Genomic DNA, 218,709 nt, shown 5'->3' on the forward strand with positions numbered 1-218,709 from the left:
TGTCATTTAGAGGGTTAAGCCGGCATAGCCAAACATTGCAAAATAAATACACAACTTTTCTTTATAAGTTTGCGCATTGGATAACAGTACAATAATTTTTAATCCCAGACCGACAGCCCGCCTTTGGATTAATTTGCACTAATATTTGCTCTATAAATAGAGTTTGCATTCAGCAATTCTTCATACAATGAAACGTTCAATTAGTACACATCATGTTATGAGACCTTGCCAGTACTTTGTTATCGAAAAATACATAAGGTGTGAAGTCTAGTAAAGGTGAAAGGGGGCCACAATCCTCTCGGTAAGGAGTGGCACTAGTCCGACTCGGTACTTTTGAAACAGGAAAAAATATAACTTTTATTTCATTTTAATCATTGTGCTCGTTATTTTATTTAATTCTATTCGCACCGCTTGTCAGAACATTTGCTATTAAATTTCCGGCGAGGTTCTTTCATTGAATTCGCGAATTCATGAGATATGCGAATGTGTAGGTATGAATGTACGTACTAGTACATAAGAACTTATTGCTTTAAATGCTAATTTACGCTTTAGAAATATTTATATGAAATCTAATTCTGTTTTACACACTTGTGACTGCTCGCTGCTTTACTTTAATGCACAAGTGTCTGTATATATCCATTTTCCTAACAAACGAATTATACTTTCCTCCACAATGTTGTAAATCAGGGCGGTCATAAAAATTGGCTAAGTCGTGTCGTCTCAGCTCGGGCAGGCAAATATGAAATATAAAAGGTTACAACTCCAGTATTTCCATCGTTATTTGAATGTACGGCCTTGAGTGGGTTAAACGATTTCTATAGTGTCTACTGTTTATTTGTTGTGTTTCAATTAGTGTGCAATATGTCGACGTCTGACGTTAGTATAATGAATTCTTCAGAGAATTTACTAAATATATCCAAGGAGTCCTTCAGCGCTCCCTTCGTTAAAAGTAGCGAAGATCTCCAGCAGTCAGATACGCCTACTTGGCTAACAAAAGACTATTTGGAACAGTGTCTACGTAAGCACTACAAGGATAAAAAGCTAAAAATTCTCAGATGGGACGTTCGTCCAGCGCTGGGAAAAGGTGAAAATTATGGTGGGGTTTTAACTCGCATTCGTGCCGAATGTCAAACACACTTGGGCGCCGTAATCTCTGGACACTATGTCGTGAAAACATCTTTCGAAGCTGATGAGTTTGCACGAAAAACTATGGAACCGTACGATATTTTCAATCGTGAAATGTCTATCTACGAAAATGTGTTGCCACGGCTGAATGCCTTGTTGGGAGAAATAGGTGACCACGACAAAATCTTTGCTGAGACTATAGCTGTTGATCGTGAACGTTCTGCCCTCATATTCGAAGACTTGAATGTACGGGAATTTGTAATGCCGAACCGCTTAGCTGGGCTGAATATGAATTTGTCAAAGATGGTGCTGCGCAAAATAGCAAAAATGCACGCTTCTTCCACAGTATTGAACGAGCGAGAAAATGGCTGTCTTGAAACCTTTGATCGTGGTTTCTTCAATAGGCATACAGACAATTATATGCCTGGCTTTGAAGGCCTATTGATGGCTTGCAGTCGACGTGTTGCCCAGTGGGACAGCTATCAGTATTACGCGAATAAGTTAATGGCTTTGAAATCTAAGTATGCCGAATTGGGAAAACAAGTATTTGATCCTATTCCAGGTCATGTGAATGTATTGGCGCATGGTGATCTGTGGACAAACAATATAATGGTTAAATACGACAAGAATACTGGCGAACCTTTGGATGTGACGATTATCGATTTTCAATATGCTGCTTGGGGATCACCGGCATTAGATCTCCACTATTTTCTCAATACTTCATTGGAGGAGGCTATGCATTTGAATCATCAAGATGAGCTCATTCAATGTTATTATGAAACTTTTTCGGACACATTAAACAAATTGCAGTACCGAGTTAAAATTCCAAGCTTACATCAGTTTCATTTGCAGCTTGAAGAAAAAGCATTTTACGGTGAGTTGTAATTTTTGTACAATTAACTTTGCCGTTCAAATATTTAACTTTAATGTTTCCTTTATAGCGTTTCACTCAACTTGCGTTATTTTAGCGGTTCAGCGAAACGAAGATACCGAAGACGCAGATTTTAAAGCGATTATGCAGAACGACCAGCGAGCTACTCGCTTCAAAGACACATGCTTTAGAAATATTTATGTTCAACATATAATAAAAACTCTTCTACCCATATATGAACGACGTGGTTTACTAGATCTTGAGCAATAGTTTAATTTGTTTTCTTGTGATACCTAATCCTTTTGTTATAAAATAAGAAAATAAAGATACATTCTACGAATAATGAAATATTTTAAGATCAATAAAAATGTAAAAATGTTCCATACATGGCAATATTTACCAAATCTTACGGTATATAATTTGAAAATGACCGTAGAGCCGTGAAGAGAGACAAAGTTTCAATGAATAAGTTTTTACAAACTGTTTCCAGTGCGGTTCAACACCTATTTGTTCGTTTCTTCTACTGTAGGACGTCATCATAAAACAACCGATTTATAGCTTCTTTTGTTCTCAATAAAGCCAATGTTGGTAATATCAAGTGTTCAGCTAGCTGTCTTGTATTTTCAGGAGCGATGGAAGGTTTGTACTATTCAGCAGGCTGCAGATTTGAGGACTCAAACTTTGTCACAAATTGGCGTAGAAACTGAGAACTTACTGTCGATGTTCAAGTAAGAGGCGCCTTTTACCACCAAACCACACTAAGTTTTCATGAAAATATATTCTATATTTAGCGATACATTCCGGATGGAATAGAATAGAGGAATTCTTAAAATAACATATATGTGGTTTTGGCTTAGAATTTTATACCTATTATAATCGTGGTTAACGCCAAACCCCTTGTGACCCGGAAAAATTGTCTCTTTAAATTAATCGAGATATGGAACATTATTTTATTCGATATCTTTCGTCCTTGTGTAGTTTGTACTAAAATAACGAAAATCAATGTATCTATTGTATTATAATTCGTCGACTGATATCAACATTTTTCAGACTTAAACTACAGTACATCCAAGATAATAGTTTTTCTAAATTATGTATTAATAATCGGTAGAAAGTTTAATTATATTATGACGTGAAGGAAGAATGAACCGATTTAATTAAGTTTTGGTCCCAAGACACATTATTACCGGGAAAGGATGACCTCTCAATTAGATTAATTTATAAAGTCAGCACACATGAGAAGTGCAAATCCATGCTGACACCATTTGTGAAAAATTTTCGTTCCGATTTTAACGTTTGATTTATTTGTTGTAAAGTAAATAATCTGTTGGAATTCCAAATTATTTTATTTCTATAGAATTTATGCGTGAATATAGTCCGATTTCGGTCAGTTTTTGGATAAACAGTTGCTGTGATGTGGGTTTTGACTTAAAATTGGGTGGTGCTAGATGGTTTCACACCTAGTCACATGCAGCCCTGCTGTACCATTTTTACTATATAATTTGATCCATTAGACGTTTTCTTTAAAGTTTAAATAATTGTGAACAAAAATTCTGTATTGTTATTAACCGATTACTCTCTATAGCAACATGTTGCAAGAGTTTAAAAAGGCCGCATCACCGCATCACCTTATGCAATCTATACCCGGAGCACCATTAATTTATTTCTATTATACTATAAGCAAAACTAATTTTTCGTTAATTTATATTATGTTGCCTAATTAACTATGGCATGGCATGGAAAAAATATATGTATATAGTACTTGTATGTATATGCATATTTTGTATAAAATATCTCTCAAATAACTGTTGCCGTTAAAATCTTAAATAACTATTCTAGTTTACTTTGTAACTTTATCGGTCAATGTGTTAGCTATCTTAGTACACTTTTATACACTTGTAACTTGTTGCTACAGAGTATAGTAGTTTTGTTCACCTAACCTTTTTACCTATCACCTAAAATTAAGCGGGATATGGGTTTTACTATATAAATGATCAGGATGATGAAAAAAGTTGAAATCTGGGTGACTGTCTGTCCGTCTGTGCAAGCTGTAAATTGAGATATCTTAATGAAACTTGGTATGCAGGTTCCTTAGTACAAAAAAAATTATAAGTTCGTAGATGGGCGTAATCGCACCACTGCCACGCCCACAAAACGCATTAACCCAAAACCTATAAAGTGTTATAATTGAGCACTAAATTAAGATATGAAACCGTAATTTGGCACAGAGGATCGTGGTGGGCTATCATTTTTAAAAAGAGGGTGCGGCCACGCCCTCTAATATGTTTAATGTACATATCTTCTAAAACACTAAAACTCCAACAACCAATGCTATGCTCGAATATTACAAGAACTCCTAGCGACAGTGTTAAAATGGATGAAATTGGACAGCAACCACGCCTATTTCCCATAGAGCAGAATTTTATATTCCACTTGATTCTTTCACTCTCCAGTACACAAATCAAGAAGTAATTAGTATAACGGGATAAACTTTGCAAGAATAATGCCTTTAGTGCCTTAAGATTTTTGAACTTCTGGCTTTTAGGATGTGACATGTTAATACTCGTAGTATGTGGTAATGGGAAAAATAGTATATACATACATACATATAAAATTGATTGGATTTCGATCCTCTGGTTCACGTTTTACATCTTCCCAGAAATATAAAATGTTCGGTTGCACCCGAACTTAGCCCATCCTTACTTGCTTTAATTGGTATACTTCTCGATTATTATACTTCTTCTTCTTCTTAATTGGCGTAGACACCGCTTACGCGATTATAGCCGAGTTGACAACAGCGCGCCAGCCGTTTCTTCTTTTCGCTACGTGGCGCCAATTGGATATTCCAAGCGAAGCCAGGTGCTTCTCCACTTGGTCCTTCCAACGGAGTGGAGGTCTTCCTCTTCCTCTGCTTCCCCCGGCGGGTACTGCGTCGAATACTTTCAGAGCTGGAGTGTTTTCGCCCATCCGGACGACTATGTCAATGTCGTCGTATATCTCGTACAGCTCATCGTTCCATCGAATGCGATATTCGCCGTGGCCAATGCGCAAAGGACCATAAATCTTTCGCAGAACCTTTCTCTCGAAAACTCGTAACGTCGACTCATCGGTTGATGTCATCGTCCAAGCCTCTGCAATCGTAGTCCTTATTTCGTTTGCCATGGTCGTCATCAAAAGGGGGGTCTCTCATCCGAGGCTTGTTGTTCCTTTGCATTGGGAGTGTTTTTTTTACGTGGTGGGTCCCAACCCCAGCGCACAACCCTATGTGGGGGATGTTTCGCCTTCTCACTTTAACTCGCCTTCGAACGGATGTTCTTAGGCTACCCAGATTAGACGGTTGTAGCAGCTTTTACACATTATATTTGGTACCCAATTTTCGTTCACTATAACATAAGAAAAAATTTAAAAGGTCATAAAAAAGAACTGACACATACGAACGCCAAACCCTTTGAGGGTTTTACTACACTGACCTAGTACCATCACCCTGGCTTGGAATTTCTCATTTATTTATTTTTTGATAATTCAGTGATTTAAGTTTGTCAATAGTGTGGATTTAAAGTTTTTAGTGATTAAGACATTAAAATATGTTGTTATCCTGGTCGAAATTAGACAACTATATTTTTTTTTAAAATACAATACATAGGAATTCTGCCTTGCCTTTTTATCGTATTGTATAGTATATTTGATTTCTGCAACTTTCTGTATATTCTATTTCTATATTTGATGCACAACATATGTATATACAATTTTTAATTGTCCAAAAAACCGCACAACTCGAACTCCTTGACAGTGCGCTGCAGAAATGCCCGATATTTGGGATTTTCAACATTTTGTCGTCTCATTTCATCGCCTTCTTCCGTTCGTGAGGTAAGATTCTCCAGTTTCTCATCTCCTGTGGACTCCATGAAAATAAGTGGTGTGAGGCATGTGGCAGCGATGACACCTGGAATTAAAATATGAACAATATCGGGCGTACGCTGAATTTATACTATAACTCATATGTGTACCTTGAAGGCTATTCTTAATAAGCTCGATATTTATGTCCTTCAACGTTGGTATATAAGCGTCATATTGAAGCTTTTCTAATGTTTCTTTTAATATGCGATGATATTCGCGCACGATGAATTTAAAATGTACTTTCCGCACATTCTCATTTAATGAACCAAAAAGGAAATAATTTAGATCCACCGCCGGTGAGCCGTAGTAAGATAGCTGGAAGTCCAACTGCAAAAAAAAAATGTCAATTCCATTTATCAAATGTACGACGTACTGAATTCTCACCATGACTACATCATCGGGATTTTTTGTGTCATTATTTATATGGAACATTAAGTTGTCAATCCACAAATCGGCCAAGTTAAAAACTCGGAAGCCCTGATCATGTGACTCATACATTTTAAGTGCATTTTGAAGCACATTTTCAGCCAATTTGAACATTTTCTCTGTGATCTCTTCATAACCCTTCCAGTGTGTCAATTCCTCGGCAATACATCTTATATTTACAGGAAAGAATGAAAGAAATTCCTTGCGGTCTGGATTCCTGGAAATGGGGGCTTCTTTAAAAAATTCGAAGATTTCCGGTGTATCTTTGGCAATGACCGCGGAACAAGCGTGTAACTTTGCCAGCCTTTCGATGGTCGGCAGAGTATAGTCTAGATTAAGCAAACGACATCTTTCAAAGTTTTCATAACCCGTTAGTTGCATATCCTCCAGCACAAGGAAGGGCTCAGGTGTTTCGGTGGTATAATAGCATGCAGGCGCAATTTTCGTTTTGTCACCAATGGAGGCCAGCAACTCCTCCACCCGTGGCAGAATTTCTTTATAAGCCAGAATTTCGCGTTTAAATAATTTACTTTTGTGCGCAACAACCCCAGTGTAGCCTTTCGGATGATCCTAACACAAAAATTGATTAATTTAACTGTGACAAATATGCACAACAATCATAATAAGCTCAAACTTACTTTAATTATGACCGAGAAGCGACCGGTACCGTCTTTCCGCGCCAAATTAAATGTCACCCGATGCATTTCGCTCGCAAAGCCACTGCCATTATCACCTGTCAGCAACGCGTCTTTCACCACTATCTCCTGCACTTCTATGGTTTCATCTTTGAAATATTCCTTCAACACATCTTGCAAGAATTCAGCATTGATCCATTCCGGTGGCTGGTAGTTTTTGGCACCTGTCCCCATTCTAACAAAATTCCGGTAAAATTTTCATAAAATCACTTTTATAATTGTTTTAATAGTCACCTGACTGAAGTTGACTCAATTTGTTAATACTGGCGCGCTACGTCTAGATCTGTTACTGCTTATAACTTAGTGACGGTCAGAATAGTACTGTGCTTCTGAAAACCTGCCTTTGATAGTGAGTGAGAGTTGCTGGCTCTCACGTGCTTCAGCAGTTAGCTTTTTGTTCATTCCCATTGAATATTTGGTTGTTCACACACATTTATTTTACTTACGATTGTATCTCTGTATTTTATTATAACTTCTCTCTATGCTGAATGAAATTTATAAGAAATCCATGTATGTATATAGTACATTTTATTACGGCCTACGCGTAAACAGCTGATTTTGATAGCAACAGAAAGCTCTTTTGAAGTGATAGAAAATGAAAATGCAGCTTTGAAAGTCTAATGTTAATCAGAAAATACTTTCAAAACCAAAAGTGTGTGCGCCGATAAGTATCTTGTTTTGGCGCTTTGTTGTATTCATAGCAGAATATACATAAAATAATTTCAAGCTTTTTTAATCGGCATCGGCTATACAAAGCTTGCATATACTTATATATCCATAAGTATGTAGTATATGTAAAAGTTTGTAGATAAGTTCTTATCACGTGTAAATAATTGTAACATATATCGGCAAACCTTAACTATTTTAAATAAAAAGCGAAAATAAATTGAAAAAGCTATTATGCACTAAACTCTTTTTTATCACTCAATGAATATTCCTTGTTTGAATGCATGACCTGATAAATAGGTGTACCGGCTTTTGTTTCTCACATATTGTCTTCTAATCTATTAAAAATCCAAAATACCACGTCTATACAAAAACGGTAAAATATCCAACATAGCACGCACATAGAGCGGGTTGGTATAGGCCTTGTGTCGGAATTTGTTGCCTTCGTCCCCTGGCTGTATAAGCTTTAATAAACTGGCGTCCTTATCTGAAGGCATGAGTATCAAAACCAGATGTGTAAATGTTGTACTATACCCTGTGAAAGATATACATATCTGTTAGATAAAATAGAATATATCCCAACATAGCGTATATATAGACAATAACTCTCACCCCAAAATCCGTATTTCAGCATGCTAATATGTAGGTCGGAGAGTTTCGGAGTTGGTTTGGCATAATGTAATAGTCTTAAACATTTAAGCAGATGTGTATGATAAATTCGTATGAAGTGGTCAAATTCAAAAATGCGCAAGTTGCTCTCAACGGAGCATATTATTAGTTCCCATAGATCCTGTGCCGGGCTGCCCCATTTGCATAGTTGAAAGTCTACGAAGCGTATTTGATTCACCTCACCATTTGAGGTGTAATTTAGCATAATATTGCTAGACCAAAAATCTCCATGATTCAGTACCTTAAACTCGGCGGGATCTGTGTTGAAACAGCCCATGGCTGCATTAACAAATTGTTCAGCATTTGGCTGAAGTTAAAAGGTAGAAAGAGGTGCTTACCAATAATTTGCCATCAACTTGCAATCGACGGTGTCTATTTTTAGTTATACTCACAATACATTCCATATATTTGTCATAATCTTCTAAGCCCCATGTCGTCATTGCTACTTTGTAGCTTTGTATACGCGCTTGATAAGATTTCGACTTTTCATAATTGGCGGGTAGATAGCTTTTTTGGAAGTCTTCTGGGTATGCACCGTACTTTTCATGCCACATAACACTGGCAGCGTGGAACTCAGCTAACTTCTCTAGAACACGTTTCATATGCGGCATATCGAATCCTTTGAGTCTATTAATGTTTCGAAATTTCTTTGTATTTAAATCTTCGAGAACGATAGTAATGCGACTGGATTTTTGCTCGATCCATTGACACTTGGGTGCGAATTTAACTTTCTTGCCGAGATCATGATAAAATTGTTCCAGTTGAGGAAGAATTTGTTCATACATAAGTCTTTCCTTCGGAAAGAGATTCAGTGAATTGATAAGTGTTCCGCCCTTGTCATCATCCAGCATTGTTTTAACGATATACGACTTCTGTTGTGTGTAACCATCTCGAATATAGTTAGAAAATAAAAGAAAACAAAGTAATATAAAAACAATATATTATAATCTTTGTATAATTATTAATATTTTAAAATCTTCTTATTAGCAGTTGGGTGTGGGGCATAAAAGTGATTAAATAATTGCCACCGTTATCACGACTGTCAATATTTTCTAAGTTTCGTTTCATAAGACTTTGTGAATAGCCAATATTGTCTTGAATTATATTTTTATTGTTGCTTTTTGTTTCAAGTTCATTTCACGTTTTCATGGAATCGGCTTTTCTAAAATACCCTGATCTTCTGAATTTCGGTTAATATTTATCCGACTACGAAAACACGTACCTTTTAGTTCAATGTCCATTAAAATGCGCATCATGAGCGATGTGTAATTCTCACCCGGCGGTGTAGCCGGGATAGGGGTCAATTTCAATATTTTGTGAAAATTTGAATCTTCCCGGAGCAATACCTTCTCGAAATATTTAGCATTTATCCATTTAGGAATATCAAACTGTATATTGTTATTGAATTTGTTGCTATTGTCGGGCATTATTTTATTCTCTGTTTTTGACTTTTATATTAAAACCTTTGAGAGCTCTTTCGTAACCTAATGTTGAGCGGCAACTAGATGCTCATACAAAGTGAGTTCTGGCTAGCTTTCAATTACCGCAGTTAGATGCAAGTAAACGCTCGTAGCCATGTATTTGTACATATTTGTATACATTATTTAACTTGTCTCGCAAAACCACTGAAGTTGAGCGTGCTTCAGTTGTGTACACTTGTTGTTTATATGGCACAAATAAGCTTGCAAAAAGCTCAGAGAGTTAATTAATATTCACATAGAGAGCATAATAACAGTTATTACTCTACTAGTTGCCTAATTGATTCCTAATGGCTTTATAATAATTTTCTCTATTATTCAACTACGCTCTGTTTTCAGTTATCGTTAGTTTAAACTTTCATTCTTTGCCTTTCAAAGGGCAACTGAGTATCTACAAAATTATTTTAAAGAAATAAGTGAGGATAACAGAGTTTCCGAAGAAATTTAGCATTTGAAATCGCGCTTCTTTACTTGCAATAACTCACAGTCTACTCAGTTTCATTAAGATATCTTGTGCTATTGGGACTCCTATAGCAAGTTTGAATCAATAGATTACGTTTAATATACAAGTATCACAATGTTCATGAGAATTAAGTAAGACACTAGCAATTATTTTATAAAATTTAATTATCTGCAATTATGATAAAATGTAAAGATATCTAAAATAGCCTCTTTAAAGTAAGGGTTTGTGAAACTCTTTATCCAAAAGCGCTGATCAGCCTCGCCTGAGCTTATTAAAGTGAATTATTTTAAATCGTGTACATTGTTAAAGAAGATAAGAAAAATTTAATGTAAGCGTATTATCAGCGAAACTATCTTGCCAGCATCAATTCAACCTCTTTGTCAATTGCTGTTGATAAATACATTAACTAGTCATTTATTTTGATGCATTTATGCTGCTGAGTTGATAACCGAAGGTCCATGGCAGATGTACCTCATTTGCGTATTTGAAAATCAACGAATAGGACATCATCATGACTAGGATGTGAGCAGGACACATATCTAAATATTATTTGTCCTTAAATCATGGTTTAACACATTTAATTCATTAGGGCTCGCATAGTTTAGGCGCGGGCCCTCGTTAAAAATTTGTTCCCCTACAAGAAGGCTCTCAATATACATACATACGTATTCTTCAGAATCATCGAGTGGCCACTTCCGCATCACATTTTTCAATAAAAGACCTCTGGCTCTTTGTAAATGTAGATATAGGCGACGGTTTGCTTTCGTGATAATTGTTCTTGTAGATAGAATTTCCCGTAACACCCTCTAATTCTAAATAGCGCGTTGAAGGTGTATTCATTTGCTCCATATTCAAATTTTGTAGGATCCAATCATTAACCTTATGAGCGCAACATACATACATTAAGACTGTTAATTTCAGACCTCAGTTTTTCAACTCTTCATATGACGGGATAAATTAAAGCATTTGCAACAAGGCGCAAGAAGAACATTACTAAGCTACTCTTCGTTTACGCCACTTTCTTTCTTCTGGAAATGGTGGGTTTATGTCGTAAATATCATTTGGTTAAGGAGATGTTGTAATAAAAGAAACTTTATATACCTACCCTGTTCCGGGTATAATGAATGTGTCATATTATTCAAAATACTAGAAACCACAAATATTTACTGGATCTTCGTAAATCCGATTTTTTTGCATTTTCAAATATGCGGAGAGTGCCAGCTCTATTGAAGACAATAAATAGACAAGTTGGTAATTTTCATAATGACAAGGTGAATTTATTTTTAACACTCTTTGTTGTTTTAATACACTTTATATGTACAGCGTAGAAGGTTATACAAGTACATGAGAGATATATGATACCATCTATGTAAAGCTCGGTGAATTTAAAAGTTGCTAGACCTTCCAGTCCAACAAACCACGATTATCCAACCATGGTAAAAGCTTCGATACAGACTCAACATATTTTGGATTAGTATACATGGCAAATTTAAGTTTATCCTCGTTTTGCGTTCCATTTTTGTTGGTTTCATCACCACTTTTCTCCAACATCACGACGGGCAATATTTTAGCGACCGCCAAATAGGCTAAAAAATATGAATTCATGTCTATAATTTAAAGGGGCACAAATAGATTTTATCTACTTTCTTACCTGTTAGACCATGTTTCAATAACACGGAGTGGAGGTTACGAAGTTTCGGTAAAGGCCTGTGATATTGAAGAAGTTTTAAATTCTCAACCAGGTTATCGAAATAGTAACGAACCAAGTAGTCAAAATGTGCTATTTTGATGTCTGCGGCAGTGGAGGATAGGATGAAGTAATACAGATCATTAGCTGGCGAGCCGTATTTGCCCACTTGAAAGTCAATAAAACGAGTATCCATAATTGTGCCGAACGCACTATACTTAAATAAAATGTTATTCACCCAGCAATCGCCGTGGTTGAGTACGTTGAATTCACTTGGATTATAAGTCTGATTCTGCAGCAGGCGATCCACCAGGTAGCTGTCGCTGTCAGCCTAAAAATTAAGATGTGAATATATAAGTATAAGTTTTTTCTAAAGGCATCCTATACAATATTATAAGTAATCTGCTTATTAGCGAAATTGTGATTTGCTCATTCTAAGAATTAGTCAAGTAGATTTTTAGGTGCATACTACAATCGTATAGCAACAATTTTCGAGAATTTAACGAGTCCAATTAGATGTCCTTAATGCAAATGTATAACGTGCCACTTACCAACTTTTCATAGTACGCTTGACCATTATTCCACTTTTTCAATTGGGCTAAGAATGCACTAGACGAATTGAATTGCTTCAGTAGTTCTGTATTATTCTTTGAATAAATTCCAACAGTGAATTCCTCGGGAAACATTCCAAAGTGTTCCACGTAGCACGCAGATGCAGCATGGAATTCAGCCAGTTTCTGGAGCACATGTTTGGTATGCTCCAAGTCTAAACCTTTGATTCGATTAGCATTTTTATAACCTCTTGGGCGTAGATCTTCCAGCAAAACATAATCGACACCTATGTCGCGATCGACTTGATACGCCTTCGGAGCAAATTTAATATCACTGCCCGCTTGCTTGTAAAGCGCTTCGAATTTCGGTATAATACTGTGGTACGTTCTTTCCTCCTTCGGGAACAGTTTTAGCAGATTTATTATTTTTGACATCATTTCGTTGCTATGCGGTACTTTAAGGACGAAAGTAACAGTTTTTAAGCTGCCATCTGTATGTGAAATTGTTAAAGTGTTAAGATAAAACATTTGTAAGAAGAGACTATGTAAAGAGCACAAGATCTAATATTATATGCGCATAAAAACCTGTAAGCTCTACATCCAGATGGAGACGCATCAGCAAAGATGAATAGTTGGCGTTGCTACTCGGGTCAATATCACATCGAGCGTTGACAATTTTGCTAAAATCTTCTCCAATATGGGTGCGTGCGGCATTTTCAAAAGTGACTGCTTCCAACCACTCAGGTACTTTGCCAACATCATTCTCGACATTTCCGTTTGGTGTGTTGTTCATTGTAATTTGGTAAACCTTAGAAGAATACATGTACACATATGCATATTATTAATTAAACACACATTTGAAGTTGTAAATTGGAAAAGTAGTTTTTTGATGGTAACGTTTTTGGATCAACGAAAGACAGATGTCGCTTGAGTTTGTGGGTGGAGCTATACAGCCCTCCTTGCAAAACACCTTAGCGTGTCATCCCTAAAAATACATGAGTATACATAAACGAATATTAAAATCCCACCCTCGTACAACTTCTAATTCGCCAAAAAAAATGTAACAGGTGACTAACAATGTGTGGAACATTGTGTACCCTCACAATTCGTGCGTTAGTAAGTAACTTTGAACTCATTACGTATATGGTATTTTTGGTATCTTATGCGGATGTAGGAAAAACCCGTTATAGAAAGGCTAAATACCATAAATGTACGCCTAAATTGTTTTAAGTGTTTTTTTTTTTTATTTTCACTTGTGATAATATACTACATACCTTATATATGTAAAAGAGTTAATTTTTTAGGCTCAGTTCTTAGAGTTCAATATTTGAGGCTGGCTGGAGGATAATATCCACCACAAATATGGAGAAAGCATCAAGTAAGCAATTTTTTTTGGTTTATGTATTTCGTTATATTCACATTCACTATGTTATTATATTCCAATTAAATGAAATTTAAAATTTTCGCATTTTATTTTAAAAAAGTCAAAATTATTGATAACTTTCTATCCGATGCTATCACACTCTGCGTTAAGTAGCACGTTCAGGTAATGTCGTCACAAGTGTCGGCAATTAAGTCCATTTAATATTTGTACTTGATGATGGCAGATAATAATCGCTTTTCACTATCTTTTAAACTTAAATTACTATTATTAACGATTGTAGTAAATCAGAACTTATTTTATTTTTACGTTGTCCATACATGCAAACTAAACAAGTTTTACTATTTTATCAATCACAATTCACACCCCAATGGCGTTTTTGGTACTGATAATTTCTCAGCACATTCCCTTTATTTTATATAAAAAGAAACATACATAGCATGTTTGCTTACATTTCATTTATGGTGAAAAATACATTAAAAGTATCGGTATAAATTGGACAAACTTGATAATTAACATTTACCTCTTGCTATAAAGATAGAGCTGAATATTATTTGCCCAATTGCAGCGGTCGCACCCAATGTTTGCCGAAAGATTGCTGGTTCTGGTATGAAATGTGGTTGGTTCGGTTAGGAATGCTCCGAATTCGCATAAGAATTCTATTCGTTGAAAAATAATACCACACACCAATTGATTATTCTCTGAATTATAGCCGGTGAATAAAAATACAGCAACAACAATCATTCATCATGCCTCCGCAACCAAGTGCACTCCCCCCTACCTGGTCCACTATCGACACTTGCTATGTATGGTACGAGTATCATTATCACTATGCGATAGGCAAAGTGACCATATCACAAGAACCGTGAGTGCCACTAATAATGCTTGATTGATAAGTCTGTTTTGTGAGCGTACTTGGCTGATTAGAACTGTGGCCTGTTTGCGTTATAAATTTGGCATATATTTATACGTATGTACATTGAATGCCTGCTTATTACCGGGACATGTGATGCGATTTCTTAACGCACACATATACATACATATGTCTCTGAAACTGTTTCGAATATGAAAAGTAGAAATCCCCTGCTGCTGCGATGTGTGCGTTCCAGGTTGTGATTCACTTTCAACTTAGAAGAACATTTTAGATTTATTCGTTTGCTTTTCAATTTAGTTTTAATTGGTGTTAATTGATGTGCGCCACTAGGTATGACACTAAAGCATTTAAAATATGTGGCTTGAATTTTAAAACGGTTTTTACACAATATTTGGGTAAACTTCGTAAGCTATGTATAAATACGTATCTTCATATCCTCAATGTAAATGTAACAGACCAAAAGCATCGGAGATCTTTAGCGATGAGCTGAGTTGATTTAGCCATGTACGTTTGTCTGTATATACGCGAGTTCCTGAGTTTTTAAGATATCGATCTTTTGCACACGTTCTTCTCTCACCAAAAAGCTGATAATGTGTCGGAACAGCCAATATCGGATCACTATGGCATATAGCTGCTCCGATCGGAATCAAGTGCTTGTATAGGAACTTTTGTACTTGTGAAGGATATTCTAGCTTCGGTACGAACGAAGTTAACCTTTTATCTTGTTATTTATTGAATTGGCCTCCATTAAACTGAAATAAAAAATCTTTCTTGAAGAAAAGATTGCAAATTATTTAAAAGATTTTAGTTGAAAATTTCAATTACTAAAAAAAGTTCTTTGGGCAGGCGTGGAAATGTAATTTTACTAATTATATGAAAAGAACGAAGCTATCGAAATATAATATGTTCGCAAAAGTTACAGTCAGTATGACTTCAAAACGTCCAAAATCACATCCGGTTCTAAAAAAGAATACAAAGTAGTAAATACAACGGTGTCTGGAATATTAATTTGTATTCTTTGTATTTTACTATAATTTTACTTGTATTTTCACTATCCAGCTTCGTTCGATTTCTTCCTGGGTAATTCAGAATGCTTCGTTAATCCGGCCTAACGACGACATTGAATTGAAGCGATGAGTTGATAAACAAAACATTTAAAAATACGAGTTTGTATATTTTTTTGCTCAAAAAGAGCTTTTGCGCCAAAGCTTTCACATCCAAGCACATGTTGTGTATTCTTCAGCTAACTTTAAGGTACTCATGTACTTGATCTCTTTTTTAAGAGATCCTACAAAAATTTACTCTTAAAACTTCGATAGCTCGTAAGTAATATCTTGGATGAGTATCAGTGAAATATAAACTTTTGTGTGTTTCTTTAACAATTAAAGCATCGTGAACATCCCACAATATGAAGCATTGAAAGTGCATATTTTGATCGTAAATGAGGTCATGGCAATGCAATTCAGCAGAGTTGCAAACTAAGCTTCTGCTAGCAGTTAGTAAGGAAGTACAAAATTATAAATTAGTTTTGCAAAGTTACTTTTTATTACAATTGTAATTTTGACTTACAATGTTATACATTTATAGAAAATACGAAAACTTTTATTATGTGAGCTTGATTTAACATTCATATTTCCGTTGATATTTGTGCGGAGATACAATAAGCAGATATAGAGACAAGAGTTGGCCCACCGCTGCATCACAGAAGAGCGTTTAGTACTCCAATGGATTATTTGAATGGCATTAATGCCTAAACAATCTATTTGTATTTACAAAACCACTCGGTGTTTCCCATTCGATACGCAAGGATTGAGGTAATTAACACTTATACTTCGAAAACTCCGCGATTGCTCATCCAGGGCAGCAAAATTTCCAAATGTTTGCGGTACCGGGGGTTGGAGAACATCAAATTTCTAAACCGATCACCAGCATCCGAATCATTAATGAAGCTATCTATATTAGAATCGTCATTACATTCCAATAAAGCCACTGCCATAACACCGAAAGACGTCGATAATCCTATTGATATGGTGAAATATATACAAACATAATAATATGAATAAATCAGCTTTGACTTCACATAATTGCAATAAGCCAAATTGTTCTGAAACTACTTACCCCATATTCCATATTTTATAATTGCATAATGAATTTCTTTCAATGTCGGCAATTTTTTGGGGTACTTCAAAATTGTTAAGTTTTTCACTAAGTTTTCGTGATAGAATTTAATAAGATAGTTGAATTTATTGACTTTTAAATCATATGCGGTAGACGATACCAAGAAGTACAGCAAGTCCTTCGCAGGAGAGCCATAATTCACCATTTGGTAGTCGATGAGGACCGTGTCTACAATTTTGCCTTCTGCATCGTATTTAAACATGATGTTGTTGCTCCAGCAGTCACCATGGTTCAAAACATTAAATTCATTTGGATCATACTTTGATGTATCGAACAATAAATCGGTAATATAATCGAAAACATTAACCTGAGTATTCAAATGATTCAAGCCGATTAGAAAGTTTGGAAGTAAATAGCAGCTAAAGCATCTAGTGAGTCACTTACCAAGTCGTCCATGTAATCTTCGCTACCCTTAATTGTTTTTACAGAGGATAAAAATTGTGATTCAATTGTTGCACTGAAATTTTCCATATTTTGTCGCTGGGATTCGCTGAATATACCTTTAATGAACATCTCCGGGAATATACCTTTAGTCTCGACACGTGTGGCCGAAGCAGCATGCCACTGCGATAAACGCTCAAGCACTGCCTTTGTATGCACCAAGTTGAGTCCCTCCAATCGATTGGCGTTCTTATAACCAAGTGGTCGAAGGTCTTCCAGCAATATTACTCCAAATTCGGAAGGTGTATCGATGTTATAACAACTCGCGGAAAACATTGCATTGACTCCGGCATTTACGTACATCTTCTTGAACTCGGGTAGAACTTCATGGTACATCTTGTACTCGATTTCGAAAATGTTATGCTTGCGCATCATATCTTTAAGAATTTCATTTTCCTGCGGCAGCTTCATCATGAGCGAAATCGAATCCGTTAAGGCATCTGCACTTCAAATGGCGGAATCGAATGCAGTAAAAGTATATAATTTAGTAAATTGTATATTTTACATCTTTCACAAATACTCATTAACCTGTTAATTCAATGTCTATATGAATACGTAGCATGACAGTGGCATAGTTTTCTCCAGCAGCCAATGCGGGCTTAGCCTCAAAATGTGTGATTTTTCGAAATTTCGGAATGGACTCGATAAGAACATTTTCAAATAGTTCTGCCGTTAACCATTTTGGAATTTCGAAACCTGTACCTGGTTTTATTTCTGACGCTTCATTCTGATTTTGATCGGTTACGGATGACATCCTAAACTCTTTATATAGTATGTATTATAACAATAAACTTTTATATTCTTGTTAATAAACAGCGTTTATGCTGTTCAACGGTTCGTTCACGACTATTTCAAATTTTGCCAATCACTTGCCTCACTATTTGTACCGCATCAGATCGGATCGCTCGCCTCTCTCTTTGTATAGAGAGCGCATCAGCAAACATTTTAATCATTAAGTACTGATACAAATTAAAAATAATTGTGAAATATTATCTACGAAGTTTGTTGTCATAAACACCACATTGCATTTCATTGTAAGGAATAATTTAATAATTGGGTGCTTAACATTGTAAAACACTCGTCACATTTTACATACATACATATGTACGCCTGCTATATTTTTGAATTTTTCATTGCGAGTTGGAATATATGTACATACATAAGTGTTCTGCAAGTTCAGTAGTTAAGTACTACGTATGCATACTTATGTACACTCGGCGAAAAAACCCACGCACTTAATAGAATGACTATGAATAAATAGGTATAAGGTTCATGTTATCTAAAGATAAACAGTCTTTTATTTACTTCATGTTTAAAGCATATGAAAATCATATAATAAACTTATAGTTTAGCACCTGTTTTAGTGAGAAATGCAAACACACACACACATAACAAACCCTACAACTAAAATTTGTTATGAACAATAATATAACTTTATAACAAGTTATTTAATGCATTTCATATGTTCTGTATTTAACAATAGAACCATAACAAACCAAAATAAAACTATTAAATCATTGGATTGAAATCTGGACTGTTTCCTGGCTACGTGAGAGACTCAATTTCATAAAATGTTTTTGGTTTGTAATATGTAAATGTTTGTAATGAATTATTGAAAAATATATTTCAGTATTTTTATGCTTTAATTACCGTTCCTCTGTGGCAAAGAGCTGAATCATCCTGAAAATAAACTTTTATAGTCTGTTCGAACAGCTGTTCAATAGTTGGCAAAGCGACTTCTTTCAAAATTGCGATGTATTTTTGCTGCCCAACACCAAACTTAGTTATAGCCAACACGCACCATTAAATAAGGCGAATGCTTTACGGATTATAAAACACAGCTTTCCAAAAAAACGCTCTCCTTTCCTGCGACGTACTGTAGAATTTCCGTCAGATCCAAACAAATTAAATTTGGATTCGCCGGAAGTATATAACATTTCCCCAGTCTAGTGTAGTCCAAGTTTTGTGTGATTTTACCCACTCTAGCTGCTGTTCCGTCATTCGGGTTATGGCTTTTTGGCTGAACGGCTTATTTATACTTATATTTGTTTATAGTTTCGTAAAAAATTGAATTGATTATTCCAGCATGTTCACATAGCATAGTAATACAATTCCATTTAATTTGTCGTTCATAACCAGGTTTTACTTTTTCGGATGTCCCCTATCCTTTTCCGATTTAAAGAATTAAAACTCGTATAATTTTTAATGATATCACTTTTGCCCATTTCACGAGCTATTTGAGGATAATTTATTTTGACTTGAAGCTAAGATATGTACTTTCTTCTCTATTCTAACACCATGTCCAACTTCACTTATTTTTGCAACTGACCCAAAAGAAGATACCGCAAGTGCAGAGACTAACGGTTTCAGAAATAACGATGAGCTAATGTATATAGTTACCTAACAAAAAAGTCAAACACGAGAAATAGTGTATTTTGAGCCAATGGCGACAGTTTAAAAATTTAATATTGTAAAATTTTCTACTGCGTTGGTTTTTTTTCTCGGAGTGTATGAACATATACTTACATATCTGAGTTCCGAATACCTTGTGATGCCAATCAGTTTAATGTATACATATATATTTCAATAGCATACATATACATATATACATACATACATATGTGTGTACATGAATTAAAATTCGTTAACGATATGAGTAAATAGTCACTAAGTAGCTCGTAATAAGAATATCATATCAACTTTATGACCGAAAGAAAGGTATTTGCGAATATAAAGTACACGAATACTCTTATACACTTTCATATAAGTATGTACATACAAGTATTGTGTTCATAAATGCTATGGCTAACAGCCAAAGTGACAGATATACCAAGCAAGCGTTACCTGAAAACTAAACACATTTGCCAAAAAACATGAATACCACTTAATAGTGACAATTTTATTTGTTTTATTTAGTTAACAACAAAAACAAACAAAATTCAATTAGTATAAGAGCGCAATAAAAGTATGCTTGTATAGGTTTCCGCATGAATTCCACAAATAATTACTATTATTCCATTCTACTTGATGACTTGTTTCAAGCCGGTATAATTTCGAATCCCTCGTTCCAAAGCTGACAACAGATACTCATTTGCTTTCGAATAGTAAGACGACAAACAAAATAATTATATTCTTACCCTTTTATTAATAATTTAAAAATATGGAATTCGATAAACTCATTACAGAAAACTGTGTTGTGATCGAACCAAGTTTTCAATATATTTCTCATTATCTTTAAACAGCTTGGCACATCCTAAAAAAATGTTGTTTAAATTTTCATATATGTACATACATATGTACATATGTATGTATATGCTTCATAATTCCAAAGCGCTCATTTGAAAAAAATCGACCATCAAACCTTCTCGATAGGAACCAAAACTATTCAAACACTTAGGAACTGAATAAGTGGGATTTTTGACGAAAATATCGATCAATGTGTGAGATATATAATTGAAATTCGAAGAGAACCCTTTCATGATAGCAATATGCCTTAATGCCAAAAATGGGTTAAATCGGGTCAATACTTCTCTTAGCGCCATATACATACCTAACATAAAGATTTTCAGATTTCCGGGTAACTTTATACCACGTACCAATATATAAAAATGAGAGAGCATATTTTACTAATAACAGTATATCTTTGGGCCAAAAATTGATAGAATTGGGTGAAAACTTGGCTAAACCCCTATATAACTAATTTCAGAATTTTCGAGTATCCGGCTGACCTTCCCCCATATAAATTGGTGATGGTGTGTAAAGGTACCTTAATGAAACAGAGCGAGCATTTAATTAGAAACAGCATGTTCATAGTACATATGTATGTGGTATTGGCTAAAATAAATGAAATCGATTAAGGATGATTTAGTATAATTTTCGCTTTAATTGTAATATATTCACGATTCCACTGAACGGTACATGATGGACTCAATGTCAAATACGTTGTGCTTCTCCAAAATGCTTTGCATCGAAGCAATTGGTATTTTCATCATATAGGATAGTACTTTCTACTCGGCAGTACAACCTGATTGTGGCGTAATTCTTGCCGGCGCTATCGTAGGTTTCATTTTAAAATTCTTCACTTCCTGAAACTTTGTCTCGTTTTCAATAAGTCTACGAACAGAGCGGCGTTTGCCCAAAAGGGTATTAAAAGCCCAACACTATCCTTAGCATCATTGGTATTGACGTTTTCGTCGCCGATCAGATACTACTTACTTCTTTGAGCGTTTCCTTTTGTCATCGGCATTTTCGTGATTAATTCTTTTTAGAATTAATATGTGGCACTCGTGATAAATAACGCCTAACTAGTCAACTTTAAGGGAGCGAGCAACAATTCGAAGCTTTAAATGAAATGCTTAGTCGAGATTTTAAGAGCTTAAAAGCGTACTCTTAGAGATAAGAGCTCATTGCCTGCACAAATTATATATACATATATGTATGTATATATGAAGATTGAGATTATCGCTTTCCAGAGTTCAACCACAGACGCTTGATTTAGTTTAGTTATTTAAAAGTTAAAATTTTTTAAACTAATTTTTCGGCTTTGATAATATAAAACTATAATTACGTTCTACGTTCCTTTTTTATTAATATATTCTGGTTATATAATCAAAAATATATCGGAAAGGATGATTACAAATCGAAAGAATTTGCTTTTGAGGCAATTATAGCGATTTGACCATTTTTGATTTTCGCGCCCATATAATTGGGGGTTAATATGAGAAACTTCTACGAAACATGGCAGGAAAAATGGAACTTGAACTTACATCTTTATTCTGACATTTGGAAAAATACCTTTTTAAAACGACATATTTTAAATTTTTCCATTTTTCTCAAGGAAATAAACAGTTTTAATGGTGGACTCCAAGATTTAATATAATATTCATGATCAAACCTCTTTTTCTTCTTCTTTACTGGTGTAAAACAGCTTACGCGGTTATAGCCAAGTTAACAGCAGCGCCATTGCGTGAAGGACCATACATCTTCCACAAAACCTTTCTGTCGAACACGTGACTTGTGAGCCAAGTTACGAATGCGACGACTGTTTCTTTGATGACAGCATGATCATAACTACTTCAATAAATTAACTTAAGCCTATATAAACTGCCAAATGCATCAATCAAATCAATTTTCATATTTTACTTACTACATTAATAAATAAACTGAGTGATTTGAAATTTAATACGATTTTAAAGCGTTTTATTTAGTATACCTAAATTGTTCTCCACAAAATACCTACTTACTATTCTAGGTACACCCGCGGCCAAGCGTAACTTACCATTAATAAATTTCTAGCGAAAACGTGTTCTATCACTCATTGTAACGGTACTTGTTGCGGTAAAGGAATTTTTCCGTTAAGTTTTAACGAAGTGATCTCTGACTTACACAAATATAAAATATTAAAAAAAAAATAAGTTCTGTCAAAAAAGTAAAAGTAAACCAGAACTAAAAAAAATGTTAGAAAGTGTTTGGGAGGAGGAAATTTCAAGCAGTGTTTTGGAGAAACTTGTTGGGTCAATGCCTGCTCGTATCGAAGCTGTAATATCCGCTAGAGGTGGACCGACGCCATATTAGATTTCCCGTTATTCTTTTTGAATATGTTGTAATTCCATTTTCAATTGAAACAAAAAATGTTGTCAAGTTATTACAAGAATTAGTAATAATGAAATCAAAGACGTTTGTGCAAATAAAAAAAAGTTGTCTCAATTTAATTTTACAAAGATTTAAGTCAACAGTTAAACAAATATATTCGAGCCATCTATATATTCCCCGTATTTTATTAAATCCATAAAAAAGTTACCCAAAGAACGAAAAAATTTAAGATAGTGAGAAAATATCAAGTGGTAAGTTACGCTTGGCCGCGGGTGTACATAGGTGTTTCATCGTAAAATACTATTCAATTATGAGATCTGTGTCATATAATGCATGTAATTCTTCTCTATTAGCCACGGCAAGATTTCTTTCACTTGCTGAACATATTTGGGATTATAAAACATACGTTTTTTAAAAGCTTTTCCCGCCTCATTATTGCTCATGAAAGTTTCAATGTTGGAATTTTCATGGGGATCTAGTAAAGCCACTGCAAGCATCCGTTGAACACAAACAAAAGCTGTTAGGGTAAATAATAAAAGTTCATATGAAAGTAAATACAAACTTTTATATTTGATACATACCCCACAAACCATACTTTTCCAGTTGAGCATTTATCTGCTCGAGTGTAGGTATTGGTCTCATGTAATTTAAGGTTTTCAAGTTTCGAATCAGCTCGGTATGATAGAAATTTATGAAATTGTCAAAATTTTTCAATTTAATGTTCCATTGTGGCGAAGTCATCAAAAAGCAAAATACATCCATTGCGAAACTTCCATACTTGGGTAGCTGAAAATCAACGAAAAGCACCTCCTGAACTGTCTCTTCGTCATCTTCGCTGTGTCGAAACATTATGTTATTTATCCAAAAGTCGCCGTGGTTAAGAACATTAAAGGCTTGTGCATCGATATTGCCAAATTTTAAATATAATTCATTCATGTTTTTCATGTAACTCAACTATGGAGACAACAAAAAATTAAATTATAAATTATTAATTCGGACAATAGTGTTCAAAATTTCAAACGAATTGGCGCAGTAGATTTGAAGTTATGAGGACCACTGACTTTGAAAACGTGGTTGTGAGGAAAACGCTTTTAAGTTTTCAAAACTGATGTAAAACGTTCATAAGACAGGCATGAAAATACTCGTAACTTCGTCATTTTTGCTCCAATATACTTGAATTTATGACAAAATATTCTTCAAATATTATTCATTAAACAAAAACAATCAAAAACCTTAAAAGTGTGAAATTTTCGGTTTTCGTAAAACACTGAATTACTTACAATGACCTCCTTTTCAGGAAGCAGCAAATCATAGCTCTCCAAACATTGAGCAAACGGCTCATTGAATGCAGCATTCATATTTTCAATAAAGGGCAAATTCTGCTGTGAGAAGTAGCTGTTTACATACTCTTCTGGGTAATCGCCTCTTATTTCAACTCTCTTAGCGGAAGCAGCATGCCACTGCGCCAACTTTGCAAGCACCGCTTTAGTATGCTCTTCGTTGAGACCCTCTCGCCTTGGTGCATTTTCGAATCCTCTCTCCTGAAGATCTTCCAGAAGAATATAATTGCAAGTTAGTTCGTGAGCAAAACGATATTGTTTTGGTTTGAAATGCAATTTGTTATCGAAATTTGCACATAACTCCTCTAGCTCTGGCACGATGTTGTCGTACATATCCGATTCGGTGACAAATAATTCATGATAATCATCAGCTGACGATGGCACTTTCTCTTCGTTGTTTTCGTTCTCCTTTGTTTCATTAACCTTCAGCGGAATTTTTAGTATGAGTTGCACCCGTTGGAGGCTTGTATCTAAAAACGAAAGCACACCATAAAAGTAAATAAAAGCAGAGTAAAAACTGTAATGTAAACAATTTCAGTGTGAATTGCGCTCGTATGTGAAAATCTTATCTCACCTTTCAGCTTTATATCGGCACAAATTCTTATAATCGTAGTAATATAGTTTTCGCCGTCATCTAAGGCTCGAACTGCAGAAAAGTTTATAAGATCATCAAAATCTTGGAAATTCTCACGGAGAAAAAGTTTAAATTGTTCACATGTCACCAAAGCTGCAGTTTGTTTGCTCATCTTAGCTCACATTTATATTCACTCGCAATGCATGCACGACACTGACTGATCGAGATGAAATACCTACTGCCCCATACGTACCGACAAGAGTGCATACAGACAAAAACCAAAGCTTCGACGTTCACGAACTATTGTTCTCAGAAAGAGAAATCTTCTCAGCGACGCCTACTTATTAGAGTTAACCAGAGTTGCCACTTGAGAAAAACTTTGGGTATCATAGGCCCACCAAATATGTTTTAAAACTATTAAATTTTCTTATCATCAAAGCTTTGAGTTTCATTTCACTTCACATTTCGAAAAATATGTATGTACATACAAATAAACATTAGAGGTCATTTAAATTTAGCTACATTTTCTTAATTTTCTTCAAGCAAATCATCACTACATAAGATCACTAACTTGTTAATTGACATGTCGAAAAGTTTAAGTCTTCATTTACCTGGCATCGATCTAATTTAGTTTGTTTACTGCGCAGGTTTCATGTACTTCATTGCCATACCGAAACCCCATAGTCAAACTGAAGTATTTACAAGCCCCTTTATCTTTCATTCGATGAATGAAGTTGAAGAAATGCGCGAGTATATCAAATTCATAATACTTTCCGGTTCTATTTCATAGTTTCAACTATAGTTAGGTCTCTCATTTTCCACACTTTGAGCTGATGATTTTCATTCATGATTATTTTTTAGTTAGTATGAATAATAAAGAAGAAAGTAATTTGGTCCGATCGGCCAAAACCACAACGCTGTTGTGAACATTAAAGTGTGATATTTCCGAATGGGATTCTTGAAAGCAATGCCTTTTACTTAGCTATAGGTGCAAGTACTATCTAAAAATATATTTTACAAAACTTTAGATGTTAGCAAAACCTAGGGATTTAAGTACAATTATATATTTTCTAAATTCTATGATTCAATAACAATAGGACAAAATGATACCTCACCTAACCTACACAACTAATCGAAACGTAATTATCACCCGAAACTACAAATTACTGTTAAATATTAGTATTTTCTGTTTAATAAAGTTGTATGTTTCGGTTCCTTTTTTGGCCCTTGAACATTCGTGAAAAAGCGAGTTTGTGGATAATTTACGAAAATAAAAACTCCCTCCTAATAAAACATTGCCTTAAAGTTTTTACTCCATGTTTGGGATATATTAACTTTATATGTTCATATAATCGATGGTCAGAGACACAAATCATGCAGAAGTCAGAGGAATTCCGTATAATTAAATCGCTGTCATTCCTCTAGGAAGCCTCGATTTTCCATCCAAGGCAAAATCACAGCAATTTCCTTGGCATACCGGGGATTCGCATAAGCTTCATTGATAAATACCCTATTTAGCTCTTGGTTGCATATTATGGCTTCATTTAAGTGGAACTCGCTAACGCCAAACGACAGCATCACAGCTGGCAGAATTTTTTGGATCACTTCAAAACCTGTCAAGTAAAACCGTTTTAATGATAGTTGTATATATTCGGACATACCAGTTGTAACCGCATTTACCCCACCAATAGAACTTTAATATAGCCAGATGTAGGCCCGTTAACGTTGGCGGGTCTTTATTATACCCCAGTAACTTCAAGTTTAAGCACAACTCATCGTGATACACTTTGACGAAATAATCAAATTTGCTTATCTTATTTGCCAAGCAAGCTGATAGCAGCAGAGCGAGCAGGTCAATCGCAGGTGAGCCCCACTGACAGTTTGTAAAGTTAGTGAATAATACATCTTTTATATTGCCAAAAGCGTCGTAGCTGAAGAGAAAATTGTTTGGCCAACAATTGCCGTACAATAGAACATTGAAGTCGCTGACATCATAAGGAGCGCTTAACTGCTTCTGCTGCTCGAGGGATTTTGCGAAAGACCTCTACAAAAGCGAAATTATTCTAACGGAATAACTTTTTTGAACTCGGTGCACATTAGATAGTACTCACAATCTTATCCTGGTATTCACGCATGTCGTAAAAGCGAAGTCCTTCAATAAATTTACGATTTAGTACTACATCGCGCTCAATGAGCAAAGCGCTTCCATGGTTCTGGTCAGAAGTGCTAGTTTGAAAACGTTGTCTAAACTGTCTAAATAAAGCGACGTGATGATTGGATGCATAAACAGCAGATGCTGCATGGAAAGCAGCCAGTTTTTTCAAAGCAGATTCAATGTGCATAACATCAAGCCCCTCAGGGCTGCTGGCATTCCGGTAACCCTTTGAAAGTGCGTCTTCTAATAGAATACATTCTTTTATAGATCCTTCATTTAATCCCTGGTAAAATGATTGTACAGTTTGTGAAAATTTAACGTCCCTAAAAACTTTTGCATAGAGCTGCTCAAAGGCTGGCGTCAACTCGGTATACATGAAAAATTCTCTAGTTAATGCGTCTGAACTATTCATTTCCTCAGACGGTTGAGCCTTGAGCACGTATTGACCTGTTCGTAATTTTCCATCTACGAAAATCTAAAATAGTACTACGAATATATAGTCAGGAGTATTATCGTCTCACCTTCTAACTGAATTTCGATTTTAATGGAGTAGGAAAAGTTACGTGGGTTCCTCCATTGGCAATTGAAATTTGAAATTTTGCGAAAACCTTTTACATTTTGCTGTAGCAGACGAGTTAAGAATGTCTCATTTAACCAAATCGATTGTACTGTGGACATGACGAATGCTTTAAACTACATTCAATGGCACGAGCATTCAACTTATTAACTGAAATAATTCGAATTTATTGAGAATATCAGCTTATCATCTACATATATCGCAATTTATAGTATCGTTCAACGTGATTAGATAAAGTAGGTATTTCTCTTCAGGCTGTTCTACCGTTACCCGTAGGAAATTTTTACCATAACAGTTGTAGGTGTCGAATTATGCTGTTGTTGCTCGTGAATACGGAATTTTGAGTTCATACAGCAACTTATTCCTAATATCATTTCAATCGCTCTCAACATTTTCCATGATTATCCTAAACTTTCCATAAATTTGCCCAAATATCTAATCAATTCGTTAAATGATGGAAAGAAGGTGAAGAAGGGGAAGAGATGATTTACCCCATTTTTATACTCTTGTAACGTGTTATTACAGAATATACATAATTTGTTCACCTAACGACAGTTTGTATCAATCAATCGAAATAGATCTAAGGTTATATATAGATATTTCAGTGGAAATCCAGGTGACCGTTTGTACGTGCAAGCTGTAAATTGAATAAAAGTTAAGATATCTTTATTAAACTCGGAGAACATGTTCCTTGGCAAAAACGTAAAGAAGAGTTTGTTGATGGTCGCAATCGGATCGATGCCTCATAACAAAACCGTAAACTAAGATACGGAATACAAATTTGGCACAACGCATCACATTAAGGGCACCTGTGGTTGGAAAACCTTAAACAAAGTTGACGTGGTCCCACCCCCAATAAGTTTAATTTATAAATCTTTCAAACCAATAAAAATATATCGCCCAAATTTTGCAAAAATAGCAGAAATCGGTTGATAACACCGTCCGCCTCGCGTGTAACGTTTAGTTTAAAACTTCTATACATATATAATATAAACTACTGTTCGATAAATCAACAACTGAATCCGCCAGGGACATTAAATTTTACACCCGAGATGTTACGAAAGGGTTTTATAAGGGCCGGTGCCAAATTTGGACGGTGGGCGCATTTAGATGAAAATTCATATGTCGGGACCTGCAGAAGCGATTTCAACCAGATTTGATAGGTAATATTGTCCTGACACTCCTACAGTGCAGTGCGAAATTGAGCGATGCCAATCAATGTGTTGGGATAAAACGCGATTAGTGCCTCTGAGGTGTGCTAACTTATGACCAAAATTTGAAATGGGTACGATTGGGTGAAAGCTTGCCCAAAACTTCATATAACATCGATTTCGTAGAACAAATAATGTTGAACTCCTTCGCAACACATTTAAAATAAAGTTTTGCAAACACCTAAAGGTATTTGTTAGTCTTTGATCTTGGCAAGTTGCAAGAGTATGAAATGATCGGTTACACCCGAACTTAGTGCTCCCTTATTTGTTCAAAATCACTCAAGCCATAGCTTAAAATACTTATGAGGAAAACATATAAAGATGATGTACACCTGTTCAATAGATAAAGCTAAAGCAATTCATCATATCGGTTTAATTTACTTCACATTTTTCTACTGCTTTTGTGCTAAATGTAATAAAATCTGCACAAAATTGCAAGTGCAATCAAGTTGTCACGGAGTGCCATTAAGTCTGGGTAGAGTCAGGGTGCTTTAGATCAATGAACATACTCGGAGGCCTCGTAGTGCTAATCTGATTAATTTGTTATGGGAGGGAAAACAGGGAAAACATACGATTGATATGAACGAATTAGACAACATAGCGCCTCGGTGGCATATTTAATTCAATATGAGCGTAATTTGTTTCATGCATAGCCTTTCGAGGCGTGTAAGTGCCAACAAATAATCGTTTACAATTTTCACAACTCCGTATCATTCTTCACTGCTGGAAGTTCCGTCCATATTGCGACATTCCTACGCCGGAGTTCTCAAAACTGCTACAGTTTTACTTAATAATGTTTTAATAAGACTATCAAAAGTCATGTTTTCCCCATGTGCTAATCGGTGGCACGTGAACGTCCTTCACTGCGGCGCGCACACGAAAGCCAAATGCGCACGATAATCCGCCCTTCATAATTGGCAGAATGAGGGTGCACTCATCACTCACTTGCTCGCTGGCGCGGCCGAGCGTTGCTACTCTACTTAGGGACTGATCATTGTTCGACATGCATACACGGACGCACAAGTGTTTGGCCTGGCGGGGTGCTCACTTTTATGCATGAAGTGTCACTAATTCCACAAAACATATTTCACGCCTTTTTGAGGCGCATACACATTCCCTTATTGCTTAGAAGATTTGAAACAAATGTTGCATTCGAATATTACGCAACAACCCTATTAAAATTGGCAATGGAAATACTGTGAAGGATTTATTAAGCATTTTTGTAAGGAGCTTTCAAGTAATATCTGCCAATTTGGATTCAATTAAGAAAAATATAAATTAAATATAAAATATATTGATTCTTTCGTTCACGTAAATGCGCTCATATATGTAGTTCATAACTAAATATATGTACATATGTATGTATGTAAGTGTTTGAATTTGGTTACGATACATATGCTTTACATATACTATACATATTTATATACATGTATGTATATACCTTTTAGCAAAACGTAAGTTCTATGGCATTTCTTTGGTTTCGCTCTATTAGCTATTACTAGAGGGTTGGCTTTGGACGCATCCCTTGTCTCGTTTGCCACACACTACCACACATTCGTCAAAATATTGCTCAATCTGTTACATTTAATTTAATTATAATTTTACGCTTTGCTAACATGTCTCTCCTCGCTTTCCTCCTCCTGTTTGCTCACGGTCAGGTGCAGCGATTCTCATCCGGCTGACTTCTTACTATTTGTGGTTAGGGCGCATTGTTTACTAACAAGTGTATAATTCCTTTTATCAATGGCAATTACGTAGCGGGATTATCAGGTATATTTTGGTTCTTTACGAACAAGTAAAAAACGTTCCGTTGGCGTGTGTTCTGCGACCGTTTTCTACTATATATCGCCAGATCAAATAAAATAATCGTACCTATTTACGAGTACATACATGCAGAAGTATGAATGTTTTTATGAAACTCATTTGCTTGTATTAGCAGTTTAATGTTCGTATAATACATTATAACTTTTTTGTGTTCTTCTTTACTGGCGTAGATACGCGATTATAGCCGAGTTAGCAACAGCCGCCAGTCGTTTCATCTTTTCGCTACGTGGCGCCAATTGGAAATGCCAAGCGAAGCCAGGTCCTTGTCCACCTGATCTTTTTAAACTTAGAGGAGGTCTTCCTCTTCCTCTGCTTCCCCCGGCGGGAGTGTTTTCGTCCATTCGGACAACATTACCTAGCCTGGCAATTACATACAGCTCATCGTTCCATCGAATGCGATATTCGCCGTGGCTAACGCGCAAAGGACCATAAATCTTTCACAGAACCTTTCTCTCGAAAACTCCTAAGGCCTACTCATCAGATGCTGTCATCGTCCATGCATCTGCACCATATAGCAGGACGTGAATAAAGAGCGGCTTGTAGAGTTTGGTTTTTGTTCGTCGAGAGAGGAATTGACTTCTCAATTGCCTACTCAGTCCAAAGTAGAACCTGTTGGCAAGAGTTATTCTGCTTTGGATTTCGAGGCTGACATTGTTGTTGCTGTTAATGCTGGTTCCAAAATAGATGAAATTATCTACAACTTCGAAGTCTGTCAAAGACTGTCAACAGTAACGTGGGAGCCTAGTCGCGAATGCGACGAATGTTTGCTTGATAACAGGAAATATTTCGTCTTGCCCGCTTTAACTACCAGACCCATCTACTTCGCTTCCTTATCCAGTTTGGAGAAAGCAGAACTAACGGCGGGGGTGTTGAGGCCAATGATATCAATATCATCGGCATACCCCAGCAGCTGTACACTCTTATTGAAGATTGTGCCTGCTCGGAGGTTGGAGTCATGTGTATATGTAAGTTCACGCAGGTGAGGAAAGTTCTCTGATTGTCATTCACTTGGGAGTGACCAGAAACGATTCTTTTACATATGGCTCAAGTAGCTCACGACTTACGGTCTTTGTCCAAGTATCCTCTGGGTAGCCTAAGAACATCCGTTCGAAGGCGAGCTAAAGTGAGAAGGCGAAACATCCCCTACATAGGGTTGTGCGCTGGGTTTGGGATCCGCCACGTAAAAAACATTACCAATGAAAAAGCGTCAACGGTATCGGATGAGAGACCCTACTCTTGATGACGACCATGGCAAACGAACTAAGGAATGCGGAGGCTAGTCATCAACTAAAACGGCTAGAAGCTTGTGCTAAAGACCTTTCGACTTCCTCTATAAATTTAATGAAAATAGAAGCTTACTTTAAACATAAACTAATATTATATTTTCGTTACCGCATTATTATGTAGTATATTACGTAAGTGCAATTCTGCAATAATAGGAAATGCAGTGTAGCCTGAAAGATATTTTCCGAACTAAGAAAGGTTATGATAACAGTATCAAGTTGATCCTGTGCTAATAGAATATTCCATATTAATAATAGTCGTTTTAGCATCAGTTATCATATTAAATGATTTGTGTCACGGTATATTGTCTAGATTATTTGCCATCCCACGAAAGCTTGCGCATGCCCATATTTTCATGAGCAATATGTCCAACTTTCCACTTCGGATAATCAGCAAGAATAAAATCGGAATTTGTTTTACACATGACCCTTGTGAGAATAATTAGATACTCGATATACTGGGATAAAATCGTTGAGGCGATATATAGCCCTCGTTGTGATGACTATAACCATATGAATGCATAACTCCAGTTTTTATTATTGGTGAGTCAGAGTTATTTTCATTTATGTCTGCTAATGACGGCGGCTAATGAATAAACAATAAAGTTTGGGTTGCTTCCTTTATTGCTTACGTAAAATAAAAACAATGCACATTTATCAACAGAACTATTAAGCTATTTTTCACCCCGCCCTTTTTCCATTTATGTTTATAAAGTTAGCTTTACAACTCAGCTTAAGCTGTGACTATAGGGCGATACGAAATCCCTTTGAAATGCCGCCGGATGAAGATGGTGGTGACCGATCGGGCCGGGATGATGGTGCCCATTCATTCCCGCATAAAGATCATTCGAACGCGGTTTGTGCGTCGACATCGGGGCACCAGTCAAAAGTTCGGTCATGAACCCTATGTATGTGATTGCCAGGCGTAGAGTTTCGATGCGAGACAGTCTCTTTTCGTATGCAAATGTTGGTACTTTTCGTCGCAATTTGTCAAAGGCTTCATTTAGGTTAAACATCCTACGGCGTTCGCGAATATTTGCCGCCCGTCGTTGAGCCATCGATGCCACTCGTCGACGAGTCTTTTTCGTTAGGCTTCCATTGGTCGATTCCGAATTGTTGCTGCGACTGTTTGTGGATCGGTGATTACTTACCAAATTGCTTACCTGTGAGCGTTGCCAAAGAGCTGTGGAGAGCAAACATTAAAATTTCCACAAAAGCGATATGTAACAGTTAAAGATTCTTCCCAAATTTTACACACCTAAATCGGTACAGGGAAAGCCAGCGATTAATTCTTGATATGGCACAATTGGGGGCGGAGGAGGGGCTTCCTGCCCCCACAAAGGCTGAAACGGCACTTCCGGCATATAAGACGGTTCGGGATGATGTTGCATTCTAAACAAATCCACGATTTCCGTAAATTTCTATCGCACGTTATAAATTAATGTTAAAGAAAATCCAAAATTCACTAAATCTTATCAGACTAAAATCCTCTTGCACAGTTCTATTTGGAAGCTGAAGTTGAAATGTCGCAAAGGCAATGTCTCTTCTATTTAATATAAAAATTAACAGAGCCTCAACTGATATCCTAATGTGGCAGCCATTTTTATTCAGGCAACAGTTTTCATCTCTCTGATTGGTGGAAATGTTCACTTCTCTATTAAGGGTAGAAATTTAGAAAGAGCGGATGAAAAAAAAAATTGAGACTACCTCAGTCGAAGAAATATGGCACACAGGTGGCGGAAAATGGTTGTTGAACAGACTGAAAGTTAAGTAAGTGAACTCGCTAAATATGGTCTGGTGATTCTTTTGAGAATTTTAGAGTTACCAGATGCCAATATTAATGTATGCCAATATTATTTGAGAATATTGTGAGAAGAATAGTTGAAATATAATTAAGAAAGTGGGGATTTTGAACTTGCGAAACCATTTCGGATGGCTGAAGTCAAAGTTAAGAATCGGAAGTGGTCAGAAAACAATCAACAGCTGTTAGTTCTATTTAAGTTATACAAGTATTAATTAAATTTATTAATCGGATATTAATGTACATACAACCTGTCCAGAAAGTATCGGGAATTCTTCATTTAAATCTCCCGCTTATATGGAAGACAGGTAAATTATTTTTTTTTAGGTTGGTACAACTGTCCTTAATTATGATGCCAAAAATCAGCGCAATCAGTCAACAAGTGTGTTCACAAAAGCTGTCGATGTCAGTCGACCTCAGCTCTCGCGTCGAATTTGTTTTGATGTCTTCAATTAACTCAAAACAGTTTCCCCGGAGCGGTTACTTGAGTTACAAGAATAGTCAGAAGTCACATGGAGCTAATGGTGATTGCTCAGTGATATTTGTTGAGTGTTTAGCCAAAATTTAACAAAAAAACTTTAAAAAATTTTGTAAAATTCGACAAATACTACTGAGGTCGACTGACATAAACAGCTACTGTGAACACACTGGTTGACAAATTGTGCTAATTTTTGGCATCATAATTAAGGACATTTGCACCAACCTAGGGGAAACAAGTAAGGAAGAGCTAAGTTCGGGTGTCACCGAACATTTTATACTCTCGCATGATAAAGTGATAATCGAGATTTCATTATCCGTCCTTTACATATTTTTTTATTTTGCTGAAAAATTAATTAGATTAGTAGTTCCTGAGATATGGTTTTTGGTCCATAAGTGGGCGACGCCACGCCCATTTTCAATTTAAAAAAAAAAGCCTGGGTGCAGCTTCCTTCTGCCATTTCTTCCGTAAAATTTAGTGTTTCTGACGTTTTTTGTTAGTCGGTTAACGCACTTTTAGTGATTTTCAACATAGCCTTTGTATGGGAGGTGGGCGTGGTTATTATCCGATTTCTTCCAGTTTTGAACTGTATATGGAAATGCCTGAAGGAAACGACTCTATAGAGTTTGGTTGACATAGCTATAGTAGTTTCCGAGATATGTACAACAAACTTAGTAGGGGGCGGGGCCACGACCACTTTTCCAAAAAAAATTACGTCCAAATATGCCCCTCCCTAATGCGATCCTTTGTGCCAAATTTCACTTTAATATCTTTATTTATGGCTTAGTTATGACACTTTATAGGTTTTCGGTTTCCGCCATTTTGTGGGCGTGGCAGTGGGCCGATTTTGCCCATCTTCGAACTTAACCTTCTTATGGGCCCAAGAAATACGTGTACCAATATCTCAATTTTTACTCAAGTTACAGCTTGCACGGACGGACGGACAGACAGACATCCGGATTGCAACTCTACTCGTCACCCTGATCACTTTGGTATATATAACCATATATCTGACTCTTTTAGTTTTAGGACTTACAAACAACCGTTATGTGAACAAAACTATAATACTCTCCTTAGCAACTTTGTTGCGAGAGTATAAAAATTTACCTGTCTTCCATATAAGCGGGAGATGAGAGGGGGAAATGACGAATTCCGATACTTTCTTGACAGGGTGTATACTCTAAAAGGAAAGTTTTCAGACGTTTATAACACTGGTTTCCAGCATTTTTGTGCACGGGTTATGATACTATATTTTTGTTGCTCTTATACCTAAAAATAAAAATAAGAACAAAAAATAGCTCTTAATTTGTTTTTATGAATAAAAATTTTAATTTCAACTCAATAAAAGTTCACAAAAAATTTAAATAAAAATTTACCTTTTTATTAGAAGATGTCGCCTATCCATTTAAGATTCATTCTTACAATAGGCATTTTAAAATAGACTCCAAATGTTTACAAATGAACAGTTTTACTTTTCCTGTACCTTAACCCACAAATAGAGCCCCCTAACGCTTTTCAAATTACATAATATCTTCTTATTATTCCGAATAAGCCCCTATATTGTTTTTAAATTTATCAAATGAGAATTTAACTTGCACATATTTATAGATGTCTCTGAAAGCTTTGGAGAAAAACTCTTCAAATATTTGAAAGCTTCGGAAGATAATTTAATATGCCTTGACAACAATAATACAAATATAGTCTTGAGATCGACAATTTCTACCGGCCAATATTTTTGGCGGCAGTGAGGATTTCTACTATGCCTCGGGCAAGATAACCGGAACATTTAGGACACCCATCTTGCATTCCACTAAAAAAAATACGCCGTCTTGAGGTCTCCAATAACTCCCCACTTGTATATATTGTCTTGCATAGGCGGAATATGGCAATGGTCTAGATGGAAATTTGTTCCAATTGTGCAGTAAAGCAGCTTTTAGACTTTTTGTTGAGCTAACAATCAGTTGTATGACAAGGAAAATTACAATAAAATTTGGTATATTTTTGACTCATATTGGCGGTACAATTAATATGCCACAGAGATGTTCAATACTATTTCTGCAAAGTTTTACCTTGTTAGATTAATTGTTTCTTGATTTTTCGCACTGTGATATAGGAATTTTAAAAGAACGTATTTTCACCCGAAAGTGGGCAGTGTCACGCCCATGGTCTAAGTTTTATTCTGTTGATCGAATTTGGATGATTTGGAGATATGTATGTACTATTAGGGAGGGGGTCACACCCACTTTTTCAAGACTTTTAGGCCACAGGGGCCCCTTGCTGCAGTTCTACACCTTCATTTGGTGCTTAGTTATAGAATTATGCGCATCTACGAAGTCATCCTCTCATTTCTGTAAAGCAATCCGCGTTTAGTCAAGTTATCGCTTGCACTGACTGACAGGCGACAAACAGTCACTCGGATTTAAACTCGACTCATTATCCTGATCATTAATAACATATATACATAACCCTATCTCTAACTCGATTATTTTTAGATGATACAAACAGCCGTTAGGTGAACAAAACTCTTATATGTACTCTATGATGCAAAAGCGTAATAAATCTAACTAACTGAAATAGTCTTCATATTATTACATAGTGAAATAAGGATCAATGTTACTCATATTTGGTACCGCATAACATAAGGCTAAGCGAAATATGTTCGATTAATTCTATTTGTATAGTATATTCTTTCATGAAAGAACTTGTCTACACTAGTCTACAGTGGTTTTGTTATCCTGGATATAAGATTGGTTTTGGATATATAGCATTTGTCCTCAAAAATCATGAAAACAAGAAGGGTTTGCAGAGTTGACTATCGATTTGCTTTAAATCCTTATTTCCATTTTACATTACAAAAATCAAATAACAGAAACAAAATAACATATACATATGTATGTATATTTATAATGTTAGTGTTTTTTTTTCGAAAAATAAGAGTACACGAAGTTAACAGAGAGACAAATAACGAAAACATATTTTATATTTGAATAAAATGGCCTTTATGAATTATAGATACTGGTGGAACGGCTCTCCCGATTCATTAAAATAATTTCCTTAATTTTTCGAATGATTGCGGAAGTAGTCTAACTTGATTCTCATATTTGCTGCTAGAGTCTGACAGTTAGTCAGCAAATTTTTCACCATTTCTTCATAATTTGGTGCTTTATGGCAAGTTAAGAATTTTTTCTAGTATCAGCACAAAACATATCCAAGCTTCCATTTCCAGAACAGTCGTAACTTGTATCTTTCAAAATTGCCGTATCTGAGAACCATAACATTTTTCCACCTTCCAACGTTTCCTTACTAAGCTTTGGAATTTTTCGACAACCATAGTTAAACAATCTCCCTCCGCGTTCAAAACTTGGACAAATTGCTCATTCTTAACTCGATCGCGTATTATATTGAGTTCATATCCTATTAATTTTAGAACACAGAGGGAGACTTTCATTGAGTAAAACAGTAGATGTAATACGACATATCTCCGCGCTAGATCTTTATTAATACCCTCCACATAATTACTCTAATATTTGCAGTAAACAGCTTTAGGTGAAAGTAGTGATCACAAGTGATGTTCGTATTCGTGAAAAAGCTGCGCTGAACCCTAACTATAGCAGAAAAAATAAATCGTATTACCTAGAAGCTGATAGTTGATCGAAATATAGGATATGCAACAAAACAACAAACAACGCATTGAACATTTTAATGAATATGTAAATTCGGCTCTGAACACTTGAAAACATCAAAATTTGGCGATAACTACATATACATACTACTTACATATGTATATCCAGAGCAACAAAGTTTTTTGTAGAGCTGATTAATCAGTTGTAATTGTTGTATTCCAAAGTATACTTTCGGAAAACTAGAACGTAATTACCGAACAGGTCAGTTTTTTTAAAAACTGTCATTCCACATTAGAGAAAACTCGCGCCTCCACATTTGTATTGCGGAGTTGATGAATTGAATGGCTGAGTGGCGCATTCACAAGTAAGTATACGCAAAGGACTCGCATGACTTGACAGGCGTTTCAACTTGCGTCATTTCTATAAATACATACATATATGTGTTCATTTAAGGCTTAACAAGGAAAACCGTAACTTCGGTTGCACTGAAGCTGTAATACCCTTCCCAAATACAAAAGAACTTCGATCTGCCAGTTGGTTTGGCGGCTAAATGTTATAATTACTCGATCTAAACAATTCTTTCGGAGATTGCACAGCTGCCGTGGTGAAAATACCTCTTCCGTACAAACACTTTATTCTAAATAGTTTGCATATATATAAACAGAAGCAGAACAGAAGAAGCTCGTCACGCTGATCAATAAACTTTATTGGGTCTCCGATATTTCGTTTCCGATGTTACAAACATCGTTACCTTGTTCAGGGAATAAGAAAAGGTCCAACATACGCATAAAGCGACACTTAAAATAAATTGCTGAGTTAGTGTTCGCTCTGTATTTGAGGAGTGTTATAATAACCAGCACATTTACATAAGCGAACAGAAGAATAGTAGAAGTGTAAATGCACTTACTCCGATTTGCTGCAAACGAAATGGCATGAATGTAGAGCTGCAGGCCCGTAGACCGGTGAATCAGCAGAGTCACAGCTCTGCAGCCTAGCAGTTAAGGTGCACGCAAACATCTTGACCCAGTAATCCCACTAATTCATGCTTCATGCGTGGTTGCCGCATTCAACCCTGCTCGACAAAACATTATTGTTGTGGTGTCGAGTCAGAGAGGCGTATAAGCAGAAATCCTTCTTACGCAGTGCACTGGTGCTGCCCTGCTTTGCTCCAAACGAAATTTCGTACGCGTATAAAACTTCGACTTTCCCGCCAACATCTAAGCAAAACAACAACTTCATCTTGCAGCTGACACAACAACAATGGAGTGAAAGTTTAAGTAGCTCAAGGAGCTTATGTTGCAGCTGATGGAATAGTGCATTAATTACAAGTTGAAAATTTGACATGGTAAATGGAGTAGAAATAGACTTCATTACATTCTACATATAAAAGCAATCAAATAATTTTCCATGCAAATATCTGCCATGCATAACCCTGCAATATTGCTCGGCTTATGAGTATGCCGAACTCATGGTAAACCATAATATTGATTGCTGACATTTATTGCAAAACTCATCACTTAAAATGATACATGCATGTGTGTACTTAGACTACATATGTACTTCCCTCAGCAGGAGTAGATCTCCAATGAAGGCTTCTCTGGTATAATTGGCATACCACTACCACTTAAGGCTTCTTTATGGGTAATTGCCATGGCAATCGAAGCAAATCTTTACCTTTATGTGTATATATGTATGTGTAGGCGCATAACTACAGTGAAATACTGCCTGTGAGCCTTGGTTATTTTCTTGACCTTAAATTGACAATATAACTCAGTACATACGACAATGGCAAACGATATCGACAACAACACATTATCATTTAGGGTCATAAGGCAGGTATAAGTAACTGTATGCAGATAGATAAGGATGATTTAACGAGAGACATCAAGACTATGAATACTGTGCACAAACCGTCAGAAGCCAAATAGACAAAGGACAAAATAATTTAAGTTGTGTAAAATTAAACAAAACTTTTGATATGCCACGCATTTGGCAACGACAAAAACCAATAAACTTCAATAGACACTTACCGCCCTCTTTAATCATAAATTCAATATGTTGTCATCTCTTTATTCGCCGTCTTCTTCAATAGAGGCTTAAAGGATAATTTGAATTTTTAAATTAATTTTCGTTAAGGATAGAGTCTATATACGCGGTGGCAGATCGGAGCAAAAAATTGAGTTCTGTGAAAACATTAAAAAAAAAACAAAACGACAAACAAACATACATATGAGCTCGCATACATATTGACCCTGAGTTGGACTAATAGTCGCGAAGCTGACAAAATTTCTATGAATCTACATCTGGCGACAATATCGGCCATGTTGACAATTTTTTTAATTTTTCAGTGCTATTATTATTGAAAACTAACTTAAGCTTGTTTGAAGTTCTACGATTCTTCGTTTGGACTGCGTTTTCACAGCGTCGAGTTTATATAAAATGGTCTAAATCGAAAATCTTTGAAATTATATATTTAGGGGTTTCACATCGTCTCATAAAGTTATAAGTTATGACGATCCGAATACAAAGTGTTCAGTATTTGCGTAAACTTATTTTAGTATGCAATCCAACAACAAATTTTTTAAACTAGTATACAAATTTATGATTTTACGATGCTTTATGACACGTTGTGAGTACCCCAATTAAGTAAGCATAATATATAAAAGCATTATATGGAGTGTGCTTAGGACATATAGAAGTATAAAAGGACTTCATATAAATGACATTTTTCTACAAATCTTATCATTTGAACGCATATATAGGAGAAGAAAATAAATAAATGAAACAATTTTTAAGAGTTTGCAAAGAGCCACGTTGCCACCATTCTTTTTTGAAGTGAACATCATAAAATTCTTCAATTTCTTGGCAACATGCAAATACGGGGCGATGGAAAGCTTAGACAATTTCCTTGTACTTTGCCATAATACTAAAAAAATACTCCCATTCATAGGTATTAGGGTAACTTATACACATATTCACCGATAGTTATGGTGTGAAGACAATTTTAATGACAAATCTTGTCTTAGTGCGACCAATTTTAGTTAAAAATTCGTAGATATATATGTAGATTCCTGAAATTCATTGATTCTTGAATTATTTACTGTGACTTCAACTAAATTGAAATGGGCCAACTATCGTCTCTCGCGCTTATAATGGCGTTTAGATCGTCAACCGGCCACCTTAGACACCGGCTTGTATTAGCCGGACACAACCGCACTGGTTAATAAAGTTTTATGGGACAGGGTCGGTTTGTGGATGCAGGGTCCACCCCAACGTCTATTATTTTGCTTTCATTTCGTCGTTGCCTACAGTATCTGTGTTGGTACATACATTAACAAGAAGTTAAGCAGTGTGCAGCAAGAGGAAATCATACCCGAAGGAATGCAAGAAAAGCTGCCACTTTGGCCCCACGGTCCTTCCTTAGTTTTATCCGTTTTATCGTTGTCATTGCGGACGGCTCACCCGGCTATAAGTAACCACACAATTGATTTTGGGTACTACAGTTAACTTCATCATTGAAACAACATATTAAATTGTACAACAACAGCAATGATACTAAACTTGCCAGAGTAAGAGTGTGATTGCGAAACCGGATAAACACAGTTGCTTGTTGTAGTTGTTGAGGTTCACCCTTGACTCTGCGCTCAAAAGTTCGCAACTGCTTGCAGATGTCAAGTTTCTATTGAATTAGACTAAGCAATTAAATTATGTGTAAACAATAAAGGACAATAACTTTTCTCTAAACTCTCGGTAGCATTTCTCCATAGGTAAATTTAAGTATCGATGGCCATATACTTGGACAGTCATATCCTCAGCTTATAAATGCAAATAACGGCACTAGACTTAGTGTTGCCGGACCACTGGTTACCTTTAATTTATTTTTTGGTCCCTCTAGTGGTCCATCAGATGAAGTTGGCTTGTAGTGTGGAGAGAGTTTTAAGAAGTGAAGAGTTTGTTGCAATACAAAGGCCTCGAGAGCAAAGAGAAATACGAAAACAAACATTGTTTTCAAAGTCATCATAAATTGGTATATTATTTACAGGCTTTCAACTATTTATATTATTTTCGTCTATGATTTATAAATTAAAAAATAACCAAATTGAACCGGCATGCACGCTGTTATCCGCACATGCGCTGCAATTATCTCTATGCCAACTATCTAATGTCTGCCACTCTCTGCGCATTTCATCGTCGATTGCAATAAAATTTGGAAAAAAATCCTATTGGAAGTTTCTGGAAAGGATTGATAACATCAGCCAAATGGGGCAGTTGACCATTTGAACCCAACTCTCCTTTCTTAAATTGTGTTCGTCGAAACATTTTGGTTGTGGTATATTTAGTCTATTGCTTGTTGGGTAAATGTACGGGCGCATTCAAGATAGCCTATTAGTTCCAAACCAAAAAATAAATTAAATAAAAATCACTTCTCTAACTAAAATTTTATATCGGATGGAAAAGGAAATTCGTTATTATGCAATAACACGAAATACGAACGAAAGAATTCATTCTTTTAATCCGTTCTTGAAAAATAAATGCAAATCAGAACTTCGCTTGTAGACATGATAAAGATATGTTTCAGCAATTAGTGCGGAAATAACTTTTTAGTAGGGATATAATTTCCGGCCATGAATTTCGTATGCGATATTTAAGATATTGACTGACTAGGAAAACAAAAACGGAGGAGATATTTTGAAATAAATATGTTGACAACATTTAACGAATTAGCATAGTGTACGATACTCGCCTAATGTATGAATATTTGGAATTAAATGACTGAAGTCATTTACATTTCTTTTAAAAACATATACATATATACATATGTGTGTATGCATGTGGTATATGAAGAGGGGCAGGTACTACTGAATCTTGAATATTTAACGTGAAATCATCAGTCTGCTATGAGTTGAAAGATAATGTAATGTTCATGCTTCAAATTTATACAAGGGGAGCTAGTATTATGTTGCCACAAACGTAATTATGTTACCAATTTTAAAATATGAACATCTTCAGGCTAAAAGCGTATTCCTTAAATCTCAAATAATTCGAAATGATATCATAAAGCATTGCTCTTTTTCCATACACATGCTCATATAATTACTAACATATCATAAGCCGGCAACTAAGTGTGCCGACAGCATATGGGGCGTATACTTAACGCACAAGTCATTGCATATCTCATACCGCAAGCCTATCGTTGATGTACATATATGTATATGTAATTATTTTTTATCATATGACATATTAAAGACCGACATTTGAAACCGCTATCTGTATGCAAATATGCTTACCCAAAAAGTGGCTTAAATAATCCACGAAATGCTTACATAATATTAAGATTATCCAATATGGTCCCCGCGGCACCAAAAGCAGTGAAAGCGCTTTCGCTTACAATGATTTTTTCCTTTGGCTATCTGACGAAATTGCGCCCCAAATTGTATTATAGGCTAATTTCGGAAATTCTTGCTTTGCTCGGGGAATCAAAGAAAAATATTCATAAAAACACAATAAGGAAGCAATTGATGGCAGTGCTTGTGTTGCTACTGTTCCTGTTGAATCGCTTGATAGGGTGATGCGGCCACAAGTACTAATACACATACATAAACGATATATGTAGATAAGAGTGTGCGGTTGGATAGAGCTTATAAACGCTAACGCGGCAGATGAATGGTTTGCTGTTTTATGCCTAAGGCGGCATACTTGAAATAAGTATGAATGGGGAAGGATAGAAGGGAGGGAATGTTTACAGAATACTCTGAAGTGCAGGGAATAGGCTATATTTATCAATATTGTCTGTTCGCCGTATGTGGTTGTAACTGAGGGTGTTTTCGTAGATTCCTTTATTTGGAAACATATTTATATAGATTTTTGAGCGTTCAAATATTGGAAAATAATTTTGGGTTGGCTGAATGACCTTTCGAAATATTAATCTATTGTATAACAGGCCGTGACATGAGTCTCCCCCACCATTGAACAATCTAGAGATCATTGTAATTGCAAATACTACACATATACACAGATATTTCATTATACCTTGCTACGATGTACATATGTAAAACCCACAAGAAAATACCGGAAACCCTATAAAATATATGTACATGCATCTAAACGATAAGCATGACGAGCTGAGTCGATTTAGCCATGTCCACCTGTCTGTATATGGGAGAACTAGTCCCTCAGTTTTTAAGATGTCAATCTGAAATTTTGCACATTCTTTTCTCCCCACCATAAGGTATAGCTGTTATACAAACTGAACGATCGAAAGCAAATACATACAAGCATATCTTCGAAGGAATTGTTCAGATCGGATAACTAAAGCATATAGCTGCCATACAAACGGATCAACTGGAATCTAGTTCTTTTGAGGAGTTTTTTTGTATGTGTGTATAGCTTCGGCGCAACCGAAGTTAACGTTTTTTCTTATTTTTCCCTCACAAAGGCAAACTGCCGCCACTTGTAAACTGTGGATGATTCACAAATTCCGCCGAAGAATAAGAAAAAACAAGCTAAAATTAACACATTAACGGATCATTCGGCTACCATGATTCGCTCACATGCAAACACCACATTTTTTGTGGTATTTTATAAATTTTATATTATTCTTTTTTAAATACGCATTTATTTGCAAATCTAGATCCATACACAAACAATTTGAAGACACTGAATGTAACAGCCTATATTGATATTACGACTTTTTCGCAGTAGGAGCGCATGTGGATTTGTACAACAAACTTTCAGTGAACACAAATTATGTAATAAAATTTATGAGTGTAGCGTTCAGATGTTAATATGTTTGTTTCATGCACGGTCATGAGGAAATGTTTAAAAAGAAAATTCACCAACCAGTCAAACAAATTCCATTGGCCAAAGTTAAAGAATGCATCCCTGTTCCCGACATTGTACTCCGTAAGTTTCTCATACGTTACGGTGTGTATAATGTTCATGTCAGTGGTCACTTTAGGTACGTGCTCAGAATACTAAAAATTCAAACTTCAACTCAGTTTTCCCCGAAGACAAAATAGCATATTATTCCACATTGACCTACAAATTAAAATTCCACATACATAAATCGAGTTCCTTCCTTTGTCGCCCTAACTTCATTTTAATGGTTAATTTGCTTAAACGCTTAAGGCTAGCCTGAGTTGAGCAGTTGCCAAATTAAAAGCCATTTAAGGCCATTTATTGTAGTTATATGTATATACATATGAATAAAAAAGTATGTACATATAGGCTTTTCGAATGATTAAGCGGCTGTCGACTATTGTTTGCCCACAAATAACGAAATTGGCAAACCATTTTTCATTTTGGACTTTCCAAGAAAAGCTGACTGTACGCCCAAGCAATGGAGGCAGTTTTTAATAACAGAATAAACAACTACGGTGTGGGCTTCGTTTTGAACTCAATTAATGAACGGCGCTGCTAATGAGTTTCCAGTGGTTACTTAGAAAACGCAACTGGTAAGGCATACTTACAAATATTTTTTACGACCATAAGGACTATTTGCATAGCAAGCGAGCTTGAAAAAGAAACAGTAGCCGGCCGGTCCTTTCCTGCAACCTCCATTCAATTCACCATTTCGGTTGCTCTTTAAAACCTTAAAGCCTCTTACTTCATGCTTCGTTTATTTCTGAAATCAGCGCAGATACTGACACGCAGCAACCTCCATTCCGCTCATATTCATTTCCCATAAATCAAACTGCAGCTCTTTCTCTTGCTTCTCTTTCACTTTAACATTGGCAAAAGTGGCATTTTTTCTTTCCGAAGTGCCAGGACTCATTAACATTTCTGCTATTGCCGCTATCATTGCTATTCGCCTTTGTTGTTACAGTGATATTGTGTGGTATAAATAACGACTAGATAATACATACATATGGTATGAACTGAAAAGAGCCGTGCAAGGGAGTGCGCCTGTTTCCACTCATGCGCTCCATAAAACTTTAATAGCGTCGCTGAGGTTATGAGGGAAGTAGAGATGAAATAAGTGACATTTTCAGCTTCAACGGATTCAGAATTAATATTTCTTTCCTTCGATTCTAACTAATTTTGGTATGTTTTGGATCGAATTAAATAACAAAAGCATGCGCTAGATATTCTACAGCGGCGCAATCGTAGAAGGAGCAAGGGTCGCTAAGTATGTAAAAAGTTTTGTTGTTTACTGATAAGCCTAAGAAAGTGAAGTTAATAAAATGTAAACATTTTACGGCCCTATTAACCGGTGAGTTGCTTTAACATAGTTGAAATGGTAACCAATCAAGCATTGCAGAAGACGAGTTGTTTTTTCCCCGTGTCTGCTGAGAAGTAACCGCCGCAACCTTTTTTAACAACGAATAAATCGAATAAAAAAATTAAATTGCTTTAGATACCATAAACTGATAGAAAATAAGTATTAATACCAGCCAGTTATTAAATTACTCCGTTAAGAATGAATTAAATTATTCTATGTTACCTAAACTGACTCATAAACAAAGGATATCCTTTCTGGAAGTAGGTAGGTATTTCGAAATAGTGGATCCAATGTGTTATGTCAACCAATTTCGAAGAATGGATTACAATTCCAAATCAAAAAGGATTCACGGACTTATGCGACCTTTAATGAAAGCTCACTTATCGCCTCTTGGACTTACTTACATTGTACATATGTATGAAACTGCAATGATTGTGTGCTGGAATGAAGTGGTTGAAATAATTTTTTAAGAAAAAGTTGCGACTGGAATTGGTTTGATGAGGAGTGGAGTGTGTCTTAAAGATATGTATGTACTCAGCAAATATGGCCTGCGAAAGAAGCAGCAAATGAGGAGTTGAGTTCTAACAATAGTACTATACTATACTATATACGAATAACAATTGCGAACTCCCACATTTCGAAAAGGCAAAGCAAGCTGCAAGAGAATTTAGTCACGGCATGAGTGTGCCGGAAAGAAATACGAATGCGACAAAGAGTGCAATGCGGAGATACTTATTCGCGGGTCTTACTAACAAATGAATAAATATACCAAGTGTGTTGTCTATTTGTGAGATGTGCACACACTTTTTAGATAATGGAAGTTCACATGGTTACGACGAATGATGCGGAAGAAGGAAAGACATTGTCCCTGAGGTTTGTCATTTGCGCACACAAACATTTACACCTGCGATATAAGTTTTGAATTCTTCCATGGGAATTTTTCACATTCCGCCGCAGCGAAAATGCGCTCAGTCGTGAATGCGAGAATGGAAATCAATGATCCTAAAGGGTGAGCGGAGAACGACAAGTGTGGCGAAGAAGAACTGAGTGATTAAATGGCGCAACGACACAGATATTTATGTACACCCTGCAGTGAAAGTAACTAGGTAAATTCTACTTTACAATCGGAATGAACCACAAGCCCAACTAGTCAGCTGACAGGATGTTTTTCCTACAATCAACGAAATGACTACAATGGCCACAATTGTCTCAGAAATGTACCAGTAACATGCCAAGATTGGCAAGAGATAAATAATAAGAACATTTATTTTAAACTATAATACGAAAACAAAAGTATCGAGCATATTAATTTAACATCAGATTAGATTTTAGTATTAAATCCCCAATATGTAAATGTTCAACATTTAAATGAAATAAAGGAAGGTGTTAATAACTTGTCCCATGATTGGTGTATAGTACATCTAATGTGTTTCTGCCTAGTTTGTATGCAATGAAGTTATAACTATAAGGTTGTAAGGCACGCACACATTTGCATTTATTTCTAGTGTTCTCGTTATAAACATACATTGATTAGTAAGTATGTTAACATATGCATACACTATGCGTTAAATATCCTCCAGCAACATACTATTGCTTATGAGAGGAAATTGAACAACAAAACTGAGTTTTGCCATGCTTTCACATACATATGTAACATTTTTAGCTGATATTACCGTATGCCATTGACTTGATACCCATCTATTCTAAGAACTTAATTATAGTATGAAAGTAGACTAAATCAAATGAGGACCTATTCATTTTCAAGCCCCAAAATAAATATAAATTCAACCCATTAGTTTTCATAAGTTCGTCACCACTTTTCTTCTGGTGGCACAATGCGCTCGACCATTCTCTACTAAATGCACCAAGAATGAAAACGTGACTCAGAATGGCCGGAACATTATCAGATATTTTAAAAGACATTTATTTTTTATTTGCGCGCATTTGATATGTTACGTAAAAGCGTATACTTAGAATTTTGTATTTAATTTCAAGCAAGCCAAGTGACCACCACCCACTACCACCCATGGTTGAATGGAGTGAATAAATTCCAGTTGGGATTTGCACGCAACCACAATCTTCCCTTTGTATTTGCCGCTTGTCCTGCGTGTTCGCGCTTTCAAATTCACTGACGGCTACTGTTGGCATTGTTGCACTCTAATCTCCACTCAAGACGCCTTAAGCCACTAAAAGGGATTAAAAATTAACCTTTCTACGCTTAACTCGAGAGCGATAAATCACAGCGCAGTTGACAGCCAACTTAGTCAAGATTGCTGCGGGCAGTGTTCTTATTGTCATTGTGGTGGTTTCTGCTGTTGCTCTCTTGCCAAATGTTAACTGTGTTCAAAAGCATACTCATAAATAAGCTTTTATTGTTGTGAACTCGAATATACGCTTCACAACAACGACAATGTAGTGTTGTGTAGTGAGTACAACAGGTGTTGGCTGCTTGGCGAAGGGTTTCAGAGTTACACATGTAGAAACCAAAATAAAACTGCTATGTTAGACATATTGCTTACATATACCATATATGTATATGGTATATATTTACATATATAAGCTTTTATGTGTAATAGCTAATTCTAATATTAATAAAGATGATATGGAAATTAAGAGGAGAAAAAAGAAATTGATTTGTGCGTCTTAATATACATAGGTTATTTAGGTTAGTCCGGTAGGCTAATGAGTCACGCATAAATCAGTTTTGGTCCTTTGCGATACCATACCGAGTTCAATTACGGGATCCATGAGGAGTAGTAATCCTCTGTGGCCTCACTATCGCTACTTCTTCCAGTGTCTTCTACATAATATATAACGGTTGTCGGATCCGGGTGCCCAGGGAAGTGTTTGGTTTAAAATGCATGCTCCATGCTACTTCCGGAGGGCGCGACAGGCGCCATGCAAGTGGATGTGCTTCACCTAGATTGTTTAGAAGTGGAGCGCCTGCACCCAGCTACTTGAGCATATGTCGAAGCACGTGCTCCAACATGCTAATGAAATCTTATGAAAAATGTAAACAAAATCATCAATGGGGCGGGAATTGAAACCTCAGCGCTGAAAGCGGTACAAGCAACACACTCGCGTCAAGTGTTAAATAGAAGAAGAAGATAAAAAGCCGGCTACACAAAACAATTCAACTTTATCCGCGCAGACGCATAATGAATGAGAATAACGGTGAGATGAAATCATTGGAAAATCGGCACTCTCCTTTCAGAAGGACGCCTATAAAAGCTCCGACGACGATTGAACAATCTCCAGTTGACTGATTGGCGCGATTGAATGCAGTTCAGGAAAAGCGGGGCGAAAATATTAATCAGTTGAGGCCTCAGTGAAACGCAACAATTGTCATTGAATAGAGAATGTAAAGGAGTAGAAAAAAGTTTCTCCAAATAAAGTTAAATTTCGCTCGAACGATTATCTGCGAAACCGCGACGGAAATCCACGAAGCATTTATTCGTTCCAAACATTTGCAGCTTATGGCAATGAAACTTTATTTATATACATATATTTATAATAGGAAATTAATTTGTGTGTCAGTGAAAGGCTATGAGAGCCAGATATTTGTGAATATGTCAGATGAATTAGTGCATATGTAATGTGCAATACTTTGTGCTTTGCAAATGAAAAAAGAGTTAAAGCAGCTTGTCGTTAGCGTTTTTAAACGAAATAAAACATAGTAAATCAAAACCAAATGTGAAATATTTCTTCTATGAGATGAAAATTTATTTTGTTAACGATACAGTGTGAACCCCTTAAGCGATTATATGCAAATATATGCTGAACTAACTGCAAGCGATAGTCCAATTTCAATTCCAATGTGTAAAATATTAGCTTACAAAACGAGATTCGGTAAAGGATTTCCGGAGTAATAACAGCTAACCCCACCACCGTTATCGCCTACTGCTATGGATCGTAAGTTATACACTAAGTGCTTTTAATTAGTTTCTGTGGCTTTCTCCTTTGAAATATTAGCACATATTTATTTAGCGGGTTGCTTAGCTTCAGTTACATTAAATAAGTAAGTAATAAAGTTTCTGGAAGCTAATGTAATTTATTATTAGTTGAGCAAAGCACAAGCCAAGCATCGTGTACGTTCATGGATGACGGTTCTTGATTGTCCTCTCGCAGGAATATTATTATTTATATTTCAAAGCAAGGAAAAGAAAAATATTGCTCCAATTCCTTAACAACTTTATCAGGAAGGACTCATAAACACATACATTCTCAAATAAGGCTGGAAACTGGCTTAATTATATTAATTGTCAAGCAATGCTAAGTTTGAAATGTGAATAACGGGCAAATAAATCAAAGAGTACATATGATAGGGCATTATTCGAATAACAATATGTGGTTATGAGTATCCGGGTAGCCGTAAGTCGTGGACTATCCGGTTAACCGTTCACTGTCAACTATTCGAATAGTAAGCGTTCAACTTCTACAAATTTTTTTTTACGTATTTAAGTTTATAGAAACTTTGCAGAAAATCAAAGGCTGCATGGATTTCGAACAATTTTCATTTACTCAAATGCACGCAGCAGAGCACCTATTCGAATAGACGCAATATTAATCGGTTAATATTCATATTTGAATGTTTTGTTTTTTTGTATGCGAATAATTTTAAGAGCTCTAGTTGGTACCCACGTAATATATCCTTCTTCTGAAGTCACTATAATTTTCAGCATATCATTTTCATAAACATATAAAGCATCGATCTTAATAAATGTTAATTTAAGTGTTTAAATAAATCGTTTAACTTAAAAGTAGTCGACTTTGATTAAGCATTCGCATTATTTCAGGAATCACACCTTTTTGCTTTCAGGAACAGATGTAACAGCATGTAAAATGGTAGTAGTTTCAACGCTTTCATTTGCTATAATCTTATAAGCCCTGCTTAACTAAATTTTCATTCCGGCATAGGATTTCAATTGTAAATTAATCGCACGCATATAAGGTTTTACGCAATTATTGTCTGTAGGTGAGTGAAGAAACGTGTAACGACACCTGGCAAACGCTTTCGTAACGAATGCAAATACCAACGAATAAATCCCAAATTAAAAGCTTTATTGCACAATAAATTTAACTTCGCAAGGAGAAGCTTAAATTAATGTAACCTCTGCAGGTTACGTTACACATGAACATTCTTACAAGCATACAAACACACATGTAGAAACAGCATCCATGAGTCACAGCCCTGATGAACGTTGAGTTTTTCACACTCGCTTCAGATTTCTTGTGATTTTCGCTCTCGCGACAAAAGAAAATGGTAATAGTAAGAGACAGTAACCGTGGGGAAGAATGATAACCTTAAGTGCAGTTAGACAAAATTAGAAACTGCACACTTCTATATGGTAAAGTCCCTAAGTTTTTAAAACTTAAAAAGTTTGATTCATACGGAAATTATGATAGTGACATAAATTTACATGTCAACATAGGAATGCATGTGTGCCTCAGAAATAACTGTATTTTTGCTTATTTTATTGTTACTGATGTTTAGGAAATAAAAATTAATGATGTTTAGAAATTTAAGAAGTAACTTAAGGCTTTTCAAACATGCGCAGTTTCTGTGCGAAATCTGTTTCTAATTAAATTGAAAATAACTTTCTACCCGTCACCATTTACCGTGTCACTTATGAAATCCATTTCTAATTTTATGTCATCATAATTATTCCCATGAGGATGTACTTGAAGCTGCACAATACATTTCGTATTATTTCTGAGAAATTGAAAAGGCTCAATTTGTGCGAAGAAGTTTTGCTGAGCAAAGCGGCAAACACAAAGTCTTCTGAGGAGCAATCACAAGCTTTCATACAGTTATAAACGCAAAAATACCACAGAGCGGCTGTCTATCGGAGACAATGGCACAATAACAAATTCAACAACGAGGTAATGAATATGTTTCCCCAAGGACACGAAAATGAAATGTTATTCTTCTGTATGTATGCATCCACATGCACATACAGCAGCATCGATACTCTAAGAAGCTTGTAAGCAAAGTAACAGATTGTAAACATATACACTCACCCAAATATTTCCATATAAGTGAGCAGACACCCTAAACAAGACGCTTATACATAAATACCAAAAATCTTAGGGCACAAATTATACCTAAAATTCCTTTGCCTCCATCTGACCGAGTATAAATGTGTGCGTATGGTCCTTGGCAATTGAACCTTGCACTCACAACAATTTACTTGTAGCACAACAGCTTATTCGGAGCAGTCTACTAAAGGACCTAGTACCCTTTTGGGACATACTTGAGGGATTTGCCCGCGCCAGTTATGACGATTATGTAAAATGTTGTAAAAGTTATTTAATAAAATACGTAAAGCGCAAATCAAAAAGGATCATTTTGGTGACTGACGGTGGGCGATGATGAAGTTGGTTGGTTGCTTGAGCACAATAACAATAAAACTTAATTTCAGTTCAATTACTCCAAACCGCTTACTTATGCATATGTATGTATGTATGTATATCTATTGATACATATTATATATGTATGTAAGTGCACACATTTTAAGCTAAGCTAAATCTTGTAGTTTGGCCCCATCCATGCGTTTTTATACTCTTGCAACATGTTGCTATAGAATATAATAGATTTTTTCAACTAACGGTACACCACGTGCATACGTTCCTTGGTAAAGAAGTAAGAATGAGTTCGTAGATGAGCGTAATCGGCAGTGACACGCCCACAAAACCTCATTCATTGAAAGCCTATAAAATGCCAAAGCAAAGCACTAAATTAAGACATAAAACTGTAATATGGCACAGAGGATTGCAATAGCAAGGGCACTTATTGGCTTAGAATTAAAAAAGGGCAGGGCCCCGCCCTCTAAATGGTTTAATGTGCATATCTATGTATGTGTGTGTGACGACTAGAATGTAGCCCAAAGTTTTCAAAATTAAATTCTCAAAATTATATTTTTATTCGAACTCTATTTATAGTGACATTTTCAAAGGGGTATATTTTTTAAATTCTATTAATTTTGATAATTTAATTAAAATGGCAAGGCTCGCGCAAATATTCGACGTAAAATCAGTTGGTAGGTCATCAGGTCTCAGGGATATATGTACATATATTGCTCTTTAGATGCCAGCACATAAATGTGATGCAACTGATATGTTGTTAATTTTGTGTCGCCATTCGCTAGTTTAATTCGAGGCCTCACTCCACCCACGTGACACACTCACATCCCTACATGTAAGTATAGTCGTATATAACACATATGTACGTATGTACGAGGCATGAGTATGGTTCATGCTACATGTCGGCGGCATTGATCGTTCAGGGAAACAGCAATTATGTCGGATTTCTTTTCAGCGGCTCTTCAAATTCCTGCATGCTTGCCTCATTAAGAAGTTCTCGAATATTTGTTGATGTACCCACCTATACATAATCCAGTTGTGGTGTCATTAGATGGGTACTCACGTTATTACAAACAATTCAGTGAATGCACTATTTAAAGCAGAATCTGTGTTAGTGCATTCTTTTAATGAAATGCGGAACTCTTTGGAAGGCGCAAAGATAATATATATGTGCCCTGAAAAATAAACCCATGCATAGTGTTACATATTATACTTATGGAAGGTGCTGATGATATCCTTTTGCGGTTGGTTGCACAAGCGGTGTTTCAGTTGTCGGATGTAAAATAGTTGAAAATCACACTGGATAAAAAATTATGGGTTTCATCTCCGCCATGCTACGTTGACCTTTCTTGGTAGTTTATAGCGTTGAAAATAAAAATGAAAATTTGACGTAGTCTAACCGATTCGAGACTTTGGAAGCTTAAAGAATTTAGGTTGTTCTTGGTTATATTAAGTTAATACAAGAAGGTCACCATCTTTGGCGAATAAGATTGAAAATGGTTGTTGTCTTGCCCTAGTGCATAAAATCTTATTTTTCCGGTCTGGCGTGTAACATTTTTATACTCTCGCAACAATGTTGCTAACGAGAGTATTATAGTTTTGTTCACATAACGGTTGTTTGTAAGTCCTAAAACTAAAAGAGTCAGATATAGGGTTATATATACCAAAGTGATCAGGGCGACGAGTAGAGTCGAAATCCGGATGTCTGTCTGTCCGTCCGTCTGTCCGTCCGTCTGTCCGTCCGTCTGTCCGTCCGTCTGTCCGTCCGTCCGTCCGTCTGTCCGTCCGTCCGTGCAAGCTGTAACTTGAGTAAAAATTGAGATATCATGATGAAACTTGGTACACGTATTCCTTGGCTCCATAAGAAGGTTAAGTTCGAAGATGGGCAAAATCGGCCCACTGCCACGCCCACAAAATGGCGGAAACCGAAAACCTATAAAGTGTCATAACTAAGCCATAAATAAAGATATTAAAGTGAAATTTGGCACAAAGGATCGCATTAGGGAGGGGCATATTTGGACGCAATTGTTTTGGAAAAGTGGGCGTGGCCCCGCCCCTACTAAGTTTTTTGTACATATCTCGGAAACTACTATAGCTATGTCAACCAAAGTCTACAGAGTCGTTTCCTTCAGGCATTTCCATGTACAGTTCAAAAATGGAAGAAATCGGATAATAACCACGCCCACCTCCCGTACAAAGGTTATGTTCAAAATCACTAAAAGTGCGATAACCGACTAACAAAAAACGTCAGAAACACTAAATTTTACGGAAGAAGTGGCAGAAGGAAGCTGCACCCAGGCTTTTTTTAAAAATTGAAAATGGGCGTGGCGCCGCCCACTTATGGACCAAGAACCATATCTCAGGAGCTACAAGACCGATTTCAATGAAATTCGGTATATAATATTTTCTTAACACCCTGATGACATGTACGAAATATGGGTGAAATCGGTTCGCAACCACGCCTTCTTCCAATATAAAGCTATTTTGAATTCCATCTGATGCCTTCTCTGTATAATACGAGTATAAACATTAGGAACCAATGATGATAGCGGAATAAAACTTTACAAAAATACGGTATTTGAAAAATATGTAAATGACGTATTATGAAATCTCGATTATCACTTTACCATGCGAGAGTATAAAATGTTCGGTGACACCCGAACTTAGCCCTTCCTTACTTGTTTAAATATGCACTGATTTCGTTGTGAATGTGAATCATGAAAGTGATGGTCAATTGGCGGTTGTCATTTCTTTTGTTGTTGTACTCTATATACTTGTATTACTACTAGTAGTGTTACTGATAGTTTGAGTCTCTGTGCTTGAGGATAAGGATGGCAATGCAGCGTGAATCTCTTCTGCTGTCACTCCATTTGACGTGCTCTTTTATGCGCCTTTGGGTGATTGTGGGCCTGGCCGTTGTGGCAAAGGACTCTGCAGGAATAAATCAATTCTGAACATTGTTCATTGTCATTTTGGTTTTCATTAATTCATTTGGTTGTTTGTCTCATATTTTCGGTGTCGAATGGTCCTCAGGGTAAGCGCGCATTTGTACATAAGTGTGTACATACATAAGTATGTATAATTACTTTTATACTCTCGCAACATGTTGCAACAGAGGGTAATAGTTTTGTTCTGTAATTTAGTACAGGATACATTAAACCCGAGCATGGCCCTGCCGTAAATTGTTTTATGTACGCATCTTCCAAGCCCCTGAAGTTATACTTCAGTCTTCACATCTTCATCTACTATGAAAATGGGTAAAATCAGATATAATGATTTTCGTTTTTCTAAGAAACCTTATGTTGACATATTCAGTGTATAAGTTATATATAGTATAAGTATATATAAAATTGATTAGATTCCGATACTCTGTTTTACATCTTAAGATATTTCCCTGGCTCTTATTCTTGCAAGTTGCAAGAGTATAAAATTTTTGGTTACACCCGAACTTGTTACTTCTTTACTTGTTTTTATTTGCTTGCAGTTATACACTCTATATAAGTCTTGAGTGGCACTTTGCCTTTTAATACTCTCACCCGCTATTAAGTCAAAATTTTGGTGTTTTGAATTTTCCGATCTTTCTTTGTTGGATGTTCCTGATGCCACGTTCAGTTCTGCACTTCAAGCTTGTTCGACATGATGCAGTTGCTACCATTTTGTGTGCACTTTTATTGCTGGCTCAATTTCCAGCGCAGAGCAGCTGGCTGTCTTTGCTAATTTACCATATATTTATTTTTATGGAAGTCAGAAATCACAACCGTCGAGCGCAATGGCTTCTGTCGAAGACTTCACTTTGCGTTACTTTTTTTATGTTTTCATTGTTCCCATTTTGAGATTGGTTGTAAAAGTGTGTGTGCACGCGTGAATTTGTTGGCCAATAACAAAATATGAATAAAGTAAGAAGATTGCATTATTTGCAGAGGAGTGCTTTTTTGTAACGGTTAAGATTCGATTTTAGTACTTTTTTTGCGTTGAATTAAAAGACAACGTAACAAAGAATAAAACACACAAAATTAAAAAAAAACATTTTCACTTTCCATGTAACGAACTGTATAGGTAGCTAATGGAGCAGAAAGTTTTCCTGGAAAGTGGAGCAAATAAATATAAATATCCAATTATTCTATGTTATTAGTTTTCTTCAGCGTAATTGTACCCTATTAGGCTTAATGCAAAATCACTTAATCTTTTGTTATATTATGGTATAAAACTAAAAATCTCTGAATTTACCCATTTAATTATATTTTATTTCCTTGCTGGACAACTGAATTCTATTCATCTGTTTTGTTGAACCTCTTAAAAGCAAGTGTAAGAAGATTTGAAGAATACTTCAAATTCAGTTCAAAAATGGACTACAAAGGTAATAAAAACGTGACTTTTGGCCTAAACAGAATAAACAAGAAATCCGATAAGTTTACGTACGTTTGCAGCGCACTGAAGAAAATCATAAAAAACAGCATATTTTACAATAACTACAACGAATAACCACAACGTTTTTCGCTAACTTGAGCATTTCTTCTTTCTTTTAAGGCGTTAGTGAAGTAAAATTGTTGCTTGTGGCTAAAAATACGGCAGCAACAGTCAGCAACACTTTACTGAGCACTTGAGGAGCAAATCTTGGTAGCCTCAAAATCATATCCTCAACAAACAGACGGAAAACATAAGCACAGGCGAAGTACAACATTACATAAAGTGCAAAGAAAACTCCAGAAACCACTAAACATTCCAAACAAGTGGGCTGTTCTAAGAAAAGCGATAGAAATGTGCATCAACACGCAGTCGTGGCCCGTGGTTGTCGCCTACGTCTTGCTTTGTTCCTCTCTGCTCGTCTCCAGCATTCACTCGACACCTATTTCTGTGAAAGGTAAACTCGACTCCGCACCCTGTGTCCACGATAGCATCTCCGAGTTGATCAAAAAGAGCCCGGTCATACTGAAAGCTCTTGGTGCACATATCTTCACAGAGGACGCCACCACCAATGAATTACTAAATGCAGCGAAATTGGGCGCTGCTGCAGATGGAGGTAGCGCTGTCAATGGCGAAGTAAAAAAGCAGAATTTGCAAAATAATTTGTTCGCATCAGCAACATTTCACACAACCGTTGGCAGTCCAACGGCCGTCGCAGCAACAACCCAGCAACGGCCATCGGACATCTCCATTACTGGAGCGACAGCTACTACAGAAGCGGCTACAGCGGACTGGGCCAGAAAGCTGGACGGGGCCATTTTAATAACTTTAACACCGGAAACGATATACAAAGGCGCGTCACTTTTGAAAATGACACCCGAAGCGGAGAATGCAGCACGTGGAGGAAGCGGTGGCGGAGGTAACAACGGTAGAGGAGATGGCAGTGGCATAGGCCGTAGTAGCTATGGCCCTGGATATGGCAGCGCAACAGCCGAGTCTGCATATCAGTATGAAGGGTAAGTTGAACCAAATATGTCGACGAATACGTAAACGACGCCTTTGAGCACGACTGCCCTGCTGCACAGTGGCAACTGCTACGATTGCTGACAAAGCAAGTCGCTTGCTTGTTAACGCGTGTGTAAGCGGCGTAGAAAAGTGACAATTTAATTCAAAAAGGGGTAAACAATTTACAAACTCTTCCTACTATGAGTGTCGGCGAGTTGATCTCGCGCCCTATACGAGTGCTTTTTGTGCTAGAAACAACAAGTGCAATTAAAAAGCCCTCTTATGCACGAATTTGGCCAAACGAATAGCTCCAGTGGGCACGCATTTTTATCGTAACTCTTTCCCAGTTCCATACTTCAACACTTTGACATGAGTAATCGCCTTTCCAAAAGTTTTTATTTGATCATACTCTAGTTCTTTCCGAAATCAAAACTTGAAAAATACATCATTGATCCACATTCCAATTCTCAATTTCGTATCGAAACGTGCAAAATCTGAAGTGTATGTGCCAGTGCACATTCGTACTTAATGACGGCTTTATAGGAATTTACCTGCTTGTGTTTCCGTTCGGATCAAATAATATCCTAAAGCCTGAAATTATGTATGCCTGCCAGATGTTTAAATGAAGTTGGTAACGGAAATGCAATAAAACTACCACAAAATGCAAATAACATAAAACATCAAATTAAAATTAAATGTTTATTCAAATATAGATTCAGCAACACTGTTTGCTGCTAACTCGTGTTTGAAAGTTGTTAAAAATAACCTGGTAATGCTACTTTTACTATGCCATTGCTATTTCACCTTATTTCGCGCTCAAACTGAAAGTAATAATATCAAACAATAACGAAACGTTAAAACCAACAGGCAGCTAAATGCAACACTCAAGCCTTTGTCCTGCTTCGATGGCAACCTTTTGAAAAGTCTACCCACTGAATTAATTGTTTTTGGCAAATTGAGAACTGCACAGCAGCAACAACAATTACCAAGCGAATTGAATATAGCTCCACAAACTGACTTTTTGTCCATAAGCATAAATGGTTTACATCGTTGGAGTCCACAATTTGAGAATCACATCTGGAAACATTTGGGTGAGTGTGAAAGAAAATAAATAAATTACTCATTATATAACATTACATAGTTCGTTTTGCAAAAGTATTAATAAAAACATCAAACTTGCATAATACATTCCTATGCACTAATATTATAGTTAAAAAAACGCTATATCTCCTCATCTTTTATTTCCTAATCAATCATATATGTATGTTCTTACATGTGGGATATGGTACACAATATACGGGCTGAATAAGACTTAATGAATGGTATGCGTATTCCGTCTTTATATTTTAACTGAAATCGATGTGTGTAACTTCCGTCTTATTCTTTTGATCTTTACTCACCAAATCAGTTCAGATCATATTCAAGTATATACTATATTTCGTAGTTCCTATATACTGTATAAATGAAAGCTTTCGAACATAAGAATATAAACAAAGTTATATACATATATCATTATATTTTATGTGATTCAAAATTACCTGACATTATAAACGTCCTGCTTGTATGCTTTGTTTTGATATGTCCTTTAACCCGATTACTTTTGGTTGATAGAGATTTCAAGTGGAATTAATCTGACGTAAGCCAGGCGTTTCTGATCCTATCAGGTTAAGCAAGTATTAGTAACCGCATCACCACTCCCGAGGTGATTAGGATTCGTGCTGTGTGCTTACGCATATACACAGGTATTATTGAGAGCAAATTTTTACGCAATTGTGTATAACCAAACAGCGGAAAATCTACAAGCAAACCTGTGGTTTTTAGTGTCAATTTGCTATCGATTTTATATTCACATTCACATATAAGTATCTACCCGACATCCCTTGTACTTGAACTGTCCACATTTCATGATGGGAATAATGTGAATGTTCCATTTATTGGCAACGATTCTCATGCGTATGACGGAAACAGCAGAAACAGATTAAAAACCCAGAATGTAAAGTGGCTGAATTTGCAGAAAAATTTAAAGCTTGATATTTTTTTGCTAGGGGTTTGGAAGTACCATTTTTAAAGCCAGCTTTTAACTGTAAATGGAGTTATTTAAAAGTTAATAATTTAAATAAAAAAAAACCAAACTGCCTACAAACACGTCAATAGATATCCCTATCACAAGTATTTATGAAATATTGGCTAATTTCCTAAAAGTAGCTTGATTGCATCGAAAATATATGTTATACATTATTCTGTTCTTTTTCATTTGAGGTTAGAGGTATTAAATTTCTAACATACATACATATATCCAATTTCAACACATGAATATGCTAAAAAGATAACCTGAGGAGAACCACATATCCGGCTTATTAGGACTAAAGGAACCCCTTTACTGAAGTTTGAACTTAATTTTAAACTCAAAAAAACTAACAGGATTTAAAAGAGCTGTTTATGGTTAACTGTCGTAAGAATGGGGTTACATGGGTTTACTCGGATAAAAACAGCCTTTTTCAACAATTTTTTTCTCATATAAAAATTAAAATTTTTATTGTTCCAAACATACACTAATAACAAAGAAATTCTGAAATTTTTGAAAAAAAAATATTTTAAACTCGGTCATTGCGACGCCATTTCCGGTGACCCCTAAAAAGATGCGTTCGCGTTGGCAGGATAACTCCTTACAGGATCATCTAAAGTGAAAAAATACGTGTTTTATTTAAAGTCTTAACTTAGAACTTGGACGAAGGAAAAAAACTGGAAATTGGATTATTGGCAGACATTTTACAAAAAAAAAACGAAAATTTTGCGATATTTTTTTTGACATAGCTTTAACCCAAAACATAAAAAATCCTTTGTGGAAGTATCTCAAAGACCTCAGTAAAATTTCATGAAGATGTGTTTGGTAGTTCGCGGTAAATCTTGCCAACCGACTTCAAAACGACAGTTTCTAGAAAAACGAGTTTAAACACGCCGCACTTAGCCTAGCTAGCCTCGAGCGTACAAGTTCTCAAGGACATGGAAGGGAACTTCAATATTTATCTTAAATTTAGTAATTGATATGCTGAAGATGAAAAAACAACACTTATAAAACCCATTGTACTAATTTTGTTTTGTTGACTTCGCACTAAAAACTTTTAGGAAAAAAATAAACTTTTATTAAATGCCCACACAACAACAAATACATATTTGTAACTAACGGTTAGAAATATAAAAGTAAACTTCAAAATACAAACTACCTTTCACTTATTTTCATTTCATGTTTCGTACACGATGATGGCGACTGTTATGATGATTTCGAACCACTCTCGAAACCACACGCTTCACCACCTAAACACCCAACACCTCCGGCACGAATACGATTGCGCTCTTCATGATGAACGAACGTTTCATGAACGGCATACTACCTGCCGCCCTGTCTACTGCTCCTGCAACAATAACCGTTTCGCACGCGACACGTAATTTATGGCACCATATCGCAACATGCCTCCACTGCAATGCTCAAAAACATACCCCTGTCACCTGAAATTGCAAAAACAACTACAAATGCAAAACATTCACACTGATAATATAATGTCGCCTGACAACGAATATAACAACTTGAAATTTTGTGACATGCTTAAACCACCGACCGCTGAAAAACGGACTGGGCTCGGACTTGTGAGCTTACCACAGGCTGGGATGATTGGAGCGATTTTACGCTTTGCAGCGTTACATGCGGCAAAGGTGTACAACAACGATTTCGCCGTTGTCTGCTCGATAATCCGATGGTGAATTTCAACATGCACCTAAACTTGAACGCGGCAGCTGACGCTGAGGCGGACGATGACGAGGTCGCAGTTGACGGGCTGAGCAGTGCAGGCGTTGAAAATACCGAATCGCTAGACAATACATTCGGAGGCTTCAACAGCGCAGAATTTGATGCTGCGGCAATGATGGACACAAATGGCAGCGACAATTTACAGCTGCGAAAACGGAAAACAACCCTGAAAGTTTCCGCTGAATTTGAAACTACTTCGGAGGTTGCTACAGTAGCAGAAATTGCGACATCAAAAGAGCAATCAGACCACGATATTAATGCGGTGCCCAAAGCTAATTTGCTGAAAAGACTAACTCTGCGAGCCACTGCACCGCCAGTAGCATACGACGGAAAAACATCTAAAACCAATAAGATTGACCGAGTAGATTATTCCAGAGGCAAAAACAAAGACAATATCGAAGTATTGGTGCAACAGTTCGAAACTAATCTCCGAGTAAATGAAGCCAGTTTTCTCAACAATAACCACCTGAAAGTAAATGACAAATTTTCAAATAAGGCAACCAAGGATGTAGTTAACAAAAAAACTGCAATTGAAATGCAACCGAAGAATAAAACGGAACGTCAGAGTAAACGCCGTAGGCCAATGAAAAACTATTCCACTATGTTTTGTGAAGGTTACAACATAGAACAGCGAAATTGCAACACTTTCGATTGCAGCGGTAAGTGAAAAAGTATACTCACATTTGAAATAAGCCCATGTAATGCCATTAAAGAAGAACAATGTATTGGAAGTGTCTCACACTACTGCGTGACGGGACCAATCTGCAGCTGATTTTAAACCCAGATTTCATAAATTTTCAAAGAGGTCATTCTAGTACAACTCTGAGTTGAAACGAAAATATATACTATAGAATATACATGTATGCAATATGTGGGTATGTCACAGTTAACAGAATGTCCTTTCGAACTCTGATTGTTATCCGAGTAACGTTTACCACCACTCTTTAATATCTGCATATTGTATCTTCATAGGTAGTATTTTCCATGCACCTTCCTTCACTGCTTTGCATAGTGGACCATTGAGTTCTCATAAGCTTTGAAAAAGTTGCAGCATTTTCAATCTCTGGACTCAATCAGCATGTACATACATATGTACTTCTGTTCTTCTGTAGTTGTGATGTATGGCACATATCGCTGATATCGATATCGGTTTGATTTCTGTTTCTAATTCTGCTTTCCATTGTGTTTTTGTTTACTTTGATACCAAATAGTAAAATGTTTTACAAATCTTTGTTTTTGCTCATTTTAGATGACATAAACGACTTATTAAAGTTTTATAAAAAGGTCCCTATGCCGGAGGATGCTGCAAGCCCCGCTACAGTTTCATTGCAGTCGCCTGCCGGAACGGTTGATGGGCAAACCACATTAATAGCTACCGCGGTGGAATCAGCATCCGTGACAGCTAACTTGCTTGGCAATGCGGCTACAACAGGCGCCACATCAGCTACTATTAACAGAGATGCCTCCATTTTGGACGCTGATATCAGAGCTTCTGGCAGCGGTGCGACAAATGCAAATGCTGTTGGCAGCACCTTAACTATTGGCAACAATGCACCTTCGACGACGCCAGCAAATATGGGCTACATACGTAGTTGGCGGAATCCGCTGAACTTTACGATAATGCTAACCTTGCGAGTTCGAGTAAGTATTAATATTTATGCTTGATTCATTATTTCAAATAGGATTATATTAAAATATATAAATGCATTCACAAACCCCTTTAAATTGTTATAACATACATATCTACATATCGCCCATCGTAAGCCGGTGCCAAAAAATGTTGCATATCATGCACAAAAACAATTTGTCAATATCAATTTGTATGTGAATACCTTATAAAGGACAAAGTAAGTTTAAATTTGAATTAAACTTAAGAGAGCATTAGGTGAAGACAAATGTATTCGCTGGTGCTTTTTAAGTGATTTACTTGGGACACCGTATGCAGAACCCTAAGGCAGCCAAGAAGTAGGAACGTAAAGGCCTCACGTAAACACCCAACGATGTCATCACCTGTCACAAACACATTCCTACAAATAAGTGCATTGCATCGACTCTTTCTGTTGATTGTTTATTATTTCTGTTGATTTCCTGAAAATATTATTTTTATGATAAAAAGTTTTTTTTATACACACATGCAAATATTTTCCTCCATTTCACACCGTTACAACTTTCCTAATGTACCGTTTGTGGTGTATACACATACATATGGACGTTTCTTTCAACACCCTCCGCACAGAATGACAGTAAAGCCACAACGACAATTTTCTCCATACGCAACGCCACCCACAATATGTATTTGGAATCATGCAAGGACGGTCTGCGATTGTATCTAGAGCGAGACGGCACCACTGAAATGCTGCCAGTGAAATTTAATTTATATGATTTTCGTTGGCATCAAGTGGCCATCAGGTGAGTTATATATACATACATACCTATATATAGATAGTCTATAAACAACTAAAAGGGATTTTGTTTTTATTTCAATGACGGTATTGTGTGAGGAGGATCGGGCTTAACTCTAAGGTTCGCCTTTTGTTTTAGGTTTAAGTAAAACCATACCGAAGGTAATGCTTCTTTAAGAACTAACTAAACAAATATTTGAGTTATCCGAATATGTGCCTTATTGAGCAACAGAACATTGAGTTCTCCAAAAAGAATACAAAATAAGCGAAACATGAAGGAATTCAAAATATGGGTTCATAACAATTAACGACATTATCTAAGCTTTGGAAAAATATTTATGGTTTTTTGGCAAACATACGTATGTATGTTTAATGCTGTACCTAATGACATATGTATGTATAATGATAATATGACCATCGTCTATCTGTTTTACAAAATTCATCATATTATTCCTTACACTCACTTCTTGCGTTCATAGAAATAGGCTTTACGTATGCAAAATAAATGAATGAAGTAAGGTGGGGGCATTTTGCTTTTGCTATACCCAAATCAGATGCGCATTATGTGAATAGACGACGCATCAGTCGATTCAAGAGCATACAAAAACATTGAACAGTTCGACATACCAAATGTTTATTGAAATTGTATAAATTGTTAAACTGTTAACACTGTTTCGCGCCGCTTCTTGCCTTTATACATACGTATGCCATGCACACACTCTCTTCACACTGCCCATATTCACAACCGCTATTGGAGTGTATAAACACGGCGGACTTTTTGTTTTTGTTTCTCTGTTGTAAGATTTGCTTTCCTGCATCTAACTGTTGCACAAATTGACCTTTTGTGTTGCAATGCAAGCGATTTTTTATCGTTTCAAGTTTAATTTTATTTCGCACCCTTATAAGCACAAGTACATATGCATAAATTTGCAGTCCTTTCATATGGTTTTTGTTCGACTTTAAATTACAATTATCTCTTTCGCTTTATTATTGCATGCGTACATCCTTCCCGCACTTGCCACGGACATAACGGCAGTATACAAAATGGTGATTTCATTTCCATTTATGCCGATTGCTCCTGGACAAACAGTTTTGTTGTGTCGAAGCGCCTTTACACGCTGCCACTGGATGCCGATGTGGAAATTGGACGAGGCTTTAATGTGAGTTTTGGAACGCATTCCGCCACACAAATGGGGCGAAAATGCCACTCAAGAGTATTTTTATGGTTTTATGTAAGAAATTCATTACTCTATTTTGACCAAAAGCTTCAACCAGTCATACAAGTATTTACGTAGGTATTTGTTATTAATATATTGCAATTGAATCTTCTTTTATAAGAAATCATGCTTTAATTAACACATAACAAGAGTAATATTTATAATGCATTATTTTTATTGAGTGAGGTAAGACCTTGACAAATAATTTGGTCGGGCTTTGTTTAGTGGCATATGGAGGATTTTAAAATGTTTCCTCATAAAAAGACGTACACAAATATCCGAAAATCTTTCCAAGTTCACACTCTAGTGGAATATGCATAAGCCAGACACATATTACATTTATGATTTCTCAAATTCATGAACTCTCGGCATCGAAGCCAAAAAATTGATTCAAATTCAATTATAATAGACAGGAAAGCGAAATTAAACAAATCAGAATAAAATTCATTGAGGTTTAACTATGAAATTATTACGTTGATGATTATTACTGCACACCATTTAATCATTAGCATTAAAATTAAAAAAATAAATAAATTACTATTTTTCTTATTCTCTATTTATTTTGAAACATTACACAAATCAAATAAATTTCATTAAATAAAAGGGCGAGCTGCAGCAATTGTTGGTGCTGCCCGATAACCAGGAACGACATCAATGCTCCAACAAACGTACATCAATAAATGAGGTAAAACGGTACATTATCGACACGTTCATCGACTAAATTATGTGGATTAAGAGTAAAATGCTTGCTCAATGCAGAAGTGAGAGTAATTAAGATTTAATATTGTGATTCATGTGTGTCCTAAGAAAAAAATAAAAGTGTTTAGTTAATAAACCGATTTGTTATAAAAGTTGAAATAATCAGATAAAATACACCGTAAGATCAAAATACATTTCTGACGATTAAGCAAAAATATATAAGTCGATCGAAGTCTTACAACAAACTTTGACATAAAACAATAACTACTGTAACATGTTTGTTTAGCTTTAAGTATAACTAAGGATGGGAATTCTTATATACATACTCAGAATGTAACCAAAAATGTACACTTTCATATACATATTTGAAATATACACATATTCATACGTATATATGTATGTACTATAATAGAATATGTTCAGTGATTGAAATAAAAACAACCTATTTACACAAAAGGTAGAAAGGCACAATGCAGGAAGGGGAGGGAGCAAATATTACTCTTGACAATCGGCGAGTATGTTTTAAAAATCTATCTAATTTCGGAGGATCTTTAGAAGCACATCGAAAAAGTCCAACTAAGAATTATTCACCTTAAGTAGTTAAGCAGGCTATTTCCTTTTCCATCTACCGAAAGCCTCCTACGAATTGCTCTCTTTCACATGGCACACATCTGTAGTATATTCATAGTTTCGTAGATCCATTTAGTTTGCTTCCTTTCCAGGCTCACTGACTGGCTGACAAGCTCTGTCGGCCGACTTTCGCGAAACAAAAGTTGCAATTGTCAACGATAGGCGCTATGAAAGCGAACAAAAGAATACAAATTAGTGTACAATAATTGCCAATGCTACAATAAATAATGAAACTAAGTGAGCAATGAGAAATTTCGCATATGTGTTTGCTTACATACATACAGTAAGTTTGCCCTATATAAATATAACATATACATATGTATATTAGTAATCCTATACAACCATATGATAATGAAAAGATTTTCAAAATAAAAAAATATTTGGACTGACCAGAAAATATTTTATTTCGTACCTACAGTGGACGGGAATGAGACACGTTTTTCGTGGTACAATTAATTTAATCAAACACTATTAATTTTACGCACTGTATATTTTTATTGAATTAGTCAATTATGGGAAGCTGTTTTACCACTATATACTCCTTTGAAAATCAACTGCAAATTACTTCATGGAACAAAACCATAAATATTTCTCTCGTAGTTAACGCCGCTTGTTCCTAAATAAGTTTGTCTTTTTTTCTGGATTCCAGCCTCTTGGGCGGGGATGTTTTATGCCACATCAACGTAAGGACTTATGAAATTATGTTTATATAATGCACTATTATGAGAAATAAATATGTACATATATGGTAAGTTGGCAATAAGTTGATTGAGCAATTACTTATTTGTAATGCGGACAGCTATGAAATATTTGTTTGACCATCGTCAGCTTGCTCAATGAGCATTTGGACGTAAAAAAATTTAACGACAATCAACAAATGCCTCTCAGCGCGAAGCCTATGTGAGATAACAAAATGGTTATGAGAAATACTGCAAAAACGTGGCACCGCGCAACAGCATGAATTATGATGATATTTGTAGAACAAGCATCAGCATCACCGCCTGTGTAAAACTAAGCAAAAGCACAAGATGTTCGGCTGATGGCACAAAAATTATCGTGTCACCATCATCGTCTTTCGCAGACGCTTTGGATGTCAACGGCTTGTGAATGAATGTTCAGAGTTTAATTGAGTTGGTGGTGAAGTTCTGCGGCAACTGTTATCAGCAGCCAACCATCCGGTGCTGGTAGGCAATTATAGTGGCTGGAAACAGTCGTTGACAGCAGGAAATTCCTCACCGTGCTAAATGTGACATTTCCTGCCGTCTTCCAGTATGGCAGGACGGAGCCCCAGGCTGCTTACATTGTATAAAACACGCTAATACCTGCAGAAAGACTCACAGTCGCCAACTCTATGAGTTTGTTGCTAACCGCTTCAGCTACCAGCTCATAAGTTCTGAAACGAGTAGCGACAAAATTATTCTCCTGCTCGAAACTGCTCACAGCGACGGAAAAGGTAAAACGGAAAACGCTCATCTGCGGCTTGTAATCGTCCAGGAAATTGTGGCACTTTGTGTCCGTACGTGAAGGAGCAGACATTAGGGAATATAGATAAATTAAAATCAAAACTTATAAAAATGAGTGAAATAACATAATAATTTCTTTCCTTTAAGGTAAGAAAAAGACATGATCAGGCCATGATTCAAATATTGTTTATAAGGTTGTGTCGTTAGCATATTAACAACAATTTATTCTAAGTACTATATGTACTTACATTCATAATGTCAAAATCAGATGTTTGTTTTTCGCAGACACCATTTTTGATGACTAGTACAATAATGTTAATGAGAATGAGATTTGGGAAATACCGTTGCTTAGCAAACCTAACCTAAGAAGACTGCGTAATATTCTATTTATTGCTCTAACTATGGAGGAACCAATTAGAAATTAATTTCTAGCATAGTCCAGACTTGGGATGTGAGATAGAACTGCAGACAAATTTTGGACAAACACATATTCGTGAAGGTTCCTGATAAAGAAAATGAAAACTCGAATAAAACAGTATTATATTTATAAAAGAACACAACTTCCTCCAAACGATAGGCATATGTATGTATTAATTGAAAATAAAAGGAGCTAAAACCTAGATCCCTGACAACACTAAAATAAACAGTACGTATATTATCTTCCGTTACAAGGCTTAGTAGCCAGTTCCAATTTTTATGGAAAGTGCTTTATTGTGTCCCTAATATTGGTACTTTTTTTACGACAATAAGGTCTTTGCTCTGTCAGTAGCATTTTCATATAAATTAACATCTTGATCCTTTATCAAATCACTCGAGCGTGACAGTTGTCTTACATGGCTGCGTATTAAACTCACGCGCGCACAAAACTCATTTTCAAACATTAAATTCCACATTCCAGGCTCATGCATTGGAATGCTTAGGGAGCCCAAGAGGGGCTGCCCATTCGTCGGAGCCTACGACTGCAGATAGCAGTGAATACGAGGCACACAACAGCACGTACGCAAGCCGACATTCATATGTATGTGCATTCATGATTATATGTTTCTACAGGAGATAACCGTATTGATGCCAGCGTTGTTCACATGCAGAAACACACACACACATAGACGAGTTTGTGAGTTTTAGATGCATTGTCAAGCGCCCTCGTGAGGGTAAAGTGCAACACCCAACGCAAGAATTTGTCGGAAACCTCTTTTATTCCTGCTATGTACTCATATTGTCGTAAACATAAAAACCATTTGCTGTTCTTTCGAACTGAGCTCGACTCTAACTTTAAACTTTAAGGTAATATGCTGCTATAATGGATAAAGTTCTTGTGTGAGTATCGCTTTTAAACATTCCGTATTCGGCTCGGACCACGATTTTAAATTCCCGTCACATATTCACAAACCTATGCATATATGTATGAATATGTAAATAACTAAATTTCTCTCATTATTAGGATATAAATACTCTTTATCATATATTTTAACGTACTTAATTTGCCTTAGGCAACTGTATTTCGCGGCTATATAAAAAGGGTTTGAACTGTTATAATCATGCAAACTAGTTTTTATGACAATCGGACATAGTATAGAAAAAGAGGATATTTTTCCTTAATTCGCTAAAGCTGATACTTTTTGTACTGTTAAGGTGTAATTATATTATCCTTTTCATTAAATAATAATATCATAATTTTTTCTTAATATGTGACCTGGTCTATGAAAAGGGAGCTAACGTGCTAGTAACTAGTAACTAGTTTTCTGTGAAACCAGGTCACATATATTAAAATATGAAAAATATTGGATTATTTAACGACAACTTTGACTTCATGTAATTTCTTTCGATGATTTTCGTTTTCCCTCTAAATGCACTCTCTTCTCTTTTGATTGATTTATCAATTTATTTCCAATTGAGCAAATTTAGAATAATTTATTTTTATTTGTGATTGACGAACTGACTCCTTTCGAAGTAAAATATTTCGAAACACTTTCCAAGTATTTTTCGATAAAAAAATTGAAAATCGTTGACTTTTTTCTTTGATAAGATTTCGTCATTAGAACCTTTTTTCATGAAGACTATATGCTAGCAAAATGAACAAGACATAGAACCATTTTTACTTTTATTTAAGTTTTATTGTTTCTGAAGCAGCACCCCATGTAACGTACATACACTTATGGACAAAATAATAGGTGTAAGCAATTTTACTTAACAACCTTAAAAAATTTTCAACTACAGAAAAATTATAATTATACATATATTTGATTTTCTTTATTAAACCTAAATTAATTTGTCCATAACTGTATGTATATGGATAAGTACAAATTAGTTAATCGGTTAAGCCCAATATGTTGGGAGATTGAGTTGTAAGTAAAAGTGTTTTCTCCGTTTTCGGCTAGAAAAAGTAAAAAAGGCAGAAAAAGAGTCGATTATGCCGCACGGTGATATTATAGTCAAACAGCCCTGATCTGCAACGATCCACAATTAACTCCACAATTTTCTCCTCGTTGCTTATCTAAAACAAATAGGCAAATAGGAGGGGATTACCACAGAACAAATGTGGACAAGTTCAAATGCGGCAGAAGTGGAATTTAGTTGTCTCGTCACGTGTAATTGTTTTTGTCCTTCTTCCGCATTTAATACAATTATTAACGCCCAATAACTTTTACTTCCCTTTTGTGCTGGATATACCACTTTAAGAGCTTTTTTGCGGTAATTCGTTAGCTCTCATCTCTATTAGTATACTACAGGCCGTTTCTACAAATACTGTTAGCGCATCAAATGTATCCTGCTCTGGAGAATAATCCCTTATCCTCCACCATACCGACCCATCCTCTTCCATAATTGGCCACTGTTTGTCCCCTATTTGGCTTATGACAAAGTTGGCAACAAAGCAATGTGTGAAAATTAAATGCCACATTTGGTTGCACTTTCCCCCTAGGCTAAGATGTCCGTCCATGCATTTGTGCTGTAGCACAGTTTGTGCACTCAACTCCTCAACGACCTCGTTGTTGTGCAACAAAGTATCGCCTTAACGGTTTCGGCAACAAAACCAGCAAACACAGAAATAAACAGCAAAAACAATGTCATGCTGCGTTATTTCAAAGTCATAGGCTGCTTGGGATGTTTAGTGATTTTGTTGCAAGTGTACACTGGGTTGACATCTCCACCAATTTTAAAGCCTTCGCAGCACCGAGACTATTACTTCTGTATACATACATATATACATATGTATTTGACAGAAGAAGGCCGGAGCAAAGGATTGCTAGCGGCATGGTACATCAAAACCTTCAAAAACAGTAGTATTGTTAACAACAGCTTTCTTTTAGCGCTCACTTGCATATCTATACATATATGTATATATTTACGTTTGGATTGGACGTACATACATACGTGTATATGCCCTCCTGCGTATGAGCTTAACTTTGTTGTCATTTAAGTTCCCATTTAAACGAATATTTGCTCTAGTGAAATCACGTTGATATTAAACGCTATAAATGCCTCTTGTAGTTATATATGTATGTGTTTTTGTGTAAAATTGTGATGCATTCACAACACCAAGAGTGTGCAGACTATTTTTGATCAATAATGGACTTTGCTCAGAATGGGCACATCAGTCAACTAAGCAGAAGGAATCCATCAATCGCATGTCCTATTTAAATTGAGACCATTGTCTCCATTTTTATAGACAAAAGCAAGAAAGAAACCGGCGAGCGCTATAGAACACGATTTGTCGATCCATTTTTAATGATGCTACTGTAGAACATATATGCGGACTGAAGACCTGAGGGGCAAACATTTGCATCTCTATATATGTATTTAGAGGCATTGTTCCTGGAAATTGTGCATTTTCAACTCCATTACTTCAAACATCAACGTATTACTTACGGAAGATAAACGAAGAGCAAGTACCACATACAAGTATGTACTTCCCAAACAATATTTTTAGGGAATGCTGATAAAGTGATGGTTTTTTTGGACATAAGTGTGCATTCAAGTTATAGATTTTCGAAATAAACTAACATTAAATTAACTCTTAAATATCCGAAATTTAAATTTAAAAATCTTACTATTTTTTGCCCACACCAATAAATAACATATCAATGATGTCGATTTCTGTCACGAGTGTACCGAAGTATCAGCACTATACCAGTGTAGACGGCTTAAGGTAACTAGTGATTTATTGCTCTTATACCACTGTCACATTTTGAAACACAGAAAAAAAATTTCAACGAGTTCGAACTTCTAATTTTATGTGCTTTTCAATAGTACTTAGTAAGAGTTGTATTTTCAACTTCTTCGCTTTTCAGACAAAAGCTCAACAAAATACATTATTGTAGCAAAAATAAAATAATATCCTATTACATATGAACTTATTCAAAAGTTTTTATACATATCATCAAAGCTCGGACTATACATATATGTCCACTTTTCCACCTGTCGGTTTGATTCCACATTGCATATCTACCAAAATTATATTTAGTTCTATATTTATGATGTATCTAACGCCAAATAACCACAGCGTGTAGCCGGCGGCACTCCGGAGCGCGGTAAGGGAGGGGAAGGTGTTTGCAAAACTAGCAAACCATTTAAGATATGAGAACCCCGGAACGAATTCACGCTTACGAAGCGAGCACATAACAAAACACAAGAAATCAAAGTGCAAGTGCAAGTAAATTGAGCCAAATGTAGCATGCCAACATACTCGTACAGCGTAGCTAGGTGATGTGGAAAAGTGAGAAGTTAAAAGGAGACCAAAGTTTCCTTACAGTTTAACGCTCTCTTGGCCATAAAACTTCGCATGTTTATCGGCTGGACAATCAGCGAACGGATGTCAAGCACTTAGGATGCAAGCAGTTAAGGTGCAAACTCACCTATACAGATACATATCGTCACCTGAAATGCAAAATAACGTATCATCAAAAAATTCAAAATTTAGTTTTTTACTGATTACGATTCACCACATCGTATTACATATGCGTCGCAAATTTTAAGCTTCTGCGATCAAAAATACCCAAGTTATATTAAAAATTCAAAAAAACGTATCATCAAGTGCTTGATTTCGTTAAACAAAATAACGTATCATCACTCATGTATGGAAATATAACAGAGTGTTTGTTTTTTTTAAATCGAAGTTAGCCTTCATTTATGTTTATTTTTAGTGATGAAGTTCAATGTGCTTTGGTTAGTTTAGGCTACATGGTTGATCGAACGTGGACTACTATATACATATATGTAGTCCTTTGTGAGGCCATAGAAAAGAAGAACTCCTGTGTTCGAACTATAATAAATTAACAAAACGCTTCCCGCCAGTTCGGTGGGATGTCTGAAGGTATGCGCCCCCAAGTGATTAAGTCCTGACCTCCCTAACGCAAGACAGCCAAGAAGGAAGTTTTGAGTTGTTTCCACCTAATCTTCTTCCATACAGCTTCTACAGATGGCGTCTGGTAGGATTCCCAGCCTTACTGCGTGGAAGCCAATAGGGCAATGGCGTGTTACAAGCCCCAAAACTAGGGAAAAGCTGCCTTACTGAGGGCAAAGAGATCGCTAGATCTCATGCGAACGATCTTGGGACAAAAGACTTAGGATACGGGAGCACAGATCCGCTCCCATTCTACCGATAGCGGTTCTAGGTTTCCTCTTCTTGCTAGCTCATGTTTCCTACGATTCCGCTGTGGTCTGGCACTTATATCATTCTTATCACAAAGGCACTCGATGCTATTGATAGCGAGGTTAGGTCTTCGATCAGCTCTGAATTCTCTCATTGTTAATGAGTTCAAGGCTGGAATCGCCGCTCTGCTATCTGAGTCGATGGTCACTCCTCTGAAGCCCTGTCCTGTCCACTGTCCCTTTTCTCCAACGGCTTCTTCCCACCCACAACTCCCTCGGTATATGGGTAGGGAAGGAGCCGCCAGAGTTTGGTTTAGCGACTCCATGATCAAAGTGATCAGACCCGTGCATTTTTAGGAATTCAGCAGCCTATTCTTTTGCAAAGTTTAACAATAACTAAAAAGAAATGGCAACATCTGCAGGACCCAGAAGCTTTAATTCCAGTAGACTGTTATTACTTTTATGATAATATACCTTTTGAATAAATAGTTATTTAATAAATAATAATTAAACATTATCCTCAATTTTTAGCTTGAAATATTAAAATTTTTTCTAGCACTTATGTACATATTAATAATAAAAATAACATGAAATATAAAAAACTTGCAACTGTTTTTATTTAAAATTAAAAAAAAAGTATTAATATTCAAATTTTTCATTTTATACAAATTTATATTGATCATACGTTATTTTGTTTCAGAAATGAAAATTCAAAATAACGTAAGACACCTACTATAAAATTTGCTTAATTTTTTCATTATTTTTTTTCTAAAATATACTTATAGGTTCATGTTAATTCAGATCTGAAAATTTTGTTTCAATATCTCAAGTGGTTTTCTTTTTATACGGTTTTTTGCTTCTCCTGTAAACCTACGAAAAGTGATGTTACGTTATTTTGCATTTCAGGTGATGACGATATATGTACATATGTATAGCACAACACAGAAGTCATGGCGGCGAAGCGCTAAGACGGACGGATGACAAATCTGTGCGAGGACTACCAACACTCCAATTACTTATACATATGTATATATTTTTTAAAGTATTTGTTAGCAAACCAATGCCAATACCACCAACCCGAAGATAAATTGCTTGCCATTTTCTTATTCTAACGGCAATTTTTCTTCATCCTTTGGCAGAAAACGAAGTCAGTTTTGCAAAAAGGCAAGGCGCAAACAGAGAGGCGACTAAAAATGACCATTTGAAGAGGAAAAGCGCTAGTGAAGAAGCCTAGGTTCGGGAGGAGTATAACTCACCTCAGGGTTATTTCACTGTTTGCCAGTTGGTTAACAGATACCTTTTCAGTTGACTTAAGTTCTGTAGAAAGAATTACTTAAAGCTTTGTTGCATATTGAAGGGACTGAATAAATTGGTGCAATATCAACTGCATTACTCTACTCATGTACCTCTAAATACATATATATATATATATAGCAGGTAGTTCTATTGGTCTATTGGCGCACGAAGAAGCTACTATCTTTCTTCTGTCTTATACCAATTCGGGGTACTGAGGGAATATGCAACGTTTCCTCAAAAAATATGAATGTGTGTACCGTATGAGTGTGTCTGAGAGGCAAAATGAAAAATTGTAAGTGGAATTGTCGTACCAAGAGTCTTCAAATGGATAACACAAGCACATGATAGAATGCGGTTGAAACAGTAAATGGAAAAGTGGATATAAATCAATTCATGAAAAATATCAAAGGCGATTATGGTTTTCTGTAGGGGTATGCCTGAACTACCGCTATGCCTTCGCCATAGTGTAGATGATTGAGAGTATGACCATGAATGAATGGTGTCGATTACGGCACTATTCCGCACTTGCAGTGAAATGCAATCATTCTTGGCATAAAATGTAAATACGGCGCTAATATGAGTAAGGATTTAGCTTATATATGAACATCTTTCTAATGCGGAACGTATTTTTGTCCATGTTCTGTACATGTGCTGAATCATGTTCATGTAAAGACACAACAAATATCAATGATGCAGATAATAGATTAGTTGCCACTTTTTCAACTAAGAAATCTAGACAACAAAACTATACTATGTATATACAGATATGGATAAAGCAATATACTTACATATGCAGACCGTACATATGTATGTATGTTATGTAAATATATTACAAATCCTCTCTACTCACTGACCGAAAATTATATTTTAATGTTAAGATACTATATAAGATAGATATCATTCAATCGCACATTTACCAAATTGATTACGTAGTAGGAATCAATTGTGTGAAAATTCTACAGTTTACACAAGTACTTTGCAAAATCGGTTGATAGGATTTCAATTCCAAATTGCTCAGCTCTATTACTGCTAATTGCGATGAGTGCTGCCGCTAAGAGCAAATAAAACAAATAAGCTCAAATTAAAACGAAAAGCATGTTCAATGGATTTGTATAACATTTTGAAATCCAGTAATGCAGCGAACAAGTAGAAACTGAAAGCATTTTCATGCCAGTTACCTTTTGCTAGCCTACCGATGGGTATCGGCAATTTCACCCTACCCGAAAATCCAAAGGATAAATATTGTCAGAGAAGAACAAAATGGCCAAATATATTTAAATTAAAACAAACGAAACCCTAAGCGGGAGAAGAAAGATAGCCAAACAAAACTACAAATTATTGGTAAAGAGAGAGGAGAGGGAATAGGGAAAGAAAGTGCAAAGCAGGAATGGTTCATTGAAATTCACTAAAAAGGACTTTATCATCTATCAATTATTTACATTGTTTACAGTACTATTTAAAAAAAAAATTACAAAAAGTGCTAAGAGGGAAGAGTGGTAAAGTTGTTGTGAATAGGATAGAATTCAATGTATTGAGCGATGAATGTTGGTTTCGGACTGTTGGGCGCCTAAATTAGTTCGAGCTACGAAATTGCAAGCAAAGTTTAGCCTCAAAGTTGAGTTATACAAGTATACATGTGTATATCTTAGGTTTATACTAAACATAGATACGCTACGGATAAAAAATGGATCACAAGTAGTACTATATATTACATACATACATATGTATATTTCATATATTTGATAATATGTCCTTATTAGCTGAGAAATTAGTTTAAGGTGTAGAGAACTTTGAAAATTGTTAGTATATCTAATAAATAAATAAATTACCGCAAAAGGATATAAAATTAAACGATTTCAGCAGCAAAAGGCAAATTTGTAAAAGGCAAATACTGATTTCAATGCTTTTTTCACTTTATATGCGGCTAGTGCTCCTATAACTGTCATCGTCCAAATTTAACCAAATCTAGCAAAATGTCAAAGCGTTGGACTTAGATAGATATTGTTGTAATTACATTTGACGCTGATTCATGAAAGTTACGGATTTTATCAAGATTCTGACTGTTCCGGAAGTTGAAGCTTGAATAGTTTTTTTGTTAGTAGTCTAAGTTCTTCTAGGTAACCATGAAACTCTAAATTACGAAGAAATTGCGCAAAATATGCTGCCTAACTGTAAGATTCTTAGTGCATAGATGACTAACAAGGTATGTAGGCATATCCGCAATCATCTGGATAAGTTTTCGGATAATCTAAGAAATTATAGTGATGAAAAAGATATTATAAATATGAATATCCAAAATTTACCCAATATTTAAGCCAAAAATTCCCTGTAGACCAATGTTGTAGGTCATAGACTTTTTTAATTTTATGACTATATTTTTCTTCAAAGGAGATATAGTATGTATGTACATGCATATGTATGCGTTATTAAATCAACCGAAGAAACTAATCTCAATATGTGACCTGGTCTACGGAAAGGGGGCTTAGGTGTCAAAAAATCAATTTTCACTTTTTAGTTGATTCGGATGGAAGATGAGATTTTTAACAGCTGTTTCCCAGAAAACTAGTTTTCGCACGTTAGCTCCCTTTTCCCTTTTCGTAGACCAGGTCACATATAATGATTTGATGTTGAAGACGTCAACCAGAAGATCGAAATTCATTATTCCGAAATTCTGTCAAACGGATTTCAACTCGTTTCGTCACCTTCATCATTTATGTACAATATGTACTGGTGTGTTCCAAAGTAAACAAGACTTAAAAAAAACAGAACAAATGATTTTTTCGGCAAAATCAATTTATTTTATTGAAAATAGTCTCCTTCTACTTCAATACAGCTTTTTTCACGGCCGGTATGGCCGCCAGTATGCCGGTGCAAGCCTTTGAGTGGCCTCTACGTCTGCATTTCCTTTCATGGGCAAATGCAATTTTCCGAAAAGTAAGAAGTCACACGGTGCCATATCAAGTGAATACGGGGAGTGGTTAATGGTTGAAATGTGATTTTTGGTCAAATAATCGGTCACAAGCGTCAATCGATGAGACGGCGCATTATCGTGCAACAAACGCCAACTTTCATCTTCGCGATATTCGGACCGAACACGTCGAATACGGCGCACCAAACGCTTCAAAACTTCAAGGCAGAATACCGCATTAACGTTTTGGGCGGGTGGAACAAAATCTTTGTGGACAATACCCTTGAAATCATGATGAATTCACGCACAGTTTCGATGGAATTTCCGGTGATCACGGATTTTGATTGGCCTACATGTTGATCGTCATTTATGTCCACACGACCACACTGGAAACGTTGAAACCACTCGTGCACTCTGCTACGTGATAGGCAATCATCGCCATAAACTTGTTTCATCAATTGAAACGTTTCGGTAAAAATTTTACCAATTTTAAAACAAAATTTAATGTTGGTTCTGTGTTTGAAGCTCATTTTCACACCGATAACACAAACATACTGACGCTTAAAGCGCAATGACTTCACTTCCAATGAAATTCTCACTGGACAATCGATAAAGATAGCATATTTCTAACCGCACCAGTCGTCATACAGATGGCGCCACCAGTGGGCGCTAGATTCAAAAAGTCCTGTTTACTTTGGAACGCACCTTGTATTACTCCAAACACAACTAACACACCTAACAATCGTTAGGTAATTTATTTACGAATATCTATGAACTTTTCGTCCTTACTAGTGAACAAATATTATATCTGAATGCTGAGTGCGCATTAATTCAACGCATGGATGTTTACCAATGCATGTCGCACGGTGGTCAGAAACCTTTGTTTCTTAACACAGTCAAATTACATACTATCATCATAACTATCAATGAATTATAGCATTTCACAGCATTTTTTATACCAGACCTGTACTTGCACACAATATTTACTATTATTTGAATATTTCACTCTTAACTGCGATTTCAGGTCACTGTTGCGTCGCTTCAACGCCCTGCATGCCTGTAATGATTTAGGAGTCTTTAGGTATTAGTATGGATTCCTTCTGATGTTTTTATTGGGGTGGAATGGTGGAATAGTTTCCTGTCAGCGAATACAAATGGCCTATTACTGACATTTAATAGTCAGTCAGTGTTGACAGTGGACTTGAATGCATTAAAAGTTTACAACTGTTACAGTTCTGGGGTGCAACAGGATCTGCAAATATGTATTTGTATAAATTAATAGCGCATTTCCTTTGGCTACTTATACACGAATGAATAAAATGCACACACACATACACCAACTGCCATATAAGGAATGTAAGTGTTGGTATGATATTCTACTTGTTTTTGTTCTTGCAATTTACTTATAGAAATTATTTAAACTAGTTCCAACTTTAAACTTCCATGATTTTGGTAATGATGAACTGTGCGGCTTCTGTGAAATATGCTTTTCTAAACATACTTTAATATTGAGCATATTTGTCGCTTTGCCAGAATTATTTGTGTTGTTGTTTATTATTTACTTTAAGTAGGGACATTTGAATTCTTATAAGCGCCAGAACAAAGTAATTCTTAGTAAAAGTATTCCGAATTTGATGCGCGCTGCGTTACTTATACGTCATGCTGTGCTCACACGAAACTATCATGTCTGTGCAAATAGGCGTTAAAAATACATACATTCATTCTGGAAGTAAGGAAAACCCGAATTTTTTATTTATCAAATTCACCACTCAACATCCTCCCTGTCTGATCAATGATAAAATCCTACAGAATAAGCTTATGTTTTTGACCAAGCAAAACACACCAAACGAAGTCTTTCAACAAACCTTTGCTGAACTGGAATCTAATTATACAAATAATGGCGGGAAGCTATTGTTTACGGATGGCTCCAAGTCCAGCGATTCCACTTCGTTAGCAGTTGTAACTGCCACAGGAGAAATTATTTGCAACTGGCTTCTCCCCTCAACGAGCTCTGTATTTACCGCTGAAGGATCTGCTATCCTTCATGCAGTTAATCACGCAAAAAAGACTAAAGGAAAGTTCCTCATCTGTACAGACAGCAAATCGTATATGTCTGCAATAACGTCTCCTTCCAATCGCAATCCCATAATAGAAGTTATCAGGGACGCGGTCATTGGTGCCCCTCAGAAAATCCAAGTAATGTGGATCCCTGGCCATGCTGCTATTACAGGCAACCACTTTGCAGACCTCGCTGCGAAAAATGTAGCCAGGACTCCTGCCTTAACATACTACGTCTCATCCAAGCAAGACATTTCTAACCCTATTAAGCACAAAAGGCATCAAAAAAAAAAGCGAATGGAAAACATTTAAACATCACTACGCGGTCATAAACCCAGCCAGAAATCGAATAATCTACTCGTCAACAGTTCCCACTAGCGCAATGAAGACATATACTCGATTAAGGATTGGACACACTATCATTACACACGCCCACTTACTATCGGGTGAAAGCCCTATCAAACACTTACTCACACTCTGTCCGATGCTTCACTCAACAGCCCACAACTCTGGCAACATTGATCTCATAAAACTACTAAGCGAACCTTCAGAAGAAAACGTTATGATTGTGTATAGATTCTTAAAAACCAACGATTTGTTAAAACATATTTAAGCAACTTATGTACATCTTTACTAACCCTTAGCAAATAGAATTTTTCACCTAGTTATAATTACAAGGCGGCTGAAGGCCTCGTAGCCAGTGCTGCGTTTATGTATTTATATAATAAAACTATTTTTGTTATATGAATTATTATAAATAAATAAATAAAAATGGTGACCGTGCTGAGGGCTCTTCAATTTAGTTATGACCAGGACGCTCATACTTCCCCTTGAAGCTTTTAGCGCATTGAAGCATATACACACAAGAGAGAGAAATGAAATGCCTTCAAAGTTGTCTCATCAATACCAGTATTTTTCCTTGCACTGCAAAAGACTATTTTCAAGGGCGTTGGGGAACATGAGAATCTTTCCAATATTACCTCTACGAGGTTTATACAAAAAGTTTCGCTAATTCTGAATTTTCGCGGGCTACGTGAGCTGGATGGTTTGCTTCGTCTTCGAAAAAATGGTTAAAATAATGTGTATAAAATTGCTGATCACAAAATATGACTTTTTAAGTGCTTTGGGGTTACCAACGCTGGCAGATGACGAATAAATAAACGCTTTCTTAAGAAATACAAAATTCGCGATACTTTTTGAATAAACTTCGTACATATGTACATACATATGTATTATACGTACATCCAACTTTAGGCGTTTTTCGGTAGAGTCGTTTCTTCGTTTCATTTGAATGATTTCTGCTATTTAATGTCATATATGGGTATGTATAGTTATACAGTTTTTGCCGAATGAGTCAGTGTACACACTTACAAACATACACTTTTGTACTTGTGAATATTTACAATATGATTTGATGTACTAAAATATTGAATTTCACCGTGTCGTTTTTGTGAAAAGATTACGGCTTGCATACACACAGACTGTACATTCTATGTGATGTGAAAAGTAGTTATGTACATATGTATGTATGTATGCGATAGTCGATAAAACGTCACTGCATGCGAGTGTGTAATTTGAGTGTATTTTATAGCCTTTGGTGAGGGGCTGCTTGTATGTATATATGTACATATACATAAGTGGCGCTATACATCTGCAAGAAATTGCCGAATGCACTTCAAATTCGTTTTATTATGGTCATCTTACTAGGTCTGCATTATGTCAATATTCGCGCTTTTTTGATAACTGCCGAAAGTACATTCGAAGTATTACCAATATATATACTCAAACAAAAAATATATGTATATTTATACCTTTTTTAATACTTTGTTGGTAGTCCTTACCTTCTAGCTGATTTTTTGGTAAAGATTTATTTTGAAAACCTTGCCAAAATTATAATACTACATACATATGTACATATGTACATATATGGTATATAAATCGGAACCATGTGTTCGGAAATTTATCGGTCAATTGAATGGCAACATGAGACCCCAAAGTTATGTGTATGTCATTTGATTCATTTATAACACTGGTCCATACGATTTCAGGGGTCTGACTTCTGCAAGTTAAATATCAGTTTTTCCAACATAAAAAAAAGAGAATAAATATTTTTTTTGGAGTAAAGTTTGCTTTTGTTGAAATTGTTTTCGTACTTATTTTATGTTCGTATAGGCAAATTAGACCCATGCGCATGAGATATAAACAACTTTAGGAACTAAACAAAAAATGCCAGGGTTTTTCAATGTCTAGAATCAAAATTTGATCATGACCACAGACTCTAAAACATTTTTTTTTGGTGAACGGTGTAATAAGTGCATAAGTAAATCATGCACAACAAATTTTGCTGGTGAGTCAATTGTTATATGTACTTCAAATATCAAATCACTATAATATATTTTATTTGAAAAATTTACGGTAATATATAATAATTTATTTCTTGCAAATCTTTCAGCATGACTTCGAATTCCTTTTCCAGCAAATTTACATTTCAATTTTCCAGCAGCATTCATGCTTATGTCATGCTCATGTCTCCTAACTCTTAATATATATTTCAGTAAGTATATATGCTCATTCATACAGGATGTGTGTGTCCGTATACCACTTTAGAACTCGCATCCTTTGCGATTCTGCAGTAAACAAAAACCCTGCAAATTGTCTGAGAAACTTTTTCATAAAGTCATTTTCATGCTATTTGCCGAAATTACTTGAAATAATAAAAGCCTCACACACTGCAAAATACACATAGACAAATGAACCAAATAGACATTTAAGTACTGGCATACGTTCTCCATACCTACTCCACCAGTTCACCAGTTCACCATTTCCAACAACAACTATTTCTAAAAACCCCGCTCCATCCTATTTTTAGAATCAGAGCATACACTCGCAGAATCAGGACAACAGGTTCAACTTCCACTCCCCAACATTTTCAGACCCTGAAATGAAATGTTCCGTTAGATATTTCCCGTTAGATATTTTGCAAATAACAAAAAACTTTTTATATGAAAACTTTGTAAACAATTGCCAGACATCATATCCCCGCAAAAAAATCGAAAGGCAGCCATGTGAATGCCACCCACCATAAACGAGCATTTTGGCGGATGCTACTTACCTTCAGCACTCGTTACGCATCGGCAGCATCATACTCGCATTATAATAAGGAGGTAGTGAAATGCAAATACCTAATACTTCGGTCAAAAAGCACTCATCACATCTGACTCCCTCTCCCGCGGATGAACTTCTGAGCACCCAAATTGAGTTGAGCTACTTCCTTGTGACTTCCAGCATTTCAGCATTTTCACACGAAATTACCCAAATAATAACCAAAATAAAAACAAATTTCTACCCTAGTCAACGACTTCTACCTATTACAGGCTAAGGCATTCAAGGCATAGAATCGCGTCGTTTGTGGATTTAAAACAATAACAGATGTGTTGTGCCATCATGATCAAATGCAAAGTGATCCATTGAAAAGGAAAGTATTCACATTATTGCTAACATGTATTGAATCCTTTTAAGCCTTTAGCCAGCATTACACAACTCATTCAATTAGATACTGGACAGGAAACGTCCCATTTTGAATTAACATTGTATTTCGTCAAACTGTGACGATTCTTGACTTATTTTTCAGTTTGACCTTTCAACTAAAGTGATTATGTAAACAAGTTCGTTCTCTTTTCTGGTTTCTGCCGCCAACCTTAGCAATGGAGTAACTGATCAAAGTTCCTAACTTGTGTGACCCTGCACATAACAACTATTTCTATGATTGTACCGTCAATTTGCAGATGCTCGTAAGGGGATACAAGTGCTTGATAGTCCTAGTGGAAGTGAAAATAAGCAAAATGCAAGTCTTATTCCAGATACATTTTGAAATTGAAAGAGTCAAAACTTTTGCATAAGTTTATGTATGCCATAAAGGCAATTTTGTGCAACAAATATTGATGAGTAATTATTTTATTTTTTGAAGAAAGGGATCCCATATATGCAAGCTTTTAAAAAACATATAAAACATAGAGTAGTATGACGAATTTTAGTTAAACAACAACAGTTTGTATGGAAGCTATGTATGTATAGTATCTGAACAATTTTTTCGGAGACTACATTGTTGCCTTAAGCAGTAATCCATGTCGAATTTCGTGAAGATACATTGTCAAATGCGAAAGTTTTCCATACAAGCCCTTGATTCCGATCGTTCAGTTTGTATGACAGCTATACGTTATAGTGGTCCGATATCGGCAGTTCCGACAATGAGCAGCTTCTTGAAGAGAAGATGACGTTTGCAAAATTTCAAAACGATAATCCTGGATTGCACAGCAATCTGTGGAAAAAGGCTTAAGGCCCTGGATTCCATATATATCAGCAGGGATCACATCACCTCAGTAGCGCCCGGCAAACTCCTAGAGCTATTCAGGCTGCTGGGACTCTGAGAAGACATGTGATATCGTAGAGGGCACAATAGACCCTAGGTCGCGGTGCATTACCTCATAACATTTATCTATCTATCTATATATACAGACGGACAGACAGACGGACATGGCTAAATCGACGATCATTTATATATACTTTAAAGGGTCTCCGACTGTTCCTTCTGGGTGCTACAAACTTCGTGACAAACTTAATATACCCTGTTCAGGATATAAAAATTTGAAAATTTTTCACTGAGGTCGCAGATTAAATAGCATTTCCGCCCTATGAAAGGTTAAGTTATCGGAACTTTCTCACCTTAACTCTTAAGAACCAAGAACCCGTATTCAAAGGGCGCCGTGCGGATCGCGAAAAAGCAATTGAAAATGTTACAACATTCTGCTTGGAGTTCCTTGTAGTCTTTTGGTAATCTCTGTACCCTTTTGTGGAGGGCGATTCGCCACATACTGTAGTACTCTCTTGCTAACAATATCAATTAGAACACAAAAAAGTTAGTAAATTAAATTATAAAATAATTATTAAGGATTTCAGTGCCATCAAAAAGGAGGCCTATGTAAATTCGAGTTGTAAAAGTTTGAATAAAAATTTACGTAGGTTGCCTTTTATATTTTGGGATTTGACAACCCTAGTGTTGCAATTTAGCGACTCACAACTTTATCGTAAGGTTTGACATTTTTGATGATATACGTACACAGAACGTTTTGACATACGAGCGTTATTTGTGTTGTTTACAGTTACTTAAAATATTCATTTCCGTCAAAAAATTAGTTATCTCAGCAATAGGGCTTCGATAAAAAGGGTTGTGTAAATAGGTCGAGAGAGAAGTTAACACAATACATTGGCGGTGCTTCGGACTACGCCTATGAAACCTGTGGCGACAGATGATGGACTTGGATTTACGCGGATGCGGCCGAAAGTAAAGATCTGTCGACTGCATGGGTGTTTCAAAATGAGCGGCATCTCAGAAATCAACTAAAACAACTGCATTTTTGAGCACTCAAAACATTTGGGGTACTCACAAGCCGTCGTAAAGCATCGTAAAATCGTAAAATTATACATTTTTACACTTGCTTAAAAAAAATTGTTGTTAGATTTCATACAAAAATGAGTTTACACATTTACAATTCTCAATGCTATGTTTTCGAATCGTTATAACTTATAACTTTATGAGACTTGTGAAAACCCTAATTGATTTAATAAGCTATGAAAAATGTAAAAGAAGTTGTAAAAGTTGAAATAGAAATTTGATCTCATGAAAATGTAGAAGTTTTAATGAAGGATTTGAGAAGATAGGTCCCCAAAAGTTCTTACCCGTGTATCTAGTTGAGCACAAGCATCTATACTACATGGCATCACTATTACCTTGAATATCAATGGATGACAATCCTGAAAATTTTGAAATAATTTATACACATGAAATGAGTTCGCCATAGCTATTCTGAGGTCTATGCCAGGTCTCGCAACGAACCAATTACCTATAAATTCCTCAATTGACAAACCTTCCGAGCTGATTTCCATTCCTGCAAATTTAACCATTGCCGAACGCTATGTCTTCTCCATAGAACGAGGTCGATCCCCTAATGAGGACCTCAATTCGAGATTCGACAACTGGTACAGCGTCATAAGCGGGCGAAAATTGTAAATGCTGGTTAACCGTTTTTTTCCCCAACTCTAGGAAGCATGTTCACAGTTTGAAACTTGATTCGATGGACCCGGATTTTTATTCGACCAAGACAATGAACGTGACTGTATTCCTCAGATTAATTCGCAATATTTTTTAACCACTATAAATCATTACGAGAGTACCTATTCTAGTAGTATCAAGACACACTACTAAGATACGTTGGAAATTGAAAACTGGAGGAACACGAAAACTTCCTCCAAATCTGATCAGATAAACCAACTATCCAAGATAGTCATCGATAGAATTTCGTAGTAAAAAAAACCTAAACTCAGATGAATTGTACCGTAGACACAACCGCAATCGTAACCAAGTTACAGACAGCACTCTTGCTATGCCCATCTAAACCCACTCTTCGAATACCCATTTAGCTATGTTAAGATCGCTTCAAAACAACACGTATTCAGGTAACTCATTGGATGATATCGAAGAAGGATAGAGTTGCTACTAAAACAATAACAATACTGGATGATGCTCACGCTTTTGCTACATAGTTGTCTTAACTTTTCCTCCTCTTGGTGGTATGCATGTAAACACTGCTCCATAAACCTTAATTTCAGAGCCCACCAAGTGGTAGACACTCAACCATGGTAATATTTGAGTACCTAAAAAAGTATTACTACACAAGTGTATTTATGCCTCATTACTTTCATTTCATTTCATTTATTTATTCTAATTAAATTCTTTAAATAATACATTTACTGTTATGTACAATCCTGGCCTCCCATATTTTTGCAATGCAACCTTGAGAATTATTGAATGGAAATGCCATTTTATAGAAGCGTGATCAATCCTAAATAAATCAAACGAAATCATATATTGTTACATAATTTTGCGTATACAAAAACAACTTGTACACTGTTCTGCTTTCAAAAAAGGATGAAATTTCGTCCGAATATTTAAGAATAAATATCTCAAAAGAAAGAACAATTCATATTTAATATATTCATATTGTAATAATAACAGGCAAACCCTTATTAATCGAGCCTTGGACAACCTGAAATAAACTTGGAGAATTTACACTTTCAGAAACATTCTAAAATGTAATGCAAGTACTTTTCAATATAATAAGCATTTACATATTTTCAAGTATGTGCTAATCTTATCAGCAATGGAAACTGCAGAATCTTCTTCGTAGTACTCTAAATATATATGTATAGATATATATGCATATATTGCGTTTCAGTTTGACCTACAATTCAATAACGTTACGTAATTTTACTTTTAATATGTTGAGATGAACATATCTATGTATGTATGTATACATGCTACTTATTATGGTGTTATATACCAAGTTTCATATTGATTTGCTTGTCTCTGTTTTGTTAGCATTCATTTAACTATGGTTATGTGGCTATGATTACAATAAAGCTAATTTTATTGTATATTTCAATATACATACTTATACATATAAAATATAAACCTTCTCAATGCATTATAATTGTGTGATTCCAATTAAGCCTGTCTGAAGTTAGCCTTAATACCTCATTCTTATAATGCGCATATATTACAAGAAATCATAGCATTGCGATATATATTTATTCGGATATTTTCAGCTGATCTCAAATATAATATAGTTTTTGTTTTATAACTGTATATTTTTTACTAGTCCGAAACTAAAGTACGAGACGAATCAATTAAGCATTTAACGAATTCGACCAATGATGATAATTTTAATTATTTAAGTGGTTTAAAACTCTTAATCGGCATAACGTAAGTCTCAATTCCCACGGTACACAAAATCATATTTTATGAAACGTTTTCGACAGTTTTTTCAAAATTTTTGCAATAAGTGCAGAAACAAAAACTTGTATAGAAATATCCAAATAAAATATTTTAAATAGCTGTCTTACTAAAAGTGTTGTAATTACTTTTTTATTCCGTACGCGATGCGTGGTCAATCGTTTTTTGTCTGCACTATGCTACAGTTAAAGGAAAAAATTAGGTTTTTTCATAATATAACATTTTAAATGCTTATTGTGCTATTGTGATATATCGTTATTCATCTATTACATTGCTTTCTGTTTTTCTTTTACTTAAGTTTAATTTTAATCAAATATACATACAAATATATATTATAAAAGGGTGCAGTAGTCCTTCCTAATGTACATAAAATATATAATTAAGCATTTTCAATTTAAAAATTTAAATCGATTTCATATTACATTTTCAGTTTAAATATTAATGTAGTAATTATTAATACAAATATACGTGAAGGTACCCATGTTATAGAAAATACGCCAACAACTTTCATTGGAACACGCTTATTCAGCTCTAATTCTAGGTAAGTTTTTCTAACATTTGCAATACATTTTCATCATATAGAAACGCTTCAATATACCTATTAACGCTTGTACATACATATGTATGTATGTATATTGTTATCTCTTAATCCTCTCAGCCGCATTTATAGTGACATATTATTACGTCTACCATTAACCTTATTAACTAAATTGCATATCTTTAAGGCTGGTCCCAACTTAAGACCCATATACTTCATCATCATTTCGGAATTAAGAAGAAGCAGCGCTTTCCCATCAATTTCCTGAAAAACACAGAAGTAGAAATTTTAAATTTCAAAATATATTATCAATGAATAGCGTATCGTACATGTTTTCTAAATAGATCACCATGTACGGCAAGTGAAGTGTCATTGCTTTCGATGAATTGTATGACTTCTTCAATTGACCAATCTCCGGGATGTGAACGGAGTGGTGGTAAAGATGCAGAACTCATTGCTGACGCCGCTGATGTTGGTGGCGCTGCGGCCGACAAAACTATTGTACCAGCAGCTGCAGATGCTGTCGATGAAGCCGACTGTAAACCACTAAATGGCGTCGATACAGATGTAGGTAAGGATGCGCTTGATGATAATGTCGAAGGCGATTTGTATGTCGATGAGCCAATAACGGTATTCACCACACTTGATTGCTCAGGATGTACCTCAGCCACAAGAGGGGCAAGATACTTCACATTCGAGTTTGTTGAACTTGCAGAAGTAGACGTATTATTCGATATCTGCTTCGATTCCTCCGGATTGTTTAAGTGATGAAGTCGTATCTGCCGCAAAGAGTGGGTTTGTGATGCAATAGTCGAGGTTCCATTTGTATTAGGTTCGACTTTTATTTGCACTGGTAATAAGTTATTATTGTTTATAGATAGCTTGAGTTCAGCATCAGCTTTGGGAATACTGCCCCCAACTGTTACCATAACTGGTGCAGACGAAGAATCTACAATGTGCGATAAAGTTGTGGTGGAAGTTGGTAATTCTTGTTTGATTGCATGTGGCTTGTCGCTTAATAAGCCGAGTGTTTTTCTTTTCTCCGGTATAACTGGTGACGTGGGCGATGTGGAATTCGTTGATAACAAGCGCTTCTTGGTAATGACACATTTGTCACATTCTTCAGTTGCGGGTACCAACGATATGAGATTAGGGCATGCTCTACATGTAGTACATAGTGTTTCTATGAATTGTGCCAAACTGTCATCGTCTCTCATTCGCAATTGTGACGGAATTTTCACCTAAATATTGAGAAAGATATACAGTTATATTTTGTAAACAAGTCGTGTATAAACAACTTCACTTACTGTGAAATTTTTTCCTGCTGCTGGCACTATGTGAACATCTCCTTCTAGTGCGAATAATAATTTGGAAAGCTGCTGAGTATCTGTGCTTGCAGCAAGCACTTCTTGCAAACACAATTTTGCTAGAGTTTGATGGGTTGGCCCTGTAACCATTGATGGCAATTTAGTGCTATTAATGAATGGACCTCCTTTGCAATTTGTGTGAAAATGTGCGGTAACCGGTGTAGCAGGCACCATTGCGTCCGCCTCTTGAACGAAGGTGTAGCGTGGTCGGGGGCTGCGGTGCTTGCTCGAACTCGAATCGGTACGCGATTTATGACCCGGCGGTTGCATTGGATGACAACTACGTGCGCACCAACCAACCGGAAATATATCTCTGGAGTCGTAGCTGCACCAATAGTCGAACGCTCCACGCCACCCATCGAAAGTCACATGAATTTGGTCGTCTTTAATCGCATCAACTGTCGCACAGCAAATCAGTTGTGGATTCTTTTTATCGACCGCCTCGAGCTTTTGGCCAACTTTGAAGAGATTCTCCGAGGGACCTGGCGGTTCCGGTTGGAAAATATCTTCCGGTGCAACCATGGCATTATTTAAAATTTTGCAAAGGTAACCGGGCCAGCTGGAGGCATTCATGCGAAAACCGAGTGGTGGTTGCAACATTCCGCCGTTCTTTTCACAGTGCCCAATCGCATGGATTTCATTCGAGTCGACCAAGCGCCAAAAATCATTTTGACTGTCACTGCCATCCAAGCGCAGTCGCAGCCGCGAACCGAGCACACCCACAACACTCGCAATACATGTTGAAGTTACGTTTCGGGGATCTAGTGCTTCTAGTTTCATGCCTATTTTGAAATCATTGATTGGAGGATTAAGCGCTTGTTTAAAACATTCCGGCGGTGCTGCTTCGCTTCCAGTCTCCTAAAATAAATGAACAATATAAATAGGATAACACATTTTTATTCATATAACATAATACCTCCAAATATGCATCCCAATCAAATACATGAAAACTTTCATACTGGAATGGTCCAGTTGGTGTACAGGAACCACCTCCAATTGAAGACATTTTTCCTCGATCGGAATCTCCTCGCCCACCACCTCCCCCACTGCTATGTTGTCTAGTGGAGCCGTTCTTTTTTTGGTGTTTATTCATACACATCACTGAACAAAAATCTTTATTTGGCGCCCCTTCTCGAATCACATTATCACACTGAGTGCAGGCGCCTTTATTATAAGCCTTCCGAAACTCTGCGATGCATGTTTCCGAACAGAATTCTTTCTTCCCGTTCTGCGTTGGTAACACATATTGCAGCAGTTGCTTACTTTCACCACACCACGTACAAGTAGCGCGTTTGGCTGGACGCCCACGAGAGCGCTGATTGCCGTTGTTATTTTGGCCTGAAGATGTGGGCGTGGAGGATGCAGTTGTCGAAACACCGCTACTGTTGGAGCTTGCATTACTGCTGTTTGACTCTCTTCCACCCGACATTGCTGTCGCCTTACAAACTATTTTTTTTTCCACTAACTTTTACCTTATTTTAAAGCGTCTTAAACAATTTTAACTTCACGCCGGTTGACACGACGTTGTCTTCTCACATATAACGCAATTTCACTACCGAATTTTTCCTTTGGAAGATTTATTTTCGCAAATTCGAAAAAATAATTAACATTTTTTATTTTCAACGACCACTTTTCCTGAAATTATTCTTGATTTTAGTTGATTCTTCACTAGATTCTCGGCATTTTTCTGCTGTTTGCTGTACTCCTTATTCCACTTTCAAAATGTCAACTTTGGCGTTCTTTCATTTTCTCCCACTCTCTCGCTCTAACTTCTTAATTTCCACAATCGAAAGTATATGTGTTTCATTTTTTCCGATTGTCACGTAATTACGTTTTTAATAAATGTTATTATATTTACTAACAAATTGTTGAAAATATATTCTTTAATATGTGTTTTAGAAAGCTTTTATGTAAATTTTATGCCTACGTTTTGCACATTTTTCGGCTGCTTTACACAAACGTAAATAAAATACGGCCTAGTGAATCTAGTACACAATGTTATAATCTTTTACAATAAAATTATCTGAGATTACAAAGAGTACGTAACGTAACGTGAACTTAATATTAACTTTTTCCGCTTGACGTTTTATAAATGCGCACATCACAAATTTGTGGTGTTTGTCTTGGCTGCCTCTGCAGTCAAAAATGTTAATGAATAGAGAAGACAAAGAACGTGTATCAGAGAACGTACATCAAAGAGAAGGTTCACGACTAAGATATTAAAACTTTTCGAAGGGGTACTCGGCAGAGATGAAGGAGTTTCACCACAGACAAAATTATAAGCGTGTTAAGAGTTTTACATCAGAGGATTCGAAAATAGCAGAATTGAGCATTTTCAGTGCTAAATGAGAAAAATTATGATAGTTCCAATGTTAAGGAATGAACGCTTACAGATTCGCTTATTTACTATGCGCAAACGACTCTGCATATAATTTATATAAGTATATGATTTAGGATATACGTTCTCTGTTATAAAATTAAGAAGACAACAGCACAGAATGTTAATAAATAGAGAAGGCGCAAATGTTTTTGATTACTAATGTGTAGTTTTCCCATGAGGAACATAGAAATATATATCCCTTTCAGACCTATGCTTTTGTCTCCTTCTAATTCCACCGAAATCACCTATCTGAAAGAAAGTTTTGCATTTTTATACCCTGAACAGGGTATATTAAGTTTGTCACGAAGTTTGTAACACCCAGAAGGAATCGTCGGAGACCCTATAAAGTATATATATAAATGATCAGTATGTCGAGCTGAGTCCGTCTGTCTGTCTGTCCGTCTGTCTGTCTGTCCGTCTGTCCGTCTGTCTGTATACATACGAACTAGTCTCTCAGTTTTTAAGATATCGTTTTGAAATTTTGCAAACGTCATTTCCTCTTCAAGAAGCTGCTCATTTGTCGGAACGGCCGATATCGGACCACTATAACATATAGCTGCCATACAAACTGAACGATCGGAATCAAGTGCTTGTATGGAAAACTTTCACATTTGACAGATATATTCACGAAATTTGATATATGTTATTTTCTAAGGCAACAATGCAATCTCCGAAGAAATTGTTCAGATCGGTTAACTATAGCATATAGCTGCCATACAAACTGAACGATCGGAATCAAGTGCTTGTATGGAAAACTTTCACATTTGGCAGGATATATTCACGAAATTTGATATATGTTGTTTTTTAAGGCAACAATATAATCTCCGAAGAAATTGTTCAGATCGGTTAACTATAGCATATAGCTGCCATACAAACTGAACACATAGTTACTAACAGAAATGCACCTGTGAAGGGTATTTAGCTTCGGTGCAACCGAATTTAACGTTTTTTCTTGTTATTTTGCTTAAATGTTATTAAAAAATGCTGATGTATTGATAGCTTATTTTCGTAATAGTGTTCAGTTTAAGATATAGAAGTTGCGAATACATATTCACATACATGCATACATACATATGGACATACATACACTCTAGAAGTCAACTACTGGTTAAACCTCTGGTTAATTACCCAAGAGCGTTTGTTTAGTTTGTGACTTCGCATTTGAATATGTACAAATAAAGCAACAAAGTCAAATACCAGCAACACCCGTTAAACGACAACAACACTTTTTTATTTCCAACCCCTACATCGGAATCACCAAGGCAGGAACTCATCAATCAAAATTTTGTCACTTCTCCCATGCCACCATCAACATTTCGTGCGAAGACCCAATACATGAAATCCTCTAAAAAACATATGTAAGACAGGGTTATGTTACAAAGTATGTATGCATGTATGTATGTATGTACATATGTGTATTGCAAAACGAAAAAGGCAAAAAACACTCAATTTATGAATGGCAAATATGTCACATACATATACATACATACACATGTGTATGTGTGTTGCAATGTGCAAACATGTGAAATTATTCTGCGTATTAGTCCGTAAACAAATCGGCTGCCATTTGAGAAAAATTCCCATATGGGGTTTCGCTGGGATTGGCACATAAGCCTAATTTAGTGTCGCCGGTTTTCGTATTTTGACTGGATGTGGGCTATTTGAAGCGTTGTAGACCACTGCTGTCATTAATTGTCAATATTTCTTGCTCCTTGTGTTAAAAATAGCAACTTTTGGCTCCTGCAAATAAGAGCATCCCAGCTCCCTCAACCAATTCAGTGTACCGTTGTACCCCCACATGGATGGGTCAAAAGCACTGGTTTCACTATCATTTGTATGTATGTTTGACATTGTCTTTCTGCTGAGATAATTCGGTTAATGGCATATGAAAGGGGGTTTCTAAAAGTTTGGAAGTCTTAATTACATATGTGTGTATATGTTTACGTGCATGTACATTAGAGTGTCCGTTATTGTCCAAGCCGATTTTTCTTCACAAACACCCATCGAAATTTTAGTTTTGCGCTAAGGAATTATCATATTCCTTTCCGCATATACATGGTATGTATAACATGGGATTTTTGATTGAATTTACCAAGTAAATCTACAACTTTAGAAAAGTGGTATTCTAATACAAAACTAAAAAAATGCGAATTCTGGAATAGAAGGACTTTGACATCCCACATCAGCCTCACCAGCGATCACTGCCCTATTATCAGAGTGAGTCCCCCTGGTGTCTTCCGTCCGCACATTATTGAATTCTCTCTAATATCAGAGTCTTAATACAAGAGGGCTTTCTCGAACCATCCCACAATAATAACTATAAATAAAAGTATCCACATATTAACTTTGCTATGAGCATGTTGATCCGTATTTAACAGTTCACTTGGCTTGTTCAGTTCAATCGACCCTTCCAATATTTTCTACTAGTGAATTATATAAAAATTTAGCTGAGATAAACCAACACAATATCCGAGGAAGGAATAGTTTCTGTTGGTATTACTATTTAGCTAAAAGTTTCCTTTCATTGTATTATGAATTTTCAGCTGCGTTAAGTTAGTCCATAAATTCTAATAAGTAGGTATGTATGCACTTGTATGTATAGGTATAAATAACAACAAAAATTCATAGCAGCTCGTTGGTAAACAAAAAACTTGGGCGAATGAAAAACTTAACGTCAATATATATCCTAATGAAATATATCACGGCGGGGAACATTACGAATAATCAAGAATCAAAAACATTGATCCGTATAAATTTCACATTTTAAATGGTAATGGTCTGGGTCACCTACACATGTAATATTTGAAGTCAAAACAAGCGCTTGGATATTCAAGTAGCGGGCTTCGCCAACTTCTTTTTCTTTCACTTCTCATGTATATACATATATATATATATGTTTATATACATATATGAATTTAATATATTTTATTAATAGATAGAATAGAAGTTCGACAGTGACTGTGTCATGCTTTCTAAAATCAAGCAGAGTTCTAAGGACCGGCAGTGGCGTATTTCTGGCATGAAAAGGCTTCCTCAAAAATCCAGTAGTCGCATACCTGCGAAACAAACAAACAGACCTTGAATAAATATTCCAGCATCAGCCTCACCAGCGATTTATAGAAAGCAGATTTGAAATCGGCTGCCGGAAGCGCTCCGTACTACGTCATTTTCCAGATATCTATGCACATTTTAGCCACTTACATATGTCATGATGTTGTCTGTATGTATGTATATACATATTTGATGTAATTTTACTTTGCAACTGACATTTACGCGTCATTTTCTAAAAGAGTTCTAACTTTTTGTCTGCTTTTATATTTGTAAAGAATCCGTTCGGTTTCCTTAATATTTCATTAAATCGAAAATTACGAGTATTTTATGGGCTTATTCATTCAAAAGAAACTATCTGTAAGCACGTAAAGTACCTAAAATCATAAATCTTGTACACAGTGGGCGTAAAAACATAATGATTATGGTAGAAATTTTATAATCAAGTCATTATTGTAACAAAACTCAAAAGGCGTAAAGAATTTAATATGCATATACAGCAGCTTTTGGCGTGTGTGCGTTCGCTGTCATCATGGGCGACAGCGAATCTTTAACCAATTACAGTAGCGATTTTGACAGCCCCGTTATTAATGTCGCAGATGCCATAAAACAAGAATTGCTCTCTGATGAAGCGTTAAAGCATACGAAGAGAAATGACGGAATGCTTGCTGACAGCACAGTAATTAAAAACTCGCTGCAGTATTGGCGATTTTCGTCAGTCTGGGCTGAGCGACAGGGCGTATGAGTAACATTGCACTGTCCATGTACACCGCGACCAAGCTCGAGATAGGGAAGGTTAATTGTGCGTGAAAATTGAAAGTTAAGCGCATAGAGTCACCAATGAAAATTTCCATTATTGGATTGTGTTGCGAAGTGCGCACAAATTAAAATTTTTAATAATAAATTTAACAAAACACTCTTACACAAGCTTACATAGCACAAGCATATGAATGTGCGATGGATAATCGAAAGTGTCACTTTGCGGTGGTAGATCAACCTTTTGATGTCATTACTTTCATGTGACACCGATTTAATCGCTCAGAGATGATTCAAAACCAAATTATAAAAAACGAACAGAGGCTGGTGTTAATTGCTTTTACCACTTTTTATAACTCTTATTTCAGCTCATTTTACCGCCCACTCGTTACAACAAAATCAAATTAATTTATTGTGCGCTCCCGCACTCCTATTCATGTCACCTATACTATATTGCCGTTATTTGGCCACAAAACGCATTCTTCTTATCCGTTTCTACTATCAAGCTATTAAAAAATATCCGTGCAAAGTTTCTCAAATTGGAATTCCACTGCGTTGGGCCACTGTTGCATGCAACAGTCTGCTGTAGTTACCAATTCATATCCCAAGCCTTTTGGTTAATGAATGTTACTGAACAGAATGACTTGAATGTACGCATGCTCATGGCAAAAGCCGCGGAAAGACAACAGAACATTGCCAGCCGCACCACCCCCGCACCAGCGCAATGGCTTACGAACAACAAGCCGAAACGATGCGACACGATTTCATACTTCCGAACAATTCACCTATTAATTCTGCCGCTGTTGCTGCACACTTCATTGAATATAAAAACCAGCAACAGTCCGCAATTCATCCTGAGTTGCTCACTCGTCGTCAGCCTGTTGCTTTGGTCGCTGCAAACAGCGGCATTTCGCCTGAATCATATTCGAACGCAACGGAAACAAAGTAACGTAAACACTTAACGTCCCGTGTAGTTCTGTAAAGTGGTAAATTCTGTTTTGGTGGTAAATTCGGCAGGCAGAAAAACACTGGCCATTTCAAATTTAAATTGATTGGGAACGTGCCTCGTTAATTTCAATTAGCCGTGCGAGTGTGGGAATTTCTAGCAGCGTTCAACGCGTATAAGTGAAGTGTGCGGTTTATTGAATTTAAAAAAAAGAATCTAAAAAATAACAATAATAACATAATAAGCTTGGTTGGCATCGCTGTGAAATTTGTAACACGCCACATTACCAACACTCCACTTCGCTTGTCTTCAACAAATTACTTGAATTAATATCCTAACTGAGCTTAAGTAAATAGCGTTTGTGTTGACAAGTGGAATTCGCTTAGAAACTGCTGCTCCCTCAAAAGCGCCACATTCCTGAACAAATAATTTACTTTTTGGATTAACAGCCACAGCAACGAAACGCGGTAGGTATACTTTCAGGCGTCGGACATAATTGCTTTTGCTTAAAGACTTTGCGAGTTGAAGCGTTTTGCCGAAATTCCAATTTCCAATTATAGATTATTTAAATGCGATTGATAAAATACTACTCTCCACATGCAAAGGAATGTACTTGAATTGCATTGCAAGCATTTGCGACTTGCCCAAATTGTTCCATAAGTCATAGTGTTAAAAGGTCGCATAGCGAAATCTCATATCATACAAAGTACATAATGAATTGATTCTCATTTAATAAACGATTAATAAGGAAACCCAGTTTAACGCTTCGTCTCCTTCTCGGATACTCGTGGGCTTTCGAAGCGTGCATAGACACACAAGTCCTTTTACTTTCTATGTAAATGCTGTTATTAAATTAAATATCTAAAATTTTACTTCCAAACACACTGACTGTTGGACTCATGAAGCACACACACTGGCGCTTATTACTACAATTGTCTGCTTTTGCACACTCACACGGATATTATAGATAGTAATCTGTGGAATATATATACCTATGTATATATATGGATGTAAGCGATGTCTCCATGTCTCCAGCATGGTCCACCAAAATTTCAACTTTTATTATTTTTTTTTTTCTTTTGTTATTTTCCATTGGGGGAAACTACTTTCCAGAATGCAGGTGGAAGGGACGAAAACATTCATTCGTTTTTATATTACGGTCCTGATGTAATAACAAATTTCATGAAAAAATGAGGTCCGCTCATTTCCACCTTTTTTTTGGTTTATCATCAGAATTAAATTATTTACTCTAATATTCAAAATCTCAAAAATGAAACTTAGTCAGTTGCACCTTAGATGCCGAATTCTTGATAAACTTAAGCATCTGAAGCATTCAATTCACACAATATGTTCGTTGTCATGTGATAGAGCGTTAAAAGTACAAGTATCCTACTGAAGTAATAGAATACCTCTGCTTCTTTGCAAACTAATGTCAAGCGTCGCGTAAAAACCGCTACAAAGATCACTCCATTATTATTATTTATACAAAATGACTAAAAGCTCTTGGTAAACTTTATAGTTACATGGGATATTAAATTTCAAACAGCAAAATTGAAAGCAAACGTTTTTCCAACGGTTTAGATTGCATCGTTACGATGTTTGCGGTGCTTAAATATACTCGGATGACGTGAGAACTAGTGTTATTGATATGTTAAAGTATTTATACATTACGCTTTACCTTAGTCCAAATGAATCAATCCTCGAAACAAAATATTTAATTGTTCTAATATTACAATAACAATGTTAAATTTATTACTACTTTCCTATTAAGCAATTAAATCTTTTCAAATAAAAGAAGTATTGTCTTTACATATATTATTGGTATTGCTAATAATCAAGCTCTTCCGGGTATAATTTCTTAGGCTAACGAAGAAGAAGTTGCTAAGCAAACAGGATTGGCTTCACAATAAGCCTTGTCCGGTACATAGGCTTGTTTATTTACATAGTCCGCAAGCATTAAACTAATATTATGTATCTTACTCGTATACAAACAATGAAGTTTTCATAGCAACACATGTTTTGGCTCTAAGCTATTTTTCACTCGCCAACCTGTAAGGAAAAACTAAAAGTTGAAAGCGTTAAAGTATCACAGAAATTACAAATACAGTTGAACTTCCATTGTTCGAACTTCCATGGCTCGAAGTTCTCCATAACTCGAACTCTTGAATTGGCAATAGAAGTTAAATTTCCTTCCTCTAAGTCTCTCTAGCTCGATGATTTTTTGTAGATTATGGTGGTTCGAGTTAGGGAAGTTCAACTGTAGTACAGTTAGGGAAGTTCAACAGCGCTTATGACGCTGTTATCTTCCAATTGAATTGAATTAATATCAAAGAAAATATTTACAGTCGCAATACGCTTGACGAATGTGGAGAATAGGTCTATTGGCTGCTTTTCAAATACTTGAAATAATTTATTAAATTAAATCATTTTCGGAATCCATTAATGTTAAGTGAGAAGAACAGCACTTAAGTCGACAGAACGATAATATCGCTGAAAGCGTAGATGTCACATGCCAACTTGTGAATTTGTGAGGAAAATTGGGCGGTGATGCCTAGTAGACACTATTATGTCTGGAGAAATATATATGTAGATGTGTAATTACTTTGTGCACGTCTGAACGTCTGTACGTATGTACTTACATTAATTACATACATTCATATTTATAATAAATGAATGAGAAGCATTTGAAAGACAGGCGGAAGTGCGCCAACCAAGTTGAGATAGAGCCGTTCCACTTACTTACGTTCAATGACTAACAAGAATTGGCTACATTAAATTAAAAACGTACTGAAAGCATAAATGTAGCAAGAAGAAAATAAAAAGTGAGGGAATTTAATTGTACCACTGGAAAATAACTGCAAGCTCTTTTCTGTTAAGTTTTTTTTTTTTTGCTATACTGAGTATAAGCTATTTGCTGCACATTTTTGTATCTAGAGTACATTTAATAAAAAGGACCGGAATAAGGAAAATTGCATAGAAACTTCTCGCTAAAAATTATTGAAATGAAAAGTCTCTCTAAATATTTCAAATTATCCTATGGCATTTGTTGAAAGACAAATATGTAACAAGTAAACAACCTTGTTTTCTTAGTTCTTTCATCATTTCACTCTTTCCGGATTTTTATCTTCGCTCACCTTTTCCAAATCCTTATGAGCACTATTTATTGTTAGCCTCCTATACTTATGCAAAACTAGCATCCTTTATCTAAGATAAAGGATACTCCAATCGAAACATAAATTAATTTTTAGTTGAAATAAAACTCATTTGTAGATTCAGAACAATTTGACTGGCGATTCCTCCTACATAAAAGAGCAAATATTGCCTTAAATGCTAAAAAATCAATATCCTAAGAATAGTAAAAAGGCTGACAAATCTATTAATAGGAATCAATGCGTCACGTTCGGCATTTCGTTTCTTGTCTGTGCCCAAATATTAAATCCGCCACAAATATGGGTACAAACGCTTACACATCATAGCGCTTGGATTTGCATATACTTGTATAAAAAGTCGCATGCATTCCAATGTGAGCCGTCGACGATCTGTGCGGCTTTCTTGTCTTCAAGTGGGGAGGTTTCTAAGCGTTCGTTAGAGATTAGGTGTGAGTTTTGATTCCGCCGAGATCACATTTTACATCTATGCATGTGTGTATGTTTATATATTTAAGGTTAATTTCTTTTCATGTTAAGTTCAAATGGCGCTTTGGGTTAAACTATTTCACCACAATTGGAATGGAAATAGGCATAAATTTCAAAAGGATAATAGAATAATAAAGTTTGTGTAAAGAAAGTTAAAGCAAAGCTTTGTTGGTATATGCCGGTAATTTTTACGAACCCACACTCATAATAATAATGCAAAGTATACAAACACTATATAAAACTGAGCAGTGATCGGTTAGATTAGAAATTGTATTTTAACTACGATTCTCTTGTAAAATACCACTTGTGTATGTAGCTGTTAATGTAAACAAAAAAAACTGCTGAAAAATACTTTGGATTTATCCTGTAAATATCCGAGAACGAAAATAAAAACCACTTACATATTAGCCACAGGCGCACTCAAAACTGACAAATAGCAAACAATTTTTCACCTGTGCTTGAAGGAGAAAGGCAACGCCAAAGTCTGCACCTACACATGTTCCTTCGACATACTTGTATGTAGTGGAATAGTGCTGTGATAAACACACACACATACATACATATGAGTTACATCGGAATGGGCTTTATGGTTTGCGCACAAATGTAATAGTCACACTATGTGTAGAACGATTTTCAGATAAGGTTTAACGAATATTTGTACATATGTACATACATATGTATGTACATACAAATCCTTTTGCTCTGAAAAGGAAAGAAAAATAAATTCATAATAAATAGCGATATAATCGATTGAGGCCAGGTTTGTTCATCAAATAACACAAATCAAATAGATTTACGTGTGGAAAACATGTCTTATATAACACATACATTCGTATTACATGTACATATGTAAGAATGTATGTATGTTTACTTCCTAAATGTGTAGACTTGAAATAATTGTGACATGTGCACATACATTTGTATGTAAGTATATACTTTAATACATTGTACAAAAAAGTGGCGTAATGAAAATGGAGATAAAGAGACATAAATTGGGTGAATTTCGTCTACAAGTTTGCCGAAGGATTTTTCGCAAATGAAGTATGCATAAAATGTATTAAAGGACAGAAAAGGGCATTATCTTGCGCTGTCATATGTCAAGTTGACGTAAATTGCGTTCGCCAACTTCGAAAACCTTATAATTTTCAGCAAGATGGAAGAATTGACGATTTTTTTTGAAGATTAAATAAAATTCGAGCGTAGTTTACAAACAATGATGAAGTTGTCCTAAAACCTTTAGTGGGTTGGTTTGTTGTTAAGAGGAAGCGCCGTGGAATATGTGCCGTTTCATCCGGCTGAAGCCTGGGCATTCGAAAAGGTAATGTTCTACCGTCTCATCCCCTTTCGCACATGCTCTGTATTCTGCCGAATTTAGTTTTCCAATTTTGTAAAGTTGGGATCTTAAGGGTAGGTACTCTACAATGCCCTTGAAGTAGGAGCGTTACCTGGAAGTAGGAGCTGTTTGGTCTGCCCACCATCAACACGACCCCAAAGTAGCTTTGTGGTATGCCCTGTGTAGCTTGTGTTCGAAGAACTGAGGTGTTCCTCTATGGTTTATTGCTTTAAGCAACCCTTTAATGAGCTGAATGGCCTAGGACAGGTTAGGGGAATTGTGTCTTCAGCGTTTCGTCTGCTTTTTCATTTTCTTCTATTCCTTTATGACCGGGTACCCAGATGATATTGACTGAGCTACCTACCGAGCGTCTAGTTTATAGCCTGCTTGCATAAACTAACACAATTAGAACAAATAGCCTTTAAGGGCTATGAAGAAACTGAAACCAATGAACGACAGTCTATTTATCGTTTAATCTTTATAATTTGCTTTATTTGGATCTTAATTAAAATAATTCTCATAAAGTTAAACACAAATTAATATAAACACCTAAAAATATTAATGTATCATTCAACTAACGGCAAACGCTTCGGATGACTTAGAAGATCGCATGTGTTTCCAATATCAGAAGAAATAGCCAATATAAGTAGTTCACCATGATGCATTTTGCATGCTCGTATATTGTGAGGTAGTTGGCGAGGTTCCACCGTTTAAATATTTATTTCAAACAATTTGATAAAATTCTCATTTATCAGATCCATACAATTTCCTAAATATGGACTGCCGAGCGTATTTTAGTTCAGAAATTGTTAAAATTTTCCACAGCAATTCTGACATTGAGCTCCGGGTACGCTCAAGCAGTATACATGTACATACATATAAGTATGTATGCAGATATTTGTATGGAACAACATTTTTGTTCTTTGGAATCTACCGAGTTTGCATAATGAGCTATGCGCGCTATTTACTACGAGAATTACTTCAATAATTTCAAAATAAAACGAAATTTGTTCGAAATTTTCAGACAACGATGTGCAAACTAATACAGGAATATCCGGAATAGGGTGTAAACAATGGTCGTTATTCGCGGTTTCAAATAATTCAAATGTATTGAAAATATGATGAAGTACTTGTGAAGATAGCCTACTTGTTGTATGTACAATGTTTGTATGTACATACATATGTATGTAAATATTGTTTGTTTTAGAATTGAAAATTACAGAAATCACGTGCCACATTTCGTTGCAATTCTTAACCATATACATGCATACATATAATAGTATCATATCTTTCACAATAAATGTGATTAATTAGCAATTTAATATAAATTGCTCTTGGTTACAGTTTCAAAGGATAAATGAATTAATTAACCCATCGTTGTTTGTTTACATATACATACATATGTACATATTGTATGCATATAAAAAGAATTTAAATCGTGTGTAAATGGGTAAAAACTAACGGCATATTACCAGCAATGTTTATTGTTGTGTCAATAACTGATATTACGAAATTCGGAAGCTCAGCTGGTCTACAACAAAGTAATATAGACATGTCATGGCTTTATTAGAAATTTATAGACTATGTGTAAGTGCTTATTTATGTATTTATTTGTTATTTGTGCGTATGTACATACATACTTGTATGTCTATGTGATGTTTGAATAAATAAAAAAGGCACATACATTCGCGGCGCGCTCATGTGTGTTGGTGATTGCTTTTTGAATAGACGAACGAGTGAAACCCCATGCATGGCAATGACAGCACAAAATGCATCAGTGGCAATTGTCGAACTGCACACACTATCTCATTACATTTACACTCATGCATATACACGCGCAACTTTAAAATATTATATGGTACATACATACATATGTAAATATGTATAGTATGTATGCATGGACTTGCACCCATAAGCGCATTTTATGTATGTAAGTATATGTAACCCACAAATAAATCGACAACGTTTTATTGAAGCGCACACGATCAAAGCTTTCAAACAAATACTACTAGAATGCCGTTCTGATTGCTTGACTGATGGAGCATATGATGTTGAGTTAATGGATGGTGATGCACCTGTAGACCTCAATATCGAAGTGTGGGAAGTAGACCTTTGCCATTCAGAATATTAACACATGGAATAAAGGCTGTCATATTATGTACCTCTGCAAGTTACTGCCATCATTACAGGCTAATGCCCCAAATTGTTCATGAATAAAATTTGGTTTCAATAACTGCTATCTTTAAGGTTTTGAGACAGGCATTTCGAAACATTATTTTAATAATAATTCAAATAATCATTTTGTCTGTTTTTTACCAGAAACGATTTTATCTTTATTGAAATATATATAAAGGAATCGATCCAATTAAATGACGATAGCATCAATAGATATGAAAAATACAGATAATGACAAATCTACTATGGAATGTATGTCAGAAACTATGTAGAGTAATTTTGTTTCAGTTAAACATAAATAACTGCATACATAAAAGAAGCAAAGGGCCTTTAATAAATGGCAAATTAAATTACACAGTGAATAAAAGCTAGTTTAAATACAATTAAATATTGCTGCATCAGATGCCGCCATGTCCGTCGTAGGTACATGTTGATAATTATGAATTGCTCGTCAATGTCCCGCTGACAATCACACCGAAAAGGGATGAGTTGTCTCCAAACTAGTGCTAGGCCTGCAATTATATACACTTACGTACATATTTAGTTTAGCTCACTTTTCATTCATAACGTCATCACAAATCACTCACTCCAACTTTCCTCATGACCGCATCAAGCAAATGTGCCTGCGATGTCTATATGCAGTTTTAATGGTAAATCCGTCGTCCGAAGCATACATATGTATATGTACATATGTATGTATGTTCATATGAGTCAAGTCGAGAGTTACATCGCTACGATTTATGTGACAATAAATCACCAAAAACTATTTGCGGAAAATGTTATAAAAAGTCGTAAAAATTTCCCAGAAATTCTATGTAGTATATAACGACGAAAATCCAATGATTTTATTTATGCTATTTTATTATTTGCAGAACTATGAAAGCTGCTACTAGACTTTGCCCCATCATAGTTCTGATTTGCGCAGCGCGGCTCGTGTGTACGGCTCAACAACGGTACCACCACAGCAGTATTGTCGGGTACCCTCTCGACTACGCGGACGTCAAGTTAATACAGGTAAGTAAAATACGATTTTGGACCACTTCAAAAGGTGGTTTCAGTTCAGAGAAAATAGTTGTATTGGTGTATATTGATTAACGAAGAATGCACGGCGACCTTAGGGCTATTGTGATGTACATATGTACATAAAGAAAGCACATATTGATTATTGTTTATACACTCCAGTGCCGTAAAAATGCATCAGAATATAGTCCTATTACAAATACCTATACATAAGCTGTAAAACCAAATTGTCAAAATATACATTTATTCATATTCAATATATTTTGTTAAATTACCTTGGAAAACTTAAAGATCGTGGAAATTTATTTCCAAAACTCGCGTTCTGTGCACCAAAGTTATAGAGCAACTTGAACACTTCAGTCTTTACTATCTTACCGTGACATCAATATCAAAGAGCTAAGCGAGTCTGCCACCAAAACACACAAAAATGGAACAATAAATTATTTCGAGTGGAATGTACATACATAGGTGCCCGAATAGTTTAACACTTTAAGTCATAGCGACGTCGTAGATATTCTCACAATTGCGTTTTTATAGACATTTCCCAGCGGCATAAATTTAACTATATTTAGCTCTTAACATTATTCTTCTTCTTCTTTATTTAATTAACACCAATTATTCCTTCCGTACTAAGGTAATAACGGAGACCGTACAAAGTAATACAAATCATTTTTTAAACGGCGAGCCATTGTTTCATAGGGGCTGCGTCAACAGCAGCGATTTCTGCAATAAGAACATTTTGCTTAACAAATTCTTTGTAGATTTTTATTTAAGACAAATTACAGATTCTTTGCATATTGCTCACCATCCATTGTAGCAACACAACTTTTCCGGTAATTCGCTTTGAAAACACAATCGTCCCTTTCCCTTTACGATCGTGAGTTAAAACTTTTATTTGACAGCTAATTGTTAACGCCAAATGAGCCGAGCATAATCCTCATTTACGCTTGTTTTCTTCTGAATTAGCAACATAATCATGAGTTTTCCATGCGATACCTTTATGCCATTTATATTCGTTTTTATACCACACACACATTCATACAACCTAAGTATCTGAAAATTTTCTGAGCTCTCCTCACAACTCCTGTTTATTCCGCGTACTCGCATAAGTCACAAACTTTTTAATAAGCAGCATCGCGTCCAGTCCGCACAGACATGATGGCGCAAATGCACAGTAACATTCTTTATATTTGCACTGCTACAAATGTATGCACAGATTATACATACGTGCGACATTGAAGTAAGAAGAACACCACCCGCCACGTATGTATGGCTTGTTTATGTTTATAAAACTCAAAAGTCAACAAAAGTTTATATGCGTGATTGGGCTAATTTCCAATGCACAAGCTTTTATTCTCTATTTTGCTGAAAAGAAATATTATAATATTTTTTGTGCTCAAATAGTAGCTTCTCTAAACTCTCAAATAATTAGCTCGTTTTGCATTTGTCTGACTAAGTGATCTGCTAGGCTTGAAGTTAAGGATTTAAACCAATTCTATACAGGACTAGTTTTCGTACAACAAATCGTACATATGTATGTACGTACAACTGATTTGTGACGACTTTCGAAGCGTTTGCACTAATTAAAATACTTCAAGGTTTTTGGTGCTTATAAGCAGCCCTAACCAGATACTCGTATAATGCACATATTCATATATTATTTTCGAGTAAAGAAGAATAAGAAAATTCATCAGACTGGTATTGTTCAGACCAGGTCTACTGTACCTATTAACGACTTTGCGTTCAGCGATGCACAACTGCCATCATCAAAACCGGCAGATTCGGCCATAATGCAGGCATAAACAGCATAACAATGATAAGAGAGTTATATCAATCCGAGGGGCGATTGGGCCGTTCACACATTGGTTGGTGACAGTCTGCTCGTATGCATTTTCGCATGACATGGCTACTTTTATAGGCATATGTATTATGCATGCGGCATGAAATCAATGCAGGAACGTAATAACTGCGCATAATGAAATTGACTTTAGTTGAGTAACTGTAAAAACATCGTTATCAATTTCGAAAATGCCATTATGAAACTGAAACATCATCGCATCCATTTGTAGCAGTACAAGCACAGATATTTTGGTAAAGGCTTAGCCTACACATACATATGTATATATGTATGTATGTAGCACCTAACAAATGTTAGCCTGTTGCGAATGTTTGTAGGGATCCATATTTATTGCTTTATTTATTCTTTATATTTACAGAAAGATTTCTCGCTGGATAAACGGAACAAACCATCACTGTCAATCGTGAATCCTTTGGATGTGCTACGGCAACGTTTGTTACTAGAGATTGCTCGAAGGCAAATGAAGGAGAATACAAGACAGGTAATCGAAATAGAAAAAACATAAGAATGTACAGACTTATCAGCAACATTATAATCATTTCTTCGGCACTGTGCGTTCTCTACATGTTGCTATAAAAATTATGCAATGACAATTATCAACCTCTCAATATAATTTCTTCACAAGTCTGCTTAGGGATGGATTTTCTATTTTCAAACTTACAAATCAATTAACTATTCATTGACATTTGAGAATGAAAGAGTTTTCGTATGCCATGCATCTAATAATATATCTAATATTATACTCGTCTCCAGAGATGGCTCTACGCATCAGCAGGCACACTTTACGACACGAGTCGCTTGATAAATTGATTTGTCAACTCATCGTCAATGTCATTCTACATCTGTGTTGAGAAGAGCATAGTGAGGTAGACACCCGCATTTTTTGTTGCAACTACATGAAAACAAAATAAAGCTACCCAAGCAAAAATACAGAATTCGTATATACATACATACATGTGTGATGCTTGTATGTGAGTGCGGACATAAGCGAGAAGGTGAATAGCGCCGTGTTGAACGTAGAAGATAAGATAAAGTCAATTAGTCATTCCATCAGCATATTTACATACATACATATGTATATGGTTAAGTAATCTCCACTGTAGCATCAATCTATTCAGGAAATAAACTACTCCGGAACAAGTGGCAGTCGAACTAGACAAGAAAACATAGAAGATTTATTGGTGCAGTTTCTACTGTTACAAAATGATTTTCTTCAATTTGTTAATCTTGCAACCAACAACAGTAGATGTGTAGAATAACACTGGTTTAGTTTAGACTGAAATCCTGCAAATGATCTTGACGAACATCACGCTTGAAAAATACCAAGACCATACAATTTGCAAAGTATTTTATAACTAGTTGAATTGACAACAGGGTATCAATACATAATTAGTACCATATCATACTTCAGCCGTTCCTTTTAGTCGCCAGGGTTGATAGATTACCGTTATAGATGAGAATGTCAAGGAAATTGAAAAACTACCCCTATTCACATATTTGATTCCAATATTGCCAGTTTCTCCAGCCACTATATCAAATTTAAAAATGCACTTTAATTTCCCCAGAGCGCATAATTCACTCTTTTAATTTGTTATTTATTTACCGTTTTTGTGAATTTCATCCATGACTGCAACAGGTAGAATTGAATCGTGCCATATTGAAGAACGTCGGTAAACGTATGCTGGACAATGATGGTGACTCCAGCTACAAACTTCCATTGCAAGTACAACAACAATTTGAATATTCCCTCAAGCACGTCCCTTATCCTCAGCAAATGTACACGTACCGCGCTCCCCAATATGACCAACAATCGCAACTCCAACTGCAACCTTTGTGGCAGCCACACTACACTAATCAATTGGAGTACACACCAGATGTATCCATATATGACTACCTACATGAACCCGCTCACATATACAATACCGTTCTGGGCGAAACTGAAAGCAAAGGCAACCTGGATGGACAGACGACTTCTTGGTACATCGATGCACTTGAAAATGGTGCCGAAGAAGGTGACGCAAATACCAAGGGAAATGAATTCACTTCGGAACGACGAATTCAAGACAAGGGAACAGGTGGCGATAGCAGTAGTGCCAATGTCGACTCATTCTCTAGCGGAGGGACGCTGAACAAAAATGTGTCCAACAAAGTGCATTTGGCTGCACTTGAAAACAATGTACTAGCAAATGGCGCTGATAAGGAGAGAAATGTTGACAACGCAGATTACCACTTGCGGTACTTTTATGGAGTGCCCAAAATGCACCACAACATGAAAAAGTAAGCTGTAGTCACGCTCTCAAGTACAACCACACACTCATGAACATCGCAAACATTATTTGAAGCTATTCAGTCCAAGAACATTTCTTTTAACACCAATTAACCAAATATACTCTTAAATGTTTGAAAAGGCAGAGCTTTTCATTCAATTAGCTTTGCTCTGCTTACTTTTACTTAGGAGATATTCAAAAGTTTAGATGCTTAAGTTAATGGCATATATGACATATATGATATAGTATTTATATTCAAATAAATATTTTAGAAAAACTGTTGTAATTTCTATGTGACTTAATGTTGTTGTCACATTGTAATTGAACTAAATATGATAAAATCGTGTTTAGTTTTAAATATAATGTTTTTAGAAATGCATTAAATGTAAATGTTATATGTAATATGTACTTAATAGCTCGCGTATATTACTTTCGAGGGATAAACTCCACATTCGCCTGTTGGTATATAAAAATTTAAGCGCACCATGGTCATTTTATTTATTATAAAACAATGCAATAAAAATATGTTGTTGTTTTGAGGAAAATTTAGTGGCACTCGCGTGGAAAGAAGTCAATGATTATGCCTGAATAAAGTTCACTTGGTGCAATTATTCACAGTTAAGGAAGTGAGAATGTATGGCACAACCTTTGTCATTCACAAAAGATTATATATTATTATATATACCTTTTTTTTAAACAAATATACTGAACATCAAATAACATCGAGTTTTTTCTTCAAATATTTAATTATTGGGTTTTGTAAAGAAATGCTTCTAAGTATGCTCAAACTGTAGTTGTATTCAGATTCTTAAATTATACACGGTTTCGAGTTCAGGGATGTCCCAATTTACGCCAAAATCAAGAATTTTTATTCAGATTATCTAAATGACCAAGGCTGAAGTGCAAACGCGCGTTTAAACATATAATGCGAAATTACGTCATAAGGAAGCTTAACGAATGTCAGAAATCACACATTTAACATCGCATCGCCTCACCATTCGAAAATGAAGTTCATAATCATGGAAAAACAGATGAGTAAAGGTCGAGTTTAACCATGTGTATCTGAATCCCAAAGTTGTAATCATTCTAAGAGCTTTCTCAGAACTGTTATACTATATTAAAAGCATACGTTAATGTTGTTGTTCACTAAACCAAGTTTTGTATGTTATCGTTGAAAACATATTATGACGGATCTAAGACACAATTGATTTCATTGGCATTCAAAGTTTTCAAATCGACAACTTCCGCGGGCGGAAACGATTTTTGAATAACACATTTAATGCTTATGTACATGCTATCTTTCTTTGGCAAAACCTGCTTTAAAGAAAACTAATCAATAATACAGGATTGTTATAAGTAGTTAATTAAATCCTATACAAAAAAAAAACGAAATACACATTGAATTTAGACCAAGGCAGCTCTTAACTTTAAGGTATAGTTTAAAAATATATTTTACAAAGTAAGATTGTATGCTTCATTTTATTGAATATAAGCAAACAGATTTCATTCAATAAAAAACTTAATTCATATTATAAAAAAAAAATAATCTGGTTGACTTTATTATATCTAAAATCTCAAAGTACAAATACCATGGCGTTATATGATTGGTTCGAATATAATGAATTTCAGAAAAGTAGCTACTTTAAATATCCATACAAATGTATATAAGAAACTAATGAGAAATGTGTAAATTTAAAAGGAAGAATTATTTACTGTTAGAAATATATGCTACCTACAGAGTTGTATGCATACATACAAGTATTTTCAAGCTAAATAATGACAACAAATATTTTATTGCTAATAGTATCGCAACAATTTTTAATTTTATGTTAAATATAAATGTATTTATCTTAATGTTGATACATTTTAGAAAAACAAAAGTAAGGTCAATTCAATTGGCGTGACTTCGGATCCAGCTCTTGTAAATATTCCAGTTCTCCACAATGCAAATAAAGTGAATTGTAATTATTTATTATATATACACGTATAAATACATACTTACTTACCTACTTACATATACAGATATACATGCATTGAAAAGTATTGAAAAAATAAAAAGTAATCTGTATTTTAAATTAAAATAAATGACTAATGAAGTGAACAGTAAGTTCAAACGTTTTTTTATAATAATATGATTTTTGAACTGAGGAAATTAATTTCAATCACAACATTTCAAATCATTTGAAGCGTCGAATCATGAGGATTTTTTCAGCAGTAACATATGTACGCCATACCCACGAATTTCTTTCTATTTTAGCTTTCGAAACTTCAATTTTTTCGCGTTTGAGGAAGGAAATGCTAACCAATGATTAATTTAATAAGCTTAAAAAATTTTCTCGTTCCCAAACTATTTTATTTTATACATAGACAACTTCTACTTATACGTATGTATGTACCATTTCGTTACAATTCGATTTACAAAGTTGGACATTGCATACAAAGTCCATTATAAAGACCTCACCATTATCATACGTAGCATCTACTATATTTACGCTCAAATAGCACATAAACTTAAACTAAAAGCAGGAAGCTCGTGACTGCCAACGTAACAATCATGATACAAATACATTCCTTACTGCCGGCGCGAACAACCCAAAAGCTAACGTGAAATGTCCGAAGCATTTCGATTATTTAATGTCACAGAGCAAAGCAACGCCACGCAACGTCCAATGCTTCGGATTGAAATCCGTCTCAAAGTCAATTGAGCCAACATATTTGGCATCGGTTCGTTGTGGTTTTCGATAAATCGGGCACTCATAAAGCTTAGGGTCCTTCCCAGCTGTTGTGTTAATAGCATATATGTAGATTACCGGCATTTGTTCATAGAGTACTTTCATCTTGGACTCAACCAACTTGCCACTGCGTCGATCCAGCGAAGCACCTAACAGGTAGTGTGTATATATGTATGTATATGGAAATTTAAAGACTTTTAAGGGTAGTTTCTGCAAAAGAATGTGTGAAACCGCGTGCATCAATGCATGTACGCATTTGTGCTGGGAGATTGTAAATGGAAATCTAAGAGGGATAATGAAAAATATAGCACACTCATACTTGGGTGATCATTTTGTGGTTGGAAAGCAGATACATATATAGTATAATAATATTCAAAATAGTATAGATTTCATATTAAGGTACATAACTGTACTCGTGCAAACAACAAACAAGTATATCGGAACTGCTGTAAATTTATTTAATGATTATTATTCCAGAGTTTTTTTAAATATTTTCTGTCTCGTCGATGGTTAGCCTCGACCCTCCTACATACATATGTACATTCTACTATTTATATATACACATATACATACACATTCCCAAACGTATGTGTGTTTTAACTTGCAAACGAGGTGACCAGTGAGAGAAAAAATTAAGTGAAAATGGATTTAAGATGTAAAAAATGCGAAAGTGGGGATAAAAGCAACCAGAAGTTGAATATGCTTTGACGTTAATGTGCTAACATGCTCCAATCCTTATACTACTTTAATATGTGCTATTGGCATGCGTGAAAGCTCATTTCCAAAGTGAAATGCGCCACTTTAACTCTCTTATGGTCAGTAGACGTACAACATACATACATATACAATAAGAATTTTACGGACAAGTATTTTGTGGCAAATACTCGTTCGAGTTCGGGCACTATTAGTATATATGTATGTATGTACATATTTACAAATATTGAAAGACTTTCTGTGAATATATAAAAAAATTGTAACCTTAACCGCAAAATAGGGTCCATACTTGTTTGAAACTGAGAAACTGATACTTCATAACATTGAGATCTTGCATGACTAACATTTTAAAGCATTCTAAATATCCCGAAATTCCGGCACCAATCAGAATTTCTGGCTATGACTAAGGAAAGGAGCTACAAGTGTTAAAAAATCTAGACTAAATAACATTTTGAAAAGCATTGAACGCTAAAGGTTTGCGCAAATATTTGTTCGTATGTATTAATAGTGCTACAGCTATGTATAAGGCATAATCATAAAATAAAGCAAATAGAAAACTTCATAGTAAATAACGAGTGCTAAAGATAAATAAAGAAATAAACCGCCATGATGAAAACATTAGAAATTACAATGGGTTACTATGAGAGTTGAAAGGTCATATGTAGGTATTCAAATGGAATGCCGCAGGTCACGCCAACTGCCAACTGGCAATACTCACCTTCTAGAAATAGCCCATGCACGTAGACACCCTCGGTGGGGTATTCGGAGATGTCTTCCTTATTATAGCGTGTTATTTGATTTTGCAGTACAACCGAGTCCAGTGCCCAGCCTTTGTGTGCGCGTGTCACTTCCTAAAATCCCACGCAAATCCCAACCGAGGTTTGTTTTGCATTTGTTTCCATTTGAATGTATTAAAACCAAAAAATAGTTTGGACGGAGGGCCACGTACGATTATATGCGATGCAAAGGGTGACAGTAGGGAGGTGAATTGGATAGTTATTGTAACTCAAGTGAAATAGTAGCATAATTAAATTAGATTTTCTTGCAAATAATAAACAGTTATAAGTGCCAACATTCAAGGGGATCAAAGCGCGCCCTCAGGCACAGAAATTCACACAGTCACATTATTCATGTGAGCTATCCTAAGCCTTTTCTAAATACATATGTACTTACTTATGTAAACGAATACCTAATGAGTAGTTATATTCATTAATTTAATTAATCGTGGCTAAGAGAATTTGTGAGCAAAAGTTGGGAAAGGTATGGATTCTGTATATACCGATTATTTTTAGCATTTCTATGATTACTTACGATAGTTTTAACTGCTTTTCTGTTACTAGGGATAATATCTTTTTATATATACTCGCCTAGAATATAAACTTGGCCTTGAGATCTTTATCATTATAGACCCAAAATGCAGTTCTTTTAAAAAAACAAATTACTCTCATAAGATACTAGAAAATTACGGAACAACTAATATACAAGTAGTTCCGATTTTTTCTTCGCTCTCAAGGAATAATAAAATGAATAAGTCTTATAGTCCCTCTAATCAAACTTAGTTTGTTAAGAGCACAAAAACATTTATCCTATTCATTTTCGTTTAACCACCAAATAGTAATTTCCGTTTCTGCTGCTGACGGTGCTAGGAAGTAATAATGTGAAAAATACGCAACATCTTTATTATGCGTGTCATGAACTGTATTAGAATCGTTCTCTTAATATTTGCCTTCTCTTGGCACCTGTTCATTTCTCGTTAGACTGAAAAAGTTTTAATATTAAAAGTTGTTGAGAAATAAGCATAAAAAAGTGACAATAACAATAAGAAAACATTCCCTTTGTTTGCCCGAATTATAAAACAGAGACACAAATAATCATTGAGCTACAAGTTTAATAACACACAATACGAAATTATCTTAAATATTCGTAAATATTATTTTGCCAAATTTCAATTAAACCGGACACAGCGGAATCGCTGTAAGTACGGACACCCTCACTGCAGCTTCGAAAGTCTGGGAACGAGTCGGTACTCCATTTACCTCTTACTTTCTAACACTGGAACCAGAGTAAGAGACCTATGTACGAACATTGTATGTATTTTCTTCTATCAAGGTTCATTCTATAGCAATTTTAGGGGTTTCTAATTGGACACTGTTCACTGGACAACCTAACATGCAACGATTTTTTTCACTTACTACGTACTTAAAGTTTAGTGAAATGGCAGTCACACACACTTTCACAAACATCAGTCCAATTAATACAAATATACTTGTACATATATATACATATATATATACTTGTATATAGTATATATGCATTTGACGGTTGAAAAACAAATATAAACTTACCTGCCGCATAGCTGTTAAAAATCCTTGGGGATTAAAGAAGCCCGTCATCCAAAATACCTTTCGTAATATATTCACATTTCGTCAATTCACAAATTGAATTCGTGTGTATTCAGTCGGATAGCATAAAGGGCATCCATTGGTGGCAGCAACAGTTACCAAATTAAAGAAGATGAAAGCCATAATGGAAATATTTTATATAGGAATATACAAATATTATATATAGTATACGTGGTCTATGTACATATACATATTTAATAAGCAGAAATACTTTAATTAAAATTTTTCGGAAAAGGAAGTCAGATCACAATGAACTCTATACTAAATCAATTTAATGACGAATTTGACCGTTAAAATTTGTAAATTATAATCATTTTTCATGATGTAGATCATATTTTTTAACACTCACTTTCGGTCTATCTGTTGATATCCAAGTGCGAAATTGCGCATTTCGTTCCAACAGCTCCGTGTACCAGAAGCCTAGAGTTGTCGATTCCCAAGATATCTGTGAAACGGATATAAAAAAATTAATCCTTTCAATCCAATAAATTAAATATACTTGCATAATATTATCAAATATATAATATTAATTACACTGGTCGGTAAAACAAAAAAATGTCGGGGGCAAGAACATTGTTATGTAATTTCAATATACTTTAGTGTAATGAATTTGAAACTGTGCACATATAGTTTTTGAGCCTTTTTGACAATCTAAATGCGAATGCAAAAACAAGATTTTAATGAATTTCATTGGTGGCTTGTGTGGCATTCTTCCCTTTTTTATACAAAAATTTCAAAATATAGCGAATTTCTTCATTATTTTCACTCATTTGTGAACAGCTGTAACCATTTTTCAACTTCCCCGAATTTAATTTTAAAGAGGTTAAATGAAGCATAAAAATTTACCTTTCCAACACTATATGGTATGAAACAATGTGATTGGTAGCACTGGAGATACACGACTGCAACGACATCTATTGACAAAATACGAAAAGACTTTTTCGACTACCAATATATGCAAAGTTATTGTAAAGAATTTAGAGTGTGTTGTGATCGTTTTACCATCAGCCAAAAAAAGCTCGGGAACGAACTACATGAAGAAGTGGATGAAAATTGCAGTAAAGAAGAAATTGAATCCAAAAGAAATCGTCTCATTTCAATGGCAATTTCATGACATGAAAGAAAATGAACTTATCGCAGCTGTAAAACATTTTGCAAGAAAGTATTCCATTGATATGTATCTAATAACTTCTCTAATGAGCTCAGGCCACGATTACGGTGCAAATTTTGAATCTTGGCTTACTCCAAACAACAATTTTAGATTGGAGGAAAAACTTAATCAGGATACTCAAAAGATTTCAAAACAAGAAAAACGTAAACTTCGGCTGCACCGAAGCTAATATTCCCTTCACAGGTGCATTTCTTTTAGTAACTATGTGTTCAGTTTGTATGTTAGCTATGTATATGCTATAGTTAACCGATCTGAACAATTTCTTCGAAGATTACATTGTTGCCTTAGAAAATCTATACCAAATTTCGTGAAGATACATTGTCAAATGTGAAAGTTTTCCATACACGAACTTTATTCCGATCGTTCAGTTTATATGGTAGCTATATGTTATAGTGGTCCGATATCGGATATCTTAAAAACTGAGCGACTAGTTCGTATATATACAGACGGACAGACAGACAGACAGACGGGCATGGCTAAATCGACTCATCTCAACATACTGATCATTTATATATATACTTTATAAGGTCTCCGACGCTTCCTTCTGGGTGTTACAAACTTCGTGACAAACTTATTATACCCTCTTCAGGGTATAAAAAGCGTTTTTCATTAATTATATCGATAATTAAATGTTTATATGAGATGCTTATGTCTCCTTATTAACTGTCTAGTCTTGCTATCCCTATATTCATATATAACGGTATAATCTAAAAAAAATATTCTGCCCGAAAGTCTATGTATGATTTGATTTAAACCTTACTGATTTTCAAAATCGTACAAAATAAACTCGGTGCAGCCAACATCAACAAGAAAGCAAATTGAATACAGATGCGATGAGAGCATAGAACGTCGTATTTGACTTATTTTTCTAAAACATTAAAGTAGTAAGTGGAAATATAGTTAATGATGGCAATATTCCTCTAGGAAAGGGGTCCCACTTTTTTATCTCCGTGCTCGGTTTTTCTCGCGGCGACCCTGTATGTAATAGTAGTATTTTATTAAAAATAAATCATTTAAGAGTTTTTTACTTAGCTATCTCAAATACAGTTAGCCAAAAATTGGGTAATTTTTGTGAGAATAATATTTTTAAATTTTGAAGTTTAGTTATATGTAAGTGTCGATAATATAGTTTAGTGAAGTGTAAAATGCATTTACCTATCAAAGTTCCATCTCACAAAGCTAAATCAAACCGACTTACTACTATTTCTCACCCGTTGGTGCTCTTAATAAGCTGAAGCAAAACAAACTAAGAATTTCTTCTACTCACTACGTCAACTAAGGCGAAAGCTACCTCAACTTCAACAAGCACGTACGTCTGTTAATTCATATTATGACGTTTCATAAAAAGAAAGGTGCTCTCACCTACATGTACATACATACATACATATATTATGTAGATGAAACTAATTTTTCTTATACATACATACATGTACATACTAGCTTATGTATATATGAAGAAATGACGTACATACATATGCATTTCTTATGGCAAGTACGCATTTGGACAGATAGTATGTATGTATTTTTAACCTTCATCCAAGATTCCGGTATGCGTGCATCATACATGGCATCCAAGGACTCCTTCAGGGCTGGACTCATCACGATTGTGCCATCAATTGCCAATTTCAGGTCGCACAAGCATGTGTATACTTTCTTAATCACTTTCTGCATGCGATCAATTTCTTGCCTATCAATGGTTTGATTAAAAAGAATAAAAAAAGAAATATATATGTAAAAGTAAGCTTGTAAATACATATGTGTGTATGTACATAGTTGCACTTGTTATAGCAATCGACAGCTGCTCATTATTAAAGATAAATTATGGAAAAGCAGATCAGCAGCAGTTTCCACAGCTTCACACTGCGGCGTCTAGTTACCTGAGAAAGATGTTCATCGGTAGAAGAATTCCCATGCGAAGTAGGTTCTCACGCACTTCGTAGGCGTTATACTGAGGCGGAAGCTTTCGCAGCATGTCGTCGGCCAGCTGATAAACAATGCTCTCGCGTGTCTCACCACCGCCCCCGCCTCCCTCTTTTGGCTGCACGCTCAGTATGGTGTCCAAAATACCTTTACGTGGGAGAATAATTCAAATTGTGGCAAAATAAGAAATTGAAATGGCCAATAATGATGTATCCTTTGCATAAAAAGCTATAAGTTATCAGTATAAGCAGGTTAAATTCATTACACATTCTTGATGCATGTTCACCCATACCCAATGCAATGATACAACTTTCCTCACGTTTCGCAGATTTTACTCATAAATTTTTGTCAACATTCTCTCTTTTCTTCATTAATTACACATACCCATCTGGAATATTATACCGTTAGCTCAGCAATTCTGCACATTTCAATTAACACTAAATAAACGAAAGCGCTCGTAGTATATACATATGTACATACGTAGTTTCAGTAAAGTATGTACATATGTATGTGTGTATACACAGAAGTCACCTTTGACCGCTTCCACAAATTGATCCTCGTGACATTTTGTAGAAGTGTGCTATTATCAATAAGAGAATAATGGCATTTACCTTTGGCTGAATTAATTTGATACGTGATGTCAGCATTGGAATGCAAGCCAAACACCTCTGGCGTATCATAAGCAGGCAAGCTGTTTATATAATCGACGAATCCTTGCAAACTCTTCGTATTCGGCACTTTGTATCCCTTGTAGAATTCGAATGAGTTACTTAAAAGCCCCTCACAAAACCACACCGCGGTAAAAGTGGTCAGCAGTCTCTTATCAAAATCATCAGTCACACGCCCACCATATTGAACCTCTCCAATCATGTAGACAAGCGTTTGCCATGAGACTCCCTTCTTTGGATCCATCTCATCCAAGTGATTCTGTACGAACTGCACGCTCGCCGCAAAGTCTGCCTGATTAAACTCATATGGCACATTCCAACCAAGCGGACCAAATTTCCTCCGTTCTTGAACGATTGTGTGCAAAAAGGCTACAGTGTATAGCAATGGTGGCCATTGTGACGCTGCGGTGTAATCGAGAAAGTCCTGAGTGAAAGCCTGCGGGTGGCGCGAACAACACCAATACATTGCAGCATACCGAACACACAGGCATGTTCGATTACATTAACACAAGGTGTGATAATGTGTGGGTAACTTACCTGGTAGCTGCGCTTCAAACTGGCTCGTATGCCTTGCGGTGGCTCATTGGTGAATTTTATGGCCATTTGAAGTAAGCCGATTGGAAAATCTGCATGCGGTTCTGTGGTCACCCACATTCGGAACGTTTCATCGATGTGTTCCGTCTCTACGAGCATATCAATGACTTCCGCGCAGAAAGGCAACGAGAGATGAACATTCTGCAATAACACCCAGCCACCGCCGGACATTGAGTCCATTATCATTTTGCGTGCGTGGAATTCTTGTCCCTGCCCCATTGAAACCGATTTCAAAGCTAAGACAGTCAAGAAGAAATTTAACTTTACCATTGTGTTGTTGTACAAAAGTATGCAGACATTAGTGATATTTGTCCAGGCATACGGTAACATGTGGTATGTGAGATGGTGCAAGGTCAAATTAACGTGATATAACTATGTTATTATCTTACGTATGCCTTTTTGTTTGGCCAATGCGGCAATTTGTGTCGTAGGATCGGATCCAATAGACAGCAGACAAACGAACGGCGTGCGTGGCTCTGATTCTCCCCAAGTCACTTCAAGATCTAAAATCTGCATCTCGCTGTACTCAGGGCCCAAAGACTCTGTAAAATTGAATATATTTTTTTGATAGTTATACTAATATATCCGACCTTGCGTGTGGGTATGGTGCACATATATGTGCCTACATTAATTATTATTATATAATAAATTATTTATTACAATGGAAATATTATTTATACATTATATACATATATGTATGTTAATAATATTATTTATTTTTAAAACGTTATTGCCGGTATAGGAATCCAAGGGGTTGACATTTAATTTTGAAATTGATTGATACTTATGTATATTTATTATATGTATAGTCTCACAAAGTTATAAAATATAAAGAACCAAAAACGTAGCGTTGAGAATTGTAATTGCGTAAAGTAATTTTTGTATGTTATCTAACAACACCTTTTTGAAGCAAGTGTAAAAATTTATGATTTTTTTTAATAATTCATTATAAACTATCTTATCTTCTAAACTGGATTAAACTAGGCCTAGTGTGCTAAATTTTATTAAAATAATTTGTATATGTATGTGTATATTTCTCCAGATATAAATAATATTCTTACCCTCTATATACTTTTTCGCTTGTGAAATCGTACGATCCGGACACCAAGAACGCACCAATAATAATTTTCGAAAGCCATCTAAAGATGTCTGATAGCCACATGGAATTTCCTCATTCTCCGGCTTCTCAGCTTCATACCAAACACGCCATTCCTTTTCGTTTAACTCAATCTGAAAAAATTATGCTCATAGTTAGAAAATCGTCTTTCGATCTCTCTGTAATCTGATCTCACTAGTGTCAGAACATTTGAAAATGTTTCCAACTTGCTTATCTCCACTAAATTCAACCATGTTATGTCCAAGATCCAGCGGAATGGTTTCGGCGTGACAGCATTTAGGTCAAGCGAAGCACCACCTTTAACAAACGACATAAACTCCTCATGAGTCACATTGCCGTTGTGGTAGTCGATTTTAATAGCCAGCATTAAGGTGAACAACTGCTTATGACGTTCATATAAGCTGCGATTTGTAAACTTGTAGACCTCATAGGTCAGATAGCGTAAAATAATAAGTATACGTTCCTCAGTTACATTTGATTTCGTAGATTTGGTGATTGAATTATTGAAAATAACCAAAAATTGTTTCAAAGAATTTTGATACATAACATTCACATTACTCATCTCAACAATCAAGAAGTAAAGTACTGAGCCGCGGGCGGCCACGGCACGGAACTCTTCCCGAGCCTTCATTATCTTTCGTTCAGTTATTTCGGAAATTTTTAATTTTTGATTAACTTCTTCGGAAGTTGTTTTTGTAACTCGTAGTACCTCAATTAAGGCTTCGTCATCAACCAGAGATCCTTGAGAAGAACTAAGACGGTATAACAAATTTGCCTCTAATTCCTTCATTTTGCGTTGATTTGTCATAACGGTTTCGAAGAGAGCGACACGTTCAGCTTCCAAATCTGATTTCTCCATAAGAATCACTCTTCCTAAAAGTTGATCCTCGAGGCCTCGCATTGTGACAGTAAAGTCAATGATGGATGTTTTGGCGCTTATCTCCGGACTAAACGCGGGATTTGGTAATTTCGTAGTTATATATAACATAAAACCAGGCATTACATCACACTCCTTGTCGCCCACCAACACTTTCTCTATACTACCCGACTTGATGAAGTTCTTCTCCAACACATTGTCGAGCACTGGATCCAGCTCGGTGCCGACGTCCTCAATTAACAGTGGTCGTCCAAGCGACAATGAGTCTTCTAAATGTGTTCTGAAATACTTGTGATTTAAGGATGTAATCTGTAATTCGTTTTCACCCTCTTTTGATTTTATCCAAAGTTTTCCCTGTGTCTGGGGATCTACCAATAGTGGATAACTGCTTGATTTTGTAGCAATCAAGGCATTCTGTACCGACAACTCATCATTTGGCAGCCCCTGCAAAGTCCATTCCGACACTGTGGATGAATCAACGAGCATATTAATAATGTTCAAACCCGTCGTGAATGGAATATTTTTTTGTTTTAGAATGCCCATCCATGTTCTAATTAAATTTGCACGAAACTCCTGATTATATGGACCGCAATACGAAAGAAAGCCTGTCGCTAGCAAAACGTCACCGACCAGCTTTCCAAGCTGTATTTTAAACTCTTTGCTCTGATTTGTCCAGCGATGCTTTTCATCTGAAAGCCCATTTATTAATGCTGTAGCTGCAGTCATTTTTCGTAGACATACATTGGCAGCATCAGTGAGTCTTTGTTTCTCACCAACGGCTTTATCGTACTGATTTTTGACAGCCTGTAGTGCTTCTTCACGCTCTCTTAACTGCTCTTCAGCGCCAGCCAAGTCATCCATAGCTAACTATGTATACAATAAAAATTAGAGAGACGGCAAACGCAATATTAAATATCTTCAGGAAATGCAAATTCTTTGACAATAAATAAAACAATTCCATGGAAATCGCTCAGTTCCGCTGGGTTTGACCATTAATAACAATTTTTTGTTCACTAATATTAATAAAATAATCATCAGAAATGGTATTGGGTATACATATTATCTGGAAACTCAAAAAAATAAATTTAAAAAAAAGTAAGGAAGTGCTAAATTCGGATGTAACCGAACAATTTATATTCTTGCAACTTGCAAGATCAAAGCCGGCTAAATACCTTCAGGTGTTGACAAGATTAAAACACGTAGCGAAAGGGTTCAACTTCATTGTTCGACGAAGTCATGAATGGAATGCAATCAAATTTTGTATCATGTTAACTTATTGGAAGTTTTTAACAAAACCGTTACAAGTGGAATGGGCGAGGTTATATCCGATTTTATCAGTATTCATAACGTCAGTGGGGGTTCTGATAATATTTGCTCTAAGCAAATTAGGTGATTACAACTTTAATGGTTTAGGAGGTATGCACATTAAACCCAATAGAGGGCGGGAGCACCACCATTTTGGCGTTCTATAGGCGTTGCAGTGGTCCGATTACGCCCATCTTCGAACTTGTCCTCACTTTTTAGCCAAGGCACACTTGTACCAAATTTCATTAAGATATGTTATAATTGAATATGTACATGTGTATATAATACTTATGTTGAGATGTACTACATAAATGTGGTGTAGACATGAATGCTTTAAAACTATATATTAAATCAAATATAAAAACAAGTTAATTAATTGGCTCTGCAGACATCCGCATTGATCAAACACTTTGTTTACCTTTAATCGCGCCTCCTGCAAAGTTAGATTTGTCTTTAGTGGCAGCACTTCTTTGTTAACACTGTGGAAGAATGACATAGCTTTGGTCCAAGACAACAATCCAGCAACGTCTCCGCAAACCCGCCTTGCCATGTCCATATTATAGTCTTCCATGCGAAAGTACGGCTGAAGTAAATCGATCATTTCATCATTTATTGTATCCTTTGGATAATTTTGTAATTGTAGGAGAAACGTTGCGCTGGCCATCATCTAAATTAAAAAAACATGTGAAAATGCGAATGGTCTCCTTGACATAATCCTCATTTCGACAAAAAAATACCTTTAAGGATTCTTGCCAAGATGGCTTCGGACACGGTGTTCCAGAATCCGGTATGCAAGGATGTAATTTTCTTTTGAATAAAATCAGAACACAATCCATGATTCTCATAATTAAATGTGGCGGTCGACCCAACTTGCGTACTGTTGCAATGTGCGCTGGTTTTATTGTATTCAATGCCATTTCGGCCTCTTCCAGCGCCGGCTTGGCAGCCTCTAACTTTTCCTCGGCAAGTGCTTTTTCTTGTGCAATGCATGCAACTAATGCCTCGGCTTTGTCTTTTACAATGAGAACTTGATTTTTCACGATTTCGGCTTGCATTGCTCTTTCGGTAACTTCCACTAACACAGATTCGGCATTTTTGGAGGCCTCCACCAACTCCTCTTCCATTACCACCAAGTCCTTTTTCAGTATTTCAACTGAAGCGGAGGCTTCCTTTAACTTCTCCAACCCAGTGTCCATCTTTTCTGCACCATCTCGCAATTCTTTCTGTGTTTGCTGATATATATTTTTGTAACCAGCAATGAAATTCAAATATGACTTCGGTGTCACGTGTGTTGCACGTCTAAAACGCTGGAAATATTCTAACGATGTTTCCGCGACTATATCTTGAATAGAGCCGAGCGCATTGACCAACTCTTCCTTCACTGCCGGTGTACACTCAATTTCAAAGTCACTCAGAAAGTGTCTTGCCACCGAGACGAGTGCATCCTTTGGCCACGGCTGGAACCAATCGATAGTGCATCCGGACACCAATGCCGGAAAACGTTGCACCCTCGATCGGAATGTTTCACCAACTGGCGAGAAACAAAAAGCCACATGAAGATTGGCGCATGTGCGGGCCAAGAAAAACTCCATCACACTTTCCGGGGTCGCTGTTTTTCGCTGATTTTCTCGTTTCATAACCGGAGTCAATTCTTGTACAATTTCAGCTTGTTCGTCTCGAGAAAATAGATTTGATATCACACCAGATGATAATATATTGTTGAGGTATTCAAGGAATCCCTCTTCTTTAATGTCCATATCAGTAAATAAAAACGTTGTTCCTTTGCCTTGAACACCACAGGTGCGATATAATAATTTTAAGTCCTCCAGAAAGTTGGCTACATTATACGACCGTGTCAAAGCAATTTGGAATGTTTTGTAGCCAGCTATAAATGATGCCAATTTTGTCAATGATTGTTTACCCGATCCACCGACCCCGACAAGCATGACGTTTCCCCTCGGATGCCGAATGATTCGAGAGATCTTCACCAAATGCAGCATAGCATCAGGGAAGAAAACCAGATCCATCCCAGAGCCTCGTACCATTTCATTAAACTGTGCGAGGAACATAACGAGACGCTCCCGGAGCACTTCATGAGAATTCACCGGTTCGTAAACTTTGGGTAACTCCATATCAGCGTCCTCTCCCTCCTCACCCGTTGGTTCAGGTGCATCGCGCATGAAATCTACAAACACCGGGTTCGGAATAATCATCTGCGAGTAAGCTTCACCAAGCTCCTCACGCACAAGACAAGCTAACTCCGAACTAAACCACTCTTTATCCTGAAAAGTCGTAAAACGGTCTGCAAATACCCGTGTGCATTCATGTTTCCACAATGACATGAGCACGCTATCTGCTGTTATAACAGTTGACAAAGTCCCCACCATACCTTGCCATATCCGCGATAAGTCACGTAAGCTAAACACATAATGAAATTTGGCAGGTGTGGGTAAAAGTTTCTCACGCGTTCGCTGCCACAAATGACGAGTCACAACAATTAACTTCTTGACTAAACTACGTACCTCCGACGTAAACCCACGTTTGGCATTATAATGCCCTTCACCAATAACACGAAATATTTTATCAATCGACTCATCATCCGGAATATTGCAATTAAACACACAAAATTGTCGTTTTAATCGCGAAGGTATGTCGTTACGGCCACCACCTGGCAAACCCATTGCGGCAACATATTGAACATCCACTACTGTCGTAAAATCGCCAGGCTTCTCCAAACTGTAAAAGCCTTTCATATCCATACTTTGGCGAACAATTTCATTCGTCACTTGATCGCCCCATTCATTTATCTCTGGCAAATTGACATCATCAATAAACACAATCAATTTACGTCCTCCTGGAGGACCAAAAGTAACCCCAACACGTTTCTCCACATAACTCTCGATAGTACGTTGAAATTGGTATGGACTGGTGGCCGATGAAAAATTGAAAGAGCGGCCCATATAAGCCTCCGGATTCATTTTCCTCATAAAGTTCTTCATTATCACCGTCTTTCCAGTACCCTGTTCGCCGATCAACATTACAGCACTTTCCTGATTCGCAATGGTAGCGATTAGGTAATCCATACGTACATTATCAATGATGGGCACCAGAATATTTAGATAGTCTGGTGTAGATAACTCTGGATACATATATGGAGTGACCAGTGTCTTCCATGCCTGCCACGTGCCTGCTTCGGAAACGAAGAAATCGAAAATACTACTTTCGGTGCTAGTCGCCTGCGCGTAGTCCAACTGGGGGAAAGCTTCTTTAATATATAAATCCAGACGAATGCGGTCAGCGGCACTGAGATATCCCCCGAGACCCCAAGCTAGCGCAAAGATATATAGTCGATGCAAATGTTCGGGTGTGCATGTATCTTCCTTCTCCTCTACAGCCGGTTCCTCGGGAAGCTCGTCTGTGAAAGTTTAATAAAAAATAATGATCTAGTGAGTCACCTAGAACTTTCCCTAAGCATAGCCAGGTAAGTGGTCAACAAATAAGTATATACGAATGGATTTAGTTACAACAAAACAGTTACAACACGTCGACAAACAGCATATCGTCCCCTCAATATAACAATAGCGTATGTGCTCATACGCCATTATTTTTTTATTGCATATATAGAATCTCCATCAGTGATTCTATGTCTGGTCAAAATTTCGTCAAATTCTACTTCCACAAAGTGGGTCAAAATGTCATTGGAAAAAATGGTGTATAATTTCATGTTCAAAAGTTTCCTTCAATAAGTGTATAAGCTCATATGCGCTATTTTGCTTGAAATTGCTACTACAAAGTTGTTAAAAGAATAATAGTGTATGCGCATTATACTCCATTTTAGCCTGTAGAAATAAATACAATTTATCAAAACTTTAACTCATAAAATAGCTTATAATAATATACACTATTGTTTGAGAAATAGTTTTATTTCGACCATTTCTATACTCCACATAAGCTGTTTTATTTTCAATACAAATTCGAAAGTTTTATCAGAAATTTACAAGAGTAGTAGCCTATGCGATTTTTACGTTGTTTTGACTACATGAATGCCAAGGAAATATTGTAGTCATTTGAAATTTCAGCTTGCAAATTCATTTCGCAGAGAAAGTTTGTTCATTAAAAATATGGATTTTAAACATCTGAGTGAGTATCGTCTTTTATATAATGTAAGTGAAGTAAGTAAGGTAAATATCAACAGGCTGTGACACAAAACCACCAGTCGTTGTGGAAATTGCTCCAAAGACAGATGAGTTTGATTTCGCTGTGGGATTGCCGGACATAGAGATACCTCAAAAAGAAGTGTTCAACTTTTCGTTTAGTGGCAAATTTTTTATTGTATTTGCCAAATTGTAATCGAAAGCTGCATGATCTTCAAAATTTGTGCAAAAAGGGTGTAATTCCTCGTGGCTCGCAGTCATTTTTTTTTTAACTTACGAGGTGGAAACAAGCGAAATTGTTTAGATGAGCCAGATGTAGCAGAGGAAGAGAATGAAGACGAATGAATTTCTAGTTATTTTTGATTTACGCAATGTATACCTTCATTTGTCATAATTTTTGGTTTATAATAACCCAAATTGGAAAGTAATGAATAAATGCCACTGAATTAACAAAACTATGAATTAATTATTGTTTTATAATGTTACAAAATGATATTTTTGAGATCAAATATTTTAATAAAAATACCGTAAAATTATTGAATAAAACAGCGTATACCATACAAAATAAAATAGTGTATCAGATACATCATACGAATTCCTTAAAAAATAAAATGACCTATATGGAGGACTTGCGCCTTGAATAACATAATTATGGCCTTAAAGGATGCGTAGAATAAAAAAACTTGGTAAATTTAAAGACAAGAAACGGTATAAAGTACTCATCGAAAAATCCACTATGAAGAATTTTTATTTACCGCGATATTGAGGTTTTAATAGACATCTAATTTGACAAAAACTTTAAACACGATTTTCTCAAAACCCCAAAAAAATTATACGCTATTGTTATATTGAGGGGACGATATACTCGTATAATAATATCTGGTATTACATAGGAAAGTGGACTAAATAATCACGCTCACATACATACTATGAAATAATTGCAGACAGACAATTGTAGGCATCGAATCCGCAGATCACGAGAAGACATCAAGTGAATGGTTGCAGACACAGAATACATACATTTACAGATAAATGGATAGCAGCGGTGTGTGTTGAATCTGTTGTGTGGTTTGTAGTGTGTATGAACCTTTGTATATTTACAATAAAAAACTATATAAATGTATTTGACAGAAAGAAACGAATTTAAATATGGTGATGGTGTAGTGCGTTTTGAGTCCTTGACCTCAGGTGCTGGAGAATAATTTTATTTTCTTTTTTATCCGTTAATTTTCCTACAAAGAGACTTGGCACAAAAACACTAAGCAAATAAACGGAACACATTCATTGGAACGACAGAGCCAATAAGTATGTGTGTACATAATGTGTGTGTGTTAGTACGAGAAGGAGTGCGTATCGTTGTGACAAATGTTTGTTTGATAAGCTGTTGCGTATACATTACCGCCATCCCCGCTGGCGGCGGAGTTTCGACGCTCCTGGTTAATTTCATTCACCTTCGCTATGATTTTGTGTTTTCCCGCTTTTGCTGCTTCAATATGTATTGTTATGCATCGATATGTGAGTATATAATATAATCATATAAAAGTTATTGATATTGTTTTCATGTGATACTATATGTATTGTGCAACGATTTTTGGTTTTAATGCAACAACGCAGAGCCGCCTTAGCCAGTTGATTGCTGCTTTTGCTCACTTATCAGATCGCGTAATTGAGAGTTGTAAAATGGAAATTCTACCTGTAAAATACTTACCGTCATTTGTTTCTTTACTTGAAAGGCTGACAGCTTGTTCCTCCTCCTTCTTTACCGGCACCAAGCCCTCTAAAATCGATAGCATCTGTCGTACTATATTGCATTGCAACACCGACATCAAAAGTTTAAGGTTTTGTGTGCCCCAGTTGTAAACCTGAATGAAAGTTTGCTCGAAGAGAGCCCAAAAAACTGATTTTTCACCAGGTGCGCGGTTCTTTAGCCAAGCTTGTACAACTAATCGAAAATAATTATTTAAACGTCTACCCAAAACGAGTCTGTCTACACTTTCTTACTCGGTCTGGAATCTAACCCTGAGGAACTCATGTACACCATTCCATTCCGGGACACAGTTGCCGGTGACGCGTTGTCAATGTTGTGAGGTTCGAAAATTATTTTTACAGTTGGCGCCATAGTAAGACGATCGCCATTTGCCAACGTCAATGTCTTGTTATCATCTAGAACTGAGTTCAAATTTTCAATCCAAATACTATCTACAGGACCATCGAGCACGAGCCAAATATGTTCGCCACTTTTTAATTTGAGCGTTTTGCGCCACAAAGCCGAAAATATGCCATCGGTCCAGTCATTGGTAGCCACATCTAAACGGCCAAACATTTGAGCAGCCGTTATAGCCTTTGGATTCATACGCATCTCGCGATGATTGTCACCCATTTGAGTGAGTGCCTTCATTAGTGTATGGATGCATGTTGTCTTACCAGCGCCACTGGGACCCAATGTCATAATACCATGTCGAACAGTTTGGGTTTCGTATAGTTGTATTAATTTGAGAACCCATGGAGGATGGTAGACCAAATTAGCTTCTTCCGTCTGCTGAGCAATAGCTGCTTCAAGTTCTGGATAATTGGTCTTTTCGAGTGTCTACGTAAAGGAAGTCAAAATACACTTCATATATGCGAACAATGGCAAATCAATATCCACGTTTTTATTACCTACCTGATTGGGAAACAAATCCGACACCAGCGACATGAATAACGGTTCGTCTTCATCAATCAACTTCGAGAGATTCATATCGCGTAGGACACGCATCACAATCGTACTCTCGCCATCCTTCGAGTTTCTCCGCTTGGCAGCACCCAAAGTACGCAGTACCGATAAAATGTTTCTCAAACCAAAATCATAATGCACCTGCTTAGTTAACTGCTCCTCACACAGTTTATAAAGTGTGTAAAATTTTCTCGCCAGTGTAATATTCTCCAAAAAGCCACATGAAGCCAACTTGACACGTATTATTATTTGCCGGTCTGGCACCATCATCGCGACAGTGCGAAATTGTATTTTCAAATTTTCAGGTAATTCTTTTCTGCCAGCGTAGCCAGGATTCTGCAACAGTAATACAAATAATTCAGATAAGAATAAGTGTACACATATGTAGGTACATATATGCAACGAAAGGGAAAAAATAAAAATATTAGACACAAAGAACGAGCCTTAGCGATGAGCACAGATGTTCCTTATACCTTTGATTCACACTCTGAGAAATTTTAAGTGACATTTCGTTTTTTAAGGACAACAAATCATTAAGCTGACATACAATATATAAACATTTACGTAAGTTACAATAAAAGAGATTATGAAAGGACACTTCTCCAGCGAAATTGTACTACCTAACTTAAGTAACCTGAAAAACATATCCCAAAGATGATAATTATGTTGATCCTGTACCTATTGATGCATTCGTTAGCTTTCTAGTATTAACCATGACAAGCTGGTAAATAAATCGTCAACGAGTTTTAAGTATAGACCCATAATCTGTAATCAACACTGAAGCCACTCTATAGGTCAGAGTTGGTCATGACATAAGCATCTGGGCATCTATTGTATTTGTAAAGCATTTCAATACAGCGTCTAGCCTACGACGCAAACATATGATCAGGCAGAATTGTCACCATAATTAACATATTGTATGCTAGACATTATAAATGAAGTATATATTACCTGTCGTGTGACGTCAGCGAATCAGCTGATTATGGCAAATCTTTCAGTCACGTACAGATATGTACAAGGATATGTATGGTATGTTTGAAGTTACTTCTTGGCGGGATATAACAATGATACTGACTAGTATATTCGAGCATGAATTGCAAATACCGAAATAACCGCAATTCCAATACAATGCTCTATAACAATATCACGTGTGAAATGCCCCATACTTATAAATTACATACAGCATACAACAAGACTCTAGACGACTTTATAACCCGCGTTCTTTTCACGTCACTTTTGTTATCATATGAAAGTCTGTATGACTTGCTAAGTGATACAAGATTAAAACATAATGAAATTTGTCACCCAGAACCACAATCCAACTTTTGGCAGCGCTGCATTCACCTACCTATGCATACATACATGTATGTGCAAAAAACATGTATGTTTGTGTGGATGTCTCCATAAGCACGAACGAACACTCTTATGCACACACATAGTTGTATGTATTTACATGTCGCTTGCAGTGACGCTTGCCATAAGCCATTAACACTTGTCAACAAATATTAATGCCGGCAGAGCCAAGCTGTTAAGGGTCACACTAATACACTCCCCCATGCATACCTCACTACCCGGTAGTGCAATCAACTGGTAACAGACTATTTCAACCCAACTAGGCAGTCCCATATTTGTTAAAAGAAATATAACTCATTAGGGAGCGAAATCACTGTTTATGGTTAAAAAAACTATATAGGAGAAATATTATTTAAGTACCTAATATAATATAATATACATATGTATATGAGCTGAAAAAAGGTTTCAGAAAAATTTATTGTAGGGCTTAGAGAATATTGTAGACGTAAAGATATGTGTTAACATGGGCATTTCAAACTGTATATGGGCCCGCAATCTGAGCATGTAGTAGATCCTATGGGTAGGTTAACTGGTTATTTGCTTTAGACAGAAGGCGCTCCATAATTTGCCGGATTGGATCAAAGGCCACGAATCAAAGAGCAGACAGCTCAGCCAAGCATCTTGCAGATTTTAATGTCATTATTAATTTACAATTATTAGTTATATCACATGGTATATACATATACATATGTATGACTTGGGCACAGCACTAATTTATAGCACATTGATTAACAACATATACAAGCCGAGTTGAAACCAAATTTAATTTTCCGTCCCAATACACTTTCACGACGAAAGTATTTTAAAGCTTGACATACAAAGACGAATAAAAACAATGAAGGAGAACAAAAAACGCGAAAACACAAACTCTGAACATCGGACATTATACTTTTTATACTTTTCGAGGCAGCGTCGCGAAAGAAGAAAGTTCAGCACCGCGTGTCAATTTGGCAATCACCCGCCGGCAACCACCGCGACAATACACGAATTGTTTCTTTAATGAGGCACACTTTAATGGAATTTAAATAACAAACTTTGTCCATACTAACACTGCCGGTAGTCTGCACCAGTATTTGCCCACGGTTATGTATGCGTATGCGCGCATAATAGTAATTAAAAGTTTATTTCTGCGAGCAACAAATGGTTGTCGCAAATGTCCTTATCTGAGAACTCGGCTGTTTAATAGTTTGGTGAAAATTTATTACCACACCATTGCATTTGCCCCTCCACACCCTCCACATTATGCAACTCTACCACTTACCATTGTTATAAATATGCCAAACTCAGGGTTCATCTCAATCGTATCTCCATCGGTGAATATAAATGTTTTCTTTTTCTCCTTCTTGGCTGTTAATACCACTGCAACTTGTTGCGCTGCAACCGACAAGACCGGAAGTTCGATGCGGTTGAACTCATCAAAACAGCCCCACGTGCCAGACTGAGCCAAGCCCTTGTAGATACGCCCGAGACCCCTGTTTAACAAAGAATAATTTTTATCAGACGTCCATGTCATTAATAAAGCAATATTCAAGTGCACAAATTTCTTATGACACGAGCAAAAAAATCAATGACAGTTTATACTCGAACCATCGAAATTGAAAAATATTATACAGAAATCTTGCACACTATTATCTTTCTATTATATTTCGTCTTTTGTAACTGTTATTACATAAATTTAATCTATTTTTGTGCTTAATTTCGATTTATAAAGAATTTAACTCTATCTGTTATCATTAAGGTTAAAGGAGCATGCTGAACTCTGGAATACCTCACATATTCTTACATTGTACAGTATAGCTTACGTGAAATTTACTGCGCTGCTACATTTTAATACCTGTAATCCATTTGGTCGGAGCAATTAAATACAACCACGTACTTAGCCAGCGTCTTTCCCATGTCCTTTACAGTTTCCGTTTTTCCGGTACCCGCTGGACCACATGGTGCGCCACCCATGCTCAGTGTTAGCGCTTGGGCGAGTGTGATGTAACAACTACGCGATAGTAATAGAAAGCAATTCCCCGACAATCATAAAACGAGCAAAGGAAAATTCAAATACATACAATTTGGTTGAATGATTTGAGCATATATGGTAAATTGCAAATTAATTCGTACGTAACCCCTTAACTGTGATTCAATTGATTCGTATCTACTCTTTTATCTATATTCTCTGACTTATATCTCGATTTGCTGAAGCACATAAGAAAAAAAGGAGATCTCATTCCTCACTGTTCATGGCCATTATCAAATTAATTTCTTTAGGAGATACTTGGACCAAACTAACTAAAGCAACCAAATTTTGAAATCTCCGTGCAAATTAACGTTTTTAGTAAATACATATATACCGTTAAATTTTCAAACAGCAATGTATATTTTTACACCTCACGTTGACAGCACACTTTTGGCTTGCTCCTAATTTCATCGATTTAAACGTTAAATTAATGTGCGATCGTGCTAACAAAGTGAGAACGACAAACCCTAAAGCCTTCATTAATTTCAGTTAATTAACTGCTCCCAACATTTTTTGCGCTTAATCTAATCTTACCGATCTGTTAGCGGCGTGATCACCAAACGATCTGTGCAGCCCAAATATTCATTTTGATAAGTGAAGGTTACATCTGTTACTGAAATCCAAGTTTTGTCCAAGTCCTCTTTGAAGTAAAAACGACACTGTTTTAACCACTCAAAATCGTTTGCTGATTTAATGTTCATCCGGCACTGAAAACAAAGATTGTCGCGCACGCACATGTCTTTTAAATGTTTTGAATTTTTCGGTGCATACAGCCTTACCAATATATCGAATATATCCCGTTGATGTACATGTATGGTAATTAGGGTTTCGAAATTAGTTCGCTCCATTTTGGTCAAATTTCTTGTGGTTTGATCAATTAGCGTGTTTAGAATTTCAAGAAACTTATTATTCGTCTCCGACATGACTTTCCTCTCATGCCTGGCCTGCATCAGCGCCATTTCCGCGTCGCGTGTCCAAATCATTTGTATACCCAAAAGACCAATTTGCGCTGGGACTTTCTCTAAAAATCCCAACAAGGTGAAATTTGGATCATTTATTGTTGCATAAGCGGTGCGGATAATCGAATGCAATGACTGCTGTGCGGTGACCAGCAACTGAGTTAGCCATGTCTCGACGGAACCCTCAGCACGAATCGCGCGATCTAATTGTATCATCTCACCCTCACTAGAGATGATTGCCATCATCTTGTTGTATTCAATGTCATGGAATTTCACTTTGCGCGTATTATCGAAAATGGATAGTAAATGATTTTGTATGGTATGTGAATCGGAAGCCTGGCCCAGTATCTCTAAGAGTGCTGGATCAGAAACAAAAAAGAAACGTGGAAACATCATTCGTTTGCGTTCCAAATAGCCACTCAGTGATTTCTGACATATTTCCAACTGTTCCTGCAAATGAGGTAACAGCTGTTTAAGAAGATCGTCACCGACACAACATGCAACCACACCCGGTGTCTCATGTGCACGTTGCATTATCTTTTGCCAGGATTTGTCGATTTTAGAGAATCTCTTGGCTTCTTTCGGAAGCTGTTTAGCAATGTCACCACCTACAAAGACAGCCTCTAAATAAACCCACATATTCTGCACCAATAGCCAACGTTCCAAAATCTCATTCGAGTTGGATAAATCATAGACCCATCTGGAATGAACAAAGTACAATTGTTATTATTATTATTATTATTATTAGAAATTGATCAACAAACTTACTGTTGAATTTGTTTACGAAATGGTGCGTTGTAGCGGTTGGATAACAATGACCCCAACACCATTAAGCTATCTTCTAGCTGACCTATTGTTTCAGCTGTCGTATCACCGCGCAGTAACAGTTCACCGCGGTTGTTGAAACTCATGAATTGTAATTCATGAACGGACCATTCGTTTGTGACTTGCTTTAATTTAGCCTCGATATCCTTCTCTTTCATTGCACTAATACAAATATCTTCAATATCCTCTTTGTGTTTAAGCAGAGGCGCCTCCAATATATTCTTCAATGAGAATCCTTCCGAATCGAATTCGAAGATATATTTGGTAACGTCCATGATGCGTTGCCAATGTCGAGGCTTCATTGCCTTATTCGCCATCAACTCCAATAATGGACACATATCATTGAAATCGTCGATGGTTTTCTTTAGTGCATGGAAAGCCGGCCACTCCTTCAAACCTTTTGGAAGTTTACGGCACCGATTCTGGAACTCCATTAGTTCGTTGTTGATCTCTTCGATGTCCACTTCGTTCCATGGTATATCATAATAACTGCTCACCCGATCTATGACATCATTATACAGTTTATAGAGTTTCTGCAACAAATTTAATTCTTTTCGTATCTGACCCAATTCCGGATAGTCAGTTTGGGGTAAACCAAATAATTCTTCACCATTCTGGTAGGTTTGCAGGCGACGCCACATACCCTCGAAACGATTTTGGAATAAAATTAAGCGATCGGAGGCCTCACGTGGGGTTAGCCCAGGTTGCATAGGACCGGCATTGCGATATTCATTTACGTATTGTATTTTATCTTGTTTAAATTTCTCTAAATTGTTCTTGAGATCATCTTGAAAGGACGGTTGCATATCAAGCAGTTTCACTTGAGCTTGAAGGGCACAAGACAATAAATTTTGAAAAGTACTCCGTAAGTTATCTACCAAATCGAATTGTTCACGTTCCACTTGCACCTCAAAGCGGGTAAGTACATTAAATGCCTCCTGGTAATGCAAAAATATCTGATAATCATAGCATCGAATATAAAATAATATCATCTTACTTCTATTGGATCAATGCGCAACTCCATATCAACTTCTTGCTCTCTAATTTTACTTAAGGTCTCCATTATCATGCGCACGTCATCGAGATCACGTATTGGCCTGTCCAACTTGCGATCCATTTCATTGATTACCGCGTAGACGTAGTCCATCTCTTTTTTGTATTTCTTCTTCATAGCTTGTCCGATCTTATGATTACAAGCTAAAACACAACAAAACCTAAATATAAAATCTAAAAACTTAGCTATTTTCGAAAGGTCTCGCACAAGCCATTGCTTAATACCAATACATAAGAACTGTAATCAATTCGTTGCAAGTACCATGTACTTGTTAAACGCTGCCATTCAAAAAGTCCGTTCAGTTCATAATAAAATAATGAGTGCTGATTTACACTTCAAACGTAAGCAATGGCATTGATTTGGGTGAAGCCCTGTTTGGTGCTAGGCAAATCGTTTGCTCACAGTTAGCAAAAATCAATAGCAGTAAAATTCAAAAGAAAGTCGACTATGAAATTCACGGTGATGGCAATTACTATAATTTGCCATGCTAATAATCAATTTCCACTTTTGCAACGCATTTTCACTTACATTTGATCTCAATGGCCAATCCATATTTAAGTCGTTCATTGTAAACGGATACACAATGACCAAACACCTCCATTTCGGGCTCTACTAGCAAATTGGCGTCCAACTCGGCCAAGCACCGTAAAGTTGATTCGAATTCCTGCAAACCAAACTCCATTAATTGACGAGTTGTACGATCATTTTTCCATAGGAAATGGTATGGTTTCCAACGTTTTATGTAGGTTTGTATTTCGGGTTTGATATTTTTTGTACAATTTGAGAGCAAATTTAGCGCCTTCGCCACCTCTTTATTATCCATGATGGCGGCATAAAACGATTTCAGCATGTGAGGCATTTGTGGACGTTCCTCCGAGGCCAGAGTGTATAGTTTGCGACGACGTGCACGATTTCCGGTATTGTGATTTCGTCCAATTCGTGGCTGAGGCGTTGTTGACACTTGCTATTGGAAGTACATCAAAATAAATTAATTAGCTTAGTTCAGTATCAACAGCTATTTTGTTTGTTATGCTTGCCGGTTCTTTGCCGCTAGTCCACTGTGCCACGCCTTTGGCAATACCGGTGATATTTTTACCAGCGGTTGTCAGTATCTCTTGCAACTCATCAAGGTTCGGTTTGATCACCACGTTTGGGATCTGCAACTGCGCATTTAGTGCGAATATCGGCTTTTTCAATATGGTCTCATTCTCATCGTCAATAAACCGACGCCTAATAGTATCTAACGCGCCACGTATTACCTTAATCAGCACATCAATTACCTTTCGACTATAGTATCGTCGCATCTCCACCACTGCATTGCAGACCATATCCTATAAGTGCATTACCAACACCAATCAAATATTCTGTGTACCTTTGTGCATATGTAAAATCACTAATTACTTGCATTCCCTTGGGAAGACTCTCCGTGGTCGAAAGAAGAGTTAAAGGATTCTCAAAGCATGACCATAATATACTCCAATCTTGCTGCTGGGTACCCACACTACCACCACCGCCACCGCCACCGCTTCCACTAGCACCAGCAGCATTTGGAACAGCTCCACCGCCTTCTGCCTCTCCCTTCCGGGCAGATGATGGTTGCGTCTGATTTCGTGAAGTAGCTATTGCACAAATGAAACATATTGAATACGATTAAAGCAATATGCCTTCAAATATCAATAAGGCATGTATGTATGTATGTATATATGTAAGCGCGTATACCATCAAACAGTGTAACTATATCATCGCCTGCGATTTGCTTGAATGTCTCAGTCGCCTTGTCAACCAAATTCAAAACTTCCTCCACTGCCTCCGACACCATTTGACTTTTGCGGTTCAATTCAATCGCAGCCCGTCTGAAAAGGCGAAGACCACACAATATTTAACCACTAAATTCAACCAAAGAAGTATTCACAAGAACATAAACATAACCAAATATACCTATATTATACTTGTATAAGAAATAGTCAAATATACATACATACATATATATATATATTATCTACAAGTAAGTAACGAGCAGCAAGGTTCCAGTGGAGTGATGTATATTAATTGAAAATGAGCTTTACAGTTACAGTTACACCCAACTCTTTTTTTACACGGTTTCTTTTTACCAGGATTTGAAATTACACGGTTGAGAAAAAAATTTTCTTTGTAAAAAATTTTTAATCTAGTACGGTTTCAAAATCACTGCTTGTAATATGTTTGTTTTTACCACATTTAGCTGAACTTGCTGAAATGAACATATGTACATAGTAGTAACTGGGAAATCCCCTTATTCGATAACTCTTAAATGAAATGGATATCTCCAGCGATGATACCGACTTTAGTCCAGTTCGTCGCAAACAATTGCGCTTGTTATCGAATAGAGACGAATAATAATGTAGCTATGTAAATATTGTTGCCCCGGGCGCAACGTCTTGGGGGCGGCAAAATGGTTCTTAAAAACTCCAATTCGGGCAAAAATTCCTGCGAATTGTGTCAAAAGTGTACTAGATATAGGGCGAAAATGGGTTTTTTCTATGGCTTTTAATAAGGTGTCTTGTAAATTGACTATCAATTTGCACAAAAACCGTATTGTCAGAATTTGCGAAGGTATTTTGTAAAAATTTACTTTTGTTCGAACCACCTTATGAAACTTGTAGGTAGGTAGATAAGGGGGGGCGCAGAACATCCTTGGCCCCGGGCGCCCGAAGTTGTAGCTACGCCACTGCTTCCACGGTTTTCAGATGACATGGAACGTATCCCCCATTTAACTATAGGAAACGCCTCCTTTTTTACACGGATTTCTGAGGAACGTATCTACCGTGTAAAAAAAGAGTTGGGTGTATAAAGCAGTTGAAATTATTAACAATAGTTGAAATTTTTTGTTTGGCGTAGCGAAGATACTCTAGTACTTGCACAATTCGCGCTTACCACTCTGTTATAAGCTTTTTCACCTTATGGAGTATTTAGACATTGATTTCGATTTCGAGTATCAAGATGTTCTACATATACAAGTATATACAACCGTTTAAAAATATAAAATACACCAAGTCGTCTTTCACTATGGTAGAAGGAGCGAATATCAATAACACGTGCATGGAAAAAATTTAAGGTAAATACAATAACAATGATATGTCGACTGACCTGCAAGCATCTTCGCTTTTCTCCAAAAACTCCTCCACAGTCCAAATTTCATCTTCTAAATTAAAGAAAATACAAAGACAAACTATAAGAAAGCATGTCTAATAAGATACTATAGGTACATATTGCTTTGTATGTTTACATATGTTATGTTCCAATGGATTTTAAGATATAATTATCTACATGTAGGTGTGTACGTATTCTTACCTGCAGGCAAAACCTGTAAAGAGACATCCTGCATCCACATGAGCACATTTAATATTCGGTTGGAGTAGATGTCGTGCACACGTGCTACGAGTACATTAAAAGTCTCGATTGCTCGTTTACAACGCTCATAGAACTCCGTCCAATTTTGATGAGTCCACTTTAAAATAAATAAATAAAATTCTCAAAAACAAGTCCTGCGAGTATAAAGGTGACTAGAGGCAGCGGTCGCAGAGACTTATTGTGGTAATTTAATTGAATTATGTTACTGAGCAAATGACAACTGATAAAGCATGAAGAGCTGACATCCTCAGGATGCTCAACAACATAAATCTAACTTACATTTATTGTGTGGAGGCCAGGCTTTAACATTGCTGTTAGGCGCACCAATTGTGGCAGAAACAAAGGACGCACTTCCAATTTGACGGCGCGCACGGTTGTCAAAAACATTTTGATCAAGCACTGTAAGCAATCAAATTGAATAAACATAGTGCATGCCGTACGTAGTACGAGTAGAAAAGAAATCGGCAAAACAAATGTCCTTCACTCACATTCAACGAGTCCTGTATAGTAGTGAAATACTTTTGCCGGCTCATCAGTGTGGCCGCCACAATTGGCAATTCAACATTTAACTTAGCCAACATCTTAGCTTCGCGTATCAGCAGTGGTATAGTGGGATGCAAATTGACGAATAAGCGATCACCTTGAAGAGCTAACAGTGGCTGTAGTAGACAAGCATCGGCGACGCTAACCTATGGTTAATAATTGTCTAATTATATCAATTTTTACAGTTTTCCTACAACTTACATCCTGATCTAGCCAAATGGACACAATCTCTGTTTCGAACTCTCTTAACAACGTTGTGACATTATTATAGCGATTCTCCAAGTCTTTTGTTAACGGTAATCCACTCAGCACCTTATGATCGAGTACGGCCTCCATCAGTTCTTTCATATGGTCATCCAATGCGCGACTCCAACGGATACGTCCGGCAATTGGCGGGAAATTTCTACAAACGGGCGGATCATCGCGTTGTTTCCTAAACATTTTATTCACCCTGTCTACTTCCTTATCCACATATTTTATAATGCGCACATACTTTTCATCCATTCGGCTGAGTGGTATCTTCTCACTAACCTTTTCAAAACGGGTAAGAAATCGGATGCATTGTGGTGTCTCCCACACCGTGTCAAAATTGGTTTCAATAAGTGTGGCTATAGTGTCCTTTAGTGCGTCGGTTTTGCTCATAAAACGTTCGAAATCGTCATTGAACTCGCCATTTCGATGATCCAAGTAATCATATTTCTTCGATAAAATCTCTTTCTTAGCTTCCTCAAAATGATTGCTGGCATCCTGTAGTGTTTCACCTAGCAATAGACCCTCCAAACGACGTTCGAATAGGTGAGTATAATCTTCGATCAGATTGAACATAGAAATAATTTTCGATAGACGATCGCAAAATGTATCAAATTTTCCAAAAACGAAATTTTCCGAAAAACCAAACGGAGTTTGATTAGGCAAAAAGGGTTGCTCCCTTACAGTGTAGTATGTTTCATGGTATATATGATTAAGCTTAATGCAATTGCCTAATTTTGTACGTATAACATTGCGATCTTGTGACCAAATAGTCTCTTTACTTCGACATGTTATGTAGGACTTGCAAGTCTCAATCATTTGGTTAGTAATCTGTAAAAAATATTATAACAAAACAAGTAAACAAAGGCATTTCTCTAACTAATGTTAGGGATATAAAAAATGTAAATTATTTTGAGCAGTTTGCTTAAATACTGTAATACTTCCCCAACTAAAATATTTTCAAGATATTCTTTACTTACGATAATCAAAATATGTTATATGATGAAAAGAAAAACATGGGGAGGATTTAATTACATATGTATGTACCAGTAAACATTTTTGTTCTGAGTTTTTTTATGCTGACAAAATTTATTACAAATTTATCACACTTGATGCCACACCTAGTGTGAAATATCGAAAAATCGCTTTTTAGGTTGTGCATGTTTCGATACTCTACATATACTTTTAAAAACAACGTACTCAAGTTTTAAATGAATATTTTTGAGTTATAGCGATTTTCTCCAAACCATATTTTTCAAATTGGCTCAATTTTATAACTGGGGAACAAAACCATTGTGGACCAGTGTTATTAAAAGAACAATTAAAATACGAACCTTCACCATGAGGGAAGAGGTTCTCTCGGATGTGTTATAAAATTGTGAAACACTGTAGATAAGGCGCACCGTTTGAAGTAGACTTAGTATTGACTGTTTCATGCAGACCTTTTAAAGAAAAAAAATAAAGTCTGGTAAATATGATAAATTTAAGATTTATGTAAGCAATGCAATATTACATACCGGATCATCTAAATACAGAGAGTGACAACACGTTTCCATTGCCTGAATGAACTTTGAGTTATCACGTGCTTCGTTGTAGCAGAATGTTATTTTTCGATCAGTTTCTTTCCATACTCGCATAACGCGGGAGCCAGCCAAAAATAAGCAATGTAATGTATATTGCACCTCGCGATCTTGCAAATGTGCGAGCAATTGCGAAAATTGAGCACCTCGCTTCTTCCAATACTCCAACTCATCCTGTGGTCCACTTGAATCGTTCTCTTTGCGCAACTGTTCGCTTTCACCAAGTATCTTCATAACACCCTTTATCCAATTATTTACGCGCTCTTCCAGTTGCACACAAAACTCTTGATTTTTCGCCATATCCTTGACCTCTTCGACGCGTTCAATCTTCTCGAACATATCACATTTGTCGTCAAATATATTAACATGATCGCAAACTTGCTCACAAACACGCAAAGCACTACAAAATGATCTCAAACCCGGTAACAACTGTCCTTTTATCAGTCCACAACTTACATCGTCCTCATCCCCTTCTAAACTAGGGAATGCTAAGGCCTGCATGAATACGTACTCAACAATACGCTCAATAGAGGTGACAAGTCCGATATTTTTCGCATCGATAACGCCGCAATATCTGATTATGAAAGGTTAAGAAAAAAGTTGTACTAATGTATAGTATGTAAGTATGTATATCTGTAACTATATTAGCAGATGGGGCCACGCGTTACTGTGGCCCTGGTATGTGGTACATAGCGTGAGCAACTATTTGACACAACTAAACTTGAGATTGACTGCCTACGCACCATGCGTCCACTTCATAGGGGTCACAAATTCTATAAATTACGACTGCAAAGGCCAAATATCGCAAGGAACCGAAACATGCTATGGTTTCTTATATCTTAAATAACTGACCTTGTTTTTAGTTTATAGATGTGCAGGTGTTCATAAAAAATAAAAGGCGATCTATTCCTGGGCAGCGGGTTACTTGCAAGCTCATCAAACGCTTCATTAAGCCAATTGAGCTAGTTACAGTAGTGAAAGACTTAAGACGTTTCAACAGTGCAAATTTATTTTCTTTTTAGAAACTTCGTTTCTAGAGTTTCTCAGCATTCTTCAGAAATCCTTATTTATCTTTTGACCAAAATAATCGAATAATCGGAGTTCATAGACATGTGTATTCGTACATAAAAAAAAATTTTGTTTTGGGATACAACGAGTATGTTTGTGTGTATATATCAATTTTGGAAAACACATAATAAGACGGACATTAGCTAAAAGTAATAACTCCTGTAAATAACATTTTGTGTAAAGGAAAAAAGCAAATTAACCTCTGTAGGGTTTACACTTCAACATAAGCCTATCAAACTTACAAATCCTTTTGAAATCCTTCCTCAGGCAATTGTTTTGAAGTATTCACGCGAAAGATGTAAATACAAATCCCAGTAAAAGCACAAGTCCATCCATCAGTTAGAAACAATTTTTTCGGTTTCGGCGGCGAAAATCCGCTGGGTGATGACCCTGTTAAACAACGGAGCCCAACACAACACAGAATATTAATAAGCCAATAATAATATGAAACATACGTAGACGAATCTTTGTATGTATTTTCAAACGGTTATGAATATATAAGTATGTATGTGTGTATGATTTTCATTTGTAAATATAAGTCGTTTATCGTTAAGGATATAGTATGGGTTTGAACAGACTATTTATGTGCACGCATATAAATACATATATACAGATACATATGTATATACTTATATAAATACAATTTTTTTTCTTTACTGCACAAAACTTTTGAACCAATGTCTTTTTATTGTATTATGTGTATGTATTTTTTCTTTGTAGAGTACCCTGTGGTGTTTTTGAGCAGCTCGATGCGATGCCACTACGCGAGGGTCCAGGTTTGTTGGGATCCTGCGCTGGTTGTGGTTCCGGCTCGTCCACCTCCTGATAAAACCACAGAACTTTATTTTTCATATTGGGTAAAAAGAGTTGATTGATTTCGTCCAACTAACGGATAAAAAGTGATTTATTTGTTACTTCGTGTGAATATAAAATTAAGAAAACTAACTACGCATATGTACTATGTATGTGTACATGTACATACATAAGTAATTGCATTAGGAGAGATCATTTTCATTAAAGAAGTTTAGCCCTTTATGCGCTATTAATAGTATTTCAAAAAAAAGATAGAAATGAAAATGAATTGTACATCATCAATAGTGGTCGAGAGAGAGGGGTAGATGGGGGACAATTCCTTTCAAGCCCGGAGCTCTCAGGACGGACCGTTGCTCTGCAACAATTATTTACATTTTACGCCCTCCCTTGGCCAGGTTTTCCCTTTATGACCTGAATCATCAAAAAGGATATACTCCATACTAATAAAACTGTTAAACTTTATTTTATTTGACCAATAACTGTTAATAAAAAAACCACAATATCGTTTTGATATTTCATTATTAGCAAATTTTTTTGTTAAAGAAAATTATTTTGTTTATAATACCATTTTTCTACAGTATCATTAATATATAACATAAGCTCAATAAAAAACAATCACATTCAGTCAGAAATTATTATTTTTTGTTTGGCGTAACTCCATTCTGTGTGTAAAAGGGGGGCATTCACTGAAAAAAATGCATCATGTACATACATGCCCACATACAAATGTACATATGTATACCTTTTGCAGTATTGCCGCTTCATGAGTTTATGAGTACCTACCATGTCCCCTTCGAATATATAATCCATTAGTTGATGCCTTGGCAATTGAGTTGCATCTATTAACAGTTGGAATGTGAACTCCAAACGGGGATCCATTTCCCCTCGTCGAGCTTTTCGTTCGCATTCTTCACGGCGTCTCTGTGCTTCGTCAGCGTCGGTAGCCATTATTTTTCATTTAAGTTATTTTTTATGATTCGGTAGTTTAATCCGTTTTTTTAAATTGAGTAACAGGATATATTTCCAAGTATTTTTACACCGACTCACGCAATGATATCAATTTGGTTAAAATAAACATGTATACATACATATGTACATACATACATATATGTATGTGAGTGTGTATATTTTGGTTATATGTTGTGGATCACCAAAGGATACAATTAACATCCGCAAAAAGCAAAAATATCGGAAATACCAAAAAGGGAATTAGTGTATAAAATTCAAAAAAGTTATATAAAGAGGTTATAAGCCCGATTTTCTGGTTATATCAATAAATACGTTTAAAAACTACTGAATTCCAACGACCAAAATGCAAAATACCTAATCCGATTTCAAAATACCAACCAGACAAATGAGTGGAGCGATAACAAAAACTCTCAAAAAATTTATACATATGTAGGTCTGTATATCTTTTGGGATGTAAATCGAAAATATGTTTAAAGCACAATTAAACAAGAAACATATTCTGTAAAGAGAAAAGTTAAGTCAAAGTTGGCATTACTAATTAATGTCACATAAACTCATCATCATGTACAGTGATGAGGAGAACTATAAAAAGAGACTTAATTCTTTCTTGTTAAACGTAAAATCATGAATTTACAATTATATTTCCATTTTTTCCGTCCATCTTTATCAGTTATCTGCTCAAAAAATAAATACGAATTCCGTTCCGACATTCCACTTTATTAGATTTTTATAGATTCGCAATTTGTAGTGGAACTCCATTTCTGCATATTTAATTTTTCCACATTTCTTATTTATGAAACTTAACTGAATAAATATCCCAAACAATTTACAATTATATTAATTCAATATACAAACTAAATTAAAACGATATTTACTCTTCATATTCGACAATATGAACTTTGTTTCAGTTTTTCAGCGATAATCAGTTCCGTCCCACATCATAGCATTGCTTTCTCCTAGTTTCAACAACTTAAATCATGCGATATACATACATTTTTAATTTTTTCTCTAAATTGGTGAGCCAACCGCGTCCTCATTTTCTCCATTTTATTTGTAAGCTTGCAGCAAATCTCAATCTTAGCTCACAGCCGTCTATGAGAGGCCTATTTCTTTGGATTGAAAATCCAAATCGAAATTAGCTGTTCTGTGGAAACCGTCTTTATTTCTTTCAAAAACGTATGTAACATATCCTATCTTTTTGACATAAACGAGAACAAAAAATTTAATTAAACTACTTGTAATTTGAAATTATTATGGAATACGAAATTCATGATTTTTTAGATCATAGTAATTGAATAAAAGTACGATTATAAAACAGAATAACACAAATCTATTAATAATGCCTAAGAAAACACGAATTTAACAAGATTTATTTATGTAAAAACGCCATACATACTATACATATACTATCTACGTTTTTATAATTTCCACTTAGGAATTCCATATATATGTATGAACAGTCATTCGAAAACACTGCCAAATAAATGAATTTTGTCAGATGTTGGGTAGCATGAATGCGGGCACAACATTAAAAAACATGCTGCCAAATTACATAATACTTGAATAATAGTATAGTATATTCCTGGACCTGTGTGTGTGAGTTCAACCAATGACACTACACGTATACATAACCTGTTATATCATTTAGAAATATATTATTATGAAAATATGTTGAAATTTAAATATTTTAATACAAATTCATAGTAGTATAATTAGATAGCAGGATTTCACCTGCAATGCATCGCCTCCTTCTTCCTCGTCCTCGGAGCTGCTGTCGCCTCGTATTGCTGCCGCATGCTGGGCGAACTGCGCCCGAGTGTTTTTATGTACAAACATTGTCTTCACACTGCGATTTACATTTAACACAAAAACGTGCACAAAAATCAAAATTTAAAGCAAGCAATTAACAGATTTCACACACAAAAATTGTCTCAATCATTTAGATAGTTACTGTATTCAACGTGTTATGAGTGACGATTGAATCGACAATGCCTATCGGTTTCAAATAAACATTTGCAGATACTGCATAGATATTTGGAATGCATCGATCAAACAAGCCTGATTCCATAGGAATTCTAACTGAAATCTCCTCGCCCTGCTGGAAATTTCAATGGCAAAGGATACTCGATTTATTGTGTTGGGTATATTTTCAAAAATACCTATAGTACTTATATAATATTTATATATGTAATAAATGGTATATTGACTTTACACGTAATATTTAGTATAATGCACAATGGCTTAATATTATATAAGAATCTGATGTATAAAGTCTAAATAAAACTAAATTTTAAATGCTATTTACATATGTATGTATATACTTGTTTATATCGGTGTACTGGAGACTCAAGAGTTGAAATCTTGAAAAACCAAAAAAGTTAACTCCGGTTGCGCCTAAGTTATAATACCCTTCACAGGTGCGTTTCTGTGTATTACTAATTCTGAAAACATGGAGGACAAATGATTTGCATCTAACGGAAAACTTTTTGCCAGTACAGCCACCTTGTTTGATACAACCTTAAAGGGAATTAAGGTTATTTACATAATCAGAAAAAATATTTGTTCTGAGGACCTTCATCTGACCTACAAATAAGAAATACACCATACATACTTTTTTTTGATGGACTAGTTTGGATAGCAAATGTATGAAGATTCAGATCAATATATCAAATATTAAGGAACTAGTTGACGTACATACGTATGTATATAGAGACGGACATGGTCAAATCGACTCAGCCCGCTATGTTGCTCGTTTATATATGCACACTCTTTATAGGTCTCCGAAGTTTCCTTCTTCGTGGTGTATATTCAGCGTATAATTAAGTTATTACATTGCCATCGTAAAATAGTTCCTTAAAAAAGTATCATTGTCTGTACTGTAAACTTTGGTACGTTAATCACTGTTTACGTATATATTATAAATAAATATATATATATATACATATATGTGAGAATCTTCTTCTTCTTCTTAATTGGCGTAGACACCGCTTACGCGATTATAGCCGAGTTAACAACAGCGCGCCAGTCGTTTCTTTTTTTCGCTACGTGGCACCAATTGGATATTCCAAGCGAAGCCAGGTCCTTCTCCGCTTGGTCCTTCCAACGGAGTGGGGGTCTTTCTCTTCCTCTTCTTCCCCGGCGGGTACAGCGTCGAATACTTTCAGAGCTGGAGTGTTTTCGTCCATTCGGACAACATGACCTAGCCAGCGTAGCCGCTGTCTTTTAATTCGCTAAACTATTTCAATGTCGTCGAATATCTCGTACAGCTCGGCTATCATCGGCATACGCCGGCAGCTGTACACTCTTATAAAATATTGTTCCTGCACGATTAAGTTCTGCAGCTCGAAATATTTTTTCCAGCAGCAGATTGAAGAAATCGCACGATAGGAAGTCACCTTGTCTGAAACCTCATTTGGTACCGATCCCGACGGAGCTTTTCGTGTTGCTCAAAATCAGTTTACATAGCCGTATTAATTTTGCGGGGACACCAAATTCAGACATCGCGGAATAAAGGCAGCTCCTTTTCGTGCTGTCGAAAGCAGCTTTGAAATCGACAAAGAGATGGTGTGTCGATTCTCCTTTCACGGGTCTTTTCCAAAATTTGGCGCATGGTGAATATCTGGTCAGTTGTTGATTTTCCAGGTCTAAAGCCACACTGATAAGGTCCAATCAGTTTGTTGACGGTGGGCTTTAGTCTTTCACACGGTACGCTCGATAGAACCTTATATGCGATGTTGAGGAGGCTAATCCCACGGTAGTTGGCGCAGATTGTGGGGTCTCCTTTTTTATGGATTGGGCATAGCACACTTAAATTCCAATCGTTGGGCATGCTTTCGTCCGACCATATTTTACAAAGAAGCTAATGCATGCTCCTTATCAGTTCTTCGCCGGCCGGCAATCCGTCGGCCCCTGCCGCTTTGTTGTTCTTCAGGCGGGCAATTGCTATTCGAACTTCTTCATGGTCGGGCAATGGAACGCCTGCTCCATCGTCATCGATTGGGGAATCGGGTTCGTCTTCTCCTGGCGTTGTACTTTCACTGCCATTCAGCAGGCTGGAGAAGTGTTCCCTCCATAATTTAAGTATGCTCTGGGCATCGGTGACTAGATCACCTTTGGGGGTTCTACAAGAGTATGCTCCGGTTTTGAAACTTTCTGTAAGCCGCCGCATTTTTTCATATGTGAGAATAAGATATTCAAATTCAGATAGATTATTTTCCAATAATAATGTGGGGAATGAAGTCATGTGTAGAAGTTCACGCAGGTGAGGAAAGTTCTCTGATAGCCATTCACTTGGGAGCGGCCAGAAACGATTATTTTACATACATGGCTCAAGCAACTTCCGACTTCCGGTCTTAGATCAAGTATCCTCTGGGTAACCAAAGAACATCCGTTTGAAGGCGAGGTAAAGTGAGAAGGCGAACCAGCTCACCTCAGGGTGGTGCGCTGGGCTTGGGACCCGTGACATAAAAAACACCCGCAATGAAAAGTAAACAACAGTCTCGGAAGAAAGCCGTCAGGGGAAGGACAAGGTGAAGAAGGACCTGACTTCGCTTGGAATCTCCAATTGGCGCCACATTGCAAAAAGAAGAAGAAACGAATGGCGCGCGGTTGTTTATTCGGCTATAACCGCGTAAGCGGTGTCTACGCCAGTAATGAAGAACAATGTGCTTTTTTGTCAAAAATGGGTAAAATCGGGTTACCTATAATATATACATGTATCTATATACTATATATAATCCATTTATCGAAAATCAGGATTTTACAGCTTCCGGTTGACTTTGTAACGTATATATCATTCGATATGTGATTTATCTCAGAGATCATGTTTATCTTTTCTGTATGTCGTGATGCCAAAAATATAAAAAAATTTCAATTTTTATATAAACAATAAACATAATATGGTTTAGCGCTGAGTATGAAATCCTTAATATAATTATTTCCGATACTCTAGTTGACTTTTGCCATTGATCCTTCACTAGAACTCAAAGCTCGCAATTATTAAGTTTTTATTTAATAACAAAGTCATCAGTAACAGTATTATTAAGATGTATTCGCTGTACTCCGTAAAAAGAGACAGTAATTTGCCACTGCCGCCTTTATTTAGAGTTTGCAGATACTGTCAAACATATTATCAAATTCTTCCCTTCATTTATGGCGTACTCCCATAAAATTTTCCTCGCTCTGCATGACAATTCATTCCAGGGATTAATTTCTGATTCGCTATCTAATAAAAATAGCGACTGTTGCATGTCAAAGCATAAAAAGATGAGAGTTGCCTAAAATTTGCTTCGCCTTGCTTTGTTTCACTTTGACGTAAATGTACTCAAACAAAAGAATACATGCATATTTTCGAGAAAATATTTTATCTGGCAATGCTATTTGATAGCATTTGCTAAATAATTTCATTATCACTGCCGAAATTAAATTATAAATGTTACTTTTACACATTTAGTTTATACATTATCTCAATCAGTTCTTGTTTTGTACTTAAAAAATTATATACACAATTATAATAATGATAATAATCAAAAATAATAGATCTGAATTAGTGAGCATTTTGGTAAAAATGTATCTTAAAATAAATATCTTAATACTGGCAGCACATTTTGAGATAAGGTTCAAATGTCATTGCTACTTTTCGGTAAAATTTTCAACTTGTTCATTAATCTGACATATCTCTTATAAGTATTTAATTGTTTATTAATATTTCATTTAAGTTACAAAAGATGTTGATGGGAGAGGAAATACATTCACATAATCATTTGGATCCGGTTGATTTTAATATGATTACCGAGCATATGGGAGACTTCAACGTAAATGAAGAAATTGATTTGTTTCACATCGAATTAGCATGTTGATTTTGCCTGCTTACTGTTATGCCACTTCTCTATTTTCTATACACAGTTGGTGATAATGCATATTAACGTTTTTTTACAGACATCTGCATTACATAGAAAGCTGATGAGCAAGGTGGAAGCTCTACGTATTATACGCAAAGAATTGGAGCAATTTCGGACAGAACGTGACCAATTCAAATTGATGGCAGAAACGTTGCAACTAAGGTATTCTGCCTTAACGCGCAACAATGGGTACAATGGGTGCGTCGGTATAGACGGTAATAAATCTAGTGTTGCGTCAATATTACATGAAACCCGCGAACGAAATATAAAACTAACCACCGAAGTAGAATCTCTGAAACAAAAACTAAACGAACTGCGTGGTGATATTGAACTTCTTAGATCATCCAGCAAAGAAGGAAATTGTGAAAAAACACAAATGGACATGGCTGACGATACTAATAATAGCGATGCTCTTCAATGGAAGAAAGAACGATCAAGTTTTATCTACCATTTGGAGAACTTAAAAAAAAAGGTTTTAAAATATTATTCTTCACTTAATCCATCTTCAATTAGAGATTTGGTTTTAGAATTTGCAACTAGCCTTTGATTTAAAAACTTTGATTGATGAGAAAGAAGATATCGTATCTGAACGAGATGCTTACAAATGTAAGGCTCATCGGTTAAACCATGCGTTGTTAAATGCACTGAACGCGAACATAGCACATCCACAGGTAGAATATATAAATCTTATAACTTGTGAAATACTACAATCCAATATTTTATTTATAACATAGTTCCTTGATATTGATGGCATATTACTGGAAAATAAGTACCTGCATGAACGTTTAAAAAACTTTGAAAGCGAACTTGATATAACTAAACAATCGTTAACCAAATACAAGGTAAAAATAAACGACAAAATATTGATTAATTTACAGACACAAATTTCCGGTGAATATAAAAACATTGTTTCACTAAAGAACTAATGTTAAATTTAACTTATTTCATGCTTCAAAGACTATGTTGGAAACGAAGCGTAAGAAGGGTATAGTTAAACTAGGTTCTAGTGCAAATGATGAAAGTATTTTATCTCATAAACAAGGTAAAACATTAGTATGTTTGTCAAACCATTGATGTTGTGTAAAGTTTAATGTAATTCATTTTTTTTAATAGAAATCGTATATTTCAATATATTTAGCTAAATTTGATACCCAATTCTTCATGTTTATAGTTAAAACAATGCTTGAGAATGGTGTGGACTTGCCCACAAAAACCGAAACAATTCAAGACTTAAAATCTCTTTGTTTGGCTCTACTGGATAATTTAAACGATAAACATATTGCCTTAAACCATCAGAAAAAAACCAACAAGTAAGAACAGATGCTGATGTCACTTATTAAAACATATTATTCCCTTTTTAGCATTCGAAAATTATTTTTTATTAATAAATATATATTTTTTTAAGCTAGCAATATTATTCATTAAAACTCATTTAGTAATTGAACAAAGTTTGTAGAATAATTGTTAAATCAAATTTTTACGGGGATTAACAAAGCAGCTTAGAAACTTTTTACTTTAATTTAACTAATTAATGAGCCCCCTAAAAACAAAATATTGCAGTATTCCATTCGCTATTGTGATGTGGGAGAAATTATGCGGAATTTGTTCATCATTATAGTGCGGTTTGTTTCTAATTCAATCATTTTATATAATATACCCTCATAGAATTCTTGCGGCAAAAATTGCTGAATTAGACCAACGCATTCAGTGCTTATCGGGCATTGAAACTACAACTGGAACAACATCATCTTGCATTAGTGAATACTCACCTACTCAGTTATTGCTGCAACACTACAGCGCTTCATCTGTGGACTCGAGTGACATATTAGAAACAGACACAGTAACACCAACTACAGCTAATCCGAAATATTCAGTAATCCTTAAATTAAACGATACTGAAACTTTGACAACTGAAAATGAAGATTCAAAAACGTCTCGTTTGGGTATATCAGAAGACTGCGTAGACTCTCTATCAACAGAATCTGGCCGGAGTATATTATCTTCAGAGTACGGCGGTTTCGCAGAAGCTTTAGGTATACGTAGTCTCAACGAATTCTCCAGAGCTGCCATAGATGCGTACAAGACACCATCTACCACCACAGAATCGGGAGATAACTCAAGCACAAAATACAATTCAAATTCTCAGTCACATCACATAGACAGAGATATCGCTAGAGAAAGGTATAACGATTTAAAAGACTTACCACCAGAGCTGGCTGCAATGGTACAGCAAGCACTCCATGAATTAGATATGCGTGATTTTGATGAAATGGTGAACGTAAATGTAAGTGACTATGACAGAGCAGTTAATGCCAAAGTATTCCCAAATATTGCCACTTCATATGCAGTTGACAAAAGAGAAGAAAAATCACAAACAGAAGTTTAAAAGGATTTTTCTGCCATTAAATTTGAAAATAGGAAAATTTTATCCGAAAGTTCTTTTTTAAAGCATCGGCTAGTACAATTAAAAAAGTGTACTTTAATAATTATAGAATTACACAGAGACAAAACAACAATTATAATTAAAATATAATAGATTTGTATGTATGTATATATACACATCTACAATAAATAAAGAAACAAATTCTTGTCAATTTTATCTTATTTATTTCTTATCAGATATTTGACCCTTTTCTATAGATCCACCTAACATGGTACAATCACAGAATAAAATGGGTAACTTTTTGGAATAGTTGCAAATGACTATGCAAATGGTGACATATATTTTTTAGAATACAAATATCGAGTTCAACCTCTTCCGTATTACCATACAACAAATGCATGATTTTCATATTGCAAAAAGTTATTTAGGACGCAGCATGGCTTTTGGGAAGAGAATGGTTCTACTTATCAATAATTATAACAATAGTGTATAACTATTATACAAATATTAACACACGTGGTTAGTTCTGAGTATGTCATTTTTATTAAGCACGTAAATATAGTGTATTTTTTATCACATAATTTAACGTGGTTTTTCAATCAAGTCTTATTCGATTTTAAATACATATTTAACGTGTGATCAATCATGAAACTCTAATTTCGACAAAATTATTTACATACATATGTATTATAAAACTGACAGTGACTTAGTGAATAGCGGGCATTCCAGAAATAAACCAAAACCCTAAATTAATCCATTGATTGAATGATTATGGCCGCGCACTAGAAATGTGTATGTATACATAGATACACAAATATATACTTATAGTTTTCATATCATGTATGTAGTGGCTGTATAAATAAAAAAATATTTACATTTTCCAACTAAATAAATTATTTGACTAGCTTTTCTCTATTAAGATTGTTTATAATTTCAAATGTTACGTGTCACGCACTTTAGGACATTTTATACTTTCTTTAACATGTCCATTTTAAATACAACCAATTTCATTCCCAAATTATACATAATAATTTATTTAATAGAAACTTATACACACCCGTTTGGTGGTATACAATATTCACACCCCGCATAATTTCGGAATTAAGTTTAAATAATTTTCAAATAATAACGATTATTCGTCTGTGCATCGAAATCGTTTTAAAATAATATAGAATATAGTAATTGTCATATCAGTAAAAAAACTTCTTTGCTGAATTACAGTTTTACACCTTAGGCGTTATTTCCTAATAATTTAACTCTCCTTTCACTCTTCACATAATATTCGTATGGTAATTGAATGAAAATATATAAAAGGAATAATATTATGATGGTAGAAATGAACTGAAATTATTGTAAATAAATTGTAAGCTCTGAAACAAAAGTTTATCACGTCTTCTGCTTAGTTAGTAACAACGACACAAAACCTCTACAAAATCTAAATAAAAGTAATTTATTTCAAGGGCAGAGATTTTATGCCGTCTCCTTCAGATGCATATCAATTGATAAATGACATATAATTAGTGAAGATTACATAGTTCTCAACTAACCGCGCACACAATTCCTGACGCACAGCTGCTGTAAATTTATTCACCAAGCAAAGCGCTGTCGTGGTGCCAAAGACTAAATTATAAAGTAAAACAATTTGAAAATTGCCTAACCACTCGATAGCACCAAAATCCCCCAATAGATCGAAATTTGTAATGCCTGAAATAAAAATATATAATTAATAAACTTTTATATATAAAGACGTTTGTAACTCACCAATAATTCTACTGAGCAACGGCAGTGCTGAACTTAATATTAAAACTAGCGCACAATTAAGTATTAGTTGTGCGAGAGAAGTCTTTCGTTTTTGTGGACAAACATTGCGCATAAAAGGCATGGTATAAAAGCCAACAACAGAAGTCGCACCTAAATAGAAAATTAAACACACTTCTAAACCTGCTCCAAAGGGTCCCATCTTCGATAGCGAAGTGATGCCAAGCGTAAATTGCTGAATGAAGGTAAAAGAAAGACGATGTTAAGCATTAATTTTCTCATCTCGTCAAATATTAATACTTAGTAACAAGAAAAAACTCACCCGAGTGCTTAGCGGTAATGCTTTGATTCCAATTAGCAACTCTAATGTATTTTGGACTACCAGCAAAACAGTTATACCGGTGAAAAAGAGCAACAACAACATTGCCAGAGGATAAACGAAATTTCGTTGAAACGCCGATGACTTGCGTAATTTCTCCAACTCTCTACTTTCAGACTCCAATTCTCTCAGTCTTTGTTTGAGCTTCTGTTGCTCGGTTTGGTGATTTTCCAAAGGTTTTCGTTGATAAAGATGCCCCAACGACGTATGAGGATAATATCCACCAACATTTGTATAACCACTGCTATAATCGTTGTGTAAACTGCCGGCGCCGCCGTTGCTGCTGATACTAATATTTAGTAGTTCAATGTTCGCAATTTTGCGCTTTAAACTGGCGATTTCCATGTAAAACACTTGGTATTCTTCATTTACGTCGCGAAGTAAATGTGGCTTCACAAGTACTTGTCCCACAACTCCAAAGAGGCGAACGAAACCAAGCGGTGTGCAAACTATTGAAATAATACAAAATTAATTGTGAAAGTATGCATTTAACATATGAAAAGACAGTACACTAAGTTTACACAACAATACTTCTCCACATTTTCCATCGAAACAATTACCCTAGAAACCAGTGGCTGTGGTTGTACTTGCCAAACAAACAAAATAAATTTTAGTTTTAAAATAGCTCTCACAAAGGAGTTGATGACGAATAAATTTTATAGTTCATTTTAAAAATTATACACATCCATATGTAAGAAAATTAATATGGCGCAGGGAGATATGGATGAGGACTTTCTTAACTTTGAATCCAAAGTAAATCAGGTAATGAAACTTTTGGAGGATATGGCGGCCGCAAATAAATCCGATGCAGAAAGTGCTGCTAAAAAGCCAGAAACGTAAGATGACCAAAAAGGTATATGTCCAACAAACGTACATACAGATATTTCACATTTTATAGAAAGTCCGAAATTAATCAGGATAATTTCATTGTCAATGTTCGTCAAGACCGCACAGTGCTCAATCGCAAAGCGGGTCAAAAAGACCCATCAGACACTGGAGGTCCACAACAAATGGACAAGTACACATTTATGCAGCAGATGGAGCAGGATGCCGCCGAAAGAACCAAGATTCGACAGGAACGTGAGCGTATTTCTCAAAACTTTCGCAGGTAAATGCGTTAAGTTTAAGTAAATGTATGATTTTGGAACTATTTATTTACGGGAAATATCTTTATCTCCACCAAGCATGGGCAACGATGCTTATCGTAAGCAGAACTATGAAAAGGCAATACAAATGTATACAAAAGCTATTGAACACGTTAAAGACAGCCCTATATTATACAACAACCGAGCACTATGCTATCTTAAGTAATTATATACTACATACACATATATATGTATATGTATATACACATTTTTGTTATAATATCTTAACCACATTATGTACGATATAGGTTGAGAAACTCTAAACGGGCAATTATTGATGCTGATTACGTAATTAATAAATTGGACGAGAAGAATTTGCGGTCGTGGTTGTACAGAGCAGCTGCTTATCTGAGATTGGGTGATGAAAAAAATTACGAGAACAGCATTAAATTCGCAAAGAAAAATAATACTAAAGAAATCAGCTATATAACTGCATTTCAAGAAAAACTCAGAACTGATTTCTAAATACATACTTATGTATATTAGATTTTATTATTTTCAACTTTTCAGCCAAATATACATATTTACATACATATGTATGTAAAACTCTTTGTACCTTCATATTTTCATGATACTTACCGAGTAATAATAGCACTCCCAAAAATGATACACACGAATATAAAAATGGTAAATGCACACTGCCTAAATCTGAAAGTATTCCAAAAAACATTTCAAAGTTTTACAATGAATCTCGCTCCATTTGACAATATGCTGACAGTTAATTTTTTGTATACTTGATTGTCAATAATAAACATACTTAGCAGTGATAAAAATCCGATTCTATCTGGATCCATAACAGCAGAGAGTACATAAGTAATGCCTAAAACCACCGTGGCTAAGAGGCTAAATACTGTAAATGTTTCATAAGCGCGCGCAATTATACCCTTTTTATGCCCAACGAAACCAGTAGATTCCGTAAAGAGATACGCAAATGGCAAAAATACAAATAAGGAGAGATTGGAAAATAAAAATATATGATTCCAAAGACCTGCAATTATAGTGACTATAGTTATCTAAACAACTACAACTAGGCAAATAAACTAATTAATTACCTTGTATCAAAGAACTATTGAGCCATTTTACATAATAGCTGTTAGGGTACAGCAACAGAACCTCATTGCTTGCTATTGAAATCGGGAGCAGAAGGGCGGCGCCAACAGCGATCGCCATAGAAAATGTACACAGCCAAGAGCTATAAGCAATCAAACCAAACAAAGTATGAAATATGACACAAATGTATATATGTATGTACATACATACATACTATGTTCGACAGCTTATTATAGAAAATACATTTATTTAAAAAGTGTTTAACAAAAAGCTATAGAATTATGGTTATTTGTTATCATTTGTACATATGTATATGCATTACATACCTTATACGATAGACGAGCACTTCATCTTCATCCGTGGAAAACAGATCTTCACGATCTTTCCGGCGAAAGCGCGTTATCAGCGCATAGGAGGCAAGATACAGCAACATTAAAAGCAGTAGAAATATCTACGAAGAATAAAATAAATTTTATTAAATTTTGAGTTGTTAATGGAAAGCGAATAAAACTAAAGATGTTATTATAAAAAATGTATGCATACATATGTACTTATATAGAATATGTACATATATATAATAAATTAACCTATCTTAATCACAAAATCTATTCCTAGCAATAGTATATTTGTGTATCGAAAATAGTGTGAATCGGGTCAATACCTTTCGGAGCCCCCATATAACTATATAACAATTTTCGAACTTCCAGCTGACGTTATGCTGCATATATCGGCCAATATTTGAGTTATCTCAATGAAAATTACAGAACATGTTTTACTCATACCAGTATATCTTTGTGCCTAAAATAGATACAATTGAAATTAGCTGCCATATAACTACAAGGTGCATTCCAAAGTAAACTTTTTGAATCTAGCGCCCCCTGGTGGCACCATCTATACTTATGTCGACTGGTGCGTTAGAATCTTCTATTTTTATCGATTGTCCAGTGAGAATTTCATGACATTTCATCGTTTGGAAGTGAAGTTATTGCGTTTTAAGTGTCAGTATGTTTGTGTTATCGGTGGGAAAATGAGCTTCGAACAAAGAGCCAACTTTAAATTTTGTTTTAATTGATGAAACAAGTTTATGGCGATGATTGCCTATCACGTAGCAGAGTGCATGAGTGGTTTCAACGTTTTCAGTTTGGTCGAGAGGACATAAATGACGATCAACATGTAGGCCAATCAAAATCCGTGATCACCAGAAATTCCATCGAAACTGTCAGTGAATTCATCAAAAATCAGCTGAAATCATCATTGAAATTCATGGAAATGGAATAGAACATCTCCAAAACATCGATTTCTCGCAATTTGACCGAACATTTGGGCTTACGAAAGGTGTGTGCACGGTTTGTTCCGCACAAATTGACTGACGACCAAAAATTGCTCAGAATCCAACATTCGAAGGACGATTATTTGACCAAAAATCACATTGTAACCATTAACCACTCCCCGTATTCACCTAATATGGCACCGTGCAACTTCTTCCTTTTCGGAAAAATGCATTGGCCCATGAAAGGAAAGCGTTATGCAGACGTAGAGGCCATTCAAAAGACTTGCACCGGCATACTGGCGCCCATACCGGCCAACGAGCTAAAACACTCGTTCAAAATGCTTTTGGACCATGCAAAAAGCTGTATTAAAACAGAAGGAGACTATTTTGAATAAAATAAATTGATTTTGCCGAAAAACGATTTGTTCTGTTTTTACTTTGGAACGCACCTTGTAATATCAGGATTTTCGAACATTCGGCTGCTCCATATGATTGATGATTGTGTGTGAGGTAAATTTAACCCCAGGAACATTTTTTTACTATGTGGCGTAATAATAGTTAATGGATAAAATAGGGTCGAGTATAACCCAACTCCCATATACTACATGTATATTGAGTTATATGTATATAGTATATGTATGTATAAGTTTTTTTGGATTTCGATCCTCTGGTTGACGTTTTACACCTTAAGGTGTTTCCCTGCGAGAATATAAAGTGTTCGGTTGCACCCGAACTTAGTTCTTTCTTACTTGTTTTTAAACCCTGAATAGGGTACATTAAGTTTGTCACGAAGTTTGTAACACCCAGAAGGAAGCGTCGGAGACCCTATACAGTATATATATAAATGATTAGTATGTTGAGCTGAGTCGATTTAGCCATGTCCGTCTGTCTGTCGGTCCGTCTGTCTGTATATATACGAACTAGTTCCTCAGTTTTCAAGAAGCTGCTCATTTGTCGGAACTGCCAATATCGGACGACTATAACATCTAGCTGCCATACAAACTGAACGATCGGAATCAAGTTCTTGTATGGAAAACTTTTGCATTTGACAATGTATCTTCACAAAAGTTGGCACAGGTTATTTTCTAGGGCAACAATGTAATCTCCGAAGAAATTGTTCATATCGGTAAACTATAGCATATAGCTGCCATACAAACTGAACGATCGGAAAAAAGTTCTTGCATGGAAAACTTTTGCATTTGACAAGATATATTCACGCAATTTGGTATAGATTTTTTTCTAAGGCAACAATGTAATCTCCGAAGAAATTGTTCAGATCGGCTTACTATAGCATATAGCTGCCGTACAAACCAAACGATCGGAATGAAGGTCTTGTATGGAAAACTTTCGCATTTGACGTGGTATCTTCACGAAATTTGACATGGATTACTCCGAAAAAATTGTTCAGATCGGATTACTATAGCATATAGCTTCTATATAAACTGAACACATAGTTACTAAAAGAAATGCATCTGTGAAGGGTATATTAGCTTCGGTGCAGCCGAAGTTAAGGTTTATTCTTATTTTTTTTTGTATGTTCAACTACTCAAATATATTGCATGTGCGTAAAGGAGAATTGGTCATTTATTGTTCAATAAATTCCACTGATAATGGAAACAATTGCGTTGATAAGTACAATATTCACACAGATAATTCAATCAATAAAGGAATGATGCATGGACTTTGCGATACCAATATAACAAATACATATCAAATACACGACTATGCAAAATGTGCGAGGAAATTAAAATTTGATCAGATATCCAAATACCTCGAAAGTTTTTATTAACACCTAAATCTAATAGAGGCAGATTTGTGTAGGTGTATATTTAGCGAAATAATCAGGATGGTCAGACCATGGACAATCTAATAACAATACCAAAAACCCAAATTCGGAGTAGTTAAAGAAATGAGTACTAGGACCTTATATCCCTCTGCGAATGGCAGGCACCTTATCGTTGTATTCGATAACGCTGTTATAGCCGAGTTAACAACAGCTCTCCAGTCGTTTCTTCTTTTCGCAAGGTGGTGCCAATTGGAGACTCCAAGCGTAGACAAGTCCTACTTCACCTGGTCTTTCTAACGGAGTAGAGGTCTTCCTCTTCCTCTGTTTCACCCGGGCGGGTACTGCGTCGGATACTTTCAGAGCTGGAGTGTTTGTGCGATCTAGCCAGCGTAACCGCTTTTAATTCGCTGAACAATATCAATGTTGTCGGGTATCTCATACAGCTCATCGTTCCATCGAATGCGATATTCGCCATGGACAACGCGCAAAGGACCAGAAATGTTTCGCAGAACTTTTCTCTCGAAAACTCTTAGCGTCAACTCATCAGATGTTGGCACCATCCATAACTCTTCACCATATAGCAGGACAGGAATAATGAGTGACTTATAGAGTTTTGTTTTTGTTCGTCGAGAGGACTTTACTTCTCAATTGCCTACTTAGTCCGAAGTCCGAGTTATGCCGCTGGATTTGGGACGTGCCACGTAAAAAATGTATATTGGAACTTATCAATATGCTGGGGCTAAGTGGGTCGTTGTTACTTAAGATAGTGCACAGTAGACATTAGGTCGCGGTGCAATTCTCTTATCTTATCTTATGGCCTTATATTTCCCATTCTACCACGGTGATAATACGTATATCCACCAAATTGGTACGCTTATATGTATAATACCATCTATTACTTTCATTTTGCAGAGATGTAAACACTTTATAATCATCAATGTCCGTCTTCTTAGGAAATTTCTCTAACTCCTGTTATAAGGAAATATTATATTTGGTAAGCCAGTGGAAAACCTCTTAGTCAGTATTGCATTTTTTTCAATTGATATATAATAATCAATCTATTATATTATTATTAAAGTGTCAAATTCTATAAATATTACAAAGCCTAAAGGGTAAACTTGTTTTATACCGTTGAAATAAATCTTTCCTTCAATTTTTTTATCAGTCGCCCTGATTCGACCCCTAGGATCACTAAAAAGAAAAATTCAAAGTAAATGAATACTTTGCTTCAACATACATATGTATGTTTACTAAAAAAACGATTAAATCGATTTATAATAAATTAACATTTATATGAAAATACAGCTAATTGTATGTATATTGAAAAGCATTGTACTATCTACACATCTACGTTGGCATGTATAATGTGTAACAAACTGTAATTTATATATTACTTTTTTGTAAATATTACTTAAATTTAGAACAAAAATAAAACAAAAAATATTCACTTAATTATTAGAATGCTCAAAAATAAAATGTTTAAATAAAAAAATTTCATAAATTCTTACAATATTTTCGCGAAGATTGTTATGAAAAATTTGTAATTTGATATCAGTTACTTCTTCCTCTTCCTCATCCATGTCTCCAAAAAGTTTCTTGAATTTTCCGTTTGAGGCAGCCAGAATGTTATAGTTGGTCCCTTTAAAATTGGCGCGTTGCAATTATAGTCCAAAACACAATTCTAGATAATAGTGTTACAATTATGCAGTTTCTTTCTACTGTGCACGTACTTTTTTTGTTTTGCACGGCACGCAATACGAAGTTATTTAGTGCCACAGTCATGTAATCTCTGAGAATGGGTAGATTCCTAGCAGTTAATTTTAATGTTATGTTTAAATCATACAGTTAAGAAGACAGACAAGAATTGGACTGTGTACCGTCACAGAGACCTTTTAACGCCAAATATATCACAACACAAAAAAGTGCAAATAATAAAAATAAAATTTTTAAATGCACTTCAATACACATTAATTATTCAATTTATTATATGTTTTTCCAATCGCAAATTTTTAATAGAAAAATTTTAAATAGATTGCCACAATATTATTATTATTGTTGCATATGCAACCTCAGACTCTGCGTTAATTTGAGGCTTCTCATACTTTCCCCATTACAGAACCCGACCATTTTTTTAGTTCCACAGTTCGTAATTTAATCAATCAATTTGCTGTGGCACTTTTATGTACATTAATATTAACACACATTCACAAATTTCATAAATTTTGTTAACAAACAATTTTTCGACCAATTCCCACGTACAAAAATCCACAAACTTCAAGAAAACGATTCAGATAATAATAACAAAATCTTCAGTGTCAGGGTTGCAATTTTTAGATTTATTATTATAATCTGCGCGTGTAACTAATTAACCGGTTGATATGATGCATTCTTTTATTCATTACAATATTCTGTCCTCTGAATAATAAAAAATAATTGTTTTTGTTTGTCTCTAATAGAGATTTTAATAAAAGTTCTGACGATCAGCAAAATATATAAAAATTACCAAATTTTAATTTTGAAATAATAAGATGATGGCGGATGAACTCTTACACAAGAGTTTCGGGTAGTTATGTCGATTCGCTTAAAAAAAAGCATCCATATCTGGTAGCGATTTTGGGTAATTAACCGGAGAAAAATATAAAAGGAGAGTTCTGGAGATCGGAATTAAGTTTTAGTACTAAATTATTTTTAGTACATAATAGTACTGCCAAATTCAAAAAATTATGGGTGCTAGAAACCCTGCTTTATGAGAAGAAGCCATTTTGTATATCATTGCAATTGAATTTTTGTGGGAATAAGCATTAGTTCTAGAATTTTTAATATAATGCCAGATTCTGGAAAAAAATTGTGTGAATTACGTGTTTGTGATTTGAAAGAAGAGTTAGAAAAAAGAAATTTGGAAACTGTTGGAGCTAAAGCGACTTTGGTGGAACGGCTGGAACAGGTAGTAATAACAGACACATCCATGTAAAAATTTACTTGACATGTGTATTTTTTATTTAGGCTATCAAAAGTGAAGGTTTAGATCCATCTAAGTACTGTTTTGTACCCAATTCCAAAGCCGTCGGTAAGAAAATTATGGATTCCAAAAAAATTGACATAAAAGCTGTCGAAGAAATCAAAATTAAGGAGGAACCCATCGACGACGAAGAAATAGCTCTAAATGCTGAAGATGTGGGGGAAGAGGAAGATTATGATGATAATGAGCAATATGAGAACGACGAGGGTGACGAGGATGACGAAGTCGACCAAGTAGGTGATGTAGATGATGAATGTGTAATCATCGAGGAAGAAGGGCGAACTGAAGTAGATAAGGGAAGTGGTTCAAATGATGGACCAGAGGGGGAAGAGGAAAATGCAGGCGAATCGAATGAGGAATCGATAAATTTAACCATTGGTGAAGACGAACAAAAACTTTTACATGATGAGGTGAGAATAACGCTGGGGTCTTAATATTTGAGCGTTATATAATGAAATTGACATTTTTTCCGGTCTCCAGAAAAGTTGGTTTAAATTTTTTTTATTTTTTTTGTAAATATCTCTAATAGATTCTTCTGTTCTGAAAAATTATTTTCCTAGCTTTCATTTTGCCGACCAATCAATCTAATAACGTAGAGTAATATTGTATATTAATTATTTTACCGTAGTTGTTGATAGAAATTAATTCTTTGCGAATTCCAAAAATTCTGGCTAACACTTTTATAGTATTCTCTTCGCTATTATGACAAGAATAAATATTATTTTTTGCGGCATGATCTCCAACTTTAAAAGTAAATGTACTAGTAGCTTTATAACTCTGTCTAGTTTATCTCTAATGAGTTTAGGCTCCTCAGTTAAAGGGTTATTAGTTAGCTTCTTTGTACTATTTGAATTAGTTAAGTGTTCTTAATTTACTAAAATGGGTTTATATTTATTTCCTTTATAGGCACCTGATGAAAAGGAAAAATGCAGTGAGTACTTTATTTATAAAATTTTTGTACAGTACAGATATACTTTGTAAATTATATTTGAATCACGTCACTGTGTTTAAATTGATATTATTCGTGTTGCAAGTGTCGCAGATCTAAAGCGCTTGTGAAATATAAAATTAATATATATAAATATATATTATTATATATATTATGCTGAAAGAATATGTAATGAAATCAAAAGTAAATGAAACAAGGTTGAATTGAAAACTAATAAAAATAACTATTCTCCCTCGTAAAATGCCGTTGCTTGCCGGTTAATTATAGCCGATGCAGAAGGTGATACTACCGGCAGGAATTCAGCGCAAAAGAATACAAAAACGGTTGCAGCTTTGAAGGACACAAGAACATCCAAGGGTGGATCCAGCAGCAGTAAGGACGAGCGTAAATGCAGCAAGTCTGATGACGATAAATCAAAGAGAAAAGATGAGAAGTCCGGCGAGAAAAAGGATAAAGACATTAGGTTGGTTGAATGCCAAAGTACAGCTACTAAACAGCAAACTTAATTCCAAAAAGGGAATGGACATCAAAAGCAAACATTAATTTCCAATTAGTTTGTTGTATATAAGTTTATATCAGTTATTGTGTTGCATATTATTAAGATTTGTAAACGAGCCACAAAAGCGAGAGGCATTAAGTGTCTATAAACAACAATAATATGGAAGAAAAAGGAAAAGACGTAAAAAGAAACAAGTATACGGAAGATTTGATTCAATAATATATTCTGAAAGAGGACCAGAGGAGAGTTTGCAGCGTATTTCTCATTACTCTAAGGCCGTTCATATTTTACAAATATCAACATTATTCGCTGATATAAACAATACATACCAACAACTGTTCAATTATTCGAAATTAATTGAAGATTTGAAGCAATCATCGTGAGAATGTTTAACTAATTAATTTTCTTTTAATATTTTTCCGCTAAATTCACCTTGAATCCACCCGAAATTCGATTGTTTACGTGATTATCCAACTGAAAACAGTGAACAAAAATCATCTTCAAACAAGACTTCGCAGAAGGATGACAAAGGTAAATAGCCAAAAAAAATACAGGGTAATAAACCATGGCAACAGCTGAAAGTGTTATACAAGATGGACATTGATGTAGGGATTAGCAAAAAACTAGTTCTCAGTGATATCATTTTCAAGAAAGTTTTTAGCTTGGTTGAATTTATGTTAAGGAGTTATTCGACAAGGGAAGTGTGACCTTTCTGAAAGCAGTATTGTAAAATCTTTTCACATGAGTGAAATTAAATAGGTAGTAAATTGAAAGCAAAAAACATGTTTTACTCTACGCTGATAACTTTTGCAAAATTACATTGCTGTAACAACTTGTGTTCACCAAAACAACTTAATATGCTTCTCAAGAGTTTTATATCACGTAAATTATAAAGATGAATGACTTACATTTAACACCGGAAAAAGTCAGTAAATGCCGAACACCATCATGACACAAACATTTTTTAGCTTTGTAAAAACTGAAAAAACCTGACGCCGATCAATTTTTGGATTAACGTTGTAATTGTAAATAATGGATTACCAATCAACCAAATCTATGCATCTAAAATCTTCACTGTGATGATAACTTTTATTTCATATAAATAGAGGGAGGGTTCCTATCCATAATATAAAGTACTTTTCAACGAGGAACTTTGATGTCACCTTGCATAAACATATGTCACCGAATGAAGGATAAACCCTATCAGAGAATCATCAGCAGACCAAGGATCATCATCAGTTGGCGCAGGATCATCATTAGTTGGTTAATTAGGTACTGTTTAGTTCACCGGATTTTACATTCCCATTAAGTTGCTACCGAGTATTCGATTAATATTTTAATTTTCTTCTAATTAAGCACCAAAGTTCACATTTCCTTTGTCGAGTAATTTATAGGGAAATAATTTAAACTTCACGTTTATATGAATTAAAAAAAATTGAATTGTAGATGAAGACATTTTATATCAAGTTATGATACAAAATTCTGGTTTACAATCAAGTTCCTTTTTCAAAGATAAAAATATGAAGACTTACAAAACGATCGCAAAAATTATTTGTATGTGTGCTCACCCTTACTATTCCACTATTATTTATATGGAAATTGCAGAAAAGTCTTCAGTGAATACCTCTACAAAATCGTCGTCCACAGGAAAGCAGACAACACCTTCACGTAATCTTTGGGTATCCGGGTTATCTTCATTAACGAGAGCCAGTGATCTGAAAACTATATTTTCTAAATATGGAAAAGTTATCGGAGCCAAGGTGGTCACCAACACCCGAACTCCGGGTACACGTTGTTATGGCTACGTAACAATGTCATCATCGTCGGATGCCAGTCGTTGCATTGAGCATTTGCATCATACCGAACTCCATGGACGGATAATATCAGTAGAGCGCACTAAAAACGAAATCGGCAGCAGCTCAACAAGTGTCGCCAAAACACGTACGGATACAGCAAAAAAAGATGAAGACAAGAAGATACGAGACACAAGAGACACAACTTCTAAGACGAGAGACGACAAACGTAAAACTATTGATACAAAGAAGGACGATGCATCAAAGAAACCTGAAGTGGAAAAGGATAAGCAACGCGATAAGGAAAAGGAGAAGGACCATAATAAAAAAGACGAAAAGGAAAAGGAGAAAGAAAAAGACAAAGAAAAGAGTGTGGCTAGCAATCATGAGAAGCGAGCAATTTCTAAAGATGGGCAAAAAGATCGAAATGTCCGTCAGCATTCTAACCGCAGCCGTTCCAATGACCGCAATCGCAACGACCGAAATATTCGTGATCAACGTCAAAGGGATCGTGAACGTGAACAGCGCATCAGACAAAGGGAGTATATACAATTACGAGAAGAGCGAGAGCGACAACGGTTACGAGAGCGTGAACGTGAACTACGTGAAGAAGAAAGGCGTCGGCGAGAAATTCGCGAACGTCAACGGCAAGAAGAAGCTCGTTTGGCCGAAGAACGTCGGAAACTGGCACAGGAACGAGAACGCTTAGAGAAAGAAAAAGCCGAATTGCTGCGTTTGGAGCGCGAAAGACAAAAACTAGAGCGAGAGAAAATCGAACTGGAGCGCCTCGAGTTAAAACGACAACAAATGAAGTATGAACGCGTAAAACATTTCATTTATTCGTTTCTTAGTATATACAAAATTCATATATCCACCAAAACACTCCCGCATATACAAATGCACATGATGCACAAACACAAACCGCATTATTTGCTCCTTCCGGTCAATGCCGTTGAGGCAAAAGTGAACAAGTTTCGGGATGTGTGTTTGAATGCTGATTGTTGGATGCATACAAAGTGTGATTATGATAAAATTGTATAAATTAAATCCCTATAACGTCTTAATTGCTTGAGAATCTCTGAAATGTAGAGTAAGCAAGGTGATTAAGCATCATCCCCGAAATGGTCAAAACTTTTAAACTAATATTTTAAAAACAAATATTCAAATATGTATAGGGATTAATCATTTATTTTGTCTTTTTCCCAATTTTCGTTTAAATTGTGTCAAAAGGATTATGCACGCCCGTGAGGATCCTATTAAACGGCTAGCAAAAAGATCCAGCGATGAACGTTATACCGAAGTTTCGAATCGGAAACGTTCGTCTGGGAGTGATTCTCGTTTCGAGGCGCCGCCACCACCGCGTTTCGATGCTAGTCTCGTGACATCATCAAGAAGGTAAAACACATGATTTTTTAACGTTTTAACTACGTATTTATTTATTTAATTGAACTTAAAAACGCCTTGAGCAAAAAATATTGTTCAGCTTTATTATATGATTATAAACCCACAGCTATGATAAAAAGCGGGACGATTATAATAGCTCAGCATCTAGCAAGCGTGTCATTGATGACTTCCCATCATCAACTAAACGTATGGATTACTCAAAGCGCGACGATTTTTCCAGTGCGGCTACTAAGCGTGCAGCGTTAGACGACTACCCAGTTGTCCCACCGAAACGCAGCACTGATGATTACGGTAAGCGTAATAATGACTATTTATCGTCAACTTCATCCAAACGAATCATAGACGATTATGGGGCAAGCAAATCATCTCGTGATGACTACAAGCGTGAGGTTGAAATTCGTCATGTTCCAACAACTGGTAACAGCAGTGGTTCATCATTTCATACAAGCCGCGATGTCAGCTCAACTATTCATAAGGCTAATGCCGGTCGTTATGTGGATTCGGAACGTTCCACGAGTGGATACAGACGTACTGGTATCGATGACATTCGGTATACTATATATTTATCGTTAAGTTAAAATATATGTTTTATGCATACTTTTATTATTTGTAGTTCGTCAGCATCTGGAAATAAGCGTTATGAAAACTCAAATACCTACGGCACCACTAATAATGGCGGTAGTGTTTGGGCATCGTCTACTCATTTGGGTGGAAATTCTGGTGGAGGAGGTGGTGTCAAATCTTACGTCGGCAATGGCATGTCAAATATGCACAGTAATTCGACGTGGCAAAAGTCGGTTGAAGAAAACAACTGGCGTCCAATGCAATCGGCGCAAGACCGTTTCGATCGGACATACAATGAACGATCCAATAGTGGTTACACTGCTGGAGGTATGTTTGGCAGTGCAGGGCGGTATGGCGGTCAAATGCGTTACTAAAGTTTCGTTTTGATAATTTTATGATATAGCTTATAGATTTATGTTTATTAATTTGACTGGTTAAAACATGTAACTATTTATCAGTAGCATTTGCATTCACCAGGTTACAACAGACGATAGTTGTTTAATGTTTTTAAAGGATCTTATCTGAAAATTAAATATGACAAGAAATGAATTATGCTAAATATTTAGGAGTTTAATTTTTGGGCTCCATGACAAATTTTCTCTGATTTCAATGGTAAATAAAACTTTAAAAGATGTGTTAGATTCAACACCAATATGAATATAATTATTGAAAAAATGCTTGACCATATGTTTGAACATAATTTTGTAATGCCTTTTGATCATAATTTGTAATGCTTAGTTTTCTCATATTTCAAAAATATGTTATACATTTGTCACTTATATTTAATTGAATATTTATATATTTAAGTGAATTTGGATTAAAATTAAAAGGAATTACATTAATGTAAAATGTAATCAAATTATTGTTGTTTCATTAATCATGCACTACTGTAACTCTTCCATAGAGGATACCAACGGTGTAGTTGTGTCCACCAATACTAAAACACTGTGCGGCAGTAGATATATATTGCTTACTTCGATATTGTAGCCTTTTTCGCGTTGCTCCTTAGATGCATACAAACTAAAAATTCATTGTTTTCATATGATTTAACACTAGATATACCAGCGATTGAGGTATACCTATTTATACCAAACCAGTCAAAATGACTGTTCTTAAAAAGGAAATGTTTAATGGGGTTTCCAGTCTTTATTTACTTTTAAATATATACAGTATACATACATAAGTATGTATATACAGTAATATAAACTTTATAAAATTAATTCTTTAGTTATAACTAGAAAAGTCATGATATTAGGAAAAAAAATATTACACGTAGTAGGAATTTTAAAATGAAATACCGAAAATAGTTATTTTGACTGGTCTGGTATATCTACTGTTAATCATATTATCATTTTCGAAATTACAGTACTCACGACAAAAGGTCCACGGGTTTCAAAAGTAGCTCAGATTTATAAATCGAGGCAAGGAAATTTGTAAAAGCCACAGTGCTGTTGTTGATATCAGAATTGGTACAGTTTTGGTTATGTCCTTGCAACTATCAAGCACCTTATATATAAATAGGTCTCAATTAAATTCACATTAAAATACTGACCTTATTAATGTTACTTTCTCCAAAGCCCGGTATACCATTTCTTGTGCCCCAAAAAGTTATAAAATTATCCTTAGAGGTAACTATTGTACCTTGATCATTGCATTTGCAATTCTATTAAAAAAACCACAAACTTACTTGAAAATAAAATAGAGCCATTGTATTTACTATAATTGTACGGTGTGCAATGAATTTCACCAATGTTGGCTCCTCAACACTATTGGTATGTCCTACTCCCAGTTGTCCTTCTGAGTTGCGGCCCATTGTGTAGACTCTACCGTTTTCCGTTAATAAAATGGTATGGACTGAAGAAAAGCTCGCCGTAAGGATTTTATGGGGCAGTTCTAGTTTTTTCTAATTAATTTTTCAAAATATTAATGTATGTTAAACTAAGGTATGTATATACTACAAGTTTATACAGTACAGTAGCTTACTAAAGTGCAATATTACGAAATTCTTTCACCGGTGAATACCCTTTTATTTAAAAACGAATCAGCATATTATTACAATACGAAGCATTACAGGACCGTATTAATTATTCATTCGAGACAATTTACAAATTTTAGATAGACTGCACTTTTGTAAGGCACTGTCTGTAACTTCCGACTATCTGGAAGAAACATACGAATGCTGTTATGTTGCTTTTTTTAAACCCCAACTTCCTGTATTTGTTGCAGCCACAGGCATACAAGTCTCCGTTTTTAAAAAGAACTGCCGAAATATTTGGACCGCAAAATATTTTCTCAGCCTTTCCATTCATATGTGGCAGTAGAACTTTTTGTGGAGTTTTTCTTAAAAAATTAGTTAAATACCAATAAATTTACTTCAACACACAGTATATATGTACTACATATGTATGCTTTATAAACGTACTGCTGTGTTTGAAATTTACCCAACCCAAGAGCACCATGCGCGCTGGTACCCCAAACGTAGATCGAACCATCGGCGCTCAAAGCAAGCACATGTTCAGTTCCGGCCGCTATTTTCTCTATTTGTATATCTTGTAGCTTTATTACACTTTTTGGAGTATGATATATTTTGTTTTCGACATGTCCCAACGAGTATTTTGAATTATCGCCACAACTGAGAACAGTACCCGATTGTGTTAAGAGAATACTGAAGCCATCGCCAACGCATGCGCTATAGAAGATACATATTTGTGCATAAGTATATACATATGTAAGTATGGGAGAATTTGAACAATCTTGTTAGAATCATATCTTAATCTTATCTTTGGCATATTCATTTCTAAGGATATCCAAGAACTACAAATTCGTAAGAGCGTCCATTTTATTTGCCGATTTTACTAAATAACACATTTTTATAAAAAGCCAAAGCAAAACAAAGAATTAAATAATTGAATAGAATACATCTAGTACACTTACGGCTAGGTTAAGGCAAAAAAACCTAGCTTAATCCTGATTTGGCCAAAAAAAGAAAAGTGGACCCAGAGATTTAAGTAACCTAAACTCATTAGAATGAGGATTGATCCATGACGGGAAACCGCTGATGATTGGAGCTTGATGGGTATTCACAAGCATTTCGAGACATGATAGTGAATCCCTATACATATACTTAGAATGGTGCCTTCACGATCATGGTATGACTCGAGTGTATTAACTATTATGACAGTTAGCAGGCTCAAAACACAGAAAATATAATATTTAAAAAAATGAAAACTGCGTAAAGACATTACTACGAGACCTTTTACCGTTTGGTTTCTAAAATCGAGTTTCCCCATTATTAACATGTTTTAATTTCAATGAATGAATTTACCTTATAATATGGTGGCTCCGAATGCTTTCCATTCTACTGGGATAATGTTTCCAACCTTCAAGCGATGATGAACCGAGTTGGCCGTGTATGCCCTCCCCCCACGCATAAACCGAACCATCTTACATGAAAATATTTAATTAAAATTGTGAAACATATTCTCTTCAAAAATATTTATTGACAGCACAAGTAGATTTTTACTTTTTAATTGAAACTTGTCCTATATATGACAATCACTTACCATCATTAACAACCACAAAATGTGAGTCACTAGCAGCCACTGAGCGTATGCGAGCTTTGGGAGGTAACTGTATAGGATTCATGCCGAAGCTGTTGCCAAATGCCTTCAATTGGTATAATACTGACCTAATTAAAATACAAAACCATACACTTAACTAATTCTCGTAGAGAAGTTATTTAGTATTTTCTTTTATTTACTGACCGTTTAAAAATTATTTCATTCGGTATGGCAGTTTCCGCATTCATTACTTCCCTTTCGGTGCGGCCGGTTGGGAACTCTGTCAATGCTTGCTTAGAATTCCCTGCCTCCCCACAAAAACTGAGCTCTACACTCTCTTTAGCTAATTGTACTTCAGAAGTGATATTTGAAATGGGATTCATTGCAAGTATGTCATCATTATAAGAATATCTGATGAAACAAATATTTATACAGCACGCAATGTACATATGCGCAGTGGAAATGTGTTGCCGCTTACCCTTTATTTTTTCCCAAATTTCTAAATATAAGCGGAATCCAATACTCCAAAATCTCAGAGGCATTTGGACGAAGTGAAGCATCCACCTACAATGTTATGGTTGCAAGGCAGACATTGAAAAGAGTGTTACATTTACCTATGTGTGTATGTATATAAATTTGGAAACTTGCTTGCAAAAGATTGCCTAGGAGACTGCGTAAGCCCGAAGAATAGCCCGGGGGTATAGTAGTATAATTACCCTAAAAAATGAATGCAGCTATATGTATACATATATGTATGTACAGAGCAATTGCAAATATCATGTTTAAGAATAATTTTTTATAGAAGTAGAATTTTAGAATTTTCATCACAAACTTACCGCCATTATTTTGGACACCAATTGCGAAAGATTTGAGGCCGCAAAACTTTTCTTTAGGCAACACATTTCACCAAGTATACAACCTAATGCCCATATATCGCTCTTATGGTCATACTCCTTACCCTCGCACTAAACAGGGCTTAATTTTATTTAATTTAATAAATAATAATTAATGACTTGGACTTACCATCTCCGGGCTGAAGTAATATGGCGTTCCTAACACGGTTTGTGCCAACACTTTTGTATTCATTATTTTTGATATGCCAAAGTCTCCGATCTTTACAATTCCTCGTTTGTTCAAAAACACATTTGCAGTTTTCAAATCTCTACAAAAAGATATTATATGTACATACATATGTATGTATGTATATAAAATTTGAACATTGAATGAAAACTTGCATACTGCAAGGTGACTCTAAAGTAAATCCCTGTTACCTATTTTATGTCATTTTGTTCTGATGTTGTTCTTAGAGTTATCAGCATAATACAATATTTCTTTGTTTTACGAGTAAATTGAGCATATAAACTCTAATTCTTTCAGATTGGCAGAAAGCACCAAGATCTAGGAACCATGCAACCTGTTTCGAGCCCTTAGCAGACAGTCTGAAATTTTTTTATTTAAATTAACTACGCTTACGTCAATCAATACGTGTATGGAATCTGGGTAACAAGTATGGGATCGATATATTCAATTTAAAGTTAGCCGGATCGACAAACAACAGTATTAACATTTTAGGATCTTTAAAATTTATAGTATAGCACTACTGGTTAAATATATGGTGGCTTATTATATAACTATTCTCGGACTTAAATATTTTTATCTTATTCCGCTGACATAAGTATCTGTACTATCTAGTTTCTGAGATCCACCAGTATAAATTGTCTTATATTGGTTATAGCGATTTTTAAATATATTAAAACCTAACATGCCTATTCCTGGTGTATTTAACCGTTCGTAAAAGTATCGAGTTAGAAATATCAAATTTTTGGAACTTTTGATTTATCGCCAATAATTTTTCATATACATATATCTTTTTAATATTTTTAACAAATTTAACAGTACAAAAATTTAGTTTTAAGTATGAAAATACGTGTATGCATGTATAGTATATTTTACAAGATCTTACCGATGTAAAATATTTTCAGAATGCATATAATTTATGGCGCTTGAAATCTGCTCGAAAACTGCAACGATATACCTTTCAGAAAAGTAATCTTTCATCAGACGGTCCGCTATAACTTGAGCCAGGGTGCCCCCATCAGCGTATTCCATTTCAATTAGCAGGGTGTTGTCTCTAATGAAGCTACCCAAATAACTGAAAAAAATTCCGTAAATTATATTTATTTCGTTTTCATAACAAAAATAACAGAGTTGAGAGAGAAGCCGCAGAGTTTTATCTTTAGAGGCCTTATCAATATGTTTACCAATACTGAAGAATATATAATATAAGAAGAAGAACAAAAAACCTAACATCCTGAAATGTTATGAGTTCCAACAGCTTTTTTTCCACTTGTGTGGAATTGGTTACTTATATGTATATGCAGATGCGTTGCAGTTTTTAGTATTAAATTTAGTTTAGGTTGAGAGACGAATATAATATAGTAATTTTCAAGTAAAAATTTCGGGCATTACTTGTGACTCCTTTCATAAAATTATGTAAACATATAAATTTAAGTTTTAGCAGCTTCCAATAATCGTTTTTCAAAATATTTCTTATTCTCAATTCTCTCTAAGTTCTCGCATAACTCGCGCCTTATGTCTGTAAATTGGTCTTGACATCAGAGTATTAGAATTTTGAGAAGAAATTATAAATTATTGTTTCATACCACTCTTCAGAGCTTCTAGCATAATGCCATTTCGCAAAATTTTCACACTTCGGACGACCTAAACCAGCTGCTCTCTATGCACTCAAATGATGATCAAACAATAATGTCGCATAATCGATTAGGTAAGTGCACAACATAGGATTAACAGAAAGATCCTTGTCGAATTCATAAAATCCTATATTGTATGTATTTATGTAATTTTCATTAAGAATTTAAGCAAATGCTCAACCCAAAGTTTGTTTGGTGGATTTAATGTGCATTTATACAAGAGCATATGTACGTACACTTACAAACGTTACGTTAAATACCTAATTATATTCGGATGGTGGAGTTTAGAGAAGACTTCAACTTCGTTCATAGCCAAGTCTCTTTCGGATGGCGTCAGCTCTGCTAAATTTATTTGTTTGAAAACAATATGATGATTATCAAATTTGCGTCGATATAATATCGCCACTCCAAACGAGCCTAAAAAATATTGAAAAGAGTAAAACACCTTGTCTAAGTACCGAACATGTATTAAAGGTGGTAACTGATAGAAAATAGATATGTTACCTTGTCCGACCACCTTAATTTTTTCATAATTGCTCAGTCTAATCCGATTTATACTTGAAGAATCAAGTGCCTTGGGCATGAGACCGGTTATCGGTGTATTACAAATTTGTGTTCCTCCGTTTTTATTTAAAGTTTCATCTCTCAATAATGGTGATACCGAAGATGAGGAGTTCGATATGGTGAAGATTTTTTGCGGCGTGACTCCATTAAATGTAGCCCGCTGTTTTGACCTTGATGCAAATGCATTCATGGAAGAATTACTTGATGCTGAGGAATCTGATATACGCCCATTAAAAATCGGCAAAGAACTGGCCTTAGCTTTAATTTTTTTCATTTTTATGTGCAATCCGAAGCTTGTATGTACATGTCCATCCACCGCTACCTGGACTGGTTTTTGGATGACGACCCACCAATACTTGAGGGACACTGGTCAGAGAAATTGTTGTGGTCAATTTTGTTGCCTAGCAATGGCATCTGTTATACAACTTCGGAGCAACATTTGTCAAAATCGCAATTCGCCTTTAATAATATCTATATGTTCATATATTGTGTATATTAATTTGGATCTACGTACAAATAATAAGTATCCTTAGTCGTAGGGCTTGTGAATGCATGCTTAGTATACACATACATAAATGCAGTGAAAAAGCGGCTTTCATACATACTTCCTCATCTCATTCAACACCCACTTAATCGTAAACAAATGTACACTTGATGATATTTACCTCGTGAATATTTTAGTTAATGGCTTTTATTTTGTTGTTATTGAAATTATTTTTATTGTGGATTGTAAATTTTTTAAAAATAAATCTTAAGTTTACTTCAAGTCGACTAGTAAAATTTTACTTAACTAATGCACCAAATCGCTTTACGTTGTATTTCATGGATTGTTTAAACGTGGTCATGAATTATGTCCTTTAGAAACAATGATTTCCTATATGTATGTATGTAGTAGACTCTGAGCTGTAAACATAATTTAAGACGTACTAACTCATATACATACGTATGTGGCACACTTCAAGCAGACATAGTCAGTAGTAATACGAACTGTGATATACATAATATTATATATACATATATACATATATGTATATGTATGTACTTACTCTATCGTAGTTCACATTATAAAATTCATATAGGTTGAGAACATACATACATGTACACTTCATTAGTAAGTTTCTCCAAGCAGTTAAGCTTGGTTATTCAGTTTTGATACTGTACACTATGGGGTAATTGACTACGCTGCTATTGGAAACGGAATCTTCGCAAAGACAGGCATTAACAGATCATTGCCTTCCGCAGCATAATTTTAAATTTACACATCGCTTCTATATATAAAAATACAGCTTATTATTATATACATATCATCGTCATCACCTAAAATGCAATACAACGTATAATCAAAAAATAAGAAATTGAGTTTTTTTATTGATTAAGTTTCACTACATCATATTACATACATATATGTATGTACGAGTATGTACAGATATAACCAAGTTTTAACCAAAACTGAAATTTTATTTCAATACGAGTAGTTTCGATTCGTTCTTTCGTTCGATTTTCCTTCACCTGTAAACTTATGAAAAGTAATGTTACGTTAGTTTGCATTTTAGGTAACATTATTAAAATGGGGATTTCCACATAATCAAAAATAAAAACGCGTCTAACTGTCTGTAATCTTCATTAGGTGGTCTCAATTATATATTCCTTTAATATATAGAAGGAATGATTAATTTTAACTACTTAACTATAAATCACGTATTAAATTAAGATATTGTAGTATATAGTTTTGCTCATGAATCTACAATGCATATGTAGGTGCTTTTTTTTTGTTAGTTTGCTGAATATATTTTACTACCGAAGATGTTAAAGATTTATGTTATATCCAATTTAAAGTTGTCAGCTCGAATAAAATTAATTCTTACTTAACACTTGCTTTACCTTAATTTATTAGGCGCAATATGAAGTACTCGCTCGCTAACGACTGTATGCTATTTGGCTTTATGCAATTTACATACATATGCATGTATAAAACATATGATATTAGTTCTAAAATGTGCATATGTACATATACATATATATTGTATTATAAAACTTTGAAATAAATTATAACTTTTTACTTTTAATTCCGATTGCATTACTACAGCGGCCATAAACTATCATGTTATATATGTATGTATGTAGCTGTAATGTGAAACTGCGTCATTAACAACCATATTCCCACTCAGGAAAATTGTAATTTGCCTATTATCTGTAGGCAGGTTCAAGTTGTTTTGCTTTTATACCGCATCTCAGTGCTAGCCACATTTGGCCAAGTGTCCCGATAATATTTACGATAGCATGTCTGTATGTATGTATGTATGTAAGTATGCATGGAAGTACATATTCCACTACAGCACTCTATTGGACGTATGTTTCCTTACGAGTATGTGGAATATTTCTGTTCGGCTTAGCAGGAACAACGATTACCTTCGGAGAGACTGGCCAAACTAAAGGTACCTAGCCCGTTAGAGCCAGGAGATTTTTTGTCCTGGCTTTTATCGTCGTTGTCAAAGTTATCCCCCTAAAAATATAGCAAAATTAATATTTTAGGAATACTTTGAGTTCATTTCAAGTAAAATTCTACCCGACGTTCACGTTGCTCTCTGATCTTTCGTGCCAGTGCTAGAAAAGCCTCCTCAATATTAATGTTGCATTTACAGGATACTTCAAAGAATGGCATATCAAAATTTTCAGCAATCTAGTATTTTATTTATAATTTGACAATATTAAACCAATGGAAATATACACACGTTTTAAGTATTAGTTGAAAATATTGTACAAAAAATTTTATTTTCGACTTACTTTTTCACCCCTTTCTTTGTCGACCGCCCGTTGAGTAGCAGAACTTTCACATTTATTGCCCACTAAGACTTTGACAACATCCGGTGACGCATTCTATTCCAATTAACGGATACAAAAATTATTCGTTAGTAGATTTTGTATTTAAATTTACTTCAGCATGTTCTTATACTAATTGTATATCCTTATTAAGAACACATTCTAAGATCATAGCGAGCCGCATATTCAAGTTTCCATTGCCCTTACTGTATTACATTTGAGACTATTTTTACATTAGCATCGCAAGAATACAATTTTGAGAGAAAGTTGTCATCCATACATAATAAGAATATCAATTTATAACACTTTCTCCGAATTCCCTCACATTTTTATTTCACAACAAGATAATTATCACCTAAAATTATTGTAATCTAATATGATGTAAATATGTAAGTATGTATGCACATACATACTTTAAATAGTTCAAAAATTGCTTGTCATCTAGCTACTTGCTTTTAGACTGAAAATGAAACCAGGTCCGCCTCGTCTACTTCATATTAAACTAGAGTTATTATGGATTATAAATGGATGTTTCAATAATGTACTTTCGTATAACCATTACATCAATTTCCAAACAATTGCATGGGACAATAAGTGAGATATCTCATAGACTGAAAACTGAATACACCCTTATATACATATTTAACAGATTTATTTCCGTCTTCCCGATTACATATTACATGGTATATCAAATATCTTTATTTGCCTAATTTCTTTTACTGAGGACATTGGTTTTATAATGCTCGTAATGGCAGACGTGCGAATGCCAATTTAAACAATATGACCCACTTACACCTATTTATGAAAACTTCGTACCTTTTTCTAAAAATTAATAAAAATTATACCCGCGTTGTCCGTTGTCCTCTTGGGCCAACAAATCTTTGATTATTTTATGAGTAATATAGTGCAATAAGCAGCTCAACAGTTTTGTCCATTAAACATATGCATATATATGTATGTATGTACTATATATGTGTAATTGTGCACACATGTATGAGCATTTATGGTCGTATAATTAACAAGTCAAACCTCTTGAATATTTCGAAGCCAATATGATAAGTTGTTGTAGCTCTCCAAATTGGTCACATCATACATCAGTAGGATACCCATTGCTCCGCGATAATAGGCCGTAGTTAATGTTCGAAACCTTTCTTGTCCAGCTGTGTCCCAAATTTGTAACTTTATCGGCACACCATCCAAATTGATTAATTTCTGCTTGAAATCGATGCCTAGTGCAAATATTTAGAGAGAATGTTAATAGTTAAACAAAAAACGAAATCATCCTTTCCTCATATCATGCAGTGAACGAAATGTTTTCCACACACAATAGACAAACATATCCAACACTGAAAAGTGCTATCCATTTGTATTACAAGTACTAAAGCACTTTTCACAATTTCAGAGCACTCCGATAAAAGATATTTCGACACTTTTTAACATATTTAAAAACTTGTGTGCGTATGTATACATATATAGACGCACTGGATAGCTCCAACTGTTTTCCTTTTTTTATCGCACACTCTTTTGTACAAAGACCAAGAAAAGCAGTCTAAGTACATACATATGTATATATGTATGTACATAATTTTTTGGATAATTTTGTCAATTAATGCAAACTCTGAGATATTGAGATTTCCAAAAAACTGCATATTCAAACCATTACTACTAAATTACCTATAGTGGAGATGTATGTGTCGTAGTATTTCTCGTCGCAGTATCTATGGACAATACACGTTTTACCCACATTAGAATCACCTAGCACTAGAACTTTATACGTCGCCACAAAGTCCAAAGCCATCTCGATTTTCGGTTTCAATGACTTTCCAGATTAATTAATTAATACTTGTCTATAAGTTGCTTGCTTTACAATACGAAACGGCTCAAAACGTCGTTGACGATTTTACTTGCAAACGTACTTTATTTATATATGTATGTATGTATGTACATATATGATATTATAATATTGCTTTATTGGATATGGACAACGCAATGAATTATATTTTGCTTCCTTTTGCCTTAGTATTATTCGTATCTTCGCGATTTAGAATTTTTTGGAGAATTTTATTGTTGGAAACTTCAGTGTAAAGTATGAATCAGCATCATCAAAACGAACTTATAAATGGTTCCACGAAAAATCAATACAATCTTGACGTATGAAAACAAGTCAAACGCAGACCAACTCCTAACCAACAGTTTGCTTGTGGAGTATTTGTGGAACGTGACAGACTTGTTCGATATCAACGCCTGCGTTTTGTCAAGCATTCGGTTGAAGGGTTGTTATGCACATCTACGGGGTTGAAGATTGGTTGATTATTTGTTTACGATTTCTTTCCAACACAGATGTAGCGGTGAAGGGAATTTGTTATTCGCAAAACAGCTGGAAACATTCGTAGATTGCGAAAGCAAATGTACATCCATATGAATGTCCATATATGTATGTATGTATGTATACACACCTATGCGAGAAGGTACTAGTAAGCGTTATTTTATTCAGTGTGATATAATTTTAATGAAATAGTCTCGCGATGTGTATGTAATTATATTATTAAGAACTTTATATGTTTGTAGAATAATAATATGTAAAGCAAAATCATTTGCAACAGCCGTAGCGAGTAAGAGACACGACAAAATCTGTATTAATTGTCATATTATTATACTTATCTTATATATAAAAATTGCGTGTCACGTTGTTTGTCCGCGATGAATCCTAAACTACTAAATCGATTTTAGTAGAATTTAGCACACTGGGTCCAGTTCGAACCAACTTGGAAGATAGGACAGTGAAAGCGGACATCTCCATTAACCATGCACATTGTTGATGTTTATTAAATACAATAAACATATCACACAGAGGCACAGAGATACTTATCTATCCAACGCAAATCATACCATGTCAGATGACATGTACCGTGATTATTCTATTACCGTGGACAGTTACAATTTCACTTCAGAATTAAAGTTAAGTTTAACGGTTTTAACTAACCAGCTCTTTATTTGAAAAACTGAAACTAGTGAAAAAATATACATATACTGTACGCCAATACTTTTTAGGTAATTATTTTCATTGTGCAAAATGTCAACAATACGATTTATGGGCTATATGGCGTATGAGTAACTTTTTCATAATCGCTTTAAATGTACAATAACTAACTATTAATGGATTGATGACGATCGTGTTTCTTAAAGTGTTCGAATATTGTACCGTTTTTTATTTAGAAATAATAATAACAGTTTGCAAAAGTCGGCTAACAGACAACGCTTAAAACGTGCACGGTTATTTTAAAATGTTTTCAGTTAATATTGAATAATATAGTTGCAGATAGCTTCAATTTGGGCATTAAATAAAATATGGAACATGCTGTCTATTAGTGATGTCATTTTGTTTATAAAGATGTTGTTTTAGTTTGACGATTCGCTAATTCGAAATAAAGTAGAACACACGCATATACATATGTATGTATACAAATATTAGCATATTATATAAGATAAATGTACGTATGTACATACTTATGTAGTTGTATATGTTTTTATATGCTAGGTATGTATGTATATGTAATAGCTACATACATATATGGGTACTTTAATATATGTGGTTTTAATAAAAACATTAAGAGGTGAAAATTCTATAACCAGAGAAATATCTACGACTCAGTTTACCATCTACGAACTACGTAAACATACAAGCAAATATAGCCAATTACATACACGGTGTTTCTAAATTCATACATTTCAGCAACGATATGCTCAACATTGCACAGTGGGAGAAACGGCTGATTTAGCGGCAAATTACTTATAATTTCAGAAATAATAGAAATCAAAATTAGAATAGAAAGAATATTTTGTTTACATGTAAATTAAAGACAGTATTTGTACTTTAATTACCTATGAAACTTTCTTCTCAAAATGTTGGTTAAATTCTTACAGGTGAAACTTCTTCTTCTTCTTAATTGGCGTAGACACCGCTTACGCGATTATAGCCGAGTTAACAACAGCGCGCCAGTCGTTTCTTCTTTTCGCTGCGTGGCGCCAATTGGATATTCCAAGCGAAGCCAGGTCCTTCTCCACTTGGTCCTTCCAACGGAGTGGAGGTCTTCCTCTTCCTCTGCTTCCCCCGGCGGGTACTGCTTCGAATACTTTTAGAGCTGGAGTGTTTTCGTCCATCCGGACAACATGACCTAGCCAGCGGAGTCGTCGTATATCTCGTACAGCTCATCGTTCCATCGGATGCGATATTCGCCGTGGCCAATGCGCAAAGGACCATAAATCTTTCGCAGAATTTTTCTCTCGAAAAACGTAACAGGTGAAACCAATTTTTCAAAAAACCAAGCTAAAAAAAACATTCGTGTCGCCCCGGGCGCAACGTCTTGGGGACGGCAAAACGATCTTCGCTGTTTTTTAAAACTCCAATTCGGGCAAAAATTCCTGAAAATTGTGTCAAAAGTGTACAAGATATAGGGCGAAATGGGTTTTTTTATGGCTTTTAATAAGATGTCTTGTAAATTTACTATCAATTTCCTCAAAAACCGTATTGTGAGAATTTTGGAACTTCAGAATTTGCGTGGCCTTCCTAAATTTTATATACTTAATATCGAAGAAGATTGGTTATTTTCCCTAAATTTACCCATTTTATGTATTTACATTGTACATACAATGCACATATATGCAGTAATTAATAGTACATATACTCGTACCATATTATACACTATATACGAACATATAGGCTGACACGAATTCACTAAAACGAAACTGACACGAAAAGAAAACAAGAAAAAAACAGAAAAACAAAAAGCCAGCAAAATATTACCCCTTCTTTGGTGTTTTCTCTATGCAGCTGTAATATTTTCAATCAATTATGAGGTACAACAATGCACAGCAAAGAATGCAAGAATATAGGTTCGAAGCCGCCAACAAGATTCCGGAGTCGATATGGGTTTTACGGAATGGAACTATCGGCGGCGCATGCCAGGTTGTAAAAGTATTCCAGATGAGCAATTTGACGCAAACAGATTGTCTAAGCGCTTATTCCACTTTATCTGTGTAAATACCTCAATCATCGCACACCAGCGCATGCCAAGTGGCCCTCCTACTTATGACGAGAGAATTTCTCTCAAGAGAGCAAGCACAAGGAGCGGTATAAGTTTACTGTTACGAGCGTGGAGATGACATCACTTACAAAGCCAAAGACAACGAAAACCAGAAAATATAAGAATATTTGCGAAACCATACACCTTGCCGACCTTACTCAAGTAATCTACCTACGATCTACCTCTCCAATTTTATACTCCTACTCGCTATTGTACATGTATCTACAGATGAGGCAAACAAGTATTGAATACTTTATATTGCTTTTATTGTGCACTTTAACCAACGTATGTACATACATATGTAAACGGGTATACATTCACGTATGTATACCTTTAGATACATTTAATACTCGTATCTATAGGCTCATGAACACAAGTACGAACAAATGTACTCGCAACTACCCACCAATGTCGTGATATAGTATAGATCGAGCGCGGAAAGTGGAGAGTGTATTTGCTGCGATTCACTTAAGTTATTGAGTGGGTACACGTAAAGAAAGCTGAGGCATGAAATCCACAAATTAATAATACTTACTTTTGTACTACAACATCAAGAGATTTCCCTCTCCATTTTATGTACATATTAGCTGTTTTCGATTCACCAAATATTGTAACGCAGGGAAGGATTGGATATCAAGGAGTTATACCAGTTTTATAGGATTTATACCAGGAGTGCGTAGACGGATAGTTTACTGTTGGTAGGTAATAGAAAGATTGTTCGACCAAGGAGTATTTTAAAATTTTTTTTCAGTGTAGCAATAAATGCTGACACACAACCAGTCGGAATAAAGCTAAAAGACGTATACATACAGATGTGAGTAAATACACATACCTACACAGATAACGTTAAGGTATTCGTATCTGCGAGTGGGTCGGTGTCTATAAGCATGTGAGAACACACGTACACAAATGTAGATACAATATGAAGATTGTATAGAGACATTTGTTGTATGTGTGCTAGCAGTTAGCGGCTAGATGCCAATATCGTAGCAGACTACTACGCCACAATGAATCAGTCTTGTGAATATTCGCGAACTATGCGGTCGCCATATGATGATTTTTCAATCGTGTCGGATAGCGGTGAAGAAGGTAGAGGGAATAGCTACAGCTATGGAAACAAAAATTATAGTTGTACCATACCATATCACGCGCGTGAAAATTCGTTGCCATTTAGTTACGGACAAATAAATAAGACACCGACCTCATTGCGTAGTGTTGGTCCAGCTAATGGAATCGGCGGACTCCATCGCCCTCAACATGGCGCTGATGCTGTTTCCAGTGATGTTATCGATTTCGGATTCGGTTCAAGCCTAACGCCATCTAAGGCGGATGAAAATTACAATATGGACGCGGATCTTTATTGCGGTGCTAATTACAACAACGGTTTAACGGCCACATTAAGATCGACAACAACACCAACTGCAAAAAAGTCGGCACAGGGAAGTAGCACAGACGCAATAAGTACGATCAAAGCGCAACCACGACTTACGAGTCCGATATTGGTACGTAAAACGCTCAATAGCCGATCGCCTACGCGCAATGGAGCTACCAATACTAACACTATCGCCAACACATACCATTACAAATATGGAAACGACGATGACAATATTTTCGGCGCTCCCGTCGGCATCAGCAGTAGAAGCCACAACAACACTTTAAAAGGCAAATTCAACAGTGACAATAATGATTACAGTAACGATTTCAAACACAATAACGACAACAGTAGCAAAACTCATATTTTCAGCAACAACAAAAACAAGAGCAACAAATTTGGTATTGACGACACAGTCGATGGAAGCATGAACGTGCGGAAAATCCATCCACGCGATGATTTTGAGGAATTATTACACGAACGTCGGGAAAAGGTTTTCCGTGAACATTACCGATCGGTTGGATCAACGCAAGCTATCGATGGCATCAATGGAAGTAGATTTGAAACTTCGCCTAACGCTCAGAAGTTCAACTATGATTTCGAATTTCACTTAAATGTTGACGATGCACCGCCCCCACCACGTCGTGCCCACACTATGGATCGATCGTCGCTACAACAGCTACAGCAATATCGTACTCGCGACATTCCAGTTGCCCGCGAGGTCGTTACGCCAACCGTCAATTCGTCGATTGTGGAACGTAATTACCACACAATTGGCTCCTCTATTGCTAATAGAAAAGCAAGCGAAACATGCGCTCCTACTCAGCAAAATTCACTAGTTCGTCAACAAATTCAACCACAGCAACCGCAACATCAACAACGACGTGAAATTGAAACGCTTTATAGTACAGTGGAGAAACGTACGTCAAAACCGTCGCAAAAACAACAATCGCTATCACCTTCTCCAATACAAACACAACAACCGCTTCGACCAACAGAGTACTCCCCATATGGAAATGGAAACGCGAGTACGGCTAGTTATGGATTTGACAATCATAACGAGTATGCTACAAATAATCGGAGCTCATTGGGAGCCGCCGTTGTTGCACGCAGCCGCAATGACGTGTCACCACCAATTTACGCTACTACCACTAAGCATATCACCACAGCTAAGAAAACATATCACAACCACATTGTATCCGAACCAGAATTGTCTTTAAAAGATCACACATTGGGGACTTCATTGTCGCTGCCAATTGACTCTGCTTCGGCTGGAGCTGTGAATGAATTCGAACTGGGTAAAATTTCGCCATCACTGGTGACACGCCCTGAAACACCAGCATTTCCAGTTACTCCACGTACACCACATGGTGCATACAATGGACAAAACAGTCCCACGGGCTATTCACCTAGCTCAATGTTGCAACATACAGATCTAACGAAAGGAAAATCAATGCTAGACTTGCACAACTACTCTTCGGAGACCATTTACCGTACAAGTTGTCGCCCACGTCTCGACTCCAACATGTCAATGGTTAATAGTGAACCGCAGGAAGTTGCCGCACATCTGGTCAAATTTGCCAAAGATTCGTCGAAATACTGGTACAAGCCGAATTTGTCGCGCGAAGAAGTTGTTCAGTTGTTACTACATGCTGAACCAGGTACATTTATAGTTCGTAATTCCACAACATACAAGGATAACTATGGTTTAGTGGTACGTGTTTACCAACCACCCCCAAATAGTGAACTTACAGGCCAACCCGACGATTTAGTGCGCCATTTCCTCATTGAGCCTACAAAACACGGTGTACGCTTGAAGAGTTGCGCCAATGAACCAGTTTTTACATCACTATCAGCTCTTATCTATGAACATTCAATCAACAAATTAGCCTTACCATGTTTGTTACGCATACCCGAACACGATTTGGTACCATCGTTAATCGAACCGACTAGTGCTCAAAAACAATTGCTAACCCAGGGCGCAGCTTGTAATGTACTGTGGTTGTACTCATGTGACACTGAATCATTAACTGGTGAAGAGGCTATCCGTAAAGCCATACGGCAATTGTACTCCCAAGATCGACTACATATGCCAACAGAAGTTCACTTTAAAGTCACGCAACAGGGAATTACCCTCACCGACAATACTAGGAAAAAATTCTTCCGAAAACACTATCCCGGCGATAGCATCTCATTTTGTGCCATAGATCCAGATCATCGACTCTGGGAAATCCGATTGACGGAAGAAGAAGGCAGTGACAAAAATAGTACCCCGGTCGGAGCGCTAAAGAAGACAATATTTGCGTTTGTGGCTCGGAGCACGCCAAAATCGAAAGACAATCAATGCCATGTATTTTGTGATTTAGACATTCATCAGCCAGCTTCAGCCATCGTTTCCTTCGTCAATAAAACATTGCCAACTGAGAAAGAACGTAATTTTGTGCTCTGAAATCGGATGAATACGGGGTCAAAATAACTTGGAAAGCGAACAAAGTAAGAAGAAAGTGGCCGCACCAGTGCTCGTGTATATACATATGTATGTACATAATTACATATTTTTTTAATTATAAATACTAGTGTAAGAAACACACACAGTTTTTTAATATTAAAGAGAGATCTCGTTAGACGATCGTCAAAATGACCTAAATCTTCCCTTGCTTAAACACCCTGTATGATACTGTATGCATACATACATACGTATAGAATTCATGTTTGAAAAGAAATGTGCTATATCTCTACTAGTGCTTTCCTGTTAAATTTTGGTCAATATTTCCTAATTAATTTCTATTTGTTTATAATTTTCAAGTATATAGTACACATGTGCTCGGGAGGTAAGAGATCATCTTAAAGTAAAGTAACGAAGAAATACAGAAAATAATAAATTGAATAATGCTTCAGCGTACTCGACTGGATTTGTATTCATTTACAATATCCATATGTAAAGTTTTATTAATTATCTAAACTTTTACATTTTAATTTATCTATATTCGCTCGATTTGATCATGACTACTGCTACATTGCTGATCTAAATTTTAAGTTCACATACTTATTTATGAGAAAATTATTTCCAACACATACCCTTCGCCATTTTCAAACATTATGTGTGTATGAATATGGCAATATTTATAATGTACATATATATGTATATACATACATGAATTTTAAACTTTGTATATACTTAAAAAACATTCTTTCAAAACAAATAATTCAAACATAATTGATTTTTTTTCCTTTTTTTTCATTTTCACTACAGTTATCCAAGTATTTATACACCGATCAAGATTCCATATGGCAAAATAAAAAAATAGAGAAGGGTATCAGATATTCATATATTATACACATGTACGCTCTTAAAAAATATTGTACCTGTAGTATAACTGAAATGACGGGGCCTTAATATCAATCTATGCGGTATTAGCATTCGAACGTCTACACTAAAAATTTAATCAGCTCTAAATCAACTAAAATGATGTCCCAGTTTAGTTCATATACAATGTATATTGAATATTTCAATATTATTCATACATACATATGTAGATATGTATATGAAAGTGCATACATATGGGCGTGTGTATGCAGGTTTGTATGTATGCTCATATTTATTTTATTGTTTATGATTTTTTTGTACATATGTAGCTTTCATTCTAATTATATTTGACATTGTGCCTTAAATTTAATATTAATCAAATCGAATAAATCCAACACTTAAAATAGTAACAAAAATTTAAACATGTTTATTTAAGGGTACTTACATATGTATGTATGTGTTCGTTTGCGAAAAAACACGAAAAATATGTGAATATGCCGTTTAAGTTCTAAAATGAAGTTCTAACCTTCGTTTAAACCCGATGTGTGGGGTCATACTGATTTCGCTGCATTCACGCAATTATTGTCAGAGTCAATGTATTGTGGAAATTACTTTTCAGAGCTGCGCAAAGTTTTTTCTGATCTTATGTAGAAGGCACGCAATGAACACATCTAATATCTCTCGGAATTGTTTAGCACAAACTTAATAAGAGGCTATTTAAAAGATCTATTACTTGGCTCATGGGCGAAGAACGTTAAACCAGAACTGAGACGAAACTGTTTTTGATATTTACCTCAAGCTCATAGGTGTTTTCTCTTTTTTTTTTTTTAATTTTGGCAATTTTTATGTTATTGCTACATTAGATGTAGTTGGATGTACAACCCTGACTTCATGTCATAATGGTAATTGAGGCATGACGTCATGTCTCTGGACCGAAAGAAACGCAAACAGTGAAAGTGTTTAAAGTAAAAATACTAAAATAAAGTAAAAAAGTGTCCCAAAATTAACCCAAGATTGGAATTAAATACAGGGTGTTCGAAAACGAACGCAAATTACTATTGAAAATTCCTCATGCCTATAGATTTTGCATTGCGCATACCTAAATAAACGCGCCAACAAAAATGAGCTCTAAAAAATTATATTTTGGTAGCGCGTTAAGAAGTTAGCTTCAGAAAGCGAAGAAATTGTAATTTTTCTAAAAAATTTCTTGACGAGTGATGGTTAATGCTTGTACAAATGAATGAAAGTATTATTAATAAATTAATTCGTTTGTTTTGAACAAAGCTTCGCGGCCGCAGGTCGAAAATTTCCACAAAATATGTTCGGAATAGTGTTTTAACTTCGACAACTGTGAACAGATTTTGATATGGTGCAAATTCAAATCTTGCGTTAATTTTGGCATGCACGGCATTAGTTTAGTTAAAATGTATAACCACAAAATTTTTCAAATTATTTAAAATAATTAACAAATCATACCGTACTATCCGCTTGTGGCGGCGTAATAACGAGACATCATCCCTTACTCAGTATATGTACATATGTATACGTATTTTATATAGTTTTTACAGTAGGTATTAAATTACCAAATTCCGATGGTTCATAAATATTCACCAAAGAAAGGAACCCGAGTATATGTACGTGTGACGTCAGCGAAAAGCTGACCGCTCAAATGCTAACCACTATAGCTATGTAGATGCTCACTTTATTCCTTTTTCTTTGCAAACAACTCTAATTTTATTACAGTCAGTCATATTGAAAGTCGGGCAAGCACAAAACAAAATGTCTACTTATATTTAATTTATAATGAAAAAAGATATTCAACTCGATCTTTTTTCCTATTGTTAGAAATCAACAACAAAATAAGTATATACATATGTATTTAAAGTAACGTAGAATTAACCGCATGAAACAAAAACTGAGCCAAGATATCTTTTCACATTAAAAGTGGTAAAGTATTTCTATAGAATTTAACGGTAAATATTCCGTTATATCTAATCGAAGTTTAATTTTAAGTAAGTCAGTCAGTGTAGTTTAAGTAAGTACAAGTATTTTTTTAAATGTCGCGAAATAATGGATGAACGCAATTTAGTCATACATCAACATATACAAGGAAAAACAGAGCGGGAATGGCATTTTTGGTAAAGAAAAGCCCACCCGCAGTTGACGATAATTTACCACATATAAATAAAAAGTATTGGTTTCAAATAAGCAACACGAATCCTAACTTAAGAAATGTCCACCAGAGATGAAATAAAGCAAAGCCGTTTTACTTCTGCACATAAACTTGCTGCAATGGTCGATGAATCTTCTGATAACAAGATTAGCCCCGAAACTATCAGAAGATTATTAAGAAAAAATTAGTTACATGGTCGAGAAGCAAACAGAAAGCCCCTCAATAGTAAAAAATAAACATGATCGACTTGAATTCGCAAGAAAATTTATGGAAGAAGTAAAGTGTGGCGTAAGCCAAGACAAGAACTTGATGCCAAAAATAAACTAAAACTGTGTAATGAACATACATACATACATATATACATATATACATATATACATATGTATATATTTAGCAATTTTAAAAAACAGTTTAAAGAAAGCGTGCTTAAATTTGGTACTGAAGACAACTTTCAGTTTTATCAGGCTGCACATCGAAGAGCCAGTTGAGGAATGCATTAGAAGAAGATTGGAACAAGATTATTCCGAATGTAAATACGTAAAAATCTGGTTCAATCAATGCCGAGAAAACTGCAAGCAGTAGAAAAAGGGTGGTGCGACAGTAACCTAAGCTCAGTTTTCGTTTAATGCGCTTTATTGTACGTTACTTTGAATTTATTTATTTTTTTTGTATACAAAATTATATAAAATAATATGATTGATTTTTTGAAAGTTGTATATATTATTTGATAATTTTATTTTGTTTTGTTACTTTTGGAATTATTACATTTTGAACCTGTTCGCATTTCATTAATTATGTGAAAATATTTTTGATTTGGCAGACCACATGCTAGAATCTAAAAACATATACAAAAATTTAGAGAAAAATCGGAAAACGTTGTCATCAGCTGCTACGCAACGAAGGCGAAAAAGATACAGTCCTCAATAAAATTAGCGAATCAACCGCGAAATGTCATATATAAGCATTATATGTATATGTATGCTTAAATTAATGTACATATGTACATATGTACATACATACATATATGAAAGGAAAATGCAAAATTCCTACAACGAGAACGTGAATAACATAAATATGAGCTATAGAGATCATATGCTCTATACATACATATGTATTTAGTATACATACATACGTACGTATAAATATGCCTATAGACATAATATAATGGATGCATAAATACATACATATGTAAGTGTTAGAAATATACATACATATGTACATTTGTACACATATGAACTGTAATTAGAAATCATTCATACGGCTGCGCACTGGCAGCATTGCCTCAGTTCCATTACATGCATATACATACATATGTACATATATTATATGTGTACATATATTATTGTGCTTATTTATACGTATGTAAAAATTATGACTATTTGAAGTAAAAAGAATAACATCGAATTATCAGAAAATTTAAAATTCATCGTTTTATTTCGAGTTAAATTTAGTTTGTGTATATTCACGTACCTACCAACAAAAGCAATTAAGAGCACTATGTGCATAATATATGGATGTGTTTTCATTTCATTCCAACAAGGAATTTAACAAAAATAAAAAAAACTGTGCAAAAAAGTAGCATAAGTTAATATTAATTAGTCCACAACAGCAGCAAGTACAGTAAGTAATATACATACTACATACATAAATATAAGAAACATAGTGTGTGTTGCAAAAACTCAATATTTACATGTTCATATAAGCGCTACGATTCAGGGGCAAAAGGAGTATATGTACATAGGTACATGATCAATTACGCTTGTTTAACGTTTATGCATAAATATGTAGATACATATATATACATATATGTATAATGAAATTAATTCTCATAATTCATAATATAAACTTGTTATTATTTTTAATATAAAACAGATTTTATGTAATACCTCTTTATGTAAAGCAACTAATAAAGTATTAAATGAATAAAAGAATATTGTAGACAAACAAAAAATATAAATATTATTCCGAAGTCAATGTGGATCTACGTATTTTGTATATCGATTGAAGGTTGGTTATTCATACAAGTATGTAACGAATATTATATTTTCATAGCTTACCAGGCAGACTGCAAAGTTCTTATAGCTGATTCACCTATAACTTTTGCTTCGAACATTGCTTTGACAGATAACTTCGATATATGTATGAGTTCATTCAAATCGAGGCGCAGCAAAGCATGGGGGGGCACAATGTTGTTTTTATCTTATTCGAACGCCATTACGCCATTATAATTAGAGAGAAGTACAGAGAGCAAAGCATTAATTCTGACATACCCTTGGCTTTCTTCGCTTTGTTGTGAAAATTTGAATTGTCAAACAAAGAGAGTGCTATGTAAATCGTCTATTACTTTCACCCAGGAAGTCACGGCTACCAGATACGGCTCCAATACATTGATAGAGTTAAAGCGGAAACTAACCCATACACATCGTGCAAAACATAATTACATGCGCAAGAAAATTATGAACAATCATATGTCCACAAGAGTTTGATTTACGGGGCATCTCAGGCTAAAGTTTATGGCATACTAACAGTCAAATCTGTTGCCATTGCCGTTGCCATTGCCGTTGCCAAATCTGTATGTGGGCATTTGTTATCATAACATAATAATTTGCGAAAAGGCGTCGGGTAGGTTGGTTCGAGCTGATATAGCGCACATTTTGCGCTTATATACATACCCTGCAAGACGGAGGTAACAGATTGCACAAACATATTGAAACATTTTCAGCTGTTCACTAACACTGTTACATTTTCTGGAATTTTCAATTGAATGGGAAAATACGTAAGTAAGATAGAGAAAAACTATCGACATTCTAAACATATTGTAATATTAACTTGCTAGAATAGGAGAGACGAATGCCCAATTTTTCAAGAAGAAGAAAACGAAAAGCACAGTTTATTTTGGTTTTTAAAGAGGTAAGTTCGTTATTTCATTATTTGATATTTTATACGTAATTTCTTATATACATTTATATATGTTATTAATTTCTTTTATATAGAGTAAACGAAAAAGATCAACAACGAGAAAAAGGTAAGCATTGTGAATTGAATGTCGTGTGAGTAATTACAATTTTTAATATTACAGAAATCATTTGGAGCGTTTGGATGCGTATAACAAAGACGCACCATTCAATTAGCCGCATCACCGGTGACTTGGAGGACGAGCATTACGTGGAGCTCGCTATTAGTTTAAGTAAATATTTGATTATTGTGATGTTATTATTAAATAAAGCGAAATAATAAAAAAACTGAATTTTATTTAAAAGAATTGAATTTGCTAGAAGTAACAAATGGGTAACAGATAATCTTGTTACTGCTTGTTCTTGCTAACATGCTTATATGTTATAGGTAACAAACTGATAACGAAACTAATAACACTAAGAGATATTCGGGTAACAAATACGTTTTGTTATCCATAACACATAGGTAAGCAGTGCGCTAACAAAAGAATTTGTTACCCGTAACATACTGTGAAGAGATTTGCTAACAAATGCATGTATTCTGTTAGAACAAGGCAGCATGCGATATTTGCCATTGGTTAGAGCGAGATAACCATTGAACATAAATAGCTATGTGTTACTTTTTTCCCACTCTCTGAACAAAAGTAACAAATATTTTAACGAATGCAAAAGTGAACAATAACAAGCCGCTGACACGTTTGCTAACAGCTACCCGTCTTGCAGGGTATATATATGTATATATATGTATGTATATATTTTTAATCTACAAATGTATTTCTTGAAAAAAAGATTTCATATTTTCGGACTTTAATAATTGTAGCATAAAATATATGACATATCCGACGCTATTTCGAGAATGATTATTTCATGACATCAAATGCCCACGAGCCGTAACGTGCTGTCAAAATCGAAGCTTTCAACCCTCGGTGTGACCGCCGCGTTTATTTAGGTATGTACCATACAAAATCTATAATTTGCCACTGCCGGTTTTATTTGTATAGGTTTTTAATGATTTTAATGAAGATCAACATTTAGCTGTGAAAAGGAAAATGGTAATATGAAAATTTAATTTTATGATTTTTTTACAAAAAAATATTTGCTTACTCTAATTTAACTTTAAATTTGCTTAAATTTCTAAGAAGTGGCAACATTGCACACATATTTGGTTTTATTTATTGAGTAGATTTGACCGCAATATTTGTTGAGCTTGTTCGCAATACTTATTATGTCTTCTTCAAACAACGATAATGGAAATCTTATGGACGAGTTTGAGGAAGCTTTCCAAGCATGTCTTTTGTCACTAACGAAGCCAGAACCCAACACAGGCACTAACAAGGATGAAATCGAGTTAGAAGTCCAAAAAACTACAAATCGGTTTATTGATGTTGCACGGCAGATGGAGGCATTCTTTCTTCAAAAACGTTTTCTTGTTTCAACATTAAAGCCAGATATGTTAATAAAGGACGAAAATCAGGATTTGCGTAATGAAATTGCACGCAAAGAGCAACTTCTGAATAAACACTACAGTCGCTTAGAGGAATGGAAAGCTTGTTTGTCTGATATACAAGCTAACCAAGGTGCACACAATAGACCTATAGGAGGAATAGGCGGTGCAGTTGCTGCCATTGGGGATTCATCGAGTGCAGGTACAACAGGGATACCTGGAATTGCAGGTCCTGGAAGTTTGAATATTCCACAAGTTTCAAATAGATCTGGTTCTGTAGGAATGCTTGGTAATGTACCAGCATACGGCGTGCCCAGACGTTTTTAATATTATAGCTTTAATTAGCTCTAGAATATGTAATATCAAAATTTTAATAATTCCCAGTATATTTAATTAAACTTTCTTCAAAAACGAACAAAGAGTTTTAGTCTAAAAATAGAACTGAAGAGATAAAATTATAACTTCAAAATCTGCCTTGTTTTGTTACTATTTAATGTTTACTAGAACTACGATTGTTTTGAACGTAAACTTCTTATCAAAAGAGTAATTGCTCGTACATTATATGTATTTTAGCTATTGTGTCAATTACTAATTAATGGGTTCTTAATTTTATAATAGTGTATTGAACATACAAATTTTTTTTCTTCATTTTTCACAATCTACTCATAAAACAGAATTTCTTATAATAGAGCTCTCTTAAGAGTTACTGTTACCACAGTTCTGCAATGTAGCTGATGACTTGTCCTCGCTCTGATTTGAGTTGCTCGCAGAAGTCGCTGAATGTGATGATAAGGAAACCACTTTCATATTTTGCAATGTTTTCAGGTTTAATGTATTCCCCTGAAAGTTAGGCGAAAGAAATATTTGCCCACCTCCCTGTACAGCCAAAACCACACGTCCAGGATTCGATGTTTTCACGCCCTGATTATTTTCGATATTTGATTTACTAAAACAGTCTCAAATGCTTATTAAAAAGTACCTGTTGAGATGAATTTTTAACAGTAACCAGCTGAGTCTGTGATTGTGTAGATACGGGCTGCAGATGATGGGTCATTGGAACCGATTGTTGTGACTGTTGTAAACGTATTGTCTGCCCGCCAGAGCCAAGCATCACAGTCTTTGGTAAGTTAATTGCAGTCGCATTGTTGGATGTCTCATTACCGTTACTTAAAGCCGAGCTTCCGGTAATTAGATTACCAACCGGTAGACTTGGCATACGTTGTTGAATCGCTGTTCCACTTGAACCTACAGTTTTCACTGCCGTTTGCATTTGTTGAACCCGTAATATTTGGTTTCCCATTATAACTGTTTGCATTTGAGACCCTTGCTGAGTAGGAACAACACCACTACTATTACTAGTAGTGTTTGTGGACGTTAAATTAACTATCTTATTTTGTTGTTGCAGCTGTAAAAGATTGCATTTTGTATTTAACAAGTATATAAACGTTTACTTTTTTAGGTATAAACTCACGTTTCGGTGTAATTTTAATGTTTGTCCACCAATTACCACACCAGCGGAATGTAGTTGGTGTAATTGAGCCGAGCTTCCAACATTTTTAGCTACAGTCGTAGATGGCTTTGCAGCAAAAACGACTTGTTTCCCTTGTAAGCTTGTAACATTAAAACTATTTGAAACACCTCCAATGTTAGATGTATTTTTGATTACACGTATATTGCTTGCTGTGGTCGCAGTAGTAGATGAATTTGTAGTCACTCCAGCTTTGCCGAGTACTTTGGTTATTTGAGGAGTAGTCAATTGTCCACCAGTCGACATAAAGATGCGTCCAGTACCTCCGCTTACGAGTGTAGTTTTTGTTGTACTCGCGCTATCCGATGTTTGCGATGTGGTGGGACGATGTGTATTTACATTTCTTGCCTGCGATACGACGGTATATGAGGTTGTATTACCGGTTGATGTTACGAGGTGGGGCTGTTGTTGATGTGAAATGCTGGCTGAATGAACGTTTTTAACAATAGCACCTACACCACCACTGAGGTTTGTTTTCAACGAAACATTGCTACTTTGTTTTTGGAGCAAACTCTCCAATGATATTATTTGGCCGGTAGAAGTTGTGAGAATTCGAGTTCCGCTCGCTGTTGTACCTACAGGAGTGTCATTTCCAGCTATTGCTATAGCTTGCTGTTGCTGCTGAGCTTGAGAATTCGTGGAGCTCACCTTTAAAACACGTGGGAGGCTTTGGGCCTGAGGAACCATCACAGCTAGAGCTTTATTGGTTGCTTGTTGTCCAACTGCAACGTCGCTATTCGCTACCGAGGGTAATACCGCCAAGGTTTGAGGGCGCGAAACGACTTGATTTATTTGTGATTGTGGCTGTGAATTAGATGAATCACTGGGAACCACATGCACGGACTTCAATTGAATGTTTTGCTGTTGCTTTAAGTTCTGAAGAAGGGCTCTCTGTTGTTGAGAAGTAAGATTTGTTGTATTTATCGTATGAACTTTCTCAGCTACTGGCGTTGAAGAGGTTTGTGATCCAACAGAAGCTGCATCTTTAACGACGGATTTGTGAACAACTCCTGCGTTTGATGTTTGATGCATAAAGACCTTCTTACCTATTGTTTGCGTAGTTAGACCACCAGATTGGGCAACAACGGTACAATTTTCTGAAAAAAATTAACTATAAATGTTAACAAATACAAAAATTATCTATAAAATTACTTAAAAGAGTGGACTTGTCGATTACACGATGTTGCTGATTTGTAACAGGCGACGAGGGAGAAGATTTCTTCACAACTATCTGTTGATTTTGCTTGTGTAAAGTTGCAAATGTTTGTGGAGACATTTTTATAAGCGTAGAACCGCCAGCAGCAGATACCACCGATGATACGCCAAATGCTTGCGTCCCACTATTATTACTCATAAGCGATATATTACCAAATGATTTACTTTGCTGCGTCTGTGCCCGTATTGTTCCCATCCCACTACCCCCTGCCACAACACGGTGACCGATAACATGAACGGGAGGTTTCCTGGAAGTAACAACCGATCCAGCTGGTGCAGATTGCAAAATCGATTTTACTCCACTGCCACTGATACTTGGCACAATTCGAATAATATTTTTTCCATGTGATTTGTTTTGTTGTACTTGTTCTGGTGACAAACTTCCCACATTAGAAACAAACTTTGTATTATCCATGTAAATGGTTGTAGAACCACCCGTGGAAATTGATGAAAGTGGTAAAGTTCGCACATTTGTTTCTTTGGTGATATTTTGAACTTCAACGTCAGTAGCATTCGGAATAGAATTCGACATGCTGATCGGAATAATGAAACCTTGTGTAGGCTTCTGTTGTTGTTGCGCGTAAACAATGTTTTGTTGCTTAAGCACTTGGTGTGAAGCGGATTTGGGTTGCGATGTCCCGCTTAATGTAGACTGACCCTTCACTTGATTTATAATGATAGGTTTATTCAAAGCCACTTTTTTTCCACTGAAAGTGGCGCTAAGAGATGGAGATTTCTGTGATGCTATTGAAACAGATGTGCCTGTGGACGGTGTCACAACTGTAGCGCTGGAAACGTGCACAGTTTGAAGACCAGATGGCGTAGCAACAATGATTGGTGTGGAGTTAACATTTCCCGTTGTTATCGTCGTTAAGTTAGACTTGATTGGTGACATAGTTAAATTTAACTGTTTGTTGACCTTACTTTCTTCTGAAACCACTTCATTTATTGTTGCATTTTTTGTTAAGATTGTCATTCGCTGTTGAATCCTTTGGTGTTGTGGTATTTGTGTATCAATACCAGTAGTGTTATTGATTTGTCGATGCTCTTGATGCCGTTGCGATTGTGATTGAACAGCCGTTTTAAGTAAAGATTTCTGCTGTTGGTGCGGTATGTTGTACTTTAATGGGGGCACAGGGAGCGAACGATTCCCCGATGGTTTAGTGATAACGAGTGGTATTTTTTGTTGCTCAATGGCACTTTGACTACTTACAATGATGGGATTTGCTGGTACTAATGCAGGCATCGAAAAAGCTGCGCTAATTTTTGTAGTGGTGTTTGCTGTGCTCACAGTTCCTACATTAACCTCGTCCTCACATGTAATTAAAAGAGAATTCGGATCATTGATTTCTGAAGTTGCTTTGGCTAATGCGACCTTTGCCTTAGATTTACGATGTGCAATTTTTTTGGATTTCCCTACACCCTGACTTTGCTGATGTATTCGCTCGAAATCATCTTCGTTTCGATTTCGGTGGAGATAAATCCAAATTTTACGCTTTGGATCATAACGCACACATGGATCATGTTCTGTGTGCATGCGATCTAATGCTCCGCTCACCGTTGTTTGTAGTACATTTTCCCCTTCTTTTAAGTTTATATATTGCGAGCTCTTAAGCAATTCGGCTATATCGGCCCGAGTGCCTTCCCCATTCGGTAAACGTGCAGTTGCATCACGAACTAATGTTAAAATGGTGACAAAATTTGGACGATTTCCAACCATCATACTATGTCCACGAGCCTTAGTTAAAGCATACATTTGTGTGTATATTCCTTTAACTGGACCGACTACACTTTCGTAACCATGCATATGGTAAGTATAAGCACGGTGCGGTTGCTCAAAACGTTCACGTTCCTGTCGTTGAAACTCAACAATTTCCTCTGGTGTAGCCGCGCAAACCGTCCATGTCGTAGGACAGCGTGGTGGAGGTGGTGGGGATATACCACCATCGAATGATACCGGAGCATCGTCTATTTCGTTCGAGTTGTAAGTGTTATTATTTGTTTTTATATTATTTGAAGATTCCTTTCCATCATCCTTAATTACTTGGCAAGCAGCACTCGGCATTCTATCCGAAATTTCACGACGTTGCAACCAATAAAGGCACAACTTAGAGAGACGGGTGTCAGAGTCACGACCTGCTCCTATCCACTGAAAAATATTTTGTTGGGATTTGAATTCTAAGTATGGAACGTATTCGTCTGGTTGGTCGGAGAAATCTCCAGCCAAAAAATTTATAGCAGATGTTAATAATGCTGACCAGTTATCGGACTGAGCATACCAATCGTTTAAAGCAGTAATAGGATTCCGCAACCAGATATCGATCCTCATACGCAGTTCATTGTATTGCATTCGGTGATGGGGTGTTGCGCAAAACAAATCACGTATAAGCGAAAAGAAGCAAGCATGAGTCTCCTGAATTAATTCAGATGATTCAAGGGTCGTTGGAATAAGGCTTTTTGTCGGTGAAATCAAGGGTTGCGTTTGTCGTCTAATTGGAGTTCCTAATGTTCCAGTTGCCGATGAAATATTGGTTGCATTGTAGTTTAATTGAGAATTCGATCGAGCCTTTTCTTTGAGAGGAGTTTTGTTCACCTTTGCAAATATAGACTCTAGCTTTGGTATATTTTGTTCAACTAAAGTACTTTGACAACTATTTTCTACCAATGGATATTTACCCTGTAAATCGACATTACTGTCGTCTACTTTGTGAGGCGTTTGCAATAGTTTCTGTGGGGGTACTTCTGTTTGTTCAATCGTAGGTAAGACAACTTCATTGGAAATTACGAAACTTGGTAAAGCCTCATCGCAGTTACCGTAGGTTTCAACTTCTTCTTGTTGAAGTTCCACTTCACCATCTAATATGTTAAATGGTGCACCATCTTCAGGAAGAAACGGATGCTGTAAGGTTCCATTTGTAGGTTCAGATAAACGCTGTTGAAAATGTTCAACCTGTTGTTCTTTTACATTTTTTGAACCTCCCTCAATCGATAGAATATCTAATTTGACCTCATTTTCGTTCTTTCCATATGTGTCAGAATATTGATCACTGGCCGTAATTGGTACTAATGCTGGAGGATCCGTATAAGATACCGGTTTAGGTTTAGTTTTCCTTCCGATAATTTTACCCACACCGAAAAATTGTTTAAAATTCCCACCCATCTGTGCCCTTGCACACACATCTCGCAGCCGTATGTCGGAAGTTTCAAAGTCTGGTAAAGTCTGAAAATTCAAAATTTAATGAGAAATTAGACATATGTAAGTATATAATAAATAAATACCGGCTCTGTAATTTTCCGCCGTTTGTGCTCTCGTATATACGATCGGAAATTTCTATTTGATAATCTAGATTGTTGCGTATTCTGATCGGTGCGTATCACATCTTCGTCAGCAAGATTTTTTCGTCTTTTAAATAATGTACTGAAAATCAAACGGTCAGTACCAGAAGCAGGTAATTTCAATACAGATGATATTTCAGATTTCAGATTGAAATGGCTTTCCTCAGTGACATTTTCGACGGAGGAAACATCCGCCTCGTCAGCACTTAATTCATTAGGTTTAATGCCCAACTGATCTGTGATATTATCTAATTCTTTTCTAAAACGTTTTCGACAACGCACAGTACAAAGTTTTGTATCAGCATGAAAAATGGTTTGTTCGCGCTTTGTTGCACGTTCTGTCCGTAGTTTGGTGCTTGGCGCAGATTTGTAAGCAATTTGCAATAGGCGTTCACGAGACAAAAACAATTCTTTAGCAAGTTGACTAAGTCGTTCACATCTTTGAAATCGCTGTTCACGTCGTCGTGATTTAGCAATGCTTTGGCGTAGCCGCACGACGTCAGGCCTAAAATTTCCACTCTCCAATTCCTGTTGCAAGTCAAAAAGAGGTGAGTGGCCAAATCGCATTAAGTCACCGTTAAAAAGCATAGATAAAGTACGCTGCATCTCCATAGATATCTCTTGAGGAGTAAGCATATTTGTAAAATCTGGTAAATGCTTTTCCAAACTTGCTCGAATCGCTTCAGGTATATTATTCCATGTGTCTACTGAGAAAAACTCATGAAAGATTTTCATACTTTCACATAAACCCCGCGGCAAACGTAACAATTCATTTCTTATTTTAGCTAGCTCCAGTGGATCTAATTGCAAATCATTCATGTCTGAATTAGAAGTTGAAGAGCTCATACTAGAACTGCTACTAGAATTCGTATCACTATCTTCCAGTGCACCGCCAGAAGCACTCATCTCTGAATCCGACATTGTATTGCTCATATCCTGTTGTATCAGTTGCGCCATTATCACAATACCTTTTTAATTTAATGTCGTTTTGTCAGAGTTTTGTTTATTTCACTGTAACGTACAAATATTACAAACAAATGTTGTCAATTAATTTCTCTATACCAAGAAGGGGACCAAAACTTTCAATGAATGCAAAAGTTCTTGCATCATCGTTTGCTTTTTCTCCGCAAGAATGGGTTCATTATTTATATTTTCACTTTATACGAGTACAATACTTCTAAGTAAAATTATTAAATCTCACTTCCTATCAACTTCAAAACCTCAACTATTGCAAAAAATCTAACAATTACCCACGTTTTTTATCCTGACGCTCACTGAATTTAACTTTGGTTCAATTATGTCTACGTCGATGTTGCGTTACGAGCAATGCTGTTCCCTCATTACAAATTTTTTCCTCATCTGAACATTTTTTCAGTTTTTCAATTTATTATTTTTCGGACACAGCCTCTCATTTCGTCTAATATTCTAATATTCAGTGTATTGAACATACCATGAATTGTCACTTGATTGTCAACTATGGTACATTCAATCTCTCTTAAGTGCCCATTTAGCGTATTCACAGTTCGATTATAGTTACCTTTAATGAACACAGCCGATACAGATTCAAATAAGTCTTATTAGCCACCTATAGGTTAAACAATCTGTTAATTCTCCAGCAGAGCTTCCCGAGATTTACCATGTTAAATATGTATGTTAAAGTTTCTATGAGATTTTTAAGGGCGAATGGACAAAACTACCCAAACTCTTGTGTACGTATGAGTGTTCATCCATTTCCTAGCCAAAGATCGTATGAGTTGCACGGTCCGCTCTAAATCTGTCAATGTAATGGAATTTCTGTAGCCGTGACTAGCTGAGAACCAAAGAACTAATTGAAAATACATACTAAAGAGATTTCTAAATAGAATGTCTACGTATGTCGAGTGTAGAATACGACAACGTAGTTACATATATATAAAACTGAATGATTCAATAATAATGTAAGATTGTAGTGATATTATCTATTTTTTTTCCTTAACTGATAGATGGTTGCTAACCAGACTTTAAGGAAAAGGTCCGAAATGTATATATATGTTATCATACATGTAACGTCTTCAGACACGGGAACTTCGGAAACAGTAATGTGTGGTTTGTTGGTGAGGGAACGACGTGGAAAGGTAAAAGCCGCGGAGAGAGTGTTTGTGCAATACGTAGAGATATTGATATAGCCGCTAGCTCTTGAAATGAGGAAGTATAAATACAGAATAAAGAAAAGTTTTCGTGTCTCAATTGTTCTGATTCACCTAACAATGTTCCAATGTTATCGGTAAACAGGTAAGGAATACAACGATTTATTCGAAAATCGTTTGTAATTCAAAATGAATTCTGGTAAATTAAGTACTGCAGGACAATTATAATCCGTTCATTTGTTTTCTCATTTTTGTTAAGTTGACTCCATTATAGTAAGAAAAAATTAAAACAGAATTTTCAAGATCTCCAAATTCATTTTATACCCGGGAAGCTCATATAATTTTATGTATTTTGTATTTAAAAATTAATCGAATTTAAAGCTTTACGATTAGCACTGATATGTTTTGATAAATGGGTGAAAACTTACGGACATTTAGTTTGAAAATCGTAAACTGTTTAATTTCAGTAGAAGTTATAAAAAACGTAAAGAACCAAAAAAATATTTTTTTTGATATTATTGTGAATAATTGATTTTATACGACACGCGAACGCTCATCTGGCAGTATACTCGCGAAACACATCTTTGCGTTGATCTATGTATACCTGCAAAGTTAAAAATTCCGATTTTTAGCGGCGTTTGACTATTTGTGTTTTCTAAGAAGGGATTGCAGAAAAAATCCTTGCAAAAACGTGAAAGATAAAACCAAATTATATTTTCTCTACGCATTCAACTTAATTAAAATATGTGAGACGCGTATTTTTTTATTTACTTCGGTTGTATTGAAAATTTAATTCCTTACAAAAAAATATTTGCTTGGTGTAAAATGCACATACCGCATATCTAGGTGCGTTTAAAACGTTTTATATCAAACAATAGATTCATTCATTTGAAAACTTGTACTACTTTACAATTTGAATACGGGATATTTAAGGACAAGTTCCGTTTTCTCACGAATTGAGTAAATTTCCTTTTGCATTTATCAAAATTTGTGTACATTATAAAATAGGTCCAGAAAAAGCAAGACGATTTGGTATAATGAAAAAATACAAATAGTTTTTAAATTGAATTTATATAGACTTCAAACAAAATTCTGCATATGTATTAATAGATATGCTTTTTTTTGCAGATACAGTTGTTTCCTAATTGAAAAGGCTAATGTTTTCGTTTGCGTTATAGAACTGATCACTGCTGGTGAATAATTGTTTCCACAACAGGAACTGCGTAGTTTTTTTTTGTAAAATTGCATCTATGGGACAAGAAAAGTTTTCGGATTCTGATGCAAATTCAGCGGAAGACAGAAATAATCATAGCTCAACGGCCAATAATAAAGTTAACTCCAAATTTGACCCAAAAAATAAGGACAAAAATGAATCTGAATCCCAGAACGAAAGAAGCAAAAAAGCTCGTTTATCGAACATAATATCTTTAAATAACAGTTCGGAACAAGTATCAGCCCTGCAAAATTCTGGAAATGAATTCAAAGTGCGTGTTGTACCATTAGAAAAACTATTGGAAAAACCAATAGTGAATAAAATTAAAGAAAATAAGAAACTGATATCCGAAACCCAGTCTAGGCATTTACCTGACCGTAAGAATAGGAATAATTGTACTCTGATAGAGTTAAGTGACAGTGAGGAAGACCAAGAAAAAGAAAGATCAAATCCACAAAAAATTAAATCGGTTTCGGTAAAATCAGACGAATTGGCTCAACACGAAAAATCAAATCCTTTAGAGGGAGCGCTGCCCCGCATAAGGCAGTGCACTGTTCGCATAAAACGAACCATTTTTCCAACTTCTTCAAGCCTTTTAAGCCAAAAATTGACTATTACTAAAGTCAACGGTGGAGATAATTCTATAAAAAATAATAAGAATTCTTTCCACGAAAAAAGGTCACCAGCATCAAGTAGAAAATTAGTTATGAATTCTGATTCAGATGAATCAGACTCAGCTACATATGAGAACGTTAACAAATTTGACGATCAATCTGAACTGGAGTCGGATGGCAAAAGTAGTGACAGTGAAGTGATACCAGCACGCAAAAAGAGAGTTTTTAATAAAAGAAAGAAAAGTAGTGATGATGATTCCGACTTCACACCACAGCCAGTTCCCAAAAAACGCGGTCGTCTCCGTCGTGGTAAGGAAAGCAGTGATGAAGATGATAGCGATGCTAAGCGGAAGGGAAAGGTCAAAAAGAGTGCTAAATCAGATGAGGAAGATGCTGATGAGAAAAATAAAAATAAACGCAAACATATCCGTAAAATTATAAAAACCAAGGATCTAGACATTACCACAAAAAATGCAACTAAAGAGGAAGAAGAGCGACGCAAACGTATAGAGGAACGTCAAAAGTTGTACAATCAAATTTACGAAAAGCCAGAAAATGTTGAGGTCACTGAATTGGTGCTGGACTTTGATGAGGAAACTAAAAAACCTTTGCTAGAAGTTGATAGAGGTATTCTAAAAAAATTAAAACCTCATCAAGTAGCTGGTGTGAAATTTATGTGGGATGCTTGCTTCGAAACAATGAAGGAGGCTGAAGATAATGCTGGTTCCGGTTGCATTTTGGCTCATTGCATGGGTTTGGGAAAGACATTACAAATAGTAACCCTGTCCCACACTTTATTAGTAAATTCAAGACGAACCGGAGTAGAACGCGTTTTAATAATAACTCCTTTGAGTACCCTCAATAATTGGGCACGTGAATTCCATCACTGGATTGCATTTGCTAATAAACGTAATGTGGAAGTATATGACATGTCCAAGTACAAGGACAAGCCAACCAGAATTTTCAAACTAAACGAGTGGTTCGAAGAAGGTGGAGCATGCGTTATAGGCTACGACATGTATCGTATATTGGCTAACGAAAAGGCAAAAGGTTTACGCAAGAAACAACGTGAAATATTGCAGCAAACGCTGGTGGACCCAGGTCCAGATCTAGTTGTTTGTGATGAAGGTCACTTACTTAAAAATGAGAAAACCTCCATTAGTAAAGCAGTTACTAAAATGCGAACTAAACGACGAATTGTTTTGACTGGTACACCACTTCAGAACAATCTTAAAGAATGTAAGTATGGATCTTGAATGTTTTTACTTATTTATATATAAATCTGTTACGACTTTAATTAGCATGTTATAAATATTTTAGCTTAGAATTAAAATTATTAAATACAAAAATATGATTCCGAGTGACCGACAATGATTTATTTATAGAGTATTTTTGTTAAAGGATACAGGAATAAAATCAATACACACAATGCGATTTATATCAGTTAAACTCGTTCCACTTTTCATAATTTAATATATATACTACTTCATATCAGGCAAAAAAAGGTAATACTGTATCTAATTTTTTATTTTATAGAATAAAACTCATAAATTTATTAATATTTCTGGTAACAAACTTTAATATAATGTTTAAACACCACTTTTTTATAACTCATAATGATTAAGTATCATTTATTGTGATAATACTTAAATATTGTGGAATTGATCAAAATGGAATACAATAATGTTTTGCTCGAATGTGAAGAGATGAATCTACAATTTGTCTTTAATATCGCGTTCATACACAATTTAGTTACATTAATAATTGGTTGTAAATGTTTCACAAGTTCGCCAAGTTTCATTTCGTCCATAAATATAATAGAATACATTATTATGTTTGTGTAATTGAATATATACAACGATTTTCCTTCCTTTATATATTTTACAGATTATTGCATGATTCAATTTATCAAACCGAACCTTCTTGGCACATATAAGGAGTATTTGAATCGGTTTGTGAATCCTATAACCAATGGTCAATACACAGATTCGACTGAGCGAGATATTCGTCTTATGAAGCATCGATCCCACATTTTGCACAAAATGTTGGAAGGTTGCATTCAGAGACGTGATTATTCGGTGCTGGCACCATATTTACCGCCAAAGCACGAATATACTGTGTATACAACTCTCTCTGATCTGCAACAGCAGCTATACGAATATTACATGACGACTCAGCGCGACGTTAGTGGCTCAGATATTAGCGGAAAGGGAGCACGTTTATTTCAAGATTTTCAGGATTTGCGTCGAATATGGACCCATCCGATGAATTTACGAATGAATAGTGATACAGTTATTCGTAAACGACAGCAGGCTAATGACTCGGACTCAATGGAGGATTTTATTGATGATGATGATGATGATGATGCTGAGAGTGACACCGGTTCAGAAACGTCTGTGGATTCATCAAAATCCTTCGCCAGCGGCGGTGGTGGTAGTGGAACTGGTGGTGTACAAAGTAGAAGTAAACCTGCCCGTTCATCCGGTCGTAAGCAGATAGATAAAGATAGTGATATTGAAGAATTGGAACCGCCACAACCAGAAGCTGATCCATCAGAATGGTGGAAACGTTTTGTGGAGGAAAAGGAGTTGAACAATATAAATCATTCCCCGAAACTGGTGATACTGATGAACTTGCTACAAGAATGTGAAGTTATTGGTGACAAACTTCTGGTGTTTTCGCAATCCTTACAATCTATCGATGTAATCGAACATTTTTTGTCATTAATAGACAGTAGGACTAAAGGATACGAATATGAAGGCAAAAATAATATTTTTATTTATAAATACAAAGGATAAATGAATTTAATATGATTTATAATTTTAGGTGATGTCGGCGATTTTAAAGGTTGCTGGCAGCCGGGAGTTGATTATTTTCGTCTTGATGGCTCATGTTCCGTCGAGAGTCGTGAAGCGATGTGCAAAAAATTTAACGATGTTAACAATTTGCGTGGTCGTCTATTTCTCATTTCAACACGAGCTGGTGGCTTAGGTATAAACTTGGTTGCTGCAAATCGTGTTGTCATATTCGACGTCTCTTGGAATCCTTCTCATGACACCCAGAGCATTTTTCGAGTATATCGTTTTGGTCAGGAAAAGCCTTGCTATATTTATCGACTCATAGCCATGGGCACAATGGAGCAAAAGGTATATGAGCGCCAGGTAGCAAAACAGGCAACAGCTAAAAGAGTTATAGATGAACAACAAATTTCTCGTCACTACAATCAATCTGATCTACAGGAACTTTATTCTTATGAGTTAAAACCAGGAAGTGATCGAGAAATACCTATTTTACCAAAAGATCGGTTATTTGCAGAACTACTCAGTAAACACGAACCGATGATATTTAAGTATCATGAACATGATTCGCTTTTAGAAAACGAAGAAAGCGAGAATCTTAATGATGCTGAACGCAAGGCTGCTTGGGCAGAATATGAAGCAGAAAAGACACGTAGTGTTCAAACTGCCCAATATATGTCGTATGATCGCGGTGCTTTCGGCGGTCAATTAGGTAATGCAACCGGTGGAGTAACATCTAACCGCATTTTTGGTTTTCGTTCGGATGTACTGTTACAGTTACTCAATATGAAGATCGTCAAAGATCATCCGGAAATAACGCATACTCAAGCTCTACAACTTGTTCCCACATACTTGCAACATTTATATACCGAAATGAATAACAATAATCCTACAATGTATAAAGAGCTGTTGTCATTACACGCAACACTTGCCCATCCAAGTGGAATGTATATGAGTCCACTTTTGTACGCAAATCAAAATCCAAATGCAGCAGGATATTTCCAATCTTCTAGTGGACAAGCTGGACAACAAGTGCCAGTTGCAACAGAAAACCCGCCAGCTACTCCATCTGGTCCAGGCCCGTCCGGCTTCAAAGAGAATGAGGTATACGAGATTGATTAATTAGTGACTTCTCGCTCCATTCTCTAAATATTTACAAATAACTGAATAAGAAATGCACCGAGAATAATGACAGATCTGCTGAATGCTGATTCTGAATGAAAGAAAACGCTGATTAAATTGCTTACGGTCCTGATTATATCGGTATTTGCTCTCAATTGTAGTAACAAATATGTAGTTGCCCCCATAAGCACACCAATGATATGTTATATATATGTTAAAAATACCATCTTACAGAGTGCGTAGAAACAACTTCGAAAATATAACGTTTAAGTTCAATTTTTGCATTGAGGATAAGTATAAGAAAATACACATATAATTAATAACACATACATATTCGTACATAGATCGTTTTTTTGTTTTGTTTTTGCAAACACATAAATGCAAGCACGTGAAATAATTTGAGTGACTTTATTCAATAAATAATACAACCAAGAAAAATGTTGCTATGGTCATTATGCCTTGTAAAGTAATGCATCTTTGTCGGTTTGCATAATATTGATTTATTGCGCTTTAAAACCGACCATCACGAAATAAAATAAATGTGAGGTAGTAAATTATTTTCCGCGAATTTATCAAGCCTACTTATATAATAATATTCCACTACTTAACTATTTGAAAGTACTGTTCCTAAACCACATAGATTTTAGATCTACTTTATCTAATTTTTTTCTGATGTTTGTAGTGCATGTTTCCGAAACTGTTCGACAGAATTATAACAACCATACATTATTGATGGAGATCAAAAATTTCCGTGAAATTTGTCCATCGCATGGATATGATCATAAATTGGCGTTTTTCATTTGGTCGAGTCACTAATATTCGTTTTCGAACATCAACACATTAGACATGTGAAAATATATACGTACATATGTACATGTGACGTTTCATATCCCATGCATAATAATTGCTTTTGATTTAATTATGTGTCTATCCCATTTTATTACTTTTGAATATTAGGCTGCTTTGAATTGATAGTTACCCCTTCCTAAGAAAAAATGTCATCATAATTTATAGTTAAACATGTCCTTTTTTATTTCAGAATCAAAATAAATTTTATGGAAAAATATACATATGTACAAACATGACTATGTTTACATTTCAGATTTTTTATTTTGTTTGCACACAATTATTTTATGAATGTCTTTCAATAGAACACTATATACTAGTCACCCAAAGACTGAAGATGTAAATTATGTGTTCTTGTGTTTTTTCAAATGACGATTTAGACTAAACTTGAGTTCAAAGGATTTACCACATATATGGCAGCTAAGTTCAGATTTTTTCAAATGTTGCTGATAGTGGGTACAGAGTTGATCGGTGTTTGAAAATGATTGTGTATTTTTTGGATAAACAATTTCTTTGGACTGGCTTTCGCTATCACCGCTTTCATCATCAGAAGAGATAACTTGTGTGAAATCATTATCGATACTAGAACTGTAGGAGCTTTCTATATGAACTCGGGTTTCTTCAATTACGTCATTAGCATTTCCTATATTTGTAATAGGGATTGCAAGATCTTGTCTTTCTGAGTAATGAAATTGTTCCGAATTGTTCTGAAGTTCCGTATTGCAAAAGGAATCATCGTCCGATGTATTTTCTTTGAAATGACAAAGCAGCTTATGTGTATTCAGTTGATATTGCGTAGGATAAAGCTGAGAGCATTGGCTACAAGATAGACTTTGTTCTTCCTCCTTACTGGGGCAATCCGTACTTTCTGAAGCAATAGGCGTCTCATCTTCGTGAGCATGTATTTGCCAAATATGAGCCTCAAGTACGTTCTCCGACTCAAATGCTTAAAATAAAAAATTAACATGACGATTGACATAGATACTGACTACCACAGTAAGATACCTTTATCACAGTAAGAGCATTGCCATGATCTAAATCCATGAGCGCGCATATGGACTTTCATCTTTTTCCCCAAGACACCTAAAAAGAAATTTACACAATATATATATAAGTGCTTATGGTGGCCAATCAGGCCAATTATTGGCTACCATATTCACTTTAATATTTAGATATTTTTTTTTTTACTCACGTTTGCCACATTTAGTGCATTCAATTTTAGAATGAATAGCTTTGGTATGTTCTTTAAGAGTCTCACGTGAGTCGCAGAAAAATCCACATTGAGCACATTTAATATGTTTGCTAATTCTATGCCATTTAAGATGAAATTTGAGACGTGTAGCAGTAGTGTTTTTAAATTGTTTTCCGCATATGTGACACTCCATGTCTTTCAGCTCATGTATTCGTTGCATGTGCTGTTTATGCAATTCCGTGGTAGCTGACATATGTCTACATAAATTGCATTGCACTGGTTTTACCTTTTCTTCATTCAATTGAAATGGTACACCCGAGCTTAGGGAATTGTCCAATAGTGGTGATACTGGAGAGACCAATATTTTAGAATCGTAGTTCGGCATTTGCATTAGGTTCTGAAATTGATTGGTTTCGAAAACTATTTCTGTGCTCTTAATATTGCTTTCATTAAATGTATTCTTTATTGTTGAAACACAATTGTCATTGAGTGTGGGCGCACCTTCTATAAGTTCCTCTTTAATGGGAATATGAGGAATTTTAAAAGGAGTATAACTTGCATCACTTTTTCCATTGAATTCGTTATCGCTTAGGTCGTCAACATATATAAAATCGCAAATATTTTCACTTTTTTCATCTGGTTCAATTAGCTCCTTTTTAATATATATTCTATTTTCTTCTCGTATGTTGTATAAATTCCTCCATTGTGATTGTAGTTCTACACATAGATTCCGGAATTTAAAAACCTTTTTAAATTCAAGTATACAGCACGTGCATATATACTGTGGCAATCCATCATTCGGATTAATCTGAAAAATAATAATAGGATAATATTGAATTATTTCAAAAGATATTTGTATTTACCTCAACATTCCAAGTCGCTAATTCAGAGCGAATATGTGATAAATCATACTCATCTGTACTGGAATCAAAAATTTTACGTAGGAAATTTGATGCTGTTAAATAAAATATACCACACGTCCGGCATGGTTCTATACCATCCATAATATCAGCATTATCCGACATGTTAATATAAGAAATACGGCCTGGATCAATTGTTTATAAAAAGCTATGCGAAAAGAAAAAATCAAAACTGAAGCTCTCCAGGTATTCTATATGACAATTTTGTTCAAAATAATTAGATGGTGCCAGACCGTCGAAAAATCAAATATGCGAAAAACAGTTACACACAGGCTGTAAATATGTATTGTGGTTTTGTTATTTTAATAAAAATAAAATAATTCTTTAACTTATACAATAAACATATATATTTACATTCCTCCTTCCCAAGAGTAAATATTTATGAGAATCAAGCGCATTATTTAATTTAATCACAATTTTTGTAATTCTCGTATAAATTTATTATAAAATTTGTGTTTATTATAAAATATTACATTTCATTGTATTTAGTACCACAATTATATATCCATATATTAGAGTTGAACAATTCCCATATAACTTTTCTTGCCTTGCTTAACAATACATACCTTTATACTAATACTCATACTTTAACACTATCAATTCTTATTGCAATACATAAAAAGAATTGATGCAGAAACTTTTGCTTGCTTTTGTTTAAGAACGTTAGTAAGGCGAAGCTGAATGTTGGCCAACTCTCGTCTTCTTACGCTTTGCCAAGCAATAGTCGCCGTTTTATTCGAAACACTGAAAGCAACGCATTCATTCTGATATACCCTTTGCTTTCCTCACTTCGTTCTTAAAGTATGAAGTGTCAAGCAAAGCGAGTTCTATGTGAATGGACCATATGACGCTGTGTGTCGCAAGCTTGTCTCTATCACTGTTTTATGTTAAATCGATCAAAGTGGTTTAACGTTAAAATATTTAGAAAATTCGAAAAATTACAACTTTCTAAATAGAACTCACGATTTTCATATTTATTGGCCTAACGTACAGCTATATATCGACTTATTTGATTTTCAATGTATGTTCTATATGAATTATCAATTTTGAAAAAATAAAACACAATAAAAGAGTGTAAAATTTAAATTTTAGTAAAAAAAATAAAAAAGTAGTATTGAAATAAAACTCTTTGAGAAGACAGTATTTTTAAAAAATACATAAAAATGTGAAATTCCATTTTAAGTATTGCGAAAACAAGCTAATATGAATTTCAGCTGAATAGCGACCTCTATCAGCTAGTGCAAGCATTTTACAATTTTAAAATTTCTATTATACAGCATTAAATAGTCTAGATGGAAAAATGAAGTATGTGAGATAGCTGCTACAATATTTGACGAAGGAACGAATTTCCCCGTTAACATGTGTTGAGAAATGAGATAGCAATCGATACATGAAAATAGGTGCGGCCATATTGATTGTCGAAAACGAAGGTAAAGTAAGTTAACTTCGTTAAGCGTCCTTTGGTATTCGGTTGTGTAGGAAATGAATCAACGAGTTGACAGCGGCGAGCAACGACGTTCATCGAAGTTTTGCGGATAAAAAGCGATTTAAAATTGATAACTTGTCAAATAAAATTGATTTAATATAATTATTTGACTTGTGGGATTCATTTGGCTACAAGTATATACTTGGATTTTGAGGTTTTCGTTTTTTTTTAACTGTGGACGCTAATTTAAAGCGGTTGATTTACGAGAAGAAAGAAGAATAGAGCAAAGCGGCGACGGCTACTGCGACAGTCTAAAAAAAGGGGGAAAAGAGGAAGAAAAGCGATAGCAGCGAAGCAGTCGGTTAACGACAGCGACATTAGTGCCGGAGCAGAAGCAGAAGTAAAACGTTTGTCAAAGAGAAAAAATTCGTAGTAGAGAAAAGTAAAAATTGAATTTCGGAAACGCAGGCGACGACGAAAAAAGTGTAGAACGCTGAAAATTTTTGTTTTAATACAACGCCGACGCTAAATTAAATATTTCATTAGAAACTTTCTAAAAGTTTAATATCTGAGGATTTTATTAACGCAATTAACAGAATGTCGGAACGTGAAAATAATGTGTACAAGGCCAAATTGGCTGAACAAGCTGAACGTTATGATGGTAAGTACGTGGGGTGTTTGAAATTCTGTCATATATGCAGTGTCGTTGAAAATTCAGTCCTGATTTATCAATCTGGGGTGTGGATTGAAAGATGAAAAATGGACTAGAAAAACACGCGGGTCTAGTATACTGCTTGTGACGAAGACGGACTGATGCGTCAACTAGAAGCAGTTAGGACGGAAATATTTCAAAGAAGCGAGATGGCCGGAATAACAAGATAATGCAAAACTTGTGTCTTTTTTTTGCCGGTGATTGAAATTCTCGTGGTTAGATTGCTCCAGAATTTTATTTCGTGATAGTATAAATTTTCATTAGTAAAGATATGTAAACCTAAATTTTGTTTTAAAAGAAAATAATACTTATATGGTGTCTAAACGAGTTTTCCCAATGCCTATCTATAAAAGTATACCAAGACGTATGGAGTTACATTTTTGAATGTTCTCGCAGTCATGTCCCGAATTCCATTAGAATAAAATTAATCAGCAATTTGACTTATTTGCTATGTACTTCGTAACTACCAAGTATATTAATTTACTAATAATTTTGTAGTGCGCATATTATATGTACAGATGAACTGTTTAATTAAATAGATTTTACTCATTCACTATAATACTATAATATTAAAGGGAATGTCTAGATGACCGAGTCGAATCATCGGAACATTAATTTTTATATTTTGCAGTGGATACTAATATTTTCACTGCACGAGTGAGCAGTATGACTATTTCCTCTGTTTGAATATACCATCGCCGTTCTTTCCCTTTTTTCTAAGAATTGTCATATCGCGCTGGATGTTTTTCTCTTTACCTTTCCGCGAATATACGTCATTCGTTCGTATGTGTTTCACCTCGTTGCCGTGGCGTTTCTTCGTGGCTGGTTGCTAGCGTGAAAAATCGATGAATGAAATCGATCGGTCTCTGGAAGTCGTGTTTGCAAATTCTTATATGGAGAAAAAATGCAAAAAAAAATCTGCCAAGTTCAAACAAGTTAATATACATACCAACAAATTTATTTAAATAAACGCATATAATAAACATTTTGCTTTATAATGTTACACATTATCCTTTTGTGCTAGTTGATTTTGACCAAATCTTTGTTATATTGTATATACATAGATGAAATAAACCCAAAGCATCTTTAAATATTTGATTTATCTACATATATTTCGATAGTCCTCATTATAACTGTTTTTTCCTTGGAGGTTTTATAAAGGATAAAATAAAATTTTCAACTTCTGGTAGTGTATATTTATAGCTAGTTTGATCTTGTATTGGCCGAGTTATTCGATATGAGCTTAATACGGGCTTAATTATTTCCAAACGGATATTACTTTATGCTTTATACTAACTTAGGGAAATTCGAATTTCATTTATTAACTATTTGCATACAACTATATGTATATACTGCGAAATTTTCCGAACAATCCTTATAGCCGTACGTGTCTCATAACTGGACCAATTTCATGAAAGCAACGTTTCCATACAAAAGTAATTCCTATAACCGCACATGAGTGCATATCAATGACTCGAACAATATTTTGGTAATATTTCGCCCAAATTATCTTGATAAACGGACAAGATTTCATAAAATTTGTCAATAAAATTGTGTAAAATTTATATTTTCCGCTTTTTAAAGTTTTATTAATTTTTGGTGCTTTAAGACGATTTTTTAAAAGAAATACGTAAAATGATCATATCAAAGAAATTGTCTTGTGCCGGTGCCACTGGTTCGAGGAGGCTCAACGGAAACTAATGGGTTAATTATCATTCATTCACTACTGGCTAGCATTGACTCGTATTTATTAGTTCTATAGGAATATAGTACTGAGTTGCAGCTTCGGACTCTAAGAATGCCTTTTACACACTCTTTTTTTGTCTCGCCCCATATGAACAGATCCCTGTCCGCTTATGAGGAATTGCTACTGTATATAATGTGGATAAAGAAATAACGAAATTTTCTTCGTAGAAATATTTTTAATTAACATTAGGTCAGGTACTTTTGTAGTGCCCTTCAAGTTGTAATGTTTAAAACGAAGAGTTCAGTTTAAAATCCCAGCTTTTAACTACTATAACATGCTATTTTATAATTTGTTTATATATGTACATACATATACATTATATATTTTTTTTAGCATAGACTGTATACGCATTATTCAGAAGTTGTTAACTGTTTCTAATACAAAAATATTGAGTGAGGTAATTTCTAAATAGATAAATGCAGCCCTCTATGCTAATTTTCCTAACCTTTAACCTATCAATCTTTCCACAAAACGCGTTTTAAATAACCGTTAAAGAAAAAATAATTTGAATATTGCTCTAGTTAACTGATCTAGAATAAACAATTTATAGACATTTACGGACATTACTGGTTTGCAAACAGTCGATTCATATACTTATGTATATGTTTGTTATACTATGTGTTTAAATGCCTATGTCCTTATCAAATTATGTACAAAAATAATTTCTATTTAATCTTTTAATTCGTTCCCATTGTGATGTTTATATTTTATAAACTGTAATCCACATTCGAATTTAGTTACTATTATTATTATTTTTTTTATTTAAACACATCTAAATATCATTTATGAGTAACTGTAGAATTGTAGTGCGAAGTATACACCTCGTATCTACTCATTTTTTTCTTTGTACTCTCACCGGTGTAATTTTATATTAGTGCGAAAAGGACGAAGATATATGGATATGTAGTTGTAGTTTGTTGACGGCGTTGCCGTTGGCACCCTATACTAGCTACATGGTTAAGAATCAATGCAGTCTGTTGCCTTGAAAAGCGCAGATGCGATGAACGGTGACGTTCGCTATTTGTCTGTATCACATGTTTATCCTCTTATTTTCGCACTTGTGGTTGCATTCTACCGCTATTGGCAGCCTTGTCGCTCTTATGCAGGTTAATGGCATTTGTACAGATTAAAATTTTAACAATTAATTTGAAACGTGGGGAACTGATTTCACCGGTATAGATAGATAATAAATATTATGTATTGTCTATACTATGCAATTTTTAAAATTGAACGCTTACATGTGGTTTATAATACATTTTTTATATTTAAAAACAAGATTCAACGTTAAGGAGACCCAATTCTATAAACTTGTTAATAATTTTGAATATTCCTTCAATTATAAATTATTTGTTTTGAATTGGTAAATTTAAGGAGTAAAACATATAAAACTAAGGGATTTACTAGGGAATTATTAATTTTTATTGCAGCTCAAAAATGCTAATGGGAAATTTAAGAATGAGCTTATCTTTTCTTTATCATCTGGTATTTTTAAATTATTTTGTCTTATTTAGTTAAGAGATTGACTAAAAAAAAATTATAAATACGAACAGAAGTCAGAAAATGATAAAAAATTAAATAGTTTATATTACATTGACATAGGCTAAGGAACCACCAATTTGGGAGACAATTCAGTTTTCATTAAGCGATTTGCATTATAAATGCATTTTGATGAAAGCAGAAGTTAAATAGTAACATTTATTTTACGAAATACTTTTAATTAATTTTTGTCTATATATTTTTAACATTAGAAAACCTTTTTATTTCTTTTTTTTCTACAGAAATGGTTGAAGCTATGAAAAAAGTTGCTTCCCTCGATGTTGAACTAACTGTTGAAGAGCGAAATCTACTTTCAGTCGCTTATAAGAATGTAATTGGCGCTCGACGTGCTTCATGGCGTATAATTACCTCAATTGAGCAAAAAGAGGAAAATAAAGGCGCTGAGGAGAAGCTTGAAATGATCAAAACCTACCGTGGGCAGGTGGAGAAAGAGTTACGCGATATTTGTTCCGATATTTTGAATGTGCTAGAAAATCATCTCATTAAATGCGCCACCACAGGTGAAAGCAAAGTATTCTATTATAAGATGAAGGGTGATTATCATCGCTATTTGGCTGAATTTGCTACTGGATCGGATCGTAAGGATGCGGCAGAAAATTCACTTATTGCTTACAAGGCTGCCAGCGATATTGCAATGAATGATCTTCCGCCAACACATCCCATTCGTTTGGGTTTGGCGTTAAACTTTTCGGTAGAATTAATAATATAATTATCGGGAATATGTCATAAAACATTTACTTACTTTTGTATATGGTTGCAGGTATTTTATTATGAAATTCTTAATTCGCCCGATCGCGCTTGTAGATTAGCGAAAGCTGCATTCGACGATGCCATTGCCGAGCTAGATACCTTAAGCGAAGAGAGCTACAAAGATTCCACACTTATCATGCAATTACTGAGGGATAATCTTACATTATGGACGTCTGATATGCAGGCTGATGGTAAGTAATACTTTCGAATGAATTAAAGAAATATATCAATCGATATTTTCTTATAAGGTGATGGCGAACAAAAACCGGAAATTCAAGATGTTGAAGATCAGGATGTGTCGTAATTTAAGTAACCCCACCTTACTTAATTATAAAATCCCTTCTATATACCTTTTCCTACTGTAATACAGCAGCAGCAACCACACACACAAACACATTAAAACGAGAAACATTATAATACACTACAACAACAATGGTATACATTATATACATCTCAATTGCATAAAAAAAAATTAATAAATATTTTTCAGAAAAAACACTTGAAACTAAAATATAACTCAAACAAATTCCTCCTGCCCCGCTCCCATTCAATGTGTGAAAATTTTTGCATTAAACATAATTATTAAAATCAGAATTATTATTAAAACAACAAAATAATGATTATTAATAATTACGGTAATGATAAATACATCAGTATAAAAATAAATATAATAAAAATCAACACTAATTATTTTAGAGCATAATAACATTTAACCTAGAAAACAGGCAATACATTCGCACTCACACAGTTAATCGTTGCAAACGCAACATTCAGAATGTAATAGAAGAAAATCGAGTTTATTTTAAGGATTCTACAATAAAGAAATATTAAGAGAAGAGGATAGAAAATAGTAATAAAGAAACAATTGTATCAATCAAATAAAAATGAGCGAATTACAGTCAACAAAAGTGATGGAAGAATTGATGAGAACTTATCTTAGAAATACTAGACATAAAGTTTGAAATGGTAAACAACGCATAAATAAACGAATAATATAACATGATGGATAAATTTTCAATATGTATCATTTAGCGGATACTCGAACTTGAAGTTAAGATATTAGGTGAAGGATAATGCATCCGTAATTCTTAATGTTCCGTTAATCACTAATAATCGTCAACTTTGTGGTTCTGTAATTGAATTCAATTCAATAATTAGGAGTTTTTTCTATAAAAAAATGTGTAAGTTTACTGAGTTGTGAATTGGATATTCTAAAAAAGGCTTCTAATAATGAAAGTGAAAAGTAGTCGCCCTGATTTGTAGAAGATACCAGAGGCATTTTTGTCATAATATTGAAAAAAGCTTTAATTTTTTTTAAAGTAGTTTTTGAAGATTTATCGATGATAGCAGATTCCCCATCGCCGTTCATATTACAATACCTGCAATTTTATAAATATAGACATTTGGTAAATAGTATTATGGAAGGGCTCATGCTTAGGAGATGTTATT

General features: G+C 35.5%; 23 protein-coding genes and 1 long non-coding RNA gene across 49 annotated transcripts; 10 read left to right on the forward strand and 14 right to left on the reverse strand.

The window, feature by feature from the left end:
* The first annotated feature begins 673 nt into the window (after nt 1-673).
* Nucleotides 674-2,400, forward strand: LOC120782888. Its single transcript, XM_040115436.1, has 2 exons — nt 674-1,999; nt 2,067-2,400. Exons 1-2 carry the CDS (start codon nt 862-864, stop codon nt 2,264-2,266), a joined length of 1,338 nt encoding a protein of 445 aa, XP_039971370.1. The 5' UTR covers nt 674-861; the 3' UTR covers nt 2,267-2,400.
* Nucleotides 2,401-5,692: 3,292 nt separating this feature from the next.
* Nucleotides 5,693-7,431, reverse strand: LOC120782356. Its single transcript, XM_040114595.1, has 5 exons — nt 7,249-7,431; nt 6,958-7,189; nt 6,278-6,889; nt 6,004-6,220; nt 5,693-5,939 (listed from the first exon to the last, which is right to left on the reverse strand). The coding sequence occupies exons 2-5, from the start codon at nt 7,186-7,188 to the stop codon at nt 5,746-5,748; spliced, it is 1,254 nt and encodes a 417-aa protein (XP_039970529.1). The 5' UTR covers nt 7,189; nt 7,249-7,431; the 3' UTR covers nt 5,693-5,745.
* A 94-nt stretch (nt 7,432-7,525) lies between these two features.
* Nucleotides 7,526-9,839, reverse strand: LOC120782355. Of its 3 annotated transcripts, none has more exons than XM_040114591.1 (4): nt 9,572-9,839; nt 8,742-9,238; nt 8,293-8,656; nt 7,526-8,215 (listed from the first exon to the last, which is right to left on the reverse strand). In XM_040114591.1, the coding sequence occupies exons 1-4, from the start codon at nt 9,774-9,776 to the stop codon at nt 8,022-8,024; spliced, it is 1,260 nt and encodes a 419-aa protein (XP_039970525.1). In that variant the 5' UTR covers nt 9,777-9,839; the 3' UTR covers nt 7,526-8,021. The 3 variants fall into 3 exon arrangements, with proteins under 3 accessions (XP_039970525.1, XP_039970528.1, XP_039970526.1); XM_040114594.1 differs by having other exon boundaries at nt 8,742-9,221; nt 9,572-9,644; XM_040114592.1 differs by having other exon boundaries at nt 8,175-8,234.
* A 1,703-nt stretch (nt 9,840-11,542) lies between these two features.
* Nucleotides 11,543-16,002, reverse strand: LOC120772588. Of its 2 annotated transcripts, XM_040101299.1 has the most exons (7): nt 15,824-16,002; nt 15,609-15,743; nt 14,433-15,535; nt 13,114-13,336; nt 12,529-13,019; nt 11,942-12,308; nt 11,543-11,876 (listed from the first exon to the last, which is right to left on the reverse strand). In XM_040101299.1, the coding sequence occupies exons 4-7, from the start codon at nt 13,319-13,321 to the stop codon at nt 11,686-11,688; spliced, it is 1,257 nt and encodes a 418-aa protein (XP_039957233.1). In that variant the 5' UTR covers nt 13,322-13,336; nt 14,433-15,535; nt 15,609-15,743; nt 15,824-16,002; the 3' UTR covers nt 11,543-11,685. The 2 variants fall into 2 exon arrangements, with proteins under 2 accessions (XP_039957233.1, XP_039957242.1); XM_040101308.1 differs by lacking the exons at nt 14,433-15,535; nt 15,609-15,743; nt 15,824-16,002 and adding an exon at nt 13,803-14,426.
* Nucleotides 16,003-16,305: 303 nt separating this feature from the next.
* On the reverse strand, nt 16,306-25,128 carry LOC120782367. Its single transcript, XM_040114605.1, has 8 exons — nt 24,909-25,128; nt 24,275-24,804; nt 23,576-23,948; nt 23,309-23,511; nt 17,931-18,177; nt 17,346-17,842; nt 16,902-17,268; nt 16,306-16,802 (listed from the first exon to the last, which is right to left on the reverse strand). The coding sequence occupies exons 1-8, from the start codon at nt 25,078-25,080 to the stop codon at nt 16,609-16,611; spliced, it is 2,583 nt and encodes an 860-aa protein (XP_039970539.1). The 5' UTR covers nt 25,081-25,128; the 3' UTR covers nt 16,306-16,608.
* Nucleotides 25,129-26,208: 1,080 nt separating this feature from the next.
* On the reverse strand, nt 26,209-27,744 carry LOC120782249. Its single transcript, XM_040114414.1, has 4 exons — nt 27,585-27,744; nt 27,020-27,528; nt 26,589-26,952; nt 26,209-26,521 (listed from the first exon to the last, which is right to left on the reverse strand). The coding sequence occupies exons 1-4, from the start codon at nt 27,739-27,741 to the stop codon at nt 26,322-26,324; spliced, it is 1,230 nt and encodes a 409-aa protein (XP_039970348.1). The 5' UTR covers nt 27,742-27,744; the 3' UTR covers nt 26,209-26,321.
* A 4,845-nt stretch (nt 27,745-32,589) lies between these two features.
* On the reverse strand, nt 32,590-33,456 carry LOC120782614 (protein Fer3). The gene is made up of 2 exons (XM_040114982.1): nt 33,217-33,456; nt 32,590-33,141 (listed from the first exon to the last, which is right to left on the reverse strand). The coding sequence occupies exons 1-2, from the start codon at nt 33,347-33,349 to the stop codon at nt 32,687-32,689; spliced, it is 588 nt and encodes a 195-aa protein (XP_039970916.1). The 5' UTR covers nt 33,350-33,456; the 3' UTR covers nt 32,590-32,686.
* A 15,900-nt stretch (nt 33,457-49,356) lies between these two features.
* LOC120778619 lies at nt 49,357-66,375 on the forward strand. Of its 3 annotated transcripts, XM_040110505.1 has the most exons (8): nt 49,357-49,993; nt 56,972-57,864; nt 58,721-58,944; nt 61,514-62,317; nt 62,908-63,299; nt 63,895-64,067; nt 65,097-65,220; nt 65,882-65,998. In XM_040110505.1, exons 2-8 carry the CDS (start codon nt 57,203-57,205, stop codon nt 65,996-65,998), a joined length of 2,496 nt encoding a protein of 831 aa, XP_039966439.1. In that variant the 5' UTR covers nt 49,357-49,993; nt 56,972-57,202. The 3 variants fall into 3 exon arrangements, with proteins under 3 accessions (XP_039966439.1, XP_039966456.1, XP_039966446.1); XM_040110522.1 differs by lacking the exons at nt 65,097-65,220; nt 65,882-65,998 and adding an exon at nt 64,123-65,090; XM_040110512.1 differs by lacking the exon at nt 49,357-49,993 and having other exon boundaries at nt 57,203-57,864; nt 65,882-66,375.
* Nucleotides 66,376-88,283: 21,908 nt separating this feature from the next.
* LOC120782240 (polycomb protein Scm) lies at nt 88,284-91,600 on the reverse strand. The gene is made up of 4 exons (XM_040114407.1): nt 90,591-91,600; nt 89,615-90,532; nt 88,637-89,548; nt 88,284-88,571 (listed from the first exon to the last, which is right to left on the reverse strand). Exons 1-4 carry the CDS (start codon nt 91,101-91,103, stop codon nt 88,434-88,436), a joined length of 2,481 nt encoding a protein of 826 aa, XP_039970341.1. The 5' UTR covers nt 91,104-91,600; the 3' UTR covers nt 88,284-88,433.
* A 5,107-nt stretch (nt 91,601-96,707) lies between these two features.
* On the forward strand, nt 96,708-110,479 carry LOC120782333. Its single transcript, XM_040114563.1, has 4 exons — nt 96,708-97,271; nt 104,820-104,961; nt 107,184-107,306; nt 108,462-110,479. The coding sequence occupies exons 2-4, from the start codon at nt 104,824-104,826 to the stop codon at nt 109,104-109,106; spliced, it is 906 nt and encodes a 301-aa protein (XP_039970497.1). The 5' UTR covers nt 96,708-97,271; nt 104,820-104,823; the 3' UTR covers nt 109,107-110,479.
* Nucleotides 107,326-108,516, reverse strand: LOC120782349. Its single transcript, XR_005706246.1, has 3 exons — nt 108,429-108,516; nt 107,776-108,353; nt 107,326-107,717 (listed from the first exon to the last, which is right to left on the reverse strand). It is a non-coding gene; the product is annotated as an uncharacterized LOC120782349 (long non-coding RNA).
* Nucleotides 110,480-111,423: 944 nt separating the features above from the next.
* LOC120782338 (dynein heavy chain 5, axonemal) lies at nt 111,424-146,235 on the reverse strand. Its single transcript, XM_040114574.1, is given in 38 exon segments — nt 111,424-111,973; nt 113,257-113,389; nt 114,884-114,940; nt 115,290-115,385; nt 117,642-117,798; nt 117,989-118,178; nt 118,643-119,135; nt 119,237-119,529; nt 119,683-119,835; nt 120,355-120,523; nt 120,586-122,154; nt 123,011-123,259; nt 123,330-126,007; nt 128,146-128,232; nt 128,455-128,688; nt 128,748-129,333; nt 129,409-129,795; nt 132,074-132,284; nt 132,647-132,802; nt 133,355-133,527; nt 133,600-134,479; nt 134,548-135,542; nt 135,602-135,801; nt 136,187-136,643; nt 136,645-136,989; nt 137,060-137,277; nt 137,378-137,511; nt 138,785-138,839; nt 138,989-139,145; nt 139,328-139,447; nt 139,537-139,737; nt 139,793-140,671; nt 141,175-141,282; nt 141,358-141,994; nt 142,731-142,878; nt 143,214-143,373; nt 144,085-144,222; nt 146,002-146,235. Coding segments are annotated over 38 exon segments (14,262 nt in total). The 5' UTR covers nt 146,107-146,235; the 3' UTR covers nt 111,424-111,719.
* A 3,609-nt stretch (nt 146,236-149,844) lies between these two features.
* On the forward strand, nt 149,845-152,628 carry LOC120767330 (coiled-coil domain-containing protein 149). Of its 3 annotated transcripts, XM_040093284.1 has the most exons (8): nt 149,845-149,911; nt 149,988-150,119; nt 150,208-150,642; nt 150,698-150,841; nt 150,905-151,012; nt 151,128-151,212; nt 151,342-151,480; nt 151,836-152,628. In XM_040093284.1, the coding sequence occupies exons 2-8, from the start codon at nt 149,997-149,999 to the stop codon at nt 152,554-152,556; spliced, it is 1,755 nt and encodes a 584-aa protein (XP_039949218.1). In that variant the 5' UTR covers nt 149,845-149,911; nt 149,988-149,996; the 3' UTR covers nt 152,557-152,628. The 3 variants fall into 3 exon arrangements, with proteins under 3 accessions (XP_039949218.1, XP_039949211.1, XP_039949227.1); XM_040093277.1 differs by lacking the exon at nt 149,845-149,911 and having other exon boundaries at nt 149,923-150,119; XM_040093293.1 differs by lacking the exon at nt 149,845-149,911 and having other exon boundaries at nt 149,923-150,083.
* Nucleotides 152,629-153,464: 836 nt separating this feature from the next.
* LOC120767344 (protein Lilipod) lies at nt 153,465-162,222 on the reverse strand. 5 transcript variants are annotated; one of them, XM_040093340.1, is made up of 9 exons: nt 162,066-162,222; nt 161,450-161,730; nt 157,212-157,336; nt 156,888-157,027; nt 156,593-156,823; nt 156,415-156,483; nt 154,634-155,139; nt 154,315-154,546; nt 153,465-154,257 (listed from the first exon to the last, which is right to left on the reverse strand). In XM_040093340.1, exons 2-9 carry the CDS (start codon nt 161,519-161,521, stop codon nt 154,049-154,051), a joined length of 1,584 nt encoding a protein of 527 aa, XP_039949274.1. In that variant the 5' UTR covers nt 161,522-161,730; nt 162,066-162,222; the 3' UTR covers nt 153,465-154,048. The 5 variants fall into 5 exon arrangements, with proteins under 5 accessions (XP_039949274.1, XP_039949266.1, XP_039949258.1 ...); XM_040093332.1 differs by having other exon boundaries at nt 161,450-161,748; XM_040093324.1 differs by having other exon boundaries at nt 162,044-162,222.
* Nucleotides 155,396-156,608, forward strand: LOC120767371 (tetratricopeptide repeat protein 12). Its single transcript, XM_040093352.1, has 4 exons — nt 155,396-155,526; nt 155,589-155,798; nt 155,875-155,997; nt 156,084-156,608. The coding sequence occupies exons 1-4, from the start codon at nt 155,396-155,398 to the stop codon at nt 156,298-156,300; spliced, it is 681 nt and encodes a 226-aa protein (XP_039949286.1). The 3' UTR covers nt 156,301-156,608.
* Nucleotides 162,223-162,698: 476 nt separating the features above from the next.
* On the forward strand, nt 162,699-168,730 carry LOC120766744 (SAFB-like transcription modulator). Of its 2 annotated transcripts, XM_040092425.1 has the most exons (10): nt 162,699-162,885; nt 162,945-163,370; nt 163,867-163,891; nt 164,177-164,372; nt 164,893-164,939; nt 166,014-167,013; nt 167,432-167,596; nt 167,712-167,896; nt 167,948-168,155; nt 168,219-168,730. In XM_040092425.1, the coding sequence occupies exons 1-10, from the start codon at nt 162,766-162,768 to the stop codon at nt 168,541-168,543; spliced, it is 2,697 nt and encodes an 898-aa protein (XP_039948359.1). In that variant the 5' UTR covers nt 162,699-162,765; the 3' UTR covers nt 168,544-168,730. The 2 variants fall into 2 exon arrangements, with proteins under 2 accessions (XP_039948359.1, XP_039948351.1); XM_040092417.1 differs by having other exon boundaries at nt 167,712-168,155.
* Nucleotides 168,731-168,803: 73 nt separating this feature from the next.
* Nucleotides 168,804-176,322, reverse strand: LOC120766760 (serine/threonine-protein kinase Nek8). Of its 6 annotated transcripts, none has more exons than XM_040092438.1 (16): nt 174,945-176,322; nt 174,701-174,857; nt 173,693-173,881; nt 172,753-172,891; nt 172,566-172,694; nt 172,378-172,446; nt 172,208-172,293; nt 171,934-172,140; nt 171,733-171,857; nt 171,495-171,612; nt 170,592-170,858; nt 170,344-170,509; nt 169,887-170,072; nt 169,722-169,832; nt 169,543-169,664; nt 168,804-169,189 (listed from the first exon to the last, which is right to left on the reverse strand). In XM_040092438.1, the coding sequence occupies exons 1-16, from the start codon at nt 175,276-175,278 to the stop codon at nt 169,054-169,056; spliced, it is 2,541 nt and encodes an 846-aa protein (XP_039948372.1). In that variant the 5' UTR covers nt 175,279-176,322; the 3' UTR covers nt 168,804-169,053. The 6 variants fall into 6 exon arrangements, 5 of the variants coding, with proteins under 5 accessions (XP_039948372.1, XP_039948380.1, XP_039948409.1 ...); XM_040092446.1 differs by having other exon boundaries at nt 169,722-169,790; nt 169,857-170,072; XM_040092475.1 differs by lacking the exon at nt 174,945-176,322 and adding an exon at nt 174,393-174,567 and having other exon boundaries at nt 173,693-174,325; nt 174,701-174,768.
* A 30-nt stretch (nt 176,323-176,352) lies between these two features.
* LOC120766802 (ras-related protein Rab-8A) lies at nt 176,353-180,759 on the reverse strand. Its single transcript, XM_040092509.1, has 5 exons — nt 179,499-180,759; nt 178,854-179,053; nt 177,789-177,881; nt 177,571-177,684; nt 176,353-177,507 (listed from the first exon to the last, which is right to left on the reverse strand). Exons 1-5 carry the CDS (start codon nt 179,620-179,622, stop codon nt 177,394-177,396), a joined length of 645 nt encoding a protein of 214 aa, XP_039948443.1. The 5' UTR covers nt 179,623-180,759; the 3' UTR covers nt 176,353-177,393.
* Nucleotides 180,760-182,887: 2,128 nt separating this feature from the next.
* Nucleotides 182,888-188,016, forward strand: LOC120766786 (tensin-1). 3 transcript variants are annotated; one of them, XR_005704620.1, is made up of 3 exons: nt 182,888-183,606; nt 183,660-186,816; nt 187,534-188,016. XR_005704620.1 is itself a non-coding variant. In XM_040092487.1 (3 exons), exon 2 carries the CDS (start codon nt 183,916-183,918, stop codon nt 186,727-186,729), a length of 2,814 nt encoding a protein of 937 aa, XP_039948421.1. In that variant the 5' UTR covers nt 182,888-183,606; nt 183,660-183,915; the 3' UTR covers nt 186,730-186,773; nt 187,534-187,577. The 3 variants fall into 3 exon arrangements, 2 of the variants coding, with proteins under 2 accessions (XP_039948421.1, XP_039948428.1); XM_040092487.1 differs by having other exon boundaries at nt 183,660-186,773; nt 187,534-187,577; XM_040092494.1 differs by lacking the exon at nt 182,888-183,606 and having other exon boundaries at nt 183,625-186,773; nt 187,534-187,577.
* Nucleotides 188,017-193,866: 5,850 nt separating this feature from the next.
* Nucleotides 193,867-194,552, forward strand: LOC120767646 (mediator of RNA polymerase II transcription subunit 28). The gene has a single exon (XM_040093820.1). It carries the CDS (start codon nt 193,940-193,942, stop codon nt 194,483-194,485), a length of 546 nt encoding a protein of 181 aa, XP_039949754.1. The 5' UTR covers nt 193,867-193,939; the 3' UTR covers nt 194,486-194,552.
* A 238-nt stretch (nt 194,553-194,790) lies between these two features.
* On the reverse strand, nt 194,791-201,639 carry LOC120767623. 4 transcript variants are annotated; one of them, XM_040093792.1, is made up of 6 exons: nt 201,492-201,639; nt 200,181-201,248; nt 196,839-200,121; nt 195,630-196,783; nt 195,138-195,563; nt 194,791-195,079 (listed from the first exon to the last, which is right to left on the reverse strand). In XM_040093792.1, the coding sequence occupies exons 2-6, from the start codon at nt 201,192-201,194 to the stop codon at nt 194,855-194,857; spliced, it is 6,102 nt and encodes a 2,033-aa protein (XP_039949726.1). In that variant the 5' UTR covers nt 201,195-201,248; nt 201,492-201,639; the 3' UTR covers nt 194,791-194,854. The 4 variants fall into 4 exon arrangements, with proteins under 4 accessions (XP_039949726.1, XP_039949735.1, XP_039949744.1 ...); XM_040093801.1 differs by having other exon boundaries at nt 201,488-201,639; XM_040093810.1 differs by having other exon boundaries at nt 195,630-196,669; nt 196,733-196,783; nt 200,181-201,639.
* Nucleotides 201,640-202,957: 1,318 nt separating this feature from the next.
* On the forward strand, nt 202,958-208,562 carry LOC120766579 (transcriptional regulator ATRX homolog). 3 transcript variants are annotated; one of them, XM_040092176.1, is made up of 4 exons: nt 202,958-203,209; nt 203,492-205,429; nt 206,078-206,950; nt 207,017-208,562. In XM_040092176.1, the coding sequence occupies exons 2-4, from the start codon at nt 203,614-203,616 to the stop codon at nt 208,108-208,110; spliced, it is 3,783 nt and encodes a 1,260-aa protein (XP_039948110.1). In that variant the 5' UTR covers nt 202,958-203,209; nt 203,492-203,613; the 3' UTR covers nt 208,111-208,562. The 3 variants fall into 3 exon arrangements, with proteins under 3 accessions (XP_039948110.1, XP_039948117.1, XP_039948126.1); XM_040092183.1 differs by having other exon boundaries at nt 203,498-205,429; XM_040092192.1 differs by having other exon boundaries at nt 202,958-203,109.
* Nucleotides 208,563-209,160: 598 nt separating this feature from the next.
* Nucleotides 209,161-211,266, reverse strand: LOC120766593 (RB-associated KRAB zinc finger protein). The gene is made up of 4 exons (XM_040092201.1): nt 211,012-211,266; nt 210,149-210,956; nt 209,962-210,039; nt 209,161-209,902 (listed from the first exon to the last, which is right to left on the reverse strand). The coding sequence occupies exons 1-4, from the start codon at nt 211,171-211,173 to the stop codon at nt 209,301-209,303; spliced, it is 1,650 nt and encodes a 549-aa protein (XP_039948135.1). The 5' UTR covers nt 211,174-211,266; the 3' UTR covers nt 209,161-209,300.
* Nucleotides 211,267-212,549: 1,283 nt separating this feature from the next.
* On the forward strand, nt 212,550-218,271 carry LOC120766615 (14-3-3 protein epsilon). Of its 2 annotated transcripts, XR_005704610.1 has the most exons (5): nt 212,550-213,155; nt 216,732-217,201; nt 217,271-217,451; nt 217,509-217,695; nt 217,751-218,271. XR_005704610.1 is itself a non-coding variant. In XM_040092226.1 (4 exons), the coding sequence occupies exons 1-4, from the start codon at nt 213,092-213,094 to the stop codon at nt 217,562-217,564; spliced, it is 771 nt and encodes a 256-aa protein (XP_039948160.1). In that variant the 5' UTR covers nt 212,550-213,091; the 3' UTR covers nt 217,565-218,271. The 2 variants fall into 2 exon arrangements, 1 of the variants encoding a protein (XP_039948160.1); XM_040092226.1 differs by having other exon boundaries at nt 217,509-218,271.
* The last annotated feature ends 438 nt before the right edge of the window (nt 218,272-218,709 follow it).

This window comes from Bactrocera tryoni, chromosome 1, assembly GCF_016617805.1.
Source record: "Bactrocera tryoni isolate S06 chromosome 1, CSIRO_BtryS06_freeze2, whole genome shotgun sequence".
NCBI lineage: Eukaryota > Metazoa > Arthropoda > Insecta > Diptera > Tephritidae > Bactrocera > Bactrocera tryoni.

Coding starts and splice junctions, on each gene's coding strand:
- LOC120782614 (XM_040114982.1), bottom strand. CDS start 33,349: ATGCAACATCATCCCGAACCGTCTTATATGCCGGAAGTGCCGTTTCAG. Junction 33,142..33,216: donor CTTTCCCTGTACCGATTTAG/GTGTGTAAAATT, acceptor TGCTCTCCACAG/CTCTTTGGCAACGCTCACAG.
- LOC120766615 (XM_040092226.1), top strand. CDS start 213,092: ATGTCGGAACGTGAAAATAATGTGTACAAGGCCAAATTGGCTGAACAA. Junction 213,156..216,731: donor ACAAGCTGAACGTTATGATG/GTAAGTACGTGG, acceptor TTTTTTCTACAG/AAATGGTTGAAGCTATGAAA. Junction 217,452..217,508: donor GTCTGATATGCAGGCTGATG/GTAAGTAATACT, acceptor TTTTCTTATAAG/GTGATGGCGAACAAAAACCG.
- LOC120782356 (XM_040114595.1), bottom strand. CDS start 7,188: ATGGGGACAGGTGCCAAAAACTACCAGCCACCGGAATGGATCAATGCT. Junction 6,890..6,957: donor GCTTCTCGGTCATAATTAAA/GTAAGTTTGAGC, acceptor TTTTTGTGTTAG/GATCATCCGAAAGGCTACAC. Junction 5,940..6,003: donor TATTAAGAATAGCCTTCAAG/GTACACATATGA, acceptor TTTTAATTCCAG/GTGTCATCGCTGCCACATGC.
- LOC120766744 (XM_040092417.1), top strand. CDS start 162,766: ATGCCAGATTCTGGAAAAAAATTGTGTGAATTACGTGTTTGTGATTTG. Junction 163,371..163,866: donor AAAAACTTTTACATGATGAG/GTGAGAATAACG, acceptor TTTCCTTTATAG/GCACCTGATGAAAAGGAAAA. Junction 167,014..167,431: donor TTAAAACGACAACAAATGAA/GTATGAACGCGT, acceptor TTGTGTCAAAAG/GATTATGCACGCCCGTGAGG.
- LOC120778619 (XM_040110505.1), top strand. CDS start 57,203: ATGTGCATCAACACGCAGTCGTGGCCCGTGGTTGTCGCCTACGTCTTG. Junction 57,865..58,720: donor TCTGCATATCAGTATGAAGG/GTAAGTTGAACC, acceptor TAAAACCAACAG/GCAGCTAAATGCAACACTCA. Junction 63,300..63,894: donor TGCTAACCTTGCGAGTTCGA/GTAAGTATTAAT, acceptor CCCTCCGCACAG/AATGACAGTAAAGCCACAAC.
- LOC120782355 (XM_040114591.1), bottom strand. CDS start 9,776: ATGCCCGACAATAGCAACAAATTCAATAACAATATACAGTTTGATATT. Junction 8,657..8,741: donor ACAAATATATGGAATGTATT/GTGAGTATAACT, acceptor TTTTAACTTCAG/CCAAATGCTGAACAATTTGT. Junction 8,216..8,292: donor GCTGAAATACGGATTTTGGG/GTGAGAGTTATT, acceptor TATCTTTCACAG/GGTATAGTACAACATTTACA.
- LOC120782367 (XM_040114605.1), bottom strand. CDS start 25,080: ATGAGCAAACAAACTGCAGCTTTGGTGACATGTGAACAATTTAAACTT. Junction 17,269..17,345: donor AAGATTACATGGACGACTTG/GTAAGTGACTCA, acceptor TTGAATACTCAG/GTTAATGTTTTCGATTATAT. Junction 16,803..16,901: donor TATAAAATATGGAATATGGG/GTAAGTAGTTTC, acceptor CCATATCAATAG/GATTATCGACGTCTTTCGGT.
- LOC120782888 (XM_040115436.1), top strand. CDS start 862: ATGTCGACGTCTGACGTTAGTATAATGAATTCTTCAGAGAATTTACTA. Junction 2,000..2,066: donor TGAAGAAAAAGCATTTTACG/GTGAGTTGTAAT, acceptor TTTCCTTTATAG/CGTTTCACTCAACTTGCGTT.
- LOC120767623 (XM_040093792.1), bottom strand. CDS start 201,194: ATGGCGCAACTGATACAACAGGATATGAGCAATACAATGTCGGATTCA. Junction 200,122..200,180: donor GGCGGAAAATTACAGAGCCG/GTATTTATTTAT, acceptor TTGAATTTTCAG/ACTTTACCAGACTTTGAAAC. Junction 195,564..195,629: donor CATTAAAATTACACCGAAAC/GTGAGTTTATAC, acceptor AATCTTTTACAG/CTGCAACAACAAAATAAGAT.
- LOC120782240 (XM_040114407.1), bottom strand. CDS start 91,103: ATGTCGGGTGGAAGAGAGTCAAACAGCAGTAATGCAAGCTCCAACAGT. Junction 90,533..90,590: donor ATTGGGATGCATATTTGGAG/GTATTATGTTAT, acceptor CATTTATTTTAG/GAGACTGGAAGCGAAGCAGC. Junction 89,549..89,614: donor CAGCAGGAAAAAATTTCACA/GTAAGTGAAGTT, acceptor CTCAATATTTAG/GTGAAAATTCCGTCACAATT.
- LOC120772588 (XM_040101299.1), bottom strand. CDS start 13,321: ATGAACAACACACCAAACGGAAATGTCGAGAATGATGTTGGCAAAGTA. Junction 13,020..13,113: donor TCTGGATGTAGAGCTTACAG/GTTTTTATGCGC, acceptor TTTCACATACAG/ATGGCAGCTTAAAAACTGTT. Junction 12,309..12,528: donor AAGCGTACTATGAAAAGTTG/GTAAGTGGCACG, acceptor CTTAATTTTTAG/GCTGACAGCGACAGCTACCT.
- LOC120766593 (XM_040092201.1), bottom strand. CDS start 211,173: ATGTCGGATAATGCTGATATTATGGATGGTATAGAACCATGCCGGACG. Junction 210,957..211,011: donor TAGCGACTTGGAATGTTGAG/GTAAATACAAAT, acceptor ATTATTTTTCAG/ATTAATCCGAATGATGGATT. Junction 209,903..209,961: donor ATGCTCTTACTGTGATAAAG/GTATCTTACTGT, acceptor TTTTATTTTAAG/CATTTGAGTCGGAGAACGTA.
- LOC120767330 (XM_040093284.1), top strand. CDS start 149,997: ATGTTGATGGGAGAGGAAATACATTCACATAATCATTTGGATCCGGTT. Junction 150,643..150,697: donor TGGAGAACTTAAAAAAAAAG/GTTTTAAAATAT, acceptor ATTTGGTTTTAG/AATTTGCAACTAGCCTTTGA. Junction 151,481..151,835: donor CATCAGAAAAAAACCAACAA/GTAAGAACAGAT, acceptor ATACCCTCATAG/AATTCTTGCGGCAAAAATTG.
- LOC120782249 (XM_040114414.1), bottom strand. CDS start 27,741: ATGTCCACAGTACAATCGATTTGGTTAAATGAGACATTCTTAACTCGT. Junction 26,953..27,019: donor GTGAATACCAGGATAAGATT/GTGAGTACTATC, acceptor TCGCTTTTGTAG/AGGTCTTTCGCAAAATCCCT. Junction 26,522..26,588: donor ATTAAAGTTCTATTGGTGGG/GTAAATGCGGTT, acceptor TTTACTTGACAG/GTTTTGAAGTGATCCAAAAA.
- LOC120766802 (XM_040092509.1), bottom strand. CDS start 179,622: ATGGCTTTGGACTTTGTGGCGACGTATAAAGTTCTAGTGCTAGGTGAT. Junction 177,882..178,853: donor GGCTTCGAAATATTCAAGAG/GTTTGACTTGTT, acceptor TAATTGGAATAG/AATGCGTCACCGGATGTTGT. Junction 177,685..177,788: donor ACAAAGAAAGGGGTGAAAAA/GTAAGTCGAAAA, acceptor ATAAAATACTAG/ATTGCTGAAAATTTTGATAT.
- LOC120766786 (XM_040092487.1), top strand. CDS start 183,916: ATGAATCAGTCTTGTGAATATTCGCGAACTATGCGGTCGCCATATGAT.
- LOC120767344 (XM_040093340.1), bottom strand. CDS start 161,521: ATGGATGAGGAAGAGGAAGAAGTAACTGATATCAAATTACAAATTTTT. Junction 155,140..156,414: donor GGGAGTGCTATTATTACTCG/GTAAGTATCATG, acceptor TTATTTCAATAG/TTTGCACACCGCTTGGTTTC. Junction 154,258..154,314: donor GTTGCTCAGTAGAATTATTG/GTGAGTTACAAA, acceptor TTTTTATTTCAG/GCATTACAAATTTCGATCTA.
- LOC120766760 (XM_040092438.1), bottom strand. CDS start 175,278: ATGAAAAAAATTAAAGCTAAGGCCAGTTCTTTGCCGATTTTTAATGGG. Junction 172,892..173,692: donor TCTGAAAATATTTTACATCG/GTAAGATCTTGT, acceptor ATCTTTTTGTAG/AGATTTGAAAACTGCAAATG. Junction 172,447..172,565: donor TGGTGTCCAAAATAATGGCG/GTAAGTTTGTGA, acceptor TTCATTTTTTAG/GGTAATTATACTACTATACC.
- LOC120766579 (XM_040092176.1), top strand. CDS start 203,614: ATGGGACAAGAAAAGTTTTCGGATTCTGATGCAAATTCAGCGGAAGAC. Junction 205,430..206,077: donor TCAGAACAATCTTAAAGAAT/GTAAGTATGGAT, acceptor TATATTTTACAG/ATTATTGCATGATTCAATTT. Junction 206,951..207,016: donor TAAAGGATACGAATATGAAG/GCAAAAATAATA, acceptor TTATAATTTTAG/GTGATGTCGGCGATTTTAAA.
- LOC120782333 (XM_040114563.1), top strand. CDS start 104,824: ATGAAAGCTGCTACTAGACTTTGCCCCATCATAGTTCTGATTTGCGCA. Junction 104,962..107,183: donor CGGACGTCAAGTTAATACAG/GTAAGTAAAATA, acceptor TTATATTTACAG/AAAGATTTCTCGCTGGATAA. Junction 107,307..108,461: donor TGAAGGAGAATACAAGACAG/GTAATCGAAATA, acceptor TGACTGCAACAG/GTAGAATTGAATCGTGCCAT.
- LOC120767646 (XM_040093820.1), top strand. CDS start 193,940: ATGTCTTCTTCAAACAACGATAATGGAAATCTTATGGACGAGTTTGAG.
- LOC120767371 (XM_040093352.1), top strand. CDS start 155,396: ATGGCGCAGGGAGATATGGATGAGGACTTTCTTAACTTTGAATCCAAA. Junction 155,799..155,874: donor ATTTCTCAAAACTTTCGCAG/GTAAATGCGTTA, acceptor ATCTCCACCAAG/CATGGGCAACGATGCTTATC. Junction 155,998..156,083: donor CGAGCACTATGCTATCTTAA/GTAATTATATAC, acceptor TGTACGATATAG/GTTGAGAAACTCTAAACGGG.